The sequence below is a fragment of the Diorhabda carinulata genome, chromosome 4, assembly GCF_026250575.1.
Source record: "Diorhabda carinulata isolate Delta chromosome 4, icDioCari1.1, whole genome shotgun sequence".
NCBI lineage: Eukaryota > Metazoa > Arthropoda > Insecta > Coleoptera > Chrysomelidae > Diorhabda > Diorhabda carinulata.
Genome location: NC_079463.1, coordinates 14768842 through 15057199, shown reverse-complemented (window position 1 = coordinate 15057199; position 288358 = coordinate 14768842). Strand labels below are relative to the sequence as shown.

The 288358-nt window shown below is 32.3% G+C and overlaps 1 protein-coding gene and 2 long non-coding RNA genes across 3 annotated transcripts; 2 read left to right on the top strand and 1 right to left on the bottom strand.

Moving 5' to 3' along the window:
- Positions 1-18552: 18552 nt before the first annotated feature.
- On the bottom strand, positions 18553-19630 carry LOC130892804 (uncharacterized). The gene is made up of 2 exons (XR_009059111.1): positions 19404-19630; positions 18553-19341 (listed from the first exon to the last, which is right to left on the bottom strand). It is a non-coding gene; the product is annotated as an uncharacterized LOC130892804 (long non-coding RNA).
- A 52500-nt stretch (positions 19631-72130) lies between these two features.
- On the top strand, positions 72131-262915 carry LOC130893277 (putative transcription factor SOX-15). Its single transcript, XM_057799239.1, has 3 exons — positions 72131-72568; positions 130068-130519; positions 261398-262915. The coding sequence occupies exons 1-3, from the start codon at positions 72528-72530 to the stop codon at positions 262777-262779; spliced, it is 1875 nt and encodes a 624-aa protein (XP_057655222.1). The 5' UTR covers positions 72131-72527; the 3' UTR covers positions 262780-262915.
- A 4992-nt stretch (positions 262916-267907) lies between these two features.
- On the top strand, positions 267908-272599 carry LOC130893276 (uncharacterized). Its single transcript, XR_009059181.1, has 2 exons — positions 267908-268261; positions 268314-272599. It is a non-coding gene; the product is annotated as an uncharacterized LOC130893276 (long non-coding RNA).
- The last annotated feature ends 15759 nt before the right edge of the window (positions 272600-288358 follow it).

The window sequence follows — 288358 nt, the reverse complement described above, 5'->3', positions numbered from 1 at the left end:
ATTTGAGTGTTCAAGTACCTCAAAATTGTATCAAGAGATAGTGGATTCACTTTTGTAACGAACGAAAGTTAATAAAGTCATGTTAAAAATACTCCGGAAATAAGAGAAGAGGAGCATTTGATAACATTTCATTTGTCAAAGTTTTCAATATTAGAAGAATCTAAATGCTGGAAAAAATAGCAGTAATTGAGCTCATAAGATGCTTTGGACAAGGTTAGAGAGATTAAAGCAAACAAATTTTCAAATTTTGGCGCACCATGAGATTTGAAAAAAAGGATAATACTACAAGTTTTTTTCAGAGGGAAAGTGGATAGTCAGTCTATAGAAATTGTTCTAACAATTATCAGTGCAGTTAGTAAAATAAAATAACCAACACCTGCGCCTATATTTGATACATCGAAATAAATTATATAAATTGAGGTTTCCTCAATTAATTGGAATATAATGGTTTTAATTTAAACGTCTGTAATTGACTACTTGGAACATACATTTCTTGTAGCCTCTTTTAATATGAATTACAAGTGAAATATAGTAAATATGTATTATTTCTTAATGATTACATAAACTGAAATATTACTACAATACGCGTATATCCCAATGTCTTTTCTAAAATATCGAGACTTATTTATGCAATCGCTTTGTATTTAAAAATAAAAAAATCTTAATAATTGAATGGATTATTGGAGAGAGCGATCGGTTCTACAAACATGTGTGGGCGTTCAGCTAGCCTTAGGAATAAACTGATTATATATTTACTTACATGATTATAGTTATTAGGGAAAACATTATCCGAACAGAGGAGTGGTCTAACATGGTATATTTTAGTGCAGAACACTTTTAAATACCAGATAATTATTTAGTTTTTGATCAGATAAATCCATAACATGAAGATGTGAAAAGAATATTGGGACGTGGCAGGATCCATGGTATATTTGTGATCAATAATATTGTGTGGTCTAATAGTAGCAGACATTATCGAAATTTAAATGTATCTATATTTCATTTGAGATCAAAATTTTTAGACTGAAAATTTTTAAATGCTTTATTACATAGATGATTGCAAATTAAATATATTGTTATACAAAAAATACAGATACTACTTTAAATATAGTGAAGTCTATGAGATCACTCGTTCAATTTCTTGAATGGTTTGCTTCTTTGGCATTTAATTTTGACAACCATAATCATGGTGTTGAAAATCAGAGGACCAAAACATATTATTTCCCTCATGAAAGAGCCTAGAGCTCGGAATTCATTTGTATGGGTCGTGAGGGATTTTCGAGCAAAAATATGGATCCAAACTACGCACAGCCAGTTAATGAACTTCTATATTCCTATAAATTGCTCAAGTGTCATTATAAATTAATTTTCTCCATTCTTATCCATCATTTGAGGGAGTTTTTAGGAGCTGTCATTGATCAGCAGGCTGAAAGGTTCAGAGGATTTAGCCAGTATAAGTGATTACTGCTGGTTTTTGTAGAGGGAAGATATGAGAGAGAAAAATGTGTCACAATTTTACAATGGTTATTTATTATACAAGGGAAGAAATACTAGATTTTAGCTTGAAGTTGTATTAACAAAAAAGCGAAAGCTAAAATCTACTAATTTTTTCCCTTCTTTCATGAATAACTATTATAATTGTAATAAAGAATTCGAGACCGCGTATTTAAGATTTATTGAATGGAAAATGAAAAAAACATGCGGTTCTTTCTTGGAGATGGTGTCATCGGCTTATTTTTTGAAATTGCCACAACAAAAGCAATTAATAGTGTGGACGGAGTATTCAATAATTAAAAGTATCTTACAATCCAATAATAATGTAGATATTTTTAAATATTTCAAACTAATTACTTTTCTGAAACAAAATAGAAAAGGCTACAAGTCCAAGAAAGCTGCGGTTTATACGAGTACATAAATTAGTGATTTCTTAAATAATATTCCCGATGAAATTCATTCAATAGTCATAGCTGTTGTATTTGGGAAATCAGCCAGGCAACATTAGATGATATTGTTAAATGTTAAATTCTACCGAATGTACTACATAGCCCTTCGTCCAGCAGGAGCAAAGGATCCCCGCCTGTTTTGTGCATATCACAATGGAAAAGAAGAACAAGATGTAAATAGTTTTATGTTCGTTTTCAAAAAGATGTAACTCTCGTTTCATACGTTCCTAAAAAAGGGAAAAATGTGTTTCTTTTATACATCATTCGGATACAATTGACGAATATTCATGATATAAATGCTTATCAGAAATCATTACTTCCTATAACTTAACTAAAGGTGGATTAAATGTAGTTGATGAGCTTTCCAGCAATTACAATGTTTCACGTAATAGTCATAGATGGCCATAGACAGTATTTTCCTCACCTTTGAATACAGCTTCAATAAACGCCTTTATAGATGTCAATTCCAATTCAGAAGTAACCTTAAATCTACGCAAATCGTTCGTTTGTGATGAAATTGGGAAAAAATCTAATACTTCAGCATTTAAAACTTCGACAAAGAACCATAAGCCTGCTTAACTGGAATACCCAGTTCTGGGTACGAAAAAACCGAAGATAAACGTGGAAAAAAGCAAAGAAAATCTGGCAGTTGCCCAATTTGTGAGTGTAACAACATTTGTTTGATTAGAGTATGTATTACTTGTGATCCATGAATGAACATTAAAAACTTTCAAATATCTACTCAGCATATTTAACTATTTATTTCCACTTTATACATCCTAAAACGATGATTTTTGCTTTTTGTCTCATCAAACAATATATTCAAAATAAACATTATCGCATATCCCACCGTGCCCATATAGTAAAAAAATGTCACCGAACCGATGCCGGCTTAAGACTGTCCTAAAGTACTGTAAAAAACTGAAATCTAAGGGTCTTACTCAGTAGAAGGTCCTCCAATTATAATAACTGCAATTATAATCAACACTAACACTAATAAGGCCCTCCGCACACGCGTCGACTCACTTGCAATTCGAGTTGTCAACGGGAGGCGCGTGCAATCTTGTCTGTGTTTTACACGGTCCAACTGCCAGTCGTCAACTCAAATCCAGTTGGCAACGTGAATCGCATGAGTTGCACACAACGCTGACCAGAAGACCACCTTCCTGGTTATTCAAAAAAAGATGTTATGGTACAGATTCTCTCATATTGGTATTCTGCCTTTGTATTGTAGGAGCAACCAATCTCACCAATTCTTCAATGCTTTCTTTTGTCATTCTATAGAATGCTACAAACTTTGCATTTGTCTCTTTCAGTTCTTCGGCAGCAACAAACAACCTGCGGTTTAAGTTATTTTGAATATACGGATGACACCAATATTTCCTTCTTCCTCCTCTACGATACTGTCTGTACTGAGTCAGTTGCGTTGATTGAGTTGATTTGAGTTGGTCCGAACATGTTATAAGTATTGCCAACAAACCAAAAAGTAAGCTGTTTCTTCTCCGCAAGTCTTTCGGAAGGATATCATTACATAATTCAACTCGTTTATATAAAACTTATATTCGCTCAATTATAGAGTATTGTGGAACTGTGTGGTGTCCGGAACTAGTGCGGGATAAAGATCTCGAAAAAGTTCAGCGTCGATCAACCAGATTATCCCTCGGGCGTACAAGACCTAGTTATACCGAAAGACTAAATATAATGGATTTACCGACCTTTGAACAACGTCGTCTTCGTGGGGATATGATAATCACCTATCGCATTTTAAATTTCAATTATGGTAACTTAAGAAACATATTTAATGTGGACACTGATAATCGGCTTCGAGAACACAGATGGAAATTGAAAAAAGAAATATTCACTTGTCGGACAAGGCAACATTTTTTGTGTAATCGTGTTTTTTCAACATGGAATCATGTACCTGAGGATATTGTAACAGCACCGTCTGTCAATATTTTTAAGAATAGACTGGACGCTTCTGTATTTTCTATTTAATTTTTTTTCCCTTGTAATTTTTAATTTTCTAGCTAGGTACTTTAATTACTTCAATTTTTGTAATATATATAGTATATTTCAGGGCTTATGGATCTTAGGGTACCTGCCCGTACCTTATTGTGATGATAATAATAATAATAATCTATCATTTTTCCTTAAACTCACTACTGCTAGAATGCATTTTCAAAAACTAGCACTACTTAAAGTAATATTATAGAAATATAATTTCACTCCGAGCTCTGTTGCTAACTGAAACCAACTATCAGCCAAGAGTTGCGAAATGAAGTTGTTTACATGGCCCATCTGTGTGCGGACTCCAGTTGCAATAAGGTTGTACAACTCCGATTGCACGATTCCGATTGCGCGTTGCGCAGTCAAGTTGCTAACTCAAATTACAAATGAGTCGACCCGTGTGCGGAGGGCCTAAGATGTAAGATTACGCACTTTGCTTTGGTTTTACACTTGATAACTAACTCAAGGCTTCTGCCTCTCCGGTCTTCTCTATGAGTTGGAATTGTCGACAAGTTAGATTGCTTCGATGTTCATATGTTCTAAGAGCCGCTGTTCGTGTCTTACATTACATTGTCTATATCTAGGTCCCGAAGAAGATCGTTAATTCGAAAGTATCAGGATACATCAACGATGCTCCTTAGCACTGTATTTTGCAATCTCTGTTTTATGTGGGTGTTCCTTTCGCTGGCTCACCCCTATAGTTGAATCGCGTAGGCCCATGGCCGTTTCAGGATTTGTTTACATACAAATAATTTATTAAAAATTTATAAAGTGGATTGCCTTCTCAGCAACCGATACATTCTCTTGTATCCAATATCTTGTTCTTCTCGTTTCTTTTTTATCAAAGGTATCCAGCGTAACTTCGCTTCTAGTAATAGTCTCAGAAAAATGAGCATATAGTACCTGTTCATCGTCAATTGTCCAATAACAATTTTATTAATTGATGTTTGTAGGTTGATTGCTGATTCTTCGTGGGTGTTGTCTACAGTCAAAATAGCCGTTTCGTCTACAAATGTGGCGATAGTGTTGTTTTCTAATTGACGGATGATACTAGTGTATCATCCCTCAATGTGAATGTTTGGTAGTTTTCCTGATTCCGGATTTTGTATTAACTGTTCAAGTCATGCTTCTCTTTCTTTCCCCACGAAGTTGGGAAAATTCCACTGTTTTTCGAAGTCCTGAGCAACCCATTTTCATCCATCCTGCGATTTACGAACCTAGAAGAGAGACAAATAACGAAATGAAGAATTAACACTTACTGTGAATAGAAATTTAATTATAAAATTGCTATTGTGCCTAAATTACACCATGCCGGGGAGCCGCATAGTTTTTCAAACCCTCGGCTGCCGTTCGACGGTAAAACAGAGCGGCTCTGTAACGTATGTTGTAATTCAGGCTTGTAGTAATTCGAGTTTCTAACCTTTCATTCACTGTATTGTATGTTTTGTTACAGCAACCGATTCCGAATGAAGAATCGCAATCACAACTCAGTTTCGAAAGTGTAGGGTCTCCTTCTGACGTAGTTACACCCAAACCAGCCATCTGTAAAAACGGATAAAAAAAGGAAAGGTGTGCCTGATAGCACTGATCAATTAGAAGGACCAGCGACTGAATGTTTCAAGCGACCTGAGACTCATGAAGATATTATGGCTAAGGGATGGGCTATGAAATTAGAAAAGTTAACTTCAGGCCAACGACGCTTTGCCGAAAAAACTCACAAATGACACGCTTTTTGAAGCAGAAATAGGAACTTGATAGGAGAATGAGTGCGTTTTTAAACCCACCCTACTCGTTGGTTACCATCGTTACCTCCATCGTTATCTTTTTCAATAAATAGCTGGCAAAGGTACTCCAGCTCAGGGCATCCAAGTGAAAGCCGTTTATACCCAGAGCAACACCACAAAACGTCTGATGAAGGAAATGTTGCTAAGTTCTTCTCCTCATTAACCTCAATGTGAACTTGTAATTTTTTTCCTTTCTTAAAATATGAAAATAATTACTTGGGCAATAATTTCTCATCCGGATGTTTTACTTCGAAGTCTTGATAATTGCAAAACAAGTTTCCATTATGATGAGTCCAGAGTCTGCGGAGCAATGGCACACGTGAATTTCAGGTCTCCCAAATCCATGCCAGATGCTAGGTACCTAAACGTGACAGACAATCTCTGACCTGCAGGAATCGCCTCATGCATTTTCGTGTCCTTCTTCTCGATGTCTTGGCGGACTAAATCGAGTAGATTATACTTTCTTGGTCCATGCGTAGAAAGTTTCTATAATCCTCTAGTTCTGAACCACTCAGAAAGTTAAGGAGATGATAATGAGTGAATCCGTTCCTCATTTTATACCAGTCCTTAGACCACTGTCTTTTTCTCTTTTTGTGGTTTCTCCCTTTCAAAGCAACCAATGCTAAGGCCAGGAAGCCCAAATCTACATTTGACACCATTATATGTTCCACACTCCTCAACTTCTCAGCTTCGACTGAGACTTTTGATCAAAAGATTGAAGTGTTGATTAAAGTACTCTTGAAGCGCCCATAAATCGGTACCTCAAGCATTTGATCAAGCCGCTTGATAGTGTAAGGCCTCCTTAAGATGTGTAAATTACAGGATTTATTTTTCACGATATATCCCTGTTTTGAAATGAGACTTGCAGGAGACGATTTTTCTTTACAAATAAACTGAACGGCAATACAAAAGAATGAATCGTGATCAGCAACTATTTAAAAATAACAAGTATTATAAGTACCGAATTAAACCTTCGATTTGAAAATGACATAGAATGTAAGTGCCCAGAATTAATTTTAAGTATTTTTTTTGAATTTACAAGCAGTTAGAAGTTATTGACCTTCACGAAATAACCATTTAAGTACAGCACCGCATCAGGATTTTAAAGCCACCTGCATCGGTTTATAGGAACTGTCCTGTTCCTTACAAGTATCAACCATGTTTATTATTTCATTAATTAGTATTCAAAAGATGACTTTGTTGCATATTCAGTGTGTATGTAGAATGTCTGGCGCGTGCTGGAGTATACTTACCAGTGACATGTCAATGAATATAACAAAGGGAACGTGTTAATTCTCGACAACATTTATCCGTTGTTTGTTGATTAAAAGGTAAAACGTGCGTCAAACGCCAGTCCTTTTTTCGAAAAGAAAACAAAAATGTTGAAATTATAATTACTTATCAAGAAAATGATTTAGTACCGTTGCGAAGCAATACCAGTGGTGTTTATATACAGCAATAAACTGAATGTAACTAACCTAACAACTAATTTAATTGTTACTTTGCACATTCAGCTGCGATTACCAGTAAAAAGTGACTTTTGGTATATAACTTATTGGCTTCTTATTATTGTTTCAAGATTCAACATTAGTAGTAGTAACAACTTTTTTTTTATAAAAACTGTGCAACGAAACTAATGCAGTGACCACTAAATTGTTGTTATATCTAATACTTTCATTTTTTGGTTCCTGAATAATGGTGAGATAAATTTTCGATGAAATATTACTGAGTAGCCATGTAGTAATAATCTAAAGTTATTAGTCGGGAGAATACAGGTCCCATCTTCTTTCAAATACATTATTTTCATAATACTTCCCAAGTAGTAAGTACAATTGGTTTTATCAACGAAAAATAACCGTTTACGTAACAAATTTTCGGAAGATGAATTGTGCTCAAAATAGTTAGATTATACACTATTTAAACAATTTTTATTCATCTGAATAGGACCACTTTACTAAATCGTATTATTGAGGTAAAATGTGAAAAAATATTGCATAAGATGGTCCAAAGCTTTTGTTTCGAACTTTTGGACAAAACCAATCCATCAATATTGATGTTTACGGAAACTTCAACTGACACATTATCAATACATTTCAGAAGATTGAGCAAATTATATTCATGACCATGATGCCAACACAGACCGGCCGTTACAATGTTTTGAATAATCAACTTAGAGAAAACCTTAATAATTTTTCTAATTTCATCAAATCTTTTGAAAGTTTTAAGAATATTTATATAGGTGATAGAAAACTTATCCCTTAAACAGAAAGCAGCTTCTGTGTTTGAACGATGCGAAAAACGGAACTTGTGTGGACATAATAAATTACTTTAACGTTTTTTTGAAGCTTTTAAAAACCAATAATAAAGTTGTTTTATGAAAAACTACAAACCATATAGAATAAACGTTTATAAAACATAGATAGTACTCCAAATTAACCATAAATTCCAATAATATTTCTCTCTAGTGAGTTGTGTGTTACTTGGATTATGTAAAAACAACATGTTTTCATCTGTTTTCACTAGGACGTAAAGGTAGCATTTTCAGCAGAGAATTTTTTCGCAATTTCAATTTTTCCCATGCTCTAAATCAAAAAATATAATTTAAATTATTTATAAGAAAAAACAATTGATGGAATGTCGCAGAGCTTGTATTTTGCTGATAAGGATTAAAGAATTTTTGTGATACTTCGACTTCTCTTTATATGGATTCTTCAACGTATCATACTGCTCCACTATCCCCAGTGTCTTTTCAGATTCACCAAATCAGCGCTATTCTCCACCAACATGGTTGCTGAAGAACGCCTTAGTCTATGTCCTGTATATTTTTTGAGATTTTTCAGTTTCAGGTATTTTGCAACAAGTTTCTGGACAGCGCTGATGGTACGGCATTCAAAATGTTGGGTGTAACACCTACGATTTCGGTGTACAACAAATAATTGTCTGCTGTTCATATTTTTAGGCCGTGGATCTGCACATTTACAGTGCAGTGCACAGAGTTCGAATGTACATCTCTCATTGGTGATGGTAAAACTTATTTATACATGATTTTTCCTAGCTTGCAAAAACACAGAATAAAGCACCCATATTCTTCCACATCGTCAAAACTTGAACGTATTAAATTGAACGGTAGGCTGGAGAAAAAAATAAACAAGAAATGATGGTTCGGCAAGGAAGGTAAAGAGAAACTGAAGGAAAGGAATCCAGTACGACTGCGTACATTAGAAACTTGACAGAAAATACTCAGAGGTCCAAGAGAAAACTAAAAAGTGCGCAATAAACTACAAAATATTTAAGAACACTTTAGAAACAAATATTTAAGAAATTTTTACCAAGAGGCCAAAAAAATCAAGAGAGGACAGTTATAATCAAATACTTTTTATCGCAAACAACGGAGAAAGGCTTTTAATAGATCCAAATGGAGAAATCAAATATTCAAGAAACAGATTGAAAATTTGAAAACTATACGAGTGCAATAGAGAATGAATTTCCAGCAGATATTATCAAATATGGCGGGGAATATTTACAGAGAAGTATATATGCAGAATAATACGGAAAGAACAAATAGTTAAGAGACGGAATAATGGAATGATATGTCTACCATTCAAGAAGGAAGATGATGTTAAAATTATGGAAGATATCACTTTTGAATGTGGTGTATAGTTTTGAATAAAGTGGTGCGAAACAAACTTAACGAGTACCAAGAAAGGGTAGTAAAAGTATACCAAGAAGGTTTCAAGTAAGGAAGATGTACAATTGATGAGATATTTACCTTTAAAACTACCATGAATAGAAGCAAAGAGCGAAATATGGGCCTTCATGTTTAAAGATTTTAAGCGGGCTTATGATACGGTAAATAGAAATAAAAGTATGTTTCCTCATTATACTAGAAATCCCGAAAAATTTGTGAAGCTAATTGAGATGACATAGAGTAGAGTAACGAGTGATGAAATTGTATCAGAGAAATTTACATTGGTTTTTATTCTGGTGCTAGCAAATATCTTACTAGATACAAATTTATCACCATAAACGGCAAATAATTGCATATACAAACGACTTAGATTCAATAACTATAACAAAAAAAAATGGAAACAGCATTCTCTAAACTTGAAGAGGCTGCAAGAAATTATGGTTTAAGAATAAATCAAGAGAAAAAATATGTAATGCTAAGACAAAATATGATTGGTAGAGAGGAATAGGTAATTAGAGATAACAGCGGGAAAGAAAAGAAATATAAGAAAGTTTGTGAACTCGACAACATTGTCAAATAAAAATGAAGACCGGACTGAAATAAATAAAAGAATAGCCATAATAATTAAGTAAATTATTAAGATCGCTGGAGTTATCTAGATCAGCCAAAACAAGAATATTCCGAATAATAATACCACCAACAGCTACATACAAAAGTGGAGCATGAGTTTTAACAAACGCTGAAGAAACAAAACGTGTTATATAGGAGAGGAAGGTGTTAAAGGATATTTTTGAGAGGAAATAAAAACCAACGAATTAGTAAAAATACCCATTAATCACAAGATACATGAAAGCCTAAAGAAAGAGTGAGGTGGTTGGGATATACTAAAAGGATGCCGGTAAATAGATTTGCAAAAACAATTAAATAAAAATAAAAATAGACCATGGGCCTTGAAGGCATATAGTACTGTAAATATATATTATACCAGCCCATTTATCATATCGTGAATATCGTTTATGGGACTCTCTTTTTCAACTATTAATACAGAATTCAGCAATCTCAAAAACATTACTTCATCCGCAAACATCTCGGAGGCACTCTTCTACTAACTATAATGGGATTTATTATCGGACTCTGGATAGAAAATAAATTATTAGAAATATTACACGTTTCTTCCGAACTCTTTTACTTTTTCTTTCCTTAAATAAATGATTTATTGTAATTTCTTAGAATTTGTTATTTATGTGGTCAATGTCAACTTATTACGTATTATTACAACAATTACGGAAAAATTACATATAGACTTTTGTTAAATATTTACATTCACATTATATTTCAAGAAAAATTATAGTACTGACACCAAGGTGAATTAAAACATATTACAAAATTACATATAGACTTTTGTTAAATATTTTCATTCACATTATATTTCAAGAAAAATTATAGTACTGACACCAAGGTAAATTAAAACATATCACATAATTTTTCCAAATGAGAATTTTTAGAAATCGTGCAAACCATTGCTGAGATTATCGAAACATTCCATATTTGAATGTACGTATGTTGCAGTTCAGGATGTCATATACAATTTTAGGCAAAGGATCTATTAGTCCTTCTAAAAAGTGTTTTCGTTAGAGTGGACATCTTACTTTACTTTTCTGTCTGCTTCAGTATTTCTTTTCATAATTTTGAAGTTATTACTACTTTTGGTCTCTATCCCAATATATAGGATACTATTTCTTATTTTATAATTATTTCATTTCATTCACAATAAATCTTGGTAGGTTATAAGAAGTATTTAATACAATTTGAACCTTTTTGTAACGCCTCTGACACTATTAAGTATGTTAGCGCAAGCCAAACCCTTAATTTTTAATAAATCCGAGTATTCATCATGAATGATAAAATAAGAAATAACAGGCAGGTAGGTCCAATGACTCAATACTTTTTAGTGGGTCTGTCTACTACATATTTTCCTACAGCATTTTACTGACGTCATGACCTTATTCAATATATTTTAAGTTCATCAACAAAAATATAGAAATGCTGAATTTTTTACTTCAGATGAGTTACCGGATTTTTATAAACGAATGAATACTTTTACCTGAGGTATTTCTAAGGTGGTGTATTTTGCATACATTCTATAGTTTTAGGTATCTATTGCTTGTTAGTATTTACATTCTGATATATCTCTCTTATAAATTTTCACTAAAACGATAAACTATTAAATTACAATAACGACTAACACCTAAGAAGAAAAAATAGTAACTAATAACAATAAAAAACAACAATTTTAAATCAGTAACTAAAATTATGTAGTTATAACGCATAAATAATAGCTGAAAAAATACAATAGTTTCAAAAAAATAAAAATAATATAAAATAGATTCTCGAAATGGAGCCCAGCAGCCTCTACACATTTTAGCTGTCGAATTGATTGACTTGAATAACGGATACTGTGGGGATTGTTTCTAATAATATTACAAAAAAGTATAATTCTATCATCAATTGCTGTCGCCTAATAATATTCTCTGTAAACTAGTCACTACAATCGTCCCCTAATATGATAATCAACGTGATTGAAATCAGGGAATCTTGAAGGCTATGACATTTGACCTTCACGTTCTATTCACCTGTTACCATATACATTATTTAGATGTTGTCTCACTGTCAGTAAAAAGTGGACATGGCTGCCTTTTCATGATAAAAATACGTCCCTCGGATAACAATGTTTGCGATAGCAAGAAAATCGGACAAAATATTCCATAGAAATTTCATATAGGTCTGATCTATTAAAAAGCCATCGAAAAAGTGAGGACCTACTAATTTGTTATATATGACACCACTCCATACGTTAATCGAAAGACTTAACTAGAAACGACATTCTCGAAGGGCACGGAGGTTTTCCTCTGCCTATACATGTGAATCATAGGAATTATTTAATCCGTCTCTTGTTAGCTTCATCTGTGAATAGTGTCCTGTACAGTATCATAGTCATAGAATCATTTCATCATTCTACACTACACCTACTTGTTGTTCTGCTTTTACACTAGGGAAAATGCCATTTTCTCGCAAATATTCAAAAACTTACCCAAATGTTGGATTACTGAGAATTCGAAGATCAGGAAATCTCTGATCTGTGATATTTTTGAATATTATGGAACGTCAAACGGTCAGCGCACCAAATTTGATTTTAATACTTTTCAGAGATACTTGTTATTTTCAATTAGTACAATTGAAACAATGTATTATTATCTGACATTTACAATCAACACACTACAATCATTATTTATCGAAAATAACGCCCCAATGCGATTTTTGTTTAAAGATTCAAAATTGAAAACCAATTGATTCTTTTCATAAAGATAATACAAAGTGACAGTGATGATGTAGTTGTATTAAACAATTAGATTATGTTGTACCTATTCATTTCCATTGAAAGACTAGAAATTTATAAAATTTGCTTTTTATTAGCCTCATGAAAGCCCGAAAGCTGAAGAATACACGTCCAACCAAGCGTGGTAGAGCTGGACACAAAGTAATCCTAAAATGGGTATTAGACAATGAGGAAAAAGATAGTCGTGCCAAAATAGCTCCATACTTAGGGCCAGAATCCTACTGTGGCCTCATTAGATGCTACATCAATAATGAACTGAAAGAATAACTAAGGAATCAGATGGAGTCTTACTAGAGAAAAACTTCAAAAGAAGTGCTCGATATTCTGACAAATCACCTTAAGATTATAGCTCATGGAAAGTGGCTGGAAAGCCAAACCAACTCCCTAAACAATCTGTAAGGTAGTATTGGGAGAATGCATATTTTCAAACACTCTACATATGGTAAAAGTATGTGAAGTGAATCAAGATCCTCTTTGTTTAACAAAAATTTTGATTAAACCTATCCAGAAACTAAAAGATGACGATTCTTTGTCGATATTTCCACAGAGAATGCCAAAATTGTGCACCGAATTATTACAAGCAAAAGGGAGAGTAACATGGATGAATTAACAATTTAAATATGTTAAAATTACAGAGTTACAGAACATTCTTACTATATTCTTATCTATATAAGTTCTTTAAAATATAAATATCATATTCTATCGTATTGGATGGGCAAAATCTTTTGACCTAGGTTTATATATGTGTACGGAAAATAGAAAATTTTGTTTCAGCACATGTAAAAACATATCAACAGGAACTACGTTACTGATTTCAATATTTAATATGATATTCAATTTTCAGGTTTATCGATCCTAATTTATTCGAATGATAGTGTTAATCAGCCGTGAATTTACCAGCAAGCTGAGTAGGCTGTAGCCTACTGCGGCAGATTTCAAGGGGCGGCCAATTTAGCCAAAAATTTCAATTAGCAATTAGCAAAACTAATAAACAATATTGTTCACATAAAGTTTTGAAATTTTAACAGAAGTAGAAGTAATTTAATAAAAATTGAAATATAGTATTACGCTTTAACTTCTCTAAATGAACAATTGCCGAATGATTTGTAAAATATGCCTAAATTAATGTCCTTTCACAATTTTTTGCCGTGAAAATGATCAAAATCTTAGACGAAACTTTAGTTCTCAAACAAAAGCATCAAATTACAGAGGACAGTAGAGGCGGCAAAAGATAAATAGTCTACTGGAGACAAATCGGTAAATCCGCCACTGGTGTTAAGAGAGTTAAGTTACGCGTTTCAAATAACCCCGTATTTAAAATAATATTGTCACTATATTCTAGTCGTGAATCAAATTACCATAAATAAAGTGTTTAGATGTTTGATTTGAATATTAATACATTTCATCTGACGCGACCAAAACATACAAATACATAATATTAAAACTACACACAAATCAGATCTGTTTCTGCCAAAGAAACGTTAAGAAACCATGTACCACCTACTCGAATCATATTAATAACAGGTTACCTTTCCCACAAGTCACTCAAATTCATAGACAGAACCTCTTGACAATTTACCATTAGTCAACCAGCAGGTGATCAATGACAGTTCTTTATCTGTCTCCTCAGTAACTCTACTTGATTTGTCAAATTTCGAATGTGTCACTAGCATAATTACAGTAATTTTTTATACTTCAATTATCAATCAACATTTTGGATCGCCGGTAGATTTTTTGGGGCTCTAATGATTGATTTTACTCGTTGATGGTTTCGAGGTACGGACAAAGCGGTCATTCTTCAGAAAGGGTCTTTGAATATAACGTTAGGACCGTTTAGTTTGAAAAACGGAAAATGAAAAAAAAAAAATTAAGGAATTCATCTACATATATCATAGGTTATATATTCACTAAAGATTAATTATTTAATAGACATCGGATATATCTATAATTAATACTTGATTTATATAGAGAAGTTTAATGAAATTCTAACAAAAGCAATGCGACATAACTAAATGTGCCCTTTTTCACAGTACGATTTTCTGTACTAACTGATTTTCTTTTATAAATGAGATTGTTGGAAAATATAGTTTCTAGTCAGGTGAACATATAATTTTAGATTTCAGGACAGGGTAAGAAATTCTATATGAATATCAAGATTTCTTGTCTAGAAAACTAAAAATCTTGAATTATCTTGATTAAGAATGAAAACGCTAAAACGTATTTATTTGTGAAAAGTATATTTGATGAATACATTTCTTGTTAGATTTATTCACAAAAATGTAAATTCAAAATAATAGATGATAATCTTATTGAAACTAAAATTCCAAACTAGACCGGAATTTCAAGAGCCATGAATTAATACTCATAAGACTTCTTATGTAGTCAACGACTAGTCAAATTTTTAGCTTTCTTATTGTTAAAGCTGCTTTTGAAAATAGGCTTTTAGGGAGAAAATCCTTGCCAATTTTCAACAATGAATGCTAAATATTTTCGTGCTTCCTCCACCAATCAAGTATATTCTCAGAATTGTCTGTCCTAGGATCATTTTTTAAACACTTTTCAATTTCATACTTCCTAGATTTTGACTTACCATTATTTATAATATACCTTTTTTTATGTAGGTAAGTGATATTTAAATCAAATCCATTATCTTCTTTTTCAAGACTCAGTGTTAAGTGTTGGTTCTTGAATTGGATTGTATATATAATTCTGTGATTTATTAAAGTAGCTAATTTCATATTTCTCCAGTTTTTTAACTACCTCTGATTGTAGAAGCTTTCTTCATAAAAAAGTGGAAAATTCTTCGAATTTATATAGAGGATTCAGAATATATCCAATTAGTTTTGTTATAGTCTTTCCGTATTTTACATCTTGCAGCTTGAATACAGAAAATAATTTGCTCATCGCATTGGTAGCGTCTCTCTCAACTTTACTATTAAGTTCATTGGCCCTTTTTTTTAGTTTGTCTAAAAGTAAGTTTAGAATATGTGCGATACATAAAAAATGCTTTTTAAAACCGGGAACTGAAGTTTCCGAAGGAGACATCATTGTAAAGTTAACAGCCACATTATCAGTTGTCTGACCTTGAATGCGAATACGTTTTATTAGAAATATATCTCACAGTATACCTTCATTTTGTTGACACCTCGTAGAGATAATCAATCATTTGGAGTAAATCGAATTATTTGGTTTTCCTATGTCTACCTGCAAATATAGACCCCACGAATAAATTCACCATTTCCATTAATAGTTATTCTCTGATCTGATATATGTAGATGTAATCCTTGATCATAATATGCAAATAAATTCCCCGTACATTCTTGATGTTTTGCCAAAGATATGTTTATTTTTTTTTGATCGGATCGTTAAGCACAAATTGCTTTTTTTCATTTGATTGCAACAAGTAATAGTTCAGCGCGGGAGAGGATTCATGATGTGGATAAGTTGGCCACCGATCTAGGATGGGTCGGAAGCGTAAAAGAAAATTAACGCTTGTGTAGCTATAGCCTGTTTCCGGTTCCGGTAGACTAATGAAGTTCGGTTGATGGAGATGGGACCGATAGGACCGTGTTTTGTATTCATGTAGTTTGTGTGTGTGTTTACATTATGTTCTGTTTAGTTGAACTCTGTTTTTTTTTATTTTAATCAAAATGTCTTATTTTTCATTGTTAATAAGCTAATCAACAATAATTGAGAGTATAATATACTATTCGAAATTAACCATATAAATATATGAACTATGTGAAATTGAAAATTATTTTTCTCTAGAATGGAAGTATCGATCTAAAACAAAATTGATCTGTGCCATTTGAACTACCTCTGTTGACAACAGATTCACACATTTATAATTACATGATAAAAATATGTACTTTGATCATAGTTTCAGTCCCCGACAATGAATACATGAGTATTAGAAAGCTCGGAATCTACATTAAAAAGAGCAACTTTATTGTTTGATTGCTAAAAAACATTATTTCACAAGCTCTAAAAAAATATGAGCATTCAGTATTCCATATAAAATACATATTTACATGTTTTTGGTGATGGAGATAAACAATACTCCTATACAACGTGTAGCTCGAGATAATTTCAAAATATAGACTTCGAAGGTATCTACCATCTTCCTATTTTTTTATATTTTTTGAAATTGAAATTCTTCTATATCGAAGTTCGTTTTAAGACTGTAAATTATTTTATTTGAAAAAATTTGAAAAATTGAACAACGGCTTAATTCACGAATATGGTTTTGATATTAAGATATCTTTACGAAAGCGGATCATAAAGTGTATTGAAGTAAATGGTGGGCATTTTGAGCAGGATTTGCTTTGAAGTTTCTTATTTTTGTTTACAAATTTGTTATTGCTACATATTTAAGGAATAATAAAATTTTTTTATGAAGAAATGAAAATTTATTGAACATTTTAGAAGCAATAACCGATAACCGATTTAGTTACAGGAATCAAAGAAGAGTAACTTTTTTTTTTGTAGAATTTAACGTTTTTTAATATTATTTTATCATTTTAGTTGTAAGTTTAGCCGAAAAAAAGTTCATTTTGATTTAATAAACACAAACAAGTGTAACTAGCGCCCTCTATTAGCAATGTTAAATTAGAGTGCAAATTATGATTCCTCATGCCAAAAAAACGTAATATTGCCAATTTTCAAAGAGAAATTGTGAAAACAAAAAATTATAGCGAAAATCAAAATTTAAATTTAAACTGTGAACACTCCGTATCTCGGAAACTAGCAATATTTGCATACGGCATGTTGAGCACAATCATCATATTTTGAGGTCTAGAATCTACAGTTCAGAGATTGGACATTCTTAATGAATCACCCTGTATATATATATATATATATATATATATATATATATATATATGATGCAATCTCAACATACAAGGTGTATTGATTCAGAAAGAGGTAGATAATATAACTACTAAAACAAAGATTAATTTCACATTTCTATTATTCTTTGGCTTCCCTAGTTCATCTAATTTTACTTGAAAGAGCAAATTGCTATCTTTCCAAATTTACTATTCTCTAATCTCAATTGAAAAACATTCAACCTAACTTACTCATCTCATTATTGGTTGATTTTAATGAGATATACGAACCAAATATCAAATATAGATTCAGAAATATGAAATTTATGCAAAACTTAAGTTGCCAATTAAATATTTTGAATATTACATTCTTACAACATTACTATCAACGTAATCATTAAATGTTTGTCTTCAAACGCCATACTTATAAAATTTTTATTTTATAGACCCGAGGGGTCTAGTCTGTGTCGTTTCCTTTAAAAATTAGAGACCGTTAAACTCGCAAGACCTTTTAAACTTAATTCCATATTCACTAACTGTTCTTCCTGTAAAAATCTTGTGAGTATGTTAAACGTCTTTATTTTGTATAAAAGATTAATGAAAGATAGAAAAAGCAATTTAGATTTTACCTTTAATTACTTCAATCAAGTAGTTAAATCTGTTACTTAAATTTCTGATGGACATCTTTATTTTTATTTTGTTAAAAATATTCACTTTAGACAGACATTAGCCGAAGCTACTCTTCAGAACTCTTATAAGTTGCTGTTTCAAGAGTTACGGGAAATATCTAAAAATTTTCTGACCTGACAAAGTAACACGACGTTTTATCAGGATTTATCAATGTTCGAGGGTTATTCGGATAGGAATTTTTTTGCTAATTATGGAAAAAATTACAGAGCAAAAACAATTCATTTAAAGGTATAATTACAAAAAGAATAATTAGAAAAGTTAAGTGAAGATCCAGACGTGTTATTTTCTATAACTGAGAAAGATGTATTTCCAATATGCATACTGCTATTAACTTGATTATGATGTTCTTCGTCAACATTCAAGTAGGGTGTTTATTCAGTTTGCATTGTTGTGACCCGTAATTTTTACAAGCTCTTGTTTTTGTACACCATTTTCGACCAATCGGTTAACAGCTGTGGATTTAGTGAAGTCATTAGTAATTTTTTCTCCTTGGTATTCAAACCAATTGCTTCGGCATACGATTTTGTCCAATTTTGAATAGTACTTCTTACAATGGGCATATTTTCATACTAGTGATCATTTTTGAAATTCCAGAGACGATTTATTCGTAGGATTAATCTCTTGATTTTAATATTTGGCCCCCTTTTTGGCATCAATTTTTGAAATAATCTGGCATGACAAACGTTGTTGTCCTCATTTTCTATTAAAAATTTTATTCCAGCACACATTCTTGAACCACTTTGATAAGTCTTGCTGAATACATATACTCAACTCGATTTGTAACAGAACCATCGTTTTTTATTCCATACAAAAAAGCCAGTCAAGCAAGCAGCAGCTTCCTCATCTAGTCAAACTAATTGTACTGCTGCTATGTGATAGTATATTTAATTCCATAAATCTTTCATTTTCGTTATTTATACAGAGCTTGATGCTATCGAACTTTGTTTTCTTCTTCAGGGATTTGATTGCAGTTTTCATCGTATAGAATGGCGGGCAAAACGTCCTTCTTGAAAAACAACATTTTTGAATAGGTCATTTATTTAGAATATTTTTATTGTAACAGCTTACCTGTTAGGTTTCACATGGTTTTGAACTCTGTATCATCATCACTGCCTAATTCTTTAAAATCAATGTCAATTCTTTCGCCGTCCGAATTCCATCTAAATGACACTTTCTATCATTCTAAAAGTTCATAAATACTTTCCCTACAAATTTTTTACTATAAACTGTATTTTTTGATATGTTTGATTCTATAATTTCATTAATATTTTCGTCAGTATTTCAATCATATCGTGACAAGTCAAAATCGAAATAAATCAATAGGTATCCATGGCAATGTGATAAAATTAAAACAGCCCATGGGATATGTTTTCAATATAATGTTGTACTGATTGATTATTGATTGATTCAATTAGATGACTTCAAATCAATCCATTTTATTGGATTTCTACTAGAGCAAAAATATGGAAATCAGTTTAAAGTAATATCTATTGCAATTTTTGATCGAATTCATCGGAGCAAAGTTCCAAATGGAGTTAGATGTTTATTTTGGATATAATAAGACTACTTTTGTCGATCAGTAAATATTAATAAACATGATTTATAAAAAAAAGTTTTGTAAGCACTCAATTTTGAAAAGACTCCATCGATTATTGTGTTTGTGTTTATTGTATTGATTGAAATCTCTACAAAATATGACATTATAGTGATTTAACAAATTTTAGTTTAGATCTATTTCAAGTTTGAATGAAATTTTGTATGAGATAAATCACATTTCGATTATAATTTAATTAGTTTCCTCCTCGGCACCTCTACAGCTATGCAGAAAGGAAATGCAAAAAACCCGTGCTCGGTACATGCTTGCTGTGGCACTAAATTATACATAGGGACATATGCCTTCAACATAACATGAAGATAAGATAACACCATTGGTCTATCAGATACAGATGCTGAAGAAAATCTTAATGATATCTGAAAATACAGACAACAGTTTTCCAGAAAAAACTCAGACCATGCAAGATACATTATGAAAGACTCATAGGCTCCTGGGATCCATGTATTACTGAGCGTAAAATATCGCTTTCAAGAAAAACAGGATTATCAGAATCAGTTTCAAATTTATCACGCGAACCTAATAATATGTTTTATGTCCTCATAACTATTTTTCATACTACTTAGTATTTGTTATCTTCTTGGTAGTAATACTGTTAGGGAACGAAATATTTTGGCTCTATTAGCTCAATTTAAGAATAAAAATATATTATTCTACTCAAAAATCAGTTTATTTAAAATAATTTTTTTTATAATAAATAATCTTTATATTTGTCGCCTGTGTGGATCAAATTTTAGGAAACCAGAGATGAGATAGCAAAAAAATAATTTTCCATTTTATGTATTTCAAACATATTTGTTTGCATACAATTTGTCTTTCCATGGCAAAATCGAGAGTGCAAGAATTCATTGCCTGTATTATAAGAAAGAAATGAATTACGTGACGATATTACAATTGGGGTGCCAAAGAGGGGTAGACAATTTCCAGTTATGAATGTTTTTATAAGAATATTTTTATCTCAATTTAGTTTCAGTCTATTTGTGAAATTATATCTATATTTTATGAAAAAACTGTTTTTCTGTATATTTGATCTAGAAAAATTTTTTCAGCACACATTAAATTGATAGTTTATTACTATTAATCCACCCCTATTTTCATGCGAATTTTGTCTCAAGGTATAAAATTATAAAGACATTGCCTCCGTTACTTCCATCTTACTTAATAGTTAACTTTGACCCTCTTACATGCTAGAACGATAATAAAGTAAAAGAAAAGGATAGAATGATGTCCGTTCGGATGTAATTATTTCGGCACGATGAAATCTCGTGAGAACAGGAAATACTTGACGTCACGGAACAGGTGTAAGGGTTTTAACCCGTATTTCAGTATTCTGTCTATCTAATGAGTTAGTTTGATATTTTGATAGTGTATTTCACCAGATTCATCACATACATACACACACTTGTAAATATAAGAAAATTTGGTTCTAGATGGTTAACTTCACATATATAATATTCAAAAGATTATTTCTATGACTCAGTATTGATGGGCAGTAAATTGCTTATTTGTGTTTGAATGTATTGTCGAAATTCTTTTGTCGCTAATAGAACATTGATTACAGTTTTAAATTGCCAAAGATTTCACGATTTTTGTGATGAATTGTAATATGTAACGAAAAGTCTGTTTTGAATTTCCGATTGTATATGGAATGTCCTGTGCCAAGGCGCGGAGAATGTTAAATTAATCGAAATACACACAATCCAAATACATTACTTCCAAAATACAACAGTTAAAGAGCTGTGTATTCTGCGAAAAACTTCGAACTCCCCATGGAGTTATCCTTTTTTCTTACATAGTCTCTTTTCTATTTTTTTGGTTTATATGGATCCGTCTATCCCTGTCTTATGTATTTTATTCTGATGTTCTTAAAAACTTTAAGTTTTATCTGACGCTAGCAAAGACATCTCTTATCATCTTTCTAATGATCAGCAGGTGGTCTCTCTTCTTGATGATTCCGCTGATTTCTATCATAACTCCCGTTATGTCCACGTTGCACAGTATTAAGGCTAGTGATAATAATAATTGATATATCGCTCCAAATTCTTCTCTCGTAATAATAATAGACCATATCATATGCGAAATAAGTATTCTAAAAATTTCTTGCCAAATACCTATATAGAGCTAGTTTAGATGACTCAAAAAATATTCAGATGAAAGTAGTTAGAATAGAAATAACTAAATTATAATATAATTGTTTAAGAAGGAAGTTGATGACAAAGATTATAAAGTTATGTATAAAATATATTTCTCAATTTTTTATTTTTAGCGTATTACTAGCGTTTTGTCCGTCCGTCCGTCTGTCTGTAGAATCGACATCTCTTCACAGGAAGCATGTACCGAGCACGGGTTTTTTGCATTTATTTCATGTATAGCTATATATATGTGCCGAAATGGAATAAATGGGCATTATTAGGAAGAAACTAATTAAATTAATCAGAATTTCATTCATCTCATACAAACTTTTATTCAAACTTGAAATAGATCTAAACAAAAATTTGTTAAATTACTATAATGTCATATTTTGTAGAGATTTCAATATAACATATAACATTGATGTGGTATCTTCAAACGAAGCTACAATAAACGCAAACACTCTAATCGATGGAGTCTTTGCAAAATTGAATCTTTTATTTACAAGCTCCGATGAATTCGATCAAAAATTGCAATAAATATTACTTTAAACTGATTTCCATAGAAAATCTTTTGCCCTCAATTATGGCATTAATCATTTTTATATCTATCATTGTCATAACCAAATAGTGTTTCAATAAAATTTTCTTTCGCATTAATTCTACTAGGTGTAAGAGTGTAGAGCTTGGCTTGAAAATTTTTATATTCTCTTTCTTATGAGTTTATGAGTTTTGTGAACCATTTATAACTTCAAAGGGCGACAATATCTTTGTGATGATGGATAAGCATTTTGGTAAATTATGCGTAGTATTAGGGATCCTAATTCACTGGATATAATCACTATCAGCAGAGAATGTGCTCAATTATTTGAATTTGGTTTATATACGAGGGCTAAAATTTTGAGATATCGACAATGATGTGAATATATTAAATCTGACGTTGCCATCATGAAATTTGACAATTTTTATGATGAACTTACTCAGAGCGTGTTGTCATACAAGTGTTGATTGCACATTCCACTCGCATACATTTAATATTGCATGAACATTTGACTGTCAAAAAGCTTTGTTCCCGTTAGAAACCATAATAAGTTCGTATTAGTGCAAAAGAATGCTGAAAAAAGGGACATCTATAAGATTGTAACAGGCGATCTATGGATATGCACCCGAAACTAGACAAATCGACTGTATGAGTCTTTTAAGACATTTCAATATTTTCGAAAAAAATCTGGGAAACTCCATTTCAACAATGCGAGCTTTCACACATCAGTTCAAACAAAAAGGTATTTGAACAGTCAAAACATCGCATTGTTGGGACACTTGCCGTACAGTCTTTGTTTGGCACCCAATGATTCCTTCTTATTCCCGCAGATCAAGATCATATTGCAAGGTCAACGTTTTCCTACACCTGAAGAAGGGGTTGATGCGTTCAAATCACATGTTTTGGAGGTACCTCAATCGAAATGGAAATGAGGTCAAATGCATACAAAAGTGTATTGATCTTAGTGGAGACTATTTTGAAGAACAATAAAGCCATAACTCATAACTAGTAATAATTATTTTTTTTATTTGTCGCAAAACTTAACTAGCGAATAATTACGTCAAACAATGATGAAAGTAACCTTTCAGGTATGTTTCATCAGAAATGAAATTTCAGCACATAATTCCTTGTAAACTATATTATTATGGTAATGTTGCTTTTTTGCTGCTGTTCTGGAAGCATATTGTGGTTAATATCTCAGCAGAGGTCCCTATAATATTGTACTGAAGTTAAGTTTAGTTTGCTTTCATAACTAAATACAGAGCTTTTTTAATAGTAAGTGAATTTTTCTTGCCTATATTTTCTACACCATTAAGATCAATTTCTTCAATTTTCCTTAGAACTGTTCACTTCTCCAAGCACTTCACACTCTAATTGAGTAAAAAATACTAATTGGGAAGGTTCTAGTATTTCCCAAACATCCAAGTTTTGTGCGATCAGGACTATCTGTTTTTTTTTTTTTTTAAATAACGACTTGTCACACTTCCTCAGCAATTTGCTGGGAAACATTCACCACCTCTGCGGAGTCCTGCTTTGCAGAGAGGCTCGGACGGTTGGAGTGTCCTTCTAGTCGTCTACGGCCCCTTTTGTCACTTATGGCATCGTTCCTGGAACATACTTCATGAGTGACGGGCTATCAGTGGTTTCCTTTTACCCTACGTCTCCCTTCCCCTCTCGGGATTAGGAGTTCGGGTTCCTTTCTCTCTGCTGTCTTTGCCTTTCATCTTTTTCCTTGTTGCTGAGAATACTCTTAGCCAAGTTCTGCACCAATTTCCAGTTCTCTGTGCTGTCAAGCATCTTCTCTACAATGTTGTCTGGAGTGAGCTCGCATTCCAGCTGTCTGTAAGTCCTGTCTCTGACCTCTCTCCACTTGTAGCATACGAAGATGGTATGTTCGGCGGTGTCTACGGCGGCACAGTATATACATCTATCCGTGGTGTCTTTTCTGAACCGTTTAGCATAGCATCGAAAGACGCCATGTCCTGTTAGGACCTGTGTCAGGTAGTAGTCTACCTGGCGGTGCTCGCACTTAACCCACGGCTTGATGTCTGGTATTAACCTTTTGGTCCATTGGGCCTTTACTGTCTCACCTTCCCATCTAGTTTGCCATGTTGTGAGGGAACTTTCTCTAGCTTCGTTGCTATTCTGTAGCGATTTGTACTTGGATGTTCTTTCCTGGGCTAAGAGGTCAATGGGCACCGTAGCCGTAATTACTTGGAGTGCTACTCCAGACACAGTTCGGAAGGCGGAGGCTACTCGCAACAGCATGTCTCTTTGTGCTCTATTGACCGTAGTAAAGTGCTTTTTTCTCATAAGCGCTTTTTGCCATATTGGGGCTCCATATAGGACAATATTTTGCATAGCACTACACAACACTGCTCTTTTGCTTTGCCTAGGACCTCCTACGTTTGGTATAATCCGAGCAAGTTTGGACACCCTTTCTGTAGCTTTCTTTGTTACTGTTTCTACATGTTTGCCAAAATTTCTACTTTCGTCAATGGTTATACCTAGGTATCTCAAGTTCTTTGCTGGCTTTATATTGACTCCGTCTACGCTGAAGCTTATTTTCTCCCTCTTTTGTTTACCCTTTAGTAGGATTGCCTCAGTTTTGTGGGGGGCAAGAGCAAGCTTGTTGTCTCTCATCCAGGTATTTATTTTTTCCAGGCACATGTTGGTGTTAGTAACCAATGTCTGTTGGCTTTCTGCTCCGACTATCAGCGCCAGATCGTCAGCAAATCCTATTGTTACAGCATTACGAGTTAGTTCTAAGCTCAGCACGCCGTCATATAGTACATTCCATAGCAGTGGGCCTAGGACGGAACCCTGGGGAACACCTGACGTAATATCCATCTCCCTATTCTTTTCTAATTGCAGCTTTCTGTTTCTTAAATAGTTAGAGACAAGGTTTATTAGATATGTCGATATATTCCTTTTTTGTAGCTCTTTGATAATCAGGCTGTGACATGCAGTGTTGAAAGCATTCTTAACGTCAATTGTGACAAGGGTGCAGAATCTACTTTTGAACTCCGTTACAGTATTCAGTGCAGCTTCTACAGCCTGGATCGTGGATTTCCCTTTTTGAAAGCCATACTGACACATGTGCAACCCTCCTCTGTCTTCAAGCTCATCTTGTAGTCTTCCCCGTATGAACGCTTCTAGTAACTTGCTCAAGGAATTTAACAGACAGAGTGGTCTGTAGGAACTAGGTAACTCAGCTGGCTTTCCTGGTTTTAGTATTAAAACCATCTTTGCAACTTTCCATTCATTTGGAAATTCCTGTTTTTGAAGTAGTTTGTTCATCATGCCTAATAACCAATCTGGGGCACAATCTGCTACTATTTTGATAGCCTTAGGGGGAATTTGGTCAATTCCAGGTGATTTTCCACATTTGATACTTTGGGCTACCTTCCTTAGCTCTTCTGCTGTGAAGGGTGGGGCTGGAGCTTCCTTTTCAGGGTATCTCCACTTATCATTTCCGGGTGGAAACAGTACTGCCACGATTTCGGATTTCTTTTCGATGTCAAGCTCATAGGGTTTTAGAGTATTAAGCTTTTTTGCTACTAGCTTATACGCATCTCCCCATATATTATTATCGAGTTCTTTGCATATGTCGTTCCAGTATTTCTTCTTTGATTCCTTAATTAGGCAGCAGAGTTCCCTTCTATTGGTCTTGTACGCCTCTTTCATTGCTTCAATATCGTCTCGATTTGGGTTGTTTCTTCTCGCCGCACGTTGTTGTACCCTTCTTAATCTGTTGCATAGTGACCGTTTTTCAGCAATGTTTTCATTCCACCAATATGATGTTTCAGTCTTTAGAATTCGATTTTGCGTGCTGTTCTTGCTTGCCATCTGTATCAGCTTGGTTACTGTTTCATGACTCATTTCATCTGGAGTAATGGTAAGCAACTCTATGCAGGCTTTAAAGGCGGTCCAATCAATAAGGGGCCTTATTGAAGTTGTTTTGGTCTTCGCTCTATCTACTTTAATTTCGAATGCGATATATCTGTGCTCTGTCAGTGTTTCGGTATCAAGTATCTCCCAGTTGGTTACTCTTTGAGATACACGATTGGTTGCTATGGTGACATCAATAAAGGACTCGCTATCTCCTCGGATAAATGTGGGCTCATTTCCAGTATTCAGAACCACCAAATCGCGAGCGTTGATCCATTCCACCCAGTATTGACCCTTTTCATCGGTTACAGGTGATCCCCACATTGGGGACTTGGCATTTAGGTCTCCCAGAATAATGGCATCACTGTTGTTCGTTATGTGCTCCATTATACTGTCCACCTCAGTTTTGTAGTCTTCCATGCTGATGTTTGGGGATATATAGCAACATATCAGCTCAAGATCTTTGAGTTTGATAATTACGTGACCATCTCCGACTACGTGGTTTATTACGCTAAGCTTTTTATTCAGAAGTAGGACCCCCACATTATGCCTGCTGTCCTTGATCCAGTTTGCTTCTTTGGTCCTTTTTTTGTTCGGTTCCCCAGTTACCATAATATCAATACCTTGCTGAACTGCGGTGGCATACGCCATGTCTTGGGCTGTATAGGCACGTCCAACGTTGGCTTGAAGTATTTTAATATTGAACACTAAAGTTTTGACCGCGTGCAGTGCTGAGCCTGCGTCTGGTGTCACTAATTGCTTTTGATTTTTCCTTTACAAGCTTAAGGTAGTAAGGGCAAGCAGTCTGGTCAGCTCTGTGACCGTCTTTTTTGCATGTTAGGCAATAGCTTTTGTTAGTACAGTCTTTGGCCTTGTGGTTATCTTTGCCGCATTTAAGGCACATCTTCGAGTTATCGGTTCCTTTGCATTCATTGGTGCGGTGGCCAAACTCCAAACATTTGTAACACCTGGTGATTTTGACCCTTGCTCGGACCTGGCACGGTGCCCACCCTATTCTCACAGTATCCATTTTGAGTAATTCGCTGGCCACTCTTCTTTTGACCGCAAGTGTAGCAGTTTGGTTTCCCCTCTGGTTTGGTCTGCAAGAGAGCACTCGGACGTCATCTTCTTTTGCGTTTGCTACGCTTTTCCTGACATCTTGCTCTATCTGTTTTGCGTTCATATCTCCGTCTATGTCCGAGATATGAATAATGTCTTCATCTCTTTTAATTTCTACCTGGGTATCTTTATCCTTGTCCATTATAGCTTGTCTGAGGGCGGTTACTTGATTTTTTTCTCCAAGTATCTCCATAAGGACATCACCCTTAGCGGTTTTCTTAATGCCTTTTACCTTAACACCCATCTCATCTATGTTCACACTACTCTTGATCGAACGGAGTATGTCAGCATATTGCTTTCCTTCAGATTTGATTATAATCTTCTCTGTTGTCGTCGCTGGTCCTCCCTTACTTGACTTAGGTGCTAGTCGGCTTGGATCTCTAGGTATAATAACTTGCACTTTGACCTCAGATCCTCTGAAGATACCTTCTGCGCACTTTCTAAGGTAGATTTTATCAATTTTGCCGAAGGCTACTACTTGAATTTCCGTCACTCCATGGTTTTGAACCTCTGCTTGCAGTTTGCCTAGCAACTGATATAGTTGACCCATGTCGTTTTTCCCTTCTGGGTTGACCTTGTACGGTAGCATGTACATGGTTCTTGACCTTGCTCCATTTTTGCCTTTGCTGAGTATGACCTCGGTGTTCGTCCTCACATATTCAATACACCCTTCCTCAAGTTCTTCGCACATAAGGCTTGTTATTTCCGGAAAGTTGCATTTTAGGTCGCTTTCCGTAGTGGTGGTCAAGGTTACATCAGGGTCTGCTACTATTACCAGGTCTCCTCGAAGCTCTCTAAGCGATCCCAGCTCTGTAACAACGGTGCTTTGGTAGCAGCTTTCTGGCCACTCGAGATGTATTACCTCTTCTAGCCCTGTCCATCCTTTTCTTGCTGTTATTTGCGTCTCAACCCTGGTACGTATTTCATTTGTAAGATCGAGTAACTCTCGTCTTATGTCGGTTTCATCAGCTTGGACTCCTATACTTTGTCTTGCGTAGCTAGGATTATTGTCCTCTGGTTTAGCTAAATTATTAGCAGTATTAGGACTATCTGTTTAGAGGTTGTCTTCCACCATCTTTTATTCTACGAGTGTGTTTACAATAGAATACTCATGTTTAGTTCGATTCAAGTCATATTTTTTGTGCCAATTTAGAAAGACCACTTGTGAATTGGATCTTGTCAGCAAATATTAATTTTTACTGCTAACTACTTGCCATTTTTAAGGGTCACAGAATGTCGCATTAAAGCATTTTCGAATTCGCAATTCAGTACTTCATATTTCATAGTTTTATCCTCATATATAGGGTGATTCTAAGTTTATGCGACCAAATTCAGGAAGTATTTGCATATATGGAATTTAGATGGATCTTTCCTATAATAAACCTTCCTTCTAAAATTTCAGTACAGCTAGAAACTTGAAATTCTGTAATTTTCGTACACTCGCAAAGAACTAACCATTTTTTTCGATATTCTTGTTATTTTATTTCATAACAAAACATTTTTTTAAGATGAACTTTTATGAATTTTTATGAATGGAAATTACAACTTATAACCTTTGTTTTATTTACAAATAGTTTTCTTCCAAAATCAAAAGCTGTAAAGAAAAAAAATAAACATCATAATTTATAATTTTTTGAATAAATTGATTGGAAAATAGTGAAGATCTGAAATTTAATACTATTCATTATAAATGCTGGAAATAACGACTTATACTCAATTGGATGATTGCTCTTGATTTATTCGCGTAGATTTCTAAGAAAACTGCATGAAAGGAAATCAGATGTATATAGGTCTAGACTGCTAGAAGCCCAAGAAATATCTCCTCTACGCGACATTATATTCATTGTAACCATTTATTTAACCACGGGAGGCAAACACTTGTTGGATATATGAGAGATTGCGCCATCTTACTGCATACATGTTCTACTGTTGTAACCATCAAAATTGTAGGAAAAAATCTCGTAACATTTTCACACAATAATTACCGATTCGCCGCGTGCTTTTCCAGAAAAGAGTGGGTGAATCAAATTGTCACTTTTGGAGAATGTGGACGTCCTTTTTCTTTTAACTTGGGCTTTCTTCTATTCCAAAATCTGTAATTTTGTTTGTTGATATGCCCATTCTAGTGAAAGAGGAGTTGGTCTGAGAAAAAAATATTTTAAATTTATCAAAACGTTCGAACATTGTATTGACGAAGATTTTGCTTTCTTCTAAAAATTTAAAAAAAAAACTCATTTTAAAACAGAAGAGACCTAAAATCAAGAACATTTAGATGCATTTAAATATATATATTTATCTTATATATATATATCTTATTGGGAAGGTGGCAATGAAACACCAAAGTGGACTAACTTTAATATATTTTCCGAGCTTTTGAATACTTATTTATTCATCGTCTGAGACTAAAATTATGATCAAATACAATATAAAAAATATGTATAAATGTATAACAGTAATAAAATTTCACTTACAATAATTAATCAAAATTTTCGGTAGCTTTGTATTGAATTGAATTGAATTCATAGGATTCAATATTCAAATTGACGTTGATAGAAATATTGATTCTAGTTACTTTAGGAATTTTTATTAATTTTTAATTGGTTAGATTATCATTGACGTTGAATTTTTATATGTTAGATAAGGATACGTTGAAATTTATAGGTTAGGTGAAGTTAGTTGGTTGTTAATAGCGTTGAATTTTTATAGAATTTGTTTTTTTTTTAAATCCAAAAGATATGCATAAATTACATTAAGTTTATTTAAATCAGTTTTTTTATTAATGCATTGATCATTTTGGACAAAATATGTTGTTTTTAAAAATAGACTTTTTTGTAGTTTTTTTTCAGTTGTCACACTTTGGCGGATTCATAATTCATACATGATAGACATGAGTCGCTAATGAAAATCTATCAGGATATAATCTGATATTACACTTTTGAGAAGTTATCCGACTGATCAGTGACCTTTTCGACTGACAAATGTACTTTTTGTCTCAATTTAAGAAGGTATTTCATATACTGTGTTATCCAATTTATTGATTGGTGTTTTATCTTTTAATTCAGTAAAAATAGATTGAATATTAAGGGTTTCACACTCAAACCCTGACAAAAAGTACATTGGTCAGTCGAAAAGGTTATACAAAAATTTCTAGCAAGAATATGGATGCGAACTAAGAATATCTAGTTAATGAACTTCTAGATTCCTATAAATTGCTTGGGTCTCAGTTAAAACTCATTTTCACCATTCCCATCTATCATTTGAGAGAGAATTTAGGAGCAGTCAGTGACGAGCAAGCAGAAAGGTTCCACCAAAATATCATAACAGAACAGAAATTCGGTGCCAAAAGCCATAGGATCAAGCCTATATTGAATATTATGATGGGTTTTGAAAAAGGAAAATATAACCTCCCTTATAAAAAATAAAATGTTTTACGTATACAAAAAAAAAAGTACTAGATTTTATCTTGACACAAACTGCGTATTCGAGTTTTGGAGAATGGAAGATGAAAAAAACATTCAGAAATTTCTCGGAGACCATGTTATTGGCTTATTTTTCGAAATTGGCACAACATCAAAAGCAATTAATAGGGTGGTCGAATTATTCAAAGATTTAGAATATGTTACGACCCAATAATAATGTAGACATTTCAAAATATTTCAAATTAATTACATTTCTGAAACAAAATAGAAAAGAGGTTACAAGTTTAAGAAAGCCGCGATTTTTACCAGTTCACAGATTAGTTATTTTTTAAATGAAGCTTCCGATTAAGTTCATCTACTGGTCAAGGTTGTTGTTGTATTTGGGATTGCAGGTGCTTGTCGAATTTGTGAAATCAGCTAGGTAACAGTAGAAGATTCGGGAACGTTTTTAAACGGAGTGAAATTTGAGGAAATAAACAACGAAATAAATACATAATTGTACATAGCCCTTTTATCACAATAAAAAATGTATCGATCAGGTTTTGGGTAGAAACTAGTTTGATTAGGTTTCCGTTCAATTTCTTCAGCTTGAAAATACTAACTCATATACAGGTCATTCATTTCGACCATCTTCTGCTATACTTTTAGTTGAATCTGGAGGAGACTTAATGACACTAAAGAAACATGGCGGTTGGAAGTCATCACCGGTCGCTGAAGAATATGTTGATGAATATTTAGCACCAAAGCAAATATTTAATAAAATGTTCAGAACGTGTGGTAGTGCTGAAATAATACCAGATTTGCGACCAAGTACATCAACGGTAGTTGTACAGGAAGAATTTCAACACAAGAAAATTCGACTGTTGCACCGAATAGTTTAAGAAGCGTGTCAGTTATGCAATGCAAAATTAATAATCATAGTTTTGATATAGAGAAAATGTTATGTTCTAAAATTAAATATTTACCTTTGCTTATATGTTTATACAATACCTGGAAAAAATGTATTTCATAAAAAGTGACATTTGGTTACATATCAACAGATAAATTATCCAACTTCTTCCCGTTACAGGGAAAATAAGAATTTTTGATTTCTTCTGTTAGTTCAATATGAATAATAATACAAATAAAGACGACAAGCAACGTTAAAAATCCTGCAAAGTCAATTAATAAATAAATAATGAACGTAACTGTTTTGTAAGTGATATTTTAAAAATAAGAGAAAACGTGTTACAGATTTTTTCTGGCCATTTTCTTATTCCGTTACGTTCATTCTACTACCATATGCTATTCAGCTCCATTACATCAAAATAATTTGTTTGTCTACCAGCGTACATATTCAGCATCTGATTATCAGTTAATTTTTGTTCACTTTTTTTTCTAAAAAATACAGTTAGATTCACTAATTTTCTAATGTCTTCCATCATTTCCATCATATTTCTTTATGAAGCTTTACGTGAAAGAGATTTTGATGTTTCTTGAAATAGGTGCGATTGGATGATACTTGAACAGAAGGATCAATCGTTTTTGTTATTAATCAAAATCAATATCCCGAGTAGACTAAAAAAAAAAATCAAATCTACGAGGTTTGATGTGTTTCAAATCATAGAGCATATTTGTTCATGTTCTAGATAAATATAATTGGAATTTCAGTATTTTCTTAAGAAAACCTCTAAAAATTAATCGATGCTGAATGATGTGGTTTCAGTATATATGTAAACATGTTCCTCTCAACAAATATCTACCAAAAACATTATAGCCATCATTCCAAAACTATGAAACTGATGATGGCAATTTATATTCATATTTATTCAAATTAACGATAACCCTGTTGAAGTGAAATTTACGGAAATTTCTCTGTGAACTAGTTTCCATCATTTAATTTTCTCATTAGCTGTTGTTAATCAAGGATTAAGAAACTAGATATAAAACATACATGTCCTATTTTTACCTTCATCTCGTTCGTCATTTCTTAAGACGTATCGTTTTCGATCTATTGTTAAAATGCAAAAATTTCTATCCTGGGAACTAACACAACGGAAATGGATGGATAATTAGATATAAAAATTATAGCGGTTATAATTATTAACACATTAAGTCGAAGTAGAAATTAAGATTTGTTAGATAAAAAATCATTTTTTCCTCATTCTTACTATCCTTATTAATCGTTTTAGTAAGCTAATAGCATTATGTAAATATTAAATTATAGAGGCCTATCGTTACTGCTTAATCGCAGATTCAATAATTTGTATTTTTCCATAGCAAAAAATTAAACTCTCAATCTCTATTTATATGAAAAATGAACAATACTTAGTCAACTCTACATTTAGTTTAGTCACCATCACCATCATGAAATTTAGCATGTGAGTGGTGAATACCTCAAGTTCTACCTTGGCGGTAAATGCCATATGATGGGAATTAATAAATGCAAACTAATCTCAGAATTTGAAAAATAAGTCAATTTCAAGCAAAAATGTTCACATATTTTCTATAAATGCAATTCTTTTCAGCTAATTATAATAAAATTCGAGTTTTCGATCAAAAAATATATTTTTTTAAACTTTTAACGTTTAATTATAGCATTTCTTTTACACACAGTTTTTCACTATGATTTCAAAAATGCAATTCTTTTTTTCCTACTACGTCTGGTCAACTGACAAATTGATAATTTGTATCGTGAGGATTTATTCCCAGCCACTTAGTAATCAGACACCCCCGACACCGTGGTGATTAAGCCTAAAGCGTACATTCATGATTCTTATTAAAGCTAGGATTTACATGTACAACGTTGGTCTGTGTGTTTTTCTCGTCTGTCGTCCTTAGTGACGAGAGGCAAATTCCTTTCAATCTTGTCTTCTGTTAGTTCAACAGCTGGGTTAAACGAAAATGCCGTACTTCTTATGTGAATGGGATAGTAGAGCTCGGGACAAACACTGGAAACAAAAATTCTGGCCTAAACGACAAAATTTTGTATCTGGTATGAAAAACATCCGGCATTAACCGTTGAGTGACCCTAAGAAGATTTTGCTACCATCACTGCACATAAAGCTAGGAATGATGAAGCAGTTTTTAATCGCTTTATCAAAAGAAGGCGCCTGCTTCAAGTATCTTTCAGAAAAATTTCCCCTCATTACCTCAGAAAAAATCAAGGCAGGAATTTTCGTGGGTTCACTAATCCGATTTTGAAGGGCGACACAAATTTTAAAAAAAGTATGAATCAGAAAGAAAAACTAGCTTGGATGAAACTTGCGGTTATCTGGGCGGGGTTATCTGCTGTTTGCGGTATTCTGGGCAACAATAAAGATCCCTAGTGCAAAAACCTAGTAGGAACAATGTTACGCTATTATTAAAATCTTGGATGCTGTATGAGCGTGAAAGTGGACTTCCTACTTTCTCACCTCAACTATTTCCCTGAGAACCTTGGGGATTATAATAAAGAGCAAGGTGAATGGTTCCATTAAGACATAAAAGAAATGGAAAAACGGTACCAAGGTAGGTGGAATAAAAATATGTTAGCTGACTACTGCTGGAATTTCAAGAGGGATGGTGATGACACCCAAGAGATGTGTAGGAAATTGTAGAAACGAAAATTCTTAAGCTAGTATAATATACTTTTACGTTACTATCTTATCTAATTCTACATAATTCGAAATGCCTTCATGGTATTTTTTCAATTAATTGAAAATTTATACTTTGTCAACTATCAATTTCCATTCGTACATCTTTGTACAGGTGAACTTATATTGAAAACAAAATTTGTATTGGTGATGTAGGAAAAAATGTGATTTTCTTCATAAAATAAATATTGAGTGAAAGTAGATAATGAAATTGTACAAAATCTAGACGTGATAGAGAAAACCGGAATGCAGATATAGAATCAGCATAAAAAACATTTTAGAAACAGCTATTTTTATTAAATCATATGTGGAGAGATTTTTATATGTGGTGTAATCTGAACTTATTGTGTCATTCAATCAATTCTACGTTCCATTTAATTTTACTTAAAGCATCTGAACTGGGATATTCACTTCCCTCCTTATTGATTAAGTACCAGCTTTTGTTTTACAAAAATAACTCAGTTCAGCTTATTATTTATTTTTATTTCACTTTTGTATTGACAAGTGAATTTCATAATACAATGAGCTAATTTCAAATAAATTTCAAGTAAAAAACTCAGCGAGGAATGTTTTTAGCTGCAATATTTACCGCTGAAGAAATATTTCAATTCGTAGTTGAAGATTTGAGACATTTGAGAGGTAAACAGAAAAACGATCAATTTTCAATATCTTTTTTGAGGAACTAGAAAACCCTGAACATAAACTACGATGAAAATTCTTTGTATGAAAATTACATAGTTGTGATAAACAAAAAGATGTTTCGAGAAAAAAATAAAAAATTGAACCAATAGATTCTCCTTCATAATGAAAAGTTACCTTACAATAAATAAATTTATCGAAAAAAATTGTAGGGTGATACTAAATTTCCACAATTGGAGAATGGACTAATTTATATTTTTGTTTTTCCACAACAGAGCAGATAATTTTGAGCATTAGAACTCAAAATTCTTGAAAATAAACTAGAATAAAAGTTTTTTGAATGAAAATCGACATAGTTGTGATGAACATAAAGTGATTAACTTCATTTTTCGAATGTAGTATCAAAACTTGAGCCAATAGATTATTCGTCATAATGAATAGTTACCTTACAACAAATAAAGTTTTCAATGTTCCATCAATGTGTTCAAGAAGTTCTATATTATTTTTTCAATTGTCTGAATTCTTGACAAATATTCCTGTTCTTTCCAATAAATTTCAGGGTGATAACCCATTTTGATCTTAGGTGACTGGATTAATTTTTCACTACACTGCTTAGGTTTTGGCTTATGAACACGACAGGAACAAACTGTTTTTAAAATATTGCATATTTCTTATGTTTCTATTACTTGTAATATACCAAATACACTTGAGTTAAGTCTCAATACAACAAATTATGTGAAAAAAGACGTAGAATACACTAAAATCCTATATTCATCGAATAATCTTTGGAGAATCATACTGCCAATTAAATTTGTAGTATATTTAATTGTTTATAATTCATCTTGAATCAAAATTGATTCTTAAAAAAAGTGAAAATATTTTACCCTTAAGCAAAATATAATCTGACATTAACAATTTGCATAATTATATTAATCAATTAATCAAACACAACAAGAATATCAAAGTTGAAATCTGTTTAAATACATAATTTTTTTGTACAACTGTCAAAAAAACTTCAGATCATTGGCAAACTGAACTCGGATTCTTTGTGGCTTCTTCGGCATGGCGATCCGCTGATTCTTTTCCATCAATTTCAGTGTGCGATGTAAACCAGATGAGAGAGACTGTTACATCGAGAGCAATAAGAGTTTGGTAGACGTCATGAATGTTTTGGACTGTTGGATGGTCGGTAAATATGGTTGTGATTGACTGTATGGATGAAAGAGAGCCAGTACAAATGGCGATATGTTTATGGGAAGGAAAGATAAATTTGGAAGCTTGAAGGATAGTTCACCAGTGTAAACACTACACCGGATTCAGCTTTGAAGGCATCCGTATAGAAAATTAGGTCGAAAGATTTTTTATGCAGAATTACTAAGAAAGGTCAAAGAGAGTTTGGTATTTTGGAGAAAAGAAATTTAACATAAAAAATTTAAAAAAAACTATGTCTTAGATTCCCATTCCAACATTGTCAGGAGCGAGTTAGTTGTGACTAGTATCGAACGTTAAATTAATATTGACATTACATTTGCTTAACAGGTACTCAACATAAATTCTATGAAACACACACCAACAATATCTTCAACAAAATATGGAAAGTGGAGAAAGTATGTGAGAATTTAGATAGATGTAATTTTTTCGACGACATTCATGTGTTCTTCTTATCTTGGTTTGTTAATTGCCTAAAGGTCTTCATGCTTCAATTTTAATTGCCAATTGGCCAAAATTGTTACTGAAGATTGAATTTAAGTCTAAGAATGTTACCTTGATAGAAAATACCAGAGATTTTAATTGAAAAGCAGCAACTTACCTCGCAATGAATTAGGATATCTATCAATACAAAGTATCAAGGAATTAAAATTTCTCGTTATTAACGTTTACGAGTGCAAAGTGATATATAAAGTGGACCAACTGTGTTTTTCTACTTTGTACCTACTACGATTCGCTTTTGATTAACAAGTCTTCCTGTCCATCCAAATGAAAAATATTCTGAAAGAGAAACGTTTTGACATCAGTGAAAGCCACAATAGAGCAAATGGGAGTCATTCCAATTGAATCCCTCAAGAAATGCCTATGTGCAGTAGATACTTCACTTTGAGGTACTAATTGGCAAACGAAGGATATGCACTGAAGATAAACGGTGAATTTTGCTGTGTAAAGGAAAACGATAATTGTCTATTTTGGTTTTGCTTCAAATTGAAAAACTGAAAGGTAGCTAATGAAAGCTGGTGATAATGTACTACTTGGAAATTGACGGTTGACCCTGAAATATGCAGAAAACAAACAGCTATGTGAAGAATAGAACTCACTATTTTGGTAAAGTTCAATAGGTGGTACAAGATAGGAACTATTGGCTTGGTGAACAGGCTGAATTCTTTGCTATTCTAAATTTTAGTTACAATTTCATAATTTTTAAAATATATTTATGATTTACTTTGGTATCATGGTAAAGTAACGATCGTCAAATCAATAATCCATTGTAATATCATCTTTTTATTACACAATTATTTTATTTCTCTAACATTTTGTGTGAAGTCATTTTAATTTATATTAAATAAATTGACCTTTATTCTAAATAAGAACTTTTAATTGAATACTCCACCTTCCTGACCATGTAAGTTTTATAAATAAAACCGTATGTACTTGTTGGATATTTTTTAATTGCTTGCTAATTTCACAATATTGATTTACTACTAACAAATGTGATAGAATTTGACAAATTCAATAGAACCTCATTTTAATCAAATTCTTCTTTCACTTGTAGATGGTTAATTTTTGTTATCATCAATATTCAAATTTCTTACCAAATCGTCGGCAATACGTTTAATAATTAGTTCACATTCCATAAATTTTCACTCGAAAAGGAAAGATCATCAATTTCATAAGCATTGTACCTAGGTTTATGTACGTTTATAGAGGCGTATAGTTCTACTTTGTATATTTCTTGGTCAAATAGAATATTACGGTAACTTAAACAAAAAACCGAAAGCTAAAATCTAGTAATTTTCCGTGTATATATAATACACATTTTTTTATGCGACGGGAATAAGGATAACACAATATTGAAAAATTAAATTATTACAATATTAAAGTCAGATTATTTTGGATTGGGAATTAATAAGCTATGTTGTACTAAATAGCTGTGAATCGAATTTTGTGATTTGATTCAAAAATTGTGAACTCAGTGGCTGTACAGAAGTTATTTCCAATACTATAAAGTAAAAATGTCTGATTTCGAGTTTTCTTTGACACCACCGGAATAAGAAGTACGAAAGTTACGAAACTGCGTATTCAGGATTCATTCAACAAACGCCATCAACAGTGTGAGTGAATTATTCAATGATTAAAAGTATTTTACAATACAATAATAATATAGACATTCCAAAATATTTCCAACTAATTACATTTCTGAAGCAGAGAAGAAAATAGGAAAGGTTACAAGCATAAGAAAGATGCGAATTTTTGAAATCATACCGGTAACGTTAGATAATATTGAATATTCGCGAATGTTATTAAGTCATCAATGGTGCCTTAAGGGTATATTGATAAATCGATAGCACACAGGATATAAATAGCTAATAAATTGTTTAGAACGTGTGGAGTGCTGGAATAACACTGGATCTATGACCAAGTACATCAACGAAAGTTGTGATGTCAGGAAAAAAATAAAATTCCACTCAAGAAAAATCGACTGTTTTACCGAATAGTTCAAGGAAGGTGTCATCCATGCGATGTACATTTAATAATTTCACTTCTAATATAAAGGAAATGTAACTTTATTATATACAGAAATATTCTAAAATTAAATATCTACCTTTACTTATGTGTTTATACAATATTCGGGAAAAAGTACTAATTTTTTTCATGGGTAAAAAGGCAATTTAATAAAAAGTGATATTCTGTTATCTGTTAATAGGAATAGAATGACAAAATTCCTGTCACCTCAGAAAAAGAGGTATTTTTTGATCATTAACCGAAAAATCATATATTAAGTTTAAGGCGAAGAAATTTTTCTTGATGTTATATATTAAAGTAGGTGTTCTTTATAATATAATTATAATTTTTCTATAATTTAAGCATCGGTGTTAACTAAAAGTAGTGCTTGATATGAAAATGGTACCGTTATTCATTTATTATGTGAGAATCTCTGTTAATTACAAACTAAATTATGGAGTTCCTTCCTAGTCTTTTGAACAGTTAGAGCAGTCGCATTTTAACCTTGCGTTTACCAAGTAACAATGGATCCCACAGTCAGATATTTTCCCATCGCAAGTGCGGAAACTTTATAACAAATTATTGTGCTCAAGGAGATTTTGAACCTAGATGTGTATATGTTGCAATTAACATAAATATATAAATCACGAGCAGTTATTAGTATCGCATTTTAATTCTATTAACGGCCTGTCCTGCTTTTCCTTCAATTTTAAAATGTTCCTTACGAAGTTTCGATTCAGTAGCTCTAATTAAATAAACATTATTATCTGATGCAATTAATATCAGTATCTGCAAGAGATGTACGAGTACAATATATCAAATCTGACATTGCTATAATAAAGTTCAACAATTTTAATGGTGACCGTATTCAGAACGTGTTGTCATACGAGTTCTATTTGAATGAACATTTTCGTGCGATGACTTCTATGAGTTTCGACTTTTGATGATGAAGCACCGTCGCGGTGTTTCGTTTTCCGGATTCAATTGTGGTCGCACTTCACTACAGGATGAATTTCGTGAAGGTCGTCAAAAATCGACTATTATGGCCGAAAACATCGATGTTGTGTGTAAACTGATATTGCAAGATCGTCATGTGACATACCGTGAGACATACTTGGACATCAGTTCCACACGCATATATTCAATATTGCATGAACATTTGGAGGTCAAGATCAAAAAAAGCTCGAGTCGATTGGTGCACAGAAATGCTAAAAATATTAAATCTATAGGTGACAGGCTGCGAATCATGCATATGGACCCGAAACTAAACAATATTCGACTGTATGAGTCTTCCAGGATGTGCCAAATCCAATAAAATTTCGGGCACTAAGCACTTCGAAGCAAATGATCGCCTGCTTTTTCTAAATAGCGGTCAATTTTGAATTTGGAAATCAAAGATACCAATCATTCTTCACCACCACAATGCGAACTCTCACTCATCATTTTAAACAAATACGTTTTTGAACAGTCACAACATCGATTTGATGGATCCTCTGTACAATCCTTATTACGCACCTAATGATTACTTCTTATGCTCGCAGATCAAAAATAAATTTCAAAGTCAACGTTTTTCTACACCCGAAGAAGTGGTTAATGTTTTCCAACCACATGTTTTGGAGGAACCTTAATCGGAATGGAAAAGATGCTTCGACAATTGGTTCAAACGCATGCAAAGTGTATTGAAGTTAATGAATATTTTTAGAAACAATAAAGCCATAACCATTTATAAAAACTAGTCTCCATCTCCGTTAACATATTTTTTCCAGTGCTCATCTTGTATTTCTAATGCGATTCAAATGAAATATTGTTCCACGTCTCTACTAAAATTGCTGTGAAAGCTGGAAATTAAATGTGGATAATGTGGCAGTTGCTCGATTAATTCGAAGCCTGTTTGAACTATTGCGGCTAATGCATATTTGTTGTTCCCATTTCCAAACCGGCCATAAAATATTGAACATACATTGAGGTTAAGAATTTGTTTGCTTCCACTAATGGAGTTTTTGTTAGTGGCAGCCATAATGCAATGGAAAGAGACTTGAATATTATTAAGCGACGTCCAATATTCATCAATGCAATATTTTGACCCAGCATGAAATTGCATGCAATTTCTTGCATGTTGTCTTGCACCAAGTCAAGCGGCCTTTATGCAAGAATGAAACCTTTCTTAAACTTCCCCGGGTGTTTTATTTGTTTATTTATTTTTATCAATATAAATAAGCAAAATGTCAATATCAATATCATATTTTGATACGTCGAAACGTCAAAATTTATTTTCTTTTAAAAGAAACTAATTTTGAATTATTTAGATTTAGATTTGATATATATATATATATATATATATATATATATATATATATATATAAATTGTAACGAAGTCATTGAAAGTTATATTATGCGCGGTTTCTTATTGGGAACGTGGCAATGAAACACCAAAATGACAAAACGTAGATTGGTTAGTCAAAAAGGTTACTGATTAATCGGATAACTTCCCACAAGAGTGATAGCAGATTATATCTTGATAGATGTTCATTAGCGACTCATGTCTATCATGAAGGATACAATATGAATTATGAATCTGTTCTGACAACTGATAAAAGTTACAAAAAATGTCTATTTCTAGAAACAATATATATTGCCCAAAATAATCAATGCATTTATAAGAAAACTGATTTAAATAACCTTAGTGTACCAACTAACCTCACCTAACCTATAAATTTCAACTTCACTTATAACGACCTAGCTTATAAAATTTTTATTCCACAATTATTTTTATTCTTATTTATATTCAAACCAATAAATTCAGCTACATTCATAATGACCTAGCCTATTGAAACTTAATGTTATCCATAAATTAACCAATCAATATTAAACATTATTCACTGAAACTTATCTTTATCTAAACTATAAAAATCAACGTCATTCATAATCCAACCAATAAAAAATTAATGAAAATCCCTATAGTAACCAGAATCAATATTTTAATTAATCAATATTTCTATCAACGTCAATTTGAATATTTTTTGAATTTTGAAACCTATGAATTTAAAATTTTTACAAGAATTAATACAATTGAAAACCAGCGAAAATCTTTATTAATTATTGTAAGTAAAATTGTATTGTATTGTATGTATTGTAAAATTTTATTATTTTTATACATTTATATATATATTTCTTATATTGTATTTGACCATAATTTCAGTCCCAGACGATGAATACATAAGTATATATTCGAAAGCTCGGAAAATATATTGAAGTTAGTCCACTTTGATGTTTCATTGCCACGTTATCAATAAGAAACCGACCGATCACAATATACGATGAGGTACGACCTTCTCGATGGTTAAATTTCGCATTTAAGGCCGCTTCACATATAATAAAACGTGCAATGCAATGCAGGATGCAATATTTCTTGATCAAAAGCATGCACAGATGAAGTTCAGCTGACAAAACTCTATCAAAATAGCTTCCTCACATTAAAGTTTCAGTCACATTTTTAGTTCTTCGATTCAGTGATTTGCTTTGTCGTTTCTTCACTTTGACTAATTTCAACTTTTTTCGGTTCATATTTTTATGAAATATTTAAGCCTTTGTTGTATCTTTGTCAGATTTTCTATATTCTTGTATTAGTTACAATTTTATTCTTTTTATTAACTCATATTATCCACCATAATATGTGTGATATCAGTTATAGTTAAACTGCATGCTTCTGGAACTATTTCAACTATAATGATTTGTGTGCAAATTGTTCAAGTTTTGCTCTATTGTTGAAGAAAAAATATTTCAACGTCTTACATAACCAAACTGATGTCGCGTTAGGAATGAAAGTATATCAGAGATGATAGCATTGGAAAAGCAACGAATAATGGAACAGAGATATACCAGAGCAAACCAGACTAAAGAAAAAAATGGGGAGAATATGAAAAAAGACGAAAATGATAAAGTTGTTGCAGTGGAGTGATTGTTGTTTAGGCTAGAGCAGACATTAGTTAGGAAGGAGAATATAGCATCAGTTGTGCATTTGTCACTTGAAAATCCAAATTGATGGGTAGTAAGTATTTTATATTTAAATAAAAACGATAAAAGTCTTTGACCAAATGACCAAACATTCTTTGATCTTAGATAACGTGAGAAGAAGTGCTACTGGGTGATAGTTTCAAATTTGATCCTTATCTTCTCTCTTATGTAGAGATATTTGCCGTCTTAGGGCAATTTGGAAAATTGCCATTTTGAAATGAAATGTTCATTAAAGTGGTAAGGTGATTTAATGTGCATTCCGGAGGACTCGAAAACGTTTTCAATGTAAGATAATCAGTACCAGATGAAGACCTATTTCTTAAGTCATCAAGTATACTGTGAAACTACTGTGAATCTATGTAAATTCATATTAGCATCAGAAAGATATTAATACGGATCATGAGAAGGAGTTATAGAATTCCTTAAATTTTTGGCTACATTCATTAAGGTTATCAGGTAAAGTAGAGATTATGATCGTCGGAGAAGCCGTATTTCTTAGATCATTCACAATAAACAATGTTTCTTCAGTCAAATTACGAAAACTGGCGAGTCGCCTATTATAATAAATATCCTTGGCGGATGTCAAAAGTTCTAGGTAATTTTAAAATGATACACTATTCTAGAATTTCCTTAGGTGGGATAAAAATGGCGTGTTCTTTGCAAATGTACGTAAGCCTGTAGTGAACCAGGATTTATTTAGCTAATTTTCAATTCACCTGAGGTGGAAAGAAGTGGATGCTAATGTTTTTATGAATTTAAAAAATAAGAAGTCCACATCACCAGAGAGAATATTCTAGTTAGTTGTTAGACAACGGTGCTTGGAGTTTTTAAAAATATTTGCCGAAAATATAAGGTATAATTTGCGAGAAGCATTTTTAGTATTGGATTTTAACGAAAATTTTGTTGATACTGCTTCATGATTGGAGAGACCTGAATTAAGAAATACAGTCTATGGCTTCTGAATATTAAGATTAAGCAACATAGTCTATAGTTCCAGAACTGGTTTTAGTTAATCTGGTTGGTGAGGTAATATGCATGAGTATAATAAAGGAATAAAAAATTGTCTGAAGACATTCTTGAGCAGCATAATATTGTTAATATTGGTACTAACAGTTCACGAGAATATATTAGAGTACAGACTGAGGAAGCAGCGTTAAGAAAAAAGAGCTGCACAAGAACATATTTACATAAGGACAAATAATAGAGAAAAACAACAAATCAATAAGTATATTTTGGTTTTATAGACATTCAAAAAGCATTTGACAGCATCTGAAGAAATCAAATATTGAGAAATAATATGTATAGAAAAGTTCATCATATTTGATTTACAAGCTGTAAAATTATTGTTGTATTGTACTTACATAACCAAAAGGACTAATATCGAAATATTTATTTTCGTACTTTTCATGTTATTGACATATATGAACTAAAATCGAATTTCTGAATCCGTTGGTGATATTCATACTGAATACACTGTTTACACAACAACTGCACAACACTTTGTCGACCAAGTGCTAAATTAAGTTAGATTACCTCTGCATATTTTCTACATATAGTTGTATCAGTCTCGAACAAACAGAGCTAAACTAAGTGAACTGTGTCAAGATGGGTTAGTTGAGCACTAGTTTCGTTTCCAGCTGAGTTAGAGTTGTTGGTTCCCATTCAATACCACAGGACCAAACTGATAATTTTACCAACCTATAATCAAGTTAATTCATCATATTCTTGTAATTTTTCATTAATAATAATATAATTTATTGAACAAACTAACTGTCATAAATGAATAAAATGATAACGGGTTTTTATCAATTGCCAACCTTTCCTCTGAAGTTATAGCTTTACGATAATTAGTGTCTGGTTTAGTATAGATCTTAAAACTGTGAACTTGAATTACAGTCAAGTAACTAGAAATATTCTAACGTCTAGTTCCCAAAAGTTAACAAATTCCTCACATTCTGGCCTACGTTGAATGTGCTTACTTAGCTAAAATCGTGTATTTCGTTTTTTTTTGTCTTCTGCGTTGAGTATTGGAATCATCGGAACTTTCTTTATCAATCATATTTGTTACGTTTTTTGGACTTGACATACAAATAGCAACTGATTATAATTGGCTTATTTCATGGTGGACATCCAACTTATTTCTATTCTAGCTACCGTTAGCTTAGTTTAGTTCACTTAGCTTAGTTGGAACATGGCGTAGCTCTTTACAAATATACTGTCGACGCGCATTCCGATAACCAAGTTATCGTCTTCAGAGAATGAAGGTAAACTTCACGATACTAATCTTCAGTCTCTGAAGACAACTTGGACAGACATTATTTTTTGAAATGACAGAATAGTGATGAATATTCATCTATATATTGCAGTATTCAAATACGTCTATAATAAACAATTTTAATAAAAGTAATTGTTATTTTTATTATGTTATGTTTATTGTTACATAACTAAAATCAAACAATAATTATGATGACGCCTATTGTGATCTCATCAAACCTATGAACTATGTTATTCCATAATAAGACTTAAAATCATTCACACTGTTGCTTATTCTGTGCCACTGAGAAAGATCTACAAAGAAGACACCAAAGTCCAAACGAAATTGGATAAGTGAAATATTTATTGAAATATATCAAATCTAATAAGGTAGATTTGAGAGACAACTGTTCTAAAGTTAAGGACATTGAGTAAAATTAAGAACAGCTGCCAAAAACGAAGTAAAAAATAATTTTGCTTATCCCAAAACACTGAAGATTATTATAATATAAACTACCATAAAAATGAATATATCAAGGAATTAAATGAGAATACTGTTAATGGATAAATCCATATTTGTTCTAGTTTACTGTATAAAAACCATCAAAAACAAGACTCATCTGTGAAGAAAGCGTTCTTCCACTCATTACGTCAGTACTGGTGCTCCAATATCCAAGGTTGCCTATGCGCAGGTTACAATGGTACTTTAAAATATTACCATAACGGATTCTTCTCCTTATTGCTGAGATCTATGTAGAAACAACCATAGCATTCAAGTCTTCTTTCCAGGATTCTCCATATATTACAAGAATTCATACGAGATGTTAATCTCAGATAATGATCAACATTTTGGGACCGATTTGTGACATCCGTCTATGACGATGTCTTCAATATTTTGTTACAAATAGAAATAAGCAAATCTAAATTGGGACTGTCCATCACAGATTCATAAAATATATGCTCAACTTTTGAATAGGTATTTACATAGAATATATTTTTTGATTTTGGAGAAGAAAGTTGTTCATTTAGGAAAGTTTATGTAGTTTATAAAAGTACATTTATTCATATGGAACAACATTTTCAAGATTTTTCAACTTGAAAATTACGCAAACTATTTTCTAGTTTAAGCACCGGTAAACTTTCACATAGAAGCTGATTAGAAGAAGCCATATTTTCAGTTACTGGGGCGAAAGAAGTGTCTCGAAAGAGACACTCTTTTCGTTTAAAGAAATTCAACTTTCATGATTGTCATGGTTCGTTAAAAAGTCGCAAAAGTGAAAACGAATATATGTAGTTTGACGCTGCTCACAAAAAATAATTACGCTGTCGTTAATACCGATACAAACAGTTTCACTTCACGCATTTTGTGCTAATTAATTTTGCTAACACGTAATAAGGTTTTGAAAATTTAACCAGGAGATACGAATTAAATATTTTGATCAATTAACAACGTGAAATGGGTATTGTGAGAAATACAAAAGAATGTAATGATAAACATTGTGATGATAAATATTTTGAGTTAAGTTCCGCGTTTATATTACTCATATCAATATCCAACAAGTTATTACAGCTTGGCAAACGTAAGGTTTTGATCAGCCGTAGACCAGCCTGTACCACTTACCTAATAAATAATTGTATTCACGCACTTTATATTATTAGTATAATCTAGAACAACAATGTGTTTGTTTTAAGTTTTTAATTTATTCAGAAGTGATTTTCGAAGCTGAATGCCGTGAAAGTTTAAACAATGTATTAAAATTTTTTGAGCAAGAAGAAGAAACACACACAATAAAGTAGTTCGCAAAACCTTACATTAATTTTGAGGTTTCTTATTTTCCCAATTTTCAAATATACAAAATTCAAAGGTTTTGCTGCAGTAACAAGTATGAGTATTGAAACAATTAAGTGTATTAACATTGAAGGTAAAAAGGTTGATAGTTGTAAAATACCGATTCTTTCAATACCCAATAAAAAAAGAAAGAAAATTGCCGGTTATGCTTGAAAACATGATCGTGCTCTTTTAACCAAAATAATTTTAAATTTACGTATTTCTAAAGGCACTTGTTTTACAAAAAATTGGTTACTTAATAATGGATATCTCATTCACCAAACTAATGTGTTCCATCATAATAAATTAAAAGCGACATTACTAACCTTTGTAATAAGAATAACTATTGAACAGAGATAGATAAGATTTCAAAACATTCCGTTTGTCGAAAAACTGTACAACATACACCCTTAAACAAGACATGAAATCGATGATCTTCTACCTATCGAGCAATAATTTATGAAAAATGAACCATTGGTTGATAATATTGTTATATGTGTTTATAAATTTGAATAGTGATATTGGTATAAATTCAGACACTGATAGCACCGAAAATGATTAATATTCTGATTTATCGGACATTGAGGAACTATTCGATGAAAATAAGCCATCTATATATGAAGGTCGAACTTTGACTAAAATGAGGTTAAATTGAATTTGTAAAGTTTGGTTTCATCACCTGTGAGCTCTATTAGTAAATCAAAACTTTTTAATAATTAAAAATTAGCAAGTAATTGATAATTATAGGACAAGTTTTATTTAAAAACTCACATGGTCAAGAAGAAAGAAAAGTAAATAAAAAGTTTCGGTTTAATAGAAATTAAAATAACTTTTCACAAAATGTGGGATAGAAACAGAATATTGGAATCGGACATTAATTATACGATTGTTTCAGTTATGGTTCTGAGCTCTACTAATAGTTTTCTGTCGATGTCATATAACAAAATAATAGTTTTCCGTTATAACAACAAAAAAATCATAAACCCAACGTATGTAACAAAAGGTTTCGAAAAAAATTTGTAGTGCAATTTTGAAACAATTCATACATTCAGCACTTTTGAAACACAATTTGAATTACCTATATTTAAAGGGTAATGTTATTCAATTGCGCGTAACGATGTGATTGTAAATTTCGAGAATTTTTCGAAATATTCTACTCATTTTCGGCTTCCGAATTCTTATTATATACTTTTCTACTCAATAAAATCTCTTCAATAGGGAGAGACTGAGGAAGATCTGAAGTCTTTCTTAAAAAAAGGTATGTTGTGAGCCTCTAAACAATCTCTGGTTAATCTTTCAAAGTATATTAATAAAATCAACCAATTTTGGAAGACTTCTTTCTCTATGAGGAAGAAAACTTTTATCAAATCATTTTCTCAAATTAAAATCAAGCTTAATGTTATTACATTGCTCAAGATCTTACTAGAGCGGCTATAGTAACAGATAACATGTCGCCGTTTGCCTCAACACGAGGTATGAAACATAGCAAAAGTAATTGATTCTATAAAAATTCATTCACTGGAGTTTTTAATTATATATACAAGGCTATACATTCTATTGAGAATTGTAGCCGCTCAGATTGAGCTCTTTTGACCCTGTATTTTTGTGGGTGGTCAGCCCAATTTCACCCTATTTAATTACATCTTATCACATATTTTTGCAGCTTCGACTATTGTCCTCCATTTTTCTCCGTCCTGCATCTGTTTGTTCCAGTCACGTACTCCCAGATTTTCCATATCTTGCACAATCTGATCTTCTCATCTAATTTTTGGTCTACCAGGCATTCTTTTCTCGCTCGGTCTCCAATCTGTGATTTTCCTTATACTCTGCCGTTTTTCCATTCTTTTAATGTGTCCGTACCATTGTATTCTTTTTGCTGTAATCGTATCTACTATATCCTCATTTTCTAATATATTCTTAATTTGGTAGTCCATAAGTCCTCTAAACTATTATTCCCAACTTTCACTGGTCCATGAATTTTCCTAATTATTTTCGTCTCATATATCCTCAGTTGTTTTTTGTCTGTATTTGTTAGTCTCATTGTTTCAGCGGCATTTGTAACTACTGGTTTTATCGCACAAACTCTCTTTGCCCTATATCCCGCATGCCCTAGAATTTAGCATAGTCATTTTCACCAATCGTGTCAACTTTTGGGGCACTTGTAGTTTTTCCATGTCCTTTATAATCGTCCTCCTTTTCAGACTGTCGAGTGCTTGTTTGAAGTCGATGAGTAGCGTTTGCATATTAATGTTGTACTCATAGCTTTTTTCGATAACTTGTTTTATAGTATGTATGGCATTTACTGTTGATTTTCCTCGCCTAATACCTTTTTATTATTCCCCTATATCTAGTTTTTAATTAAACATCGTATATAAATGACTATTCTCTATGTGGATATATTTTATTTTGTTGAAAAATGCCCATATAACGAGTATATCAGTATTTCTGTTACCATTATCAATTTGAATTTTTTTTATTTCTGCTATTCATGTACGAATAGAAGTAGTTCTGAGAGCAATAGATGGCAGTATTCGTACAATGCAATTTTATTACTAGTACCAATTACCATGAGTTGATTTTGCGTCAACAAATATTTACATAAAAGTTGAAAACATAAGTAATCAAACTACTGATGCTTAAACAAACCGTTAATTGAATTTGCAATATAATTTTGGAAGGTTGGTATAAAGCTTGTTGTTGACCGTACAAATAAAACATGAAAATATATTATAGCAGTTATCTACCATAATGACATCGGCATATAATTGACTTCTAACCTGACTTCCCTTAACCTTTATCGTCACATCCGGTCAAACAGACTCATTACTTACGAGTATTCTACAGGTTTCTTATGTATATTCAGTAGAATCCATAAAATTTACATGATATAAATATTGTCTAGGTAACAAGATTGTTCATGCAAAAGGTGGGTTGTCAAGTTTAATAATATATTAATCATTTTAAATACTTTAATTGAACAAAAAGAGTAAGGAACTATTTAATTTCAATAATAAACACAACAGAGCTCATTGTTATACGGGGGTTGCTACTTAGGTTTTTAGATGTGGCAACACTTATATGAACATGCCAAATCTGACATTGCCATCATAAAGTTTGAAATCTATAATGGTGAACGAACTCTGAACGTGTTGTCATACGAGAACTGTTTTATTTAAATATACTTGAAACATTCATCTTGGCCAAAACATGTAATTAAATCGGGAACTTTTTTATGCGATGATTTTTTATGACTTTCGACGTGGATTAAATCAACAGCAGTGTGCGGATCAACTCGCTTCAACTTTTAGTAATGAAGCACTATCTGGAGCCACCTTGTTTCGCTGGTTTACAATTCAATTCAATCGTGGTCGCAATTCGCTCCAGGATGAATTTCGTGAAGGTCCTCCAAAATCGGCTCTTGTGCCAGAAAACGTCAATGCTATGCGTAAACTGATGCTGCAAGATCGTCAAGTGACATTGATTAAAGCTTACTTACATACACTCTATATTTCATGAACATTGGATAACAACAAGATTTGTTTGCGTTAGATTCCGCTTAATTTGACAATCGCTCAAAAAATGACGAAAATAATTAACCGCGTTGCTTCAAAAGACGTCTATAAGATCTTAACATGGATTTATGCATATGGACCTAAAACTAAATAACAAGCATTGAACCACATAAAAAATGAAACTGAGTAATAATAAGAATATTGGAAGCCAGAAAAATAAGAACCAGGAGCAGAGGAAGACCTGGATTGATGATATTAATAAAGTTACTAAGAATAGAGGAAACAAACTAGAAGAGGTGCTACCACAAACAAAGGATGGTGAGAAATAGAGAGAATTTTGGGAAAGAGACCCGAAGAAGAAAGGAACTCAACCCCATGTCTTACATGCGTAACAGTAGAAAGTCATAAGAGAGAGAGAGAGAAATGATTTATTGTCAAAAAGCTTGTAAAAACTAAAAGAATTGAATAAATGAGTGAGAAAATTCAACTTGCAAAACTAATTTTCTAGAAAGTAATTTTGGTGCAAGAAATTGTGTCGAGAATTATCAAAAATATTATTTTAACAAAAATCCTAAGAGAACCATACCGGAGTCTTCTTCCTACGTTTACGATTACAAAAAATTCTCACAAGTAAAATTATATTCTAATTATAATTGATACCTATGACTTTGATTTACTTGGAAGCTTGTTTAGAAATTTATTACTTTAAAAATACTTGAAAATGGATTTGCAAATGCAAATTTCTTATATGGGTCAAAATATAGAGCATGCAACAACCCGATTAGAATTTTTTATGAGGACAACCTGGTAAGTACAGGTCAGGATAACCTAACAAGCACCTGATGAGAATGTAACCTAGATCAATAATGAGGTCCTGATCAGATTTACCTTATACGGTCGTTATAAGGATTATCTTTTTTCTTATGTTTCTTATGAGGATTACCTTATATGGATCTAATCAGGATTACTTCACATGGTACTCATGAGAATTGCCTTGGACTACTACAATCATACTTACCTAACATATTCCTGATTTTCTTCCTGGTTTGTATGAGGGTAAGAGGTTAGCACAAGCAAAAATTATTTATAGGAATCCTCTATTGATAATACTAAACTCCATACTTTATCTACCATAAATTAATTTGGTTTGAAAATTCATATTACAAGAAACATTTGATTGAAGAGATAAATATAACTTTGGTAACATGTTAAGATGAACCAAAAAAATCAAATTATTAACACCGTCTTTTCTTCCAAAATTTCAAATTGAAACAATAATTTGTTTAATGCATCACTTGTTGCGACAAAGCCTTTCTTGATCACTATACTCGAATTATTATTTTATTTCAAGATCTAGTTTGATATAAAGTAAATAATTTGTACTATCATAAGCAAAATTTCAATGTTGGACAAATTTTCTTTGCTTGTATCAATCACCACTTTAAGAAAAACTGAAACAATTGCGTATTTTCCCTCTCTGTAGACAACATCAACATTAACACTTGGACATAATCAACTTTCTGTCAAATGATTGATAGTATTATTGTATTAGTCCAATTCAAAAAGTCTTGTATCTATTAATATGAAGCTGACTGAAACGCAAAGAATTAAAATTCTAATAATAATACATTCAAGATAATCCCCATACCAGTTCACGGCAAGTAGCATTAGATAATGACATTGACCATTTAACAGTACTTAGAAAGCTAAAGGAAAAGTGGCAACCCTACAAAGTAAGTTTAGTACAAGAGCTTATGGAAGATGATTTTAATAGACGAATTGAGTGAGTGTGAAATTTTGATGGAACAAAATAACAGAGATCCGATGTTTTTGAAAATGGTTCTTCTCACGGATGAAGCTACATTTCTCCTAAACGGTCATGTCAATCTTCAAACTTATCGGTACTGGGCTACAGACAATCCACATTGGATACAAGAGTACAGTACTCAATACCCAGAGAAAGTTAATGTTTGGGCGGGAATAATAGATAATAGGATTATAGGGCCATACTTTTTCGAAGAAACCTTAACAGGTCCTCGATATTTAGAATTTCTCCAAAACTTCTTGCTACCTGAATTGAACCGGCTGTTTCCAAACAAAAATGATTTATGGCTGCAGCAATATGGTGCGCCTCCACACTATGTTGTATTGGTGCGTAACTATTTGAACAACGTCTTTCCATATCGGTGGATAGGTCGAAGAAGAACAATAGAATGGCCGCTTAGGTCACCTGATTTGACTCCTCTTAATTTCTTTTTATGGGGATACTCGAAAAGTAAAGAGTACCAAAATAGACCACAAAATATCAATGAAGAGTTCGCATCATGTCTTTCTCATTGTATTTTAGCCGAAGGCAAACAATTTGAGCACTTAATTTAGGTTTCGTTGTATTTAATAAGTAATACATATTAAATATATATTGTTATAATGAAATTTTATCAATTTTTCAAACAAATACAAAAATCAATTACTGTACATATTGATATGGCTGAATAGGTATTTAAAAGATCTTTTCACATTTAAAAATTTTTGCGATGACGTCATCACCCTTGCATAGATGACGTCAAAAATAAAAAGGACATCTATACCGTGAAAATCTTGAAATAATAAGAAAAATTTTTTAATCACTACAATTGATTGTCTTTTTGTTTTTATTTCAATTTTTCTTCAAGTTACTTTCCACATGAATAAGTGTGTAATGTATTAAAAACCATTTTTTTTTTGTATAAAATGAGCTTGGTTAGGTTAGGCCAAGTCGAGAAATATTGTGGAACCGACTTTTTCTTCTAACGACTTTTCTATGACATTTGTAATTCTGTAGACCTGATCGATATAGTGTGGCTTTCTCTATGCCCGAACTGATCAGATGGAATAAGATTATTCTTTTCTACAATTGGTTTCAGCTGTTTAAGCAGCAGTTTTCGAGATAGCTTCGACAAAATAAGGAGAAGGGAGATGGGCCTGTAAGAGGAAACTTCGCGTGGGGTTTCAACAATAAGTTTTGAACGGATGTACTAAATAGACTATGATCTAAAGTACCAACGAATACTTAAACGACAACTGTTCAATTTACAGTGATCAAAAATGATTTTATAATAATTATAATAACTAGTTCAAAAATCTTGTCGTAATAATAGAAAGTAGCAACCAGTGTACTATGAAATAATAATTTCTAAGATGTCTTATGCTCTATATGTCACACTTAATGTGATCACAATTATGATTTACGCTTCACGTACCCCCTTTTACTATTTTGCACATAAAAAGTGAACTTCAATTCAGTATCGAATCAACTGATTTGTTTATAACAAATATTATGAATAATAATAGAAAAAGTTCCCATTCATTAATAGACATTTTGGAGGATTTTTGTGTGTGTCAGAATTGCGTAAAAATTTCTTTTTTGTTCAACGTAAATTGTAATTGAATTACACCTGATAAACGAAACTGTTACTACTAGATTAAATTAAATAAGAAAATATAATTTCGATTTGGTATTTTATGGGAGAAATAAATCATGTTGGAAATTGAATATTCACAGTATCACCGTCATACTATTCACTTTGTGGGGTCAAGATAATAAATTCATATAAGAATTTTTTTTAATTTATTTAGTAATAATTAGAATTGACTCAAATCACATCTATTATATTATTTCAATCTCTACTTTGATGTTGTATGATTGTAATAAAAAAGTATCATACAGTATTAGATAAGATTTTTCAGAACTTCAGAATTTCACTTCACAGTTCCAAATAATCTTTTATATCTTTTAAGAAACGTCATCCACCAAATGCATCTGAATCAAAAGTCGCCTCATTTGAATTTAGATGTATTTGGTCATGACAGTAGAAATAAATGTTGAATATAATATAGTAAATTTCTAAAGTTCAAGTTTCAGAAAATTATAATTTTATTATGTACTTTATTATTATTATGAAATACAATAGAGTAAAATCTCAAAAAACGTTTATTATTCTTATAAATTTGTATTCTGTAACAAATTTTACAGAAACAATTAGTGGTAAATACCTGAAATCGAAACTACAGAAAATTAGTTAATCAATTTTCGAATCTCGTCAGTTCTCGTCATTTGTGTTTATTATTATTGTTTGATATCTATATTGACCAAATATTGTTGAATGAACAAACACTACCGGACACAAGTTTTTGCCCACCATAGAGTTTGCGTGATGCACAACAAATAAAAACAATACGAACGATTTTTTTTATTCATATTTCAAAGAAAATATATAAATAAGAATAAATTTCTTCAATTTCTGTACTAATTATGACGCTCTCTATATAGGGCAGACATCTCAGTATTTAGAAAATAGACTTAAAGGTCATCAAAACGATAAAAATAATAAAACTGTATCAATTAACCATGAAATATCAAAAGATACAAGAAAAGAGGAATTTATAGAAATGGTTTACATTCATAAGAACGTAAAAGCTATAAATGATAAAAAAGATCTAAATAGTTTAAGTAAAATTTATAGCTCCATTTTGTAAATTCTAATAAAGCTACAAATAATTTAATTGATTACCGCTATATATTTGAGATGTAAGGGCTAGGAAAAAATTAATTTTTCTTATTAGAAGAAGTTTCTAGTTTGATTTTATTCTTATTTTGAAACAGAAGAAACCTAAAATCAAGAAGATTTAGAAACATAAATAAGAATATAGTAATAATAATACTACAATCTGTAATTGTTACATATTTGAATTTTTGATTCATCGATGTAATTCCCCTTTTTATTTTATTATTACAGTGTATTATTTTGGCATTTTCTGTAACAATTTCGATAAATAATCGTCGTCTCTCTGGTTTCATTCCATTTTTAGGATATTGTGGAGTGGAATTCGAATTCAGCTTTATTATGTTCACGCCAGAATTAATTCAAAACTCATGAAACTGGCAACGCTGTCCGACCAACCGACTACTGAGCGAATGGAAGAAATGACCAATATAATAAGTTCTGTTGTTAAAGCTATGTAAAAATTTTCTTACAAATAAATGTTAATGTGAACGTGTTAATAATAACTATAATACAAAAAATGGTCCTTCGAGCCGGATTATAAACAAAACCAGTGAAAATTCGCAATAAACAATATATTATTAACAACTATAACCCAAAAACAATTTACCACGTGCTGCAAGCAACTATCAACGAGTGCAAAGTGATCGACCAAACAAGTAGTCGATACAATATCACGGCGACCAGACATCAACTCAACTGGCCGACTAGTTCAATTGCAAGAATCAGGCAGTTCGACCGAAATCAGAGTGAGTTTGTTCCAAATTATTTATTTCCGAATTTTTCTTTCCATTTGCGATTTCAAAGCTTCTCTGTTTGTGCTTGAACAATTTGACAATATAAAATGGCAGAACTTGGCAAACTAATAAAGAAAAGAGGTGTAATTAAAGCTCAGTTAACTATTTTCACAAAAGCGGTAAATGAATTTGCAACTATATCTAATTTAAGCCAAACAGAAGTTACAAAATTAAAAGATAGGTTACGTGATGCCGAAAATTATCTTGACGAATTCAAATCATATCAATTAGAAATAGAGTTACAGGATGATATAAATTTAGATGAGCAATTAATCGAACGAGAGAGATTTGAAAATTCATATTATGATGCAATCGCTGTTGCTAAAAACATTTTACAAAGCTACAATAATCACGATAATGATACAAATCTTAGCGTGATTTCAGACAAAGCTTGTTGTAAAAACGAGGGTATAAAGCTTCCGGATATATCACTTCCTAAATTCAGTGGAAACTTTGAAGATTGGTTAGAATTCAGGGACACATATAAATGCCTTATTCATGATAGTAAAAAATTAGATAATATTCAAAAATTTTATTACTTGCGAAGTGCACTAGGAGGAACAGCAGCGGCGTCCATTTCCAAAATCAAATATACGGCCGACAATTATGAAGTGGCATGGGCCACAATTTCAAAAAGATTTGACAATACTAAAAAATTAATATATGAACATATTAGAGCTATTTTTTCATTAGAAAATATACAAAAACCGACAGCTGAAAAACTACAAAATTTAGCTGACGATATTCACAAACATTTGGGATCTATTGAACAATTGGGGCAAAATATAACTAATTGGGATCCTCTACTAATTTTTTGGATTACTAATAAATTAGATACTAGCTCAAACCTTGAATGGGAAAGGGAAAATAGAGATCAGGAAGAATTGCCAAAGTTAGATAAATTCCTACAATTTTTACAAAAACGTTCCAATTTTCTTAATATGTTAGAATCAAAGAACAGTCTCAGTTTAAATAAATCAGATTCAAAATTTAGTAATGAGGAAAATAAATTCAATAAACAAAGTAGAGTAAGGTCATTGACCTCAAGTACATATACATGCTCCTATTGCAAGAAAGAGCATTCAATATATCGTTGTGCAGAGTTTCTCGGATTAACAATAACACAAAAAAAAGATTTTGTCAAAAAATCAAATCTTTGCCATAACTGTTTGCGTTCGGGTCACTCTGTCAAACAGTGTAAATTAGGGCCTTGCAAAGTGTGTAAAGCTTGGCACAATACAATTTTGCATGAAAAACTCGAGATAGCGGACAACGCGAGCTCAAGTTCCGCAGCACTAAGCAGTGGCGTAGTGGTACCAGCGGCGGGGCAGGTGCTATTATCTACCGCCTGTTTACTCATTTCAGACAATTTCAATAATTTTCACAAAGCAAGAGCGTTATTAGATTGTGGTTCTCAAACTTCCTTTATAACGGAGGATTTGCAAAAGCGTTTGAATATTGCGACACATAAAACAGATCTTTCAATTTTCGGAATTTCAAACAATATTTCAAAGGTCAGTAAAAGGTGTAAGGTTTCATTTAAATCTATACATACCAATTTTAAAGCGCATGGCAATTGTTATATTCTAAAAGAGATTACAAGTGTGATGCCGTGTTGTCGAATCAACACGCAATCTTGGGCGATTCCAGGTGATCTAAAGCTAGCTGATCCACAATTCAATATTCCCGGACCAGTAGACATGCTCATTGGCGCGGACCTATTTTGGACAATTTTAAGCAATAACAAAATTTCGTTAGGAAAAAATATGCCGCTATTAATTGATACAGTGCTAGGTTGGGTTGTATCTGGGCAAATAAGTACTAACAACGTTGAAAAGGCTTCTTGTAATTTAAGTATAAACCAGGAATTATTAAATTCAATAGCCAAATTTTGGGAAATCGAGGAAATATCTAGCACGCGACAACTTTCTCCAGATGAACAATTTTGCGAGGACAATTTCATCAAAACTACTACCAGAGACGCGAACGGACGTTTTACAGTCACTATACCTTTGAAGCAACAACCTTCTAGTTTAGGTGAGTCAAAAGCTCAAGCCGAAAAACGTTTCTATGCATTAGAACGAAAATTCAGGAGAGATCCAATGCTGCACAGCAGATATATACAATTTATGAACGAGTATAAAGAGCTAGGCCATATGACAATTTGTAACGGCAATGATTCAAGCTTCGAATATTTCATGCCGCATCACGGAGTTTTGAGAGAAGAGAGTTTGACCACAAAACTACGGGTAGTTTTCGATGCATCAGCGCCCTCTAGCAACGGTCTATCCTTCAACAATATTCAAGTCATTGGACCCGTTTTACAAGACGATTTACTATCAATAGTCTTAAGGTTTAGGAAATATAACTATGTAGTTTCGGCAGACATAGTTAAAATGTACCGGCAAATTTCAATAACGCCCGAGCAAAGGCATTTGCAAAAAATTGTATGGCGCGAAAATCCGAGTGATAACCTGGAAGTCTACCAGCTAAATACCGTTACATACGGGCAAGCCTCTGCCAGTTATCTTGCAATACGCTGTTTAGCTAAACTCGCTGAGGATATTCAAGAAATGAACCCGGAAATAGCCGAAATCATTAAGCACGACTTTTATGTAGATGACCTGTTAACAGGTGCACCTACACTTGAGCATGCGCAATACATATGTAAAGCGATAAGTGACACTCTTAAATCGGGATGTTTCGCACTCCGAAAATGGTGCTCTAACGACACCAACGCGCTCAAAAATATAAGTTCAAATGATTTAAAATCCGATATACTAGAATTTGCGCATGATGGCAAAACAAAAACATTAGGCTTGATATGGGTTTGCAATAACGATAAGCTTCAATATAAAATTCATACCAATCCTATAGGTACAAAGGTCACAAAACGCACAATTTTATCTACTATATCAAAAATATTCGACATCCTTGGTTTACTAAGCCCATGTACTATTATCGCAAAAATGATAATGCAAAAATTATGGGAAAATAAATTAGCTTGGGATGACGCTATTCCAAAAGCTATATCTGAAAATTGGGTAAGGTTGGAGAAGGAGCTTCTTATTTTGAACGATCTTGAGTTAAACAGACAAGCTATTTGCAAGAATGCTGTTGAATTACAACTGCATGGTTTCGCTGACGCTTCGGAAAAGGCTTACGGAGCCTGTGTTTATTTGAGAAGTATTGATTCCGATCAAAAGGTTCATGTATCCCTGTTATGCGCCAAGGCAAAGGTGGCACCTATAAAAACAATACCAATCCCGCGGTTGGAATTATGCGCAGCATTGCTTCTAGCCCGCCTAACAGATAAAGCTAAAACTGCTTTGAAAATTCAATTCAAATCTTTCACACTTTGGTCGGACTCAACTATAACTCTAGCTTGGGTACGCACAAGCCCGAATCTGCTAAAAACATTCACGGCCCATAGAGTGGCAGAAATTCAGTCTCTCACTAAACACGCCGATTGGAGGCACATCCCCACCCACGATAATCCAGCAGATATTGCTTCAAGGGGAATATATCCTAGTCAAATTTTAAACTCTGATTTGTGGTGGCGCGGCCCTACTTGGCTAGCTAAGGACCCAAGTTTTTGGCCCAATGACAAGCTGGAGGTGGTTCATGATTTACCTGAACTTAAATCCAGTCTTCTGACCAATGTTGCGCCCCCTACTCTGAGTTTTCCCTTTGAACGTTTCTCAAATTTCTCAAGAATGCAACGAACAATGGCATACATTTTACGATTTAAGGATAATTGTCTTCAGAGAAATCGCAGAAGAGGCGGTTCTCTTACAGTACAGGAGTTAAGTGATTCTCTAAAATGTCTCATTCGAATTTGTCAATCTCAATCGTATTCTACCGAAATTGAAACATTGAAAAATAACAAGCCTTTGAGCTCCCATAGTAATCTATTAAGTCTTAGTCCCTTTCTAGAACCCGATGGTTTGCTACGCGTAGGAGGGCGACTAAAACATTCAAATTACTCCTTTGACAAAAGGCATCCAATTTTGATCAATTCAAAGCATCATTTTTCAAAGCTACTATTTTTACAAGAACATGAACGCCTATTGCATGGCGGCCCTCAGCTGCTCTTAAGCACTATAAGAGAAAATTACTGGGTTATATCCGGTAGAAATCTTGCACGAAAGACTGTTAAGAATTGTGTGAAATGCTTCAAATTCAATGCTAAAACCATACAGCCAATTATGGCCAACTTACCGCGCGATAGAACTAATCCTTCTAGTGCATTTTCAATAGTGGGAGTTGATTACGCGGGGCCATTTATGATTAACGATAAGAAAGGTAGAGGTTGTCGTTTAAGTAAATGTTATATTGGCGTATTTATTTGTTTATCAACTAAAGCAGTCCATTTGGAATTGATTTCTAGCCTTTCTTCAGAATCATTTATTCAAGCGCTATATCGTTTTGTCTCTAGACGAGGCAAACCATCAAAAATATTGTCCGACAATGGAACAAGCTTCGTCGGGGCACAGCGAGAGCTAAAGGATTTTCTAAAACATGGCAGCAACACTATAATCGAGAAATGTAGCTCTCAGAATATAGAGTGGAGGTTTATACCACCCTACTCTCCTCATTTCGGAGGTTTGTGGGAAGCAGCTGTCAAAAGCGTAAAGCATCATTTAAGGCGCGTTTTAACCCAAGTTCATTTATCATTTGAAGAATTTGCCACAGTTCTCGCACAAATCGAGGCGATTTTGAATTCGCGTCCTTTATGCCCACTGAGCTCTGATCCCAACGATTTTGGACCTCTTACTCCAGCTCACTTCTTGATTGGAAGACCAATAATTGCAGCACCTGATCAAGATGTCACCGACATAAAAATGAATCGACTTTCCAGATTTCAGCTCGTACAACAATTAGCACAGCACTTCTGGAACAGATGGAAATCTGAGTACATTGCGGAGCTCCAAAGACGCACCAAATGGAAGTCCAACCAAGGCCATCTAGTAGAAGATTCTCTCGTTTTAGTGAAAGGCGAGAACACTATGCCCACTCAGTGGTTATTAGGTAGAATCAGCAAGCTCCATAGAGGCCCTGACGGTATCGCTAGGGTCGCTTCTATAAGAACTCCCTCTGGAGAAATCATCAAAAGAAGCTTTCAAAAAATCTGCCCCCTTCCAGTTGACCTTTGAAAGCCATCCTTATGCTTTCAACGCGGGGAGTATGTTCACGCCAGAATTAATTCAAAACTCATGAAACTGGCAACGCTGTCCGACCAACCGACTACTGAGCGAATGGAAGAAATGACCAATATAATAAGTTCTGTTGTTAAAGCTATGTAAAAATTTTCTTACAAATAAATGTTAATGTGAACGTGTTAATAATAACTATAATACAGACTGTCATGTCAATAAGATTGAGGTCGGGTAACTGTGACGGTCAAATCATTACTTTCAGTACATGCTCCTATTCCAATTCTTTCAAATCATTGATATGCTGGCAATTTTCATAGATTTCTTCCTTTATAATTCCTCAAATTTTGACCAAAATCTCTAGTTACCCTTCCTCCAAAACATCCTCAAACCATTACTGATCCTCTGCCGTGTTTTATAGTCGGGATTGAGAATGAGTCTGATATCCATTCTCTCTTTGATCTGTGCATTAGCACTCTTCTCTTAGACCCAAAAACCTCAAACTTTAACTTATCACTTCAGGTTCCCCGTTTTTCATGTTCTTTAGCATACTGCGATTTATTTATTTCATTGTGACGTCTTAAAAGAGATTTCGTCACTGCTACCTTTTCAAAAAATCCAGCTTCTTTCCTTTTTAATGCAGAATAGTTTGAAATCAGATCCCTAGATTCATTGATCTGAGCTGATATCTATACGTCCGTGAGTCGTTACGTTCACTCATCATTATTATTACGTTTATCTTCAATTGTTGTGGTTTTCCGAGCTAGCCCTAAAGGTTTTCTATCGCCAACGCTCGGTTACTTTTGCCTAGACTATGAAGATTCCTCACAGGGCTAACTGGGACTAAACTACAAGTTTTAACTTGTCTCACTCACCGAAAAAATATAAACATGCGCTTTTATGAAGTAAACAAATAACGGACACTATTATTTCTGGTGTTTTAGGCTTAGGTACCTTTTCGACTTTATCTTGACAATATGAAAGAGAAATTACTTGAAGTATATATTTTGGAGTTGAATGCATGGAATATGGGGTAGCCGTAGTATATTTATAACATGCTCATATTCATCGCTACCAATATGACTATTTCAACATATTTTGTATTTCGCCCAAATGCAATAACATTAATACTTTCTTTTTGGTTCATTTTAGTAGTTTTTGTTAATTTATGACTTGAATTCTTATTACCTCCGAATCAAGCGACAATTTCTTGTTTCGTTAAAAAATTAACAAGTGATTTTGTTTGCTGGTATCTTTTTGGCAACACGGTTTTTGACAGATCACGCGTGAATCGTGTCTTTTCTCTTTGTCAAGTTGTCAGTTGGATCTTTAATTTTTCAAACAGCGTTTGCAAATTATTGAATTTTACTATCAAAATTCATGCTCGGTTAAGAGTGTGCATCGCGCAATTTTTCCAATTTATGGCCAGTTTAATCGACCTACTGAGGGAACTATTCGGAAGCTTGTGACTAAATTTCGAACCCAGTTTGACACTATTTGACATTAAAGCACTTACACGCAAACGTACAGTGACGACTGATAAAAATATTGCGGTTGTATCCGCCAATATTACTGATGACTGATGCCGAATCGTAGCCGTTTGCACCAATTGGGTCTCTGTTACTCCACTACGTGGAAAATTTTGCGAAAAAATTTCGGTGTAAAACCTTATAAGATACGACTGGTGCAAAAATTGGAGACATACGATCTCCCACAACGTCTAACATTTGGTGAATGGGCGCTGGAAAAGTTGGAGGGAGATCTACTTTTTTATCAAAACATTGTATTCAGCGACGAAGCTCATTTCTGGTTGAATGGATACGTCAACAAGTAAAATTGCCACATCTGGAATGAAGACCAGCCAGAAGCATTGCAAGAGCTACCAATGCATCCCTAAAAAGTCACTGTTTGGTGTGGATTAAGGTATCATCATGCCGTACATCTTCAACAGCGACGATGGCCAAAACGTTACTATTAATGGCGAGCGCTACCGTGTGATTATTGACGAATCTTTTTTGCCCAAAATTCAGCAAGACGGTGCCAAATGCCATACACCACGCGAAACAATGACCAAATTGAGAGACGCTTTCGGTGAACAGTTCATCTCACGTTTGGGGCTCTTCAATTGGCCGCCTAGATCGTTTGATTCAACGCCTTTTGACTATTTCTTGTGGGGCCATGTTAAAACTAATGTTTACAGTGACAAACCAGCAACGATTGACGCACTGAAAGTCAATATTGAAGCATTTATTCGTGAAATACCGGCCGAGATGTTGGAGAGAGTGTGCCAAAATTGGATCTTGCACATGGGCTATCTAAAGTAGATCCGCGGCCAACAATTGGATGAAACTGTTAGAGCTGTTCCAAAGTATTTTGCATCAATCTAGATGACTGGAAATATCTCTAAACTTTCTCTTCTTCTTTTCACGTAGTTCAACATTATACCTGAGCCACCCATCACCGGATTTTTTTTATTTTTTATTGGAGATTCATCTCTATAACTAAGTTTCACCATCAAATTTTTTTCTTATTTACACAGCATTAAATTAATATATCATAAAAAATAGATTATGTGAATGTAGTTATGTGAGAAGGATCCGAGAAATAGTTTTTTAGAAGTCCACATCATTCCGTTGATTCAAGAAATGTGAAAAATACTTTTGCAATTTTTCCATGTAATTCGGCTGCTCTTTGCAAAACTTCACCCATATATTTTTAAATAAGATTTAGTTTGTTCAAACTATGCATAAAAAATCTTAGAAAAAATTTTAAGTGATGTTCTTAGAATAAACGAACAACTTACCTTGATTAGAGCTCAAGTAATGCATAAAAAATCTCAAAAAAATTGTGAAGTGACGTTGAAAGTCCGCGTTTAATTTTCCGAATACTCAACCGATTCATTCATATCCTAACTGAAAGGGCTTGATTTACTGAGTGTTGTTAGTCTGAAAAGAACAATTTATCTTTATTAGAACTCGGGATATTAGAGACGAAACTTTAAAATCATCGAAACTAAACAAGAGTTGACGAACCTGCATTAATTCCTTTTCGATAAAATATATACCGTTCTTGTTGTAATTTTAAGTGCAATATGACATAAATATAAAAAAATCCAAAACAATATGTGTATTATTTTCGGAACGAATTAAAAAGTTTCAAGTAGAAATTTATAACAAATTCTCGCACTTGCCCGACATTTATTGGAAAGAGTTTTTGCTTAAAATCCATCATTAGCCACATGAAGCAATTAGTTGTAATGTAGTTTCAAAAACATACACTAAAATTTATAAATTACTTGAGATTTTAAACGTCCTTGTATATGGTCCTGCAGCCCACTGAGGCCCATGATCTCCCTATTTTTTCTTCTTGTCCTGAGCCGCCCTCTTCGTGTATCTTCAAAAGACTGAATGCATCTTCTGCGACTATTTGTTTATTGTTGATACAAAATTCTGAAATTCACTACTTGTCGCAAAAAATATTTGTAATGAACAAATATATGATGTCCAGGTGTTGGTACATGTGTTATTGTTATTGTGTTGACATCTCAAAAATGTATCCAAGACAAAATATGAATATGCTTACAAACGTTTCATGTATTATTGCCGTTACCTTTAAAAATATCGACAATGCATGGTTCAGGCTTGATGTAAAAACTAGAATATAGCTAAATTACTTCTTGTTTACAGCTACAAATGAGACGTCAAAGTGTTAATAATCATAAACCGAAGTATTTCATTGATTAAATTCAAAATTCATTACTAAAGTACTGGATTAAATGAGGAGTTCATCTATAATTTATAATACAATACATAGTTCAAATACTTTACGTAATCGTCTATATTTCCGGTCGACTCTTTTCATGTAAAATAATAATTTATACAATGTTCTAATTCAGATATATGACGTTATCATTGATAATGTCCAATGACACAACACTATTGTTTAGGTGAGTATTTTTACAGACCATTTCTGTTGTCTTCACTAATTACAAAATAATAAAAGTCATGAAAAGTTATGAAAACAAGTCATCATAGTTCAGTTATGCTATCAAAGATAATGTTGTAATTTCACTATTTGGTAATATGTTAGCTTTCCAACATTTGATGGTTTGGTCTAAAGACTTGGATTTCTAAGTAACCCCAAGAAATTAGGTTCAAATGGTCGAGATCTGGGGATATAGGTAATCTGGTAATCATTTATTGAATTAGTCTGGAAATAGAGTTTTAATATACTTACTAACAAATGTTGCGCAATGGAAATGTATACAGTTTTATTGAAATGTTATGTTTCTATTCAGTACATGATGAGCAATTAATCAATTCCATGTCTTTTTCTAGTCGTTGAGATGCGCTTCCCTCATTCAGCGTAGATTCTCATCTGTCCAATTTACCTGTCCATTGAACAGAAAAAAAAATTTTAACTAGATTAGTTTTCAATTTTATATTAGTATTATATTAATTATATAGAAATTAATTCATTTTGACAATTCTTCGAATGGCAGTTTCCCATAAGTACTTACTTTTCCTATATGTTTAGTTATTCTAAATTGTCTTTATAGTTCACTTACATTTCCACTACTTTGTCCTAAGACCCAGGCAGGCTGATAAAATATATGACACTAGTTACTCAGATGGAACGAATGCAAACAAATATACAGAAGTTGAAGAAAAAATCTGATTTATTTAAAAATTTTACGATGAAATATTACAAAAACATATGAAACTCGGTTAGTATTGGTACCGCACTATGCTACAAACTTGTTCTAATACTGTGATATCTTTTAGGATATTAGTATTAACGAAATGATGTTTCTAAAAGTGAAATTTATTGAAAATCAAATCTCTTGAAAATCACTCAATAGATACATACGCAAAAATACTGAACCGGTACTTCTACAGAGGAAGTAGACCTAGAATTTGTGGTATACCTATAAGTCATATTTTTCTGATTTCTTCTAAAAATATTTCCTATTTCGTTAACTGATTATTGTGGAGCAGTAGTCATAGGTAATATACATTTTCTTAGAATATCATTTTTTTATACTTTTAATATTCTTTTTTCCACTTTACTTCTTTGTGTGCTTGTGAATCCGCAATCTCGCGACAGAATTTTGATCTGAATTTTTATTTATTTCTTTCTTTAATTCTTTCCAAACTTACTTAGAATACCAGCATTTTTTATTTTTTTTGTTTGTAAAGTTAATTCTAGCCACAACAACTAATTAAAACTTCAGCAGTGAATTTCACGTAAAAATGAAGATATTCTGCACAAATACATATTTTTGAGCCTTTTACATTTGAAAGTTATATTTATATTCTTTAATTTTTCATTTCTTAGACCCTTTATATATGTTTATTCTTCTAAATTATCTTAATTCCAAAATTAGTTTTTGAAAAAGACTGGAATAAGTCGAAACGTCAATTTTTACATTCCTTTCAAAAACTATTGAAAAAAAATTTGAAATAGAAAAGACCTATAATCAAGAATATTCAGCAGAATATATATATATATATATATATATATATATATATATATATATATATATATATATATATATATATATAAATTTCTTCGATTTCTTATTTTTTAGACCTTTTGATATAATAATACATCTAAATGTTCTTGATTTTAGGTCTCTTCTGTTTCAAAATTAGTTTTTTTCTATAGTTTTCAAAAGAATGATATATTTTGACGTTTCGACTTTTCTTTAAGTCTTTATCAAAATATGATATTGTTACTGACAATTTGTTTATTTATATTGATCTATAGATCGTCTCCATGAATATCAAAATAAGGATAAAATCAACTTATCGTCTACATATCGGAAAAATAATGGAATATTTATATCAAGTTTGCTTATAACCGTTTCCTCAAGATCTTCCATTACCAATTGTGGTATAACACTTGAAATGGAAGCTCCCATAGCGCAACCATCATTTTGTTTATAAATTTTATTTTCATATTTGAAATATGTTGTTGTAAATGTGAATTCTATAGCTTTTATAAATTCGTTTTGAGGTATTTCCGTATATTCTTTAATTTTGTCCCATTTTTTAATTAATTTATGTATTTGTCACAATGGTAATAGGAATATTTGTATATAAAGAATGATGAAATTATTAAACGATAAGACCACTTACAAAAAAATTAAGCAAGACCCTATGAATTCCTATCAACAACAAAATAATGATCCACTCCTATCTCAGGTAGAACAACTTTTTATTTCGCCATCAGACGCAAAAAATTGAAAATTCACAATGCCTTACCCCCTAAAATATATGGTTTTCAAAAGCTCCACAAATCTGATATTCCCCTTCGACCGATTGTTTCAAGTATTCAAACTCCTCTCACCCCATTATCTAATTATTTGAAAAATATTTTGAAAAAAATTTTATATCAAAAACACATAGGATTTCTATGGAAAAAATTGAAAGTATCAAAATTCCTAATGAATATGTATTTATTTCTTCAGATGTGGTTGCTTTATATACAAATATTCCTATTACCATTGTCAAGAATATACAGAAAAACCTCAAAATGAATTTATAAACGCACACTTACAACAACATATTTCAAATATGAAAATGAAGTATACAAACAAATTGATGGTTGTGCTATGGGAGCTTCTTTTCAAGTGTTATAGCACAATTGGTAATGGAAGATCTTGAGGAAACGGTTCTAAGCAAATTTGATATAAATATTCCATTCTTTTTCCGATATGTAGATGATTGCATTACTGCTGTACCAAAGAATCAAATTAAAAACATGAACATGAAAAACTTCAATTCACAATCGAGGTTGAGCAAAATAATTGAATCAATTTTCTTAATGTCACATTATACGAAATTAACAATAACATAAAAGCAGACTGGTATACGAAACCAACTTGGTCCTCAAGATATTTAAAATTCAATTTGTATTATCCTATGTCACAAAAAAGATCAATGATAATAAGTTTGGCTGATAGATCTATCCAACTATCAGATTTATTTAGATACTCAGCTGTTCAAAAAGCAAAAACTGCATTGAAAGAAAATGATTATCCGGAAAAAATGATAAATAACATACTACAATCAATTTATAAACAAAACTGAAAAGAAATATCAAAACATAAAACATTTTTCTTTACTACATAGTAGTAGTAGTAGACTGTAGTTTTGTTACTACCATATTCATATTTTATGAATTTTTATTTATTATGGATTACGCAAACAAAAGAGCGCTGACTTATGTTTTACGATTAGCCTTTCTTGCATTATTCTTTACCTGGATGCTTTGAAGATTGAAACTAAACTTAGATATTCTGTAACATTATCACAAAAACACATAAGATCTTGTAAAATTTCCTCTTTGTGTTTAAGCATGCGCAAGGGCATACAAATTCAGGCATACCAATATAGACAGAATTCTTATCCATTAATTATATCATATATGTATTCATCAGACATCCTTCAATCCAAGCCGTACTCAACTTTTATGAACTACTGAGAAATCAAAATACTTACCGATTATTATTATAGGAAAAAGCTGAGAAAGGTTACAAGAAAAATCCAAATCGAAGCACCTGGTAAAATCATATGAATCAAATTAGTTCAGCTTTGCATGACATTCAATCATTAGTTAATAAATATACCAAGTTTAGTCTATCCCGGCGAAATATGACGGTCAATCGCAGATTACGTATTGGCCACACTCGATTTAAACATTGTTATCTAATGTTAATCTCTTTCTCCAAATTGATAATATTATCACACGAAGCTAGTCACACTATGTCATGAAATATCATCAGTTATGCATAAAATCAAACTTAAAACATGTTTTATATCCCGCATGTCGAGTGAAATATTTAATTAATAGTATTTTATCTCATGATTCTCTTGACCCGACTTTGTTAACGATTTCTTTAAATAATATGATAATATGTATCGTAACTCGTGCTGATTGCTATAGGTATCACATGCACATTAAATATATTTTGAAAATTCAGATGTTCTTGGGTTGTTATTAAATTTAAACGTTTCTAATGAACAAAAATCAGAGCTTTTCAGCACGGAGCGCTAGAACTACCAATAATAATTCGTACTTAGGCCAATTTTCTAGAGTCTCCGGTAGACGTCAATAACGAAACAGACTGATAATTTCTGTATACAATGCGCAATTGGCTGGTTTGTGATTACACACTTATTAGTTACTTGAGACCGTAGTACAAATAGGACATCTACTATTTGTTTAAAACTAAAGTAACTGCAATTACACAACTCCTTATATATCCTAAATAAAATTCCACAAGCCTCTAGAACAAAAAATATCGACATTTCTAGGAATTCGTTAGGAGAAATACTGTAAATAAACCGCCTGCTATTATGAAAAGTTCTAATAGAAAGCATTAAAGGCGCGCCGCAATTTATAAAAAGTAGATGCAAGGTGCTGCACCAATTCGCCGAATTTTAAAATTTCATTGTAGCTGAACAGAGCCTAAGGCAAAAGGACTCATTTCGCGAAATTGTTCGTAATAATATATTATTGCTGGAAATTTTTTCTCTATCTGATATTTTCTGTTCGTTAAAAAGCTGGTGGGGTCTAAATCGACATTGAGTCTTCAGACAACTAAATATCACCGCTTTTTACTTTAACTAAGACCGATTATAACTTTCTGAGAAAGAGTTCCAGCTAGCGACGTCAAGGCTACAAATTTACAAAATCGAAACGTTTGAGAAGCGTAAAACGTGAACAATGCATAGAAAGTATCCAGCGGATGAACGAATTGATTGAAGTATAAAAATCTACAAATTATGGCATAATTAAGAAAAGAGATGTTATAGATCACGCAATAAAGAGGAAATGGAAAATTAAGACGAATATTGATGATAATATTAGAGTTTTGATATGAAGTGAAATCTTTTCTATTCTAAACTACTATTGAATATTTGAATTTGACAACAATTGAGCGATCATCCAGATTTTATGTCTTTAGACACTTCACGAAACGCTCGTTTAAATTTTAAATTAAATTAAATATTTATAAATAGATAAAATAATTATGGAATCACGACGGGAAGATTATTTGAGGAAAGAAAAAAAATATAATCAACTAAACAGACGTGTAGTTTAGCAAGTGTGATTTTTAGCTTTAGCTGGTTCCACATCAAATGTTCATTGTTGAAGGAAAATGAAAAGTTCAATATAAGCTATAGAAGTGAGAGGTTGTCAAGGGAATTGGGTACTAACAAAGACAAAATAAATAAAGCCGACAAAAGAGCAAGCCTGAAAGTGAAGTCAATAACAATATGGCGAAAATATTGTATATTAAATGAATTCCAAGATGATACTGAGAGAGACTGAGGTTGCGTATTAAGACAACATAACATTTTATTGAGAAACATTAGCAGAACATTAATAGTAATAATTGGAAGCACTCATATCGCCCACATGATACGAAAATTAATTTAATCAAACAATTTAAAAATAGAGTCCCAAAAAATTCTAATCCAATTTTTAAAAAAGAAAAAATAGATACATAGAACAAACTTTTCATTAAAACTTACATATTTTGGAACGAGCTCTATATAAGACTCCTGGCATTGACTTTGACGTGAGACAGAGCTTTAAATCAAGAAATACTATATATAATGATAAAATATTTTCTATAGATACTTATTTACCATGCATAGAATCAGTTACTTCTGAATTTTTCGATCGATATAATACAAAAACAAACAATAAAAATAGCAACACCAACAAATAACTTTATTAACATAATTTATGGAGTTTTTCTCTGATATCTTCACATCTCTATTTTTTATATCTAGGACATTTCTATTTTATTTTTTTGGTATGTCATTCTGCGAAAGATTTTCCAGTTGCTTTAGTCCTTTCGCGTATATCTTGTTCCAGTCTTACATATTGTGTTAATGTCAAGCCAAGGTATTTGAAATTTTAAGCCTACTCTATTTTTAATTCTTGTAGCTTTGTTTCTTGCGTCTTCTTTTTTTGCTTTATAATGATCGTTTTATTATTCGTTTATTTCTATATTCATTATCTATAGACTCGTAAATTTTTAAGTTTGAGTTCAAAGTGTTCTCATCTACTCTCATTACTACTTGTCATCTGCATATATTAAGTATATCCAAAATTTTGATATTTTCTTCAGTGCCTGATTTTATATTATTTTATTTGTCCTTTTGTTTCTTTTATTTCTTTATCTAAAATTTAGGTTATGAAGTTTGTTCTGTTGTGAATCTTCTATGGTTTTTAAGTTCTCTATAAGTATTATTCTCGTATATAAGTTGCTAACTTTACTTGTGTGATTCCTCAACAATTGTTGAAATTTCATTTTCCCTTTTCTAGTATATTAGTTTAATGATCCCCACTTGCTCCCTAGTGGCGCTTTTCCTGTGTCATAAATTAAATTTTCAATTTCATTCGATATTTGGCGTATTTATGGCACCTCCTTTAATTTTAATTTCTGTATTGCCTGTTGTCTCTTTTTCACGTGTTTTAACTTTTGTTGTTTTGAGGGTTTCTGATACTGTCGCTTTCCTTTAAGATCCCTCTTTTTCACCTATTTCTTTCTGAAAAATCTCTGAAATACGTCTTTCCATTACGTCATCGTCATTTGTTATCACATCTTATTTTGCGTCTTCTATGATTATGTATAAGTTCTTATTGAACTATTGAAAAAGTGTAAATTCTGTTAACCAAAAACCAATCTATTTCGTTATCATTCTCTCCATTAAAATATATAATAAAGGTAGATACAAACATTAACTATCAAAAAATTCAATTAAAAATGTCATACAAGTTATCAGCTAGCTGTGACGAAATCGTTTTAATAGTTAATTAACGAGCAACAAACTGAAAAAAAAATCTCAATTTCTTGATTACACGTAATTTCATATAAACAATAAAGTATCTACCTCACAGGTAAGGTAGAGACCCTTACTAGCGAGGCATGGCGGACAAAGTCAGAACCTACTATCCGAACAAAACATCAGTATCTCGGTTTCCTTGATAGCGGGCGCACGCGTTAGTTATACCTGTCTCAAGCTTAATACCTACGACGGTAATGCAACAAGTGACTGTTGCGTATTTTTTGCGCCTAGTCTACTCAACCTAAGTAGTACCCTTTTACGAAATCGTCGAAGATCTCAGTGACCCGCGCGCGGATGGACTGTGTGATTTTCGTATATATGTTGTATTGATTATTCAAGGTACTATATTAATAATATCCAACAAAACGATAATTAGATCGATTAAGAAGAAAAATTCTGATTAAAATTTAATCTTGTTTACTGTATTGAAATTTCGTAATCGGACTTGTAAATAGTTTTTTTTATGTGGAAATTGGAACTGATATGTCAATATCATAGTGATTATATCTAGATAAGTGTTGTGTAAGGGATTAATCTCTAAAATGGCTTCTGATGATGACTGCAATAACACATTTTCCTACCCGTAAGTAAAATTTTTTCTGGTAGTTTTCGAATATATAAAATACATCATTTTTTTCTTGTTTTTCTAACAAACAAAACTTCTCCGAAATATTTTTCTTTGATGCCCGATTATCCTTAACTTTACATGATCATATTATCGTTTTATTATATTTGATTCTGAGCTAAAAATATGTGATTCTTGATTTTTATAGAAAAAATGGATAAGAAAGGTTAGAAAAATTGAGACACGTCACATTTTTATGAAAAATAAATTTATTGTTTTTAAAAATTTCGGTTTCACAGGTCTCCTATATTCGGAGTTCGGAGTGTCTTTAATTAAAGACCAACAGTAGTCCGCAAACATTGCTGGTTCCCATTATTCTCATTATTCTTGGTAGCGCTTTCCAATTGAAGCGATATCTTGATGAGAGCGTAATCCATGCTCATTACTTAAAGCGCTCATATTTTCCGAAAAAAATTTTAGGTGAGAAAGTAGAAAGTATTTTTTCAAGAAAATATTAAATCTCAATTCATAATATGCACTGAGAATTTATTTGATGAGGTCAGAATATTGAGGAGATTTGTAGTTACCCAAAAAGTTTTCAGTAACTTTGATAAACGTTATCCAAGCTTCTCTTTCTCTTTCATTTAAGGTTAATGAATGTCGGATCTTCAATCAATTTTTTGACGTCGGATCCAACAAATACACCTTCCTTTATTTCAGCGTCACTCAGTGAAGGAAATTTTTGGTATAAAAATTTTAAACCAGTTCCATATTTGTCTTGCAAATGTGGTAATATTATCTTTTCTAGGTTAATTTAAGGTACATTTCTCGCATTTTTTCATCAAGGAACGTAAACATATCTCTGACCATATTGAACTTACATAATGTCATTTCTGTTTCGGCTGTTCTACTCGCATAAACAGTATTTCGTGTAGCCAGTAAAACTATTGTTACAATTTTTAAAATTTCACAGTTTAACCATTAGTGTTTGCTGTATTATATCTTTTCTCTCACTAGTTTTATAATGTCGAATATTTCTTTTACATTAAAAGTCGAAGGAAGTGGTGGAAATACATTTTCTTTATGGAGCAATACTGCTTTTAGACTTTGAGCAAACAACAAAGAGTCTTCATTCCTCTCAACTATGTTCATAACCTAACACTAAGTGGTTCTCTTGAGAAAACAAATCGACATATGAACTGTGACGTTTACTGTATACGGTAACTTAAAACTCCCGTTTCAAGAAGATCCCTCTGTTTCAGTCACTTCAGTTTTTTCTTAGGGCAAATCCAAATCTCTTATGAGATGATTAAACTCCAATTGGTTGATCAAATGCGGTGCTTGAGGACTGACAGAAGCTGTAAATTCTGTTTCATTTTCTTCGTTTTTAGAACTTTTGTTCTAGAAGAAACCTCTACGTATTTTACCGTATGCTTATATCTCCTCGATAAGCGCCATATTACTGGTTAACAAAAGGTATTGCTGAATATTGTCCATTAAACCAACCGGTCAAATTTCTGTGACCTAAGATAGAGCAGATGTGCGACACCCAATATTTATCCTGGTTGCGAATATCTAGGTTGCACGATAACAATTAAAGGTGTAGTACTCTTTATTAGCTTTTAAGTGTATATTCACCGCAGCTATAACAAAATAAGTCCGGAGTCACATTGTCACATTTGCGTGACATTTGACACGATTCAGCTGTCAACTAACTTCCAAAGGTGACAGATGACAACTTTGAACTACTTACAGACTTTCACGGAAAAGTAACAATTTGTGAAAAAATTGAAACGATTGTGGACATGAATGACAAAAGTTGACATTTTTCTATTAACTTATGAGGCGCTACTAACAAAAAGCACAACAGTTTAATTCGAGTAACTTTGAGAGATTAATAAAACTAGTCAATTTTATTAATGAAACTAATTTTGATTTTTTTTGCTAGTAATTCAATTATCAAATCATTTATTCCAACATGGAAGAGAATATTGTTTACTTCTTAACGGCTAACAGAGTCTAAATTCAATCAGTTATATATTTGAATCTATATTCGCTAGATTTCGATGGTAGCATAGTTTGTTTTCAACTTTTAATTACGTTTTTCATTTATCACAATATTTCTGAACGATACATACTCACAATTCTGTAATTGATTCCAAATTTTCGTATAACTTTTTATGTTTGAATTGAGAGCATCCTGAGGTTTAGAAGAGTGTCATTCAAATGGACAATTCACATGATTTAATGTTAGTTTAACGTAAACGTTCGAATAATATTGGTTTATCATTCAAATCAATTTTTGGAGCGTTTTTGCTTTTATGTATGAGGAAACACACATAAAGATTATTTAAAAGTCTCCACATTTTCACATTGTCTAGCATATTAGTATGAATGAAAATAATAAGTCTGGTATAATTTTGATTTGCTGGAAAATATTCTATGAGTGAAATTTCAATTTTTCAATAATATTCCGATTTATTTTTTTAAATCCATTAATTAAAGTAGCTTACACGGTTTTCCTACCCCAGTTAGAAGTTTTTAATTGTTTGTCTTTCGTTGAATCAGCTTTTCTTATTATAGATCAACAGTAAGCTCTTAATATATTTTCATCCCAAATCTTTAAATATCTTTGAAAACTCTCCGCCTGTTTGTCACTCAAATTTTCTAGGTTGGCAAAAAAAACTAGAATGGCAGTACAGGACATGGATCTTCAATGGGTAAACTGTACCTTCGGTGTCTGGAGATGATAACTTGGTTATCGAAACGCGCATAAAAAAATATTGTGAGTATTGGTTTAGTGGTATCGAAGTCAGTCACAATATCTTCATAATTTTCACTTTTTCGTAAGAACTCTTACACAACCTTTTAGAATGATTTCCAAGTTTTTCTAGCGAAATATTATGAGAGACTTTTAAACTAAGGATCTTTTATAACTCCACGAATCTGTGGTCCAACAAGAGTGATCTCTTCTAGAATTTTATCTCTATTATTTGGAAATCTTGTTTCCAAATGCCGAAATGCAACACTATTATTGTTTGGCGCCTTCACAAAGTTTTCCAAAAATTCCAGTTTATTGCGCAAAGGTGCAGAATAATGTTTTTGGGATCTATCAACGATTTATATTTGGTGTCCATTTCTCCAGAAGCATACTCGTTTCGAATGGGCCACTCTTTTCTTACATAAAGATTCTCTCTGGTTCTGATGTACCACAGACAGAGAACAAGATTATTTGTCAAATTCACTTTTTGAACCTATGAATTTGATGTCGCTGCATACTTTCCATACGTTCCATGTTTTTTATACTTAATTTCACAAACATATCGATTCATGGTTCTATTTGCTGCGAATTTTGTTGGTATCGATGGTTTCTTAATCCCGTTGTGCAGTTTTTGGACTGTCTTTGAAGAATCAATGAATTCGCTCTATGTTTTGTTTGAATTCCAATTTAACCTTATTTCTGTTTCTAGATAAGGTAACCTTCGTGTCTGGTATTAACAAATTCCACTTTTGTAAGTGAGATACATGAATTTTTGCTTCCTATCTAGATAATCCCAAATCACTAAAGAGATCATCCAATCCAGCTTATTTATTTGAACGTGGAATGAAGACATACTTCAAAATCCATTCTATTCTCATCTTGTAATATATTTTCTTTATATTATATATCTTTAAATCTCAGTTGATCGGTACACTGCTGTTGGTTTAATACACGTCAAAAGTCATAGAAAATCATCGCTCGAAAATATTAGCAATTCAATTCCCTTTCTTGAACAAAATGAATGTTTCAAGTATCTGAGAACAACGCAAATAGACACGTTCTGAATACGTTCACCTAAGTAGCATCCCTCGTATAACAATGAACTCTGTTGTGTATATTATTGAAATTAAATAGTTCCTTACTCTTTTTCAATTAATATATTTTTCAATTAAAGTATTTAAAATGATTAATATATTATTAAACTTGACAACTTACCTTTTGCATGAACAATCTTGTTACCTAGACAATATTTATATCAAGTAGCAACCCCGGTACATGTTAAAATAACTTCAAACTTTAGATTATTTGAAAGTATAAACTTGTTTTACGTGTATTTATATGATGATTTTTAGTATTTCAATTATCATAGTCACATCATATGATACAATATAATAAATAAGATACGAATAACTTCTTAGACATAAAAAAATGGTTTTCACTAAAATATTGTGAAATATATTTTGATTAATAACAAATAACTGAGGCAAAATAAAATTAGAATGCATGAAATGACATTATTTCATCAACATTACAGATAAAAAATTACATATAAATCTAACTTCTTATCATTATACAGATTCAATGCCACTATTGTACTTCTGATCTAAAACTAAATATTATTATATAAAATATTGAGCACATAACTAATTTTGAATATGGATTAGGTAGGTAAAGGTCGTGCTCCACCTTCCTAAGTGGATACCCGTGCAACGACTTTTCTGAAATTGGAGAAGCGTGCTTACGAATTATGCAAACGGATTCAAAGATGAATAAAGAAGGGTTATAATTTTTAATCTTTCACATGAGTCACTGTGTGAGCCCTGCTATTGAGTCCGAGTAAATACTAACAGCTCTCTTTTGTTGTTTGAAGATTCGCTCAAATTGAGTCGCACCACACGGTTCTCAATAAGGGCATAATAGACTGTTAGAGAGGTAGATAAGTTCAATTCTTTGAAAACTGATCTCAGTGCAAAGCAGGAGGAACTTAATTTTTTAGATAAGACGGCAATAAACTCCCATTTCAAGGAATTGTCCACAAAAAGCACTAAGAATTTTACAGATTCAACGACGTCGATGGTGGTGTTATTTTATCAAAAAAGCTGCAATGCAATTTTTATATAATAAAACTTTGGTTTTAGGTGATTAGGTCACTAGATATGCTACAAGAGAAACTAGTGTCGTCTGCAATAGACATATTTTACCACTGATGTGTAGTTAGGTTATGTCGTTTACAAATAGAAGAAACAAAATAGGGACCAGTACTGAGCCTTGGGGCACTCCAAATTCTATTGACTTGCAAGAAGACATCGTTGTATCAGGCCTTACAAGCTGACTCTTTTGCTACTTAAACCATGCGAGAGGTGTTCTCCTGAAAACGTAGTACTGCAATTTGTTGATTAAAATATTATGATTAACACAATCTTAGAAAAATCAGAAAAAGTTGAAGTGGAGTGATAGCTGTTTAGGCTAAAGTAGACATTATTAAGGAGGGAGAATATAGCATCATTGGTGCATTTATTACTTAAAAACACATTTTGATGGGTAGTAAGTATTTTATATTAAAACAGAAATGATAAAAGCCTCTTTTTGACCAATCTTTCTTTGATCTCAGATAACATGGGAAGGTGTGCAATTGGACGATAATTTGATGCTTGATTTTTTATCTCCTTCATGCAAAGGTATAATTATAGCCGTCATAAAGCAATTGGGAAAAGTGTCATTTTGAAATGAAACATTAATTAAAGTGGTAAGGTAATTTAATGTGCAATCGGGCAGACTCAAAAACATTTTTAATGTAAGTGCATCAGTCCCAGATGTGTAAGTTAGCATTAGATTCTAAGCTATTCAAGACTTCAACCAATTTAATAAATTATAATTTATGTTTTATATTTCTAAAATTATGATTTCAAAACTGGTCCAATTTATTAAACACGTTGTTGGAGCAAATAAACTAATTTGTTGATGGATAATGTAAAATTTTCATTTTAACGGAAAATTGTTCAATTTTCTATTTTTACTTTGAAAATCAACTTAATTTTCATTGTAACTCTGTCACTTTTCAAGCATGATTCAGAGCATGATTTGAAGATTTTTAATAGAAGCTTTTTTAAAAATTCTCTTCACTTCTTCTTCCTCTTCTCTTAACTGATTTTATCGCAATATAATTCTTCAGTTATTATTGAAAAAAATTATTGGCTCAAAAATTAGCAGATTCAGTTGTACATAGCTAAAAGAATACTGACTTCATGAAAAATATGCGGGGGACATTTTTGTTTATAATTAAATCATTTATCAATTTTTGAGGTTAGTTTACATTCATCAATTTTCACTCTCCGAAGGGTGGCATCCATCCCCCAACTTAAAACATCACATAGGCACCATATAACTTTTGAATTATAGGTATTTTTCACTTCCATATCGAGTTTCAACAACAATCAATGCTAAACTAATCTTCTTTGCTTGCACTTGATCGGATAAACGATGTCACATATTTTCGTAAAAATTTCAGAGTCTATTCTTATTCGACTTTGTTCTGATGTGCTAACTAAATACATTCAATCGTTGATGAGTATTTATCACCTTCCACCGAAGATTTAGTAAGACAAATTGAACAGGAAATCGATATTTGTCTGAAAAATTGGCGTTTCAAAGCTGCCTATCCTTTTTAATCGCTAAACATTAGAATTCCTTCGCAAGCACCACGAACCATCTCTAATCATTTAGGCCCCTTCCCACGTGGACGATAGAAGTGGCGCGACAAAAGCGACACTAGATGAACGCATTACTCGCCTGAGTTTTATAAACGATATTATTCATGAAGTAGCGGAGGATCAGAAAGAGTGGAAAAAATGGATAAAAGAAGAATTAAATCTAAAATTTCGATACTCCTAGTATCTAGTTTTAGAATTTTAGAGAAGAAGAATTATAATGTCACATAATGATTGATAGAATAATATATATATTTTCTATGACTTTATCATGAGAATAATATATACATTTTCTATGACTTTATCATGACAATGAGGCAACTCCAGCAACTTCCCTAAATTCTGGTGGTAATTCTATTTTTAGTTGGTCAATTGGACAATTTAAAATGTCCAAGCCCTCAGAAATCTATGCACATCAACAATAACATTTCAGTCACATTTATCGTGTATCAAAAGCTATTTCAATAAATTGCTTTCAGAAACATGTTTTATTGACAAACCGACTTGAATTTTTTTTTTGTATAGTTCCGATAAAGACCTTAGTAGGTTATTCCGGAAGCTGAAAAGTCTAGGTCAGGATGACCTGACAAGTATCTGATGAGGATATAACGCATATCAGTAATGACGTTCTGAACAGGTTTACCTAATATGGTCCTTATCAAGATTATCATAAATAGTCCTGATCGGGATTGCCTCATAAGATCCTTATCAGGATTGCCTTGGACTGCCCTAATCACGATTTCCGGTGAAAAACATAAACACTTCTTCTAAAATAAATTATTCTCAAAATCATGAAATAATATTTTTTTTAATGCACCACTTGTTTCGAAAGCTCTTTCCTGATCACTACACTGGAATTATTTTTATTTGTTTATTTCAATTTTTAATTTGCTTTAGAATCAGTACTATAATATAGAGAATTTCCATGTTGGGGACAACTTTTCTTTATTTTGTCAAACCACCATTTTAGGAAGAACTAAAAAACTGCTTATTTTGTAGGCATGAGCCGTTGTTATATATATGCAAACTGGGCGAAATATATAATGGATCCTCTGCTCCGAGTGACATACACTATTTTTTCTTCAAGCCGAGGTGTACATTGAAATTCTTCTACTTGGTTACAATGCCCATACTAAGACGTTGCTATAATTTCTCATTATTTTGTTACAATAATGAGCATTCATTATTTTACTAGTATAAGAATAAGTTATTTCCACGATCTGTGTTGCCGAAAATAATATAGATGATATTATATGCATGAAGCAAAAATACATTTCTAACAAAACACTTTCACTCTCAAAAATATACGAAAATTATTAGCAGTGACTACATTTGACAGCAGTAATGTTTTAAAACACATAAATAATATATGAATATAAATATGAAATAATAGAAGCTATATACTATATATTATGATGTTAATTACATTCAGAAATTTCTATTCACGCAAAGATTTAGATCTGGTTTTGATTGATATCAACTTCTCTTTACATTTTCCAAAAATTAAAATGAAAATACTGGTATAATGAAATAGGAAGTTCCAATTAGATAGTTTAAAATGAGTATTTTGATAACAGAAATATTCGGGAAGAATTGACTTATCTAAAAGTGAGAAATTCCTTATATCAACATGATCAGGAACACCTGATGAAAAATAATTTATTTTAAATGGGGTCAGTCTAATGCTGTCCTAGTGTGGACCTGATCAGGATAACCTGCTAAGAAATAGTCCTTATTTTAGTAAGGTGAACATGAGGTATCCATTGCATGGACATGACCAGGCAAACCTGAAGAAAAATTAATTTATTAACAAACTGGCCAACTTAATGTGATCATCGTAGTTAGCATAAATTGATAAAACATAGTTTTTATTTTGGTAAGGTGATCCTGAATGTGGACATGACCTGAAAAGTCTAAAGAAAAATTAATTTGTTTTCAAACTGGTCAACCAAGGGGTCAATCAAGCAATCAAGGAATATTTTTCTTTTTAATAAGGTGATACTGAGAGGTTGGGTTAGGTTAGGTTAATTAATTTATTTTAAATTGAATAGGTCATTATTATGTTTCACAAAAATTAGGAAAAAATTCAAGTCGGGAAACAGATATATATATATATATATATATATATATATATATATATATATATATATATATATATATATATATATATACATATATACAAAAGTTGCTGATTCTTTTGTAGGAAAACAATATAATATTGTAGCTAAATAGCTAAATCAAGTAAGCATCTGAGCAGTGATTAATGGATTCATTAATCACTTCCGTCTTATTAATATGGAGCAAACAGACGTATAATGGGTGCATTATACAACAGTCGTGGATAATCATTATTTATGAGAAAGAAAGAAAATTATTAACCTCTTTATTGAAGTTATGAACCCCTTATACACAAACACGTTAAATCCGCTAACATTTTTGCATGATAAACTTAAATGGGAATATTTGCAGGGATTCTTTTATTTATTATTATCAACGGCAGGGCCATTTTACATAGAAGTGTCTCAGAATGATTATTACCAAAAATAATAATTACACTGAAGTAATGCAGATCAAAATTCCAAAATTATGTCATAACACCGTCGGACGCGTCTTATGTGAGCGATGTTGACGACATCAGAGGCAGTAGCTGCATTTTGCTAGCGACAACAGCAGCAAGATACAGAATTATTTCAAATTTCAAAATTTGACTTGCTTGAAACATATACAAAGCGTCTCTCCAGTTGCCCACTTAGGGCTTATATATTTGTTAGAAATTTTATCACTCTTGTCGAAAAATAATAAGAAAAATGAGGACGCGATAATAAATGAAAAATTTAATACAAGTAAGAGTATAAATGAGAAAATATGTGATAGATTTAATAGAAGAATTTTATAAAATTAGGGATTAGCCATATAAAAATGAGACGCTATTTGTAACTAGATAGAAAAAACTTTGTCTGATAAACTGTATGAGGTATTGGCAACAATGATTATCAGAAAACTTGAAATATTTTTTGAGTATAATCGTACATTCTGATAATGTGGATAAAATTTAGAGCTCAACAAAGTCCTAAAACATTGATCGAATTTGTGCACATACCTTAACATTTCAGCCAATTTGAACGCTTAGTATCTGTTCGACAATCGTACAAATAAGTCGTTGTGGAGATTTTGCGTTGGACTCCTGTAACGAGAAAGCAGTGAAGATAGTAAGTTGCAAAGGGTAAAATTTGCTTCTAAAAAGGCAAAGACGGCTTTATTGGATAATAATGAGATTATCTATTTTCAAAAAAGGTGACATAATAACAGGAAAGTGATACTTATCATGCTTGATAAGAAAATAAGAGAAATTGCAAACAAGCAACAGCATTTGACGGAAAAGAAAGTGCTCTCAGGACAATACACCTTCTGTCATTCCGTTGATCGTTGTTCTGTGTTAAGTGGGAAACTTTTGGGGCAATCCGGTTTCTTAAAAAACGAAAATGAGGGTTATATAGGACTACTTAAGCTTTGAGATGTGATATGAATATTTCATTTCACATTATCAATGGTAAACCCACTCAGAACGTGTTGTCATACGAGTGCTATTTGAATTGTTTACATATGCTTGAAACATCTTGGTCAAAAATAAAATTTTCTATGACTTTCGACGTGGTTTAAACCAAAAGCTGAATGCCGATCAACTCGCTCGGACTTTATATTTTTTCACTTCGTTACGGGATGAATTTCGTGAAGTTCATCCAAAATCGGCTGTTGTGCCAGAAAACATCGATTGGTGTAAAGAAATGCTGAAAAACTCAATCGCGGTACTTTGAAAGATATCTTTAAGATCGGCGACAAATCATGAATATGAACCCAAAGCTAAACTTCAATCGACGGTATGTATCTTTCAAGACGAGCCAAACACAAGAAATGTTGTTCGCGCACGAAGCACTTCGAATCAAATGGTCGCCTGTAGAACGTTCAATTCTGAATCAGCATTAATTTGCCAGTGTTCAAAAAAACCACGATAATACAAGCTCCCATACATCAGTTCAAACAAAAACGATTTTGAAGAATCAAACATCGAATTGATGGATCATCCTCGTTTGGCACCCAATGATTGAAATGAATGAAAAATAAATCACGAAGTCACCGTTTTTCTACACCTGAAGAAGCGGTTGATGCGTTCAAATCACATGTTTTGGAGGTACCTTAATCGGAAAGGAAAAAATGCTTCGACAATTAGTTCAAAAGTGTATTGATCTTAATGGATAATATTTTGAAAAACAATAAAGCCATATCCAATTATAAAGATTTGTTTTTATTTGTCTTTTAAAAAACGAAATATGTAACTTGAAGAATAATAGGAGAAAAGAAGAGGGCAAGACCGAGAAGAAAATAGAAGGAAGCAATGTTGAGAGCTTTTTGGTACTATAACAGAAACTGGCAAATTCGGACAATATATATGAGTAAGAGCTTGGCATATAAAATACGTTTTTTTTCAATACTTAACAGTACCATGAATTGATCATTTAAAACGTCTACTTTATGGAATTGATCAAATTATTTTTTTCGACCAGTTGGCACAACTTACCCCATACTAGTCTAGTTGAAGCCTAATTGGTTGTTGCTACTTTTTCAATTTATCAAGCCATCTTAAGTGTGTCTAAAAGAACTATTACAATGAAATCATCTCATTTACTAATTCTAGTCTATCGGGCTTTTAAAATCTTTTTTCCAGTATCGTCTAATCCATTTATAAGCTCCGTCTGTGATGTAATGATATGATAAGCGATAAGAGATATATTTATAATTTTGTAAATATGACAATCTTGTATGTCTTCCGGGTAAAAATTGAAAATTTGAAGCAATAATGTCGTGAAACTACCACAGAATCAAAATTCTATAATATTAAACTCCAGCTTATAATTTCATTATATTCACATTGATTATTGAACTTTATTTAATTATTAAAAAAGGCTGTGAAGAAACTTCGGAGTTCTCCATTTTTCCATTTTTCTTTCTTTATGAAACTAAGCATATTAATCTTATCATATTGAGAATAAAATCTAATTTCTTCTAAAGATTAGTGGAATTAATGTATAAAAGTAGATTTTTAGAAAACGGAAAGGTCAGATCAACTTTCTTATATAAATTTGATACCCTCCAAAAAGGCCTTATTTTTTAAATTGCCTTCGATCATCATATCCTAATGTCCATTACAATAGGATGATGTTCCATGTTCCACGCTAGCAGTTATTTAATAGGATATGGTGAAAAAACTACCACGGACAGTAGCTAAAAATTCAAAATAATTCCAATTAGTGAGATAGTTTATATTGCAATGTGTTACACTCTGTACTCGGAAATATGCTACTACTTCTAAGATTTCTTTTCGTAGATGAGGCAATTAATAAAATATTTAGTTTCATTCTTATGAATTAGTTGTATCATATAAGCTTCATCCATGTAATATTCTACAAAAAAAATTATATGCGAACGTATAATCTTTATCGTGATTATGAACTTTATGTCCTTTTCTTCCTCTAATGCATAGACTGATAAGTACTAAATTGTTTTGTGTTCTTAATATACACTAAAGTCATCGCCAATTGGATTGGTTCTTAGATACAAAACATATGGAACATGAAACAGAACAAAAGTAAAAATCACTTACCAGAGTTCTTTGTCGATTTGAAACAAAAAGATAATAATAAAGAAATATTCTAATGAATACTATAGTAGCATTTGAAGCATCTTAAGCTAATAGGAAAATACCTAGATGCATCAAATGTCAAAAATTCGGACATACTAAAAACTTTTGCCAAAGGATTCCGAATTGTGTCAAATGTGCAGAACCTCATTCAACAACAAACTTGTACAAAGTAAACAAGAGACGACCAAGTGAAATGTGTGAACTATAACGGAAATCACTCATTTTTAGAAGATACGTAGTGCATAAGCTGTCTCCAACACATATCTTATCCACAACTAAGAAGTAATAATAATAATAATATAAGTGATAATTTTAATCCAAATTATCAGCCAGACCCGGTAGTTCCTGACATAACCTATGCACAGAAAATATGAAAATATGTTTTAAGCCACAATTAAATCAAAACACAGGAACCTTGCTTAATGTGACAAATGAGATTTCTGAATTGAAAGAAATGATGAAGCAATTTTTAACACAAATGGATACGATGATGAACCTAATTACCACATTAGTAAATAAGATTAAATAATGTGGGAGTTCTTAAAAATATGTTACTGGAATGCCAATGGCTCAAAAAAGCTACATGAAAATTTCGCACTATAGTATATACTTTAGTAATCATCAAAACGACACCGCACATGGCGGTAAGGGGTCATAATTAAAAATAAAGGAACATTAATCGTAAACATTATCACATAGGAAATTTCTTAAAAAACCAAACACAAGCCACCACAGTCACCAATCAATAAAAAATAACAACACTTAAGACTTTTTCTGTATACTGCCCAGCAAAATATCAAATAGGGCGATTAAATTGTACCAAGCTGGTCCTTGTTACTGCTGCGGCGGCATCATATTTCAGGTCCATAAACATGAACTTTTATTTCTAGATACTTTTTCGAATATTTTTTGTCTCGTGCGCCCCCTGAGAACCTGCCAGGTCTAACTGGCTTATTATCTATTCTCTCCTGTAGCTAGTATTTTAGTAACAGGAGAGATTGTGATGATAATTCTAAAATACGAATGAATGAAACATTTTAGACTCAACATTTCTCACATTGCTATATTATAAATAAGAAGAAATACCATAAAATGATTTGATTTGCACTATTCAAGTGAGAGTTTGAATAAAATATGCAACACTAGGTCAAGGTGCACTTGTAGTAAATTTCATTCACTACATGAAACAATAGCATCTCCTGATTATAACAATAAGGAGTTACGACCATATTGAAATGTTTAATATAATTGAGTTCTAACAAAACATAATAGTTACCTATTATAAATATAAGTATCTTTAAGTTTACTGACCTGTTGTGATTATTTACTCATGATTATTATTTAGTATATTATATTTATGTTATCAAATCGTGGACAATTGAACACGGAGTAGACAACCGTTTTCTTTATGAGTTTACCATGGAAAGAGAATATTTTCACATGAAATATAAAATATATTACATTTTATAACCATTGACGGGTTTCTAAGTTTCTAAACGTGGCGACATAATTTTTTGTTTGAAACCATTGATTTGGTTTTGACTATAGGGTAAATTGTCTCCCATGTACTTCAGATGTCATTAGAATAATAAACACAAATTAGGTTTCCTTAGTATATTATGAGATAGCTTGAAATCATCTGCAAAGAAATTACTTGAAACATGCGCTCATACACTAACGGTCAAAAGCTTTTGCCCACCATATAATTTATTCATAAAATTTCAAAATAATACACTTTAACAAATTTCTCTTTACTTTATGCTAGCGTATGTTTAGATTTTGTGGGTGAGTGTGTAAATTAAAACTTAAAAGTCTCGGCTGATTTTTTATTTTTATTATTATTTATTATTCTTCAACTGTGAGTATGTCTATGATTGTAGTTTAGTCCCAGTTAGCACTGTGAGTCGCAAGAACGTGCTGTGATTTATACTTTTTGGACCAAGACATGTTTTTATGAAGTTCGTATACAAATTGTTTTCGTTCTCGTAAATTCAGACTAGTAAGATTTAAAATAGGTAAAACCAAGGAACTATCATTTGAAGCTCGAAAAATTGTTCGTATAGTCTGCCTAGTTTTCACAAACAAAGCCATAGCTTCCAGTTATTCCTAAAAACATATAGATAGCGGTACAAGCTAGTGTTAATGTGTTACCAGCAAAATCCAGGTGGAAATATAAACACGATTATCAAATTTTTATGGAATATCGAAATCTCAAAAAATTGTAGCTGAAAAAGTTGAAAAAGCCAAGAATATGGAATTTTCCATATTATGGAGTTGGTTAATGATTTCAATTATATTTTTTTATTAGCACACCGAGAGGATAAGTGTAATGGAAAATGCCGTTTCAAGAGTTGTAATAAGTAATAATCAAGATTATATAACAAATTGGAGGGAGTTACCTCATTTGAAAATATTGTGAGCAATTAAAATCTTCCATAAGCTGATTTAACTGTTTTATATTTCATTTCATTTAAAGCTATCGAAGTTGGATTGTTCAGACAGCCCAGTAGCTGTAGTTAAAAACATTTATCTATTTGATGTTTCGTCACTTTAGAGTCAGTAGTGACACAATATCAGTGTTATCACTGATATTCATACCAGATTAGATAAATCATAATATTTGCTTAAAAATCTATTCTCCAAGTATATGAAATTTTCATGAGATAACTAAATGATAAAAAATATTTTATTTAATTATATCATTGGAAGTAAATAATTAGTTTATTAAAAATATTAGAATAAGTCTATTCGAAGAAAAGGAAGTTTTGTTAACGTTTTTCTCCTCTAACAGTATAAATCCTGAACATTTTCACTTGTTAACAAAGAATAAAATAGATTTATGATATATGCTAAATAGTTTCACATATAAAATTATGATATGTTGATAATATTTTAAGTATGATTTTCAGTGTCTCGGCAAACTTTCTCTCGAATTCTTTCAATTTAAGTGATAAAAATATATCACTTTTTAATTCGATTTGCCTTTAGATATTTTATACTTAACTATTTCAAACGAGTTTATCAAATACTCAGTGCTATTAGAAGTGTTAACCCCAAAAAGAATAATTTATCGACCTTGATTTTTTACTTAAAAAGGACGTGTTAACAGTTGCAATAGATTTTATTTACATATATTAAGTAAGAAAATGACATATTTAGTATTTGGTAACCCCGTAGCTGAAAACAATCCTTTGTACATCTATACATGAACGAAAGGAAGTGATGGTGTCGTTGCCAATAACTGTGGCCAAATTTTGATGTAAATTGGAAAGTTTCTTGTCCATCATACATCTTAACTATCCGATTGTAACCACGGAAATAAAATGACACCAACTTCTTAGAGGAACTCCATAGTTCGACAATACGTGGACCTACGTTAATAAAAAAAGATTAGTAAAGACACTTTTATATAAGGCAAGGTATATCACCAAAAACTTAGCTTTCGCAATACCTCGAATGAACGCAAGCGATGATCCCCACACCACACCTACAGTAGTCCTGTACACATTCATGTTTATGTTCACCTGTTTTGCGCTGACATCAGTTTCCAAAGCATCTCCGATATGCCATTTCCCTCTGGGATACGTGTGATGTGACGCAATTTGAGCGAATCTTCAAACTACAAAAGAGAGCTGTTAGTATTTACTCGGACTAAATAGAAGGGTTCACACAGTGACTCATGTGAAAGATTAAAAATTATAACTCTTCCTTGCTTATTCATCTTTGAATCCGTTTGCATAATTCGTAAGCACGCTTCTCAAATTTCAGAAAGGTCGTTGCACGGGTATCCACTTAGAAACGTGGAGCACGACCTTTACCTACCTACACCACGTTCAGAATTAGTTAAAAGCTCAATATTTTACATCGCAAAAAATGTACAATCACTTGCCAATTAAAATCAAATCGAAATAATCTTTTTCCTCATACAACATTACTACTAGTTTTACCACGGCTATTATTTGGCGTAGACAGTCCAATAGTGATTATTGGTGTATGGGTAGTGGTGAATAATATATTCAGTATAAATATTCTCAACGGTTCTTGAATTTCTAGCTTGCCAACCTGATTATCAATTTTCTCCCTCGGCCGCCAAACTCTCTGCATTCATACACAATATACTATGTATGAATATTGATATCACTGAATATTAGGGATGATGAGTAGAAAGGATTGAATTTGAAAATACATAATGTAGTGAAATATTGTGTGCCGAAAGTATAGACACATCCAGAAATTTCCCGTGAATATTCATATGGCCAGAAAACTAATGTACAAATATGAGCCATGTTTCGATTTCTATGGGCAAAAACGTATTCTCTGAATGCAAAGAGCAGGAAGTGGTATCTTTTTTTTTTAGTTTTCGAGTAGGGAATATGGACAACCGCAATAGAGTCAGGAGAGATCTTTAACGACAGAAGTCAGTACGAGAAATGATTCAAAATTATAGACGGGTGGAATATCGTCAGAGCAAAGACTAAGCTTTGGAAGACTTTTGAAATAATACAAAATGTGTATGTCTGTTTGCATCATCCAGTGAGTACAGAGCTAATGTATAGTCATCAGAATTAGCATTCAGACGACCAACACAATTTGAACACATTATTGCAGGAGAAGAAAATTGATGTTTTTTTTTCAGTCAGCAATCTAAAAATATTCGCATAGATTTGGCTTAATGTAAAGAGACCTATATAGATGAATTGGTTCTGTGTTCTGGTAAATACTTGGTAACTTGATAACTTTCTCAAAAAGTGATGCTTCTTTCATATTTTTTGTCTATTATTGATAAATATTTCTTAATTATTCGCCTATAAACCTTGTATTATCATCTTTAGTGTTTTTGATAATTGCCAAAAGGATAAAAAACAACTACGACTATATCACATTTTCGGTAGTAAATAAGATTTTATTTTATGCACTTAATTCATCTGCTGCATTATTTTCCCTTGTCTTCCTCTTTTATTTGTTCCTTGTAGCCAAATATTTCCTGGGTCTTCCTTTCCTTCTTTTCTGATGATATTTTTACTCCTGTAACTTTTCTTGCTAGGCTTTTTGGTGTTCTTCTCTTTCTGTGACCGTACCAGTCTAAACATCTTTAACTGTTTTGTTTCTTATTGGTTCCTGTTTGAGCTTCTTCTTTTGTTTCCTAAAATTACCTCATTCCCTATCCTATACATCCTGCTCTTCCTACTATTTTCCTTAAGAAACGAAACAATAAATAGCAAAACTGAAAGAATTTTGAAAAGTCATATTTTTGGGCTAAAGCTTTTTTAAATTGACATCCTGGATACCAAATCAAGATGCTTTTTCTCTTTATTTGGAATAATCATCATTTGAAATGAGTCTTCTTTATGAAAGGTATAATGTTGCTTGTATAATGATAAGAATCTAGCGGTTGGTTCTATTATACTATGATGTAAAAAGGTCCGTCGGATCTTTTGTATACTTTCAAGAACAGAATTTGTAGGGGCATGATCAATTATCAGAATTGAATGAAAACTCATTGATATATTTCATATATCAATATCTCCACGCTCTTATCAGAACATCTAACTAATGCTTCTATGCCACTATAGAGTCGAAATGTTCGAACACCACGTGTTTAGTTTCATCGTCGCTGTCCAATATTTCACCCCTTAACTCGGCTTAGTGGATATTCAATCCCTGTGAGGTCACATTCGTGTACAGTAGCTTTGAGAAGCAAAGCATTGTCATGAAGCAAGCGTACACATCGGCTGATTTGTCGCGCCTTTTGTTCAATAGTTTTTTGATGCAATTGCCGTACTAGGTGAGAGTAATATGTCGCGCATCCATAGGAGAAAAACGCCTCATAGGACTTACCCTTTTAAAGATATTGATGTTCAAGCAGTAATAGGCAGGTTTTCAAAATATTCAAAGAAAAATTCTTAGGGCTTGTTGACAATTCCTTGAAATGGGAGTACATATTTCTGCCTTATTTAAAAAATTAAGTTCCTCCTGTTTTGCACTGAGATCAGTTTCCAAAGAACTGAACTTATCTACCTCATGTTCAGAATTAGTTAAGAGCTTAATATTTTACAGTACAAAATGTATATGTATATGTATAATCACTTGCCAATTGAAAACAAATCGATATCATTTTTTTCCGCATTCCACAATAATTTGAGGGTATATTACTGGAAAGTGCCTTATACTTTGTAAACGACTTCTATTTTAATAATAATATTTAATTCCGGGCATGCTGCATACTGGTTTAATGTTTGCTGTGGTCTTATATACGAGTTATATACTAATTTTTATCTATTATTATCACCTATAATTTTGTTACACATTGTGGTTTTATTCTGTATATTGAAATTTTATTTCAATTGTATCTTTATTTAGTTATTTTTATGTTGGTTTTTAGTTTCTTACAAACTTTTGTCTACAAATTGTAACAATTTTTTGTCAATAAAGTATTTTTCTCTATCTCTCTCTCTCTCTCTCTCTCTTGTATTATAATGTCGAAAAAACCTATTAATAAATAATTCATGTAAATACATCTCTTTATATGGATTTGATTATTCAGGAAAAGTTACCAATAGAAAGTTTTGATCACAGTTTTAATTTTTATTTTCTTTCTTCCTTTTTTTTATTTTTAATTCTAACTAAGCTGAAGCCGCGTCTGGTCCCAAAACATCTTTCATCAAACTTATTTATCAGCTAATCGATTTTTCTTTGTGTGGAATGAGCAGAGCAGCCGTTATTTTGAAAGAAATGAAACGTTGGAATACTTGAAAGTTCGTCAATAAATCTTTGCAGAATTTGTAGTATGCTTATATAACCTTCTTTCGATAAACAAAGATCCATACGACAGAGCGGACCAAACATTTATTTTTTTGAAATACTGCCTTCTTATTCAAATTATGTGATGAGTTATGCCAGCGTTCCAATGTCAACAGAAAATACATTTTGTAGTTAACATACATTCGTCAAAAAAATTATCATTTAATGAAAATTTATATTCTATAAAGTTGCTTGCCTAGAGAACAACAAAACTGCAATCACCGGGCTTAGTCATAACACCTTCTTATAAAGTGTGACAAATATTGACTTGATACTAATAAATTCTGTTTGCTTTATATTCCCTAGTAACATTTTGAGATCTGTATCTATTGAATTCAAGGCGTTTAAAGTACCTGCATCAGTTGTTTCATAAGCTTCTGTTCACACTACCACTACCCCAACACTAACAATTACACTGTCTAACTTGCGTTTTCAATGTAATCTCTAAGTCTGGAAACAGAAAATAATCCCAGTGGACTAAATCTGGCGAATAGGTAGCAACTCAAATTAATTCATTAATTTTGGCCATTGCAATAAAGGATGTGTGAGTTGGTGCATTGTCTTGTTGAAACAACAATTGCGTCTGAGTCAGTTTCGGCCTTTTTTGCTTGATTTCTTTGCTTAAATATTTTAATAAGTTCACACAATATTCGCCGTTGAAAGTTTTTCCTTTTTCAAGATAGTCAATGAAAATTAACCCACGCAAATGCCAAAAAACTGACGCCATGACGGTCTTTTTTAATCCATTGTTTTCATTGTTCTTTTGTTTTGGATGTGATGCGATGGACCCACGTTTTATTCGTAGTTATGAAACGGCACAAATATTCGGCTTTGATTCAATGAAACATTGACGAACACTCGATGGAAACATTTTCACGACGCTGTTTTTGTTCCATTTTGAGCAAACGCGGCACCCATCTTGCGCACAGCTTTCTCATGTCCAAACTTTCAGTTAATACCACATTTTTTCAGTCTCATCCAGAGTACAATCTTGTTCTGCTTTTATATTGTTTGTGCTAAGCCTTTCAGATAAAAGTATTGTATCGCATAACCAATTTTTCCCATGTTCATTATTGATAGCTCCCAAACAAATATTAAGCAACTTGGCGTCTTGAATCTAATGCTGTATAGGTTGTGTACTTTCTAATACAGTGATATTTTTCAAACAACTACCGCCTCTCTAGGTCGGGCAGATTCTTCTGGGACCACTCTTTTCCAAATTTGATATTTTATCCTTAGGATTACACAACAATTGTTTTAATGTATTGTTCGATTAATAAACACATTTAAAATTCATTCTCTTAAAAAATCCTGCCAATCTCTTTGTATAACCAGGATTGGAAATCACCATTGCAAATCTTTATTTTGGATTTATATCAATTTTCTTATCATAATAGTATAGTAAAGCTACAACCTTATCGATCTCCAGATGTTAAGTGGAAAGTGAATTAAGCGGTGCACCAGGAAATGAAATGACGACTGGTCATTTTATGTTTGATGTAATGGAAAGAATCAGCCGCGACGTATCTGCACGTAGCGGTGTTTTCCCTGAATAAATCAAATTCTAGCCTTTTACTAGGTATTCCTAATTAATAAAGTATCTAAAAATGGTAAGAGTCTATTATTTGTGAACTTTATAGCTGGACATTTTGACTTGAGTTCCAAAATAAATTCTTCCTTTATCAAAATATCATATTTTGATAAAGACTTAATATTAGTCGAAACGTCAATTTATTTCTACTTTCTAAAAATTTGAAAATTTTGAAACAGAAGAGACCTAATCAAGAACATCTAGAGAATTGGCTCTATATGTCTGTTACCTGGAAAAAGTTCTAGAAATAAATGTAGAGAAATTATTTTAAGTGTAGCAAAGTCAATAATAAATCTGCAGAACAGAGAATTGAATGAAAGTCTGTTGCTCTTCAATCTCCTCATCTTAAAACTATCTTCCATCAGTTGGTTGGCGAGTTTGGTATTGGTATTTTTCAAGTTTCTATCTGTTGAAGACGTATTTCCAATTTCAAAGGATGTCGTTTTAGAAGCTTTTCAGATTTGACGAGTCAAATATAAAGTCTAAAGTAATTAAAGTACCATCGGGACATAGATATGTCGCTATAAGGCAGGTAATTATTAAATTTACCATAAGTCTTCTCAAATACGTAAACTCGACAATACCAACCTAGAGATAATTCTGACGAAGACTTTTGAATTAGTTATCTGAGCTCTTACTGTAAAATCGGATCAAAGTGCGAAATTATACATATTAGTTTTAAGTTGTAATATATTTATAGTAATCGCTTTGATAATCAAATCACATTGTTAGGTAAACCTTCAAGGTTTCTTTATTTGAATGGAAAAAGAAAACATACGATTATTATCGGTAATATAACAAAAGACTTACTGTTTCTTCAATGCTTTTCTATGCTTAAAAATTACTCTATCTTAAAAAACATTTCAATTTTATACTTGAATATTCTAGATTCTTTTGACAATAAGAACAACACAAAGAACTACTGTTACTATTATTCAAAAAACTGGACAAAAATCTATAGAAAGTAAAGTTAAAAATATTGGGGAATGTTAAACAAATCTACTATTTTCTATATTATTAAGAAAAGAATGTAAATAAAAAGAACCTTTTCGAATGAATATCAATCGTTTCGTAGAATATATGTGAGATGTTCGCGTTCCGATATATCTGAAAGCCTTCGCGATCGATCTAAACAAAATCTGCGCTACATTAACCAACGAACCGATGCATCAATGAAAAAAAACCAAAACTGAAATAACATCCAAAAATTCCACAACACTAAAATCCTTCCTATAAAAACTGGTAGCTGATAGAGAGGTAGTTTTTCATGGGAAATAATTCACATATGAAATGAATTCTCTGCAGTCCCATCACGTTCAAGACTCGTTGCGTTTTTGCCTGAAAGTTGGTTAACGCAGCTCTCCTGAAAAGGATTTAGTAGCCCGTTTAAATTCGCACCGCCTCACCGTTCAATAATTAAGACATTTGCTGCACGGCATCACGTTTAAATCAAGCAACAACTATGTTAATGGCTAGTACTTAAGGGACATACTTTTTCACAATTATTTACTGTATTGTATAAAGTTATACGTTCTCTTTTGCAGTCGCATTGGCGCGGATTATGACCTCGGGCTACTATATCTTAATTATTTGCTGTATGGAAAAAAAGATTTTAAATTTTTGTCGAGTTCCAGGTTATTTATATTTCTTGATAATTATATATCAAGATACACTAGAATGAAATCTCTGAAATTAAAAAAAAAACATTGATTTGTTTCTTTGATATTATTCACGGTTGACATAAATATAAATGATATACCCTGATACATATTTTATATGATCAAATTTAGAGTTTTTTCTTCCGGTAATACGAGGAGAGGGAAGTATATTGAAAATAGGAATAAACCTGTATTTGTACGAGCTCTAGTGGGTAAATTCAGGAATCAATTATTTTATTACTTCATATAGAACACCCTGTATATGTTCAGTGAATTGAATAGTACTCTTAGTTTTATAGTGCATAAAGATTTCCTAAGTCTACGAGGATTGTTACTTAAGTTTTGAGATAGACAAATGAAAACAAATATTTCTAATTGGATATGGCTTAATTGTTTTTCAAAACATTCTCCATTAAGATTAATATACTTTTGCATGCGTTTAAAGCAATTGTCGAAGTATTTGTTTCATTCCGAGGTACCTCAAAAACATTGTTATTTGAAGACATCAACCGCTACGTCAGATGTAGAAGAACGAAGACTATACGGTGGATGACCCTTCAATTCGATGTTTTGACTGTTCAAAGACGTCTTTGATTGAATTGATATGTGACAGCTCGCATTGACGTATTGTCGTGGTGAATAATGATTCATTTTTTGCGAATGGCTTTTTCGAACATTTCTGACAAATTAATGCTGGTGTACCATTCAGAAATGACCGTTCTACGTAGGTCCAATAGAACGGTAGCGACATATCCAGTTGTTCCGAAAAAACAGGCCACCATTTGCTTCGAAGTACTTTTGTTGAATTGAACTCGTCTTGAAAGACCCATACAGTCGATTATTGTATAGTTTCGGAAACGTATGCATAGATTATATATTCGTCGCTGTCACGATCTTATAGACGTCTTTCGAGACACTGCGATAAAATTTTTCAGAATTTGTTGCACCAATCGACAGTCGACATCGAATAAATCTGTTTGACAGTTGTTGTTGTTGTTTGACTATTGAATTCTGGAAACCAAGGTCTAGGGATGCTTTATCACCAAAAGTGGAAACGGGTTGATCGGAACACTGCTGTTGGTTTAATACACGTCGAAAGTCATAGAAAACTATCGCATGAAAATTTTCGCGACTTATTTCCATTTTTTGACCAAGGTTATTGTTTCAAGTATCTATAAACAACTCAAATAGCATTCGCATGACAACACGTTCTGAGTACGTTCACTATTAAAAATGTCAAAATTTATTATGGTAATGTAAGATTTGACATATTCACATCATTATGTAGCAACCTTCATATAACTAGTCGTTTTGAAGTTAACACACTTTATCGAAAATAATCTATTTTTCTAATTAATAATGTTTTGTCAGGTCATTCGGTATCAATTCCTGATATATTTGCTAAATATTGCAAAAAGAATCTTTGATTATATCTGGTCCCGTCATTTTAGTATCACATTGTTTATTTCAAATAAAACATTTCACTTTTCCTTGCTTTTTTTCTATCAATAATACTTTTTTGTAATATTTTGGAAGAAGAAGAAGCAATTTTCTTTTAAAGAAAGAATTGACAAGATTTTAATAATGAACGGATGCCCAGAAAACATCTTTCTGAAATCAGAGTTAATTTACAAAAATGATGTTGGTAAGATTTCCTAATACAGCTGAGGTTGCTTACATGAAGCAAAATAATACAGTTATCACCGACGACAATAATGACATCTAGTGTTAGTATCAGTAGTTAAGAATTCAAACGTAACCAACAAAAAAATTGTTAGATGTTCGGGGGAAAAGGCAATCCACTGTTTTTAGGATTATTAGAAAGCACAAATAACATCCTATCATATTCTGTTGCATCAGACTTTCTATGGGAGCGTGTCTAGGATGACATAAAATTCAATAAAATACATAAAGTTCCTATGTTAAAGAAATAGGATAAAGTTACTGAGGGGCAAAAATAGCTCCAAGACTTAGGTAAATCCAAAGAATGAAATTAAAGTAAACTCAGTCCATATCCCTGGCGCGTGGCTAACTTCTAAGAATAGAGTATCTCGACTAGAGACAAATTAGTCTGTAGTTGAACATATTTCAATAATAAACTACATACACTCAAGAATAATTTTGTACAAACAAGTAAAAGAGGTTTTTTATATATTTCTCCATTGTAAGTTTTCCAAAATGTTCTCTTTGATTTTCTTCTGCAGGCTGGAAATGCCACCTCACCATTGTTAGTTAAACCACTAGAATTAAATTGTGTTGAAATTGAGGATGAGTTAGCATGGAATTATTCTAAATTAGGAACGAAAGATGCTGAGGTTATTATTTATGAAAGACGTGTAACGTGTTATGAAAGAAAATTGGATACGAGCAAAAGAGCATTTACAAAGGACGATGATAATAATATGAAAGCATTAGTTGAGATCATAGACGATATGGAAGCAATGATAAGCGATTTTTTAATTCTGATGAAATATTTCTAGAATCAAATCTTAACATGTTTTGACTAGATTGAATACCTATGTAAGATTCTAAGTACTGCAATCAGTAAACTCGGATGTAGCTACTAATCTTTTTCACTTCCTGAAGCAAAACGTACCAAAAAGATATTAAATGGATAAATAGTAGAAATTCCCTATAATTTATTATATTTCTCATTAAGCATAGTTAAATTGAGTACCAAATCCGCGCAATTATAATTTCTTACTTCACGTACTTTCTATATGAACTACAATGCTTTGAATTGTTTATAGGTTTGAGTGGACGAAAAAAAACTAAAATCTGCTGAAATAGAGATAGTTGTGAGGTAACACCGATTTGCCTTTGTTTTGTCATTTACAAATAATGAACAAATTGTGAATCCAATTACGGATCTCGTACATAACATATTTGAGCCTCTGCAATGATGAATCATTCTGTCAGTGACATAATTATAAAAGCAAAATGATATCCAACAAATCCTTGCAAATATAAACCTGTTTGTCATATATCAACGTTTTTTAGACTAACAAGCAGAGACATAAAAGCACCATTTATTGGTTCGGCTGAATGCTCTCGAAACCAGAATCAATTTTTTGACATAATATTGGTAATCATTGGCGTACTTATAACATATAGAAAATTGAGTAGATAACGATTTGATATATATAAAGTGCAACATTATCTACATTAATTCCAGTTTTTCATCATTTAGTTAAATGGAAGATTTGTCAATCACGCTCATTATTGTGTTTAGTATTTTTCACAATCTAAGGAAACGCTTTTACTACCGAAACCTATATCAACCAAAAGTCGTATATTTATGGCTAGTTATAGTGCAGGGTGGCACTATCATCATATTTTGTATTTTCCTTAAATTTCTTAAATTTGAAGATATTACCTTTCTAAAAAGGTCAGCTTTTCTCAATCTCTTATTCACTGTAGAAGCAATGATACGGTTACTTTTGCCCAAACTATGAAGACTTTCGATTAATGCACGAGCTTCAACCGATAGTTCTTTGGTTTCACCCATTTTAAAACTTGGAATTTTGCGACGACGAAAACAATTCATAAACGAAATTAACATTTGCATTATATAAAATCGATAACAATATTCGTACTTGTTTGAGCAAACAAACATCAATAACTCAGGCATAATTTTATGTATATCATAGATAGCTCAATTTTTACATTGAGAATTCATCTCACAACCATGTATCTCGAAAGGCAGTTGAGTATTTTTCAAAAGTCCCTAGCTCTACTACATTTACTGGCCAGAACTCGTGGGAAATATACGACACAATACCGTTCTCTACAAAATAACTATATGTTCAAATGGAATGAGTAATTTTATCTAGTATTATCAAGATTCGATGCATCTATAACAGTTTTACATTGCTATAAAATGCTGCATGAACCAGAAGGATTCTTCATCTGTGATCCATTGGCATTACCTCCTTCTTTACATTTAGTAAATCACCATAGAGGATTTGGCTTTTGTGTTAGAAGCATCACATTCAGATTCTACTTTTTCCAAAAATATTGTGAACGTTATTCGTTTCATATGGAATTCCTTGGTGGCAGCTTCCACTCTATTTCTCTCAATATTGAAAGCTTCAGCAGCGACATTTATATGTTGACTAGTTGAAATTTATCATTTATAATTTGCTATCATAAAATAAGATAAAAAGCATATACACTTTCGATTTAGTTAGGGTGATTGAGTGCGCAATCAATTTACACTACAAAATCATAAAAAAGTGACAAAACAAGAAGCAATTAGAACACTATACGAGTAGACATACAGAAATTAATAATATTTATTTCTTATTCTATTAACTGAAAGAAGCTAAGGAATTTTCCTGATATGTTCACGATCTGCTTGAGAACATCGAATTCCCAACAGCTCTTGTTGTTTTCACAAGAAAATGAACGAAACAGCCGAGAACCTCCTCTGTAAGTACAAGGCTATCCATCGCCAAAGGCTACGGTTCCTTAATTCACTATTCCTAAGACCAGTAGAGGTAAGGCGCATGACCCCCAAACAGGTAGCACTTTGTGAAGTCGTTGCTACCTGACTGACTGTGATTGACGTATAAATTCATAACATATGATTTTTTTAAAAAAGATGCATTGCAGCTCGACCAATGGCTGATTTTCCTTCTAAAACTCACTTGCGTGAGAGTCGATGAAGATATGTCAATTCGGAATCCACCCATAAACCTATGATACAAAAATCATATAAATATAGTCTAATAAATGAAATTGCCGAGTTTACTGTTCCACAATAAAAGGGCTATTTTGGAAACGAAGCTGAAACATTTCAAAAAATAACTCGATTTCAATGCTTAATTCTCAATTTTTCTGTTGTTTTCTTCATGTTTTGTTTTATTTAATCCTGACACACTTTCCTTATAGGTTTAATGCGTTGAAATTCTTGTTTCCTATGTATTTTTCATTATACGTACCTTTCATTTCTCCTCTTTTATAGTCGTTATAAATTTGTTTTCATCTAGATCAATTCATATTGAGGATGAGGGCACAAGAAATCTGTACAAACTGTTTGTCCACAATAGAATTACACACATTTTATATAACTGAATTAGCATCCAGTCGACTCGCTTTCCAATTTTTGTTTTTAAATGTTTCATTAAATTACAAAATACTAAATCTTGCGTTTGCCGGAATTTGCTTAGAACTCTCTTTTGCACTTCTTAATGTCTAGTTGCTTCCCAACCATACTTATTCCATTTCTAAACTTATCAATAAAACTGAATAATGAACTCTTCAAAAGTTCCCACAATGTTATTTGGAAAAATCCATGCTGACGAATGTCCACGAGAAGATATCGCCTACTATATCAACACTCTTGAGGTAACCTTTTTGTGTCTTTTAAAATACATATCTGAATTCAGTTCATCACCTTTCTGAGAAAAATTTGTTTTATTATTTGCTGTTTCACTCTTGTTAAATGTAAAATATGATTCGCCGGCGATAATGATTTCCAAACCTTTAGCAAGCCAAAACTCTTTGTAATTGCAACTTCAGATGCCGATTTTTGTTTCATCTGTTGTTTCTCGCAATATTTGGGTGACACTTTTCTTGATTTTTGAACTACATTCTGTTCCTTTAGAATGCTCCTTACATATTTCTTATCAATTTTCAATTATCTGCCCAATTTTCGCAAAGTGGGTGGCTCTCAGTTGTCCGTGATCTGCTTTGACGAAAGTTCTCTTTTTTGGCATTTTTTTTGCTTTTATATCTGATCTTTATTCTATCCAAATCTAATTATCTGTCAGACAGATATTGTTTGTCAGACTATTCCCATTGTCACAAAGTAAGTAACCGTAAACGATTTCTTCAGAACTTGATTTTGTACATAAAATTTGGCAATTATATTTTCTTTTAAATTTTCGACCTTTTACCAGAAATAACTGCCAAACTACAAGAAACATTCTCAGTCAACGCCTACTTTACATACTAAACTATCTGAAAATGTACATCAAATTTTTCTCTTTCTTTTACTTTATTTTCTTAATAATTATCTCTCATTATATTCACAATACACTGTTGATAGATTTTTCATTGGCCGATACTTGTTAGGTTATTGCCTGCAAACGTTAAAGAATACAAGCAAATTGACGAGTTACTTTCGACGATGACTATAGATTTACCGATTATCTTTAGAAATACTTTATCCTCGAACGTTTCTACTCCCACATCACAAATACTTCCATTATAATAATGTTCGCGAACTTTATTATCTCTTCAGCAAATAGTAAATATTCAAATTGTATTTGACTAAAGTAATTCAATCCAAGTGATAAAAAATTCATGTTTGTTTATAATATCGGCAATCTGAATTATTGAAAGAATACCTGATAATATCCAGTATGTAATTCAATCAGTATATTGTTAATACATAGTTAATAGGTTTTATTTTCTCAGAATACTTCTCATTGATTATTTATTAAAAACAAATTAATCAAGCAATATGTTAATAAATGTTAGGCATTGTAAATTACAACACAATTTTATAGCTTCAATTGAAAGTATCATCCGGAAACAATTATTCGTTGTAAATAACGTTGACAGGACTTTAACATGCACTGATAGTGTTTCTAAAACAAATTCCCAAAAATACCCTTCATCCGCAAGTCTTTGGTGGGGCATTTAGAAACCTTGGTTTCGTACTAAAAATCTCTAAGCAGCCTCTCTTAAACGGGACCTTAGCTACAAAACTATTGACAGAAAATAAGTTGAATATATATTGCTCAAGTTTATCCATCTCAAGAAACTCTGTATTGTCGTTGTTTGAGTTGTGTATGATATACTTTTCATTGGCTATCATGAAATGCTAGTATTATATAAATCAAGCAAAACAGCCACATTTGCCTAAGAAGAAAGTATTATTTCATGCTCATCAGATTACTAATCCTTTACTACAATGGCCAAAATAAGAATGGATTGAATCGCTACATCATGCACAGATTTTACGCCTTGAATATATTTCTGTCACAAAACGTGATAGGGAAATTTCAGCTAACAAATCACTGCAAGATGTAAAAAAATCGTGTCGTCGCAAAAATGACAGGGTTCTTTGCAACTGCCAAACTTAATTTTCAGGCAATTTCCTATGACAATAAATTTTGATCGGTTATCATCAGTAGGTCTTTAGATCACGTAGTTACGATTACAGAACCATAATTAACGACTGTAGAGGCTTTCCGGACCCGGAAAGCGATAGGTACGTATATAGTGCTGTGAAATGTTTTGAAAATTGTGCTCTCCTGAGTTTGCTGGCTAAACGAGCACATTTTTCTCTCAGGTCTTCTCTGTCTTCTGCATTTAGAGTCGTATGCAACATCATAATAGTACGTCGCAAACACAACAAAAACATTATATTGGCATGATGTCAAACATAAATGCCTTGGAGCTATACGGAAGCTGTTATATGGTCACCGACAAATTGACACGGCAATTTGATCTCACAGAGTTGTCATAGCTTACAAATACGTTTTATAGTCGTATATATATAGGGCAGACTCCAAGCGGCGCAAAACAAGGGTAGCGGAGGGAGTGGGGTAGGTCGTAGCGCTTCACCTTAGAATATCAGATGGACAGAAAAATATATCAGTGTTAGTGGTCCAGTCCCCAAAGGTTTTTGACTACCAATTCTCTCAGGCAACATCAAATAGCATAAAATTCGGCATCGGAGAAGTAAATACCACAAGATTCAAACATTATATTGTGCAGATTTTTTTAACCTGCGGTTAAATGCCACACCGTTTGGAAGTTGGAAATAGTTGCAAACTAATCGCAGATCTCGATAACCAAATGAATTTCAAGCCAAACTCAATACTTTTCTTGAATCCTTTTCAATAATAACTGAAAAGCTATGGTTTTGATGAAAAAAATAATTTATATCGAAATAAAATATGAATTATCAAAAAATTTGGGTTATCTTCCGAAAAACGCAAAGAAGAATTGGAAGGTAGTAATGATAGGGCATGGTCACAATCGAATAAGGACTAAGAAAATATACCTGCGATCGTGCGCATGTGCGGAAAACGTGAATTAAAAATTCGGTCGAAAAAGGCCTATTCGTGCCACAAAAAAGGAAAAAAAAAATAGAAATACGACAGTAAACGTACCGGACCTAACCTAACCTAATCTGACCGAATCGATAGCATCGACGTTTTTCCCGATTTCGAAAAAGCAATAAAAACAATAGGAATAAATGAAAAACAACTTTATTCCACCAAAAATCAGTCACTTTCTTCATCCTCTTCCATTGGAAGTCGATCCTACTTTCCAGGATACAAAAATTTTATATCTACAATGATTGCATCGAATTGATCCACATTTTTTCCCCGGACTCGCCGTCTCCAGATAAATTCACAAAGATACAGGCCCAGGTTACTTCTGATCTTCTTCTCATGTGCCTCCAGATGGACTCAATATTTTGGGTGTAGGCCCCTATTTCAGTATTAATAAAGTGCTCTTGATGGTTGACTGTAAAGTGCTGGTAGCCTTCTCTTTCCTACGCCAAATATCCTTTCCAGCAGTCAGTATGAATGATAGTCCCGACTTTGACATGGTTCTTGCTTTTAGAGTTATCAGGACATATTTCCAATCGGTAGCCGTCGCCGCAAAGCTCGATCATTCCTAATATCCAATGACCCTCAACTTCACGGGCATAGTTGAAGACGTCGCTGACTGATTCTGATGAAACTGTTGTTTCCAAGATTGAGGTCTCTTTTATCGTCTGTTCAAATGAAAATCCTTGTGAAAAACAATAGGTGATGATTATTCTTTGACCGACGTTAGTGTGCAATCGTTCGAAGCATTTGTCTTCTGCCGCTGAACCTTTATGGTCGAACGATTTGCCCTTGATTTTTCCGAAACATCTGAAGTGTCCAAAAACGGTACCATCATCATATCATTTAGCAAACTGGTTGTACTTGCTGCACCATCTATTGACTCGCACAAGATTATTATTAATGGCTTTAGCCTCTGTTGGCATAATTGTTGCTATTTTAAAAAGGTTCCATCTTTTTGGGAGGGTCCGTGTCTGGGATGATGTTATTTGTGAATAATATGAGAGTCTAAAAATAAAAAATTGAACATCAATTGACGAAACATTGGATTATTTAATAAGTAGTTACACTTTTGGAAGTATTACTTTTAATTTTAGCTCAAAAAACCAAACCACAAAAAATGTTTTAAGCTTGCAATGTTTCATTTACCACTAATTCAATGAACGAGCAAAATGGCGGATATTTCTGCTCCTACTTACCTACGCACAAAATGACAGTAATATTCGACCTTCGAGGTCGCGGGAATTTCAAAAATATCGACGTCACATGTAAAATTTCATTGGCCTTTTTCGGAAGTTTAGCCAAAAATTTTGTTCAATTTCTATAGTTTCAATATTTATCATTAAAAAAGATCTCAATTCGAAAATTGAACCAACATATTTCCCGATATAATGAAAATAAGCGTTACATTTTAATGAATAAGGGTATTAATGTTCCAACAATTTTTTCAAGAAGTTTGACGGGTTTTGGAATCTTAACTTCAAGAATAGATTTGGTTTCTATTTTTTTTATTTCTTAAATAAATTTTTTTTATCAATAATTCAAAAAACGATAGAATATGTGCAAAAGATACAAGAATAATAGAATAAAGTTTTTTAAAATTTTTCTACGATAAATATTAACCGAGATATACTTAGTTGTTAAGTTCTAAGTATTAAAACCAAAATAGAAGCGACGATCTGGAAAAATTGAATAGTTAGAAGAGCCCAAAGAACACAGAACCCGAAAGAGAAAAGGAGTATTGGGGAAATAACAGGAAATTCAGGAACAATTACGAAAGCACATGAGCGAGTGATGAACAGAATGATAAATTAATCAGACCCGCAAAAACTCAGCATATGGAATATATTCAAAGTCTTAAGAGAATAAAGGAAACCATTGCCGCCAATATACGAAAGCAACAGGTTCTGCCTTTTTCCGCGTACACGGAAAAAGGCAGAAAAGTTGAAAAACACAATAGAACTTCAGTTTAGGCTGAACGAGAGCCCAAGAAATATATGGATTTCTCAGACATAATAGAAGAAAACACTAAAGAATACCTAAACGAGAAGGATGAAGAAATTCTAGAATTCGCAGCACCGATAGCCACGTCAATAAGATTGAGAAATTTTCTATATACATATTGTTTTTTAAAATAGTAATTATCTGCCGATTTTATCCATAGAAAATCTTTGACCACTAAAATTCTTTTCATTGAGTTTTGGAATATGAATGTATTCGAGGCGCGAAATCTGGAGAATAGGATGTATGAGATTGCAACATTCTATCAATCAATTAATTTGAGCTATTTTGGCAATAGGCAAATACTTCTGTTTTGCTTGATAATTGTAAAAGTACACATAATACTTGCCTTCCATAGTTTATTTTATTTCATCATTGTCAACAAAAAGTATATCTCGAGGACCTCATAAAACCGACGCGACACTACGACCTTATCTGCCGTTTTTTTTTTGGAGTTCACTCTTTCCGTTCATTCTTTTGGTTATTTTCCTATCTCGAGTGCAAAGTAATATAGTTGTATTGCTGCTTCCTGAAGCTACTAAACACAAATCAAACAAGTAATATATGGAAATAACACGAAGAAGTTGATGAATAAATGGTGTTAGTTTTTGTGCAACTATAATAACGATCCAACAGATGAGGTCTCACTTATTATTATTATATTCTTAGTTATGTACAACTTCGCTTTAAGCCGTATTTGTTTAAGAAAAATAATTTTTATTTATTTAAACTATTTGCTAAAAAGGTTTATCAACGTCATTATTATCAAGAATGTTGTGTTTTTTCCTACTTCTTGATCTCTTATTTTTGACTGTAAACGATTTTTAGGAAACAAGTACCCTAGGTTTGTGCCTAACACAGTAATCCTGATCTGGTATCAGAAAACATGTGTTAATTTTCGTTGGGATAAAATGATTAATTGGACGAACCGTACATATTTCATATTTTCTTGGTTCTTTGAATGGCAATCTCCCACCGTAGCTTTTTAATCATCCAACTCCGATGTGTCCACGGTCAATTATGTTCTGCTGGTACTAAGAAACAAAATGAAACAGGTGTTAACATTCTTGATAAGTTATAAATCCACGTAACCTTCAATATCGAAAACACATTAATAAAGGTGAATCAATAGGAATATTTTTGTTTGAGATTGAAACAGCTTAGCGCACGATTTTATTTTAATTACCATTAAATATATCCCCTTTACACTCATATATTTCGAATTGGTCGATCATGAGTTTAATCATTCTGATTAGATCACTTATTTTATTTCAAGGTAATGAAATATATGAAAAAATGAAGAATATTGAAATACGTGATTTATTATACGGAGGTGTGAAATACTAGTTTCTAATTATGGAATTGGATTTTAATAGTAATCAAGATTTCAGCGTACGCACCTACGACTATCACTATCTGATTTTATTTTGAATAATTTTAGTTCATTCCACTTATTTCTACATATACATGGTAAAATATGAACATTAAGAAATCAAATGAAAATTGACATTAAACCTGTTAATACAATGGTGGTGATGATGCACCATCTAGAGCCACCGTGTTTCGCTGGTTTTCCGAATTCAATCGTAGTCTATGAGATAGTGATAGGGCACGGATTATGCTTATGAACGCAACAAATAAACAACAATCGATAGTATGGGTCTTTCAAAACGAGCCAAACCCAACAAAAGTAATTCGCGCACGAAGCATTTCGAAGTAAATAATCGTCTGTATTTGTTCTATTAGAGCAACGTGGAACGGTCAATTATGAATGGTTCACCAGCATTTGTTTGCCGGAAGTGTTCCAAGAAACCATGTAAACCAATCGCAGAAGATGAATCATTCTCTACGATGACAATGGGAGCTCCTACACATCAGTTCAAACAAACACGTTTTTGAACAGTCAAATGGTTCATCTGTCATGCAGTCCTTGTTTGTCTCCTAATGATTTTTTCTTGTTTCCGCAGAATAAAAATAAATTGCGAGGTCAATGTTTTTCTAAACCTAAAGAGTTTATGTAACTTGTAGCCCAATGACTTCTTCAACTCACTCATTTCTTTACTCATTCCTACTTACTCATTACTACTCACTCATTCCTATCATTGAAAGTTCCTAGCGAGTCTAACATAACTATTTTAGATTAAGATATTTCCAGATATTGCTACATATTATATCGCTGACATATATCTTACGTTGTTTGGTTGCTACTGCTTGCTATTTTTTACCATGATACCGTGAGTATAGTTTATACTTCCATATTGCTCTACTTCGGCTCTTTTGAGGTCGCAAAATCCATTTATTTATCCATAAATCCCAGATGTGAGAAATTACTACTTCCAGTTCTACTAATAATTTGATTGTGTTATTTCCAGTTTTTTGTTCGTCTTTATCATAGAAAGATATATTTCTACAAGTTAACAGTGGATTGATATGAACTAAAGTGAACCTAATCTAATTGTTGTTGTTGTTAACTTAAAAGCTATATAATGATGTTTGTAAGGTGAACAATGTAATATTCGAGAGCTTTGCTATTTTTTCTCGATATTGTGTAGAATAGATGTTATTAAAATTCTAAAAATGACGATCTCCCATTGAATGTAAGTACTTCATACATTACAACCGTCAAATACTTTTTCAATGACTTTTAATAGCATGAATAACAAATTTTCTGAAAATGGCCCAGTTCTGAACGAGTAAGAAAATATTTGTTCAGCATTGTTGTTTACCACAAGAGAGTTTCGCAGTAACAGCTTCCAAATGAAGCCGGAAACCTAAATAATCGAAAAGACTAAGCCTAAGTCAATTGAATATAAACTATCTGCCATTCTAAAATTTTCATCATATTTATTTGGAGATCAGTAAGAGGCGTATCTACTTTGCAGTGGGAAGGGCAGATTTTTGTAATGATCTTAAGACACTTTCAAGTTTGAAAGTAGGTGATGTTTTATTTTTTCTCGCATATTGTTATTTTTTCCTCAGATGTACTGAGTAAATTTTTATGATATACATATAATAAGCTTAGCTCAGTAGTACAATATTGGAAATACCAACTTCCTGATAAAAAATCTGGAGCTCATCAACAGAAGGGGAAGGAGCAAATTTTCAATGATCAAATCAAGCGTCCTCGTTAAAAATTGTGTTGATATTAATAAATATTTCAAGGAAATGACATATTTAAAACGGAGAAGTAAATGATAACGTCTCAAAAATTCAAAAATTGTCACAAGTTCAAGTTTATAAACAAAACACTAGATGAAAAACACTTGATGGTTAACATTGTAACTATTTTAGGATTTTTTGGAGTTTTGAGCATAAAGCATTGTGTAATTTATTGGTAAGAGATATCGAAATAACAAATAAATCATTGAAAGTCAGTCATTATTTCTGTATTATTGTAAAGAATGTTGACTATTTACGTAAGTACATTGCACTGCACCCTTTTATTATAAAACATCGTCGTTTTTTCTGAATAAAGAATGCACTGCAAATCCAGTTGATATAAATACATTTGAGAAAATGCCCTCTATTATTGCCAAATTTTTGTAGATGCTTCGTATTTTTGGGCCGATGGCTATGTTCATCATTCCATTGCTTGTAGAAATGACGTTGCGGGAAAAATTCTCCCAATCTTTAATAATTCAGCAGATTTTTGAACATCATCATACAATATTGTACTTTCTAGTATATATGATGGTTAGGGCTGGGCAATTATCAAAAAATATAATCGATTATATAAAATAATCGATTATTTTCGATTAATGGAAAATAATCAAAAATTATCGATTTATCGAAAATCGAGGCGGTCTCGGCGATAACTGTTTTTTCAGTACGTTAAAAAGGTTAGGTTAGGTTAGATTTCAGGGCTTAAACATAGAAATAACTATTTCAGTCTTTTACTTTGTAATAAAGCCCCTTAAAAACTCTCTTTTAAATGCAAAGAAAACTGTATCAAAACCATTATGCATTTTTGAGAATGAAAATAAGCAAGAACCATTTTATTTTATAAAACCAAATTCTCACAGGATGTTGTCCGATCATTTCCGAATATTCGATTTTTTGGATTAATCGATATTTTTATATTTTCCGATTAATCGATATTTTTCGATTATTTGATTATTTTCGATTAATCGATTAATCGATTACCGATTATTTTTAAAAATATATATCGATTAATCGATCACCCGATTAATCAATTATTTTTCGATTAATCGATTATTTTGCAAACCCCTAATGATATTACTGGGAATTTTAGTAATAGTGTATAACCTAACATCGCAAGGCATTAATTTTAGCAATTGTTCTAATTGTGTGATCAACATTAATATTCATAATTAATAATTGTTAGATATTAATAATGAAAATTTGCAATTCCTAAAATTACAATTATATATTTTAGCAATGTGTTAAAAATACGTTTCTACGTAAATAATCAGTTTTAACAATGTTGGCTGTCATTAAAAGTGCCACTTTTAATGGCAGTCATATAAAAATATATTTTTCAACTCATAATGATAATTGCTGACATCTTCGGTTTGAGGTCGAAATCTTTCCAGATAACACACGTAAGAAGAAATTACTGAATAAGTTTAAGATGAAGTAGACATTTCTTGAATCCTCTTTTTACAGAAAATATGTTCGTGATATATCAAAGAGATATGCTCTCAGGGGATAACCACAAACGAAAGAAAAAGTGGCTAAAGTATGATAAGCCACCCCAATCATCATCATAAAACTCTATACTTAGAATACTGATAATACAAGAAATCGATTTATCATATCTATGTTATGCGGAAACATTTACTTCAGGAGATACCGGAAGTGGTCATTATCTCAGGGAGGCTAACAGATATCGAACCATGGATAACTTTGTTCGATAGATCTCATCAAGATCAATCTGTGTGTGAAAAGTCATGATGGTTGACGCATGCGCAGAAGAGTTTATGTGGAAAAAATATGCAACTACATCATTTTCATGAAAAATCAATAAATAAAATGAAAATTTAGTAATTTTTGTGAGGTTATGTTATGTTAGGTTAGGGTATGTTAGGTAAGTTTAGATTTTCTGATAAAAATTATGCATTTGCATACTTCTTTCAAAGAAACTCTTCTGCTCATGCGTCAATAATCATGAATTTTTACACACATAGATCTTGATGACATCTAGCGAACAAAAATATCCATGGTTCGATATCTGTTAATCTTCCTGAGATAATGGCCACTTCCGGTATCTCCGGAAGAAAATGTTTCTGCATAACATAGATATGATAAATGGATTTCTCGTATCAATAGTCTATGTATAGAGTTTCATAATGATCGTCGTGGGGTGGCTTTATCATACTCTTACCGAAAAAGTAGGAAATATTAACATATAAAAACGATTTTTGAAAAAAAATTTCCATTCATTTTAAGTGATTGTTCTTAATTTTAAAATAGACTTTACGTGTTTAAGTAACACAAAATTCAAATCAAAATTGTGTGGCTAGATTACGGAATTATCATAAGCAAAAAACATAAAAATAAAAAGAATGTATAAAACATAAAACAAGTTAAATTCATAACAAACAAAAGTACTTGGTTATATACGAATTTTTGGTTCTTATAGTGGGAATAATTGGGCGAAATATCATAGTAACCAAATTTTGTTTATCTTATATAATAATGTAAGATTCAAATTCAAGTGGAATAAGTAATTGAACTCAATTTCACCTGTCATTCCTACATATAACAAACCGCAATTAGTGAATGTATGTATGTATATTCACATTTCCAAATACTCAGTAGAAATCGGGACATATGCACTTATGTCCACATGAATACTTACCGCTAAACGTGATGTAGAAAAAATGGAAAACAAATCGTGACTGTACAAAATATATGAATTTACGTCATTATCACGAGATTTATTGACGTATGTGTATACCAGTTTGAAAATAAGAGAATTAATATACTTCCTCCATGCAGCTATCATTTACTTTTTCTTCAAGCGTATAATAATATCTCTATATTATTTTCGGTAAAACAGATAGTAGAAACAAATTATTCTTTTACTAGTAAAATAGTGAACGCTCATTATTGTAATAGTAACAAAATAATGAGAGCAACGTCGTATTATGGGCGTTGTAACCAAGTAGGCAGAAACTATCATTTAATTTTTATTCAATTTGATGTGTGTCAGTTTTGAAAAGTGTATTGTAAAAATGTCTCGGCTAATTCCTCGGCAGTGTTGGGCTCAACAATAACAATTAAGCCTGGAGTACTAAACCTCAATTTAGGTACCTTATTACTAAATTTTCGTCATTGTGATTAACAGTATCTAAAAATCAATTAAGAAATTAGTGAAGGAAACAAGAAGAACAAATAATTATCCATTTAACATTTTTATTGATGGGATATTAAAAACATGCACATTTTGTGCGAAATATTACAAGTAAATATGTAAATAAATGCTTACACAGACTGTTACATAAAAATTCAAATAAAAATGGTATAGAGAACACAAAAAATATATGAAAGTCAATATCGTTTTCAATTCACATTTACTATTTTTTTTTTTTTTTGAAACAATTTTTACACAATATCACTTGATGTTCGCCGCATATTGCTAAGGAACAACTCCTACAAGACGTTTTTGTCATTCTTCGGGGTTTGTAATCGCATTTAGAGCATATGCGTCGTTTTTTCTTTTGTGTTTCTGCTGCAGGTGCTACCCGAGGAACTGAAGTTGTAGTTCCAATTGCTGCGTCAATTCTATCCTTGACACTTCGGTGTTGTCCCTTCTTTTTCTCAACCAAACATCAGTCAGTTTGTCCGACAATTTACACATATAATCAATGCTTGTCAATGGCTTTCCATTCCGCTTATTTTTATAAAAATTATGGCAGTATATAATATATGAATTTAATTTTGCTGAATTAATATCTCTATATTGGTGAAACGAAGAGCTACTTCCATAAATGAATTGGTAAAAATTAGTTTCAGACACTCCAGGATGTCGTCACTGTATCCTGTTTGAGGGGTAGGGCCTTGTCTTATGTGGACAACCATCAATACTCCGCGTTTTTCCAGATCTCACCAAGCTAGACGTCTTCCATTTCTTTCCGTTTTTACCCTCTAATTCTTCAAAACCTGGTTGAAGCATATATTTACTTAAACCTCTCTTTTGTATGATGACGAACACATTTTACTTGTAATACTAAAGCTTCGTCGAACAGACGATGTAAGATTTAGTTAGACTTACCTGGTTAAAATCCTCAGAGTTCAACGGTCCTTGCTCCTACTTGGTTCAAAGGGCACTGAGTAGGGAAAAGCACTGCTATAGCCTGATTTTCCTAAACTTACCCACAAAGGTAATATGTACTATAAATTGTTCGGCACAGGTAGTCGAACCGACGAAGATTTAATATTCCAGGGTTAATAGCCTGCTACTCCTAGAAACATAATGTACTATTAATGGCCTTTCAATAAAATGAATATTTTGAAACTGTTTTGAGAAGTATCCAAAGATAATTATTTGGTTAAATTATTAACCTGAAATACTACAGTGAGAACTAAATTTAAAATTACCATTTTTATACATCAAATGATGATTCCCACTTTTCAATTAGGCAAATGAAAAATATTAGATACATGTGTTCATAACATACAAGGAACTACATTTAAAGAAGAAAATACTGAATAAGTTTAGGATAAAGTATACATTTCTCCAATCCTCTTTTTACAGGTAATATATATAATATATATATACCTACCACCATATGAAGACGACTTTAAAAAAAATACATTTGATACATCTGATTATAATATACAAGGTAGTAAATTTGAAAATATATATCCGCATATAAATGTACTTTTTGTTGTATTTTTACTTGTATGTATGTAAATATTGGGGTATCATATATACCGCGATCCAAGAATCTATTGTGTCCCACTTTTGCTGCGATATTGGAGAACCCAGTGTTTATAGCTCATCTGTTGATCGAACTCCTCTTGGAAAGTTCAGAATGTGGACTAGCTCTAGCTGCCAGATGTCTTCGTCTGCTATTTCATACGCTTCCTGATGTAGTGCTCTGAAGTTTCGCTTAGTTTCACTCTTCGAGACAATTTCGATAGATAGAGGTTAGTCCTCTGCGCAACAAAGGACGATTTCCTGTTTGCGATAGTTCCCATCTAGATTGAACCGGATACATCTTTCAATTTCATAAATTTCCATACCCCAGGTTTGGGAATTTTTTTTAAGGACGGTTTTTCGTTGGCGATATGTCTGAACATTACGAGTGATGCATTTTCCGCTACGCTTTACAGTACTATGTGGAGAGGTGGGAGATTTAGAATCACTTCTAGTGCATCTGTTCGGCATGATTAGATGGCACACATGCAAGCCGGTCTTTGTACCTTCGAGAGATTATTCCTGGTGGTATTAAAACTAATTCTAGTACCCCAAACTACTTCCCCATATGTGATTGGTTTTATAACTGCCTTTTAGGTCCACAATAATATCTCTAGGTTATAACTCCAATTCCTTCCTGAGAAGTTTCTGCGCATCATAAGGAATTTTGTGGCTTTAGTGATAATCTCCTATTCATGTTTGTTCCAGAAAAGTTTTACTTGAGTAGTAATAGGTAATATGAATATTCAAAGTACAATTATCACAATTATGATTATTATTTACAAAATATGGACAATTTAACGTTTTTTTCTCAATTTTCTGTGTATTTTTTTGGCACCATTTTTTGAAGTATAATCAATAATTTGAATTTTTCTCAATTTTTGATAATAAACCTTCACTTCAACGTTGATGATGAAATAATAATGCCATAAAAATCGGCTAAAGCTATTTCGACTAGTGAGTGAAAGTTACTTGTATCCCTTATAGTATAAATAACTTTTTCTACGTCCGTTATCATATTCACGTTTTTTTCATACATTAGCATACATAAAGAATGTAATTTCAAAATCGGTCAAAAAGCGAGAAAAAATGAACCGCTACGTGTCATTTTTCACCGTTTTTGCGTTAAAAAAAGTGCCATAAAGTGTCATTTTTTAAAGCGATTATGAAATTATGTTATCTAAATAGTAGGCTGTGAAAGTTTTCTTTTTCATGTCGCACTTTTATTTCTTGATATTCGCTCAATAAATACTAATACTATAGACGTGTTATTTCTTTGAACTTGTTAAGTGTTGCCAATTCAAGTACCAATAGTAATGAAATTTCTTAACTTCAAATCAATAATGCCCGCAATTGTACTTTTAATATTGCTATTACAAAATAAAAATTAATAAAAGTTGTGTCGAATTGTCTTCAGTTACGGACATAGAAAAATGTTTGGATGAAACTCGTGAGTGAGTAACGTAATACTTTTTTTCACTTGAAGGGATTGCCGCACGAACCGGTGAAACCTACTCGTGAGAAAAAGTATTACTTCATCCACTTATTGCATAAATAACTAATGTTTTCTTTATTATTATTATTATTATTATTATTATTATTATTATTCGCCTGTTTGGTCAACCTTAATAATAACCATTAATCACTGCTGAAAGATGATCCCATAATTTAGCTATATTTTATTGTTTTGTTATGAAAAAATTAGTTTTTTATATGTAAATCACAAAGTATTTTGAATTTATTTTTTTATATGAGAAAAATTGTAAAAAGGAAAATTTCCTAGAGCAGACTCGAGTCCCGCACAGTTGGGGCACAAGGGATCTACATCATCGGCGACTTGGAACTACTAAAAAAACTATACTGGATCAAATCACCCTTGATGAGCGGATGTAATTTGGGCGCTAAAGGATTAATGTACTTTTTACAACATGTAAACTAGGCGCCAAGACCGAAGGGTCATTTTAATCCTATGTGTATTTTGGGCGCTAACCGACTGAAGTACATGATTTATGAAATACAGTTATTTATTAAATCACTGACATTTATAATAAGATATATTTTTGTATTTTTAGATTTTCCTATAAGAGAAATGACCTATTATTACTTAAGGTCTGAAAAAAATTACCGTTAGAGGGGGCTACTTTGCACTTTTTTTAAATGAAAGATCTGCCCTTAATAAAGTTTCCTCACAACATTTTTGTAACACTCTACAGAATAAAGTAAATTTTATATTTCTTTATATTTTTTTTAGTACTTAAGTACATATTACATATAAAATAAGAGATTTATATAACCTAACCTAACCTAACCTACTTAAAAATCTATCAACTTTCCCTCTATTGGGTTATTTTATGACTTGACCTACCTGCACTTCTTAGCGCCGAAAATACATGTCGGATTATCTACCCTTCTTGGTCAGACAGGTAAAGAAGGAGGGCTAGCGCCCAAATTACACCCGCCGCCCTTGATACTGAAGGAAAACAACTAAACATTCTCATCAACACCGAGAAGACCAAATGCCTAGTGACGTCCTAAAAATTATTTTAAATACCTGGAAGCAGAAATAACCAGTCATGGAAACCTTTTTAACGAAGCTAGAGAACAAAAAATTAAAGCAGCTCGAATTTTTGGGATGCCTGAAATATATAGTTTTGAAGAACGAATACCTAAATACCGACAGTAAAATCGAGATATCAGGGTGCTTCTAAATTCATGCGAAAAAATTCAGGAGATAATTGTTCAAGAGAAATTAAGATGGGTCTTTCCCATAACGAAATTTTCTCAGCCTACCCTTTTTCGAGATATCACCCCATCACCCATCACTGGTCACTAGAATTTTTTTATTCTTAAATTTTAGTAATGCGAGAAACTTGAAATTCTGTAATTGTCGTGCACTCGCAATGAACTAACAACGTATGTTTTTTCAATATCACCTTATATGGGGGTAAAATTAACAAACTTTATTTCATATCAAACTTTGTTTCAAGATGAAGTTTTATAAAATATAATTTATAACTTGAAATCCTTTTTTTGTTTAGAAAACCAATAAATGAGAGGTACTAAATAAACATAGTTTATTTTCAAGTTTTTCAATAAATTGAATGGAAAGCATTAAAGATGTAAAATGTGATGCGATTCATTTGTAGCCTACGTGTCATGGATTGCCGTACACATTTAGAAAAAAAAAAAACTCAGTCGCCACTTTTTAAGGTTGATAAGGATGATATTCGAAAAATCACCTCCTGAATTTTGCCGCATGAATTTAGAAACACCCTGTATTAAACGACTGTAAAACCTATTATTACATAGGCAGCAGAAATAAGACCTAATACGAGTAGGACGTTCAGACGATAAGGACAATCGGAATGAAAATACTAAGATCTAAGCCAAACCTTAACCAACAAAATACGGAATGGAGGTATTAAACATCAGAGTTGAATATAGGACACCGAAAGGTGGGTGAGACAGAGACGAAATTCTGGAACAAATATGTAAAAAGAATGGAAAACAGTAGAATCAGAATACCAAAGGGAAGACCACCTACTAATATGATCATCCATGTTGAAAATAAGTAGCTTTTGAAACAAATTTGGAATAAATTTGGATCCAAGCTGTCAACAAATTTTGTGCGTAGATTTCTCAATATTTTGTGTTAAAATGTGTTGAAAAAACCAACTTAAACAACCGGAAAAAATATATAAGATGGCTTATGAATCTTTTAATGAACTGACAAAAGGAGTTATCAATAACTATAAATGAATACCATCGTCTTGTAAGATTGGATACGTAATATTTGTTATAATGAATACATAGATTTCTCTATGTTAATTATTATGGAATATTATATATAAATATTTGTTTAAATAAAATAATAGTGTTTCCAATAATATAACAAAATTTTCTAATAAAAAAACTTTAGCCAAAATATTTAGCAGTCGTGGAAAGAGTATAGTATACTACTAGTGTATATTGGTGATTTCTTCCACTCACCAGTGCTTGCGGCAGTAAGCTTCACCTTTTGAAAAATAACCTTCATTATACATATACACTCGTGAATAATGACATAAATTATCACCAGCCAAGGATGGTAAGTTGACTTATTCCACAACAATGTCAAACGGAGTTGTTTACAATATGGGTAGACGAAAAAGTGATTACTTTCTTCACAAATAAATTTCATGCTTCCGATTTTTTCTCTAGATCTTCCAGATTTCTAGGTTTCTGTAGAAAGGCATTTATGGATATATTTTTATTTGTTCAAATCTTAGTTATGTTAACATAGTTGATAGTATTGTATAATTACTGAAGCAAGTAAATAAATAGATACAGTAATCACGTTAAACAATATATATAATATATATATATATATATATATATATATATATATATATATATATATATATATATAACTTTTTCTACTTCTATTTATTATTTTCTCAGCAAATACTGTATTATATCGTCTGATAAGATAACTTTTATCAATTATAGTAGTCGGTGTGATATTATATTGAAAAAACATATCTAGTCATTCCGAAAAACATGTTTAACTGTTTGGTGCGGTGTTTGTAAATATGATTGTGAAATTTTCGATCCTACCTCGTAGTACTACAAATAATGATTGTTTACTTGCTCAATATTTGAATAAATCCAATAATTACACAACCTACTTTTCAGAAAAATGTGTGATTGTATCTATTTTCTTGACGCGCTTTATAAAAATCAGATAGGTAATGTACATTATCAGCAGTTGATAATTTGCTACCTTATTCTGACAGGAAACATAAAAAAAAATAATTAATGATAGAAAACTGTTGCAGTTAATGTCGTGCATACATTACAGATCATATATTGAAAGTTTTTTCATGTAATTCAACGTTGCAGACAAGAAAAAATATTTTTTATGGTTATTTGCATAGTAATAAAATTTATTCATTGAGAAGGGATCTAAATCACCGCATTCAAATCCTATTGGTCATCTGCTTCATTCTAAAATAAGATGTCTGTAAAACTAGAAGGTCAAGTCGATAGAATCAATTATTGTATCGAATAAAATAATTATTTACGACTTTAAAGTCGAATTTTTTTTTCAACAAATCTGTTTGCTTATACAGGCAGCACTAATTAAGCACTAAATTAAGTATCAGCTCATGTGCCTTTCGCTGCAATTGTATCATTGAGCCGTCACGGGCGGTACACTACTTGCTTAATTAAAAGGTTCATTTTTTTGTCCACCTATCACAGCACCAAATATCTATGTCCAGCACTTAATTAGCACTAGTATTGAGCAAAAATTTTAATCTATAAAACGAGCGATTTTGACTTGACCTTTTAAGTATTACAGGCGTTAATATGAGCGTAATCGCTTGTGCTGAATTATTAGTATGTGTTTTTACTGCTTTCGATCTATTGTGAGATTTTGATATCTTCTTCTATATATATTACATGGCAGGATTTATTGATAAATATCAGTGGTTGGCAGAAAAAATTCTTCATGTAATCTAAAGCTGAATACCATAGTGTAGTGTATCTATCTAAATATGATACTAGTCAGAAAAATACTGTGACACGTAAAGTTTTTTTGATACAACCTTCACAATAAGTTTCATTTAAAAACAGTTGCCCAAATCTCAAAAAAAATTATTAATGAGAATGGAAAATAAGAGTTTTCAATGAAAAAGGAATATCTGTGTAATGTTTTCTGAGAAAGGTAGATGTAGCAACGTTTAAAATAATAATAAAATCAGGTTTCCCCATGCCGCTCATACTTGCACTTATGTGCTTCATTCATGAACTACCTTTTTTGTAAAACATCGATACTGAAGGCGAATACTCAAGATATCCAAACAAAAGTATTTCTTTCAAAATTCTTTTGTGCATCGCCACTCAATATACAAAAATATATTGGATACATTTGGTTTTCCAATAATAAAAGTCTGAAATCGCTCCAGAATTCAACAGCGAAGAACTGTGATATAAAGAATACCTTATTAGGCAACGGAAAATTCTATCTCCTCATTCTCCTTCCCATCTACCTCAAAGAGATAATATCGTACATTTTTCAATTGAAAATTATCCATTCACATTTTGTTTCCGAAGACAAATAATCAACATTTTGCCCACCATACTACCAAAATTGAAGGGCAAGATTGAACTAAGTGCAAGACATTGTTAAGAGATCAAAAGTTAACAGAAAGTATATTGTTACATCAAGAGCCATACCAAGTAGTACAAGCCACCATTTTCGATCAAACACTAATGACAATAATAAAATATACCGCTGACTCAGCAGTCAAATCAGGTTAAAATAGTAATAGCAAAATATTTCAAATAACTTATCTAACGGAACCATTTCCAGTTGACAAGGAATAAAACAACCACCAGCACAAACAAATATAAACATGGAACAAGAGCATCAAATTCCAAATTCGTTGGTAAACTAACTTCAACAAATTCTAGTTCACCAAAGAAGCAAGATCTTCATGTATCTTTACAGAGATTGCTGAGTAAGTTTTTCTTTATTTAGTAGAATGAAAGTTTATGGTAACACACAATAAACCCAATAGGAATAATTAAATATTATCTCAAAAGAGAGGTCAGTAGCTCAGGTGAACTTCTAAGCCCCACACCAGATACGAAAAATTTCAGAATTAAAACCTCAGCGCAGTTTGAAGCTTAGAATTGATTCATTCGTTATCAAGAGCTTTGATGTTCTAATTTGTTCACCAAGTACCATGAAATTGTTTTCCATGTGTATTGAAGTGACGTCAACTGATGACATTCCCGATACCAAATAATAATAGACAAAAAGATGAAACTAAGAATCATTATGGAGTGGATAATAACATAGTATACTATGTAAAGAAAGGTTATGTAGGTCGTAATTTATGAAAACAAAGTTTTGTAGTTCGTCAAGTGAGCTATGACCATCACTGCAAATTGGATACTATACTTTGTCTACGACTATAACAATAAATACCAAGAAACAGGTAAAGGGAAAGAACTCTTTTCACAAATTTTAATAGTTAGCTATAATAATGTTTTAGTTTTAAGTTTTTTGTAATGTTTTAGATCCAGTGCAGTTATATTTCCTCTTAATCATGTACTTATAGAGTTTTACACAGGCGGTGAAAATAATGTGTATAAAGTCTAGTAATGTTAAGAATGTAGGCAATGTCTTACTCGTTTGTTTCAAATCAAAAAATGTGGGGGATATTTTCACGATGATAATCTACAAAACATGCGTTAAGACTTTTTTTTCCGTAGATTCGTTGCAAAGGCTATCTTGCGTTATGTCAAATTCCTACACTCTTTATCTTTGGTCTTTATTATAGCCCGTTTTGCTTCTAGCTGTGCTTTCAAAGTTATCTGATTCTAACAAGCATTCCATTATGTTGGCAATAATGGAACTTCCCATCTGCAGCAGTGAAAGAGCATATGCTCGGCATCGTTTCTCCCACAGCAATAGGTGCATTTACGAGTGTCTGATCTCCATCTGGTATATAGGTACTTCCGAAAGCACCCATTGCCTGTGAGTACGTGTGTTAAGAAGTAGTCAATTTCCCCATTCTTCCTGTTTACCCAGACTTCGATTATAGCAATTAGTGGGCCATACGTTCATTGTCCCATTTCACTTGCTACCTCTGGATTTCTTTTTGAGTGATCTCTAAAAAGCCTACACCATCAATGAGGGCTTCTTTAAACCTAGTCCGAGTATATGAGATTTGCTGTCAGAATTCTTACTTATTACAGACTTTCAAGTAAGTAACTTGAGCAGTACCCAAGTATATAATGTGCCTCATGTAGTCATTATATTTCATAAGGGGCACTGCATTTCAATTTTTCAATAATTTTATTGTATGAAAATTTAATTATTAATTCAATTAATTAAAAATCATTAATTTGTGTTTGGACTTTTCAACGTCAAGGATATTTTACATTTACTTGAACGCCTAAGATAAGATCATGGAGATCAGTCAGAGAATGCTATTAACAAGCAATCACTTTATTTCCCAAATTTATCGCATTGTACAAGAAAGTTCACCAACAACTGATAAAAAGGATGGTATCAAACATGTTTATCGACGAATAGTGTACGACTTTTAGAAAATTTAATGCTAACATTTACTAATTATGGTTATAAATAATTAATAAAAAAATTTGACAACAGATTTATTATTATAAAATTATTGTGTCGAATTTGTACAAGAATATTGATGCGTGTTTTGAATAAGAAATATAATGTATATAGAAAAACTTGGTTTAATATACACTACGTAGTGAAATATTGCTTGGTTAATGATTCTAAAAATTTTGTTCTAAATATTCCTTGCTCAAGAAGGAGACGAGTAATTATTCTTCATGCTGGCAGTAGAGATTGTCTCGTACCAAATATATTGCTTTCATCCGCTAAAAATATTTCCCAATTCTTGTGTGATTACTACGAACACCGACCCCAACATTCTTTGAGAATTGGTTCACTTAATAGTTTCTTCCAAACTTTTTTGAAAACTAAGAATATAATTATTTCTACATATATTCCCACAAAATGGTTATCGCTACAAATTATAGTAATAAATTGAAAAAAGGATATGCTACTTATAACATTTGCAAGACTCATGTACATACCTTATTGAAACGGCCCTCGTATTACTGTTGTTTAATACTATAAAAATGGTTTGGTTTACATTGAAAGTGAAACCACGAAAATTATCGTTGACTCACTATAATTATTTCATCTGGACGATTCCAGTATCGGACACTTTTGGTATGCTCTGTTCAGTGAAAAAAGTTTTTTCTCTACAATATAACTTTCTTCCCTGTATTTGATTCCGTTTTGTTTTTATTTTGTATCTTTTCTATAACTTTGCTGGGAATTTTTTCTTATATTTATTGTGTAGGAATCAACGGAGTTATGAGAAGTACTGAACAATCAGCACTAGAAGCAATCCTAAGCTTGCAGCTTATAGAATTGTTCACGAAAGGCAGAATAATTATTAAGAAAAATAGGAGGAAAGAGAATATCTGTTAGCCAATAAGAAACGCCTTCAAGGAAAGAATTAACGTAAATATTACTATAAGAACGAAAAGCTGGATGTAATATCCTTCAAACGAAAATCTACTTGATGCAGAAGGCTGCAAGACTAATAAGAAAAAGTGGTGAATCAAATACAAACACAATTATCTACAATCAGCCAGGCAGTGGTAATATGTTGCGGTAAGAAATTCTCCTGAATTCGTGACACTGGAGTAAGCCTCTGTTGGGTACATGGATACTTAAAGTTGGACAAAGGAGGGAATGCCAAAGAAATAGTAACAGAGCTATTACCGATGGAATTGTTGAGAGATTTTATTGACACAGGAATCAAAGTCAAACATCAGGATATATGGTCACACAGAAGTGACTTTACGATCCAGAGCAATTTGGCCAAGAATCAATGGGCAGAAGACAGAGAAGATAATAAATTCTAAATTCACGAAGCACTCAATCCGGAAGACCATTGGAGTGATAAGTGGACTTTGTACTGTTGGCATTAGATTTCAGGAATCGGGAGTAGCGGACAAATAATGCAAAAAGGGTAATGGTTTCTATCTCACCTTGAATGTAGAAAACAACTGGTAGAAGCTAATGGTAAAGTTTCGAGTAATTTACCAGTTGGCAGTGGTGTACATCAGGGTTCAGTTTTAGATCCAATTCTTTTTTTTTTGTATTCATTAATGATGTCATTTGCGGATGACACCAGTATAACCTGGAGTGGTCCAGATATACAAGCTCAAATTTCTTGGTCTACATATTGACAGTGCCCTTCAATGATGTGTACATGTAGATACCTTGGCGGAAAAATTATCCTCTGCTTGTTTTGCCATTAAATCTGAGTCTAATCTGCTTCTTGTACTGCTTTAACCACTCAAATCACATCTTCGCTATGGTTTGCCTTTCTGAGGATTTTTTAGTTTGCACCTCTTCGAATTACTCAACAATACTCACTTCTGATCTGGTGAAAAATTCCATCACCTTCAGTGCCAAAAAATTATTCAATCAATTCAAAACATCCAGAATTGAAAATGGCAAATACATTTACTTGTCATAAGTTCCGGATGGAACAAAGGAATTTCAGTATGAAAGACCTTATTATTCTGAGGGAGATTTCCACAATCCGCCATAATTCAATTTACTATGAAATGAGATATTATTTATGTTATAATTGAGTTAAGTCAAATTATTATTTTATATTATCTAATATAAAATTGTGTCATTTTGTCCATAAAATTGTGAAATTTTATCATGACAATAATATATTTATTTCGAAAAAAAATCAGAATTAGAAACAGAAACTTCATTCTGAGTAGAAAATGCTTGAGCATAATCGGCATAATCGGATCTAAACTTGTTATATTTCCGTTCTATTTTTCATTTCAACCTCCTTCAGACTCTTTTTATTCGTTATAAAGCTTTTCAATAAATTTGCTTTTCTAGCTAAATTTTACTAATTTTTCTTGCTCTCTGTTTGTATTATAACTTCATTCTTATCTATTTCACATTTCACCTCTACATTTTATTTTTGTATGTTTCAATCGTTAATAGAAAACAATAACCAAACTTTCTTCTAATAGCACAGTTGTTTTACTGAAATTATTAATATCCTAACAAATATGCTGTTCCTTTGGCTGTGATAATACAGTTTTAGATCAATAGTATACTTCTAATACACGATCTAGTATATAATCGAACCTCATGTATGCTGATAGAGTTTAATAGATGCATCACAGTCTTTATTTCAGATTTGTTTTAAATTCGAGCTTCGGAGAAAAACTATAATTATTCTTATCTTTAGTGCTAGTTTAATTTCCTTGTTTGTCATAAAACCAGCTCGAAAAAATATTGGTAGGAGTCTGAAATTGAAACAACATCGATAATAACCGTAAAAAACAATTCAAAATCAAGGAATTTTCTCATAAATTTCAATATCTACAATAACATCGGTAGATTGTACGTGTTTATCGGCACTAGTTTTTTGAAAGGTGATATAATAAATTTACTTTTACAACAAAAATTTGCAGTTGTAAATTGATTCTTAGAATATAATTGATTGCATAATATACCTACTATATTATACACACGTGAATTAATAAATTTCTTTTATTTCTCCAGATGACCATCCACAGTACAACACTCAAGAGATGTTATTTTGAAATATTTTTCATACATATAAATGTATAAAAACCTTTTTTGAATGCATTTTTAATCTGTGATAGGTATATGCAAACCGGTGAGTTTCAATTTTCTAGTACTTGTTCTTATTCTTTGTCTATTATTCTGAGTAAATCAATTAGACATTTTGGCCTCGATTATTGTATCATAATTCACCGACAAGTAAAATGAGCTAGTCAAATACAAACAAATGAAAAAGTTATAAAATAGCATCATTTCCTACGAACTGAAACTTTGTTTGGAATCGGCTAGGGGAAATAAAGGAAACATCAGGTAAGGAGGTTTATAGGAAAACACTTAGTTACTGGAATAATCTACAGGAGTTGAGGCAATCAATACAATTTATTAATACTGTAGGAGTCTTTTCTGGGCTTTGCCACCTCATTCGATATCTAAAGACGCTTCTTCAGAGAATGAGCGTGCAGATTCTGCTACGTGAAAGATGAACATCTTTGGCAGGTAGGACCATCCAACACCCTCAACATTCTGAAAGAGTTAATAGGTTTAGGATCTGCGCTGCCAAAGCATGAAAAGGAGACACAATATAAGCTTTGGATAGCAAAGTGAATGACACCCGGAATTACATATATACGTTGTACTTCCCCAAAAATTTATAAAATAGTTTCACGATGTCTTGTATTTCAATTTTTTTACATACCTTCTATGGTTGTTTTTCTAACGCATTGCAAATATTTTTTTCATAATTCATTCATAATTCATTCTATCGTCACAGGATACCTAAACAATCTATTCATTTGTTTATTCAATCCAAATTTGATTTCTGAATTTCACATTTTTCTGTTCTATTTACTTTAGCGATGACTCGCCAAGTTCCGGGTGTACATGTGAGTGCGAGTTAGAGTTGAGTGAGTTACATAAGATCTGTAGACAAGTATCTGACAATTTAGAAAATGTTGTTTTTTTGTAACCTCTATAAAAAATCAGAATGCAGATTAAAGCCGGCCTTGATCTTGAATCTCCGAACGGTATTAACTCCCTTTAAATGAAATTCTAATCTATATTGAAGGCAATAGCAACAATTGCTGCTATTCATATTCACAAAGAGGACATTAGCCAGAAGGAAAGTAGTTGTTTTATACTTCGAGAAGCTATGAGACTGAATTTCCGATTTATTAATATTCAGAGGAGAATAAATATATGAAGCACATCTCTATATGTACTGAATTTCATTTTATACTATTAGAAAATAGAACCATGGATGCTTTTTTTGGTTATTAATGAAAGCGATGGGTGGTGTTGCTTTCTGTTTAGATTAGAGCTTTCGAACAAGGACCGTTCAAGAGAGTTCAAAACCGGTGATCTGACATGAACTTATAATACAGTTTCCTTATTTAACTGCTCAACATATCCTTTGTATTTTCATGTATTGATCAAATGATTACACCGATTGATATTTGTCTATGTCGATTTATCTGGCTTTGAACTCTCTACAATTATGAATATTTTATATTTTATATTAAGAGATTCTTCATCCTTTTCCAAGAATGTTCCAACTGAAAGTATAATCAAACTAAGGTGTGATTTATAGGATGTCGGGCGAAGGGGGTTTTTGGAGGCTTTTAAACACGCAACAATGTACTCGAGTTTCCCTAAACATTATTCTGAATATCTTTATTTACTCTAAATATAATTTTTTCTCATAATAAAAGCGTTACCACCAATTTTCTCTAAGTTCAAATTCACTTGGAGGAATTGGAAAGTAATTGATTATAAGTGAATATACTTCAAATATATATATATATATATATATATATATATATATATATATATATATATATATATATATATATATTGGATATATATATACAATATATATATACAATTGGATATGCTAGGAATTAAATAAAAACAACAATTTTTGTTTTGTCACAAATCAAATTGAATTTTTGAACGCAACCACAATATTCAACCAACTATCCATCCTCTATATCGATCGATACCTCAAACAAAAAGTTCATGTTTGTACTTTTATGAGTGACGATTACCGTACATGCGCGAGAACTTTCTTTACTTCGGTAATTCCATGTGACATTTCAAGTTATGTGCTCTTTTTGTGTTAATCTTTCGTGATAGTGACACTTTACTGCGAGTATTTTTGCAACATGATGAGACTGCAAATGTGTTTGCGAAGCAGTTGTTAGACATTGCAAATAATAAAGTCGCAATGAACACCTCGACCAGATTCATCACATTACCCACAGATTCTGTCACATCACAGATTCAAAACATAAGCTTAATCAGCATGTCTTTCCTGATATATCGCAACAGTTCAATAACAATAATTGGCTGAGTGAACGAGCAATATTGGAGGCAAAAAATAAAGATGTCAAGGATCTCAATACGACCGTTCAGAATTTTCTTCCTAGACAGCTGGATTCCTTCATATCAGTCGACACCGTTATGAACCAGTATGGTTAGGTTAGGAATTGCCTAGATTACTACTTCATAGTTTGCAGTGAAAAGTAGTATCAGTTGTCATCGTGCTGCGTAACATTAATTAACCTCGACTGTGCAATGGAACAAAACTGGCTGTGAAAATAGTGATGAATAATATCATTGAGGCAACAATCATAGACGGAAAATACAAATCTGCGTTATACCATCTGTTATACCACTATTTATTTTTATCACGTTTCATTTCTCTTCGCTACATTCATAACTTATCGATTTGATTGAGTGCCCACAAGCATGGATTGCCATTGCTATGATTACTGTACTTAATAACTAATTTTGTTTTTGTTTTTTCTTAAACGACTTTTAATATCATCATTATACTCAGCACTTCATATTTTAATTACCCTCCACCATTTCAGCTTGGATGGCATACTTTCTGTAGTCTCACTAGTAACTACTACTTGATTTTAAATGCTCTATTTATTTTTGTGTTTATTCGCTTACCATTAATTGTTGATCCAAACATCGCATATCAATTTTCGAAGGTAATTCATAGAAAAAGAAAAGAAAAGGTTTTTGATGTTGAAATTTGCTTATAAACAATTCTTTAGCAGACAAACGGATTTTATTGACCTTTAACAGCTACTACTAAAGCTACTAATAAACTACTCTAATCAAATTAAACATATATTTAGAGGAAATCCTAAGGTACAGAGCTGAAAACCTTCTATTTTTTCATGAATAAACTTGTTTCATTCTTTTTATCATTGTTTTACTTGCCATGTTTTCCCTCTTCTTTCCAATATTTCTACTATCAGCTGATTCCATGTCATCTCATTGTGCTTTCCAAATAGCTGCAAATGGTCTCTTACTTGTCATTTTGGCAATGTATCAAAAACATTTTTGATAACAAATCAATTCAAAATAACAGGTAAAATTTGACGTTTCGACCTATATCGATTTTTGTCAAAGTATGATATTGACAATTTGTTTAATTATTTTTATCAGTAGATCAGTTACAATATGAATATAGTAAAACAGGAATCTGTGTGTGGTTTTCTGATATCTGTATTGTAGTTCTTTAATGCATTTTTATCGTATTGATGACCTTTCAATCTATTTCCTAAATACTGAGAAAAATAAAACTGCATCAACAAACCACTAAATATCAAAAAAACTCACATGCTTTAAGAAATATTGAAACATTATTGAACTAGGATCATATAAGTAAGGTAGTGAAGGTAAATATAGCCCAGCGAGTAATATGGCCCAAAATCGCTAGCACAAAAAGTAAAGTATTTATTCGCAGTCTCCACACACCATTGTATAGGCAACCTTCAGATGCCTCATGTTTGCGTATTGTAACTAGTTAGATTATATCTGCTGCGCTAAGCACATTCTGATATAAGTTTTCCGATAATTTCTTAAGCACGTTTTTCTGTAAGAATCAACGTAAACGCCTTACCCATTTAAGAGAGGTAAATATACGTAGTGAAGTACCTATACACAGAATATTTATTAAGTGATGAAACCCTAAGTGTTGTTTTTACCCATTATGTTCTCTGGATGTACTTTCTGTTAATATGGCTCTACGATGTGATTGGTTATATGGCCCAGGAGCCATATAACCCGCAAGTGGAATGTATTACCTTAAAACTGTTTTCTATTTCTTTTGTTTGCTTTAGATTTGAGATGGGGAAGATTTGCAAAAACCTGTGCAAGCATTGGTCTCAAGACCAACTTGAACAAGCAGTAGCAGTTGCCAGAAGCTGAGAATCTCAAAGAAATGTATGTTCTAGATTCGAGGTGCGCCTTGGTGCACGTTACGGCGATATTCAGTTCAAGGCTTGTCAGAAAAGAAGCTGGGTCGTCTAAGCATATTAAATCAGGAATGGTATCAATCATATTCCCAATAACTTTAATAAAGAAAAACAGCTTGCTTTGTTTTTAAAACGAAATGGCGAAAACGCTTAAAACCAGAATTTTGCGATAATTTGCCTTATGGAACTCTGGTAAAAATGGTACCTAAAGGCTCTTTGAGGACACAACTCTTCAATAACTTCCTAAGACATTTTGCTCAGTATAAATCGAACGGGTCTACACTGCTTATGTTTGATAGAGCTAAAACAAATTTAGATTGTACCATTGCTGAAACAACAGAGTCTCTTGGTATCACTTTATTCTGTTTGCCTTCAAATACAACACAAGAGCTCCTGCCATTGGATAAGGCTGTATTTCGCTCTTTTGAAGCAAACTAGGATCAGGAACTTTTGAGATATTGGGATACCTTCCCACAAAGAAGCCTGAACAAGAGTAGGTTCAACATAATATTTTCCCGTATTTGGTCCAAGTGTATGACGCCGGCAAATATTGTGAGCGGATTTAGAGCTTCAGGATTGTTCCCTCTAAATCCTGACGCAATACCTGATGCCGCATTCGCACCTTCTTTAGTAACGCAAAGATCCCTGCCCCATGAAATAAATGAAAGTCTTCCGAATTAGGACGATGAAAATGTCCCACTGGCGACTTTAATTAGAAGAAGGAAACCAATTCCTCAACAATCTTATCCAACTAAGACAATGAATACGCATCTTTTCAGGAAATATTTCCGATTCCTACCGAAGAAAAGAATGTTGGAGAGACTAGGGTTAGACGAAAGGCGTTAAATTATAAAGCGCAGCAAGTAACAAAAAGCCTTTTCACGGAGGGACATGGCCAAGCAGCTAGGGAATATCCAACTTCGAAACTTTCAGCTCTTTCAACTTCCAAACAACGAAGTTCGATCCCACAGTCCACGTGTAATCAAGCTACACAGGAGTCATCGTTATGTGCAGCTTGTGAAACAGAAGACCAACTTGATATGCGAATGTGTTCAAAATGTTTTACTTGGTATCACGAGGAATGCGTTGGTCTTGAGCCTAGCGACGATGAAGAGTTCCAATGCTGTTGAATGTTTCCTTTTTATATTTTTGTTATGAATTAGAATTAGGTTAATATTTTGTAAACTCATCTTAGATAATATCTTAAATCAAATCAAGAATATCAAGATAAATCATCACGAAAAATATATAAAAAGTTATAAGAAGTGAGAAGCTGGAGAAGAAGAATTTCACATTAATTTCTATCATCCAGCTACTGATTCAATACTTAATTCTTCCCTTACTGCTTTGTTTTTAATTTTGTTTCTATGTGTAATTTCCTTCCCTCTCCTCAAGTACTTCATCTGCATTACTTATATTCTCATTTTTGTTGTATTTGCAAGCTTTCACTTCCACATGTTATTATCGCCTGGTATTTTATCTGGTATATATAGTCATTTTGGCTTGTTATCATTAACCTTCATATTTCTCTTTTATAGTACTCTTGGTAAATTTTTGGTAAATGCACATATCTTGAGGTCATGGCAAAGGTTCATTTAGAAAATTCTATTGGGTTTTACTTAAAATATCTCATTCTTCTTTGCTTTTGGCAAATAGACTTCTCTTTTTTCTATTTCAAGCTATCCGAAACTGTTTGTTTAACACTATCAAAAGCTTTTTACTTAAACATTGTATACTAGTTGAAAGATTTCTTCTTATTTCAATTTATTATGTAATTTATGATTAAATCATTTTTTTATCTCTTCATAATCCAATACCTTTTGATGGAAGAAAAAAGACTATGCAATCAGATGATCATATTTTTCATTTTTCTTAAATATCTTTTTCAAATTACAGGATAATGGAAGATGCTACATCATCACCTGTACCGAATAATCATTACACAAACTGTATCTCACCGAATGCGACACCTCCTTTGCTGCAACCTCAATATAGATACGAATACCAGGACGAGATGATTTCCGCATCTCAAGTGATAGCGCAAGGTATCCCAAAATCTCAAGATTTGTGGGGAACGATGTCGGACTCAGTGTACGAATACAGACAATTTGACAATACTCGGTTCGGTGGTAACGATTATATGAGACCAAATTATAACGACAATATGTCCGTATACGGTCAAAGAACTAGTTTCGCACCGAAAGTTTGCGCGCCGGGCCAAAAAGTGACGAAAGAAGCCCGAATTAGGAGGCCTATGAATGCTTTTATGGTTTGGGCGAAAGTGGAGAGAAAAAAATTAGCAGACGAAAATCCAGATCTTCATAATGCCGATTTAAGCAAAATGTTAGGTAAGTCTTAAGGTACACAATATTCTTTTATATAGTTAGTTGAGAAATTTTTCCCTTGAACGATTATAGCTCCATAATAAGTCGTAATTGTTTTTTGTGTGCGTGTGCGCCGAGAAAGTATACTACTTTGTTTATAATTTTTGATTAAATAAAAGAGAATGGATCTTATATTGATAAATGTTTTATTCAATGTCGACAATTATGTATGGAATACAATATCAGATAAATGTCCGCCTCTGTTCGCCTCACAAATGCGAATCCTTTTGAGCACATTTTTCATCACATTCTCACACATTTCACGCGGTATTTCATTAATTTAATCACGAATATTTTGTTTGACTTGCCTTAGAGTTTCTGGTTTGTTTGCATAAACCTCACTTTTCAGATATCCCCACAAAAGAAAGTCCGGACCAGTCAAATCAGGCGAGCGTGGAGGCCAATCAACATCACCATTTCTTGAAATAATTTGTTGGAAAGACAACACAGTCTCTATAATAAATAAAATAGTGTCTCTTGTTGGCACGTTGTTTATCCCAAAAATTTCACGTAACTTTCTCATCGTCACAGTAATCGATTATTGATTTTGATAAAATGTTTTAACGATTAAAATACGTTGGTTTACCGATTATTTTTCCATAATAAATTTGCCACGTCTCTACTTCACGACTGCCAAATATGAACTAATGTTTACCAAAATGGCGGCAAAACAAAGTAGTATACCTTTCCTGCGAACACCCGGTATATGAATTTTTTTAAGTGATTAAAAATAATCAACGGTAACTGAAATGAAAAAAAATGGGTAATTATTCACTTTGTCCCTCCCCTGGGTAAATTTTCATACAGTACCTAATAGGGCAAAATGAAAATTGACCTTTTAATCTCTGAAAATAATTAGTAACTAAGAAAACATAACTTCAACTAAAATTTAGAATAGGAACAGTTATCACAAATATACTCAGCAGTGCATTCAAAAGCAAAACACCCAACGGGTAATAGTTGTGGCAAAGAAATGCATTCTATATAGAAATAACTCCAACCAATTCGAATGCAGGTTCCTTGAATTCCAGGGAGTGCAACTCTAGGTTGTAATTTTTTCCAAGGAAAAATTAAGAATAGCGGGAGAAAGGAACCAGCGGTATTACAACAATTGTTTACAGTTGTTAACTGACTCCGTTCTGTGCTTGCCATTATTTAAATTTGTCTCTTTCCTTTCGTTGCCAATATTTCAGATGGTTTATTATAAGTCGTAGCAATACCAGTTTCATCCATGTTGTACAATCTAGAGCAGTATTTCTCAACGTGGAGCTCACGCCACACAGCGGGGCAAACTGAATGTAAAAGGGGGAATTTGAAAATGGAATCCATTTAAATGCATTGCTAGATTTTAGTACCAAAATTGGAAGAAGAAAAAGCTAATTCCTAAATTATTGCGGCCAATAAATAGTAAAAAATCGTTTGACGATACCAAATTATCAACTCGGTTTTTTGTCTTCGTAAAGTTAGTCTCTGTACGACACACGAAGGGTCCTGTGTGAACCGCCGGACGCATCTGAATCAAAAAATCTGTGTTCCCATGATTCCTAGCAAAAAAGAAGCAGGATCACCATCCTCGATCTGGGAGTAATTGAGTCAAACAAGGGAAGCTGTAAGCCACTGTTCGTTTCAAACGTTATGGGTCAGCTGACCGACGCATCGCGACGCCGAGTCTGAGAAGCATATCTTTTATTTACAGCCAAGTGTGTATTTAATCGTAAATTTAGTATTGATTAGGCTTTTTAATTGAATTAATGTTATCCTTTACTGAGTTGAAGATGCTTTCTTCTACTTGTCTTTTATTTAAAAGTATAATTTTCTAATTTGAAACAAATTAGTTTTTCAACATGAATGATGCCTCCAATGTTACTGGATTTATCTTATATATTAAATATGCAGCGTCAAGAGGAACGCGTAGAAATGCAAAATGATGGATCAGTAAAAATTTGATTTAATATAAAAGGAGCGACGGTATGGCTTTGTGAGTAAATAAGTATCAAATTCTCTTTAACCAAATGTGCAAGGAAACCATTGTTACCGTTTCCATCTTCATATCAAGCTGATTTCGTTAACAATTTCCTAGTTATTTCTTCATATAACCTATTATTTCAGATTCTCAATTGAACATTTTAATTTTTTTATATTAAAAATTATTGATATGGTACATAGGGTGTAGCACGGCATAAAAAAGTTTGAATCATCATCATCAATATTGTATTTTTCAATCGGGGTTTCTAAATTTTCACTGCTTGAATCCAACCGATGTTGCTTCCGAATTCGTGATTGAAATTTCCTTATCACTTGATGAAAATGACGATAACCAGTCATCTTTTTTCGAGTAGGTATATTAAATTATTTTTCTTCCATAATTGAAAGCTAAATGTTTGAACTCTTTTCGCGTTAGTCTAGGGAAAACACTATCCATGTCTTTGAGATATGTTGTTAATTCTACCTCTTGGTTTCCGGTGAAAACGTGGAGAAATCAAAAAAGCAGCAGTCCTACTTTTTACATGTCTTTAACAGGTTGAGTAGGGTAGACCATAATTTTTGTCCTTGCTCTTCATTGACTCTCCTAGTTTTCATAAATGTATAGCCGTTTACATTACATCTGGATCTTACGAGCTTTGATTATATTTATTTATCATCTAGAATAAACATAATATACGAGGTCTGGCTATTAAATTACGAAAAAGAGTTTTATTATAACAATTATTTCGATTGCCCTCCTTCAATAAACTCCCTTCCCATGGCTACATACCTTTCCATACGTTTTTTCCATTGTTTGAAGAAGTGCTGGAAGTCTTTTTGGTGGGTGCCTTTAGGTGCTTTGTCGTTTTTTGCTTTACCGTTTCTATCGACTCAAATCGGATTCCTCTCAAAGCAAATCTATTTCTAGCCTTTCAAAGAAATCTGAGCAGACTCGTCGACGCAAGAGCTTTTGGTTAAGAGTCAGATTTTTTGGCACCAACTTCGCACAGACTTTTCTCTCGTGTAATTTTTCTAACCGTTTCTTTATCGGCGTTTACAGCCTCGGCAATCATCCGGATACTCAATCGACGATCTGCACGCACAATTTGGTTGATTTTGGTCTTTGGTTCCGGATTTGAATCAGCTACAGAGCAACCTGGGCGCTGGTCATTATCAGTGCTCTCTCGGCCCTCACTAAAGCGCTTACACAACTCAAAACCACGCGCACGAGATATAGAATTGTCTCCTCTTGCAACAATTTATAGCATTCAGTCGGAGTTTTTTTCCATTTAACGAGAAATTTGAAATTGATGCGTTGCTCCTGTTTTTCGTCACACATGGTTTTCGGCACAAGGCGCGCAGTCTCATTATTTAATACCCAGAACTGGTATTGAAATTTTTATTCTTAAATATCTTTCAATAATTACTAATAGCGAGCGAAGCGGATACCGTATATCCACTTGCCCGACTAGATAGATGTCATACGAAAACTATAGCCCTGTGTTCGATAAACCATAAAAACTACTTTAATAAGTCAAACAACGATAATATTTCTGAGAAACAATATTTATAAATATCGGAAATAACGCAGCCTCTCGCCCGAGTGATTGTCGCCTACTGAGCTAAGATGGCCGAACGTTACAAAAGGCGCACAATTAAAAACAAATAATTTAAAAGTAAATTAAGTAAAAGTCGAGTAAATATACTCAACGTTCCCCATAGATGAGGTGATTTGTACAAAAGTATGGGACAAATTGAGCATTCAACCAAACTATGGCAACCATACCCTAGAAATAAAGCTTATGTTTGTTGATTAACTTTTTATATATGATTTCTTAGGAATAAAACAAGAAAACTAAAAATGATCTTCAATATTTATGTAATTATCAATATAGGTCATACCTATTGATATAAAATATTAGTGAGATTTTGCAAACTTTGCACTATTAGAATTGACTCAAACGAAAGACCAGTTGTGGTAGTGGAAAACGTCTTAAGCTATAACCTTGAAAATAGTTACGCAGAACTTGACGGCAATGAGAGAATTATCAAAATCAGACCTCAAAAAATCCTTTTGATGGTACCATTAAATGAATTTGCATCTTATAGTCGATGAGAAGTAAGTAGATTAAAAATTACATTATGTTTTTATTTGAACATAATATTGTACAATAGTTAACATAAATATTAGTGAAAAAATAAAAATTTAATCTTCAGTTCTTGATTAGAATTGGTAATCAGCATTTAAGTAGAAATTAAATTTTTTGAGCAATATGATTATGTTTCTATGAACCGAACCCGAAGGCGACAATCGCATGATTCCAAAAAAGGCCTTCCCAGATGTGTTGCATACATTATTTTTCTACTTAGTGTAGGTATTGTCCATTACATTAAGAAATAGAAAATCTATTTCACGTACTAGTGCTAACAATACTAGATACTCCTAGTATATGAAGAATACGTAATTTAATATTATTACTCCAATACAATATTTCATAAATAAGTAAATCTCAAATTTTTCTTATACCTAGAAGATTCTATCATTATAAAATTTTATGAGATTAACTGAATGATCTAGACTTCTTGGTAATATACAAGAAACAATCTCAACGAAACGAGTTTGTTGTTATAGGGAATAAAAAATATCAATAACAATTGTCATTTAATACTGAAAAGTTTATTGATTGAAGTTAAAATGAAAGTAAAAAAACAGGCTTGCAACCTCAGTCGAAAATTCACTTTTGCTGTCACTACCTAAGTTTATCATTAAATTAGCCACGTTGTCCATAATATGTTCTCTTTCAATGTATTCATTTTAAACTTGTTATTGAATGTTGTCACATTCGTGCAAATATTTTTCCAATATTCTATTTTTCTGTTAATTTAGACACGTCGTCTAATTTAAATGTTGCACGCTCCGGATGATAGGGTAGTAAACTTAACGATAAGATCATGTTCTGCCTTGCGCATTTTTATAATTTAATTTATTAGGTATAACTTCAAAATCCATTTGCAACATATTAAAGGCGACTTTTCACCCTGTTTTCACTGCTTAGTTTAAATGAAGAATCATTTGAACATTTACTGTTGATTTTCTTTGGTCTGTCTCCCTAGGATGTAAAATTATTTGTCAATTATCTTGCAAATATATAATTATTCACCTCACGTTTTTCTTTGCAATACTTATATTGATTGGATCGTTTTTTTATTTCGCCTTACTGCTTATTTTATTCAAATTGGTTAATTAATGAACATACTGTATACTATATAAATTATATATGGTTATAAATATTTTATCCGAGCTACCAAAATCCTAATAAAAGATAAAATTGTTCATCACTGCATTAATAGATATAAATACATTTTCTCCTGCTATAATGTAATTAAAGTAGCATTAAAGATGATCAGATTTATCGAACACTGGCAACGCCGCGGATCATCTGATACTTGCAAAGAGCAAGATTTGTGCATCTCATTAGGCAGGGATTAATAGGCTTGGGAGACTACGAGATCGGCCGGCCCTCGCTTCTCATTGGTTCGAACAGTAGACGGTCTACCAATCAGGTCCGGCCTCCAATTATGCCAGTTTATTTCGTTTTGAGGTCATCTGATGGAGAAAATGGCAGAGTGTACTGTGTAGATATCTATACTTTGTTGGTTATGGTATCTGCTTAATAGTTGATTGGGAAGTCCGTTATTCTAATGGGTATTTATGTAATCAGACTTTCCTGTAACATATAAACCATTCAAACATTGATTGAAAGTTGTATGGAGTGTCGAGTTTTTATAAGAGGTATAAATATGTTGGTTTATTGAGTTTTGTAGGTATTTGAATAATTTATTATTTTATTACGAGGGGGAGTTGGTTAATAACGTGGAATCAAAAGTGCACTTCTTTATACAAATATAAAGAGTAACGCATACTTTCAAAATAGACTATTGTGGGTCTAAAAGGAAAGAAAATCAAAGATTTATAGCCGAACGGCAATAATAATTAGGAAATAATATAATTTATGATGCCAAAAAGTATAAAAGGTAAAACAAATTCGAAAAAATTTCTATAAGATATATCATTACCTCCAGTTTTGAATTGAGTAAATTCAAATATATTACATATTTTTTGTATATCCCTATTACAGTTGTGCTGTATGCAGCAGGGTGAATAGGCTGTAAGGGCTGACATATTTTGTCAAAAGTTGAGTTTGTTATCATCGGTTCTAAATAGCTAACTTAAAAACAGTTAGTTCAAGAATGCATACACTTTTGAAGCTATTTTTCATTTGAAAGAATTTTAATAAAATCTTTGCTTCTACGAAAAAATTTGTCCAAATCTAAATGTAGCATTTCTTATTGCTACAGCAGCACCAAACTGTTCAGGTGAGAGAAGATATTCTTGCTTAGAACGAGTGAGGTTATTTATATCGACTTTAAATTAAGAAAAGCTGAACGCTTCATTTTTTTTTTTAAGATCAAAATCATCGTCTATTTGTTTCTATTCATTTTCAAGATATTCTAAAGACGTGAGTGGGAGTAGGACATTCCCTTCTTTCTTCAAAATCCCTTCAATTTTTATTAGGTCTTCAGTCGTCCTTCCTCCAAACCTGCCCAAAACCATTAGCCTCCGCTATGTTTTACAGTCGGGATAACACATGGATCTAACATCCCTGCACACAATCATCCTTCTCTTAGACTCAATAACCTGAAACTTTAGCTCATCACCCCATAAAACTCTCTCCTATTGTGTACAATTTGTGTTTTTGTTCCCCTGCAATGTTTTAATTTTATTTAGACGTCTTTAAAGAGGTTTCTTCACTGCCACCTTTCCAAAAAGAGCAGCTTTTCTCTATCGCCCTTCCACTGTAGAACTACAAAAAGGCAGATCACAAAGCTTCTGCTGGATACATATTTTTTCTCATTGTAGTCCACGATACGTCAAAACTATTAATACAACATAAGCTCAAGCAAATGTAACCGAACATAGCATGCAATTATTTTTGGCCGAATTTGCGAGTGAATTTAAAACGACATTGGTGAAACCGTAGGTCAGCTAATTAATTTGGCCGAATTTACATTCCTCGTTCGTTGCCTAATCTCTCTTACACATCTACATCAAAACAATGCATGATGGGATATTTCCCTTTTATACAAGGTGTCAGTAAATATTGCAGCAGTGGATTGTTTTATTGGCACAAAAATAAATGAAAATATCTCATAGGATATCATTCAGTTGTCAGTTTTTTCCAAAATATTATCCTTACTTGCCAACGCCTTTATCCAAAAGTTTACATTTTTTAATTTTCCGAAAACTCCATATGGTACCATTTCTGATGAATTACGCGTATTTGAAGAAACATAAAGACATTTAGATATAAGAAACTCGCGATCTTTTTTCATAATATCATATATTTGTGAAGTCGAAGGACGTCCAAATACGTTCCTGACTTATTTCACTACCAAATAGCTCTAGGAACCGATTGATAAGACGGAATAGGTTCATACTGATCAATTTATGTATTATTCATTTTTTTTGTAGACGGATTAATCCATGCTTCGAAAATATAATCTACACTTTATTTGAACCAAATTTTGGACTAAGGTCAGTGCTTACTACGGACCTGATTTGCACTATACGGTAGGTACTTTGTTTTATGTTTATCAGAGCGACAGTTATTTGATGGGCTGACGTATATCTTCAATTCTTCACATAGTGGATCTAATAACGTCATTCATTGTTAATGGTTTTTGTTTTTTTCAAAGTTACTCGTGAATGAAATCTCTCAATATCTTTTCATGATGGTGTGTCATAAGTGAGACAAATTAATCAGGTTTTAATACATTTTGACACGTATGTTCACATACATTTCGCGTCGTCTTTCTCCTAAAAACAAGGGAATAAAAGTGTAAAACGTTATCAGTATCTGAAAAATTACAACTTTTATCAGATTATGATGGTGGAAAGTCGAATTATGAACTGTGTATGGAGAATAACATACCAAAATCAACCCCGGGTAGAATTAATAATATAAACAAGAAAATTCGGTCTCAGTGTAATGATGGAAAAGGAAAACGCAAACGAATATGAGCAGCAGGTACGAAATAATAACAATCCAATAAGCGGACCAATTATTAAATAAAGAATGTAATGAGTGGATACAAACCTTCCAGCTTTTTTACACAATTATCCCCCTGATGATGTATTTAACGCCGATGAAGCAGGTTTATTCTACAAGTGACTACCGGATAAAACTTTTACGTTCAAAGGTCAGCCTTGCCATGTTGGTAAATTGAGTAAAGATCGCATCACTGTACTTGTAAGTGCGAATATGTCTGGGACTGAAAAACTGCCACTTCTTTTAATTGGAAAATCTAAGAGCCCAAGGGTATAAAAACGTTGTCTGTTAATTATCAAAACAATAAAAAGGCCTGGATGACTTCTGAATTATTTGCAGATTGGTTAAAAAAAGTGAACGCCGATGTGAAGGCCCAAAAACAAAAAATAATTATGTTTGTCTTCAACTGCACAGCCACAACAATATGCCCAAATTAGACTATATTACATTATTGTACTTACCCGCCAACACCACAAGTAAATTGCAGCCCATGGATCAGGGTATTATAAACAACTTCAAGGTTTACTACAGGAAGGAATTTGTCCAGTATGTTCTTAAATCTATAAAAGAGGATGAAAGCCTAAAAATCAACATCCTTCACGCCATGAGATTTGCAAGAAAAGCTTGGTTTTCTGTTAGCAAAACCACAATTAGTCATTGCTTCAAAAAAAATGGATTCAAAGTGACGAATGCATCTGAGAGCCTACAAGAGGAGCTGGAGATCTGTGCAACGTTTCCAGAATGGGATAGAATATTGACCACATGTAGGAATGACTTAAATGAGCATCAGGCGACTTTTCAGGATTTCGTGACATGTTGACATGATGACATAGTTGCTATGTATTCTTCTTTGGACACAGACACATTTTATTAACATTTCCATCTCTAAATATGGAATAACGGTATATGGGTGATTCCGTTCTAACTGTGATTTTTTGTATTCAAAATTTCAAGATTTTAAAATTTAACTTTTCTAACTTTTTTATGCATATTATTCATCTATTTTACTGTAAAAATAAAACTCTAAGAGGAATTTACTACAACTTCAAAGTATCACGAGCAAGACACAAATGTCGGATTTTGAGTTCCACGGTACTGACTCATTTATCCACGGTACTGACATGGTAACTTAAGATATTAAACAACAAGTGCATCAATTTTCCTCAGTTTGATCATAAACATTAGAATTTATAAGGTAATTAGTTTAAATCATTTGTTACGACAAAAAAAATTAATAATTTATCGGTAAATTCTAGGAATGGACATGACACGGTACTGACATTCAAGTGATGTAGTATAAGTTTTCTTTAAGTGGCAAGTTATATTGTATAAAAATAATGTTTAAATATCTTAAGAATTATTCAATTAACACAAAATTTTTATTAATTGATTATTAATTAATGACTAGTACAAAAAAACAATACAGGACATTGAATATCACAGTTATAATGGAATCACCCATATTTCGATCTCTGTAAACGGGGGCCTTTGTAAATGAGACAACTATAATTTTAAACCTGCTTAATTGGAAAACTGGATTATTGGAAACCCTCAATAATTGACTTGGTCCCTTGAGATCCCAATTAACCAGGTTTCACTGTAATAGATTCAATAAATAACTATATTTTTCAGAAATTTTTTTCAAGTCGGCTTCAGGATTTTTGGTTTATTTAGGTCGTTTGATATTTGTCCTCCATATAAATACCAATAATAAAACAAACAACTCCTTCATCCATATTAAAAAATAGGTTGAGTTGGTTATATAGAATATATATCAGTTCACTCATACAATGTGAAAATTTTAAAAGATATTTTACTAGCTGGAAATCACGCTATTTAAATACCAATATTCTAAGTACTTACCTCAGATAAATTGTCAAAATTATTTTATTTATTCGTATTTCAGGTTTCCATTGAATGGATGATAAACATTTAGAAGTAGTTGGAAAAAAATAAAAAACTTTAAAGTGAACAGAGCAGATAACATCTGTTTCACAAATAGTATTGAAATCGATCTATTTTAAAAACTTGGCTTCGTGGCCTATGTCACAAACGTATGGGCGGGAACAGGGTTTGGCATCTCAACCTTCTATAAAAATTAAAATCTCACGGTTTGCCCTCCACACTAAACTCGACTAACACCCAAATTCGTAGGTATCAACAGATCACCACCACCGACAATTCTGGTGCGGGTTGGGAGCAGTATTATTGTGTTTGATGCAGCAAAGACCCAAGCTATCGTTTTTACGAAGAAGGCTGGCAGTGCAACTCAAAATTTGCTCCTATTTGGACATAAAATAATACCATCATTCAAATTCACTCGTTGAGTGTTGAGGCTGGGAGCAATATGTCCTGGCATAGTCACGTGACAGAATTAACTAAGACAGCTTTAGAAAAGTTCGGAGCCCTCTTAAAGACCAAAAAACTTCATAGTTCGCAACAGCATCTTAACCTCTACAAGTCTCAGTTACATCCATATTTGGAGTATTGCTCGCACACCAAAGCTCGGCTCCCATGCACACCCACATAAGAGAATAATTCGACTTACAGGCGATTCAGAGTTGATGAGAAAGTAGGATAGCTTAGAGCATGGAAGAAATGTTACTGACCTGACTGTTCGACATAATCTCTCTTAGAGCAGTATCTGCAAGATCTACTTGACTGGAAGATGTGAATCATAAATATCGAGTTCGCCTGCAGACGCCCAGAACGTCTATTTATTGGGTCTCCTTTTCTTGTAGATGTCCATCTCTGTGAAATCAGGGCACGTCTTTTCCGAACCCTACCAAACAAGTTTATCATAGGTACTAAACAAAGCAGATTGTCACATTTGGTAAAAAACAGTAAACCATTGAATTTTTTCGAAGGAATCAATTAGAAAATTTTATGTCCTGGCTTCTATATAAAAAGTTATGAATGGAAAAACCTCTTTTCACATTAAATTGTGTAATTGAATCGTTTTTATTGTTGCTGGTTATCGTAGGATCCAACCCAATGGATTCTTCCTCTAAAATATTAGCTACTTGGCTAAGAAATTGAAATCCACAAGTTTTTGCGCTTTCCTGACGGCCAAAAACAGCGACAACCATCGAAAAGTTCCATTAAGGTTAGAGACATAGAAGGCATATCAAAAGAACACATTTTCTATATACTGACTGAATCAAGCATTCTCGAGTTATATGTACGATGGTTTTCGCGTTTACTCGCTTTGGATAAAAACGCATTTAAATGAACATTTCAAGTTGTTATTGACGGGTTTCAAACAAAATGAATCATATCTAAATGTAGATGAAACTTGAATCGCCATACTTCTGAAATGAAAAAATAATTAAGACAGTGGAGGATGTCAAAGAGCAAACCTGCTCCGAAAAAGGCAAAGATCGTTTTTTAGATTATAAAATATGTTGATCGATATCATTTCTTGATAAGGTCAAGGAAAAAGCTTCAAAAAAGCGACAAAAAGTGCTTTTTGGTCAATATAACGCACCTTCTCACACCCGGTTTCCGAATCTCAAAGTTTCATTTGCAGAAGAGGGAGATTGTTATCTATCATATACGTAAATTCTTATTTTGAGGAAAAAGACGGAAACTAGTATTCGATGAAAAAGTGAGTTGATCATTGGAAAATAAAAATAAATGTGGAAAAAAATTTTGTATCTTTGTAAGCTCGAAAACTTTTCAGTGAAACCTGGTAAATGCGACTAAATATAGAGAGTGATACATTTTCAATTTGATAGTTCGTGTATATTTACTATAACCAAATTTTCACTTCAAAACTTATCATTAATATTGCAACTTTTTTTATTTGAAATAAACTTGTTTGGTTTGAAGATTCTTCTTGTGCATAGTTGTCGGTATATTCATCAGAAGAGGTGTGAGCAAGTTTAATATTCTTTTTCCGTTACTGAAAGTCAGTGTGTCGCATTGTCCGGATGTTAACACACGTGACCAGCAAGAGTTCGTGTTTCGACTTAAAGATTATCAACATCACCCAAAACATTTCTTATCGGCGGATATATGATTAAATAAAGTAAACGCACTCGAACATAAACCATGGTATATTTTCACGATATCATCGACCGCTTTAATATGAGCTAGTCTGAAAAATAAATCTTGACTTAAAATTGAAGTTTTAATAACATGAATATTTTAATACAATCCCAGCTTATGTTCATAACCTTTTAACTGAAATTGGAGAATTTCGACCATCTAAAATTTCTATCCAATCTTCTACAACTAACCATATCGTAGTTACACGATTTAGATCAAGGGTCGTTAACCTTTGGCACGCGGATAATTTTTGAAGCAATAGAATATATTAAATTTAAGGATACTCATTGTAAATTCAAAATCTACGTAGGTACATAAGCTGGCAACTTAGCTAAACCAATCTAAGTGATGGGTGATGGCAGGCTAGGCTAGACCGTCACAACCGCGACAGGATGTGTCTAGAAAAAAAAAAGATGCGAGTAATTGATTCTTGGAAGTTGATTTATCATTATATAAGCTTGTATTCCTTTAGAGTTTGTTCAGTCAGTTAAGTTTATTAAGATAAAGCAAATTTTGCAAAATGTTCTATCCAACGGGAAAATGTTACTTGTGTCTTGCAACCTTCTTCAGTCATAAGTACTGAAGTCCCTACAGGTATTGAATTATCCCATTCTTGGTTTTAATGCTTTCCTGTAGATAAAATTACAGGATAGCGTTACCCGTCGTGCCCCTTTTGCATCTAATACCTTTTCTTGGCGGTGTGATAGTGCCTTCATCTTTTCCACGACGATATTATAGATTCTTTCAGGATGTCCCCTAGGAGAAGAATTAAATCAAAAAATAATCATTCTTGTGTGTGACAGAATATATATTAAACAGGAATATAATTTAATTCCTTAGCGACAATAATCGCAGATATATACTTCTTTTTCAGCACCAGCACAATCCACATGGGCCCATAGTGAGCACATAACGCACATAACCCAACGCTCCCCTTTAAAATTCTCCGAAAATTTTCTTTCACAAAACATGAACCAAACGTCAAAATCTTTGGATGGGGAAACTCCCGCGAGAAGCTCCAACTCTGATGATCCGGAGGACACGCTGCCTTCATATTCGGTTATTGATTCGGCCTGTTCAAACTTTAGACACTTTTTTACAGTTTTTTTGCCTTTTTTGAATCCTCTCCGTTATTTCCTACTTTCTTTTTTGATTCCTTGACATCTTGAGCTTTTTCGGCATCCGTCCAATTTAGCTTTATAAGTCATAGAGGTGATTACTGTAGCACTGCAGGCTTTTCTTCCCCTATTCGAGGCCCTCTTTTATTTTCGGAATAGGAGTGGTGTCAAAGGGGCATAATGACTTACCGAAGATGTCGATGGTTGATTCTGGTCAAACTGCATTGCAACTTGTCCATATACATCACTGCTACCTGTAAAGCTCTGATTTTCTTTTGTTGGTGATTTGACACAGATTCAAAGAAAGAGGAATATCGTTTTATGTTAGCCTCTTCAATGAAATCAACATCTGAGATCAGCTTCTTGTTCAAAGGATATATGCCTGTCACTTTAAATCCATTGATTGCAATTTGACCTGTTTGGCACCTAATATAGGCTTTCTTTGCCAAACAGGTTCATTACATCGTAAGCACTAATAGAGCGTTCATTATGTCTTAACCACTACCTGATTTCTTCGATGTAATAAACTTTGAGAGGACCCATGAAAGTTTTGTCCAGAGGTTGTAGCTGGCAATAGCTCAGGTTTTTTTTAGTGGGATTGGCAAACTCGATGTAATGACGAAATCACTGAGTAAAGGTGTTGATATGGATCCATGGACCCCTCATGGGTACGCTGCAAATATTGTTCCCGGTGGAGCCCCTTTTTACAACTGCTCACTCAGATTTTTCCTTGGAAAAATAACCAAAGGGGACACAAATGAACCACTAGCATTCATACAAACAACTATTGTTGTCAGACCCCAGATCCTCCTGATGTCAAGTCCACTATCTGCCTTTTACCTTTAAGGCCAATCACTTTAGCTACTTTGGATTGTATGCCGCTCACATCAACATTATAAATTCTGTCTGGCGTGAACTTTCCTTTCTCATAAACGTCTTCCAGAGGATTATAAGATTTTTTGTGCCGTTTTAAAAAAGATTAATCAATTTTTTCCCAACAATATTGTCTTTGAATGGGTGTACGAAGTTATTTCTTTCTGCCAACTGTACTGCCATTCTTCGTAAGTCACTACGAGTAAGGCTAAAAAGGGAAGCTTCCAAGGCAATAACGAACCAGCTCTTGTTCAAGATCATTACCGAAAACTGTAGGTCTGCCTCGTTGTTTTCGGAACATTAAAATTTTTACTGGCCTTCTCCCACCCCATCTTCTTTTTCCGAACTGCTTCAATTGCTTTCGTCATTTTAGAAGGACTCCACTTTCTTTGATCAGTTTTTCTCATTATCTTTTTGAAATCTGAATCGAAATTTCAGAAGAATAAGCGGGTACAGATTTAGGAGACTTTGAACATAAAAAAAAGGGGTCCGGTTTAAGCGACTAAGGCCATCAGTTTATTAACAAGATTGATGACTTTATCGGCTGGTGTAGGTAATTAAAGAGCTATGAGAAAACGACCATATTGTCGATTTGGCCTTGTTGGCTGCATATAGTGCGAAAATAACTCTAGTCTTATGGTGTCTAAAAATCAAAAATTCATTAGGCCACTTTGACAAGTGCTTATTGTTTTTGTACAGCAAATGAAATTAAGCGTACGTATTGGGAAAGTGTAGATAGTATTTTGGTTGGTGCTCATCGACATTTTCTAACATTGATCAGGGTTTGATGATAATGCTAAAGTTTAAATAACTAATGATGGTTACTTGTAAATAATTTTGTCAACCACAGTTGAATTTTTTTAGTTTTTGTGTTTGTCTTACAAAAACTCTTGGCTGAATATCTCAAATTGGGATTTGACTAGGTAGATAGGTACAATTTATACAAAAACATAACTTCAAGTGTTAGGTTAGAATCTGAAAATTCAGGATTCATTATAGGTATTATTACTTCATTTTATTAATATGTTTTGTAATTTCATGAGGCATATGATAATTCAGTAGCTGATTGGTGACCTTTTACGTCTATATGTTAAAAAAACTGACACTTTTCAAACGTTTACTTCAATCTTACTGATGTAACAGGCTATTTGGCTTGTTACGTTCCTCTTCAAACATTTTCAATATACCTCTGTTCACGCAATGTGGCTCAGTAGTCACTTCTATTTTAATTCTAATATTGGACCTTTTGAAGAAATTAATGTTATCGATCTTCCATTCTATTCGAAGAATTCCTTAAAACTCTAGTTTCCTTGGAAATCATCCTTCATGTATCGACACTCCAAAAGTGTTAAAATTAAAGATAAAATTAGTAAAATTTGTGGTGATTTTATTCTTCATATTCGCTGATAAGTGTTTCTTATATATTTTTAACGTTGCTCTTTATGTAATTCTCACAAAATTACATTTATCTTTATTAATATCCTTTTGTTTTAAGCAGATTTTTTCTAATAGTTTCCGTGTGACTTCGTATTCTCTATTTATTTGGAAAACAAAACATTTAGAATACAACATATTTCTGTATGTTTAAATTTGAAAAAATATAAATTCTATTTTTCATAAATGCTAGAGCATAAGTTCCGTTTTATTCAATTTTTTTCTTTCTACTTCTTCCTTCTTTATTAATTCCATCTGTGATTCCTGTTCTCTTCCTCATTTTATTTTTTTCCGAAGTTCTACAGCTGCCAGGCTGGATTTCAACCACACAAAGGACTCAACCGGTACACTACCAACCCATTAAATTCAACTTCAACAACTGGGAACTCAGTTGGGGGCGGCAACCATCCCGGCTTTGCATAAAGTCCAAGGCTTATCTTTAATGTGAATACTGCTTTATTCTTTGTGCAGGTACACAGTTGATGCAGATTTATTGTTTTTCAATGAATTTACTTGTTGCTAAAATTTTTTTTATTGTTCACAGCAATAAATTAATTTGGAGAACTCTAGTCGGGGACAGTTTGTTTAGTTTTTATTATTCAATTCATAAGGTGTTTCCAGCATTTCCGTCCTTTCATTATTCACTTTTAACGTCTTTTGTTGAAAAGCTAGTGGCGTCCAATTTAATATTAATTGTTCACCCCATCGAAGCACCAGTTATTTATAAACTTTAACTGACGCCAAATACCACTTCTTGATAAATAGTCTCCAGCCAAGAAAGTAACGTTATACTGAACTACTATTTTTAGGAAAGCTGGTTTTGTTGCAGCTAAGACAGCTGAACGCGAAATAAATATAAACTTGCCATTGGACAAAAAATGATAAGGGAATGTGACAGAGAAATAATCAAATAAAAAAAATAGAATGACCAGAAAAACTCAACTAGGCCGTTCTGGTTTTCAACGCTTCTACTGTTCATCGTTAAATTGTTATATCTACGTGTCCCCAATCCACAAAACCTTCTAAAGAAATGGGACCTGATCAGTAACAAAAATCCCCAGAGGAAAATTCATGATTTCAACTAATTCACCTTATAAAAATGAAGTATCTGAAGCATTGGAAAAACAAAAAAAATAAAGTAAAGAGAAAGTTAATTTCTACAAAAAAGAAAAAATTTAAAAAAATTCTATCCAAAATTCCGTGACGATAGAAATGGAGGATAATTAGAAAAAATCATATTTCCAAACAAAAAAAAGTGATGGCAGGGTGTAATGCCTTGAATGGGTAAAATGGGCACATAAACACCGTACTGGATTAAGAAAAGAAGATCTAGAAACATTCACAAAATGCAAGTATTTAGATAAAACGGTTGTTGAGCATATGTCCGATTATAGTACAATTGGGGACAATCAGACACAATCGGGGAATGTAGATTTTTTATGCTGATATTTTCATAGTTATATTTTGTGACAGGAGTAGGTAATTTTATATTTTGTTAGTTTTATATACTAAATATTTATCATTATCTATAAGCGTAAGCGAAAATCGCTTCTATTTCAGGTAACATCTAGAATTAAGTTTTAAAGAATAAAGTCCTAGAGTTAGCGCTTTATTATTGACTATTTCGATTCCCCGACAACCATAACGCAATATAAATGAAACATGAGCGATATGGAATAACAATATTCATCATTGAATACTTTATAACTTATACAAATTTTACATTTTATTTTTTTGATTTTATTTTTCATATTCTCAAATCCTGTTATATTTTTATTCGCCGTTCCTTTTGGTAAGTTCTAATAATAACTTTAAGTTTAGATTAGGATTTCAGGATTCAGACTGTTTTATGTACGAACCTCTTGCCGTGAAAAAATCAGGTGGTGTACCGTTTTGCCCATATTATCTTAAATAATGTTATAAAAATGGTGTACTGATGATTTTAATATACTTTATTATTATCTTTAGGTGGCATAAGAACTAAATTTCTAGATAATAGGGTCCTAGAGAAGGGATCGGCAACCTTTTGAGTAAGGAGATCCAAAAATTACAATTTACAAAATTTGAAAATTTTTAAAGAGCGACAATCTTTTTTGTTCTCAACCATAAATAGTATTTGTTTAAATAGAGTTTTTTTTTAAGAAAAAATATCTATTTGTTCATATAGAAATTATGAGAAAATTACATATCATTTAAGAAAAACCAATCAAACATTTACTCACATCTCTATTTGGTACTAAAAAACAAACAATTAGGCAAACAACTCCAATGGGAGCGTTGGCTTTGCATGGTTTTAGAAAGCTTGAATAAATTTGGCTCATAACTTATTTTAAGTTTCAAACATGACTCATTTTGTAGTTGGCTTAATACTTTACTTTTAATTATATTCATGCAAGTGAACGCTTGTTATGTCGGTCCGAGCCTCAACTCGCGGCCTTTTTGATCAGAACTGTCTTTTATTGCGTTATGTATAAACATTTCCGGGCTTCAATTCTAACTTGTTTTTCAAGTCTGTAACTTTTCCACTTTACAAAGATTAACTTTTAAAATTGATCAACTAAATTTTCAGAGATCCAGTTTCAATTCCAAATTACTAAATGTAGATAATTTTTGCATTTTTCTCCAAAACAAACCAATTCTTCTATCAGAACATAGCCTAGGTTTTCCTCTCTTTGGAATTTTAGATTCAGTTCATTTAACATTTGTGGCTTTTTAATTCTGGGTGATTGATATATTTTTATGTAGGAATGTATTCACTTCATTCAAGCACAAAGCAAAACGTTTCAACACATTACCTTTGAAAAGCCATCGAACTTTATTATGAAGTAAATCGAAATATAAATCTCCCTTTCGTCTAACAATTCATTAAACTTGTGATGGTAGAGTACTTTTGACAAGATATAAATCTCAACTATTTTGACCGGAAACTTCAAATTTCGTGGTTTATTTTTTTGTAAAGAATCGTTGTTATCCCTTCATTTTTTCTTGTCATGCTCCCGGCTCCATCAGCTGCTATTGAAACGATTTTATTCAAATTGATCCCATTGTCTTCAACGAATTTTTGTACCTTAACTTCCACTTTAGTTTTCGCCGAGAGCGGTAACAATTCTAGAAGTTCGTTCTTTGGACCTTCGGAAGACTTATATCTGACAAAAAAGAAGGTTGTGCTGTAACTTTTATCTCTTTTTCGAAATTTTCAAGATTTCTGGTTTCTTTTTGAAATCACAGTTCTGACATATGCGCGTATGAAGCAATCCTTGACGAGTGTCACGGAGAAGGAGGCGAAAAAAGCTCATACAAGTCGCCTAGAGATAGAATCGATGCCTAATCCTCGTTAATAACCTCAAACTAAAGAGCCACCGCTTCACATCCAAGAGCCACATTTGGCTCGCAACGGAAGGTTGCCGATCCCTGTCCTAGAGTACCTATATCGCTTTTGGGCCGCAATGTAAATGACTTAAGAGTACAGTGAAGCATCCAATAACAATATTGATTATAATATATGATAAATACCATAGCATACCGTTAAAAATAACGAATTTTGGGTCCATTTCCGGTATAACCGGAAGTTACAGAAAGCTAAAATTATTTTAGTTGAAACGAGCATTTCGGAAAACCCATGCAAGCAAATTTTCAGAACACTAATCGCAGTACTTTCCCATATGTATATCGATTCAGCTCGTCGTGAAGGACTCTGTACATAAAGTAAAATTTGGAGCCTCTGTTTTAACTTTACAACAAATACGACTAATAACTTGTCAACCTATTGTATTTTATCTATTATCTACTAAGTTGAACAGGTGATCTCGATGAACTTAAAAGCGAGCTATAAAAAGTTTTAAGATGATTTGATAATTTATGATGCTTACATACTAAAAGCTAAGTTTATATAAAATTACTTTATCGATGTATAATAATTATATTTCACTTTCCCGTATCTTGCCATTTTTTCATTCAATAATAACGAAATTATCATAAATTCAAAGGAAACAAAATGTCGCATTATATCAGACAATCGAGCATATTTGTAACAATTGCATAATCTATTCTCTCGATTGAAACGTGTGGCCATATAAATGCAACTTACATTCATTTGTTCGTCATTCATTTGTTCTATATAACCAACAGATGCAACTGAGAGTATACTAAGTGATAGACGACTGACATGTTTATTAACTTCATTGTGATACACTCGGCATTGTCTTTCGACTGTCTACTGAAGTGCTACCTAATTGTTATCTGGAGACTTTTTTGTGATGCGTCTCAAAGACACATATTATTTTGTACATAAAACGTTGTTTACACTTTATACAACACTACTCTATCTAATTATTTATTTTTAAATGGAAAAAATGTAAATAAAACCCACATACTGTGTGTAAATATGATACGATATTTTTTTTACTGTAACATTAGGCTGAATATATTAGAATATAGTAGAATAAACTAAATATGAAAATGGCGAGAAAAAACTGTCAACACTTACGATTTTTATTTGGGTAAAAAATATCCAAAGAACAATCCGGAGATTGACACATTATTCTGTGGCATAATTCCACAATCTATAATAGACTAGCATAATTCAATATTTGGTATGGAGTATAATATTGATATTGTATTATAATAATTATCAAGCCAAATTGGTATTTTAAATTATCTAATATAAAATTGTGTCGCTTTGTCCATAAAATTGTGAAATTTTCTCAAAACAATAAATCTTATATCTTCTTTTTTAGTTACGTTTACTATTTATTTAAAAAATGACTACAGGTTTGGTAACGTTCTCAAGAAATATATAGATGACTTTTATTATCAAATTGTTTTATAAAAGCTCTATCAAAGTAGCAGTGTCAAATCAGCAGAAATCATTAAAAAAATATGCAAAATTTGTAGCTTTTTTGTTGCTATATAGTTGTTGAAACCGCGATTTTGTTGCTTTCACGAAAAATCGCATTTAATCATTAATTCATATAAAGCTAGCATAAAATTTCCATAAATCAATAAATATCGAGTCAACTAGTGAACCAAAATTTGTTACTGATTTGTTGCTGCAAGTAAGTACTACCGAAAATTATAAAAAAAAGCCTGGACGAATTTTTTATACTAGCAGTAATTTTCTTGACACATGCTAGCTTAAACTCGACTTGTTACACGGAAAATGGAGAGAAGATTCAGTTGCTACATTGAACAATGTGGAGATTAAAAATCGGATGATCCTTTCGATCAGCAACAATTTTTCTACTACTGTACTACCTTGAACTTGCCTTGCTGAACTACAAATGCTACATTGAACATTGTTCAAATGAGCCTAAAAAATAAGCAACAAAATGGAAACTGAAAATCGGCCGATCCTTTCGATCAGCGTTTTTCAGTTTTCTTTCGACAACATTAACTCACGAACGAATCAACGAATTTTGACCTGCTTGGCGGCAATCGACGTAGGTTTTTTATGTTAAGAGCTGATTAGTTTTTGGAATCGATCGATAGAGCCGTTTAAAAGTTATTTTAATTTCACATTTGATAAAAATTGTTTTCGTACTTTTTTTGAGATTTCTTAGAATCTACTGGTCCGAATTGGTTTAAATTGTACTTTAAATCTAAGTTGGGTCAAGCACACACAAACACACACAAACACACACACACACCGCGGAAATATTTAGGGAAGCTTCCTAGGACCTCAAAACTTTTGATTTGAATCTAAAATCAGTATAATTAGTAATAAAATTGGTCTACATAGTAGATTTTCATCAAATTACGAAATTAGTTTTGAAGCTCCTAAGGGTGTGAGATGTGAGTTTGAGTGTGCTGAAAGTTCTATTTCTCAATTCGTCATGTGTAGCTGCATCCTAACGACCAGAATATACATTTCGTCTCAAATTTCGCCGAAAACGTTCAATTGACCTGAGTTGAGGCACATTAGGAGCTTTCTCAATAGACGGAATATTAAACATAATGATCAGTTTATAAATCTGGCCAAAGCACAAAATTCCCTTCAGGGTTTTTTTTATTTAAGAACTACTTGATCAAACACACACTTTTTCGTATATTATGGCGCTTACAGAATTTCCAAAAGAAAAAATTTATGCTGAAGGACTATAAGAAGATGTCGCCAACAACATTGTCGAGATTAACTTTTTGTGTCTTTTGGAATACACTGACTCGTCGTTAATAATGGTTTCCAAACCTTTAGCAGGCGAAAACTCATTATCACCGAGTCTTCTAATTTTTGATTTTTGTCCCATTTGTTGTGCTTCAGAATATTTGGTTGCCAGTTGTCTTGATTTTTGAATTACCTCTGTTTCTTACATATTTCTTATCAATTTTGAATTTTTGCGTGATTTTCGCAAATTGACTCCCATTTCTTCTTGAGTTATTTCAAGAAAAAGTTCGTTTTTGGCATTTTTTTTGCTTTTCTGCCTGATCGAAATACCTATCTCAACACGACAACAGATATCGTAGTAAATTGTTTTTCTGGTTATTCCCATTCTAACAAATTGATTTACCGTAAACGATTTCTTCAGAACTTGATTTTGTTAACAAAAATTTGTCAATTATTTTATGTCGTTGATTTTCTTTTAGAATCTTCATAGTTGAAAGTACTTCTATTGAGACGTAATGCTTATACGTGAGATTTTCTCAGTAAACGCCTACTTTACATGCTAAGCTATCTAAGAAGTTATGTATCTTTTGTACTCTTGTACCCTTAATTCATTAAAATGGTTAAAATCTGCAAAATTGCAATGTTCGTAAATATTAATTATTTCACGTGATGATATCTAGCACGATGTTAATTGAATTTTGAAATTTAATATTATAAACCTATTATCTACTTATTCGTAGGAATTGTACTAGATTTACAGATAACTAATTTTACACGTTATCAATCGATATTATTGATTCAATTTCCTTTTCTTTATACACGTTTTTCAAGTATTTTTCTCGGCGTTTAATATTTGTTTTAATATGCGCTGAGTATAAACCGTAAAGAAATTTATTATCAGTGAATATTGAATGCGAACCGTTATTTACAGATATTGCGAATGGTATGAGATGTTTTCCGTTGCAAGATTCAATTAATCATATACTTGAATAATTATGAGAATCTTTTAATTGGGGTGATAGAGAAAATAATGTATTTTATTAGAGGAGGAACTTATAAACGTTGGCATTCGAATATGTCTTATGCTGCAACTTATATCAAATAAAGATAAACTAATTGATAATGATCAAAATCCTTTGAGAAAGTAAAGCCGTTCTTCGATTACACAAACTCGCGTAAAACAGATTAGACTATCAATTAGATCAACATAAAGATTTCCTGTTTACGTCCAGCTTAAGAAAATGTGGAATTCAATAAATATTCACTCAGTTTTTGTAACGAAAAGTACAATCTACACTTAATACACACTACAATCTTTCTTATATAATACTTATGACCAGTTTCATAATCTCACCTTAACTGGCATTTCAACTAAAGGTTCCTTTAGGTTAAAGGATATTTCAACAAAAGGTTCCTTTAGATTGATGAGCTCTTAGTTGTGGTTATTCATAGGACAGAAACATATTTTTGTAATTTTAAACTATTTTTATGTAAATGAGTTAAGCATAGAGTATTGAAGCCTGAAAAAATATTTTAAAAAGTTTTCGCTTTGTAATTTTTGATATTTGACGGGGTCACATTTGCCACTATTCGTTTAGGGTCCTCGAAATTCTTGTAAAATCAGTGGCAAATATCTAAATTGAACTATTCAACATATCAAAAATATCTAAAACTAAAATCAATAAATCCAACAAAATATCAAAATAAGTACACTCGGAAAAAAAATGAAAATTTCTCTACAACTCTTAGAAATAATTATTACTTCCCATGAAAAGATTTGAATCACAAAGCAACAGAACATTCAGAACATGGAATGTTCGATCGCTTAGCATTCTTTTTTGTGCTGCACAATTTTTGTTACTTCCTTTAGAGGGCAGATGCGAAACAGCATTTGAATGATGTAAAGTACTGGACATGTCCAATCCAACTTTTGGCGTTTTTGTCGCTTTTGGGTTTGTCTTTTGTTTTTTTCTTTAAAGCCATTTATTAGTTCATGAGCTAATATACTGCGAAACTAGATTTGTGGTATTACTTTTTATTTGATCCCTTTCCTTCCAGACAATGAATGAAGTAACAATTTACTAGTGCTGTGTCAAGGTAATGAAAAAGTTTTACCCACCACCTACGGGGTTTTTTAGACACATTATATCATTTAAGTAACTGGTAAAAGTGTTCTAGGCCTCCCATATATTTATTATAATCTGTGATCACGTTTGAACGTTTGGTTACTTCCATTTAGTCTCTATTATTTGACCTGGTAATTTCAGATTTCTCTGCAGGTTTATTAAAATTGCTGAAAATGTCAAGTGATATGTTGCCTAATTGTACGAAATCTCAGTCACCCAATGTTAACTCATTAGCCGAGGCCAACGTATCTAACCAACTTATCATCGTGGTTGTCATGAAAATTAGACAACCTTGAAGGAAGATTATGCGGCACGGGATTTTAATTTGATACAAAAGAAAAATAAAGTATTATATATTCACAGTATATTTCAGTAAAAAATTCTAACACTCTAAACACAAAAAAAATATTATTGAAGCTGTAAGAGACCTGTTTCACAAATTCATATTGTGTTATTTTATTTTCATTTGACATGTTAATTTGTTTTTCTAAAATTGATTTCTCTTGTCTTTCTTTATAGTTTTCATTCTTACAGAGCAATTATTGCTTTTTATTTTAATATGTATGGCAGTTTGATACCCTAATAAAACTATTATTAATTTGACAATATTTGGATGGCGATTCTTGAGCGATCCTGATCGTCAATATCAATTCTTTTGCCTGAAGTACCTTCTTAAAATGAATCCGATTTTCTTTCATGGGCAATCAAATTATATAAATATCCCGTTTTGGCACAGGAGAGTGCCTAAATTTTGAAACCCCTAAATTTTGGTAGGTTTTAAAGGGATGTAACTCACCATACCTTTATCTATGGATAGATACATTTCGACTGATTGAAAAAGATGTACTATATGATGATGATAAAAAATTTCGTAGTGGCCTGATTTTGAAAAAATCATCGTAACCATCTTCACGCCTCTTGACATCTTAGTATTGTCATTTGCATGCAGACATTTCAAAATTTGTAAAAAATGCCTTGGTAACATTATTTTGTCGACATACGGATATGGATCAGTTGACCAGTACTTGGCAAGGAATAAGACCCAATTATTATCAGGATTCCTAAGAACGCATGAATTCTTCTTCGGACGTATCTAAATTGAAGAAGTTTACAACGAAGTTTGGTTTGGAAGCTCAATAGGAATATTGCTCATATGTATCAGGATCGTAATTAAATCGTCGATGGTTATTTATCAGTTAGATTCTTGTGAGTAGTAGTAGAGTTTTCTGCATGATCTTTATTGTCAGAAGTATCAAAATATGGCTTATGTTTGGCGGTCGTATCATCAATCTTGAATCCTTCACGGAATCGTCACTGTCCCAATCCATTAAAGTAGCCGTTGAAGTAGATGGCTCAGCAATACTTGAAAACAGCCTTAAAGAACTCGAGTATAATATATTGTCTTCGCCATCAAACATAAAAATTAAGTAGCAAGGAACAATGCTACTTTCAAATTAAATGACATGAAAGATGTACTCAGTAGCATCAACAACAATGTAAAGTGACAGATAAAATGTATATGTCAAATAGGGAAAAAACAGAATATGTGGAAGTTTGATAATCGCATTGAAATTACCATTGAACCTGTAGTTGTGGATCTCCGCGAAAATACTACTGATAGACGATTAGAATAAAGGTAACTTTGCTATCATTTTTCATATTTAACAGCACCAACCAACATATTAAATACATTTGAATATACCTCACTCAAAACTTATTTTTCTTCAAATAAAAAAAAGGGATAATAAATGAAATAATTCATATAAAAGTGTTCAAATTTGCTTTGTCTTTTATACATTTTAGTGACAATAATAGGAAGACACAATATTTTTTTCTTATTAACATTCTTCAACAATTATTATTGGATCCGCTTGGACCTACACAATGTCTTGAAAGTATGGGACATTTTTGGTATCCTACCGCTAAACTAAGTAACTGATTCAATTGGAGGGTTGTATGTATATATAGATTTGAGGTCTCGTATACACGGCGACCCAAAGGATCTATTCTGTCCTACTTTCTTGCTGCTATAAAGGAGAACCGTGTGCTTACAGTTGATACATCAATCCCACTCTTTTTAAACAGTCTAGTCTAGAATGTGGGGTGGCTTCAATTGCCAGAGATTTTAATCTTTTATTTCAAGAGCTCCCAGGTGCAGTGCTCAGGAGTTTCACACTTCGAGAGAATGTGGATAGAGGTTTCATCCTCTGTGCAACAAAATCTGTACGCCGTATTATCTGTTTAATTACATTCATCAGATCTAATCTTGTTTTAGTTTCCCAGAAGAGTCTTTACCTGTCTCAGCCCCTGTAGGTTGTCCCAATAATTGGTTTTGGTTCTATCTACCTTCTTTTCCAGTTATTTTTTCTTTTGTCCTAAAGCTGATACCGCAGAAGGGTTCGGGTCCCATGAAAGGCTTCTCTGCCCCCGCTTTATCGAGCTTTGCTCCGGTTTGTCCCGGAATCCATTGTAGGGTAATTTTATTTTTCTTGCCTAGCCTGTGGAAAGTGTCGCTTCATTCATTTGAGCGCAACGCATGAAATATATGATGAGCTATGTCCCGAATATCTTTTTTTTGCGACATTCTAAACTGTCTTGTTCTTCGGGATGACTTGAATTGAATGACAATAGAAATATTATTTAAAATGAAAGAGATGCCACACCGAACGAAAATTGTTTAACAGCTCTCTCCATCCTATCCACCTCGAAAAAAGTATATCCGAAATATACAATTCTAATGACAGAGTGATTACATTTCGGACGGACAAAAACGTATGATAGAATCAATTTGGAAGAAATAGATTGTAGATTAGAAATAGAACATTACTAAAAAAGTTCTATCCTAAGCCTCGAAGTATACATAAGTTTAGTGAAAAATCTCTAAACATGGTTAAGTTACTGGAAGTGTTAAATCTGTTTAAGCTCATGACATTTCTGAAAAATGCAAAATTTGGAATTTTCTTTGAAGATATTGAAAGTAAAGAGGTAACGTCTGTTCAAGACATAAGTGAAGATATAAAGTAGTGGATGATGATTCATATTTTTCTTGTAAGGTATGTCTATAATTCGGGATGTCATTCATATACACTATTCTATCTATTGTGTACCCTTTTTTTTGTTACAGTATTGGGGATCCTATTCTGCTATTCATTAGATACCTAACCATCGTATTACACTTTACGCTGGACTAAATGTAAAGAACTTCTTCAGTTAAATAACAGCTCGTAGAATACGTTCGTTTATCGCAGATAAACAATAATAGTAAACAGATCGAATCATTGGAGGATTAATCGACTGGTCGACTTTATTAAGCTTTTACTTGATTATTATTTGAATGACGTAATTAGCATTTTTTAAAATTTTTTTGGACCCCCTAAATAACAAGGCTCTTCATATTTATAGAAAAACACAATATGTGATAGAGAATTAAACTTCGCAAGTCGTTTTGAAATAATTACGATACTTCATACTTAATATTCATTCTTTATATCATTGAAATGATATTCAATAGTTGCGGAGAACGATGAAATACGTGTCACGAAGTTCAAATATGATAAAAAAAGTAGGAAAAAATATTTACCTCTATCTTATTATCGTGAAAGTTTCAGAGGTTAATTATGAAATGCTGTACATATACGAGAAAAAGCTTGCTTACCTTTCATGTAAAATTGTATTCCATAGTAGGACTCAATATATTATTTTCATTTCTTTTAGAAGTCTTGAAATGATACTCATTAGATTACGTACACTTCATACTTGATAGGAAATGTATGTATGGTCACGTCAGTCCTAAGTATTGAGCCAAATCATGGTAATTATTATAAAATATTCAAAATAAAACAATAGTCTTTTAATTATTATTAGATGCATATTGGAAATATTGAAACAGATTCAGGAATTATATTGAATTATAATGAATTCTAATTATGACTGGTATAATAACAATATTCGGGCGTTCATGAATTGGACTATCGAATCATTATAAATTGGACAGCATTATACGCCGTTATTTAGACAGATGCACTTCATTGTAGTCCTACTTAAGAATCATTATTATACCTCTTTAACTTACTACAACTGAATATTAAATTATAAAACTAAACATGCTACCAGACGTGACCTGAGCCCTTTTTGTAATCCATTCGTTTCTTTTCCGGAAAACGAAATTTCAAAGCCAAAACCATAAAGGCGAATAAGTTATTTGCAAATAATCATGTTCAAGTTCTTGGCGGTCTGCTGCTAGAACTTTCTTTACGAGTTCTACAACCTCTTTACTCAGTTCTGGAAACATTTTCGTAATTTTGATTTTACCCATAATAACTCTATAGGGTTAAATTTGCAATAGTAAGAAGGTAATCTGAGAAGAGTATGACCCTGTTTTTTGTCAATATAATGAATTTTCTCTAACTTTAGACCTTTAATAACAGTAAGCAATTCTTTGTTACGATCGCTGACAGGATTGGGAATATTTTTTTCAGACATAAATGCTAAAATTTGAGCTTTGGGACTACTACTATTTGGTATCTTAAGGAGTTCCTTCGGCCATATGTCAGAGTCAGATTATATAATAGCTTCAGAGGCAGAAAATTAAAACAAAAGTGGCCCCGAGAAACACGTGACAATTATTTCCAGAATTTTATTTTCACCATTAATAGACGTATTATATACTTAACATTGAAAAAACTAAATTTTTTGCAATTTATCTAAATAAGTGGCACTTTATATACGATAATAGTAATACAAAATATATGAAATCTTAACACTTTAATTAGTTAGTAAAGTGAATGCTATGCTATATTAACATAAAAATACCAAACACATCATAACGATATATTTCTTATGTCCTGAAATATCCTAATACATGTGTAAATGGCGAGAATAATTTTATGAACGTCCAGTAGGCTGGTTGGCTTAGACTATCTATAGTAATTTAAACAAATCATTAAATAAACCATGTTACTAATCTAACCATTAACTAAGTAATAAGTAGAGCCCTTTTTGTTTGTTCAAAATACTCTCCATCATTTTCTACACATAAAATCAGTCGCTAACGGGTAGATAAGACTTCGTATTGTATACTATACTAATTATACCATTTCAGATTTCAGATATTTCAGATTGCATCCATATCATATGATCCTACACCAGAGTCTGAATGTTCCATATTTCGATATCAGGATTGTTGCAACTGACTATTAAATATGATACACTACTATCCTGAAATTCTTTTACGAATTGTGTGGACAGATGAGGCTAAGGTTTATAGTAATTTTAGAGTGAATCGCCATTATATGCACTACTGGTCCGAAACGCATCCCCGTTGGATAAAGGAGATCCAACAACAAGGTCGTTCGTCTGGGTAGTTCGGGATTCTAGGCAGACAAATAATGGGTCCATTTTTTTATTGAAACAGTTAATGTTTAGACTTCTTAAAAACCCAATTGCCACGTCTTGAATGATGAAACGGAACAAAAATTTGGCTTTATTTGTGTGAAACATTCTCAAACACTCGATGGAAATATCTTCAGGACGCTGTTTTTGTTCTATTGTGAGCAAACTCGGTATCTATCTTGCACGCAGCTTTTTCATGTTCAAATTTTCAGTTAATATGCAATATACCGCACTTTTTGTAATGCCTACTATGTCTGCTAGCTCGCGCAATTTCAGCCGATTATTATCCTGTACCACTTTGTGGATTTTCTTCAATATTTCTGGAGTCACTTCGTTTGGCTGGTCTTCGCAGGTCGTACGGCCGCATTTAAACTGTGCTACCCAATATTTTACTGTTGATATATAAGGAGTAGTCTCACCCAGAGCAGAATCTAGTTCAACTTTTTATTGGTTCACATAACGATGACCAATTTTTTTTATGTTTACAAATTTACTGAAAACGTTTACTATTGATGGCCGCTAAACAAATACTAAACAACGTGGCATCTTCAAACTTCAAATATTTATGCGCTGTGGTACTTTTCAAGCAACTACCGCCATCTCTAGGTCAGGCCAGGTACTTTTTACTTCTACCTTCACCCCTCATAAAACCATCATCAATGCTTGCCTTCTGTTTATTGTTCTATTTGCCAGTACTCAGTCTTCATTTTCATATGTTGATATTGGCCGGTATACTGCCACATATAATGTCATAGTGCAAGATTCTTTCATGTTTTTCTTTGTGATCTGAGTCTTCTTTGAGTACGGTCACCCATAAATACGCAATAATTTCAGTTTCTTGAATTTTCCCCCTCCTATTGTTTAGATTTCTTTTCTGTAGTTCTGTTTCCCATATCTTGTTGTTATTTATCAAATCACTTTAGCATTCCGAGTATCCTACTTTTGTTGTTTTGATTATGTGTTTTATAAATATTGTAAATAACAGAGGGATGAGTACTCGTGCCTGTCGTAGTCCATCCTCAATTAAGATGTTTTGAAATTGTTTTTCCTGAAGTTACAGTTGTTGTTCGCAAATGGATGTGTTAGTAATTTTTTTTAGGTGCGTTTCCATGTTTCAGCCTATTTTTTTCTGTTTTACATCGACAAATGTTATTTATTGGTCTTGAATGGCAATGTATATTCCTTTTGCCCTGTTTTCTACTGTTAGTTATTCAATACATGATTTTTTAAACTGTATTCCTCCTTATTTTGTGCTTCGTCTAGTTGATCCTCAACTAGTATCCTTAACTTCTTCTCTAGTAAGTTTAGGAAAAAAGCTTAATAAAAAGATACTCTATAATTTAAGCAATATTTATCAGAATTCGAAATCCTATCTTCCAATCGTCGTGAACTAAAACCGATGTCCAAACTTTGTTCAATATAATGAATAGGAATCATTTTAAATATGTACCTAGATTTATGATCATTTTAGGTGATATCCTGTCATACCATACCCATTTACCTTACTTTAAGTTCTCAATGCTTCCTTTGATCTTCTCCATTGTTATTAGTTATTGCTTCCCATTATTATTATTTCTTGAATTCTACTTATTCTTATCTATCTTCTTGTGTATATTGATTACTGTCTAGTAGTTCGTAGAAGTCTCCTTCCACCATTGCATTATCATCTTTTTCATTGTTTTTCCCAGTTACTCATTTCATTTCATGGTGTTTTTTATTTCTCGTTTTTCTTATTGTTTTATAAAATAGCTTTTGATTTTCTTTTGTATATTCCTCCATTTACTGTCCAAATACACTTTTTAAACTGCTTTAACTAAAGGAAGTTTTATTCTTTTCTCTGTATATTTGTATCTTTGCCATAAGTTCTTCTGAATTTTAAGTTTTTTGATATATTCTGTCTCCACTAGTGCATACCAATATTAAATCAGCTTTTTCAATAGCTGTGACTCTGGAGGCAGTCAAATAAATACTGGCAAAAATATATTAGTACAGTTTAAATATTTCTTGGCTGTTTTCAAAAAGACAGCCAATGTTATAAACATTTGGATTACTCAAATCGGTTATCTCTTTCAAAAAACCTAAAATATGACCTATATGTTTAGTAAATCGAATTAAAAAGAATGTCTGTGTATAAAAAAATAGAGGAGAATGACATTCAGTAATGTATTTAGAAATAACAAGATTGGGAATTGTAGTTTTACTATTTTAGTAATCATCTTTTTTTGTATTTCAATATTGTAACGGCTTATTTGGAAATCTCATAACAATTTTTTTGAACTAATTCTATTTTTGCGTATACTAATATAGCCAAATAATCTACATACAATACTGTTAATGTATAATCATCAATTCAAGTGTCAATACCCGCTACTTAAAAATTCCACTAAAAATTACACGCACACTCTTTAATAATGTCACGTTAGTTAGTTTTTGATTAGAAAAAAACTTCTTCATTCGAATTCGTTATTTATAATCCTTACAATCTCAATTTTCTCAGAAAATCTTCCACGAATCTATTTATCAGCTTTAGCGATAAATTCATCACAATGTTCGGGCGTCAACCCTTCTCCTTACCATTAGTTAGGCCATTTTTTAGCTAAACTGAACAAAAGTTCATTCACAACGCTGTTTTCGTACACTTCATACAGTTGCCGATGAATTTCTATAGGGTTTGAGTATGTTGTCAACAAATACCTTCCCACAAATTGGCAGAATTTGCAGCTGCTGCTCACATTTTGAATTGGAAAATTTATAAAACTTTTACCATCTAAATGAAATATATGGTCTGAGGATACCAAACTATGTGTGGTTAGCGGTGCTAGTAGTCAACTTTTTCACTTTCTGAATAGCCTTCGTATCACAACATTATTTAACTAAGCATTGGAATACAAAATCAGGAAAATCAGATCAGAAAAGTAAAAAAAAACTTTGAGAACCTCCGCATTATGATCAATAATAGAAGATTACTGAGATAGAAAGAAGCATAATTAACATTAATAAAACCTTCCTTACGAACAGGAAATCACAAAACAAATATCAACACATATAAAACGATAATTGGATTAGCAAATATGTACTTAGCTGATACAATGACTCTAACAAGAAATAAGAAATGATAAAGAAAAATTGAGAAGAGCGGAGAGATAATCATAAAAATAATGGGACCAGTAAAAATTAGTGAAGGGGAATGTAGGAAAAGAACGACTCGAGTTATATCTGACCAACTCAGCGACGAAGATGTTTTGGAAAAAAATACAAATCCAGCGGTTTATCTATAGCATACGATATGATGAAATTTGATCCCTATGGTGGAAAAAGACGTGGCAGTCCTAAAACAAAATAGTTAAAAGGGATGGAAGATAACCTAAGCAGAGTACGAGTTAGAAAATGGCAGGAAAAGACAGAAAACAAGACTTGTGGTGGGAAATAAGGGAAAAAGTTTTCTCTCAGCCAGAGAATCTATAGAGCGTTTTGCGACGCAAACCCATTAAGGGTATTAAGTCATTATCATTGTAAGAAACGCTTTTTGATACTGTTTTAAAGGCGTGATTGACAATTATCAAAAAAATATTAACAGGCTGTCAAGACTGGCAAATTCTCATCTTACAGTGGTAATAATTTATGCCAAATAGAACGTATATCTCATTTGATGAAAAAACCTTCCAGAATGCAGTGCCATTCTGGAAGGCTGTGCCTGTTCCTATACCTAAAATTACTTGTTCTTGAGATATATTGATTTTTCAGTATAAAAAAATGATTATGTATGTACCTATATCTAATAATTTAACAATTAATTGTGAGTAGAGATGGAATTGCAAATAAAAATAAATAACGAATATATTACAAATAAATTACAGAAATGAAACAAAAAACTATCCTATTTACTTCAGAATACGTACACGTCTTCATTATCACTATAAGTGTTCGAAATGACCCCCAGAGACATCTCTGCATGCTTGAAGGCGATAATTAAGAGAGTTTTTCACATTTCATAGCATTTTTTTTAAAATTCCAAAATTAATTCCGTATTCCCTAGACCATGTCATCCCTTATTGTTGAAGTGAGTCCATGTTATTGAAATTTGGAGACCTTAGAGGTCATTGTACTGGATCATGTCTTCCGGTGAAACTTGTGGTGAAAATTGTTCATTCTGTTCACCATAAATTGATTGATTAGTGTAAGCAGGCGCACCATTATGCAAAAACCACATCCTTTCACGTATTCGAAGTGGAATTTCCAATAAAAGAGGTTATTGATTACTAAAAAATCTAAATACTATGTGATAGTAGTAGTGTGTCACTATGTGATATGGATTAGTTGATGCATAATAGTGAAATTTTTCCTATCAATCCAACCTTTTTCATTGAACGTTTTTTCGCCACAAATAGAACCTAGTCGAAAAAGTCCCTATTTAATCAATCAAAATTCAAAGATTTTGGATAACGTTATCACAAATTTTGGGGTGGAAGATAACTTTTGGTGAAACTAACTAAAAAGCTATAAAACGAAAGCCTTACTAACTTCACCAAACTTCGCAAGTAATAAAGCCAGACATGATAGAACATTTTTATTATTATTTCTTTGTGAAAAAACAATAACCAATTACTTTCAGCTGGGTATAAAAAACATGTGGGCTAGTGTAATTTAATTATATTAGTATCGATTCATAGATAAGCCAATTTTCTTACAATTTTATGTTTATTTCATTAAAAATAATGCAACAACCTTATTTTTTCCGAATGGAATCAAATAGATTACTTCATTTTGTTGACTTGCCATATTTCAATCAACATCTCTGTATCTTCAATTAGATACTAAAACAACTCTTATTTATAAAGATCGATTGTTACGTGAACATATGTTTTCTCAGCCATGAAGCCGCGACGTCAATAATCAGTGTTGGTCAAAACTGACGTAGGTAGTTCAAATATGGAATAGTTTTATGTGCTGTGGGTGATATTATACGTTCAAAAGTAGACTAAGCTTCGTTAAGGTATTATAAACGGTTGCCTGCCAGGTCTCGTTGACTATGTTATTTATGTGTGTTTTATTTTTGCAGAAATACGCGACAGCAATACAAATATAATCATCTATCACAAATAATATCAACAACGAACCATTTACAGGGTAGACAATTTTAACTCACTACAGAATCATGTCAAATAGTAATAATACCAAGGTTTCATTTATTTTCTGCATTTAATTATCATTTACAATATAAGATTTTGAGCTTATTTGAGAGTGAAAGTCCTCCAATGGCGGACACTCAAGGTTCTTAAGAAATATTTAAAAAGTCTTTTTAGGAAACATATCTTTATTGGCAACTTAAATAGATCAACAATTGTTGAAATCAAAATAAATAAAAAAAATTGTGAGTTCTGCATAAACATATTCAAAAACATGAGCAACATGTTTTTTCTGATTGCAATGATTCAGTTATTTCTTAGCATTATTATTTCATTTGTTTTGGCTTTTTCTCCTTTGGCTTGCTTTTTATCGATTTTTTGGCTTTTCGAACGAACGTTGTCAAATAATTGTCAAGTTTTATCAACAAAATCAAGATGTGAAGATTGTAAAAATGAGAAAGAGTCAGACAAACAATTTATGATATCTGTCGGCGAGTTGGGACAAGTATTTCGATTGAAAGAAAGTTAGGATCAGCGACAGAAAAGCAAAAAAAAGTTGCCGAAATAGAATAGATAAGCTCAAGGCTCAAGGAAAACTGGGAGACAGTTTGCAAAAATTGGGAAAGAAAAGAAAAATCGATAATAAATACGAGGGTTGCTACTTATGTTGTGAGATAGACAAATAAAGAAAAGATTTATAATTGGATATGGCTTTATTGTTTTTTAAATTATTCTCCAATGACATCCATACAGTTTTACACGCGTTTTACAAGCATTTTTCCATTACGTAAGAGGATGAGGAAAAAATGTGATTTGAACACATCAATGGATAGATCCATAATTAACCGCCTGTCCCGATCTTACAGACGTCTTTTGGAACACACTGCGATTGAATTTTTTCAGCATTTCTTTGCACCAATCGACACGAGTTTTTCTATGAGCGACTGTCAAATTATGCGGTATCCAACGCGAACAAATCTTTTAGACAACAAAATTTTAATTCTAACTAACGTTTTTTGGCACAGCAGCCGATTTTGAACAACCTTCTCTAAATTCATACTGTAGCGAAGTGCGACCGCGATTGAATTCGGAAAACCCATAAAACACGGAGACTCGAGATGGTGCTTCATTACCAAACATCGAAGTTGATCAGCACACTGCTGTTGATTCAATATTCACGTCTAAAGGCATAGAAAATCATCGTACTATAATGTACGCGTTTTAATTCCATATTTTGACCAAGATGAATTTTTTAAGTAGGTATCTGTAAACAACTCAAATAACACTCGTATGACAACTTGTTATAAGTTTGTTCATCATTAAAAAAATCAAAAACCTAGTGTCAGTGACAAGGAATTTTCTCCTGGTTTGGAAATCATTATCTACTCAGATGTTACTTTTGACGGGAGTGAAATGGCGAGTTATTATTGTCAGAAAGGAGAGGAGGTAAATTCAGAAGTGTTTATCAAAAGATACAAAAAGTTCGACTCGATAGTGTTGCTAGATATGATTGTCGTTAACTTCCCGTGGTCATTCTTCAGCATACATGTGTCTTTCTGGAAATTTTGTTACAGCCAAAATATATGAAGAAGAGTGGGTAACATCAAGATTGCAGTTCATAAAAAATCAAACTGAAGAAATTTTGGATTTTAGTCAGATATGACTACTCATAACGTTTTTGGCGAAATTTGAAACGAGTTGTATATATTGAAGGTTGAGACACCTGAAGAATTAGAAAAGAGAAGTATTATGATTGTCCAGCCATAGGTGCCGTTACGAGACTTCCCCTACTACCCGAGTATAATAGTCGGGGATCTGGCTACATAAAACAGCATCGATAAGGTTTACGACGTTGGAGTTTGGAAACGGGGAGCCTGTGATTAGTACATCAACAAACGGCCTTTCTGGCACTCTGCACTGTAAATGTTTGGAAAAACCTCATAGTAGACGAGTGAAAACTATTGGATCGTGGGGTCCGAACCTCAAATAAGAACGCTGTAATAAATAAATTTTTTACTTGACTTTTGTGGCTTAACTAAGAGTGGTGTAATAATGTTTAATAAGTTTTACAGATCATAAAAAACCGAAAAAAATAAGGAAAATCGACGTACTTGTGAAAATGAAAACTTTTCGCTATCGGCTCAAATGAAACTTATTTTTGTTGGCTTCATTGAAACTATCTGTTTGCGCTACCAAAAATTAAAAAAATTATTAGGAAACGATGAAATCTCGCTGAAATACAATCTTTTTCATGATTTTGATGATTTTCATAAACTTCATGAACTTGTATCTTTGCGAAAAGTCCTTCGGTAATATTTATCGGCTCATGGTGCCCCAAGAAACTTTGAAGACCGTTATGGTAAGATGATGCTCGCTTCTGGCAAATGCCGTTTGGTGATGTACTAATTACGGGCCCCCCGTTTCCAAGCTCAAACGTCGTCTACCTTATCGATGCTGTTTTATGTAGCCAGCTCTGGGACTATAAATATTGATCATCTCTGATCCCTTGGGTTCCAAATGAATTATTAATTGTCCTTTTACTCTTTTATTCTCCTACTGCAGATGATTATTGATGCGCATTGAATAACGCTTTTAGTTTTTGGTAGTGTTTCCCTTCTATATTTTCGAAAAATTTTTTATTACATCATATACTAAAATCTTTGTGAATGAAAAAAATTATGAAATAACGTGATATGGCAGGATGTTTGTTTGTTTTAACAGCAGAAAGCTGAGAGATTGTCGACCTAGATAATCAAGATTCGAAGAAAATTATACGTTTATGTATTACGAAAAGAGGGTTCAATGTTTGGACTTAAGTAAATGTCTAAACATTTTCCAAATACAAAATCAATATTTTATTTTTGCCACTGATAAATCGTGATTGGATCTCCATATTTGAGATATTATAATAAAAATATTTCAAAACTTCTATGAAAAGATTCATACTCGTAGATGTGATATTTCTATACCAAGGAAAGTATTGGAACAATTATGAGTTTGTAGGCTACAATTCGAAATTGAAAGACCTAGGTGAACATCAGAAAGTAGGAGATTGAAATATATGGAAATATTGATGATTTGCAACTTGAATCTTTATAAAATTAGAATGGCTGGCAGCTTAGAATAAACTTTGTACCCGTAGCGTAATTTCTATCATGAACGAAATGAATGTAAGTGAATTATTAGAATATCTGTAGTTAATCGGTGGAATACATACGAGATTGCTATAAGTTTAGATTAAAACAGATATCAGTAATGTCAATTTGGAAATCGCAAAAATCAATTTATCAAATATTCGATATTGATGTATGAGTAATTATTTTATAATGTATCAAACAACATATTTGTTTTCTAGGAAAATAAACTTAATCCTTATCGGGTATACCGACTTTTATTTACGATAGGTATACCTTATATACTTACCTGATAATGTACTTGCAAAGAATAAACATGTCGAAATGGTATCAAAAGCATATATGTATTTTGAAATGGTTTCGATTTATACTCTTCATTCAATTACCATTTTTTTATCAAATTTTTCGGCTTCTTGATATAAAAATGATTTAGTAATAGCAATAACAATACTCCAGCTTAATAATATACGACGTTTGTTTTTTTTTTCAACTTCCGATCGCATAGTATGATATCTAGGAATACAGTAGTTGATTGGTGCGCGTAATAGGTGACTGCGCATCTTCCCCGCTCAAATCCAGTCCCTGGTGATTCCAACAGGTCATTTTCCGTTGAGCCCAATCACACACACAAAAAGGGGTGTCTCCTTTAATTCTCCGGCTAGTGTGAATTGCGAGCTGTTATTCGTTTGTTGCAGGCAGAAGAGAAAAGTGCAGCGAAAATTCATCGAAGAAAGAGTCGAGTGTATGGAGACACATTTATATAGTTGTTTAAAGATTGCAGAAACGATGGTCATTAGCGACATTGTTCAGCCAATTCACCAAGCGGTTAGGGAAACTCGAAGGCTCACCATAAGTGAATTATAGAATTTCCGAACGTTTCAAGATCTGCCTGTTCTCTATTGTAGCTGATCAGTTTCGCTCCGAACGATGTTGAATGTTAATCACAAAACTTACCGAATAGGTACAGTTTTAGAGTTTCTTGACTTAAAATATTGATGAAGAATATTTTCTGAAATCGATTATTGTAGGTGATAAGATATGGATTCTGGATGACATGCTCGAAACGACAATTACAACAATGGATGCACACACATTCAAACAAACCTTCAACAGCTGTTAGATTATTGCAACTGTTTTTAATGAGGACAAAAAGATGTATTGCTTGTGGAGTTAATGCAGTCTGGAATAACAATTATTGCAGATTTGTAAAGTAAAACTGTTGGTTGGTGTTTGTGCTGCAAACATCATTATTGCTACAAATGCTGACAAAAGAAAAAAGGTGATGTCAGAGAGACTTGTTGAAAGACGGAATAAATTTGGGTGACTATTTCCTTCGAAAAATTTAAGCCAACCAAAAAGCTGTAATATTTTATGTTTACCTAGCAACGATCAAATTTCAGCGATAATACTGCACTAGTGCAAATTATCGATAATTTGCACTAGTGCCAAATTTTCGTCTAGGATTAATAAACATCATTTGGTTTTAATTTTATATTTTAAGAAAAGGAACAATTATTGAAAATGCAATTAGAATATACAACTTTACTGGAGGCCGACGATGGTGTTTCTATGCTGCTTCCACCACTTCTTATTGTTACTTCGCTACTGTCATTTCGCATTTTTTCTACAATTTCCTCGTGGTGTTCACTATTTACTTGGAGGTAACTCTTTATCGAGGCCTGATTTGAGTGTCCGATAACCTTCATAATTTGATTTTCTGAAACCCCAACCTTGGCAAGCTGAGTAACTGCCGCAGCACGGTTCGAGTGATTTGTCACTTTTATTCTTTTCGTGTCAATTCCTATAGCTTCCGCTGCATCTCTTGTCCACTTTGAAATTTCATTTCGTCCTACTGGACAATTTTTAAAAAAACCTTTTGATGTTTCTTTCATCCATGATGGGTTTACAGTTAAGAAAAGACGATCGACTATCAACTACGGTATAATTTAAAGAATAACAAATTTTAAACACAGAATTAAGTTTATTTTAAATTAAATTTTTCTCAGGAAATAGTCTGCCAAAATGCCCTCTCGTGCATGTCAAATTGTCTCATAATTTCCTCGAGTGCGCGAATGCGCACTCGAGAAAATTAAATTATCGACAATTTGACATGCACTCGGGACATTAATATTGATAATTTGATACCTGAGCCTTTTTTAATCGATCGTAGATTATTTCACAATTTCGCATTGACGAAATAGAATTTCGAAGAACTTTTGTGTTTAGTGATCTCTTAAGTCTCAAAAAATAAACAGAATATCCCATATTAGGTAGTCTTTTTGGAGTACAGACTGAACAATGCAAAGTATTGTATTTCGGTATGTACTCGCCTTAGAGGCAGGCTCATTTTCTATTACTATATACAGACAATTTTTAAAACAAAGTTGTTTACAAATATAGTAAATTTCTTCAAATTAATTATTTACGTAACTCTGCACCACAACAAAGATTTTTATTTCGAAATTAAAATTCCATTTGCTTCCTGTCACAACGATCTAAAATTATAAAGGGTATTTGGAAAGGTGCAGCCAATTATTGACGAAATTCCTAACAAGTTTGTATGATTGAAAAGATGTACAAGAACAATTAATAGTCTTTTGTAGTATCAACTTTTTAATGATTGTGGAACTTTATAGATTTAAGTAATTTCACGCACCAGATAAATCAGAATGTAACTAAAATTTTTGGTATTGCATTGTGCTCGATACAGAAGTCTCAGCTTATATCCTTGATCAAACGATGCGTGATATAGAGCGGTCTTGGCCGGGTCATGAATGACAACCATGTTGACAGGTATCCTCGAGAAAAGTTTGGGGTAATACGCACTGATCAATAATTTGGTGATGAAGATACCGTAACTATGCTCTATATCGCCACATCAAAATCAGAAATGGTAGCATTGAAAGATAGGATGGCGTAATATCGCATTCAGCGACATATCGAGATTATGTTTAGGTGCGCCGTGGAAGAATGTGGATTTTTTGATGAAAGGCATGTGCGCTAGAGCGTTGCAGTGATGTTTTGTGCGGTCATTGGGCTATTATGGTAGCCACTGTTTTACCGTGGTCAACCAAATTACCTTATTCAAATTTCATAGATTATGCGTGTCGTATGCGTCATGATAAGGAAGAAACTGTCCATCCAGACTTGGATTGTGTCTACATATTTAAATATATAATATTGCTAGGAATTCCCACTGAAACTGTGGTAGTGAATAATTGACTGGTTCTTTCATGAGATTTCTTTAGACGATCGTCAATTTTTATCGAAGCTTCTTTTTAAGACGTTGTATATTGTGGTCTTGAGATCAGTAGTATAATTAAAATTAGATGACATAAACTTGCACGTAACAATATTGATATTCAATCGAAAAAAATATCTTTTGATTCGAAAAGCTGTTATACGTTGAAATGAGATGAGGAGGAGCAAGAAAAGAATTTTGGGGGATACCAGTAGTGGAATGGGGGGCTTGTATAGGCATTGAATAATTTTTGAACCCATTGAAAGAAATCACGTAATCAATTAATTTATATTAAAATAAAGCTTGGAAAATTAGATAACAGATATCATGGATGAATGAGATGCTACTGAATTTTCCATTCATTCATAAACTAATAAACTATAAAATGGGATGTAAGAAAAAGGCCATTTGAGTCTTTTTTAACCGTTCCTGTATCTAACAATCTTAATGCTTTCAATGTAATTTATTGTAGAATACAATTTTTAACAATTTTATATTATTTATGTTTATTTCATGATGATGAATGGTAGCGTGTAAAATAAAATATATTTTTGGGATAAAACTGTGGTAGAATACAATAATAAAACACTGAAAATTGGAATTGAATGCTAATGTTCGTGTATACACGTCTAATTCTATCTATTAAACGACACACAAAACATCGAAAAAACTAGTGGAGATACGAAAGTAAATGAAGAAAATTTTAATCGTCCTGTCGCAATGTATCACACAATACATAATAATAATATGATCCAGTTAAATAAGAGGACGCATACACCACTGCTTTTTTATTCTACATCTTCGTATATATAACAACCAAGCAAGAAAATGTCGCTTTTCTATTTGTTGTTCCAGCTACACAATATTAATTATTACTTGTCTTGAGATACGAGTCTAGTAGACAGACATTTTTCATTCCGCACTTCCGACATAGGTCGTAACTGTCGGATCGGACCGTGGACAAACACCCTTAGTCTGTCCAACATACTTATTTTGCTTATTAAAATTTTTTTGATGTTTCTAAAAATAGGGCATATATGAAAGTTGTCGTAAGATTTTATTTCTACCTTATCTCTATCCCGCTTGACATCTTGCTCCGTTTTTCTTCGAGTATCCTTCAATTCTCAAGTGTTGGCATTTTGGCTAAATCCTAACCATATTGCTCTATATATTTGTGTTATTTTTTGCATCTTTTTTATCATTATAAATAATCTCCAAATATATATATATATATATATATATATATATATATATATATATATATATATATATTTATATATATATATATATATATATATATATATATATATATATATAGTTAAAGAGACACAAAAAGATTAAAAGCAACTAGCTATGATCTGAAACAAATGATAACAATTATGTTTTAAGTATTCAACAATTACAAGTTGCTTATAACATACCATATTTATCTGCACTAAGCAATAGTATTATTGTCTTCTTAGCTATAAATTTACTTCGAAAAATATAAAAATTTAATTCGCAAACTAAAAATTGCTCCTGAATAGAAAGTGTAGGGAAAGGATCTCTAGATGTCATGCCATGCACGCTTATGGTAAATATTCTGTTAATGTACATATATTAAAAAAAAGTGGTGTGGCACGGCAAAGCTGAAACACTGATTTCTCAACTTCCTGTTTCAATTACGGGGTAATTAGCGGTTAACCCCCTTTGCCCCTCTGCATAGCAAAGGCCGCGGTAGCACAATGGTGGGAACGCCCTGGTGAGAGGTCGACAGGTCATATTCCCATAAGAATACTCCCACACTTCATATTAAATTATTATGTGGAGTAATAATATTCAAACACTGTGTGTTTGTCGAGCTACGTAATATACTTAGGTCCTACGTTAAGAAGATTGTGCTAAAAAAATCTGCTAACGGTTTTATTTATGGGGTCAACTATAAGAGCAGGGTCGGCTTCAGTATATCGATTTTGATTTGAAGTATATAGTAGATAGAATACCACACACAATTTATTTCGACAAAAATATGATTCTCCTTTTCTGTTTAAATCTTAATTGGAATTTTTTTTAAATATACAGAGTGTAAAGTTTTTTACGAAAAACTTTAGTATATTGTTTATTTTGAGAAATATCAACAAATGTTATAAGAAAAAAGTAAATATGTCTATGCGATATTATCTCGAACTAAACAAAGTAGTGTATTTAATCGAATTTTGATCAGTTTCTCTTTTGTACATACGGTAGACAGAAACTCCAATCTTTCATTTGCTGCCACCGGAACGAGTAGATTCAATATTCAATAAATTACCTTTAATGGAACCGTTTGAACTGTCGATGTGTACTATTATCAGTCTGCGCCCCTTTTCTATTCGTTGATTTAAGTCAGTAGATAAATTTTTTAAACAGTTTTATCGTAGCTATATCACACATTGATCCATGTTTCATCTAGATAAAATAGATTTCTTCTTTGGTTTCTCATTTCTTGTGTAGTTCTGAGCTAATTTCTTCTTCATACACGATATCAAATCATTTTAATCTCTTTCTCTTAAAATATATTTCTGTAGACCCAAGTTTTTATCTCCTTTTCGCCAAGTTTTTCGTGGTCTTTCCTTCTTTCGTCTTCCTGCTGGAATCCAATTAAAAATTTATTTTGGACTTTCGTCTTTCTTTGGACATAACCTTATTATTTTAGTTGCGATTTTGGTCCAAAATGAGCAAACGCGGCACCCAATGCGCAGATAGCTAACGCATGCATAATTCGACAAAATATTTAATGACAGCTCGATACTAAATTTTTTCATTTTTAGAAAAATATTTACATTAACTCACTTATGGGATCGTCAATCAAAATAGTTGCAATTTCAGCGAGATTCTCCCAATGCAACATATATATCCCAATTTATGTTTACCAGTGCTGATATCTCTAGGTTAAAATCGGAAATCTGTCAGACAACTTTCGTATTCTTTTCTTTTAGCTGACACACTTTGATGCCGTATTAAATAATTATTAGTTTTGGATATGTTTTTGTACTTCTTAAAATTATTAGCACAAGAAAAATTGAATCCCTTTTTTCATTTCATATTCCTCCCCTCTTGAAATACATATACTTGTTAATATTGTTACGTACTCGTCCACGACATGAGCTGTGAAGCCGATTCTGTCTGGTTGTAATGCACTCTACAATTTGGCGAATACGCCGAACCATTTGATGTTTGTCGGCGCCTTTTATGTATGTTTTTTTATAAACAGTGGCGAGTTGCTTATGTAAGTTTTTTAGAAATAATTTTAAGCAAGGTCTTTCTAGTTATTTTTCAGTTTTGTGTACTTTCTAGAATTCTAGAAATGTCCATTCTGAGATATATTCGAGGGCGTCTAGCACAGAGAGTATATCAAAAAGTCATAGTGAACGGAATGAAATAGAAAAGTAATCAGTGAATTTAAGTAAATTAGAGAAGTAGTGAATATTTAATTTTACAATTAGTGGTAAGTTAATTATTATATGTGCTAGTTAAGTCTAGTGTTAGAGCTAAATAAATTAAGTAAGTGAAATACAATAAATAGAGAACAAAATGTCTACGATGAATGAGAAGATACAATCTGATATCGAGAATATGGAAAATAATATGACAACGATTGGCGAAATTGGAAAATCGAGAATAGAAATATTCTAGTAGAAGAAAAGAAGATCGGACAAATGAAATCCTGCATTTTACAAGCACTACTTAAGACCGAAGACAATGGTAGTTTTTCCCGAGTCAAGTCCTCATCGTTTGGTGAAAGATGTCTGGACCAATTACGCTAAACAGTTTGAGGCAGTCGCTAGAGTGAATAGTTGGTCCCATAAAGAGAAAGCAGTGAATTTGACCAGTGCATTGCGAGGAGACGCCGTAGATGTACTCCAGACGATACATCTAAAAGAGACTGATGACTTCGAACAGCTGAAGAAGATGTTGCGATATGCGATATGATCACGAATATCTAAAATACCTGTATCAATCGCAGCTAAAGATCCGAAGTCAGAAGCGCGAAGAAACTCTTCAGAGTACGAGATAGACATTGCGCGACTTGTCCGATTCGCTTATCCATCAGCGCCAGAGAATTTGATGGAATGTTTGAGCATCCAGGCATTCATTGATGCAACTATGATATGAAGAGGATGCTTCGATTAACCTATTCGAAAAATTTAATAAATGCCCTGGCTGTTGCTCTTGAATATGAAGTAACGAGAACAAACTTGACCTGATCGTCTACATTATAGAAGGTATGGTTGAAAGGAAGCCAAAGAAGCTAAGATGCTGGAATTATGGAAAGCTAGAGAATGTACGGAGTTCGTGCAAGTGTCCCAGGACTCCTGCAAAGTCGCCAGAAAATTAGAAGGGTCGGCTACGAGGGGGAAGCGCCGACACAGAATCGTTACAAACAACCTCTCATACTTATAGCTTGAAGAAGTAAATGGAAAGAAGTATATTATGTTGGTAGAACAGCTACTGCCATTATAAGACCCGTAATCGTAGCTGTAATGAATCTTCATAGTTTCCAAAAACACTTTAGAAACAGAACCATCAAGTAGGGTATGAAGAAGTATTTCATCATCCATCTGAGAGTGATACGGCAGCAGTACAGATACTGTTGACCATATCAGTAGCTGGTCAGTCATTGAATCGAGCTGAGAAAAGGAGAATGAGGGAATTAGTATCGAGACCTTTACATACCAGAAGAAGGGAAGACTGGTTGAACATCAGAACACAAAATCGATACTGGTGGTGCCAAGCCAATCAAACAATCAGCTCGCAGACTTCCAAGAGCAAAGAGAGAGGAAGTTGGAAGAATAATTATAGAGATGGAAAATGAGAGAGTAATAGAACCATCTACTAGTCCATGGGTGTCTCCAGTAGGGCTCGTCAAAAAAAATGATGACGAGAACGAGATTCTTCGATTCTCTACCCCGAATTGACGATACACTGAATACTTTAGTTGGCAGCAAACTATTTTCTATCTTGGATCTGAAGTACGGATATTGGCAAATAGAGGTGGTCCCAGAAGATATGGAGACGACTGCTCTTACTGGATCTTGCCAATGGCAACGTATGCAATTCGGCCTTTTTAACGCGCACGTGACATTTGAGGGTTATCTTGAAAAACATGCCTTGTTTATTTGGATGACATCCTGGTATTGAGAGAGACATTTGAGGAACATCTTAAGAAGTTAGTTATAAAGTAGTGAATATATAATTATATAACCAGTGATAAGCTAATTATTATGTGAGATAGTTAAGTCTAGTGTTAGTATGTAAATAAATTAAATAATTAAAAGACAGTATATAAATTTCCCACATCGTTGAAAAATATTTTAAATAAATTGAGAAATAGGAAAAATATTACAATATTTCTTAAAAAAATACATTTTAATAATTTTTTGAATCATATGAATTGATTTTGGACAAGAAAATTATGATAAATTAATAAACATATCTTATTCTGTATAGACAACAGAAAACAGTCTATACAGAGACCGACTTGACACTTCTGACACATTATTCTGCTTGACGACAAAGAGCTCTACCCAGCACATTTACGCCGCGCTGCTTATCATTATCCAGAAGTTTTGTTTGTGCACATTTTAAAACCAAAACGTACTAGTTTGCACCGATTAAAATGCCGACAGCTATATTTTCCAAAATATTTCATCATACTTTCGTCATAGCATAGGTGTTGATTGGAAATAAGTTACAAAAATTTGTTTTATTTTGTACACTAGTATTCGCAATTTCTAAATTTTCTCTGATAAAACTGTTGATTGCTTGCAATCCAGCTTGTTCTTCAGTTTCGTTGTCAGCAAATTTTTGATTGCAAATATTATGATTTTGATTACTTAGCCATATAATCTGCTTATTAATGTCGTTTGGGATAACTTTGCGTGTTCTTATATAGCTTTTGTATCTCAAACTTCATTAGTTCAGCCTGTATACCAGACTTCCACAGCTTTTATTACCTTCTCGTTGGAAGAAAATTTACGATATTTTAAACTTTTTTTGCAATTGAGGAAAGAGATAATAGTCGGACGAAGCCAAATATGGTGAATAAGGGGGGTGTTCTAGTAATTCAAACCCTGAATCACGAATTTAATTTATTTCTAATTTCTAATTTATTTCTCGATAAAATAATTTCTTTTAATTCGCATATATATATATATATATATATATATATATATATATATATATATATATATAATTATTAGGTTTTCCAAATAATAATCAATTATTTAGAACGTGATTTGATCATTTTTAAATAAAACTTTTTGTGATACAAAACGTGCTATACTATCTATTTTGTAGTGAAATTCCAAAAGATAATTTTGGATAATATTGATACAGAATTACAAATTACAAATTATAAAATTTTTCTTTTTGTTTTTATTTTTGATAATGTATGCGTAATTTTGAAGTAGAGGAAATATATTAATCATTCGATGTTAATAGCCATAATGATACACCTCCGGAATGAATTTTCGATATCGAATTAATAAAAATTTCGTTTCGTTCATGACTATCGAAAAACGGGGAAGTGAAACCATTCATCATGATAATTTTCAATTCAAAATGCAAAGATCTCGAAGGTGTCCTTCCATAAGTTTATTCATCAGGCCCGCCTATTTTTAATTCATTCTAAATAATAAAAAAGCCCATGCTCTTCGTTTTGTGTGTGTAATCATGAATTACGAAATGGTTTAAATCGCCACACCCTCTTGTTCTTTTGAGCTCGCAAGCTCGGGCCGGGGGTCATAGGGGGTCATGAGGAACTCCCATCCTGTCTGGGGTGCGGCACGCCGCTCATCGAAAACGTCTGATGAGACTATGCGATGTTGATGCTGCCCCCGCCTGCCCGAACCTCACTGCCGCCGGTCCTGGATGTATCTTCACAGCTCAATAATGTACACTGGCGTACTCGCATTTATTTTTTATACCCTAAAACCAAATACTCTCGTAATTATTCGAATATCGATATCTGGAACAAATCGTAGAGCATCCAAAAAAAAATATCCAGAATATTTTTTTTTCAAAACAGATGTTACATACTACACTAGACAACAAAAAAAATTTTTCTTGACTCGCGTAACATTTTTGTGAGAAATGAATATATTGTTTTGAAAAATCTTAAGTACCTAGGTGTTAAAGAAACTCCATCTTTATTATAAATGCTAAAAAAAGGGTTTTTAGACCGTTTCACATGTCTTTCATATTCGTAGTCCCGACTGTTTCTATTATAGATGAGAATGTGAAAAGTGTACTTCCAAGAACATATAACATCATAATTTATAGTATGTATCGAGCATATTTTTTATGAGGTCAGAATATTGAGGAGATCTGTAGTGACCCAAAAAGTTTTCAGTCACTTTCACAAACGCCATCCAAGCTTCTCTTTCTTTTTTATTCAAGGTGATAATGGATGCTAGATCTTTAATTAATTATCTGACGTCAGGTTGAACAAATACACCTCCTTCAAAGAAGACAAGTTTTATTTTAAAAAGTCAAAACCAGTTCCATTTTTGTCTATATTTTTTACAAAATTAGTAGCACTAAGTTTAGCCCTAATTTGATGTACAAAGGTGGTGATATTATCTTTTCGGGGTTAATTGAAGGTATATTTTCCACATTTTTTGTCCAGGAACGTAAACGGTTTTTGGCGGCCATATTGCTCTTACATTAAATTCAGAAAGCAACAGTATTTTGTGTAGGCAGTTTGTAGTACTAAAACCAAAGCAACAGCTTTGAAATCTGTACAGATTAACCATTGGTGTTTGCTGTAATCTAACTTTTCTAACAATAGTTTTGTGTCGTTTGTTCGATGAAGTAATGATGGAAATTTATTTCCGTTATGGAGACTTGACTTTGAGGAATCAATGAAAAGTCTCCATTCCTCTGGCCTATGTACATATCCTAGTTTTAACATTAAGCCTCAATGTCATTACAGTCGACAGTACTAAGTCGACCTCTTTAGAAAACAAATCAACATGGAAAATTTGACGTTTACAGTATACGGTAACTTCAACTCCCGTTTTATGCAGACTTCACTGTTTCAGTTCTGAACTTTATTTTTTTCTTTGGGCTCTTACAAATCTCTAATGAGATCTTTAAACTCCAATCGATTGATCAAATGTAGTGCTTGAGGACTGACAGGAACTGAAAATTCTGTTTAAATTCCTTCGTTTTCATTCTTCAACACCATAAACTGGAGAAGTATTTGATATTGGTCAAGCGAAAATAGTCGCTTATGTGATTGGTATATTCGCTCCATATCATGGTTTACCAAAAGGCATTGCAGAATATTGTCCATTAAACCCACCGGGCAAATTGTTATGAAATGAAATACAGAAGTGTGGCACCGAATATTTATCCTGGCTGCGAATATTCAGATTAATTAAATTGCTTAATGGTGTAATAGCCTTTTTTGGATTCTTTGTGTATATTTATCACAAATATAAAAAAATACTTAGGAGAATTAACAGATTTTCACAATTCAGCTGTCAACTAACTTCAATTCAACTAGTGATATAATAACATTTTTGGGGTATAATGTTTCATTAAATTGATTCAATTTTACATTGAATGATAATTTGATACTTTGAAAATTTAATAACAGCGAGACATATAGAAACAAAAAATATGAACAATTAGAAAGAGATGAGCAAAAATAAAAAAGAGGGAAGTAAAAAAGTAAAAATGGTTATAACAAACTGAAAATAGATAAAGCAAATAGATGAAATAAGGACGGGAATTGTGAAGTCTGTGAGAAATAAGAGGATGAAATTATTACACAGAATATTACTAGTAGGCTGGAACCCACAAATAATTCGTGAAGAATGTAGTAGTATAAACAGAGGAAAAATATGGGAAATAAAGAAAAATATTAAAGGAAGAGCTATGAAACAGTTTAGAGAGGTGGAGTAATGAAATGAAACATTACGGACTGAAAAAAACATATGAAGAACGGAAAAATAATAATATAAAACATCAAAAAAATAACTGTGCAAGTACAAGACCAGAACATGAAGAGTGTTAATAAACTACATCATCGTGGATGATTGTAAATAGCTCTGTATAGAGCGAAATGGAAATAATAAGTAAAAGTAAAGTAAAGGGACTGAAGAATAAATAGTGAGAATGAAGAAGAAGAGAACAGTGAACGTGTGAGGTAGAATATTGGAATAGCAAACAACTTGGAAAAAAGTGAAAAAGAAATTTTACCTCTATACCTATAGTGAAATAGGTTGCTGATAGATAATATTCTTTCCTCACAAAGTTATCTTTTTATGCGCAACAAATTTCCAAGTTAAATTGAAATTAGCGGTTGTATAATGATGGATGTCATTGCTAATGATAAAAATTTTTACACAAAATTCTAACAGATGAAACTTTTCAACGAGTTTCATCATCATATATCATATACACAGTGTTTGTCGAATAATTTTCCATATTATTTTTGTTCACAGCGTATCCTATCTTCAAAAATAGCATCACAATCAAAACTGTTACTTTACTATAGAATCTTCAAGTCGTTTTTCCAGTGTCACTAATATTATTCCTCAATTTTATAATCGTCTTCAAAATAGGCTCACACAAGCACACCAATCCTAGATCCTATTTTCCATACACTTGTTTTACTTGGCATCTGTTATGATGGTTTGAGATTATTTTTTTGGGGCATCGATGAACATGACGCGTTTGCCCAAAATATAAGTCACAATTATGTTGAAATGTGACGGCATATTATAGTGGCGCATTATAATTACGAGGAATTTCGTCATGAAGACGCCTCCAACCAAACAAGTAGTACGCCTTTTAACCGTTTCACCATCTGGAATAAATTCAAAGTGAACCATACCATGGTAATCGGAAAGAAAGATGACACTCAACTGGATTTTTGACTGACTTTGCATGTATTTTTCGTTTTTGCTTCATTTTTTTTTGGATGTCATTCGCAAAGCTGGGGCCATTTCATCGGCAAATTGATAAACCCACGTCTCGTCAACAGTGTTTAATGCGTTTAATGAATGAAGGGTCTTCAGCTACGTTGCTGAGCATTTTGCGGCCTCTACTCAACGGTACTTTTACAAAATAATCAGATCTTTTAGTACGAGTACAGCATTGATACGTTTCATATAGAAAACATTAACCAAACTATGTTGAAACGATCGATGAGAAATGTTGAGAGTGTCATGTCTCTCTCGGATGCTTACACCATGGTTTTCGGGCTCCATAACCTCAACCTTTTTGACATGATCATCATTAATAATGACTCTCATGAAAATACGATATTTTGAGCAAATTCATTGCTTAACTTTTTTTCCATAGTCAATATACCTGGACAAACTTTTCACATCGTAACCAAACAACTGACACACACACTAATTCAAATTCAAAAATCAATAAGTTGTATCAGGTCAGAAAAGAAAGATGATGTGATATAACGTAATTCAATATTCTATTTCATTTCTTCTTCTTTCAACATGTTAAAATAGTGAAAGGCATCGGTTGCAATGGTTCTATATCTCATACTTATTTTAATTTCTTACGACTTGCTAGATCATAATCTGAAGATAAATTGTTTGATATATGAATCAGTTTCCACACAATCCAATAGTTTTGTTTTCTATTTGTCTTTCTTAGTTTGTCAATATTAGCTATGAACCATCCACTATTCATTGAGTTGTGATTAGGTTAGTTAGGTTAGTTGTGATTGCTAGTTAATATACATCAACTTGATTCGCCCATACGGAAAGAAAGTAACAATTATCAATATCTTATTCAAATGTCAATTTACCAGTTTTTCTTTAAACTTATATTTACCTTGGTTGCTTTATATAAACCAAGGCAAATACTCGGAAATCTTAGCTAATTAATAGTGGCTAGTCTCTTACAAAAATCAGGGAAATGAACAGAAAATTTCAATGTACCAAATAATTTTCCAATATAATAATTTTTATAAATAAATCTATGAATACTTTTTGATTTATTATTGAGTATGTCTCACTATTGAAATATTTTCGAAGTTTTGTATTTAATAAATTATCTTCGTTTGTATGTAGTCAACTAATTAGTGAACTCAAAATTCTGGTTCAAGTTCTAATTAAATTACAGCAATGGTTCATATTTTTTTCTCAATTTTTTTCTTATAAATAATTTAACCCTGTTGATTATGCTACGACTCTGATAACGGACTTGTTCCGATGGTAGTTAGTCTGCGTAGAACCCACCTTTAACCGGAAGTGGATTACTGTCGTTCGAAAAATACCTTTCAAGTATCATTTATCAAAAGCTTTGGATAGCTTATAGAAATTTTAATTTTTAATGTGCTGCTTCATTTAAAAGACATATCAAGTTGGCAAACATGATAAGTGAAAATAATAAGAAAAGAGTATAAAAACGTCACATTGTTTGTATTATAAAGGTTGTCCCAATGTTATTTAGATGAAGAAAAGTATCTTGGGCCAGATCTGATTAATGCGGTGGATAGTCAACCAACTTGAAGTGCAATTCGTTAATTTTAACCATGGCTATCATTGAATTGTGTGGAGGTTCATTAACTTTTTCTTCGATGGCGGTCGCTTTTTGGCAACTGCTTTCTTTTTACTTCATCAGACAATAATGCGTAATTATCTCCTGTTATTATTCCATTTTTTTGAAGATGGAAACAATCCTTTTTCTAGTATAAAAAGTGGCCCTCATCCCTTTTCCAGTCGATGAAACCATCTTTGCTTTTTTTGGAGCAGGTTTGCCTTTCATAACCCACTGTCATAACTGGTTTTTCAATTTAGGAGTGAAGTGGTGGATCCAGATTTCATCTACAGCTTTGATTAAATGTTTCCGGTAAATGCTCACACGTTTATGCATGCATAATGGTTCAGTCAATATATAGCAAGTGCGTTATTTACCCTACCTCAACACCTCTACAAAAATCTTGATGATATTTCTAGGTTGAGGTCGGAAACTTTTGATATAACCCTCGTATATTCATGAAAACCTATCTACACACAATGACCAGCATTCCATTTTTACTTTTGATATGGTATACTATATATAGTATACTAGTAGTAAATATTTTGATTTATTAACCATATTTTACGTTTCTTATGCTTTTAGACTCAGTGGTATAAAATAAATGGTGATACTTTGTTAGCAACCAAATAAAAGTATCATGATCAATGATAAACAAAGAAAAAATTAGTTAATTTCTCCAGAAATATGGTGGAAAAAATCGCAGCATTTTAGATTAATACCTGTGAGAATATAACTTGAATATCTATTACATTTACAGTCTAAACATCAATTTTCTTCCGAGATTGACCTATGACATACCATTTTGATTACTTTGTTTTAAAATAAAAAATAACATATGTAGAACGATGATATTGAATAATATAATGTGGAACAATGAACAAATGCCAATCACGCATATCAATTATATGACTTCTTCATTCGTTCATTTTGGTTAACGTGGAGATGTTAGTGTTTGAAGTGGCTCTTTAGTAGATATGTCGACTTGTGCACTTGATTCTGATTTTCCATAGCCCATATATTTAGTGACCTAAAATCATGCGTATTAACACCCACACTACTACATGGAAAAAACCAAAAGTTTATAAAATACCAGTTCACGATCAATAAAAAAAAAATATCATTTTGAAAGGCCAGACGAAAATTGAACTTAATGATTCTTCATAAAATTAGTTCTAAAGAAAAATTCTTTCTGATAAAATTTAATGTAACTAATAGTAGGAGAACAAAAGTAAATTATACGTTTGACTTCTATTGATTATTACCACGGCAAAACTCCTCTTGTGGCCGTGGTTAGTGTAGCTAATAAACTGATATGAATAGATGAACACTGTTCAAAGGAACTATAAATAGCGGTATATATATATATATATATATATATATATATATATATATATATATATATATATATATTCGTCTAATATTTTTGATAAACGCGCACTACATATGTCTCAATTTTCATTCATGACTAACGTCTCTCAGTTGTTTAAATATGAATAAATTGTATCAGAACTGACATGTTTTTATCAGATGTTTTTGTCTGCCTCTTAATCAGAGGTGTATGATGGATGATGTGAATATAAACGCAAAATAATTTAGAAATTAGTACACTATAAATCTCCTACTATAGCATTTTCGAAAGCTACCACTTAATTTGATACATAGATAAAATAAAATACAGAAATAAAAATCACGTTTTTATGACTGCCAAGCGTTGAATCGAGTTTTTCTGAACTGTTTGAAGTTTTCTCAAAAATACACTACCGGTCAAAAGTTTTTACTCACCCTATAGTTTGAGTGACACACAATACAAATAAAAAAAAAACGATTGATCTTGATATTTATGTTTAAAAAAATATACATATAGAGTATAATAATAATAAAACTACAGTCTGTAATTATCACATATTTAAATTTTTGATTTATTGATGTAACCCCATTTCGATATTATTATTTTCGACAAATAATCGTCGTCTCATTCGTTTTTCAGGATTTCCAAAGATGTGAAGTCGAAGTAGGACAAAGTTTTCTGATTTCCCAACTCAATCGGATAACTTTGACAGTCAAATTATTACTTTCAATACATTCTTCCTTTCCAAATCTTATAAATATTCTTTGTACAGGATCAAGCTATGTTTGGCATACTAGAATATGAAAGAACGTGCTACATTTTTCTTCAATATTTTTAGAGCCTTTTATCTTCAACATCGTTTGAATTTTCCCCAGGCCTTCCTCCAAAACATCTCCAAACCATCGGAAGTCTCCACCGTATTTTACAGTTGGTATTTCACATGGATCTAACATATGTTCTTCCTTTGGCATCCACACAAACACTCTACTCTTAAACCAAAATACCTCAAACTTTGACTCATAAATCCATAAAACCTTCTTCATTTTAATGTCTTGAAAGAGGTTTCTTCACAACCACTTCACAGGCAGCTCTCAATCTCCTTTATACTGTAGAAATACTCAAAGAACAATCCTTAGATTCATTGATCTAAGCTGCTATCTCTGGGCCCGTGAGTCGTCGATCACGTTTACTGATTAATGTAATAAGTTTATTTTAGGTTTTGGTTTTTCGAGACCGTTGTAATCCACAGTAAGTGGAGATATTTTTTCTTCGGTGGCAATAATAAGGTTACTTTTACCTATACTATGAAGACTTGCGATTAATGCACAAAATTTAACCGATATCTACTTGGTTTTACTCATTTTACAACTTACTAGTTTGAAATTATGAGAACGAAAACAATTCTTATACAAACTTAACAAAAATATGTATTGGTCTAAAAGATATAAATCAAAGCGCATATTTGCGTTTCACAGGACTAACTAGGACTAAAGTACAATCGAAGATTGTTTCTCTAGTATGATTACAAAAAAGTATAATTCTTTCAAATAATTGTAATCGGTTATTAATATTCGTCCCCAAATGTGATAATCAACGGGATGGAAATCAGGAGATCTTGAAGGTCATGAAATAGGACCTACTAGTTGGTCATTTATGACATCAATCTAAGCATTAACCGAAAACCTAACGGGGAACGACATAGTATTGGGATTTTCTTCTGCTCACACATGTGAATTAAGGGAATTATTTATCCCGTCTCTTGTGAAGTGGGCGTTATCAGTAAATAATATTCTGTACAGCGTTATCGATTATTGTTAATCGATTTACAAAATTCCAACTTATGGTTTTCATCTCCAGAATGTAGTCTCTGCACCATATGAATATGATATGAGTATAGATGATTTTTTGTAAGACTCTACTAACTTTTCATTGAGGAATATTAAGATACTTATCTAGTATTTATTGTGAGGTTCATAGCAATAGCGTCGATAATGTCATTTTCCTACGCTCTATTTACATGTCGTTTTGTGCTTCCACTAGGAAAAGTGCCATTTTCTCGCAAATGATTGAAATATTGAATGATTAGGAGTTCGACCATCAGAGAATCTCAGGTGATATTCTTTAGCAATACCATCACGGAGCCCATAAACCAAAAGTTATGTATTGTTGAACACATAAGTAACGGTTGATAATGACAATGGATATAAAATTTTGATTTTAAATTTTTTTAAAGTTAGATTATATTGTAGGTAATAACTTCAGTTGAAATACTCAGAATTTATAAAATTTTGCACTAAAAATTATATAAAAGTGCAACAACATTGTCGTTTTTATTGCTAGTTTATGCAGTGTGAAAATCACGTATTACTTTTGAAAAAATATTAAACAAGATGTAATATTCAATACGAATAAGTAAATTGATTTTTTCAAAGCCGCTCCTGGAATTTCAAGTGTCATGAAAAAAATTTAAAAAATCAAATGAGTTGTAAGCACTATAGCCAATTTAATTTTATTGTCAATTTCACAAATCACCTTATAAATTAAGAAAGACGAGGAGTTGACATTTTTTAGTAGCCACATGCTTACTTTACACATTACATATGTTAAAAGTATGTAAAGTTCCTTATGACCCTGTATAATCATTTATTGATTCAAAATAATATTCATTCTTTTCTGGTTCTTGTGATTCAGATGCTTAGCTTACACGGTAAAAAATAATTTCCACACAAACTGTGTACCTGTACAGTTCACCTACTTAAAAATAAAGGTATCGACGGAAATTCAAATGAATAAAAACACCAGTTTCTTCCTAAAACTGTCCAAGACTAGAATATTCAGTTCTTTTTAAGTTATTAAGAATTCATCGAATATCAATTCATTCTGATAATTATCGTGTTAGATTCATTAAAATTTCATTTAATATTTCGATGTGTGAGATACGTCTATTTTCTGTCGACTATCGCAAGAAAGAGAAATCGTAAAAACGCAATGATACTAAGATGTATACATATATATGTATATACATGAGTGTGCGGTGATGTATGGGCACTGGGCGAAAGGGGCGGCTCGGCGGCCGCCCTAATAACAGAGCGGCATAATAACACGTCTCGCGTCCAGTGTTAGCTTTACGCGAGCGGCATAACTATAGAGTGGTGGGCAATCACAGAGTAGTCCAGCATTTAGTACCAAACTAATATATGTGTCAATTGACCATTCCTACAACAGTCACTAGACACATAGGCGTAGGCAGCTTATGGTAAAAAATATTTAAAAATTGAGATTATTAAATTGTGTATATGTCGTTTTCGAATGTGAAAAAAGTGTCGGTGAATGCAACAGTCTATAGTTTAAGTCATTATATTTTGTTGCAAATTGCAAATTATTTTTGGCAAGTACTGGATCTTCTATTAACTGTGAACTAGGAAGAGAAAGAATTTGATTGGAACTGTATAAAACTTAGACGAAGAAAAATTCGCGAGTTTTTCTATATAAACCTGATATTTTTCTATCTTAAGGGTAGTAATATGTTCTGTAACTACTTTCTTTCTTTCTTTTTTTGCACTCATAACATAATAAAAATGGGGAAGAAATTTTTTAAAAATATTTTGTATTTTTGTGACGATATTCGATTAAAATTATTTGTTGCATATTTTACATAAATAACTTATAATTCAATATTCCTATCAACGCCACTTTGAATATTGAATTTTGAATCCTATGAATCTAAAATTTTTACAAGAATTAATACAATTCAAAACCACCGAAAATCTTAATTAAATATTTAGGACGATGAATACATAAGTATTCGAAAACTCGGAAAATATATTGAACTTAGTCCACTTTGGTGTTTCATTGCCACGATCCCAATAAGGAACCGCTCATAATAAACCTGGCAAAGACTTCGTTACAATTCATATATATATTTCTGCAATTTCTATATTTTGATAAAGACTTAAAATTAGTCGAAACACAATTTATTTCTATCATTTAAAATTTATTAAAAAAAAACTAATTTTCAACAGAAGAGACCTAAAATCAAGAACATCTAGAACATTTCATATATATAGGAAACCAGATTTGAGTGTCTGATTTTGTTGCTTGAGTGTATTTATTTTCACAATATTTTTACACAGCTTCATTCCATTCTCTAAATTTGAATTTGCAAAGTCACGTCTCAGTCATTTTGAAAATGAGAAATTTATAAATAATAAATCAAATCAACAATCTATAGCGGGGGTGGATAAAACCCTTAAATATCGATCTCACTTTTTATAATTTCATTTTATAGGTTGTTTCATTAATTTTTCATACCTATTTTCGGCAGTTCGCGAAAAACCTGATGAGAACTGTGAAAAAGTTTTAGATATCAGTTATAGTTAGAATATAATTCAATTCACTGAAACTTTTTGTGGTCATAAATGTTTTAACGTAGAAAAAAAGACTCAGATATGCCATTTTTGTTGAAATATACTTTTTTTTCTATTTTGCACATACTCAGTACAATAAGCAAACGGGTATCGTGAGGAAGTCCAGTAAGATACGTAAAAATTGAAGATTTAATGACGATCTGTCACACAAATGTTTGAATCATTGTATCATAATTTTGATAGATGAGAACTCTCTGAAGAAAATATTTAAGCTACTACCACCATTTTTTTTTCTTGATGGCATCGTCAATGTAGCCCTCCGCAACAGATGAGGAGCTCCAACCTCCATGTTGTAATCAAGTCACCGCTTGTATTTGCCAAGTGAGTGAAACTGGACCTCTGAAAACAGTGATCAGTATAAAGCTACTTCAAATATTGTGCAATTAAACGTATTCACATATAACTGAATCCCTACTTTCATTTGAAGTACACGATATCATCAGCTTCAGCATAAAACGATGAATGTCTTCCAAAACTATGAACTTTTTAGGTTCACAACCTCACGGAAATGTTCTCAGGTAGAGAAAAGTCTTGAATATTTGGAAATAACATCATTTTTATCTATACGCAAGCAGGCCTTCAGCTGGAAGATTTTTTATCTTTCTATTTCTAGAGATGAGAATTAAGTCTACATGCATTTTCTTGTATCTTTGAGTGAAACTCTGAATTATTTTATATTTGACGTGTGCAAATGAAAATTTAAAACTTCCAATTGTTAATCTAGGTTGTGTATCGGTGTAACCATCCAATTATAGTAACCACAATTTTCCCTGCTGCACATGTCAAGTCTTTTCTTTCTTTTGTGATAAACAAGTTAATAAATTGATAGGTGTGTACTTGCCTTTATCTATCATTATATAAGATCGGGACGTATATTTATAATCTATCTATCCCGTTCTATCTTTTTTCTATAAACAGATTTTGCTGTCGATGTCGTGTGTCTAAACCGCTAAGTTCAGTTTCTTGATCGGAATCTTCTCTGGATTTCTAGAGTATCTTCTGATCTAAAAACATACTTTTTAACATTGTCGTTCTCTCCATCCAAATCATTCATATCTTCGTTCCATATTTCCGAAAGTGAAGCGTCTAGAGATGATATTATTATTAAATTTTTGAGCTGTTTCCGCATTAGTGGTTTGGTAACACTCCATTTTAATGAAAAATATACTCATTAATTTCCAGTGGGGTTCTCGCAGGACGTCACCTACTTTTAGTATTTGAAACTTTTAACATTAATCATTTAAGCGGCTCTGACAATGTTAGCGTGTTTATTTTCAACCACACACCAAAGGTGATGCCAGTTCTGTTTATTTTGGGAATATTAGAGATAATAGTGGATTGGGATACCGCCAGGAACCCACTTGGGCAATTGAGGGTTAACGTGTAATCAAAGTTAAAATATTCTTGCAAATGAAATACCTCATCCTAGTTGATTTCAGGTCAAAAGAAGAGGAATAACTGGACATAACTTCAAACATAAAAATAATTCATTTTATTTGCGTTATATCGTTATTGATTCCGTTTTTTTGGTGCTAATATAGTCTATCAAAATACAATTTACGACTGGATTTCAAGTACTCTCAAAAAGTAATTAGTTATTTAATCCAAATAATAATCTTATAAGTACGAGATAAGGAATTTCGAGTCTCGTATGGTAGGTATCTTACTCTCTGTTGATAACAATATTCATTGATCAGAGACGCAGTTTTTGAAAAAAGAAACAAATTACGCGACAAATTTTCTCTGTAGTCTAAAAAATCCTACCAATGATAATAGATGAAACTGCAGTAAATCATACAAGAAGAAGGCGTACAAGCAAAACATGAAGCGAGTATATTACAAACGAACCAAATCAAATACTACGAATAAATTATTACCACATAGTACTATAACAGTGATTTAGAAATAGTTCCAACGAAAATTATCCAAAGCACTAATCGTCAATAGAAATTCATTTGAATACCTCATGGGAACTTCTTTTACAAAACAATTCACTCAAAGACGTGAATGAACTACGAACTACGAACTAGTTAATGAACTCTCTTTAAAGAGACAACCAGGACCTATGATAAATTCATATTATAAAAAAAATGAGTTAATAAACATATTGTGTATTAACTTGTTTTAGTCTGAGAAAATTCAGTGCCTTTTTTGTCCTTCGAGGTATCAAAATTTGAGGGATGATAGCTATTATTAGTCATTACATTTTAAATTTAAAATTTTAAATAAAACACTATATTTAATGCATTTTTGGAATCAGCTTGATTTCCATATTACAATTATGAAGGTTTGGGATGTGTTCTAGAAGGTATTAAAGAAGTTATAACCAACTTTCCATAAAAATATTTGCAAGTTCAATTCCCTGTAAAAAGATCTACGAACACCCTTCTTTTTTATCAAGCTTTCCCCTATACATAAAATCATATGTTCATGAGATATTTTGATTTTTCTGTGCAAAAAAATGATTATGTATATACCTGATCATTTAACAATTACTTGTGAATTGGTTACAGAGAATTTAATGCAGCGGTTCAATCGCACGGGTTGAGTTAATCATGAAAAGCAGGAACGAATAAAAACTTCTGTAACAGAAGAAAATAAAATTAATGTTTTGCTAAAAACCATCACAAGTGTAAGGAGTATTTCCAGCAAACAAAAACTGAGCTACTTCGGTGTGCAAAGAATCCTTGACAAAAACAAAATGCACCCTTACTACTTCTACTTGTAACAGGAATTAACTGGGTGAGCTTTACAAAAAGTCAATCAATTGGGATAAAATGTTCTATTTGAAGATGAATCCACGTTTGATAAAAATAGTTGTCTTGATATGCAAAGCTTTCACGATTATCAATCAAATGATTCATATTACATAGCGACACAAAAGTCAAAATAAATGGTCGTTGAATGTGTGAGTAAGTACTATTGGTGAATATAGTAGGACCAGATTTTTCTGAGGAACATTTACAAGTTGATATGTATTTAGATTTTATAGTGATGTACCTATATCAAATCATTTAACAATTAATTGAGTGTTGGACATGATTTATCTGTTCGGTACTGTACAGGTAAATACAAAGAAAAAACGAATATATTACAAATAAATTAAAGGAACGAAACAATGAAAATTTATCTTTTGTTTATACGGCAGCAATTATTGTCTCAGAAATATTTAATCAATATATATATAATATTGATTAAATATATAATATTCCTTATTAAGTCCACAAAGTCATAATCCCTAATTACACGGAATCTAGTGGCATTAACTCAATCCTGTTGAAATCCATACTAGCAGAGTTTGCTAGTATGGCTAGTATGGCTAGTATGGTTAGGTTAGACCATAATATATACTGTTGGATCTAAGACGAGGGTTCTAGTTGGATATGCACTATACATTCAGAATAAAAAGCAATTTATACGAATAAAATTACCCGATATTTCTAGAATATATACTGCGGAGTTTATGTTATCTTACAGGGTCTTTCCTGGTTGAAGTCAAATAAAAAAGATGGTGGTGTCATTTTTTCTGACTCTAGATCAGCACTGTGTGCTATAAAAGGAACTAATCAGGAAAGAATGAAATGTCCTATTTTATGTGACATCAAAACTATATTATTAAATTTTAGTATGACATTGATTTGGGTTAAAGGATATTTTGGAATACATGGTAATGGAACAGCTGATCGAGTAGCAAAAGATTCAATACTAAATGGAGATTTTTGTAACGTTTATACAGGAAGAGATGCGATCAATTCAAGAAAAGATAAAATGTACGTATCCTGGCAAAAACACTGGGATACTGCCTCACGATCCTCAAATAACACCTATTTTCAAATTTATCCTACTTTACCCTCATCCCCGAACTATATTTTCAAATACACATTTTTTTCGGATACACCAATCACATTCATAAAACAAACAATTTGTGACAGTTACTTGTTAAACAAAACTACTCCCTACCTCTAAGCCTCACACACCTTTCAAGCATAGATAACCGACAAACTTTAGATCTATTAGTAAATTTTATCAAGTATATTAAAATGAATCTCTAAGTTATATCATTGAAAAATTCTGTGGCTAATGGACTTGCTTTTAAGCCATTTTCTCTCATACACATACATCCTATATACTACAGTATACGTGCATGTCTTGATTATCATTATAGGTGTTCGAAATGACCTTTAAAAACACCTCTTGAAAGCGATAATTGAGAGAGTTACTCATATTACGAAGTATTTCTATAGAAACATTCCGAAATTATTCCGTATTTTCTCCATCATGTCAGCCCTTATTATTTGATGTATTTTGTACATTTCATTCTTAATGTGACCTCAGAAGAATTAATTCCTTGGGAATCTGGTGACCCTGTACTGAACCATTTCTCTCAATCCATCTTCCAGGAAATAGTTCATTCGGTTAAACTTCTTCCAATAAGCTTCTTCAATCAAAGAGGTAATTGGTTTACTAGAAAATATGGCCCTACTATATATTCACCAACAATACCATTCATTTACTAGTCAAAGTTTTGCCTGTTAACACAATCGTTTTTATTAGACGGCTTCATCTCCAAATAAAAGATAAGTGAAGAAATATCTCTGTGGATCGTACGCCCTCCTACAAAATAATGGTCTTTTCTCAATATCAACTTTAGTCAATTCTTGTTACAAGTAAATGTGGTAAAGGTGAATTTTATTATTCTCAAGGATTCTTTGCATACCCCGTAGTAGCTCAGTTTTTGTTAAGTGGAAATGTAACTATAGTGATAGTGAATAGTGAGTCCAATATTGAATCCACTAACTGTTCCATAAATTTCAACTTAATGTTATTCAGAAAAGTATCTAGGTAGTGAGGGCAATACCAATATTTGTCTCATTAAGTGAAAGTGTCTTCAAGAAAGGAATTAATCAAACGAACAATTCTTTAATCATTATTTTTTTCTAGATCTTTGAATCCGAATCTTCGTTATCGTAATTTTACTAAGTTACTGTGTAACGATCTCAATACAATTTTGGTCTTAAACTGAATTGGATATTTAGTGTACTACTTGGAAAGAACAAGGTAACTATAGCCGATTCGGTGAAGTTTTTAGAGCTGCCAACTCTGCTCCTCATATTTCTATATTTCTGAGCTTGGAAGCTGTCTTCAGAGATCAATTTCCAATTACTACAATATACGATTGACAGGCAAGCGTCGATGTGTATCTCCCATTCCACTAAAGCCGTCCTTCATGCTTCACGTTGTCTTTTCTACCGGACGCTATTAATATGGGTAGCGGATAGCAACTGATTATTTGATTTTACCATACACCTGACCGATTGTCATTGATTGAAGCTAATTTCTTTCCAGTGTCAGCCTTCGGTTTCTCCAAGGTATTTTTTTGAAGTTACACCTTTCAAATCACTCTGCTTTCCCATTCTTGCTGGCATGCTTCTTGCTAATTCTACCAGTGACGGTATTTTTAATTTATACGTACTAAGAGGTTTTCCTATGAGTTGCTAGGAATTTCACAGAACGCATCTGCAGTTATTAGCTTCTAAAGCTAATAACTAAGTTAGCTTGAGATTGTCATCCAACAGTAGCTAACTCCATCAACGAAGTCTTCGCGCGTTTCCTGGAGGAAAGATAAAATGTTAAAGCTTCCTAATTCTATATTTTATGTTTCTTATGTAAAATTCACCCTCTAATGAAATAGTGATCCAAATTTAATCGCTACTATCCCAATCTATTATAAACACAGAAGTTTTCGTGGATTCCACTTATTAAAATCGATTTGTATGTAATTCGCTTCTATCGATCTATTTATGAAACATCCATTTGGTTTCACATGATTTAAGACATATGAGAACTATTTTTAACCTCATCTGTCTTTAGAATTGTCTCCATATTCTGATCTATTAAATATCGAAATAATTTACTAATCCTAAAATTGTGGGACATATTATGATAAGGTTTGGTTCCATTTTGAACAAATACAATTAATGCTTTCATTTCTTATAAGTTCAAGCACCATTATAATTAAACTCATAACGTTATCATGGAAATTTTAAATTATATCGATGTCTACTTGACTTGTCCATCGAAAATACGACAGAGTAAGTTCCTCCTCTATCTTTGCCTAATTAGTAATTAAACATTAAATTTTTTATTGTAATTCAATGTTAACTTATATTCGAAGATTTTATGTGAAAGAAGAGTATTTTTTATACAGGGTGTTACCTGTCATGTTAAACAACTGACGCAATAATAAATTGTGAATAACTTATCGCAAATGAATTTTGTGTAGAATTGTTTTTGATTTTGATCGTTTGTTTATTAACGAAAGCGTGTTTCTTCGCCACAGCAAATGTTTTATTTATGAAGACAGTAAAATCATACATTCAAGAAATGTATTTGAAAATAGTTTCTGATTTAAATTAAGTAGCTTGTTCCAAGAACAATATATGAGTGTGTATGTCTGGATAGGCGTCAATGTTAATTAGCAGAGTCTACCTTCCTAATGATATATGTAAAAATAGTTTGACTAGGTAAAAGCATAATAAACAAATATACGGTGAAATCTGTCATTTCTTTTATTAAAGATATATGGCCACTAATACTGTACTGTTCCCATGGTGAGCAATTTTGATAGTTTTCCAAAATTTTCAAACACTCATTTTGTGGACGTTTGAAAACAGAATCATTTGAAACTAATCCAATTGGTATTAACAACGAATTAATAATGTGAATATTACATAAAAATGTTTCCAAATTACATATTTTTGCAATAATAACATATTATACTGGATTATTGATTAGTGTGATAAAGTTCAGAGACTCCTTTGTCCTTCGAGAGAACAATTTGAAAATTTGAACGAATTAAAGCTATCATTAGTCTTCACATTTTAAAATTGAAGCTTGACTTCCATATTACAATAATGTAGGATTGTGATGCGTTCTACGGGGTATTTAAAAAGCTTTAACCAATTTTCCATGAAAATCATAACAAATTCAATAGCCTGTAGAATGTAACAGAAATTCAAGAAAAAAGATCTGTTGAGACCGTTGCATTCAAATAAAAATTAAAATTCTGGAAAACGATTTATTTCTTTAATATTCATTGAATCTGATATATTATTTTCTCGCTTTTTTAAAATGAATCACCCTGTATTCTATGTGATTATCGAAAAGTACTTACCAACATATTTCTATTTTTAGTACACAGTTGATGGATTATGACACTGTCAGGCAGCCAAAGGTTTTCACTATGTAAAAAAACGTTGATTTTCAATTATGTCAATTTAAAAATATCATATTAACTATAAAATTTCACATATACATTTAAAATATTACCTTATGATGCTCGGACATTTTTCAAAAAATTTGTAGAAAATTTGTCACAAAGAAGAATCAGAAATAGGAGAGTATTTAGACAAGTGAAATCAGCATTAGATGCCATACATAAGTACTATAAAAAAAGTATAAAAAAAGTAGACAATTATGAAGTACATGGAAAAACTGCAAGTACCCCGAACATTTGGGGTACTTGGGGATATTAATCAAAACAGAAAATAGCATATGCTGATGGTATAACTCTAATGGCAAGGGAACAAAAAAGTATTGAATATATAATTGAAAATAAATCTGGAAAAGATAAAATATATGAAAATTGAAAGGAAGAAACAATAAAGATAAATGACCTCATCTTTGAAATAGTCGAAACCTTTAAGTACTTAGCAACAATGATAAGCAACAAAAATAACACAAATACATACGCCGCGGAAACTGACTAACAAATATGGTCATATGAGTGGAGAATAATTATGAAAATTTATGGGGCAGTGAAAGTTGGAAATAATGAGTGTAGAGAACTTGAGAACTATGAAATTAAGAATATATTAGAAAAGAAGAAAAGGATAAACAGACACTACAAACAATTTAAATACAAAACAGAAACGAAACATCAAAACATACAACATGTACAAGGACTTTCCCAACAACTATCAAATTATTTTAATGAATATGATATAAGTATAAGTCATAAAGGACATAATACATTATCCAAATATTTCACTAAATCAAAATCTAAAACGCCAAAAATACAAAAAAATTGATATTATATATCAAGTGCCTTATACCAATTGTGACGCTGTCTACATAGGGCAGACCGCTTAGTATTTAGAAAACAGACTAAAGGGTCATCAATACCATAAACAAAATAATATTAATATCATATTTATTGAAATAATTTGATAGTCGTTGGGAAAGTCCTTGTACATATGATAAGGAAAAATGTTTTATGTTTTGATGTTTCGTTTCTGTTATGTATTTTAATTGATTGTAGTATCTGTTTATCCTTTTCTCGTATTATGTTAATTATCATTTTTTCCGGATAATTAATTTCTTTCAATGCAGTTTTTGCTTTTTGAATAGCTAAGTATCTAAATTCAGGATTCAGGATAGTTGGATAGATCTATCAGCCAAACTTATTATCTCTGATCTTTTTTGTGACATAGGATAACACGTACTTAAGTTTAAATATCTTGAGGACCAAGTATTGTTACTTATAGATTTGGTCTCTCATACGGAAGGTAGTTAAATTTGGTGCTTCACTTTCAAAAATGTTATATTATTCAATTTTGATAAGCTAAAACGAGGACCATTCAAATATAAACTAAAATTTTTTTATTAATTTGAAGTTTCTTATAGTTTTTCTTGATAGTCACTGTCACATACACTTTTACCATTGAAGCCTTCGTATTTTTTCCTTTACTTCATAGACGCATGTTTACTCTCTGGAATAGAGTGGTGTACCCATCGTGCACCTCGTACAATCTTCCAAGCGTGTGAATTTCTGCTCAAAATTCAGAAGTCTTGACACCCATCTGGCTAAAATTTTTCGGTTACCGAACTGCTCATGAATTATTTGCACAATAATACTTGAGTCTTGAAGAGACGCACTCATCCCCGAATTGCTCGAGTAATTTTTGGTAAATTTCTGCTGATTGTATATTATCTTTGACTAGAAAAAAAATAACGATGTAATGTACAGCAAACACTGGTACATCCTTCTTATTCATGACTATAAGTACATTTAAAAGCGAGGTTAGATATTCTCTTTGCTTGATAACATACTAGTCCAACACTCAGTGTAGCCACTTTTACGACACTAAATTTTTCACGCGCTTATTCAAAAGTTTTGGTTTATATTTGAATCATCCACGTAGGATATCTGGAAAGCACTTAAAACGGAAGTGTGGAAAACAACACACCTCCAAGTGCAAACCCCGGTGTGTCGATATCAATAGAAACTCATGAAACCTGTAGTACCTGAATTAACGATTACATATAGTGAAAAAACAGTGATGAGGAAACAACTGATTTTATCAAAACAAATGTCTATTTATATTTTCATGAAAAAAGAATAAATATTGATTTTGTACAATTTACTACAAACTACAAACTTGATGATCATTACGAGTGTTGTTTGAAAAGCTCCCTACCTCGATCTGAAGATATCAGCACTTATATAAGTTAGGAAATATATATACGTCATCAGATCAGACGCTGCTAAACAAACAATCAGTCAAAATAGTTGATTGCAAAGAGTAAATCTACTCCGAAAGAGGAGGATAATCATGGAATTGTGTTCATCGACCATCTTCGAAAAGAGTATTGCCCATTATTGTTTGATTGGTGAAGAGAGGAAAATAAAAAAAGCGAAGAGCTTTTGCATCAGAACGACGCACACTTCGTTGCTCGAAATATTCCAAATTACCTTACCAAATTTCACTTACAGGAGATACAATTTTATCAGACGGGGAAGGGTTGAAAATTTTAACTTTTATGGGATACAAGCTAGATCTCCGAAAAAGTGTATACAGTTTAGCTGGGCAGTTGGCAAAAACATACTATTCTTTAATTTTCCAAAAAGTGTGCGGTCTAATGCTTTGACTAATGCCCAGTCAAATAAATTGCTGGAATGTGTAAAAGACAAATTAGGAACATCAACTCAAAGATTGGCTCGCCGATTTTGGGTTTCCCACATGATCATCAGGTTTTGGTTTGGTGTCCCATATCAGAAGCAGGGATTTCACGTCCTAATGTTGGGTATGTGAGGGGTTAGACGTCTTCCAAAACTAATTAATTTTATTAATACACATCATAACCTAACCAAGGACCAAATATTATTTTGGCGGGATCTAATTTCTTGTCACTACAACAGAATAACCAGAGATTGGTTAGAGCCTCGCAACATACCATTTGTACCGAAAGACGATAATCCCCTTAAATGTTTCCCAAGCTCGCCCCATTGAAGAGTTTTGGGTAGTACTGCGTACAAAAGTGTATGATAGGAATTGAGGATCTAAAAATGAACAACAATATGATGCAACGCGTTAAGCAAAACTTGCGCACAATTAAAGAAAATGACCCTAGAGGTATAATTTAAATTGGGTTTCTTGTTAATTGTATACCAAGACAAAAGTACTGAAGAAATGAATGGATACAGTTGTTTCAAAACTGCACTACAAATGTTTTCCGAAGATACGTTATGAAGTAATTAAGCGAAATAATGGAAAAAATTAAATTAGTATAAATAATAATCTATACAGTTTTAATGACGATTGTATCGAGTAAATTTACACGAACGCCTCTGCTTTGGTCACAAGACATAGGCATAATCGTGGTCGACGTGATTCCTTTTTCGTCTTTTTTGATCGCTTAATAACCGTTTTAGATATCCGTTAGGCACCGAAGCTTTGGCGGGACTTTGGATGTATATAGTCATTAGAAAAATATGTTTATTATCTTTGAACTTTGGAGGGCATCGAAGATGACAACATTTATTTATATAAAAATTATTATGATTTATGTTAAGATAATTTTCTGTATCGAATACAAATAGTTGAAAAAATATAAATATGTGCGGGTCAAAGGTGATACAAAATTTCTGGCAGAAATAATTTTTTTTCAACCTTTTTTTATATTGGATATACAAGAACTTTATGTTGAAAAAGTAATTAAATAAGGTTAAATTCTACTTTGTACTGCTATTGAGATCCTGCTCTTCATTTTTCATATCAATGTTGATAAAGGACTTAAATGTTTGAGTATATTTTATTTATGAAGTAATCGAAAACAACAGAAAAGTTATGTTATTTCGTATATAGAGCGAGAGATGGCTGCAAAAAACCTGGCCTTTGAATGATACTACTCACTGTAAACTATTGAAAAAATCATTTAGTGCCAGGGCAAATATGGTGCACAACATTGCTATATTTTGTCTACGGTACATTTTTTGGACATTAACTGTACCTATCGAGTAACCTCTTGACACTGATTTTAAAATTTTAGTTTCGAGTGAGTAAAAAATAATTATGAACAAGTGCCTTGTTAATTCTTGTGCTAATCCCATGGCATGACACTTTTTCACTTTTTTTTTGTTGCGTTACCGTACCTATCGAGTAACCGCTTCAAATTGTAATCAAATTTAAGTTCCAACATTTCTTATTAAGAAAATACATTAGTACCACTTCTATTCTAGTGACATATGCCTGGCACGACACTTTATATTTCTTAAATTAGTATTCATATAGCAAAGCTAGTCAAAGACTATTTTGGAGTAAGGAGAGAAAGACTCTGACATTTTCCACAGATTTAATGTCGCTTTTTTGGAGTCTTAAGGTAATATTAGCTACCTGAGAAGTAGCTGTGAGCTGGTAAGTTTTGGAAACAACCGTTAAGAGGCATTTTTAAAAGTACCTTCCTGTACTCTACTATGCTTCATCTATGTTACCGAGAGAAATTTAACAATAGAAACAGATGCATGGAGGCGCTGTCCAAACTTGATGCGTACGTTGAGCGTCTCAGTAATTGAACTAATTGTGGTGCAGTGCGCACGTATTCTGTGTCTGTGTTCTGAAAATTTTTTGGAGTATTTCCTATTAATTATTGTTAAAAAAAGTTCAAAAAATACTGAAGGTGCGTTATTTATGTGGTCGTGCTAACATTTTGGCACGCAATTATGAAGAGGTCGATATTTTATATCATATCAGTGAATTGGAGAAGTACAGTATAGTAATGATCAAAGCATCTGACACTGACATTCTTGTAATAATACTTGGAAATATTCATAAGTTAGCATCATTAGAAATATATTTAAAGACTATAGGATCGAAATCTAATGTTATAAATTTCATTAATTGCACTAAACTAGTTGAAAAACTTGGTGATCTTGTGTGTCCTTCTTTGCCCGGTTTCCATGCCTACACGGGATGCTATTAGGCAGAAAAGGTAAAATTAAGCCTTTTAAAGAATTATTAAGAAATCCACAGTATTCGCTAGTTTGAATAATATTGACAAAATTGATAATAATGTAAATGATGCGAGATTATTAATGTTTCAAAATCGATTTACGCCAACGTCTGTAGCAGAATATTTTATGAAAAATGTAGAAGGATTTGATTCAAATTAACTTCCACTCTGTTGGAAATCACTGAAACAAAAAATTCTACGAACCATTTATGTAACTTCAATGTGGCAAAATGCTACAGTTAATGACAATAAAATTGAACCGCTTTAGTTCGAAGGTGATCCGAAACCTTTCTAAGTTGAAGAAAGAGGTAGAGCTTAATGAAGTAGAGCTTGATGAAATTGATAATTGTGACGATGATTATTATGATAATTATGATTGCAACAAGAATAACGACAGTGATCATGACGATAATAACGATTATAATCATTATGAAAATAAAGGTGATCATGATGATAATCATGATAAAAGTGACGATAATCATGACAGTAGTGACGATGATCATGACGAAAGTGATGATAATGATCATAATAACATTTAATAATAATTCTATATACCTAAATGTTTAAATGTATATTTTTAGATAATTAATTTTTTTATTAATTTTATAGTGAAATATATGAAAAAACACTTTTATTGTATTTTATGTCTCTACTTTATAAAATATTCCCCAATGTTTCTGTTATAGCTTGTATGAGCAATAGAATAGGGCTTGAAGGAATATAAAGTATCGTGCCAGGCATTTGTCCCAAGAATAGAAGTAGCACTAATGTATTTTCTTAATAAAAAATTTAATTTGATTATAATTTGAAGGTACGGTAACGAAACATAAAAAAAAGTTGAAAAAGTGTCGTGCCATGGGATCAGCACCAGATTTAACAAGGCACTTGTTCATAATTATTTTTTACTCACTCGAAACTAAATTTTAAAATCAGTTTCAAGCGTTTACTCGGTAGGTACAGTTTATGTCCAAAAAATGTACCGTAGTCAAAATATAGCAATATTGTGCACCATATTTGCCCCGGCACTGAAATTGTTACCGTGAGTAGTATCATTCAAAAAATACTTCATCCAGTAACACGATAGGCCAGGTTTTATGCAGCCAGCTTATGGACTAATATGAGAAAAGGGAGGAATGAAATATTTCATCTCTCTTATTGAAAATACGTTATTTCCTCACATTGAACTCACATTACATCAACAATTATAAGAAATTATCATTGTCAAATGATATAAGAATAAGATTATGCCCACATAAACTGTATACCGGGTGGGCAACCAAAAACGGCCGATGATATTACAGCTAAGAAAAAAAAATTATGATAAAAGTTCCACAGGAAATAAACGTGGAAAATATTTTAAGAATTTTAGTTCCACCATTAGAGTCTATTTCTTCAAATACTAGGGATGTGGAAGGTAGGTAACATTGTTGTAAAAAAATGCCTGTGAGCCGGTTTTGCTTAGCCTATTTTGATAAACTTGGTGTTGTTTAAAAGAGCTTTTTTCTACAAACTATATAAATTCTGAGCAATTTAATTAGAATACTAAACAAGAGAGAGCGTGCTGTTTCATGTTTTAGATATTGTTATTTCTTTCGACAAATATAAATAAGAGTTTGAGTGAAAACTTTTTAAGAAACGAATTGCCACTTTTTTAAAAGATATACTTACAACATGAGGGTTACCCGGCACATTATTCTATAAACGTCCGGTATTTTGTAGATCATACTGATATATGGATAGCACGTGGAAGTTTATTTATTTGGCCACCCAGATATCCAGACCTAACTAACTTAAATTATTATTTATGGGACCGATTAAAAGATATGGTTTACAACAATATACCCACAACAAAAGATGATATGATTGAAAGAATATGACATGCAATATGAAGTATTTCAATAGCAGAAATTGAAAGTGTGGTCCTATCCACCCGTCAGCGATAACGCATTGCTGATAGGCGCTTTCATGGTTGTTGAAGAAGGTGATTATTGTGTTGACCTTGGACTTTTGACAGCGATACTTTTTGGTTTGTGGAAAAGACCGTGAAGTGAACGCCATTGTATCGATTGGGATTTGCATTGAACTGGTAGCACCAGGTCTCACCCTCGGTAACTATTGTTCGCAGAGGGTATGGATTCTGATCCATAGTAATAAAATCTTAAACTGATTACATCCGTTAAAATGAAACGAAAAAATTCTTGACCAAGATAAAATAGAACAAATGATAATAAAACAAAAAGATCCGCAATGAAAAATGATTTACGAGGGCTATGTAGGAAGTTTCCGAACTCAACCTGAAGATGATAGCACTTATCGAACTGCATTTACTCGCTCTAGATCAAAAGCTATTTCGTGTGTACATTAGGTCTTTTAAACGTGATTTGAGTGAAATGATTCGGATTTTTTCGTCGATTCTTAACTAGATAAAACCGAGACCCACCAGACATTTTCATCAGCTGGAAAACTGCTGGCAACTGTTTTTTGGAATATATATGGGATTTTGTTCAGGAACTATCTTCAAAAAGATAGAATAATACGCATAATTGCTTAATACGTTAAAGGAAAGGATTGCAAAAAAGCAACCTAATTTGACGAAAAAGAAAGTGCTATTCAATCAACACAATGTACCTTCTTAAGCTTGGTTCACCACCAAACTTATTCATCAGATTTAGCTTTCAGTAGCTTTCTCTTGATTATTAATCTCAAAGCGTTACTAAAAGAAGAGAGATTTTCACCAGCCGAGGATGTTATCAAATATCGGTTTAACTCCATAGCATCAAATTACAGTAGACACGAAAAACAAGGAGGAAAAAAAGACTTAACCTGTTTTTTTTAATAAAAGATAACAAAAGTGCCAGATTTCAAATTGCGGGAAAATAATTGAAGAAAACACAGTACAAGTGAATTAACACGCATTGCGGTTAGCTCTGAACAGAATGAGGGTCTGTCAGGTTTCCTATTTAGACTTTTAAATTGTATCGGTTTGTTTTAAGCCTCCACGAGTTTTATGTATCTAATGGTATCAGAAAAAATTACGTGGCTTCCGACTCAAGCCGACGATTTGCAATCGCCTATTTTGACGAGATAGACGGCAACTATTATGTATATATATTACCCTCCAACATCGAAAACTCCCATTGTGCGAAAAAAACTGCAATGAGTTCTGGTCGGTGCCGAACGACTAAATATCGAAACGACATAATTTTTCGCTTTGTTTCTATTATTGGTGACCATGACACGTCGTGGACAATGTTCAAATAGCCACAACGCGATCTGGATGATTTATAAAGCTAGTAAACAGATCTTTTTTGTCTAGTCTTTTTAGTCTACGTGCTTCCGAGGGCTTTGGAGTGAAAATATGTTTATGTTTTTCAGCGAAGTCGCTTTATTGTAACTAAAAACGATAATACTTTGATAACAATAATGATCGAATTGATTATTTTACGAAGAACGGTATGAAAACATCGTCCGATTTTGAAAGAGAGCAGAATCCCCTTGTACTTCAAACAATACGGGAGACTAAAGTGGTATGACATCATAACAATTGGGGAATGTAAAAATTTAATTGAAAAACCCAAAGGAACACACGAAGGAAATTATCGTTATTACTGTAAAATAGAGTTAGAGGTATGTTATCCAAAAGCTATTTCAATAAAATATTGATGTAGTTTCTGACAATAACGTTTTTTCTCTGCACCAACTCTACTGCCCACTCAAAGAGTTTTTAGTTTATTTTTGATTAGGGAGGCAGAAATCAACAAAAAATACTGCAATGTTACGAGCGTACTTCTATATATCTCTTTGCGAGCAGTTTCAGGGAAAGGAGATCAAGAAGGGGATAGTTGTGGCACCTAACAAATCACATGAAATCGGGAAGTCACATAGATTTGCTCGATATGCAGACCAAGCCCGACCTAGACTACCATTTCATATGTAACTACCAAGACCATTCGACAAAATTTGCAACTTTAAAACTACTCAAAATGGAAACAGTTTAAGATGTCGCATATAACGTGCTCCCTTCAAGAAAGTCGAAGAGTTAAAGGGATCAGACCTTGAACTTGTGCATGGTAAGCCCCGCCACTCACCGAGCCAAGTATCGGTAGAACGATACAATCATGATGTCAGAGATATGTGAATTATTTGGACCAAAAAAATCGTGCCCTGCACGAAGGCATGAGAAAAAATTCTCACTTAGCCATGTTTGGTCACAAGAGAGATTCTTTTCTGGAAAGGAAAACATATGAATCTTTGGAAACTGAAGAAGATTTGAAGAAAATCTTGATAGGGAATGCACTCGAAAAAGACAAGGAAAGAAAAGAAAAAATGTAATCAATGCAGTATCCACTGTCAAACAGAGAGCTTGAGAGTACAAATGAAATGTTGGATTGAAATTGAAGGAAAAGTCGTTTGCAACATTTTCTTTTCGAAGCAATCAGAGAGCAACGCGAAACTGCTAAATACGGAATGGAGGAGCAAGCTAGAAAATGCTGACGCTGTTCCATGAAGAATTAACTCCTGCAGAGATCGGTCAAAATTTCGTAGTTCCAGATGTCGACAGAGCGCAGCCTTAGCTATTTATCTAAGCGTCAATGATTCCAGCTTGTATAAATTGGGAACCAAAGAGAACGTGCTGAATAGACTATAGTTATAATGAATTCAACTTTGCTGATTCAAATTTTATAAACGTATCGGATGTTCCAAGTGTCCATTATATTTCAGGAAAGCTTTAGCTGAATGGATCTGATCAATGATATGTCATGTGACATTGTGAGCGTTATTGTAATACAGAAAAGTGCAACTACAGGGCCAATAAGGTGTTACAATAATAGTGCCTACAAAAATAAGTAAATAGCTTTTTCTACCTACGATTCAGTCACCCTTTATTGTAAATAGAGTTTTATGTAAAAATAAACCTAAAATGAAGATTTTTGACATTTTCTGTTATTTCTGTAAATTAATAATATTGAAAGCATGGTCGGCTTATGAGGTTTCTAAATCATCCAGAACGCATCGTGGTCGTGTCAGCCTTGTCCACGACGGGTCGTGGTCAATACGAACGTACCTAAAGCGAAAAATTATGTCATTTCGTTATTTGGTCTTTCGTTTTTTCGCTCAATGGGTGTTTTCGATATTTGTGCGTAACATATAGATTTAAAAGATGACTATGTCCTAAAATGAGAAGAAGTGTGAAAAAAATATCTTGTGTTCTTCTTAGGTCGCAAATTGTTTAGACAACCCTTGTATATACCTAACAAAGGCTAGCACCTTTTAATAAAAATATTTTTGCTTCAATAGATTGACCCCAGAGAATGTTATTATTTTATACTAACATATAATAAACTTTGGTCTTTGTCTTTCTTCAGCAATTCAATAACTATCCAATTAAAATTACAGCTACTGGAATTGTATCTTTTATTGCTTTTTGTAATCGAAAATCGTAACTTCGACTTGATAATATTACAGAGAATAAAAAAATTTCACACTTCTAAATAACAATTATTGTTAAGTTCACAGAGATGCTTTGATTCAATAAGTAAAATTGTCCTAAAGCCTGAGAAACAACTAATAAGTATACTTTGAGAATTCTCTACTGAACGTTTATAGCCAACCACTTTGGAGTTTATGCCTAAACATGTTTTATTGGCGTCTACGGTGCTGTTTATACGATAAGCACGGACAGAAAGACATAAAATGACGTAACAAATCGTAAATCGTTGTAATAAATTATTTTCATTTGTTTCGCCTGATTGAAAACAAGAAGTGTTATTGAAGAATCAAAGAAGAAAAAATTCTGCGAGTTGTTTGCTCTCGACCACTTCGTTTTTGCTGTTTATAATCCGCGTATGAATGAAGAGAAATAATTTCCGATAACATAACACTCAAATTATTAACCGTGTTATATTACTGTGTAGAATACACACACTACTTACAAAAGGATAAAAACTCGTAGAACCAGGGCCGCCGAGAGGATTTTGGTGGCCCGAGCAGAGTTTGGTATCGGTAATTGAAAGTAACCTTGTTCTGGAACTGGCCAATGTCTCATTTTTTGAAAGTCCATCTAAAACTCAATAAAAATTCGTGGCATGAGCTCCAGACCAATAAATTAATAGGCTTACCGGACTAAAAAAATGCAATATGGTCTGAAAATGTTTATATAGTCTGAAAATGATAAAAATACAAATCTATAATCCTTTCACACATCAATTGCTGCACAGCTATTTTCGAAATAAGTAAATTTTAGTACATGAAAATTTTACTTGAACTATTAATTTTTAATTTTAATTAGTTTCTAGTTTTAATTGAGTAATGCATATTGTACTTGTTAAAAAAATATTTGAACCATGTTGAAACTAACTGATAGAAAACACGAAGCTAAATGTTTCTAGTGTGACTAGAGATTTCAATTTTTTTGCCGTTTCTTATTTTTTAACTTAAACACAACCATACTTTGTTCAGAAATAACATTTCATTTTTGAAAGTTCGTTAACAGTCATTCAAAAAATAAACAAAAGATAAAACAATTTTTAAACCTCATAACATTACAAATTACTAGGAGTCCTTATGTTCAGTAACTAACATAAAACTTTTCCATAAAAAGTTTAAAATTAAAATTAAAATCGTCATTTGGTCAAATGATAATTTTTCAACTGTTTCATGATCGATGCTCAGTAATACCAAATGATTCAGTCTGTCTTCGCCAGTAGTAACACTTAATCTAGTATTTGTACACATCTGTGGGAAAATCAACTGTAAACCTTTCTCATAAATAAGGCTAAGCATATCAAGGGCATATCAAACGTGCCCATTAACAAAAAGTTTGGACTGCTTACGAGCTTTAAAAAAATTTCCAGCTCTTCCATCAGATTGTCCTTGCTAAGATCTGACGACTATGTATATGGAAGATCTTCAGCTAGTTTTATAATTTGGTTTATACAAGTAGACTTGTTGTTGTTGAGGGCTCATTCTATTCGTCAGAATCGTCGTCTTTGTCTTCTTAGGAGCTTATCTATGAGTATTCTTCCACTTCAGAAGTAAAGATTGGGAAAAACAGTTTTGAAATATTTCAGAGTTTTTGATCTAAAGCATTAAGTTCCATAAAAAGGAGGTCAAAAACTGGATAGAAACTTTTCACTAATAGTTGTTCCCAGAAGATTCAAAGACGTATTCCTCATTGGATTCATAATGAAATCTATTCTTGTTACAGAATCTAGTAATCTTGAACTTAGGTTCGATTTGTAGTTCCTTTGCTACATTGTTTGATTCCTCTACGAGTTTATCCCTTGAACCTTTAATCATTTCAATATCATTTACAATCTCTTTGATATGCTGACTTGCATCAAAAAGATAGATCTTGTTCCTCATATCTATTAACTGTTGCAGGCTGTATTCTGTTGAGTTTAAAGTAGTTTAAAATTTCTCATATTTTTTATGAGTATGTTGAACTCTATGTGGCCTGAGAAAATGTATATATAAAAAAATGAGGCCTCCTGTGAAAGCCGCCTGTCAATCTGCTCCCTTTTGCCCCTTCCCTCGGCGGCTCAGTCTTGTAGAATACATACATTGCATGCCAAAAGATATATATTCGTATAACGTATATTGGGTTATGAATGAGACTTATCTTAAATCTCTAAAACCTTATTCAAGTAATATGTTTTTGATAATAGTTCCAGGTTGTGCCAAGTAACATGTCTTAAAATTGAATTTTACGTTCCATTGACTTCTTAGTATTCTTAATATTATTGGTACCTCAATGAAACGTAGAAATCGATATAAAACAAAACAATAGTAGGTAATAAAGCAAAAAGCGACACAGCTACTGAAGTCTTTGTATTTGATCACCATCAATCGGCCTCAATTCCTCTATTGAGTAACATAGGCGTCCCACATTTTATTTTTATATTTTTAGTCTCGTTCTCAAATTTTCTCAGTCCATTTGTCATTATTGTATATTGCCTCACCCACTTCTTTTTCTATCAGTAACGAATTTTTAATACTTCGCATTCGCCTTGTTATATCTTGATAAACAAGTAAAATAAATCAATTGAATAAATTACCTATATCTCAATTCACACATTTGCAGTAATATTATTGTTCTGGAATACACTACCGTATTCTGCGCGCTCTTTCACCATAAAAATAATATCAAGTTGCCAAGAAAATATTGTGAATGTAGGTTTATAATACGAGAAGAGAATATCTGTAGGAGCCACATCTTAAATGTTTGATAGTGCTCATAACGTAAGAGCTGCTACGCAAAAGTACATAACGGAATTTTTCATAAAGTTTTTAGAAACAGTATAGGTGATTGATAAAATACATCAACTTGAGGGAATACTTCACATCGAGGCTATTGAAGTTGTCGTTTTCGAACAACAGTGGATATAAAAAATTTACAATCCAGTATTTTCCAAATTTTATACGAAGACACATTTTATTTACCAACAAAGAAGATGATTTGATCAATTTTTTTATTTACGATACGATTTATTGACTAGTATAAATACGAGGATATATAAAAAACTTCTTAGCCAACTATAGAACCAAATTTTATTGTCAAAATATTTTATTACTCAACATATTCTCTACTTAATTGGATACATTTATTAGAACGAATGTTTCTTCTTGCTCTGCAAACCAGACCTCCACACCTTTTATTACCTCCTCGTTGGAAGAAAATTTACCTTTTAAACTTTTTTTGCAGTTGAGGAAAGGGATGATAGTTGGACGGAGCCAAATCTGGTGAATGAGGGGCTGTTCTAGTAATTCAAACCCTAAATCACGAATTTTTTGCATGGCAACAAGAGATTTGTGTGCAGGATAGTTTTCCGCGTCTTTTTTCTTCAATTTTTTCCCGTAGAGTGGTCGGAAATGTCGTATAGTAATCTTCACTTATTGCTCTACCCTTATCCAAAAAATCAATCTCGATTACTCCATGGCAATCCCAAAAAACTGAAGCAGGAACTTTTCCACCAAATTTTTTAACACGAAACTTCTTAGGTCTTGGAGAACCAGAGTGTCGCCATTCCATCGATTGTTGGTTTGTTTCTGGATCGTAGAAATATACCCAAGTCTCATCCATAGTAACAATTCGGTTTAAGAAATCTACATCGTTTTCAAATCGAGCACAGATCGAACGCGATGCTTCTACCCTTACACGCTTTTGGTCATAATTCAAACATTTGGGGATCCATTTTGCAGAAATTTTTCTCATGTCCAAATTGACGTGAACTATATGATGAACGCGTTCGTATGAAATATTCAGTGCTTCAGATATCCGTTTTAGCCCAATTAGACCGTATAATAAAATCATGTCATGAACTACATCGATATTTTCGAGGACTCACACAGAAACTGGCCTCCCCGATTGGTTATCATCTTCAATGGATAATTTACCTCTTTAGAAGCCTGCAGTCCAATTTTTCACGGTCGAATACGAAGAACTTAGATCACTAAGGGTATTAAGCATATCTTGGTCAATGCACTTACCTCTTAATCCTTTTAAATATAGGTACTTCATGATGGTTCGATAATCCAATTTTTCGATTTCGGTGGACATCTTTTTTCTTTTAATCAATTGCGTAACTCTGGTTTACTTTTTTGACGTCAAACACTGACTGACAAACTGATAAGTTATTATTCGTTGCTATGGTAATGCAATATTTTGTTTATGCATGGGACTGGTCTAAGCTAACTAGATATCAATACATCATCGTACAATAGTATTTGTGTAGTCCCACTAAACGGTTATCAATATTGAAGTATAAAATTTGAACAAAACAGAACCAATATTTTTATCAAATTGGATTTCTGACGTAGCATATATGCAAGAATGAAATAAGCAAGGCTTAAAATTGAAATACATGTGGTTTCCAACAGAGTAAAAACAATCTTGCAATAAAAACTGCTTTGAAAACTCATAGAACCTCTAAGTCATATTTGTCACATTCATATCAGTTTTCAAATCTAGAAACTAGTCTAACGTTAATTTTGTTTGATGTAATTCAAAAAAAATGGTGCAATGAGTCTATCCACACCCTTGGTAGTATAATTATGAACATAAGAATCAGTTGTCTTATCTAGTACACCCCTATGAATACACAGAAGTGTTTCAAATATATACATTTAAGGTAATGGCAAGATCCTATATTCCGTGAAGACTTCGCGGCAATGTACTCGATTTCTTGCGTTGTGAATAATACCCGAAGCATTCTTCTGAAGAGTAAAAATCCTTTGAGCTCTGCCAGAGTTAGAGTAGAGTAGAGGGATACCATAAGCCAAGTGATTGTGGATCAACGCAAAGTCTATATGCTCCCCTTAATTGATTATTAATAAGTAAAAGACTGATAAAAAATATTTTACAATTTATTAAATTTTTTTTCTGTAGATATTGAGCAGATAAATTTCGAAATGTTTGAATTTATTACTCAATCATAATTATAAGTCTTTCTCATGTACAATATTATCTCGAAAGGAATTCAATTTGAGAGACTTGTATAAAAATACTCAAAGTTTTATGATCCGGAACTAACACGAATTTCAGTAAAGGATAAGCTTTAAACGAAGCATTTTCTATTCATTGTATAAAAAGAATAGGCGCATCATTTAACACCCCTCCATTATTTTACGTTAGCTTTCAAACCCAGAAACCTGAGGTAATTTGCGGACTAGTATTGGAAAATTTTATTATTGGATGGCAACAAACACCTTACATAAAACGTAATTGAACACTCTCATGCTAATATGTGGATAATTAAACTGATTCTACCGATATATGGAAATGATCCATAACAGGAAAATAATTTTCGTTTATTTCTGGTATTATATATTTTTTGCGATTTACATTTTATGAGATTTTTTTTTCTCTTCTTATATCAGTTGTTGAATGAAGTACTGAAGTACCGACACCTCTTGTACTAATTTCTTTCATTGTTTTTATCTTTTGTCATTTTTCCAAAGTTTTCCCTCTTTTTGCCCCCAGTTTCTTCGTTTGTCCATCCCGTTTTTCAATGGTATTTCTAGCCTTCATTACTTTGTTTATTGTAATCATTTTTTCACAATTCACACTAATTGTTTATTTTCTCTATAATAATATATTTTAGTCCTTTCAGTTATATGCATTAAAAGTTATTTATTTCTATTGCTTCTATTTTGTCCCATCTTTGTATCGAATTGTCCAGTTTTATGTAATGTAGATCATGGTTTTTTCTACATTTTGTAATAAAATTTTGCCGATTTTTCAGCCCTGCTTTCTATCTTAACGCTAGTTTTTTTATTCTCATTTATAATAATTCACTTTATTCCAGAATTTACTTTCATTTTTGTGTAAACCTAAATCGAACTAGACAATCTGCTCTAATTCAATAAGCATCTCATAACATGAATTCGGAACATATATGGTAGCAGCCCTATCGCATAATAAATCCAACATTCTTTTCATCAACTATTTACACTCTAGTAGAACATAGCACTCGCGTTGGAATCAACGACAACGAATTAGCTCACGAAGTAACATAACTGGATATCAAAATATCCCAAATATAAATTCGTAGTTGTTTTGACAATTTTATCCAAGAGTTAATTAAGGAGACTATTTCCTTCGAAAAATTTAAGCCAACCAAAAAGCTGTAATATTTTATGTTTACCTAGCAACGATCAAATTTCAGCGATAATACTGCACTAGTGCAAATTATCGATAATTTGCACAAGTGCCAAATTTTCGTCTAGGATTAATAAACATCATTTGGTTTTAATTTTATATTTTAAGAAAAGGAACAATTATTGAAAATGCAATTAGAATATACAACTTTACTGGAGGCCGACGATGGTGTTTCTATGCTGCTTCCACCACTTCTTATTGTTACTTCGCTACTGTCATTTCGCATTTTTTGTACAATTTCCTCGTGGTGTTCACTATTTACTTGGAGGTAACTCTTTATCGAGGCCTGATTTGAGTGTCCGGTAACCTTCATAATTTGATTTTCTGAAACCCTAACCTTGGCAAGCTGAGTAACTGCCGCAGCACGGTTCGAGTGATTTGTCACTTTTATTCTTTTCGTGTCAATTCCTATAGCTTCCGCTGCATCTCTTGTCCACTTTGAAATTTCATTTCGTCCTACTGGACAATTTTTAAAAAAACCTTTTGATGTTTCTTTCATCCATGATGGGTTTACAGTTAAGAAAAGACGATCGACCGTAATATGTTTTCCTCTTTTTTCTTTCAACATTTTAAAAAGCCTGCAAAATTATAATGATAGATTGTTTGATATCATGCTTTACATTAAATACCTTATTGGGCATTTATCAGGCTCGGTGGTGTTTTGGACTAACCATCTTTTTTCTGTTAACCTATGACTCCCTCCTTGCGCTGTCTTAGAAAAAATAGGATTATAAGCTATGCGTCCTGTAGGGTTGCCGTAGTTGTCAAATTCTTCTTCAAAGTAACTCAAAAGGCAATTACATGCTTCTCCTCCTCTCCACGCCAGTTCATATGAAGCAATATGAAAGAACTTGCGTTGAAGTCCGTCCGGAGTCGACTCGTCCCAAATGGCACACATTTTATCAATATCTTGTCCTGATAAGCTAGATGCACTTGTTTTTCTTTTTTCAGGACACTTTTGCAACTGCTTCCTTTTTGCGTCTCTCGCAGTTCTGGCGCATTCAAACGTTACATCTTTAAAAGGATCGAAAATAATGTTAAACTCTTCATAACATTTTTGTTGCAAAATTTTCGCTACTGTATTCCAAAGTGTTTTGACAACACCTTCTTTATATTCTTCCCCATCACTACGTCTCATGTTGAAAGCGAAATCTCTTAGAATTACGGCCAGCTGTGCGACAGAAGTTTCCTTGTGCAAAGTGTATTTTCTTTCATCACAAAATTGTTGAAACTGTCGCCACGCAGAATCTCTCGACTTTTTCGTATTCAGTGGAGTTAGTTTATCCACTGCGGCGTCTATTACTTGCGTGAAATTCTGCCCAAAACGTAAACTCATTTTGAAATATTTTTTCACGAACAAAACTGTTGTCAATAAGTTACCGTAGATACCAATTCAATGCCAATATAATGATCGTCAACTACGGTATAATTTAAAGAATAACAAATTTTAAACACTGAATTAAGTTTATTTTAAATTAAATTTTTCTCAGGAAATAGTCTGCCAAAATGCCCTCTCGTGCATGTCAAATTGTCTCATAATTTCCTCGAAAATTAAATTATCGACAATTTGACATGCACTCGGGACATTAATATTGACTATTTCCTTCGAAAAATTTAAGCCAACCAAAAAGCTGTAATATTTTATGTTTACCTAGCAACGATCAAATTTCAGCGATAATACTGCACTAGTGCAAATTATCGATAATTTGCACTAGTGCCAAATTTTCGTCTAGGATTAATAAACATCATTTGGTTTTAATTTTATATTTTAAGAAAACAATTATTGAAAATGCAATTAGAATATACAACTTTACTGGAGGCCGACGATGGTGTTTCTATGCTGCTTCCACCACTTCTTATTGTTTAAATTTTAAACACAGAATTAAGTTTATTTTGAATTAAATTTTTCTCAGGAAATAGTCTGCCAAAATGCCCTCTCGTGCATGTCAAATTGTCTCATAATTTCCTCTCGTGCGCATTCGCGCACTCGAGAAAATTAAATTATCGACAATTTGACATGCACTCGGGACATTAATATTGATTATCCAAAAATAATTGAAGACTGAAGAAAATAACGTCATAAACCGTAAACCCCAATTTTCAGATCAACTACTATTAATATCAAAACTTATACTCGGCCGTATTCGAATTACCTATTGTTATAGAATTTCCAAAAAGACTCTTCCAAATGTAGCAAGTGCGATGTGAGACTGATCGCTGATAAAATTCTCATGGACTGCCAAAAGTCTAATAATAAAAGAAAAAATAAAACTCTCTAATGAAGTGAATAAAAATCTAGAAACTAAAAGAACAATCATCATCATCTCGTCTACTGTTGGACAAAAGCCTCTCTTAACCTAAATTATTTTTCTGGGTCTTGGGCATTTTGGATTCAGTTGGATGCTCTACTTTTCGAATCATCCGTCCATCGCATCAGCGGTCGTCCTCTATTTTTATATCTATAAACTAAGAAAACAATAATTATTAGTTAGCAGACAGTGTCATCCTTGGGATGCCATATTCTCTTCGTACATTTCTTATCTGACAATCTTGCAACATGACCAATACATACTGAATATACTGTTTACACCTACTCTAACAATTACACTTTCTGACGCGCGTTTCTATAACCAAGTTATCATCTTCAATAACTTTTCTTTAGAGACTGAAGGTGAATTTAGTTACCCTCTGAAGACAAGTTATTGAAGATGATAACTTGGTTATCGAAACGCGCGTCAGACAGTGTAATCGTGAGTGTTGGTGTGGTAGTGGTGTAAACAGTATATTCAATATGAAAATCGCCTACGGTTCCAGAAATTCCAACACAGTTCCATTTTGAATGTGTGATTCTTTTAATAGCACCATATCGCGATGTAGCTTTAAACAATTCATGGTAGTTTATTGTGTCAAATGCCTTTTCATAGGCTATGGAGTTGTTATATTTTCCACTTTTTCCTATAAATGATTTTATCACTTGAAAATGTTTTCTGGGCTGATCTAGGTCAAGTTTGTTAATCAGCGGTGTAGTAATGATTTTAGTGATTAATTTATATATATTTATATATAATTCATCATTCTATAATTCTGTAGTTCTGTGATGCTGCCTTTCTTGTACATAATAAGTTTGATGACTTTAACAACAATACTGTCTTCGCCCAGTGCTTTGTTGTTTTTAATTTCTGACAACGACTTGACCTCTTCTTCTGTTATCATTTGCATGTCTTCTGATCCTTGGTATTATATGTGGGGAATATCTTCTGTTTTTACTTGACTCTGGTTTCTATCTAGTTTGGTGTAAAAGTCCTCATAAATTTTTAATATTTCTATTGGTAGAACTTCTATTCTAGGTACTTGTCCTCTTCCATTTTCTAGTTTATTTATTCCAATTTTTCCCTTACTTAATTTATTTCGTAGCCTCATGTTTTAGTTTTCTTCTGTGTTTTGGTCACCCAATTCGTTGTTATAGTAATTGATGTCGGTCAACTCATCTTGATACTGTGGCTATGGCTGCTTCCCCAATAGTTCTCTTACTTGTTCATCATTTTTTAGTACTTATAGAAAGTTTATCTGCATTTATTTATTTATTTATTTCGAACGGCATTAATTGACTACAGTATGTTTGTATTTAGATGAATAATACCTAAAAGACATCAACTGTATAATAATTTGTAATGAATGTTAAGAGGAAAAAACTTGTATTGCACTTACTTCATGCGTTTTGCGCATACTCTGTATGTGTCCTATATATATTTTTATTTCCGCTAGTGTTATCCATATTTGTCTCTCAGTTTTTTTGTCAAAATTATTCTATCGAGTTTGTTACTTATTTGTATCGAATATATAAGAGAAAAAATTGAACTGGCTCCGTGGTAAGCAGAGGGAGACTTAGGAAGATTACCTATAAGGTGGAGTATGATATTTTTTCAGGCCTTTATATTTATATAGGGTGGTTATTATTTGCGTTAGTCTAGCCTGGTGAATATCAATGGAGATTGGAAAAGATATTGGAAGATTTACACAAAATGTAAAAAATAGTTTTCTCATTTATCTAAACCGGTCGATCTTGTCTAGTGTGTGTATTTGAATGAACTGCTTAGCAATGAGATAGAGAGCCATATATTAACTGTATGTCGTAGACTCAAATCCATCTTAATAAATTTTGATTTACATGTTATGTTATGGCTCTGTATGATGAATGAAACATAAGTGACTGTCATAAATCAACATAAATAATTCATTTAATTAAATTCGACATGAATCACGTTTTACGCTAGTTTGATTCATGTATCTGTGAATTTTGATAAATAGACATCTTCTGTAAAAACATAATACAGAATATCAATTGTTTTTGTTGGGTCTGATAATAATGTAATCCCGTGATGTTCATTGAATGTACTATAAGAAAGTAAATTCGTAAATTGCTTATTTTCTCTTCTTCCACTGAATCTGAATTCTTGTTCAATTCGAGCCGGTTTTGATAGATTTTTTTACTTCATCACTTTTTTTAAGACTTAATTTCCTTTTATAACATTGAAAAACTCATTTGTGGAAAATTCCAAATCAAAAGACGTCACCAACAGATGCCAAATAAGCTGCTGACTGGTTCGAAACTTTGAGACGCCATCTCCAAGCACTAGGCATAACGGACGATTAGGAAAGCCGATGGTAAATGAAAAAAAAAAGGAACGTGCGAGATTCAAACTTTTGATTAACCTTACAGTTTGAATAGTGAGATTGAAAAGTTGAATCCAAAGTGCCAGATTAGCTTTACAAACGACATGAATCTTTGCTAGATTTTGACTGCCCGTTTACTTTCAATATAAATACTAGAGCTCAAGAAATTGGAGCTAAAAAGAGATAAAATGGTATGGAAATGAATTTTTTGTTATTTTGATATTATTCAAAGAAATACAGTTGAAATCGAATTCAATTTGGTAAGGGTGCTGTCTCAAATCTTTGAGTGAAATAATGATCTATGCGCGTTTAAAGCAACAGCACGCTTCTAATGAACAAGTGAGGCATTTCAAGAACAAAATTAGTAACACTGTCTACGCTATCGACTGTTCTAGAAGACCTTGATCGTTCAGATTTTAGTTTATCCAGTGTTGATCTGGTCTCATTAAATTTTTAGATTTATTATATAATCAGTCGAATACCAGGCGCATTATTTAAGTGACGAATTGCAGAATCTACTACGCGTTACAGTTGCCAGTTTACCGTTTTTGCAAGACTCACACACATAAAGCGCATGATCCGCTCCCGAGAAATGCTCCATAGCGACTGAATTTCCAAGAATCAGGTTATTAAAAAGTATGCATACCTATGCCAATAAAATGGGAAACGATTTTGATAGTGACGTCTATGTCAATAAAGGCCGCTGTCAATAGCCTTTTGTATGTCTTTAATTAAATGATAGTCCACTTGTAGTGGATTTGCCTTTTTATAATCGAGAGTGGTGTTTCTGGTGTGTTTTAAGGCTTTTTACATACCTTGTTAACAAGAAAAAGAAGATGGAGCTGGACGGGTATTAAAACTTTGTACGATCTTCTGGTCTCCCGCTCGATTTTGACTTCTGCCTCTCTTGTCCCATAATCAGGCTTGCTTCGAAAGATTTATGAAGATGTTTCTTTATTAGTAAAAATTCTTTCGGTAGCATGACCAGAAAAATGCCGTCTTTGGCAGGTGATTTATAGGACTTGAAGTTCTCAATTGCTCACTTGTTTTTCCGTGTCAGAATTTTTTATTAGGTGAAGTCATGATTTAGTACTTACTATGATTTTTCATTGGTTTTTTTTCAGTGGATTGTACGTGTAGTGGAGTGTATGTCATAGTTCAATTATGTTCCATACTCAATTATAGATTGGTATGAGCTTTTGCTACTCTACACTAATTTGAATTGAATAGATGCAATCATCTGATCAAAGAAAATGCGGAAATTGAAAAAATGTTCGATGCAACTGTATCTTTGGTTATATTTCTAGAAAATAATAAATTGAAATAATCTTTTTTTTTAGCATTCCATGTTTTTTCACGATAGAAACGCACTAGAGTGGATTAGAGAACTTTTCTGCTTTTATGAATGTCTCCGTATTTAGTCGCTTTTTAAGACAACGAACCAATTTTTTTATATGTCTGCTAAGTAGAATTCAAATTTCCTGTACTATAAATAGTGAACAGAAATCATATTATCATCATGAGCTACTGCAAATGTTTTTATTTCATACTGGTAAAATACATATACGTAATTAGAGATTTTTTTATCGTTTAAAAAAGTAATAATATTTTATTAGAGTTCTGAGAACAACTTCTGTCACAAAGATCATGTCGGAGCATTTATTGCTGAAATTATTATTACTAGGCCAAGAATTGAAAAACAAAAACCATAAAGGTTTATTCTTTATTGTTGCTTAGACAATATTTTATGATAATTTTATGTGGAACTTTTTTTATAGTTTGGTGAGCTTTTAAGATTACCTTGCGGTTGGGAACCTTGCAGCCAACTGCTGAAACATTTTTTTTGATAGATAGTCTTTAAAATAATGTAGAGAAATTAAATTTAACCGATACATACATGTTATGGGCAAATTCTAGTTATATAAGAATTTTAAAAAGAAATCCATATAATTTCAATGAATTGGGTATTAAATTACTCACAAATATGAGATATTCACCTCTTGTAGAGCCGTTTATAGTCCTTCTTCCACCATTGCACATACACACTAGCTCTAATTGAACATTACACTAATTTAAAAAATTGGACTTTTTTTTATACCTCAAAATAAATTATAAATATGTTAAACAACCTTCCTTAAACCTACTCGTAAAGTGTTATCACGTCAAAATTTCTTCCTGAAGTGTAATGTTTTTTTAACAACCTAACGTGGTGACGACAGTTTATTGTTTATTTGATCTCTTCAATTGACAATTATCTTGTTTCGGATTGATTTAAAATGTTGAGTAGAAAATGTAAGCAAAGCTCTGATCATTTCTGTTATTTTCATAGACAGTTTATATTTAAAAAAAATAGAAGACACATTGTAGTTTCGTTAAAAAGTGCATATTTTCATTATTTTGGATTTCCTGTTGCAAATTAAGATAAAAAGTGGGAGCCTCATGTAGAATCGTCTTATTCCAGTGGTCATCAGGAGAAAACGGTCACCTTTCATTTGGTTCACCAATGCTATAGAGAGAACTTGGTATTCATGAAAATGTTTGTTACTTTTGTGTTACTAAGACATTGGGATATAATAAAAAAATAAGGCAAGTATTATATTACGTCTCTTACATTCGAAAGATCTACTACATCCAGTGTGTCCCGGTAATTCGAGTGCAAATGTATTAGATCACATTGAAAGTGATGTTGAATTCAAATCAATTTCTAGTGATTCCGCTCTGACTTCAAGAAAATACGCCACAATTAATTAAGCCGAATTGAATGATCTTATAAGAGATTTACAATTATCATGATCTTGGTTTCCGCTTATAACAATGGAGTGGCGCTTATTCATAGATTCTTCGAAATATTGCAGGGTGGTTATTATTATTACAAAATAGTGTTTTTTCTTTTGGTTGTGGGACAGCGGGGCGAAGCAACATCATCAACATATATATATATATATATATATATATATATATATATATATATATATATATGTAAGTAAAGAATGACATAATAGGAATTAGTATATTCCGGGCAAAATGAACATTAAACATGAGCTGATGGTAGATTCCAATAACCCCTTACTCTACCCCCTTTATACATCAAATTAGGCCTCATGAAAAATTTTATTAAGCCGCTTGAAAAACAAGGGATGCTTCCCAGTATTTACAAGAAATCTTACCAAACATTACAGAGGAAAAAATTAAAGAGGTTATATTTATTCCGAAAATTTATGAAAGATGCTCATTTTGAAAGCCTTTTATCTATTAATAACAAATCTGCTTCGAATTCATTCAAAATTATTGTTAAAAATATTGGGAATTAAAAAAAGTGAGAATTACAAAGAAATTGTTACCGATTTATTGGAAAATGTTGATACGATGAGAGTGAACATTTAAAACTCTGCACTCGTATCTGAAATTTTTACTTGAAAACTTAAGAAGTATGAGTCATGAGCAAGGGGACCGTTTTCACCAAGATTTAATAGTTTTCGAAGAAAGACAAGAAGGATTTTGGTATGAAAACATGTTAGGGGATTACTGTTGATCTATTATAAGAGAAACTAATTCAAATAAAGAAAGCAAAAATCCGGGATTTCCAATTTTCTGAAGTACTAATATCGAAATTATGTATTTCAGTTAATTTAAGAAATATTTTTCAAACCACACGTAACAGAATTTTATTATTATTTTTTTTTGATAATTTTGATTTGCGTAGAAATGAAAAATTTGAGAAATCTTATTGGCGGACGGCTGGCTGTGTGTTTTTATGTCGTACACAAGTTGATGATTACCGATGTCTACATTTCCACATAATGGTATAATTATTTTGTACGCAGCCAAATGACATTTTAAATTTGACTTTTAATCTTTTGGCTAGTGAAAGAGTGAATTTGAGAAAATTACAGGGTATAAAATGGTCTGATAGCACCAATTTATTTTCAATACTGTATCAAGTTTTCAAAAAACTTTAATTTAAAAAATGCATTTTTCTGGGGTTGTCGGAAAAAAATTGTCTGCAACAAGTGTTAACAATTCGATTTCACACTCATTTGCTTGATAAATTCTGCAAACTCGTGTGAATTTTTCCATTTTCAACACTTAAAAAAAACAATATACTATTAGGCGACCGATCATAATCGAAACGGGTTTTTTATATATAACAAAAATATTCTAGCTGACGCAAGTGTATGAGAGGGCATTTTCGTTGCAACCTAAATTAGGAAATATTTAAAAATTCAATATTTGACGAAAAAAATTGAACGGATTTGAGAACATCGTTGCAAACATAACCATAAGATTGAGAAGTTCTTAGCAATTTGTTGTTGGCTTATCAAGTATTGGGATGCAAAATGTCATTAAGATTGATTTCTTAAACTCACATCTGACATCTTTTCCTAAGAATTCAAGAGCAGTAAGCAACACAGTTTCATCAGGCCATTTTTTTTTATACCGACTTATCGCACTTTCCCAGCCAATAGTTTTGCTGGGAAACTTTCACCTCCACTGCGTGTTCCTGCGTCGCGGTGGGGCTCGGACGGTTTGTATGTCCTCTGTTAGTAGCTTTTATCTGAACTCCGCTCATTAATCATTTGGCACCATTAACAAATATTTCTTCATAATTATGAGCTGCCTTTTTTGTGATTCCTTCTTTTCTGTTTTGCTCCCTACGTCTCTCTTCCCCTGCTGCATGCAGGAATGAGGAGTTCGAGTCTATCTATTATCTTCTAATGTTGCTGTGTGTTTGGACCTCTTTGTCTATTGTCCTGTTCCTTTCTTTTTAGAATTTTTTCCACCATACTCTCAACGGCTTTCCATTTAAAATCTGCTTCCATCATGATCTGCACTATATTTTCTGGTCGTAACTCAGCTCTTACTGTTATTTCAGTTTCTAGTATCCGCCCACGCAGGACATCTGAAAATTGTGTGTTCTGCATTATCTATCTCCGAGCTACAGTATAGGCAGAGGTCATTTTCAGTTTTACCTATTCTCCTAACATAACTTTGGAAGGAGCCATGGGCTGTCATTGTTTGGGTCAAATAGTATCCAATTTCACCACAGGATCTCTCATACCACGGCGTAATATCTGGTAGCAGTTTGTGAAGCCACACGTCCTTGTCGCTGGCGTTCCATCTATTTTGCTATTTCTGTACCGTTTCTTTTCGAAGAGCCTTTTTCTCAACTGCTGTCATTCCTATCGCTCTCGATCTCTCTTCAACTAGAAGATCTATAGGTATTATTCGTGCAAGTACTCTTGCAGCCTCGGTTGAGATAGTACGATATCCCCTGCATATTCTCAGCGCTTCTCTTCTTGTACTCGGCTGGCTACAGTGTTATATTTATTAATCTCTAGAACACTACCCCAGATTGGAGCTGCCTATAAAAGTATAGATTCCGCCACGCACCCCTGAATCCTCCTTTTTGCTTCACATGGGCCTCCCATATTAGGCATTAGACGACTGAGAGCAGAAACTGTAACGTTCGCTTTGTTACTCACATATCTGAGGTGTTCAGTGAACTTGAGCCTTCTGTCTATGATTACACCTAGGTATTTCACATGGTTCTTTGGGTGAATGGCGAGACCTCCGATTTTAAGTTCTATTGGGCCATGACGTTTCTTCCCAACTATCATCACAGCTTCTGTTTTCTCAGGAGCTATCTTAAGTCCAACTGACCTCATCCAAGCTTCTATTTCTTCCAAAGCATCATTACACCTTTCCATTAGAACTTGTTCTGTTTTGGCTTTGATCATGACTGCGAGATCATCTGCATAGGCTACTGTCGATACTCCTTCCATTAGTCCTAAGTTTAAAACCCCATCATAGATAATGTTCCACAGCAATGGGCCCATAACACTACCTTGTGGCACTCCAGCTGTAATGGGTACCATCTCATCCTCCTCTATACAGAGAGACCTGCTAGAAAGATAACTGCTCACCATTCTTAGGATGTAAGGAGATATGTTCCTCCTCTCCAGTTCACCTATTATCTGCTGCCAGTCTACTGTGTTAAACGCATTTTGAACATCCACTGTAACAAGTGCAAACAATTGTCTATTTCTAAAGGTCTTCCGCAGCTCTTCTCTCGCAAAGCTGCAAACACTTTCTATGGCATTTACTGTAGACATACCCTTTCGAAAACCAAATTGCCTTCATCAGGCCATTTACAGATGGAAAAGCGCTGTTAGGGCAAATGTTGATCGCACGACGTTGAAAAGAAACTATCTAGGAGCTAAATTTGCCATAAAATCCCGAATCATAAATTCATAATAGAATTTTTTTATTTCTGTTTTTCAAACGATCATAATCATACAATTCTTGGCCAATTTTTTTAGTAACTTTGATTTTTTTAACAATCATCGATCAAAGTAAAAAATAAAGTGAAGTGAAGTTTATGTTGCAAGGGAAAGTTCAAATTTTGTTCCCCATTGTAATGGACTTGAATTTACTAATGGCTAAGTGTACAAATTGCTTAAGCAATAGGTTCTGGGACCTATTATTCACAGATATATTTAAATGGAATAGTGACAAGAAGGTTGTTGCAACTTTTAAGTGGCTCTTTGTACTTGTAATAATTTCACTTGACAGATTATTTTCGTTTATTGTAAAATTGTTACCTACTTCGCCTTTTAAATAAAAATATCTTTCCTTAATCTGACAATATTCATATCTTTTTTTAGTACTTATAAATTCCAAAAATTCCATTCGTAAAAACAATTAACTATAATTTATTATGAATAACTACGTATAGAACACGGAATGAAAATATTGAATGGGATTTAAAACTTCGATTCTTATGAATAAGAGAAGATTTTGCAAAATTTTATTGTAACCAATGAATAAACCAGGTACGGTGTAGGTATATACCTATTAATATCGCCCTATTGTTATATCCTAGAGCTAGACACTCTCTTATAGAGCACGCAATTTGTCCATAGTCTGATACACGTCATTGGGAGAAGTAAATGATTTTCAATGGTTCCACACTACATAAAATCTTGTATACCTGCCAACGGAGTTTGACACTGCATTTATCAGCATCCTAAAATAGTTATGTTCCGTGTCTGTTCATTCGAACATCGATATCATTATTAATAATCACTGTCCATCAGAAGAGAATTTCAAACGTATTTATTATATGACATTTTTTCTTCATTTTTCTTGTTCGACTGTCAGTATAAATAAATGGAGTCAAGATAAAAAATTGGTGTTATCATTAGTAAATCAAGTCCCTACCATTATGTCGATAAATTAGTACATAAGAGAGGGATGTAAGCGTATCACTTCCACCATATTCTGTCAAAATTATTCCTATAGTGTATTTTCTTTATTTTATCCTGTTTTTGTAGGGGTTTTCGAAATTATTTTGGTCTTAATAGTGGTTTAAAAAACAGAAGAAAAGTGGCTAGGATAGATCTAGTGAGAATATCTCTACGCACGCACGAATAGATTTCTAAACTTAGATTGATGATTGCTGACATCTTCAGGTTGAGGTCAAAAAGTTTGCTGACAAAGGTGTAACCTTAATTTCCCCGGCAGGAGATTCAGGAAATGGTATTCGGTCTTAGTTAAAAAACAATTAATATTAAATTGGACGCCACCAGCTTTTTAACAAACGACGTTAAAAATTAATGACAAAGGCGAAAAAGCTCGAAGCACCTTATTAATTAAATTAAAAAAAAATTAAACAATCCACAACTAATCCTGGACACGATTATCCAAATTAATATTTATTGCTAGGAACAATAAAAAAAGTTTCAACAACAAATAAATTTATTGAAAAAATAATAAATTCGCATTAACTGCGTATCCAAAAGAGCACAACTAACAAAAACAGTTATAAATTAAAAACAACTCAGACTTTGAAGATGAGGCTGGAATTGATCTATGAAAATCCGAGATGGCTTCAGCTCTCAACTGGATTCCCAGATGTTGGAGTGAGTTGAATTCGTAGACTGGGGGTTGGATCCTTTGTGGTGGAAACTCCTGGCAGCTGTAGAGCTGCGGAAAAAATACAATGAGGCAGGAAACGGGAGCCCAGATGGAAATTACAGAAGAAGAAACGAGTAGAAAGAACAGATTTGAACAAAAGGAGCTTATGCTCTAACATACAAAAAAAAATTGAGTTTATATTTTTTTAAAATATAATCAAACAGAAATCTGTTCTATTCTATTCGTTCTGCTCCTCAAATAAATAGAAAATACAAATTCATATTAAAATTATCATACAAAATTTGCTTAAAACAAAAGGAAATCCATAAAGATAGCTGAAATTTTTGTGCGTACGATAAAAAAAGCAAAGAAAGACCATAAATTTACTGCAAACTACTTCTACTTCGAGTGTGGATAGGTAGAGGAACAATTCGATTCGACTTCGATGTTTTATTAAATTTATCGAATGGAATGGGAGGTCGATAACAATTTAATTTCTTCAAAAATTCGAAAGTTAGAATAAATAAATCTGAAGTGACTACTGTGCCACAATACGTCAACAAAGAAATATTCAAAATGTTGAATGTGAAGAAAAATGTAACAAGCCGAATGGCATGTTACAAAGGTTTCTGTAATTCATTAAAATAACAAAGAGAAAATATGTGTACATTTATTTAAGTTCAAACTTACATTTTTTTCATTTATATGTTGCAGTTGTTCTGATCTTTTTTCAAGTAAAATAAATAAGCTGTTTCTTAAGTCGTATTAGTATCTGACATTTTAATAAAATAAAAATTTTATACACCAAAGATATATTAAAATAGAGCAGAATAAACCATTAAAACGTAACTGAGCCTTCCGACTCGATAGCCATCTACCCCCAGTCAATATCAGTTAAATCTGATTCACCAGCTTAAGGATGGAAAAGCGTGTGGTTATCATGATTCACTTACGCTTTGTTGTTTGGGTTGCTCTGTTTGTCGGATCGATTGAGTATAAGCCCAAAGAATGAATTTACCAAGGTCTCAAAGAGCTTGCTGAACGTTGGGTTAAAACCATAGAATACGATGGGCTATACTTTTTATAAGATTATTAAATGAACAAAGTGAACATTTGAACCTGACGTGATTTATGACAAATAACCAATCAAAAATCTTTAAAACACACTTTATTCTCAGAACTCATAATACATACAACAATGTGTTCATTCAAAAGATTCAATTACATTGTACTCATTGACAACAATTTTGAAAATTCAACATTAGAACTTAATAATAATTCTTTTAACTATCCCAATAGGAGTTCAGTAAGCAATGGATTAACAGAGATTCGTTTTCATTTGTAAACAATTTTGTTCCGTTTCATTTCTCAATAAATTTGTTTCTTGATACTATTTAATATAATCAATACTTTTTTCTTTGATTTCCATCTCAGATATTATTCAAAATTCTTGTATTGACTAGACGTGTGTCATTTGTCCTTGTGAAAATATGTCTGCATGCATGATGTTTATAGAATAAGAAGTGTCTAAATATTTTTCATTACATTGTAGACTTGAATATAATGAAGTAGTTGATTCGTGGTAATTTCAAGAAGCTTTAATGTAATATCATGTACAAGCATTTCATTAGCGGATGTGTTGTCATCGGAAAGGGAAGTTTTATTACTTGAAACGTACACCTTTCTGAAGTAAATAAAATTTACTATTAAGACAAAGTGTATTTCGATAGTTTTAACTTGAAAATCCATTTAAAAATTAGCATGTACACGGTTTAACAATTTCGACAGAATTTCTCAGAATTGAGTAATAAAAAAAGTACGTTACGTATTTGTAGTTTATTTACAAATTTGAGCAACTATCACTTTGTCAATTTGCATGCAAATATTGTTATGAATATAACAGGTTTTATCTTGTTCTGGAACATCGTGTATGGCTGGAAATAAATTTACATTGTAGCCGTAATTGATGTTCATATAGCTATGAGAACTATATTTTGAAAAATATAATTGCTTACCCTCTACAAACCGTATAAATACAAGTGACTCACCCGGTATAATACTATAGAATATATCATAAATAATATGAACTCCAATAACAAAAGATCAATATAAAATAAATGACACCAGGAAGTTTTTATTACTGATTCTATTCATAAATTATATGTTTAAATTATGTGTGTTAAACAAAATTTGTCATAACCCCAATAAGACTGAGATATGGCAATTCTATTTTCGTTTTAACGGAGGTCGTAAACTATCGAGATGCTTCGTTAATTTTGACTATTAACATATTAATCAACTGACATAACCAAAATTATAAAGAACAGATACTCTCTAGTATATACAAGGATATATTGAAAAATTCTTAGCCTACTATACAACCAAACAAAATCTCAATGTCAAAATATTTTATTACTCAACATAATATTCTCCTCTTAATTGGATACATTTATTACAGCGTACCTGCAACGTCTTCAGACCTTTCAAAAAAAATGTTCCTTCTTGCTCTGCAAACCAGACCTGCACAGCTTATATTACCTTCTCGTTGGAAGAAAATTTACGACCTTTTAAACTTTTTTTCAGTTTAGGAAAGAGATGATAGTCGGACAGAGCCAAATATGTTGAATAAGAGGGGTGTTCTAGTAATTCAAACCCTAGATCACGAATTTTTTGCATGGCAACAAGAGACTTGTGTGCAGTGGCGTTGTCCTGCAAAACAAAACAACTTTGGATAGCTTTCCGCGTCTTTTCTCTTTAATTTTTCCCGTAGAGTCGGCAGTAATATCGTATAGTAATCTCCACTAATTGTTCTACCTTTATCTTAAACATCAACCATGATTACTCCATGGCAATCTCATAAAACTGAAGCAAGAACTTTTCCAACAGATTTTTGGACACGAACCTTCTTAGGTCTTTGAGAACCAGAGTGTCGCCATTCCATAGATTGTTGCTTTGTTTCCCAAAGTCTCACCCATAGTAAAAAGTCGGTTTAAGAAGTCTACATCGTTTTTAAATCGAGCACAGATTGAACGCGATGCTTCTACCCTTGCACGCTTTTGATTAACATTGAAATATTTGGGGATCCATTTTGCAATAATTTTTCTCATGTCCAAATTGACGTGAACTATATGATGAACGCGTTCGTATGTAATATTGAGTGCTTCAGATATCCGTTTTATTCCAATTGGACGGTCTGATAAAATGCATCGATATTTTCGGGGACTCACACAAAAACTGGACTTCCCGATTGGTCATCATCTTCAATAAAAAATTTACCTCTTTTGAAGCTTGCAGTCCAATTTTTCAAGTTCGCATACGAAAAACATTGATCACCAAGGGTATTAAGCATATCTTCGTAAATCGACTTACCTTTTAACCCATTTAAATGTACTTGATGATGGCTCGAAACTCCAATTTTTTCCATGATTACTCCATGGCAATCCCATAAAACTGAAGCAAAAATTTTTCCAGCAGATTTTTGGATAAGAAACTTTTTAGGTCCTGGAGAACCAGAGTGTCGCCATTCCACACTGACACTTCTACTAAGTTATTGTTCGTTGCTATAGTAACACAATATTTTGTTTATGCATGGAACTGATCTAGGCTAATTAGATATCAATACATCCTGGTAATACACATGCATTGATTTAGTAGCGCTAATGGTCACGCGAGCTCTATTCACACGCTAGTGAAGGTTTAAGCTTTGTTTGAAGACAAAAACAATTTCCTGACGACTACTATAAGATATGCCTTTTTCCATACAGTTTTCCTTTATTGAAACTTTCAAATTGCAAACAATTTCTAAACGGAAACGACCGAAGAGTATACCCATGTGAATTGAAAAATTTAAAAAATCTAATTTGCCGACGGAATTATTTTGCACGTAGGTCGACGTTTAAAGATGTCTAAATTCCCACACAATGGCACAAAAGATGTATATCTGCGATGAAAATGAAGATAACGATCAGAAGACCCAAATTCCCCCTGATATTGTAGAAAAAGCCATACAAATCAGAGGAAATTTATTGCCATCGATATGAAGGGAGCCATATGAACATGCATATAGATAATTCATTGACTGACAAATGGAAAACACCAACTACAAATTTGTAACAACAAAAAAATGTTTAGAACTGCGAGGCATCGCTGCCGCTGATGAAAATACAAAGGTTGTTACTTAAGTTTTGAAATTGAACAACCAAAAACAAATATTTATAATTGGATATGGCTTTATATATCAATATACTTTTACATGCGTTTTAACTAATTGTCGAAGCATTTTTTCTATTTCGCTTGAGGTACCTCCAAAACATATAATTTGAACACATCAACCGCTTCTTCAGGTGTAGAAAAACGTTGCCCTTGCAATTTTTTACTCTACGAGAATAAGACGACACCTTTGAGTGCCAAATGAGAACTGTACGGCGGATGACCCATCAATTCAATGTTTTGACTGTTAAAAACAAATTTTGTTTGAACTAATGTGTAAGAGCTCGCATTGTCGTGGTGGAGAGTGATTCGTCTTCTGCGATTGGTTTCCTTGATTTTTCTTCGAACACTTCTAGTAAACAAATGCTGGTGTACCATTCAAAATTGACTGTTCTACTTTTTTTTATGACATGATGGCGACATGTCCAGTTATTCCGAAAAAATAGGGGACCATTTTCTTCGAACTACTTCATGCGCGAGCTGTTAGATTTGGCTCGTCTTGAAAGACTTATCCAGTCAATTGTTGTTTAGTTTCCGATTAATATCCATAGATACATTATTCGTTACATCTCGATTGAATTTTTTCAGCTTTTCTTTGCATCAATGTTTTTCGAGAGATTGTCAAATTATGTGGTATCCAATACGAACAAATCTTATTGACAGAAAAATGTTCGTACAATATTAAATGTGTGCAAGTATAACTAATTCCCAGGTACGCCTCAATCTCACGATATGTTACATAACGATCGTGCAATATCAGTTTACGATACATTCTGTCGATTTAATTCCATTTCTGGATCAAAATGAATGTTTCAAGTATTTGTTAACAACTCAAATAGCACTCGAATGACAACATGTTCTGGTACGTTCACCATTAAAAATGTCAAACTTTCTTATGTCAATATCACATTCGACATTCATATCAGTGTTGCCATATCTCAAAACTTAAGTAGCAACCCTCGTAGAATTCACATTGTGGATATACCTCTTTTGAGGATATAGATATAATTTTTGAACACACTAAAATGCTGTATTTCAAAAATTATGAGAATTATTATTCATAAATATTTAATCATGACTAAAAACTTCAGTTTAGACTAATGATAATTGTTTTCCATTGAAAAATTTTGAACAAATAATTTGTTGTGTTGCTGATGATCAACAAAATAAATAACTCGTGTAAAGTTCAGAATCTCAATCCTAGAAACATACTGATTTGTTCTACCATAGCAGCCAACTGATTTACGGCAACTCTGAATGGTGCATTTACTATTCAGGTAATTTAACAATTGAGAGTTTGATGTATTTCAATTCAAGATACTTTCTACAAATTTCGAAAAATTCACCTGAGCCGCTAAACTATGTATACCATAGATAAAACTACTCCTATAGAAAATTCTCAAACTAAAGTTTCATTTTTTGGAGTCTGGAAACTAATTTTAGTTCCTAAATATAAAGTATTTGGTTTATCTACAGTAAAGTATGGTAAATGAGTGGCAAATCCAAGAAGTTATTGAGATAAGTTATTTTGTACTACTTGGTGTTGATCAAGAGATTTCTCAGGAAGTAATTCATTATATAAAAGGATATAAAAGCTTATGATGGAACTTTATTTGCCTATATATTCAATAAATGCTTATCCCAAAATATTATTTAGAAATAGAAACGTAATTATAAACATAAGTGAAATACATTTACAAAGAATTTATGAAGCTAACATAATTTATCCGTATAAAGTCAAATTGTCACTCATTCGGAAAAGATGACGAAGCAACGTTATTAAGTTCTGAAGAAAGTTAATTTTAGGAAAGAGAAATTTTCATGAATCAATATTTTTTGTAATGATAGTACTTGTACCATAAATAGTGTTTCGTCTTCATAAAACTGTTGATATTGGAGGTTAGGCAATTTTCACAACATAATTAAAACAAGAAGGTAGCGGTCAAAAGTTTTTGCCTACCCTACAATTTGCATGATATACAATAAATACAGATAAGAATATAGTAATAATAAAACTGTGATTGTCACATATCCAAATTTTTGATTCATCGATTTAACACCTTTTGCTTTTATAATTTCGGTGTACAATTCTTGCATTCTCTATAACAATTTAGACAAATAATCGTCGTATATTTGATTCCATTAGCTTTTCTGAATATTTCAAAGATGTAAAGTGGAAGTAGACACTGCTATTTGACTTTTCTGTCCAATTTGTACCACAACAACTCAATCGAGTTGGAGTCGGGCGCCTATAACTTCTAAATCATTACTTCCAGTACATTCTTCCTTTTCAATTCTTTCAAATACACTTTACACAGCTTCGAGAAACGCGCGGAATCGTTGTCATGATGGATTTTCTGCCGATTAGGCGCTGGTAATTTTCTTTTAATATTTTTTATAGCCTTTTTTCTCCAAAATTCCTTCAACTTCTACCAGATCTACTGTCGTTTTTCGTCCACCCCTAAACCATCAGTGAGCCTTCGCCGTGTTTCAATATAGGGAATACACATGGATCTAATATCTAATATCAAAATCCAAAAACTATGACTCATCACTCTCCCACTCTGCTTGCGCGAAATTCTTGTATTTTTCATTCCATAGCAATTGACGTCTTAGAGCAGGTTTCATCACTGCCTCCTCAAAAAAAATATCTCTCAATCTCTCTTTTACTTAAGAAGTAATCAAAGGTATATCCCTAGATTCATTGATCCAAGCTACCATCTCTGTAAGTCGCCAATGACGTTTCATGTCCAATATAATACGTTTATCTTCAGCGGTTTTTCAAGGCAGCCCTGAATGATTTCTATCGCTAAAACTCCTGGAGGGTGCATATTTTTTCACGTTGTAGTCCACGATACGTCGAGGTATTTTAATTTGTCGGCAATGGTACGGTTGCTTTTGCCTAGACTATGAAGACTTGCGAATAATGTACGAGTTTCAACAGATAATTTCCTGGTTTTCTCTATTTTAGAACTTACAAGTCTGAAGTTACGTCAACAAAAACAATTCGAATATGAAATTCACGAAAGAATGTCTTCATCCAAAAAGTGTAAATCACAGTACGTTCTTGAGTCTCACACATCTAATCGGGACTAAACATCATCCATAAACACCGAGGAAATAACTATTAAGAATTAATGAACAAATCAGCCGATATTTGCAAATTTTAACATGTCGCACTCACAAAATATAAACATGCGATCGTATAAAGTAATAAAATAACGGGTACTATCACTTTGGTTTGTGAGACACCGTTTCGACCCTCGCTTGACAATAATAGAATTTTTAAAGTGTATTTTTTTTTCAAACTTAACAATTATGGATTATGGAGTGCGCAAAAACTTTTGAGTGTAGTGAAGTGTAATATTTCGAAGTACGAACTAGGAATCTTCTGACATTTCTTTGTTGAAGAAAAGTTCATTAGCACATTTACTTAGAAATTCTGTATAGAATTATTTGAATATTAACAATATTTGAATAATTATTGAAGAACAATCTTCAAATATTTGACATACACATTAATTTCAAGATGAAGGTGCCCTGCTTAGAAGAATTATTAATTAGCTGAACAATCAGTTTGATAAAAGATAGTTTGGGACCTAACAATAATGGGTTTTTCTCGTCTGGGAAAGGGTAACACAGATAGTTTATAAGGAATGCACCCGAATGATAGTGAATTATAAAAAAAAACAAAATAACTTACGCAGTTGTACCAATTACTATAAAATAAGTACCTACAGGCAGCTATTGGAAAATTCAACATATTGAGGTTGTGACTCACTTTTATCGAAATATTACTAAATAGTGTTAAGCAAATAGTCATAATACAAGTGAAATTTCTGCTCTCCATAATTTCTTCCCATATTTTTCACATGAAAGCCACTTCACAGAAAAATAGGTTAAGAAAATTCACATTTCCATTTCCCCCAATTATGTTAGTAATTAGTCTTTTGTCAAGTAGAGCTTAATATAAAAAAATAAAAATTGTTATCGTGAATTTTTTATCCTTTCTAAGAAGTCTCCACTTTGGGGACGAGTATATTGACTATAAGAGCTTTTCAGTTCGTCTGATGGAAAGGTACTGGCTTTTTTTTGTCAGTACAGGAGTCTTAGCAGCACTTGCACCTTCATGTAATTTTCCACACACTTCTGTCAAAACTATTCGAGTGACAATACTATGAACTGTCATTAATTGATAATACTTTCTTAGTAATCCATAGATTATGTGATAAAACATATTATTATATAAATAACATTCACAATTGTTGGGTGGTGAAATAATGAAGTGGAGTACTTTATTTATTTATTTTATTTTTATAGGTTACTGTTTCAATTATATTTGATTATGTAAGTAGATATCTTGAAATATGTAGAGTGGAAATTATTCCAGAATTACGAGTCGACAGTATGTTATGTGTACCGGCGTGCTTATAAGTATCCTTTAAAGTCAGTAAAATTGGTTATTTATTCAATTATTGTTATACGAAACGGGTAATAAATTGAGTTTGTAACAAATTGATTTACAGAAGACAAATGTTTTACAGTATAGAGCATAGTCAATTAGCATTCTAATTTATGACGTAACGAACCTCAATAATAATAATAATAATTTGATCTATATATTTAAAATATGATTTTCTTCAGCTAGTTAGTTGAAACGTTTTATCCGAGCAATTTCACGTCAACTACAATATTCATATAAATCAAATCAAAATTTCTGTCAACATCGATATATTTAGGAAACTATTTTGATAAAAATATTGATATACTGGATGATTAAGTTAGAAAATCCAAATTATATTAGCTATGCTGGTTTATTACTGGACAGTTGATTTTTTTGCAGGATGACTTTGATTTTATATTAATACGTATATATTTTTGTAATTCACAAAAATGACTGATATTTAGCCTATAAACTTGGTGTCCTTTTTAATTATTCTAGTTTTCAATGTCATTTTTATGCATTTTGGTAATATTTAGCGATATTCACATGAATTGGCATGAAAACTTGCAGTAGTTAACGAGCGACTAAAAATAATTGCATGCAATTCTCAACTTGCTTTTTAGAAGACTATGTATAAAATTCTTGTGACATTTTTAAAAATAAGTAGTTAAACATAAATAAGTAAACATTCACAAATAGTACTTAACTTAGAAATTAGCACATGTATTATAATTTACCCCATTTAGATCAAAAGTTTTGTATTCCAAAACTTTCATTAGATACTTATGAAGGCTAAATCAGAAAAAACTCGTCATAAATTCTTATATTTGAAACACTGTCTAAAGAAATTAACACAGAGAGGAACTATATAATAATATTAAACAAAGATTATGTATGTGTGTATATAGAATTGATTATAGACTTGAAGGAATCAACATTAAAAGTTGAAATAACATAATGATATATAATCTATAATATAGTGTTGAATCTTACATTGTCGAATTTGTCACCTTATATAAATGAAAAAGAAGATATTACGAGAGTGTGTACAACAAATAACAGACTTCTAGAAGGAACATGATTTAAAAAACTGAATCGCTCGAAAGAAAAACTACAAAGAAAAAACCCAACGTGAGTTAGTTATGGGATAAATAAAAGAAAAGTTTTGATTGTATTAAAAAGTAATCGGGAAGAAAACTGTAAATTATCGGAAAAAAATATAACAAGTAACGAAAAATTCAAACGGAAGTTAAGGTAATTTAAGCCCAAAGGACTTTAAACGATTAATTAAAAATTAAACAGACGCATAATGAAATTCCACAAACATACAAGAACTCCAAACAAAGTTAAATAGATTTCCCGGGATCGTACTGAAATATTTGGATTGAACATTTAACGTAAATATAAACGATTCTTATAATTATAATAGTTTCATAAATTGATGGGATATAAATATTAATCCAATTTTATAAATTGTTGTCCAATATAAATACATTCTATATCCTATTTAAGAATATTCATATAAAACTCAAAATTTTATCCTAATTTTCCAACATCTATCATAATGACAGATTACAAATAATGACAATTTATGATAATTCATAATAATGTTTTCATACTTGATTCAGATCATTATTTCAAAGCAGAACTATTAGGACATTAATAAAAATTTTACTACAAAGTTTCACATTACTAATAAAGCCTCGCTACTTGATAATGAATAGTAAATAAACAAAGATAATTTATAACGATTGGCGCCCAACGTTCTTGCTCAAGTCTTTGCCAGCTATATTATGAGTAATTTTTTATTGAATACTGAAAGCTCAGAAAATATATTAAAGTTAATCCACTTTGTTGTTTCATTGCCACGTTCCCAGCTACTCATATATATATATATATATATATATATATATATATATATATATATATATATATATATATATATATAAATGCCTTCTTAGATTTTTTTATATATTAACGCATCTAAATGTTCTTGATTTTAGGTCTCCTCTGTTTTAGTTTTTTTAATAATTTTTGGGAGAAAGATAAAATTTGACGTTTCTTCTTTTCTTGAAGTCATGAACATCAAAATAAGAATAAAATCAAAATAGAAAATGTTCTAATAAGAAAAAGAAAAATTAATTTTTCTTTAGTCGTTACATTTTAAATATGTAGCAGTACTTGATCAATCAAACTATTTGTAGTTTTATTAGAATTTACAAAATAGAGCTATAAATTTTACTTAAATTATTTAGATCTTTTTTTTATTTATAGCTTTTTCCTTCTTATGAATTTTCTTTTTCGTGTATTAGATTCCGTTCCAAGGATTTTTTAATCTCTATAATTGAATTTATGTTTTTTTGATATTGCATGGTTCGTTAATGCAGTTCTATTTTTTTATCGTATTGATGACCTCTTAGTCTATTTTCTAAACACTGAGATGTCTCCCCAATGTAGACAGCGTCACAATTAGTACAAGGCACTTGATATATATTATTCCTTTTTTTGTTTTTTGTTGTTTTAGATTTTAATTTAGTGATATATACATAATGTATTATGTCCTTTATGACTTATAATAAAATCATATTTATTAAAATAATTTAATAGTGGTTTGGAAACTCCTTGTACATATGGTAAAGAAAAATGTTTTATGCTCTGATGTTTCGTTTCTGTTCTGTTTTTTAATTGATTGTAGTATCTGTTAATCCTTTTCTTGAATATGTTGTTTATCATTTTTTCCGGATAATTATTTTCTTTCAATGCAGTTTTTGCTTTTTGAATAGCTAAGCATCTAAATTCAGGATTCAAGATAGTTGGATAGATCTATCATCGAAACTATTATCAATGATCTGTTTTGTGTCATAGGATGGATGATACGAACAAATCGGAATGGAACAAGTAAATATTTGTGATATTATGTAATTCGTTGAAGTGAGCTTTGTTATGTTGAGGTTAGGTTAGTCTAAAATTCGTTATAAAGAGGTAAAAAAATCTTTAACAATAGTAACGAGCAGCAGTGTTTACATTACTTTCCATCAAACAACAATAATTGTTTTATTTACAAAAGCGTGTCGAAACCTGTCGCGACATGAATCTCATACTATGAGATTAAGAGTTATACATTGGTGGGAACTTTATATAAAGGTTTTGGGTTGACAAAATTCGTTAATTAGAGGTATTTATACTTTTTCTTGATAGTTTAAAATTCGTTATAAAGAGGTTTTTCGCAAAAAATGTTCGTAATGTAAAGTTATATTTTACATCGACTATATATATATATATATATATATATATATGTATATATATATATATATATATATATATATATATATATATATATTATATGATTCTTAATGAACTAATAGTGAAATAGCTGTCATTATTGATTATTGGAAAATAAATATAATGAATAATGATATTCATCTTGTGGAATTTTTGAGTAGACCAACTATTTTTTTTCTGTCCCAACAATTGAAAGCTTAAAATTTTTCATTCTATCATGTAAAAACACAATGAGGTTGTTAACGGGTTTACATTCTAAGGCGACGAAATGTAATGTACTTTTCTGTGTAACACATAATATTTATAATAGTAAAAACAACTTCATTAGGAATAATATATCTATTTATTATATAATAGTAAACACTGCCGTTTTAAAGAATACATATTCACAAAATTTATATTTCAATAGAACAAATAGGTCATATTTAGCAATAAACTTAACGTTATTTTTTATCTTGACACACTTTCTCAGTCTATAAAAGATGGATATAAATAAGAAGACGAGCAATATCAGTACTTGAGAAGGGCGCACCCAAGAAGCAGGGCGGGCCGACACGCGTCTTCTCGTTATGTGAATTACAATAAGCAGCGCGGGCGGCCGTATTCGGTTAAAATCGCTCTTCGTCGGAACATCACGAATCGCATAATACACCCAAAGAAATTCCTCAATAAATTCCAATCCATAATTTTTTTTTTAAATAATTTTTACGTAAATCAAAGACGCTATTATTTACAGATTTTAATTGGATCTTGATATGCTATAGTTTACTAATATATAAGAAGGTAGAAAAATACTCTATTAAAGGTTTAAATAAGATTATAAATAATTATAATAACAAATAAAATATTAGCAATTTACTTCTTCTCATTTTTCCTTACCAAGGAAGCATTGTATGTATTATCCATTTACCCTTTTTTTCATATTTTCCTGTCCTGTACTAGCATCAACTTTGATTTATTATCTGTTTCTTTGTTTTCCCATATCAGCTTTTTTTTCGTTCCAAGTTTTTGTTAGTCTGCCCCTTCTCCTTCTTTCTATAGCTCCTGCTTTTAATATTCATTTTTTAAATCTATCTTAAGCCATCCTTTTTTTCTTTGGTTGTTTCTTGTTGTAGTTTTTTCTTCTATTTTTCGTAGGTTCTTTATCTCGATTATGCTTAATTTATTATATATTTTATTGTTAGTTACCCACGTTTCACTTCCATTTGTTGGTTTTGGAACTGTTTGTATTGTATAAGCTCAGTTTTACTTTCTTTGATATCTTCTTATTAAACATTGTTTTATTCAATGCATGTTTGTTCCGATGCAAAATATTTAAAAGTTCTGAATTCTACTTGTTCTTCTTTTGCTTCATTTTGTTCCAATTTCTGTCGATGATTCTCATTGTTTTGTATTTTTCTATGTTAATTTCCATTTGCAGGTTTTCTATCTGTTTTATCCAACTATTTGTTAGTGCTTCCACCTTTTTGTAATTTTCTACTAGATTTATTGTCTTCAGTACTACATCTATTGTTGGTACGAATAATAGACTATTCCCTGGTTTTAACCCTTTTTCCATCATAAATCCTTCTAACCTTTGTTCATTCAGTCCATCCCTTGTAGTTTCCTATATACACTAGGCATATTGGTCTGTAGTTTTCACTATTTCTTTTTTGTAGTTTCTTATGGTTTAAAACTAGCAGATCCTCCTCCTATTCTTGTGGTATTATTTCTCACTTCCATGCTTTTTTCATTATCTTCCATTATCCTATATGCTCCGCTTGTTTTGTTGATTCCTATTTCACGTATTGCCTTTATAGCTGATTCATTTCACATTTGTATTTTCTCTTTCTTTCTCCTCTTCTATGATGTCTTTTGTACTGCTTCTCCCTTGGTTTTCTTTGAGTAAAAAGAATTCCATATATTCAATATTGTTTTTGGTTTTGTTTGTTTTCCTATATCCTTAAATATTTTTATCACTTTCTTTTTCTTTTCTGCCATTGCTTTTATGCTATCCCAGAATTTTCTTTATTCATCATCATATTCTTTCTTCAATGTTTCTCCGAATTCCTCCCAACTTTTCTTTTTCGTTTCTCTTACTTTTTTCTTTCTCTCCTTACTTGGAGAGTATGTACTCTCTCCTCTGTGTTGGTCTTCTTTGGATCTTGTATATTTTCTGTCCGCTTGTTTTTTCTTGTTTATTACAATTTTTTTAATAAAACAACTGCTTGTCAGTGGCTGTCTTACAATTTCATTATTATTCACACCTCAGAGGACAGAGAAGCCTATAAATATGTAATCGCCAACATACAATAATAGTGGATAGGTAGCAGAATGTGTTTTATTTAGCGAAACACAATTTAAGAGGTCTCCAATTGCTAGAAGCACAGTAAGGAAAATTTATGGAACGAGAAACAAAATTTGGAAGATCAGTAATAAACGACCATTCAAAATTAAATATATTTTTGTCGTTAAAAGACAACCCTCACGCAACTACATTAGAAATTGTCTCACAACATAACACAAATTCAATTCAAAATTAACTGTTTAACGTGTTATTGAATTTTTTAAGCATGCTTTTTAATTTCTGTGCATTACTTTATTATAACACTATATAATCGTTAAAAAAACTGACATTTGACATTGTAATGAGAAACACTTCACCTTTTACTTCATATACAAACAGTTCATTAATTTAGTAACATCAATTGTTACTCTTCGAATACAAGTTTTAATTTAAATGAAGCGATGAGGCCTTAATTGAACATCACTTTAGTTGTAACGTGAAGTCTATGTTCCGCCAACATGAATTTTGAAAGCATGAATTATTTATGGCGACCATAGTATCCGTTGCCCGTCATTTTCCGTTTCTCGAAGATGATAGTTTTTTTACGAAGGGTGTGTTGTGATAATAATCGAACTTTAATTTGATGTATCATTGAACGGAAATGATTTTTTTATCTCTGAGTTTACTCTTTATTAATAAAAACGTGAATTGAATGAAATCACTAGATTCCGCTCAAAAAAGAAGATTCAGATGAATGTACTATACTTAAAACGCTATTAGAAGTTACAGATGATATGATGGGAAGAAAACTTATTATGGAATCCAGATATGTTTACTATTTATAAATTTTACAACGTGTCGAACGTGTTTTTACGTATTTAGATATTATATCTACAGCAGATTGATTAAAAAGAAAGCTTCATAGCTCAATTTTTTTCTCTTTACCAATGCTAATATTTCATTATATACACTTTGAGTTTTAATTATAGAACGCTTCTCTTATCTTGGTAACGGAAACATTTTTATGTTATTTTCATTGTCATGAGATCTTCAGTTTCTTTGGATTAGACTGTTTAAATTACACTACCGGTCAAAAGTTGTTCCACGAAAACTCGGTCGGGCGACTCTGACGGCTAAATCATTACTTTAAGAACATTCTTCTTTTCCAATTCTTTTTCGAATACTCTTTGCACAGCTTCGAGGACCGTTGTCATGCAGGAAGAAATATTTTCTGCCAATGAGGCACTGGCCTAAGCGGACTACTTTTTCCTTTTCTATATCATTGTTCCTTTAAAATCACTACAATTTCTATGGTCTTCAGACCCATCCCATTAAACACTCTCCCATTATTTATGGGTCCAATTTTTATGTTATTCAGATTACTGGAATCACTCAATTTCATTTTGTCGTATTAAAAGGGATATGGTCACTGCCACCCTTCCAAAAACGCCAGCTTCTCTCCATTTCCTTTTTACTATAAAAGTTTTCAGAGATAGATATCACTAGATCCATTGATCTGAGCTGCTATCACTGGTCCCGTCAATCACGTTTACTGATAAATACAATACGTTTATCTTCAGCGGTTGTGGTTTTTCGAAGCCGCTCTTATAAGGTAAATAAATAACGAACACGAATATTTTTTGTTGTTAAGACTCTGTTTCGACCTTAGCTTGACAATATGAAAGAGAAATTTGTTGAAATGTATTATATTTATATTTAAAGAATGGATCATGGGGTAGGCAAAAACTTTTTACCGGTAATGTATATTATGGAAAATCTGCACAAATATCAAATATTCATTTCACGATAAAAGAAGCCCATGATTGAGAAGTAGGCAAATAAGTTAGCTCAGAAAACACAAAAACAGATTAGGCAAATGTTTAAAATGTTGCCTTACAATACAGCAAAGGATGCCCTTTTCAATATATTTTGTAACGTCTCTGACTGCTCTTATCTATGTGACAATCTAATTCCTGAATATTTGCAAAGTTTGTTTTACGGAAAATGTCTCTTAAGTAGCCCCACAGGAATAATCTAAGCGTTTCAGATCAGGTTATCTATAGAGCCATTCTATAAAACAACGCCTTCCACGAAGCGTTTCTTCATTTATTATAAATTTATTTCTATAAGTAGATTATCGCTTGTGGCTATCGCCTACAGCTAGGATAGTTAGAGAGTGTACAAGAAGTAAAGGGCCAGTCCAAACATATTACCTTGTCGTACACTCACGTTAATTTACTTCAAGTTTTTGCTCTGAAAACTAGTTTCAATATACAACTCTAATAGTTGTTGAGGCGGGAATTTGTTCAGTTTGTATTTCAGCCCTTCGTTCCAAACTTTGTCTAATGCCTGAGCATAGTCTAAAAAGACAGAAGATCAGAACTACTGTTATTCTAGACATTTTTTTAAGACATCGATTATCCTGTGAAATCAACTTTCTCTGAAAACAAACTGATGTGAAGTATCAATTTCAAAGTAAAAGACTTAATGTATTCATTACTATTTTTTCAAATTAATTTGATATTATTGGTAGTAGATACCATGTTTGGTGGTTAGTTTATCATTATAGCTTCAGCTACTTTCTTAAAAAGTACCTAATTAAATCAGAACTAGAAGCTTTCTTCTAGTTGATATTCTTTTCAATATTTTGATTGATGTAGTATAGGTTATTTCCAAGCTGACTTGATTTCATATTATCAAGTTTTCTTTCTCCTTCGTTGACCGTGAAAGTATTTGCCAAATATTATGCAAATCTCATTGCTTTTTGTTACTTGTTTTTGGCCCAGCTTCCACCTTGGTTTTCAATTGAAGGCTTTAGGTGATTGTTTTCTTTAATTTTTGGTCAGTTGCATTTGATAGTAGACTTATTGTTTGTCAATTCGGTCAAAATTTCAGACATTTTCAACACTTGATTTCTATTTGACAATAATATGAGTTAATTCTGCTGGTTGGCCGTTAACCAGTTATTTACAGTTTCTTTAAACAGTTTCCAACATCAACCTGGATATTCTTACTAAAATTTCAGATTTCTTAGGCATATTAACTTGACGAACACGAGTGTTTGAGACGGTCAAAAACTGTGACAACAAACGATAATATCATAGAAAAAAGAAGAGGCTGTAAACATATCAAACACATTTGCCAGATTCTAACTATAGAATTATCTTTGCCTAAGCTATTCGCGCGTTGTGTGCCGGGCTTATTCATTTTGAATTAAAAGTGCTTTCAGATGTGATCATTTACCAGGCACTTCATATTCATATTCATAACTATATATGAGACCTGGACACACGACTATACTCTTACATTCATACAAATTGTTACAATTTGTGGACAAAAGTTTGTAAAAACTAAAAAATAACTAAATAGAGAAAAAACAAATAAAATAAAAATTTCAACATACAGAATAAAACCAGTAACTAACTAGTAATAGGTAAAAACTAGTAATTAAATCCATAGCAAAAATTAAAGCAGTATGAAGCATGCCCGGAATTAAATATTATTATTAGAATAGAAGTCGTTGACAGAGTAGAAGGCACTTACCAGTAAATACGTACTCAAGTTATTGAGAAATGCGGGGAAACATGATATCGATTTAATTTCAATTGGCAAGTGATTGTGCATTTTTTGCATTGTAAAATATTGAGCTCTTAACTAATTCTAAACGTGGAGTAGGTAGGTAAGAGTTGTGATCCGTGCTCCTAAGTGGATAGCCTTGTAACGATCTTTCTAAAATTGGAGAACCCTGCTTACGAATTAGGCAAACGGATTTAAAGATGAATAAGGAAGGACGAGAAATTTTAATATTTTAAAGACGTCCCTGCAGTGAGCCCTGCTGTTTAGTCCCAGTAAATATTCAACAACTCTCTTTTGTAGTTTGAAGTTTCACTCAAATTGAGACTCACCACACGTATCCCAGAAGGGAAGAGCATAACGGAGATGCGACTCAATAAGGGTATAATAAACTGTTAAGGAGGTGGATAAGTTCAGTTCTTTGGAAACTGATCTCAGCACAAAACAAGAGGAACTCAATTTTTTAGATAACGCGGCATATTTCAAAAGTTATCTTGTTCAGTCTTGGCTTTCAGATAATAAAATAATTCGTGAAGGTCCCTAATATCCTGCATTATGAGCATTGAATACTTGCATTTTGGGAAAATAGGTAACTGGTTCGATGCATATCTACAAAAAAGATCGATAAGAATATAACCTATACCATTATAATTGCTAATATGTCTGGCTTACGTATTAAATTTGTCGATTTGTCTCTCTTTTTCTTATCTGGCAGGTAAATAAAAGATTCATTTTCCATATTGTTACCAAAAATATTTTTCTAGCTGAACACACATAAATAATACGTGTTGCAACTTGTTCACACATCAACAAGCTCCGAATTCAGTCTTATAATACGTAAAATTTTTCAGTCACACCTTATAAGAGCCGAATTTTTATTCGTTGCCTGGAAAAAGCAAGTTTCTGGATATGTGTATAAGGCAAGTTATGAAATGATGCTTCAACTTTTGCCCGTTTTCAATATAGGATAAAGCGACTTTTCATACGTTAACAGTAAATCAAGTGACTGATAATATGATTCATCTCATTTTTTATAAAAAATTGATTATAATAGAAACCCTTAATTACCAATTTTATACTGATTACTGTGTTTTCTCACAATTTTGAAACTATTGAATTTATTTTGGTGAATCACAAAATATTGTATCAATCTTATATGCTGAAATAAATCAGTTAAGTATGATTTGCATATAAAAAATAAGCATTTCCAAGATCAAATTTACATAATAATAAGTTTGCGAGACAGCAATCAATCTTGTTATTATGTACATTGTTAATTAGAAATTTTTAATGACGTTTTTTAAGGTAGGCAATCTTTTCTACATGACTGATATTCATGGGTGATTTCTTAATTTTTAACAGGAAAAATTGAACCGTGCTAAAAAGCATTTCCGTACCTCTTAACATCCTGTATTTGTTCCACTTCACGGCCTACGACTCCTAATGAAATACATTTTGCCACTTCACACTGTTTAACTATTAAGGTGGGCACTGTAGTAAAAAAGTTTTGTTTTAAGAAATGATTTGAATATTGTAAAACGTTAGTTTACCGGTAGAAAGGTACGTATATACTCGTTTTTTGTACCAGCATAAAATTTTATTATGTACGGGTTTCTAACTCGACATCCGACAGAAAAGATAAACTGAAGTTTAACCCGATTTTTTTAAGAGTTTGAAACTAACTAACAAATTTTACATATATTTCTCTCAGGAAAACAGGGGCCGCTAGTGCATAAGCACTGCAGGGCTACTAAGCTTTCAATAATGCCAATTCTTCTTGTTTTTTCCATGATAGGTCCAACTTCTATTTCTTCTTTGATATCTTTCCTCATCCTGGCTCTAGATTATCACTCCACCTCATTTGTGATCGACCTCTACTAAGTGTTCCAATTTATCCTTCACTGTTTTTATCAGTCTATTGTATGTCATTCGACTTATATGTTGGTTCCATTGTTTTCTACGCTGTGATACCCATTCGTTAATATTATCCGCTTCTTTCTCGGTTTAGTAGTGTTTTCCAGATCTTCCTGATAATTATCATTTCTGTGATCTCTAAGAGTTGTTTCGTTTTTGATATTTCTGGTGTTGTTTCTTTCTGATGTATAGGTCGTTATAGGTCTGATTATCGCTTCGTAAATTTGTGCCTCTGTTTCTTGTCTTAGATGTTTGATCCGCCACAGTACGTTCTGAAGACGTCCCCTTCTAGATATTTATCCTTTTACCACGTTTTCTACATCTCCATAACTGGTTGTGTCAATTCCAAGGTAATTTCATTCTCTGTTGTATTATTCTACTTTCTAGTTCTAATTTGCATCCAATGGTCTCTTTTTATGTTGTCATGCATATGGTTTTTTCATTCGAGACACTCATTTTATACTATTTTCATGTGAGATTAAAGGTATTCAATAAGGAAACTTTTATTATTCGGAAAACTTTGTAGAGTATTGCGACAAATTTCTCGAGGATAAACTGATAACGTAATAAAGTACGATTACGAACATCACTCTATTATTTATTTATAAAAGAACATCTAGCTAATATACAGAAAGAAACAAAAAATCATTTGAATACTTAGGAACAATTTCCAAGAAAACATCATCATCAACTATTTTTTATTGATTACTTTTTTTAACAGTTTTACATTATTTATATTTCTTTCGTGATTATTAGTGACAGCGTTCTCGGCAATACCCGATTTTTCGGTCCGTTCCTAATTTAAACGAGCTCTTGAAATCGGACCTTAACAGATATCTTAGCCAACACAATCGTTACAGCTAATTTCATATATACCACTCTTGTCTTCCACAACAATTGTTTAAATGTATAAATGGATTTATAAACGAATTTGAAACCCACTCTGTTAAAAATTCCTTCCAATCCCTTTGTATAAACAGGATTGAAAGGTTTCACAAATATATCTTAAACCTATTTATAATTCTCTTATCATAATTGTTGAGTACAGCAGCATTTCCAATTAAAGTCCTCTCATTATTATATCTTTTGATATTAACACTTAACATTTTTTGTAATTATAATCGAGATTATTGAGCTTGTTCAACCATATTTGGTTTTGATGCCCGACAAATGAGACACTACATATTCACAATTGTAAATCACGCATAATTTCGATAACCAAAGTGTAAAGGTAACAACTACGGTATTGCCAACGTGAGTCGTGAACCTTGCATTGAAGGAACTCAACTCCATATTTACTGAGCAGCAAAAAATTAGCAATGATAGAAAGAAAAACTAATTATCTGGCAAGAACTTAAGGGTGTGGGGAAAAAAATGGTACATTTTTAGACAGCTTAGCAAGTAAAGTAGACGCGATTGAGATTATGTTCGTTTTGTTACAAGAATGAAAAATCTAAAAGAACACCAAGTACGTAGAATAATTGCCAAATCAAGATCTTAAGAAATCGTTTACGGTTAATCAATTTGAAAGAATGGGAATAGGCACACAAGCAATTTACGTTATCTGTCGGCTTGTTGGACCGGTATATAGTATAGTTAAAGCAAAAAATGCCTTAATAGAAGAGAGAAGCTATGGTTAAAGCGGCTGACGGACAACTGTTTGTGAAAAATGAGCATAAAATTCAAAATTACAAATCGATAAGAAATTAGCTACATTCTAAAAAAACAGAATGTGGTTCAAAAATCAAGGAAATCAGCACTAAAATATTCTGAGAAGAAACAAATTGAACAAAAATCAAAACTTACAAATCTCAGTGACAAGTTTTCGCCCACTAAGGGTTTGGAAGTCAATATCGATGACGAGTCATATTTTACTTTTGACGAAAGTCAAACAGAAAATGATGAGACCTATTACTGTCAGAAAGGTGAGGCAGTAAATTCGGAAATGTATATCAAAAGAGACAAAAACTAGAAATTGTTGGTATTGTTGGCGATATCTTATGTTGGTCGTTCGTCAACATACATTTGTCCTTCTGAAAATTCTGTAATCGCCAAAATATTTGAAAAAGAGTGTGTTTGATCTAGATTAGCGCAGTTCATACAGAAAAAGCATTTTGAAGGGAATTTTGTGTTTTGGCCAGATGTGGCATCTGCTCATTATGCAAAGTACGTTGCGGGAGCTTTTGCAGAGTTGAATATTACGTTTATTGCGTAGTTTAGGAATGTTCCTAATGTCTTTCAACTGGGACTAATAAAACGGTTTTAGTGAAACTTGGAGCAATACGTTTATTCTTAAAGTTGGCAAGCAACTACACATGAAGGATTAAAAAGAGCATTCTGAGCAAACTCTGGCAAACGTATGATTTAGTTTTCATGCTTAAATGCAGCAAAGTGCAAATAATTAAATTAGAACAAACAGTTTGCACGGATTTTTTGTCTTCATACCCTTAACTCCGTAAAGTTGCAGAATTTCGCAACTAAAATAAGAAAACCTTTCATATAGAAGATCTAAGATGGGGGCGATTACAAGGACATGAACGCAGGTCGCTTTCAACTAAAATTTAAGTACGACCTGCCACGTGTCGAGGTTCAGTCTATTGTTGTGATGGATAATACTCCTTTCATAGTTACTAGAAGAAACGTATTTCTACTTTAAACACTTGAAGAACTGAAATAATACAGAGGTTACGTGAAAACGGGATTGATCAATTTGAAATTGCAATTAAAGTTAAGCTAATGGCAACAATCAAGTCAATTAGATCTAGTCAATGAAATGCCACAAATTTCCAGTTATTCAAAACATAAAAAATAATAACATTTCTGACCGCTTTGGAACATAGATACTTAGTTATCTCGTCTGTTATTATAAAGAAGTTATGACAGATGGAAGAAAACACCCTATAAAAAAAATTTACGATATTTTGGACCGTCACAATATATTCATATTAACCGGTCTATGGACCGTAATCATCACTTTAGAATGAAACACGTTAACGAAAATATTATAAAAGTAATAAATAACTTGTGAATCTTTTTAATGAGAAAATATTACATATGCATAATATATAGTTGACGAATGGTTTTTTAAGTAGGTTTTGTCGTATGGCGTGTCTTTGTGTGTATGGACAGAGGAGGGAATATTTTTTTGAGAACAATCTTGTTATACCTGGCCGCTCTCGGTTCGAGAGCATCCGTTTTATTTATAAGGGTTTTGTGGTAATCATAAAGCCTTAGATCATTTTTTTATTACTAGTTTATGGAACGTGACTGTATAATATTTGACAAATAAAAAAATATTTATTATGATGTGACACTGATTAAAATTATGTCCGTTCTTTTCTTGTGGATATTAGGAGCTCCTCTGAACACAAAGAGTTATGGTTATTTTACATTCTTCTCTATTCTAACCTTAAAGAAACTGAAAATTCGGATCTACTACTTACCACTACCAGGGGTAATAGAGGATTATAACTGTGATATAATAATAATAAGCGATCTGAATGGTAGAGTAGAAAAAGAGACCAAAGGTATCGATTTGAATATGGTAAAACAAAAGACAAAGAATATGAACAGAAAAAGAATAATAAGCATAGATATAGAGAATGAACTTATAATTATTATCAAAACACACTTTTTACACAAAGCTATTCATAAAATAATAAGAGAAGTCAAAAATAGACAAGAGAAATCCTTAATAGATTACTTACTAGTACAGATAATTGTTTATGGATAATAGTTAAGAATGCCAAAAATAAGCCAAATATTATGGCCTTAATCGCAGCGGATGATACAAAAGAAACTTGTGGGATGGATCAACTTTCAATAAGAATAAAATCGATAATCGAAGAAGCGATACATACCATATTTTGGAAGAAGAGCAAGAGTACATGTTGTTGGTAGATGCTCCCAATGCGTTTAATGCAATTAGCCGATCTCCAAGAGTAGTGCCCTCTGATGGAATTACCAGTCTAAGTTTCGACTCTTAAGGCTTTCCGGTGAGTTCCCCAGCATTTAGTGGACGTACTTTAGTAGAAGGGACCTCTTCACTTTAATGAATCCTTTGTCAAGTGGAAGCAGCTCTACAGTATAAGAGACGACGGAGAACTGACGTTGAAAAACAATTACGTTCGACAATTATAACGGCGCTGCGAATCCTTCAAAGGATCACTGAGTCTTCAGCATCGCAGTAGTTGTACTATAATCTCAAGACTAGCTGATAGACTGACTTTTCAGCAGACCAATTTCTGGAAGACCTAGCATTAGGGTATAACCACACTCATCTTTACCTCCCTCAAAATTACGAGTTACGGGGTCGGATTAGATCTGGTTCAAGCTCCAAAAAAGTTGGCCTTGTTAAGAGAGAACATGGCGACGTTAAAGACGAGACGACTATGTTAGCCGAATCATCTTAAGGAATTGCTGTGACCGAACTATTATCGCGTGAGGCTGACGCAGGGGGGCCGGCATTGATAGCAAATATACGAGTAGAATGGGTTTGATAAAAAGAGAGGCTAGCATTTTTGGACAACTGCATGATCAAAGCTGACGATGCTTCCTATCTTCTCCAGGATAGGCCTCTGCAAATGAAAATCATGCCAAGTACGACGGAACAGCAGAGGATCTTTGTGGATCATTTACCCTCGTTAGCTGTTCAGCAAATGAAGTATTTCACGCAAAAAAGCCATATTCACAGGTGCTATGATGGGTCCGAATACGTTTTCAAATGGTGATGTTGAAGGCGGACTCTCTGCGACAATTATTTTAAGAAGTTGATTTAACAACATCGTGAAATATCAGCAACTTTTTCGATTCAATTTTCCTGTTTATTATTCTTATTTCCATATTAATTTTGTTGACTATAAAAATTACTAAAAATGTCGTCATCGTCGTCATCGTCATTGAGTTGAGTTGAGGTGGCAGTTCTATATTTTCGCCTACAAAAATTTACCTGTTTCAGGATCTATCAGGGACCTCATAACATAAACTGCGCCATCTAAGTGTAGGTAGCAAATGAACCCATGAAAAACCTACAGCAACCAAATATAAAATATTTTGAAAATTCCAAATTCAGATTCATTCAAATAATAACTTTTTCTCACTCTTATTTCTTCGATTTCGATCTCCATATGGTATCCCCCCGCCTTTCAGTAAATCTTTTTTAGTGTGAAGTCCAGCAGTTAGGCTACCAAACTACGAAGACCTCTTACTGAGCTGAAGGTATTAAAAGCTACCTCCCACGGATTTGTTCTGTGTTGGTCACTGAAAATTATTCAAATTTAAAATGTACAAGTTACTGACGTTTTATCCAATCAGTTTATGTGTAATAACGTCAAGATGATATTGAAGTCGAACAATAATGTTAAATCAACAAGTTTATTGATGCTCTCAAATATCTATAGTTCAGAAAAGTATCTATATTTTTTTTAACTCAAGTTAATCTAAGGACTGACATAATTTGACTTATAGCCACTAGTTATGATGTTGAATAACTCGATTCGATTGTGAGATAACTTTTTCTATATAATCTGAATATTTTTTAATGAATTCTTTGATCTATTTTATGGTGACTATTATAATGTGGATGATTTATGTCATATTTCTTTTCTTTTCTTATTGCTTATCCATATCGCTTGTTTCTCTTCTCTGACCATCTTGCAACCTTCGCATAGATAATCAGTAGTTTTTCACATATATCTATCATCATTGCTGTTTACCTTTTCCAGGTTGTTGTAGATTACGGATAGTGTTTGTTGTTGAGGATTTTAAATTTTAAATAACTTCTTAAGAAGAAAACTAGTAGTGTACAGTCGGATAACTTAGTGAGTTATTTCTGTGTTCCCTTTTTTCCAATGCATCGATTTATATATATTCTGTCTAGAACACTTACGTGCCCTTGTAACTGCAGTTTAAATTGTTGGCTACTTCGATACGAGATGAAAGCTGTTCTAATAGATTTTCATCAAAAACATATGATCCAGTATGATGTAGTTATTTGTAAATGGCGCTCTTTAGGTGTACTGTATATGTCAAATTCGATACCCACATACAAACGAAGGCAACGGCTACACTTGTTTGTCTGCAGACACGGTAGGCATCGCATTCTAAACAATGGGCCTGATGCTAAACAGCTGATAGCGACTTATCTTTGGCGCATGTATAGTTTTTATGAAGTAGTGCTAGTCTCTAATATGGCAACTCATACGAGTATAATATTGGATGGGAACCTCCAGGAAGACATGTGAAGGACGTCAATTTCTAAGATGCATGCGAAAAAATGTAAAGGATCTGTGAAGGACATGATCAGTGAGCTCATACAGAAAAATACTGTAGAAGAAGTAGAAAAGCAGTTGTTGATTATAATCAACCTTTAGTGTGTGGCCTCGGAAACCCCAAAGGTATTATTATATATTTTCTACTCGATATTTGAATAAAAGTTTTATACTGACAATTGGACATTCTGCTCAATGATGAATCGATTTGAAAAATGGAAAAAGAACAAAAAAGTTTAGTATTAAAATATAGCTTTTAACAAATAGACCGTTCAAACATATCAGCTTAATTACCGTCGAGCTTTCGGGACAGCCAAAAACTGAAACAAACACATATTAAGGTTACAGAGATAAAAGAGGCTTCTTGATCCGTCCATATTTAAAATAAGTTATGTGCTCTTTAAGCCGGACTTTAACAAGTTTTCAATATATTACTAGATTTATAAACCAATTTTAAATCCTCTCTGTTAAAAATTTCGGCCGATCCTATCGTATAAACAGGATTGAATTCTCTTATCTTCAATAAAAGTCCTTTCCTCAAAAGTCACTTCTTAGTACTGGATATAGCGAAAATATCATACACATACCCGTGGAAATACCCAGGAAAAATATTGAAATACCTTCTTAAAATTAGAAAGGGCTATTCGGCTTGTTTTTTATCGAATTTCTCCGACTTCCTATCTATTCGTGGTTTATGTTTTGACTTTATTTATACTGTAGACTTGTTAATACTGATCAAGTTCTAGGATTACAATTTCGCAAGCTCTATTCGTAGTCTTCAGAGAACTGTAGAGAGAGTAAATAATAGAGTTATTTAAGGAGTAGTTATAAGAAATGTGGGATAGGTTTTGCTTTTCACCCCAGGGGCATGAATTCGAGGACACTTTGTTAATTTTATGCAAGAAGGCCAATATAGCACAGTAGTTGGAGCGTATGCTATTTTCTGGATAAGTTGTACGTATTCTCGGTAATGGCCATCTCCTTTTTCTTCAATATCGTATTCAGTGTCTGGCGCTATGTCAAAAAGGTTCTCATAACTGGCAAAGGTTCGAATGTTTCACTCAGCAAGCATATGGTGAACTTTATAGTACTAAATGTTTGTACTTCGAAAACATGTCAAAGGATCTCTTTGTAAAGTTAAAACGGCGGAAGAGCTGTTTCCATATCATTTTCAAGTATATTAAAATTCAGTTTTTCTGAAAACCTCAACAATAGACATTACGACGTTTCATATCCTTTATTTGCACTAATAAGTTCATCTTTATTAAAATCTTGCATCGGAGACCGAAGATGTATCAAATTCTCTCAATTAACTTCTGACACAACTTTCTTGAATAGTAATGAAACTACTTTTATAACTGAAATATTAAAACGATGAAACGGTCAAAAATTGGAACGAAACGAAGAAAAATATTTTCTAGCTAAATCAGAACTAAACAAAAAGCTGTTTCAAAATATACAAAACGCCATAGAGAAGTTCATAGAGAGGATATTAGAAAATATAATGAAAGTCATCTTGAAATCTTAAAACGAACCGCTAAAGGTATATTCAAACTCATGTTGTCAAAAAAAATTAACAAGGCTCATGAAGAAATAAATCCATACGTTAATCGAGCAGCTTATGCCAAATATCATAAAAAGATATTAAAATTCAAATTATTGCACTGCACCTTCTGTCTGCTTAAAAATACAACATTGCAATGTTGTAATGTTGTAATTTACAACATTAATGTACATTAAAATGGTAAAGTTCAACTTTCTAAGCTTGACTCCTAAACCTAATAAATTCCCGTAAGTATGATGGATGTTTCCAAATAGTACATTTTGGAGCCAAAGAGGTAATGAAATTTTAATTATGTCAGCTTTCAAAGTTCAAGGAGTGGTTTATCAAAAAATAGACAGCTGTCTTAACCTAACCAGAAGCCTTATTTTCGTCAAGTATACTTTGTTGTAGACGAATGTCATGAAAAAGGCATCCGTTGTGAAATTTATCCAGGCGCTTAACAAGAATTAGTTTAATGACTACAGAAGTTGTTATATCAGCATAACAAATTTCTCCAGGATTTAATAATTTAAATAGATTCAATTCAAAAATCAAAAAGACGCCACTTCACAATATCCTTCTATGTAATGAAGAAGATGACCACCACCTCACTGAGTATTTTTTCTGCTTTAAGATTATGGAGTGTGAGAGTGGAATGTGCTATTTATTGCAAACTTTTCAAATTGTTGCTCAGTTGTTAGTTCAGTAAAGTAATAGGAGATATTACAAAAAAGCGACGACATATCAAGAAAAATAAAGTTCTTTTCCATTAAGCCAACGCATCTTTCCAGACTACGGTGATCCCATTGACTAAAATTCACGAATGGCACTTATAATTTATTACTCACCCACAGTATTCAGCGGCTCTGCCCCCCAGCGAGAAGTATCCTATTATCAGTTGGGAGGGTCAAAAAAGTTGGAACATCAATGGAAAGAGAGAATAGATTCAAAAAACGACTATGTTGTAACATACAAATGTACATTTCCTATAAAAATAGCTGTGAAAATTATAGTGTTATTGTGAACAATAACATGAATATATAAAAGATATTGGATTCATCGACAGGTCCGAGCGTTTCAAAAAATTATAGTAAATGTACTATTCAATTCATTCCGAACTCCAACTCCAAGACTCTACTGAGATATCGTCTTCGACCCAATCATGGATAATATATTTCTAGAGTGGAGAAAAGTTTTTTCAAATAATGGTTCAAAGTTCCAGAAATTGTAAAATTAAGAGAATCATTTATATAAGTTAACGTCAAGATCAGATGAATAAATTTGGAAGTATGCTTCCTGTGAATAATATAATTATTTTCCTTGAATAAACATTAAGTTTTTTGTAAAAATATGTTGCTGATTCATCACAAATGATTGTTTTTCCATTTATAAAAAGAAAGGCTACAACACAATTCAAAAAATATCGACTACCGTGTAATACAATATTTTATTTAAAATTTTGATGATTATTCACGTTTTTTACGATCTATCTCTGTAGGTAACGACTCAACATGGAATTTTTACTCCCACATTATCGACCTACGGGAATTTCATAAATTTTTATAAATATAGTCTACCCCTAGATTATGTAATCAATTTAAAATACCGGATGTATATGTATATAAAACCGTCATAAATCGTTTTATTATTATAAATATTAATTTTATAAAAAAGTTTATAAGACAAATAAGTGAATTCGAATATAAAAATATTTCCTTCGATTGTAACGAGATTACTGCTCACTAATTTTCTCATTAAAAATATTTTCAATTAATTTTCCCAAGAATCTGAACAACCAGTGGTATAATTTCGGTTGTTACTTTGGCCTCTCGTTTGTCAATTGACTTTTTTCACAAAATTACGAAATTTCCTAACGGCAAAATCAATTTTATTCAAAAAAAAACAAAGTTTTGCGGATTTGGCAAGCTGAAAAATATACGAGGGTTGTCTGAAATGCTCCTGGCCTAAGAAAGAAACAAGACTTTTTTCATAATAATTTTTATTTTTCAATATAGTGTACTTTCAATTCTTTCCATATGGTCAAATTAAATTTCTGAATCCTTCCAAATTAAATTTCTCGTTTTTCTCCTCAATAGACATAACGTTCTCGTCTGAGGAAAATCTGCAAATGAGCAGAAGTTAAGAAATAGGAAAATTCGAAGTGCGATTCGTTTATTTTAACCATGGCTATCAACGACGTGTTTGCATTGTCCTGATGGAAAAGCACATTATTTTTCATCAAATGCGATCGCTTCTTCGTGATTTCTGCCTTTATCTTTCATGCAATGATGAGTTACTCTCCTATTATTGTTTTGCCTTCTTGTGGATGATTGTTGAATATAAAAAACGGTAGCTACGACATTTGTCAGCCGATGAAACTAAGGTTCGCCAGATTCGCCTTTAAAAGTTCACTGTCTTGACTGTTTTTTATTTTAATTCAAGGAAATAGAGATGGATCCAGGTTTCATCTACAGTTATAAATTGAGATGAAAATTCCATTAATTTTGCATAAACAGCGTCCGTAAGGCCTGACAAATATTCATCCAGACGCTCTTTGGAGTCAAAGTGAGCAAACGCGGTACCTGACGCACATATAGTTTACGCTTGTATAAACCCTCATTCAGTATATTGTTCTTTTGATATACCGATAACCTCTTCTATCTCTCTAACTTTAATCCGACAGACGTCGGACGGACTATTTGGTAAATTTTTCGATGATATCGCTGGTTATTGCAGTTTTTAGCCATCTCGAACACTTATCGTCAGTCAAACTGATACGGTCGCTTTTGAATTCAAATGTCTAAAATTTTAAAATCGTTAGTTATTTTTCAGAGTTTCCATATACAGTGAGTAACTCCTCTTTTATAACCGTAGCCTTATTTCAAAAACAAATATTCAATGACAGCTCAATACTCAATTTTATCAATTTTCAGAAAAATCTTCCACAACTAATCACTTATTTAAATTTCAAATAGAATCTGAGCGTGCAAAACGGCGCAAGTTTTAGTGAAAACATTTCTACAACACTATCTCTACTTATCAAAAAGCTTAAAAAAATAGAGCTAAGCACTTTGTCAAATATTATTTTAGCTAGTTACGCATTCATCAACATGGATGGAATCTATTGAAAATAACAATTTCAAATTCGTCCTGAATATCACGAGTTGGACAAATATTGTCTTCTAAATCAATCGAATAGTGATTGAAATGAAATGAAATGAAAAAAGAAATATAATCAAGTTCCATCGATTTCGTTTTGAGAACTATGGTAATAAAAAAGTATTCAAATATAGGATAAAAGAGGTTAAAAAAATGCTGAAATAATGTTAGTTTCTTTCCTATAATTCATTATTCAAATTTCTTCTTAGAATTGAAAAAAAAACTTATCAAAGTTATTAATGTATTAATTTAAAAAGCATCACTCTTTGGAACTGAATTTACGAGATGCATTATTATTGGTGTAGGAGTTCATCTGTCGGGCATGTCTTTGTGGAAATCAACACAGTTTTGGGAGGTGAATGCAATGAATTTGGTACAAGAATTTTAACTTTCAGCATGCAGAACAATTATTATTTTCATCTTGAACAAGGAGTACTTGTGAAACAAATTTTTATAATCATAAACCTAGCCATTTTAGGCATGCCACAAGTATGTGATTGTTTCCCCTACTGTTTAACCTCTATTCTGAGGCAGTATTCAGCGAAGCCCTCGAGAATACAACTGCAGGCATAAAGATCAATGGAAACATTATAAAAAATCTTCGTTACGCAGATGATACCGTGGTAGTGGCCAGTAGTCTACCAGAACTTCAATCTGTTATGGACGTTATTGTAGAATATAGTGAGCAATTCGGCCTTTATATGAATACGTCCAAGACCAAACTATTAGTATTCTCAAAAATACAAAGAAACGCCACTCCATTGAGAGATCATTGAACAAGTGTCATCTCTAAGATACCTGGGCATGCTTGTTAACCAGGAATGCTACCCAAAACTCCAAATCAGATCAAGAAATGAGCAAGCGCGGAAAAATCTGAACAACATGAGGATATTTCTGGCAAACCACAACCTTAAACTCCGTACCAGAAAATTGATGCGACATAGAGGACCCACAACAAATGGGTGAACTTCTCACGATAATCAAGAAGAGAAAGTAGCACTACCTAAGACATGTAATGAGAGGCGAGTGATATGAGATTCTCCGCCTGATAATAGAAGAGAATATCGAAGGAAAACGACTTTAGCCAAAATTCATGGCTGAAAAACTTGTGCGAAGAAGCCATTTTAACTACGTTTTGTGAATCCAAATTATATAATCGATGTGGTCGAGTATTATTACTTCGTAAAATCCTTGTCGCAGTTTGACGATACCACATTTTCCATTAATATGATGGTGGTTCAAATAACGGAATTTTTTAATAAACGTACGAAAGTTTTATGTAGTAAAAGTGGTTACGCTGGAGGTTAGACTGGTCTAAAGCGTAAAGAACAACCGTGAGCGCGGAACGCCGTTTTTTAGTGTACTTATATCATTATTTTTTTGGTCAAGTTAATATAGAATCTGCGGATATTTGTGTAAGTGTCTCTCCAAGGCTCAAGTGTTACAGATGAAAACATCGGCGTCACGGCGAGACTTGGTGACGAAGGCCACTTAAAGCGAAGATTACACAGTCAGAGGGGAAGGTGTTGTGTACCGTAAATATGGTTGATTTTATTACTGAACAACGAACTGTGAAGTTTTGGAGTCATTTCCTAAAAAACAAGGTGAAACCTGTCTACAGATCAAAACGACGCGATATTGCTGCATGACAACGCCATACCGCATACAATTACCCTTCATTAAAATACTCGTACACACACATGCGCGTTTGTGAGAAAACCCGTCCCATTAGGCTTCCTTCCCAGGGCAGAGTCTACGGATTGATAATAAATGGGAGATTCCACCGATTTCTGACAAGTTTCGATCTTTTTGAGCGTCTTGGTTTCGCCCGTTGCCTCATTGCGCTCTCTCTACTTCTGTGAGAGATTTCGGAAGGTCTTCTTTTTTGATTGAGGGTTAGTTCCTGAGCTATATACCCTTGTCATTGACATTAGACATCTATATTCAAAATCTTGACTTTTTTTTTCACTATTCGATACTGTATCGTCTACTAAAAATGATCGCCAAAAAGTCATCAATCTCCATAAATATAAAATTTAAATGGTTAATGAAAATAATCAAAAATGTGAGAAAAAAATTGAAGATGTTATAACATGCATTAAATAGAACACTACAATCCGCCATTGTTCCTTGGAAAAATTAGCTGGCTTCTTGGATCTGAACTTACGTGTCCTTTAGTGACACCTTAATTTCTCACCTAACTAGCAAAATTCCTTACTTTTGTTGTTAGAATAGGTATTATGAGCGCTTCCCTAAAACCCACACCGGTGTGTTTTGCGGTTTTGTTTTTTGAAACTATATTGTTCTTCAAGTAAGAATAAAGTTTAGCAATATGAGTTATATCGTTTTCTATCAATTTTTCACATCTCTCGAGCTCATATTTTACGATCAACTTGTATTCAATAGAGTTTTTTTCAATATATTTAACCCATTTCATTATATTCTCTTGCATATTGAACGCTACAAACTTTGTGTCGTATTCTGTTTCAAATTTTAATATTTACATTGAGATTCAAGAAGAATTAACAAAATATCTGAGTAATCTTTACATTCACCTTAAACAAATGAATCAAAATAAATAGTATATCTATATATATTAAAGATATAACAGAAGTTAGAATATTCCTGTTATCAGATTTTTATATAAAATAAGCCTAAGATAAAATGTTTCACAGGCGTGATGATAAAAATGTGTTATTTCATAAATAAACAAATTAATTCATTAAATTATTATATATAAATATTTCTAAAGTTTCTTGGACGTCATGTCTTTTCAAAATTATACGTATGGTAAGTAAGACATGAATCTAATGTGAGAAAGAAATTAAATTCTTTTGAATGAGTTAAATATCACTCATATATGTCACTTATTCACTGATATGAGATATTTCATTGTAAGTGACTAGAAAAACTGATTGTTATCTTCTACTTCCCAAGCCCCTGCGCATTCGATAATATTCCATTGAAATTGTTGGCATGATGGCAATAGAGACGAACATTGCCGTAGATCAGCACAACTCCAGATTTCAACATACCTTTCCGTTTATTTTGAATAGTTTTCCACAATCAATACAAATCTTCAAAATAGGAACATCAATTGTTATTCCAAGCGTAACCTCCACAATCAAACCACTTTTTGGCCAAAAAAGTGAATGGTTGCCATAACCTCAAGATTTTTGAAAGTTCATTCAAATTTAGTAGGAATAAGTACCTACTCGTATAGATCCGTTGCTTTAATTGTCGTTTCGTTTCGGTCAGGATATATTGAACCCATGTTTCATTACCTATCACAATGTATTTTAAAGATTGGCCTTTCACGATTGGTGGAAAAATCAATCGCAGCAGCCATGTTTATTTGTTTGCAACTGATCAGAAAATGTCTTGTTTGATTCGCCGGTAACAAAACTTGCCTCAGTCTGGATATGATACTGAGCGATCAAAGAGTGGGAAACCCTTAAAAAAGTCAAGCCTGGGCTTGATAAACATTATTCGGTCTTTGCCCCAAGACAACCAATTGTTGAGAAATGGTTTAATAAGTATAAGCGTAGTGAAATGAGCTCCGAGGACGATGCCCGCAATGGAAGCCACAAAGAAGCTGTCACTAACATATACATAAGAAAAGTCCACAAAATAATTTCGTACAATCGTAAAGTGAAGCTAGTCGAGATAGCTGAGTCTCTAAAGATATTAATGGAATAAAAATACTTTATTGGGCATTAAAATATTGAATTGGCAATTGCTTTAGAATTAGAATAGATGATAAAAAGCAAAAAATCTATTAAAATGAACAAAGAAATATATAATTTAGGAAGAAGGCAATAATCACAGATAAAGTTTTCCTCTGCTCCAGAGCAATAATAATCCACCTACCAATAATTGAAGGTTAAGTATTCGTCCTCCTATTTTTTTTTCAAAATGTTTTCACAATGAAAGCATTAACGCTTACTCTCTTCTTCCAATGGACTAATATGAATTTTTCGAATCATAGTACTAGCTTTTCTTTCATTTTTTGTTTTTTCTATTTATTTCCATTTAAAAAAGATAAAATCTTTCCAAAGTGATTCAAATTTAGTTTTCAATTTCAATATCAAGTCATTTGTAGATGTTATTATTATCCATTTTTTTAATAATGTCGGAGTGTCATGAGATATTGTCATGACAACATTAAAACATTTATTTAAATTTGTAAAAATATTGTTTCACGTGTTTTAATTAACAATTTGTATTGAAGTGTAACAACAAAGATGAATACTGACTGTGTGTGCCGAGTTCGGGGCCAAACTCGACACCGGTGTTCAGGTGGACATCGAACAGGCAGCGAACAAAGCGACATTGGATCTACTGCTTCAGAAATCGAAATAACTATATACAGTAGATTTATGCAAAGGTGTAAATCAAAGAATGTTTAGTGAAACTGTATTTTTAGCTTTCTTTCGAGGAAAAATCGAAAGTGTCGGAATCTTCCACAATAATGTAGACATCAGGAAATATTACAAATTATTTTCATTTCTAAAGCCACAAAACGTGGGCTTCTGTCCAAAGGAAACAAAAATTCTCGCAAGAGATCAAATCGATAAATTTTTAAATGAAGCGTCAGATATTTTGTACATGGCACCGTAGATGGAATAGAAGAATTAGAAAATTCGTTACTGATATATATTCCGAGTACGAAAACCAATGCCAAGCGTAGTTTTTTTATTCCTTCAAACTCCGTCAGTTATTATAGCAAATATGCTACATTATGCTCTCCTAACACTTCTCATCGATGGTTAACAATACGTTAACAATAACACATGTGGTAAGATACCGGCCGAGATTGCGACGTATTTGAAATTATTCGATTCAAAACTCATTAATGATCACTGCTTTTGAAGATCGTCTTCACTTGCAAATTCAGGAACGGATTTGACAACGATTACACGAAGTGGATGATAGAGGCTCTCAACGGTCGAGGAGAGGTACATTGAGGACTCCATTGGAAAAAAATAGAAAATTGCTGACAGGAATCTTCCTGTTTCCAATATCGGTGATGAGTTTCCAGTTCTATCAGCAGCTGCAACATCTTCAAATAGCAATAAACAGCACCCTGAACTAGTACCATCTTCAAGTAGCAAGTCTCCATAACCAACTGCTCTTATTGCAATGTTAATATCACTATATACAAATAAGAGAATATTAGTTATGTTATTAAAACTATGTATAAATAAGTAATTACTATAAATCTTTTTATTTATAATTATTACTTTTAACAATACTTATACGCATGCTTTGTTATAAAATTCAATGTCAGCTTAAATTAAAAATGTAACTTTTACCGTTAGTTTCATAAAGAACAAATTTTTCTAAAATTTTTATTCTGGAATTATTATAACTAATATAAGTTTAGTACATTTTGAAAATAAAGTTATTATTTTTCAATATTATGATTGGTCATAGAAAAAAGAGTGTATGCAACTCGCATTACATGATTAAGACACTCGTATTTATCTTATTAACTATCATTTAATTTGATATTTAAATCAAAACTATGATCAAATAAACAGTACACCCCATTTATTTTCATTAATATTTCACTGTCACTAAATCTTCGAGTTGACTAGCTGATTTTTTGTTAATAAAAAGTTGTGATTATCTTTAAAATTGAATTATTTATTTCAGGAAAAAAATGGCGGTCCCTAACTCCCCAGGATCGACGGCCATTTGTAGAAGAAGCAGAGCGACTTCGAGTAATTCACATGACTGAACACCCCAATTACAAATACCGACCTCGACGTAGGAAGCATAACAAACAGAGAGCTACATCCGGTCCCGGAACTCGTGTAGGAACGTCTTTACCAAGTCCAAGTTTACCGAATATGTCTCCAAGGTACTCTGGATACATTCCTCCAAACAGCAGCCTTTCTCCTAATCTTCAACAACAGCAAGGATATACGTCCATAAATTTTCCGAGTCCAGGAGGTAGTGCCGATTACACTAATGAAAAAAGATATAGTCCTGATAATTACAGCCATTACGGTTATTTAGCCTATCAAAATTATTCACAAAAAAGTCCTTATTCTACACAGTCTCATGATAACTCGCCTGCTCATAGTCCTGATTTGAAAACCCAGAATACTCCTGGTAGTCCTACGGACGAAAAGGAACAAGCTGATAAAAGTACCATTTTACCTACACCAAATCTATCTCCCATGGATCAAGATAACGAGAAGTATAATCAATATAAAGAAGACACTAGAGTATCTTCTGTGCAGACTTTACCGTCATCTACCGATCAAAATTTCAACAATAGACTACACAATTACAGACAAACCAACCCACAATTTACCAATACTCAACCGATCACTTCAGTTCCGATGGGAAATGGTATGTACATAATGAGTGCGAATAAGAGTAGCGTAGAACAAGGGCAAGTAGTTACAGGTACTTATTATCCTCCAGTTGCTACTTCACAAGATCAACAACATCTTGGCAGTTCACATACCACAGCAATTAACGCTACAAGTAATTTGAGTTATTACACTTCAAATGTGCAGCCTTATTATAGCAAAGATTATACTTACGAGCATCATGACCAAAGTAAAGATACGTTTCTTGGTTATCAATCGATGAAGATTTTGGAAAAACCCGAATACCTTCAAGTGTACAAACCTCAACCCATCGAACAACATTATGATTACGGACAAGAAAATCATTTGGTTCACAATTTTCTGCCAAACACAAGCACAGAAAATCGAAGTGACGTCGATGGGGACGATGTGGACACCAGAGAATTCGATAAGTATCTAAAGTACAGTAATTCTGAACCTAACGTTATAGATTCTAATCATAATTATCGTAATGAAGGACTTAGTTCGAATGTGGCGTACAATTTTCAAGCTCAACAAACTTCTGTGATTTTGCCTAACGCAAATGTTAAACCAGAACCATTCATAACGCATTGTCCGGAAATTTACGAACTTGCTGCCAACGGAGTTCCTAAAAATGAAGATGACTTTAGTGAAATTTTAGCCGGTGTAAGAAAGACTTGTTTTAGTACGTGATAATTTGTAAATTTATAATGTAAGTAGTTGAATTTTATGTGCAATTTTGAACTTCTGCGTCAAATATCGAGTAGTTTTTAAAAGGAGCTTAATAGCATACATTAAATATGCATAGGGTTAGTTTGGGCAATTTCAAATTAAACACACATTATATATATATATATATATATATATATATATATATATATATATATATATAAATATATATGAATTTTAAAAAAGTCTTTGCCAGCTATATTATAAGCGGTCTCTTATTGGGAACATGGCAATGAAACACCAAATCGGACTAACTTTAATATATTTTCCGAGCTTTCGAATACTTATATATTCATCGTCTGGGACTGAAATTATGGTCAATACAATATAAGAAATATGTATAAATGGTATAACAATAATAAAATTTCACTTAAAATAGTTAATTAAGATTTTCAGTGGTTTTGGATAGTACTAATGCTTGTATAAATATTCAAACACAGAATTTGAAATTCATTATTTAAATTAATGTTGATAGAAATATTGATTATATAAAATATTGAATCTGGTTACTTTAGGAATTTTTATTAATTTATAATTGGTTAGATTATGAATGACGTTGAATTTTTATAAGTTAGATAAGGATAAGTTGTAGTGAATGATGTTCAATATTAATTGGTAAATTGATGGATAACATTAAATTTCAATAGGTTAGGTCGTTATGAATGTAGTTGAATATTTATTGGCTGGAATATAAATGACAATAAATTTTATAGGTTAGGTCGTTATAAGTGAAGTTGAAATTTATAGGTTAGGTGAGGTTAGTTGGTTGTTAATGGCGTTGAATGTTTAAAGAATTTGTTTTTTCAAAACATAAAAGATATGCACAAATTACACTAACATTATTTAAATCAGTTGTCAAAACTTTGGCAAATTCATAATTCACATTGTGTCCTTAATGATAGACATGAGTCGCTAATGAACATCTATCAGGATATAATGCTTTTCGACTGACCAATGTTCTTCCCATTCACTACAACTTATCTAACCTATAAAAATTCAACGTCATTCATAATCTAACCAATTGAAAATTAATAAAAATTCATATAGTAACCAGAATCAATTAATCAATATTTCTATCAACGTCAATTTGAATAATCAATTTTGAATTCAATGAGTTTGAACATATATACAAGCTTTAATAATATCAAAAATCACCGGAAATCTTAATTAATAATTGTAAGTAAAATTTTAATATTGTCATACCATTTATACATATTTCTTATATTGTATTTGACCATAATTTCAGTCGCAGACGATGAAGTATTCGAAAGCTCGAAAAATATATTAAAGTTAGTCCACTTTGGTATTTCCTTGCCACGTTCCCATATAAGAAATCGCTCTTTTATATATATTTTATATATATAGGAAACATTAATCTCTGCAGATAATGTGCGATATATATATATATATATATATATATATATATATATATATATATATATATATATATATATCGTTCATTATCTGCAGAGTTTAATGAATCCTATAAACTTTTTACACTCACATATCATATTCCTATCCACTTATGGTCTTTTATACATGGTCTAATCACATTTGATGTAATTTGTGCTTTTAAACTGCGAGCGTATATCGAATCGGTAGCATTTTTTCTTATTAATTATGGAAAAAAAAGTTCAGTAACGATTTTGCTTAAAATTTTATATTTCCAATTGACTTACGGCTACAGAATTTTTGAAAATGTTCTGAGGAGGCTAGTTATTCGCGAATGAAAACATCAAGTGAAGGTCGGGAAGTTGAAACGAAAACTTACCTCATGCGAGTCGCCTGTGTTAAGGACGATATCAAAAAATTTCAGGAAAAATCTTCGTTTCTGTATCCGAGAGATACCAGAGGCTCTTAGCATTTCTTACAAATCGACCCAATATATTTTGTTTAATGTTTAGAGTATGAAGCGTGTCAATACTAAACTTGTACCAAAAGACGTGCATCTTTTGGATAACAACGTCGATTAGATACTTAATAATATAGCTAAGTTTATTTCACTACGTAATAAGATGTTTTGAGTCTAGTTAAAGTAGCTCAGAAATACGTTTCGAGAAACGGGTTATCAGATTATTGAAGTCATTAAAAGTTATTGTTTCAAGGGGCTAAAGAACCTACCAGTAAGGCTTAAAAAAAGTATATGGAAAATTAAGCGTTGGTATATTTGTATTGACTCTAAACAAGCCTACTATGAAGGCGATAATGAATATTTATATTAAAATACGTGAAAATTAGTCAAAGTTAATAACATGCATGAAAATGGAGACATCTAGACTTTCATGTGAATGTGTGTGGAACTTATATATTTGAACTATTTTTGCATTATGTGGTTTAGTACTTTCTTGTCATCTTTCATACAATTGCATTAGCTGTCCACTATATACTTCGGCATTAATAGCTCAACCATCTGGAATGATTTGGAAGTACATTACACTTTCATAATTCCATGAGATACACAACAAAAATTTTCGCTTGAATAGTGGCGGGTTCTGATAATTGTCCTTTGTCTTACCTCTGTTTTTCCATCTCTAGGTTATTTAGATTAATTCAGATAAGCGCGAACGTACTAAGGTGATAAACCGCCATTTTGATCTTAGCTTCAGCAGTAAATTTGAGAATATTGTAATCTATTACTTTAGATATTCCTTATGAACTAGCATAAAAATTTTGATATTTTGAAAAACTCAATAACACTATGAGAGTAAACTATATAGGTCTTTTTACCGGTGAAAGGAAATACAACATTCAAGTTGAAATCTTTTAATGTTTCCACACGCTCACGACATCGTTTCAACGAAAACAATGGAATATTATAACTAGACTGTTCACTAACTGACACATATAAACTAAAACTGCATGTGGCTAGAGCACAACCACGTTACCTACCGCTGCGATTCATGCAGAGATCAAAATGGAGGCTCTACTGTGTCAATTCCACTTACTTTCCTTGTTGCTACGTCGTCTACAAACTCTTGTTTCCAATAATGTTTTGACAATACACAAATTTCATATTTATCGCACTCCACACTATATATTATGAAAATGAACTACGTTGTCAACACACAAAGAGAGTGATCAATAGAAATTTAATGAATTTTACTCTTGATAGAATTAGAGACTAGTCCTAACGAGTAACGACATATTTGAATTTAAACGAAGGAATTATCACATATGAAAGCCGATATTACTTATGAGACACCCTGTGCAGTTTCCATATTCGAATTGGGCGAATAAGACCATTTAATACCATCTTCACTACCCAAATATGCCGTAAATGGCAACAGCTGGGTTTTTGAAGAATTAAAAAAATATAGAATTAGTTATTTTTCCGTTAGAATATTGGAATGAAAAAAAATTATAATAATTAACAAGAATTTAGCACTGCAACAGATTTAAGAAAGAATTTAGATTATAACAGGAGGTAAAAATCATGGAGAATGGCATGTGAGGGAATAACATCAAAATATCTCAGGAAATAAAACTTACATTAGACAAATGAGTCCAAAGAAATAATTATAAATACGAGAAGCAAATAGAATTCAACAATATGGAAAGTAAAGTATTTGAAAACAATTATTGATAAAAACTAGAGGCAAAATGTTTCATGAAAATAGGGAGAAACAAGGAGAAAATTGACGAAATAAAATGGAAATGGAACACGTTAGCAACGTACAACATGAAAACTAGGAGAAATATCAGTGGGAAGAGGTAATGGAGAAAATTGGATAAGCTATTAAATGAAAATGAGAAATGAATAAAAAAGGAAATCTTAAATCACCACAGAATTTCATAAGTATTTCCGTATGAATCCAAAAAAAAATAGAAATTAGCTAGGCGAAAAATTGTAAATAGAACACTAACTGTATTTGAAACCACGGCGTCATATGCTGGGAAGTAACCAAAGACATCCACTACTAGAAAAGCTGGATCTGAAACCACTATAAACAACTGGTAAATGTTAAGAGGTTGTGTCTAATATATTTAATTATAATAATTATAGTGTCTGCAATATAAAAAGAATAAAATTATCATTTTTCTGTGACTTAAAGTTTGACAGTTTATCTCTGTTGACAGGTAACAAATTTGTCACATTTTATGAAATAAATTTTTTCCCTGAAAACAAAATAAATACTTTTTCCCGGATATTGTATAAACACATAAGCGAAAGTAGATATTCAATTTTAGAATAATCAATATCAAAAATACAATTATTAAATGTGCATTTTAAATGTACCCTAAATTATTCTAATCTAATCTTGTGTTGAAATTATATTTCTTCCTGCCATAACGCCTTCCGTTGATGTACTTTGTCACAAATCCTGTGTTATTTCATCACTATCACACGTTCTAAACACTTTATTAGCTATTTCTGGCCTGTGTGCTATCGATTCATCAACCTACCCTTTAGCGACCGTTGATGACTTACAACCGCCATGTTTCTTTAGTACTGTCAAGTCTCCCACAAAATGAACTAAAGTGTAAAGTGTAGCAGACGATCTTCGAAATGTTTATGAGTTAACATTTCCAAGTTGAAGAAAATTGTGCGACGGTTTCGGGAACCTTATAAAACTGGCTTTTAGCCTCAACCTGATTGACACATTTTCCATTGTTATATGAATAAAACAGGCGGCGATCCTTTCCTGCTGTTGGACGAAGAGCAAAATTTGACATATTTTTCAGTAACTACAAATCTCCTGTTTTCATCATTGTTTATTTCCTCAACTTTCACAATTGATAATGTTCAATATTATCTAATGTTACGTGAAGACATTCAAGTTCCAGAACAGTATTACCGACTGTCTGGCAACTGATCAATTTAAATGAAAGATAGAGACATAAAATCAATGTTATAGTGAGACATTGTTGCCAATTTAAAACATCATGAGTTTCATAACAAGATATGTCTATTGTAGTTGAGAACCACCACATCCTTTCTATAGCAATCATTCATAGACTTTTCTACAGACTTTCTGAATTGAATGTAAGTTATAATATTTCTAATTTAAAATATTGGATACTAAATTTTAGTTACAAAATATGGAAAAATCTCGCTCTATTTTCTTCTCAAAGAAAATCAAATTTTGAAATATTTAAATAATTACAATAATAACACGCTAATATTTTATTCAACAAAAATAATTGTTTTCGAAGATTCAAACATGATTTCTCTATGAACTTGAATCAAATTAAACAACGTATCATTTTTAATTGTTCTGAATCATAACATTTTCTTGTATTTCTGAAATTTATTGCAAAGCTAACCATATTTCAAATGCTATGGATTGATTTCTTGTCATTTCAGAATTATTTATATCCTTTGTAGGTTCAACATGTTGCGATTTAAAGTCAATTTTCCGGGTCAGTGAAGAAAACACGTATGGGTGTGAATAAATAACGAACCAATAATCGGTATTTGACGCAGATGGTTTTTAACTTATTATTGGTATATTTTCTGGTAAATTTATTAAACTATGATTTACTGTGATATTTTACAGTTTATAGGTACCTGTTATTTACTATCTTAATGTAAATTAACGTAATTATTGAGTAATATGAAGTGAACAGAAAAAAATGAATAATTACACCATTTATTGTAAACTGAGGAATTCAATAAGATGACAATAAAATATATTTTTGTTAACAAGCTGAACAAAGTGATGATTGTTGGGTCAGAAAAATTTTTAATAAAAAAATATGAATAATATGACATATTTCACTTTTGGTTGTTGCGACAAAGAAGCCGTACGAACTGTTTGTTTTGATTTAATTATTTACATTTCACTCTATGGAACAATGGTTATTACACTTTAATTAGACACATGTTATATAATTCACCTAGTCGGTTCGCTTTCCTACTTTTTGTTTCTAAATGTTGCATTCAATTATGAAATACTGTCGGAATTTGCTTAAAATTTTTATTTTTTAATTTTAATTTTAATTCTTCATGTGTAGTTTCTTCACACAAATACATTGGACTGGCCTTTTTGATGATATTGAGTATCATTATTTGCCTTTTTACTTCTGTCAAAGGTAAAATATGACTCGTCAATAATGATCTCCAAACATTTAATGCGCGAAAACCCGTTGGCATTAAGACTTATAAGTTTCGATTTTTGTTCCATTTGTTGCTTCTCAATATATTTGGGTGCGATTTTCTCCATTATTAAGTTCCTTTAGAATGTTGCTTACAGATTTCTTAGCAATTTTGAATTTTCTGCTCAAGTTTCGCAAACTGACTCAGTTTTTCGTGACCGCTTTAACCAAAACTTTTCTTTTCTTTCTAGTAATTTTTTCGCTTATGAGCCTGACCCTGACTTTCTTTCAATTCAAATACCTATCTAAACATGCCAACAGATAGGTATCGTGAATTGTTTCTCTGGCTATTCCCATTCTTACAAAGTGATTCACTATAAAATTTTTACTTTTTCACGTCGTTCGTTTTCTATTAGATTTCCTATACTTCAAACTAAACTTTTAACATTCTAATATTTATATTTGGGATATCTAAAACTGCCAAATCGCGAAAATTTTTTTTAAATCAGAAACTTGGATTTGTTATAAAAAAATTCATACTCTATTATTAATTTGTTGTAAAGCTGCCGAAAATATTTTCTTTGAATATTTGATTACCAGATAGACCAGAGGCTTTTCATTATTTTATTATGTAATACAGCAATAAAAAACATGAAGGGAGATAAAAAAACTATTTTTCAGTGGCTTTGCTGCACGTGGCGAAGTAAGCTCACGGTCTCCCATTAAAAGGGTGTTCGAGAGGCATTTTTATATACAATCTAAATAGTTGGCAATAGGATAATATTAGTATTAGTATAATAGTAAAATAGAGATAGAAATACATTTCTGAACCTAAAATAGGTAATACAAAGCATCACTCCTAATTTTACGCTCAAGAAAGAAACGATAGACTTTCACTCAAAGAAACTTTAAACAATTGACTTAAGAGAGTAAGCCATTTGCAAGAAATTTTGTTATGAATTTCTTGAGACAAACTAATATAGGTTTTTCTGTCGATGAACTGCTTGAAACCTTCTTCTATTTCATCTGTAAACAGTGACGAATCCTACTGCGAATAGCTCCAAAGGTACTGAATACATCGTTTACGCTACCACAGAGACTGAAAGTAGTTTCCTTTAGTCTTCGAAGAAGATACTTGGTGATCAAAACGCGCGTCAGACAATGTAATCCTGAATGTAGTAGTGGTGCACATTGCAATATGAAGAACTTATTTCAGTATGTCATCTACCTATGTTGCTGTTTGGAACTATTTGGAGTAGGGTTTCTTTTCACAATGAATTAACGCCACTTCGTCATCATATACAGTCGAAATAAAGGTTTCAAGAAGTTTACCGACAGCAAATCCTGTTTTAGCTCGTCGTAAACCAAGTGACCCAGTTGTTCAGCAATCTGTATTGTTTAACATAATTTTTGTCAATAATATTTATTGACTTCTCTTAAAACAACCCATATACCGAAGTTTGCCATGAGACTGTTTTTAACTTCGCCTATCTTTGGTCAATTCTCTCTATCTTCTTACGTCTATCATTATTTTGTCCTTCCGTAGTAAGTACTAATCAAACTACATATACTACATAGAATAATCCATATCTTCAATTTAATTCGCTTCTACAACTTATATTGAAGTGTTGCTGAATATACAAATATGCTTTTTACAGTGATGTTTGAAATTTCCTCTACTTATTTATCCTGGCGGAAGGCAAATAATTCCTCCACATATTTGCCAATTAAAAAACTGCTGCACTCTACAAGTCAAAAAGCAAGGATAGTTAGTTCAATTGCTTAAATTAATTCAGATGATAATGAGAATTGGATTAGAAAAGCTCTTGAACAGAATGGAGTGTCACTTTGAGATACCTATAAAACTGATTGCTCTAGCAACTGCCTTTAAACTATTAAGATATTATTTAAAAAAAAAACAATTTTTGTACTATGAGAAACAGATATAGAATAATGAGTATACTAAATCCCAAAGTTATGTTAAAATTAATGATGCTCCAAATTATCCAGATGGTGGATGGTAGAGATGGATGGTGAAAATTGAGTTTGTATCTCAATTTTAAAGGTAACTGTTTTTTATAATGGACATTATTTTCTTTATGATAATATTTTCAATGCCTTCTCAGCTAATTTCTCGAAATGTTAGTTTCTTGTCGAAGAACATTGATGTTAATATTATATGTAAGTTTATGGCGGGTATTTCCTAAAATATTTTTTTTTAGTATAGCAAGCTGATTGGTTCAAATCTGACAATATATCCATCGTCCCCAAGAATAAATCAAATCTTATTTTTCTAAATATATCTGAAGAAAACTGTGAAATATAATCTTCAATATTATATTCAATATTATAATTTGAAATTAATTTTTTTTCACATCACAACTGTGTATAAAACATTTTGAACGTTTCAATTATGAAATTTTTAAATCAAAACAATTTGCGATGATTTAAATCAAGGACGATGAAATTCCAAAATGCGATCACACGTAGATGAAATAAAATTAACGAAGTGACGTCAGAGAAATAATTAAATAACATTAGCATAAACTATCTAGTATGCAAAAGTGTGGAATAAAATGGAATACTTTCAACATTGTAATATATCAATTTTATACTGGAGCTAGGCCATAAATATATTATTTAGAGTCTACATACAAATCCTCGTTTTCGAATTATAAACCTCCAAAGTCATTTGATCTTTATAAAATTTTCGGCAAGTGTAAAATGTATATTATGTTTATATGGTATAATAACCAGATTTTTATTATACTTATCTCAAAATACCTTGTTTTCATCAGTTTTTACAAAGACGTAAAGGTAGCATTCTCAGAACAACGCACGGAAAATTTTTCCCGATCTCCGATTTTCAATTTTAACAAAATTGAGTTAAATTAATTATAAGAAAAACATAATTTTTATTTGTAACACTTTTGTTACTTTTGTAACATTGTTGTTGTTAGTCCCTTTCATTCTTTAGAACTAAAGATGTTGAAGTAGATGGTTCACAGACGTTTTGATTTTCCTGATGGAATATCGCAGAGCGTATTTTGCAAGTGAAAAGCCTTATCGATTCTTCTATGTATCCATCTGCTACGCTAAAAGAACGCCACCTTCGTGTCAGCTATGTCCTTTATATTCTTCGGAATTTTTCAATTCAAGGTATTTTGCAACAAGGACATGCGGGACAGCGCATCCAACATGTTAGGCATAACACCTAACGACATACAACAAATAATCTTCTGGTGATAATATTTTTAGGCCGTATATCTGCACTTTTGCCAATAGACATTGTGCATCTGCAACTTCGCATACAAATGTAATCACATGTTCTGCCGTTAGTATCTTGGACCTGTTTATAACCATAAGCAATAATTTTTTTTGGATATTTTATGTTACCAGCAATTTCTTTTATAGCTAACCAAATCATTAGTATTGAGGACCGACTGCATAACGTGGAAAATTTAGAAAGTTCATACTCGTGTTCATACCTCGACCAGGATTTTGCTGGAAACAAATCAGAAAATAAAACAATATAAATCATGTTTGGTACTATTACGATGTATTATGATTACTTTGGAAATAAAATCTTTTAAAATTAATTCTTCTAACTAAAACCTGAAGTGAAAAAGTTTATATCGAGTAACTACTGATATCTTTTGGCTTATAATATACGCTCCAGCTAGTTTTGGCACATTCTGTACATGCTTCTTCAATTAAAATGAATTTCCATTCTACATATTTCAAAAAATGCGTTGAGTAATGGATTCACTATTCCTATTACTATTATATCCAACGTTTTTAATGCCTGGTCAAGATAACATCAAAATAAAAAAAAAATTTGTAACATTCGGAAATACAATGAATTATTTTCCAGTAATCCATATGAGTTAGTAGATTTAAAGTTTTATTTATATGTAGATCTCACAGCTCAGTGTGGGAAGAGAGATTGAAGCCATCGAATTGTATCTAGTAAACACTCAAATACATTTAACTGAAAAAAGCATTCACTGAATTGACGTTATTTGCTACAAAATGTAGTGAAATTCTAAAACGATATTTGTTTATTTCTTACGAATTATTTAACATGACGTCGAAAAATTACCTTGAGATAAAAAAAGTTTTGCAGTTTAATTCTTATTAACACAAACATCATTGTTATCAGCTTATCAGTTTCGGAGTTAGGATCTTACCAATGTAATAAACAAAAAATATCATGACGTATCAAACTTTTAGTCTAAATTATGTATTTTATTGCAGATTGGGTTCCCGTATCAATCCTCCAAATACAATATTCTACTTAATATTCTGGTCCAAGAACAAAAAGTAAAACATAAAAATACAAGTACAATTTGAAAGCCAAAAACTTTAGTCAGGTTATAGTAAAAAAATACTTCTGGAAAAAATGTAAAGTATTATATAAAAAATAGTTGTTCTATGATTAGAAATATATAAAAGATTTTGTTTCATCGATAAAATTTGTGCTGGCCTGCGGCCGTCCATTATTTTGGCCACTGCTGCACACGTACAAGACGGGTTTGACCATCACTCTCTCTATCTTCCATATTAACTCTAAGTGTGCGTTCACATTGGCGACGCTCAAGCGGTAAGTAACGAGCGATGCCGCTTTTGCGATGTCATCACGCGCGTTGTCTTGTTCAAATTAGTTAAGCGTCTTTTTAGTTATTTTCTAGCTTTCGAATCAAAAGAACATAATGAATTTGGTATCCAAACGATTATTACTTATAGAAAGTACACGGCTGCGAAGGCTAATTTTAAAGAAAAGCAAAAAAATACAAGGTGTACATGAACTTGATATAAATAGACTTGCTTATCATTAAATCGTCATTTTTATGTTGATCATTCTTTAATAGTTCCAATTTTATCATTTTATTAAAACTAGAGCGTACAGATTGGTCGCACTCCGACTCCATACTGTATAAAAATATATCGTACCACAAAGGCGATGTCGCTTAAAAAAACTTCGAAGATCGCGTTGCATCGCGCGACGTTGAACGGTGGTCTTTTGCAATGTGAACACACTCATTTAAAGTCTATAGCCAGAAAGATTTTTTAGCACCGTGAACGTACACTAATGCACAGCTACGAAGACTGTATAGTACATTTCCACTATTAAAATTCAGTTCCAGATAAAATGATGTGAAAATTAAAATCCTTAGGAACCTTGTATTTCCTTAAGTACATAAGATATTTGTTCCAGTTATTTCCTATATTCTTCTACTAGCCTTCTACAAAATTAATACACATTAATTTCGATAAGTTAATAGTTATTTACGGTATATGTCCGGGAAAGGATTTAGTACGGTACGAGATAGATCTTTAGGAACGAGGCGACGAAGGAGCCGAGTCAAGAATATCTAATCGAGTACTGTAATAATAACTTTATTTTCATACTGTTTTCGGTTTTAAATAAAAATCAAAATTATATTAAAATATGAAATGTCATATTTGACAATTTTACTAAAAAATAGTTCGTTTTATTATTCTATCATTATTTGAAAAAATAAAAATTAATAGAAGTCACTGAGGTAACATTGTAAACAAAGGCAGACGTTTTGAAGTTTTGGAAATACAAAAAATATTTTCTGAAAGAATGGTTGATGATTCAAATTAAATTGTTGAGAAAACTGCAGAAGCATAAGGAAAAAATATTACAATTCCAAGTCTTCGAAAAGGTACGAAAAAGAATATGCGATTTTTTGCGACTGGCATACGAAATACGAGGGAGAATATTAGTGTACTGAAAAGTATCGTAAAGTAACATTTTCGAGACTCAAAGTCGTCTTTACAGTATGAAAAAAGAATAATAAATAACACCATGGAGGTACTATGTAGTTACAGACAATGATATAACAATTTAAGTTCACTTGAATTCGGTACAATAAATTTTGTTTTTAAAATATATACTTTAACAACTATATGATTATATTTTTATTTTGACACAAGAGAAATATGTCAAAACAAATCTCATCTGTTTGTAGAAATTTTCATTGTTAACGCCCCTGAAATACCCCTTGTGGGTGGAATTTAGTAGAATCCGTTCTTAACTGACTTCTACTCGGCGAAAGAAATATTCCCACCAAATTTCAAGCCTTTACGCCTTATGGTTCCAGAGATATCGTGATGAATCAATATATAAGTGGAAATCTCCAAAGTGTACTAACTTTAATATATTACGAGCTATCGAATACTTATGGGAAATAATTAATTATGATTTGCGGCGGTTTTAAATTGTGTTATTTCTTGTGAAAAACATTAAATTAATAAATATTCCAATCAATTAATTTTGAACATTGTATTTTTAAATCTATGAATTTAATGTTTTTTTACAAGAAGTAACACAATTTAAAACCGCCGCGAATTTTAACTAATTATTTACCAGGCGAAGAATACATAAATATTCGATAAATTGGAATATAGTACATTAGTACACTTTGGTGTTTCATTTTGTTCCATAAATATAAATATGTTTTTATTTTCTTATTTATTAGACCTTTTTTATGTTTTTGTTTGTTTATTTGTCATTTCGACTAGATATCTTTTATTCCAACGAGATTTTTTTCTCTTCGTTATAATTTTTGTCAATACTGTTCAGAATTTCTCTTGGATATCTCTTTTCTTCTCTGATTAGGTTGTTTTTCCGTTTAAAAATAATCCTTCCTTGCTTATTTTCTCCTCTTCGTGTGTCATTATACTTCTTTATATATTATATAATAAATAGTTCGAAAGTGGCTCTTTGGTTAGGTTTGGTATTAGCATTTTAAAAAATGACGTTCAAAGTGACAAAAATGAATGAATTTTTATCTCACATTTTGAAAACTCATATAAATTTGTATTATTTGGCATGAGATATACAATTTTTGGAATTATCTACCATTAGAGTATCTGAAAGAATTCTGTTGAATTTAACAAAAATAAATTCAAACTTATTATGTCATATTTATTAGTATGGTACCTATAAACAAAATATGTATGTTTAATCAATTGATGAATAAGGAGGATTAAGCACAATTTAAAATTCTAGTAATTTTTGTCAAATATTTTTATTCACCCAAGGTTTTTTTTATATTTTTAATATACATTTCAATATATCAATATTTTATTTTTCATCATTGTGAAAGTCATTTTAATGTACCCTTCAAAGATTCTTGGGTGTATGACTGACATTTGTTATAATTTGGATTTTATATGTGGCTTAAATATATCTCTTTTTATTTTATAAGATTATCACCTATGGTTAATGTAATATTTTGTTAATGAATTTTTATTTATCTTTGTAAAAACCAAAGTTTGTACATTGTGTACATATAATTTAAATGATTTTAGCTAGAGTTGTATACTATTATATATACTTTGTATAGTGTTAAACAAGGGATGAATATATTGATTAATAAATAACTAATTTGTTTAAGTTTTCCCATTAATATTATTTTCCAATCGATGAACAATACTTGGTTAGGTATATAATCCAGGATAAGTACCTATACATCAACTTGCTGTTATTTAGGAAGCGATGTCTTTTTTGTCTACCGTAAAGTTATGTAACATTAACAAATTTCAAGTTCTAAGTTAAATACATGATCTTAACAAATTTGACACGTATAATGCATCTAAACAGCCACACATATATCAAATCGGTACTAAATTTGTACTTTGTTGAAAAGGTAGAATTTTTTTACTAAATTTGTATTTTGTTGATATTGGTATGAATTTTGGGCGGCATATCGTCGCTGTAAAATAAAAAACTTGCATCTAAAAAACTGTTACTTCACAAGAAAGATAAAAAACTTTGTGAATTGAAAAAATTCGAGTTACATTTGTCATCTGTAATTCACGCCAGTGTTGAATAAAGTCTAAAAAGGTTCTACATATTTAACTCTTAACTGAAATCGTATTTCATCGAGAAAAAATCTAGAAATGAGGTAACAGGTTTGGATTCTTTAATTTTTTCTTGAAATGGGAGGATTAAGAATTACTTTTATCCAACATAAATCATTCATTCTATAATTCAAACATATTTTCAAAACAAAAATATCCAATTATGCCCAGGACTGAAATGGATGGGGTTTGGGTGGATGGGTAGGTGAAAACTCAAAATGTGCAACCTTTCAATGCAGAAATAAAAAAGTAAATTTGTAATTGGAAAAAATAGGCATAGAAACAAAAAATCATCACACAAATAAAATATTGAATATTATTTTAGTAGAAAGAAACGACACTTTTTTATGCATTATTTGGAAAATCTGCTATCAGACTCCACACAAGATGCTCGAGTAGCAGGGGGGGGGGGGTTTAGAGTTAACGTCCTCTCTGGGGCGTCGGCCGACTAAAACTGTTCCTCCTTTTATAACCCGTATTCTACCTAAATATTACTTCAGTTGAGTGATATTCACTTCTTTTTCCGTCTATTGATATAGATCTTCAATTTCTTCTTTACTTCTCTGTTACATGATATTTTCTATCATTTCGCCTATTGCTCCTCATTTTTTAGGATCTTCAATCGTTTGTGTTATGATATATCCCTCTGTCAGTCTGATATTGATGGTTTGGCCGCAATTCCATCTCTTTTATTTCCAATTTGGACTTGTCCATCTTTCTATGTCTGGTATTAGTGTTTTTGCCCATTCTTTTGCGTTCCAGCGTTCCTGCTATATCTGTAGTGCCTGTATTCTGTCTTCTCTGTTTCTCCTCTTCGTTTGTGGCGACATGAATTTTCTTTCTCTCTTCTATTAATATTGGTGGCTGTTGTCTTATCATCGACGTACTTCCCACATTCCTTTATCCTCCTATCTATTTACCCATTTGCTTCTCTATCCTCCTTTTCTTTTCTACTCATAACATCTGTCATGAATTCAGTTACCATTTTCCATATTTCCTGTTTATCATGCATCCTATGATCTCAAATCCTCCAGTTTTATATTCCAGCTCAATCCTCTCCCCATTCCACCGTACAAACTTGTACAGGACATTGGTCGAGTCGTCCATTTGACCGCATGTAGCGCATAGATCTATTGTTTCCAGGGTTCTTTTCGTGAAGATACTGAAGGATTCATGTTCTGTGAGAGCCTGCGTAATGTAATAAGAAGTGGATCTGTGTTTGCAGTATACCCAGCTTCTAATGTCTTTTATTAGTGTTTTACTCCACTGGGCCTTTGTATCCAGCCTGTCCTACCTTTCCCGCTACTTTCTATAAGTTCTTTCTCTTGCCATCTTTATATTGCCGGTCAGTGTACCTTCTCCTCCTTCATAAGATCGAGAATCAAGGTGATTATCATCGCTTTTTTTTCGATTAGCATGGCGTGATGCCATATTATTTCGTTCCAGAGGGTCGAACGGTCAATAATGAATAATACTTGGCCATTCCCAGGCTCATACATAAAACAATTCTAATCTTTTAATCTGTGGGCAGACAATTCATGAATTTTTAACCTCGATAATGCGCTTTCACATGGTTTTTTGGCCAAATACGAAACGAGTGTCATCGACCACCCACCGTATTCGTCAAAATTGGTTTCTTGTGACTTTTTTTTTCGAAAAACGCTTCTAATCAAATCTAATTAGCATCCGGTAGTGTGCGCCATTCCAGCCGAGGCCAATTACTTTTAAGAAGCTATTAAAAAATGTGAATATACGTGAAACTCACCTAATCTCATGGTAAACAGGACATTAATAAGATCCTTGTATAAAAATATTCAACTCTAGTGGATAAATATCGACTCGCAATTATTGAATAGAATATTTACACAAAAACAAAGTCCCTGTTTTATGTGGGCACAACATAAGCAGCTATAAACCAAGTTCTGAATGTCCTTATATCAAGCAGGCGCACGATGATTGTGTAAAAAAGAGAAGTGACGTGTACCTCACAATAATAAATTACGGTCAGTTAGCCAGCGGTTACGTGGAATATCACAAAAGCCGATCGCCGACTTTGTAATTTACGAATATTCTAGACTTGAGATAATATTATAAATTAAATTAAATCGTTTACTAGTGAATAATCAAGTATTGATCTAGAAAGAATAGTTTCTAGTTGGATCAGTAGCAATTTTTGAAAATTTATACATAAATATATCCTGCTTGTATCCGAAGAGGACTTGCTGATATACAACTCAATATATTCTATAAAATACGCCTTTTGTCAATTAATAGTAACACATGCAAAGAAATCAACTTATTTATGAAGTAGATAAAGTATACTTATAGAGAATTGACTTTGGACAAATAACTATTTGAATGTTCCTCGTAAAATGAATGATGTTCTGGTCTTAAATTAGAAGAAGTGAAAATATTCGATTTTATTCAATATTTTTAACTTATGACTTAACAATTGTGTGAATAATTAATATTTTATCATTTTTTTACTTTCGTGGTTGCATGTAGGTCATAATCTACGAGTGGACAAGCCGAGGTATATTTAGACCAGTAGATAAATTATTTGAAGAAGTCCGGCTTCGACTTCTAACAGTTTCATCTTATTAACAATACCACAATATCGCTTCTTTCTATTAAAAGAGGCTTCTTGGAATGCTTTTCCTAGCGAAAATCTATTTTTTTCAAGTATGCTTCGACTTCAGGAAAATCCTTGTCACCTTGGACAATGGCTTTGTCTACCGTCGGAAACTATTTTGTGGAGAAGAACGCATGGTTAGTATTTCACACAACCTAAGAAAGTACCTTCACTACCAAAACCTGTATTTAATTGAATAATTTTATTATACCTAGTATTTTTCTTATAGTTCAAAGAGTAATTTGAATTTTATAAAATTTATTCGATTTTAATACAGAGTATATTTGGTTTATATTGTTAGGCTAGAAATTTTATGATGGATTGTTGAATTTTATTCTTGAATCTATTAAATGATACAAAATATATTATTACACATATACATATATTACATTTCATTTTTTACTAGATATTATCCAGTTCAATTTCGCTATCGCTACTTTCCTATAAATCAATAAGTTTTTTACAAGTTCTAAACTATATATACATACATCTAAATGAATTCTCAATTTTTTTAACACGTTGTATACAGTTTCTCCAGTTTACAGCGGTTACATTTTCAACTTCCGTCTTCACCAACTCGATCACACTACTGTTTAAAGTAGGTATATTATTGTAAGTACGAATATAAGACTTTAATTCATGCCAAATCAACTCGATCGGATCAAAAATACAATATGGCGTTAATTTATTGTGAAACCAATCTTGAAAAACTACCTAGATTGTATCGCAGGGATAATACATTCTAGTATCCATCCTCCATTTCACCCCTGAATATTTATTTTTTCACCTTTATTAGACGGAGTTTTCCTCTAACATTTCTTTGAACTAATAACCATCTTTTATTGGGTATATCATGGATGTCGTACCAAATCTCATCTAGATAGATTATCTTTCGGTTTTCTGATTCAGATATATTTATTATTTCGAGATATTCTATTCTGGGTTTTTGCAAGCGCTGTGACTTATAACTACAACAAATATTGGAACAGTCTCCATGAAATTGAGAATAACGTTGGCACTTTTTGTTTTGCATACATTCCATAAAGATTGAGACAAACTAAGTCTTCTCGAAAGAAATCAATGCACTTCGTTATATCATTGTGTTTTTAGGAGCTATAATTATTCACAAACTTCCAAAATGTACTTTTAGGGGTGCTCGTTAAAGCTACTAACGCGCCGTTTGGCAGACATTTTAAAATACACTATCTAACTTTATAAGACACACTATTTCATGCCTCGAAATTAATAGACATATACAAAGGCGCTGGAACCATACATAATCTGATCCTGTTAAGGTCAAAAATGGAAATAAGTTAGAATCTGTTCTACTAGGGTTGCTATTTAAGTTTTGAGATAGATAAATGAAAACAAATACAAGTAGAATCTCGGTCATTCGTATCCCGTTATATCGTAAATCTCGATATATCGTATAAAACTGCTGGTCCCTTGAAAAAATCTCGATATATTTCGGTCCCCTCGGTATTGCGTATTTTTTCCAGGCTGCAATGTGAAGGAAACGTCTTATCGTTCGTATAACTTCCTATATAACGTATAAAGAGTGGGAGGGGGAGGCTTTGTTTACAAGTTCTGTATTGTTTATATGTAGTCAGTATTCACTATGGCGCCACAGAGAAAGTGTTTATCAATCAAAACAAAAAAGGATATAATTTCGGCTGTTCCCACAACTTGAAGAGGCTTTAGTTAAGTGGTTCAACTATGTAAGAATTGCGAATTTACCGATCGGAGGGCGTATGTTGCACGAAAAGGCGAAGATTTTTGCGCAAAAATTAGGTCTGTCAAGTGACTTTCGGGCTAGTGATGGATGGTTCGACCGATTTAAGAAACGGCATAACATTGCTTTTAAGAAAGTGGGGAGAGTGCAAGTGTTTCAACTGAAGTTTGCTCCGAGTGGAAGGAAGAATTAAAAGAAATAATCAAGGACTACGAAACCAGGAACATTTTTAATGCCGATGAGACAGGTCTATTTTACAAATGTCTCCCCGATCGCTCGATGTGTTACAAGGAAGAAAAGTGTCATGGCGGCAAGAGCAGTAAAGACCGGATTACCGTTTTGCTGACGGTCAACATGGATGGATCGGAAAAATTGAACCCAATATGAATTGATAAGTCTGCCAAACCAAAGTGTTTTAAGTACATAAAAACTTTTCCTATGACTTATCGGGCCAACAAAAAGGCATGAATGACAGCTGAGCTATTTAATGAGTGGATTATTTCAGTTAATCTTGACTTCCAAAGCAAAAATAGAAAAATTCTCTTATTTGTAGACAATTGTACTGCCCACAATAATATACCCCCTTTATGTAATATAAAGGTAGTTTATTTGCCTGCTAACACAACATCGGTCCTTCAGGACTTGGATCAAGGCATAATTGAAATTTTCAAAACTTTTTTATCTTAAGGAAGTAGTTGTGCAGCTTTTGGACAGTCTTGAGGAAGGGATGAATACAAACTGACATTGTTTTCTGCTATGAATATAGCCGACAAAGCCTGGAAAAATATAAGAAACACGACAATCAAAAATTGTTATCGAACTTGAGGTTTTATAGAGGAAGAGGAACAGTCAATCATAGAACCAGATGACGAACAGAAATCGCCATTTGGATGGACACAAAATGAGGAAAATCCCGTCATTTCGATGATGACATTGCTGTAACAGGGATGCTCACTGAAGAAGATACGTTAGCTCCAACAGAAGAAACGGAAGGATAAGAAGAAGAAGATAATGTTGTTCATATAATACCTACAGTTACTAAGCAATATATGAGCAGCATACGCCACTTTTTAGCCCGATCTCAAGCCGACAGCTATCAATATTTTAGAAAATGCTATTGTCAGCACCAGACAACGCGGTTTGATTCAAAAGATTATTTTAAATAAAACATTTATCTATCTTTGTACATACAAATAATAAAAATAATACTTTTTTAATTTCTTACTTAATTTTTTTTGTTATATAAATAAAAATGCTATTTTAAAATGCGAATAAAATATCATTATTCTACCCCACCCCTCCTTAAAAATTTCATAATCCCGATTTAGTGAATATCTCGATATATCATATTTTTACACTGTCCCCTTGGAGATACGATATATCGAGATTTTATTGTATTTTTACTTGGATAAGAGTTTATTGTGTTACAAAATATTCTCAATTTAGATCTTTACACTTGCATGCGTTTAACCAATTGTCGAAGCATGTTTTCCATTCGGATTGAGGTATCTCCAAAACATGTGATTTGAACGCATCAACCGGTTATTCGGATGACCTATCAAATTGATGTTTTGACTGTTCAAGGACGTTTTTCTTTAAAATGATGTATAATAGCTCGCATTTTCGAGGTAGAGAATCATTTATCTTCTGCGATTGACTGTTCTACGTTGCTTTAATAGAACGTTGAAGACATCTCCAGTCATTCCGAACAAACAGGCGACCATTTGCTTCGAACTGTTTCGTGCGTGAATAACTTTTGTTGGATAGGCTCGTCTTTGAAGACCCTGACACTCGATTTTTGTTTAGTTTCAGGAAAATGTGCATTGATTCATGACTCGTCGCCTGTCACGATTTTATAGACGTCTTCTGAAGCACCGCGATTGAATTATTTAGCATTCCTTTGCACCAATCGACACCAGCTTTTTTGTCAAATTGTGCGGTATACAGCGCGAACAAATATCTCTAACAGCAAAATGTTCATGAAATTTTGAGATATCGAAAAATTTTGTTCTTCATTTTCGACTTATTTTGTTTTGTGTCGATTTACAAAATGACATAGTCAAATCCGCGCCACGGAAATCGTATTCGTGTAACAAATTGATACATTCCTGATAGAAACTAATGATGAAGAGTACTTATTATTGAAGGTAAGTGTTACGAGATGTCATTTACAATTTTTTTATTTATTGTTCTGATTTTTGTAGATAGTTTTTGATAATAGGAATATCTGGTGCCTTGCGACGAGATAAGTTAGTAAAAATGATCATTGAAGATATTCAGGAAGAGAATGTTGTATTAATAGTAACCGTTCCTGATACCAAGACATATAAGAAGCGTGTTTTCACTGTTAGTAATATTTATTTCATAGAAAATTATCGTAAATATGCAACTCTTCGACCAAAACATATTATTAATAATCGTCGCATATTCTTGAGATACGTAAATTGAAAGTGCACCGTACAAGTTTTTAGAGTGCATACCGTTGAGAAAATGCCTAGTACGATTGCCAAGTAAACAGATTACAAAATCCTGAAACATATACGGGTCACTGTTTTCGGAGAAGCTTTGCAACGCTGCTTGCCAATACTGGGGCAGTTATGTCAAAACGTCACGGTGGATAAAAGTCCACGACAGTAGCGGAAGGATATATAGATGACTCTATCGAAAATAAGAAGCAAAGTTCCAACTTAATATGGTATCTGGTTCGAATGTAGGCAATAACCATTATTCAGAAACACTAGATGTAGTTGCTTCAACTTCTGGAGTAAATATAAGTAATAATACAAACAGTACATTTAATGTTAATATTTATCCTAAATAATATAAGTACTTATGTATTTGTTGGTTATCAATAAAAAATAATCCTTGAGTTTTCATAGTATTTTATTAATGTCAAATTTGGAAGTGATATTCAAATTTGGATGTGACGTAGTTTCGCGACATTTGCTATAGATAACGGCCGCGTAATTAAATTTCGCGGACTGTGATGAGAACCAATGGAAGCTCGAAAACTTGTAATAGCACAGGTATATTTATGAAAATTTTAGGAAATATTTGTATTATTCTGTAACATTTAAAATGACCGAAGATTTTAGATTATAAATTGAACTTTATTACTCTCTCCTCCATAAAAATCCTGACATCCATCAATCTATACGATTCAAACTTTCGAGGCTAATCCAACGTCACCGCCATTTATGTATTTCGACTGAAAAATCTATTATGTAACACAACCTTGAACTTAAACTTAAGATACCGTTTTGTAAAGTCATCCGTGCTCTTGTATGGAGCAGAATCTGCAAAAACATAGATATTAAATATGAACATGATACTATGAACAGACTCGAAGCTAGACTATTAAAAATATCATGGACTCAACATATACCTAAGGATCAAGTGCTTAGACTTATGGGAAAGGAAATAGATTTACTTATAACAATAAAGAGAAGAAAGGCCGAAAATCGAAGGAAAAGGTGGACCTGGTCGCAGACAACATTGGTTAAAAAGAAGAAGTAAAAAACGTTTTTAAATCGTAAATGTAAAAGTTCGTTATCCTGGGAGTTAGCAGACTTTCTTGAAACTACTTTTAATATTTGTAATGTGCCTTTAGGCTTGTTACGTTTTTCTTCAAATAAAAAAGGGTAAATTAAATCAGACTACTGTGCCACAATAAGTGAACTAAGGAATATTAAAATAAGAAGAAGAAAAACGTTTTTGGGACTTGGCTGATTTTTTGTAATTTCTACTTAGCTATTTTAATTGATTTTATCTAAAAGAAAAAGGAAAGTCCGTTTTGTTTTCGTAATAGAATTATTACAGTTTTCTTTTATGTTCGTTCATTCGAATCATTTGTTTAAAAATTTACTCGCCTTTCATTTCCTAAAATTCCTGATAAAGCCATTGGTAGGCACAGTAGTTTATGAAATAGTAGAAAATCAGTTATCTCCCATAATTTTTAGGCTTTCATCAAAATTTTGCTAAATAGACCAACTATTCTTTTGTTTTTTGTCTTAAGACACCTTTGAAAATTTCAAATTTTTCTGTTTCTTGTAAAAACACTTTGAATGTTCTTCCGTTTTTTTGATCTCATGCAATTAATATTTTATTTTCTATATCAATTCTTAAGAAAAATTTCATACGAGAAACAGTTTGAAAATAAAACATAAATGTGTTAAGGCATATTTCCTGTTCATTATTATTACCCATGCCATCAATAACAGTCGCCATGCTACTAATAGCTACTAATAAATATAAACAATATATGGAGTCTCAATAAAAGAAATCGCAGAAATTATAAATATTATTTGTAATCAAAAGATCAAAAGTAATAAAACGAAAGAAAAACTACTTGCGTTAGGTATAGAAATTAATTTTTACTTCGTGTTTCTACTAACTACTTAATGGTTTTTACATTGTTTATCCTTACGTTGTTGTTTATTTCCTGAACCGTGTAAAGGAAGTTTTACTATTACAGTTTTATTTATTTCTTTTAGCATGTATTGTACGCTTTAATGAGATAGTCAAACACATGCGAAGAAGAGACTAACAATTTCGTTTATATTTTTAAAAAAGTGGAATGAAGGTAATAAAAATAATGTTGATTTTCCCAAACCAAAAACGTATAATACGTTTAATAATTTATTCAAATTTCCGGCTCTCAAAGGACCTTTTTCCTATATGACGAATATATGGTTGTGTAGGTTAATATATTGATAAACTGTGTCCTGCTCTACAAGGGTTATCTGAAAATTTCTGAACTCAATCTAAAGATATCAGCACTTATCAATGGAAGTTGGGAAATATTCGAGAGTGGTTCAAAAGTCCATAGTCCATCTCAGCTTATGATGGAAACGTTGATTGAATTTGTTGGGAAACACTCCCCTTATTGTCCAAATTTGTCATCATATGACTATTATTTATTGGGTCCATTGAAAGAGGCAATTGATGGAGTGCGATTCTGGTGCAATCCGAAGGCAGAATTCTTCGTGCGCGAATGAAAAGTTATTCAGTGTCATTAAAAGTAAAAGTAATACATTCTGACGGCAAAATTTCTTCTGACTTTTTAGCAAAATTTAGACAAATATCAACATTTGATCTTTGATTAAATTTACAATACAGATATTGTTGATTATTGCGGGTTCGTGTCAGAGATATAGAAAGGAAAATAAGCGTCAACATGCGTTGCCGTTAGCTGCTATTTTGATCAACTCTTCGGCGCAAACTTAACAGGATGGTAATATATGGGCATTAAATGTCACTTCTGAACATGCTTAAAAATTGGGATATTTTAAAACCTGTAATTTTGAAAATGGAGAAAATTAGCTTGCATAACTTGATATTCTGTATATTATGTTTCTTATAAAGTGTAGTCTACATTTTAATATAATTTTCTCTAACTTTTACTTCTTAGATCTTTTTGTATGTTTTTATAATTTGTGACCAAGACTCCGAAAACACATGCAATATCCGAATGTACCGATTCAGCTGTAACAACAAACTGTCTAAATCAATATCTATAAGTAACGCACATCCATGTACGAGTATTATACGTAAACTATGAGGTTCCTCCAAGACGTCGTGTTTTGGCACCACGATCCCCAAATCCAATTGAATATGTAGAAGAGACTATCTAATTTGCACCAACCTCCACAAAATATAGCGCAATTCATCCACGAAGTTGGAATTACTTGGAATGAGCTGCCACAAGTCGACATCGCCCACTTCATGATTGTTTTCAGCTACATCGCTACAAGCTAAGATATTATGAATTTTTCCACTACGTGTCATTTGAGTTTATTGGAAATTCTATATATACAAATCAAGGTCGACAAATAATTTCTTCTGGTGCTACCACATCTAGTGTCAGTTCAATTTGTCGAAAGTATCTGATATTCTCTTGTTTGATTATCCCATGTAAAAAGCAAGCATAGGAGGGTAAACCCTATTACATTCGAGTAGTTTGAGTGGCGCATGTCATATGATAATGCCTGTAAATATTGATCTTGAACTTCTATAGATTGTACTTTTCCACATCTGCCTGTCGAACAGGTCTTGCAAATACTGCTCTAGGTGGGATTATGTTGAACAACTCGGAAAAGCATCTTCCGTGGTAGTATCGATAAAACAGAGTCAAATCAGCGACCTTCCTTCTATGCTCTAACAATAAGTTGTCCAAGTTTCTGTTCAACTCTCTTTAGATTTTACTCCAGCATCCTCAAGGTATGCTTGATTGCCTTGTAGAGTATTAGAAGCAGTTGCGGAGTATTTAACTTTATGGTTTTAAAGAGGGCTCCAAAATGTGCTAATATAACAGGAATTGGAGAAACTACCATCTAAAATCTTCCAGCATACGGAAGAAACGGTTTCATTATAGAATCTGGAAAGAAGCCACAAGGAAATCGACGTGACAGTTAAACGTGTTATTAGGATCAAAGTTCACTAATTTCACCTGAAAAAGCGAATACCAATAATGAATAAGGTCCGATGAACAGTTTGTAATGACGAAATTTGGCCACTTTCCAAACAACATTTTTAGTGAAAAGAGACTTGGATGCCAGCTATTAAAAAATCTTAAAAGTATAACGCTACTAGTGGCTGTTACGTGGTTACCACTAGCTACCCAATTAGCTAGCACGGAAATGGGGAACACTGTTTAGGTAGCCACCACGTTCCAATGACGTTTTAGGAACTTATCCCCTAATTTCTTAGCAATTTTATAACAATGAAGCATTTTTTTTTCTTTTTTTTTTGTTTAGATAAATAGATTCCATCCAGTCGATTGCCGAAATTTACTGGAACGATTTTACTCTAAAAAATACCTACTTAAAAAATTAGTAAGTAATTTGTGAGCACTTTGTAGAAAATGATAGAAAATACTGTATTCATCACTTTGTGCATATAATGTAATATTAGTAGTAATAATTTTTTGAAACTTTGTTAATTGCTCGTGTCAATAGACAAAACCCTTGTTCGCATTATTTATGAAATAGACGATGCGGAAAAATAAATTATAGCAACTTATTATTGCTCGCAAACAAAGAAAGGAATAAATAATAAACGATAGAATCATTATCCATGAAATATTAACAAATAGTTTTAATTCTAAAGCAATAAACGCCGTTTTCTTAATTTGAAAATTAGTAGCTGAAGAATTTGCATAACCTCCTAAAATAATCGAAGCATAACGTTGATGGTATTTCTATCTTTACTCTTAACGGAAGTACTGATACAATCGGTTGTGAACAGGG

What these genes read in the sequence shown, in the direction of transcription:
- LOC130893277 (XM_057799239.1), top strand. Translation starts at nt 72,528, where the DNA reads ATGGCTTCTGATGATGACTGCAATAACACATTTTCCTACCC. An exon ending in AATAACACATTTTCCTACCC is followed by an intron (nt 72,569 to 130,067) that starts GTAAGTAAAATT and finishes TTCAAATTACAG; the next exon opens with GATAATGGAAGATGCTACAT. An exon ending in CGATTTAAGCAAAATGTTAG is followed by an intron (nt 130,520 to 261,397) that starts GTAAGTCTTAAG and finishes TATTTATTTCAG; the next exon opens with GAAAAAAATGGCGGTCCCTA.